This window comes from Pristiophorus japonicus, chromosome 17, assembly GCF_044704955.1.
Source record: "Pristiophorus japonicus isolate sPriJap1 chromosome 17, sPriJap1.hap1, whole genome shotgun sequence".
NCBI classification, from domain to species: Eukaryota; Metazoa; Chordata; class Chondrichthyes; family Pristiophoridae; genus Pristiophorus; species Pristiophorus japonicus.
This window is the reverse complement of record NC_091993.1, coordinates 107,169,620-107,446,736: the sequence shown is the minus strand read 5'-3', so window position 1 is coordinate 107,446,736 and position 277,117 is coordinate 107,169,620. Positions and strand designations below refer to the sequence as shown.

General features: G+C 43.9%; 4 protein-coding genes and 1 long non-coding RNA gene across 16 annotated transcripts in view; all 5 read left to right on the top strand.

The window, feature by feature from the left end:
* Nucleotides 1-1,569, top strand: part of LOC139228290 (zona pellucida sperm-binding protein 3 receptor-like) — a 16,991-nt gene extending 15,422 nt beyond the window's left edge. The window contains exon 5 of the mRNA XM_070859471.1: nucleotides 1,505-1,569. Coding sequence (XP_070715572.1) covers nucleotides 1,505-1,569 — 65 coding nt within the window. The remainder of the gene's footprint in view (nucleotides 1-1,504) is intronic.
* The window catches only part of LOC139227889 (membrane cofactor protein-like), a 174,695-nt gene extending 165,309 nt beyond the window's left edge, over nucleotides 1-9,386 (top strand). For 11 of the 12 annotated variants that reach the window (XM_070859013.1, XM_070859014.1, XM_070859010.1 and 8 more), the window contains 3 exons: nucleotides 1,709-1,787; nucleotides 2,670-2,797; nucleotides 5,384-9,386. In XM_070859013.1, the coding sequence (XP_070715114.1) occupies nucleotides 1,709-1,787; nucleotides 2,670-2,766 (176 nt within the window). In that variant the 3' untranslated portion in view covers nucleotides 2,767-2,797; nucleotides 5,384-9,386. The remainder of the gene's footprint in view (nucleotides 1-1,708; nucleotides 1,788-2,669; nucleotides 2,798-5,383) is intronic. The other variant, XM_070859017.1, reaches the window with a different exon arrangement.
* A 76,983-nt stretch (nucleotides 9,387-86,369) lies between these two features.
* LOC139228020 (sushi, von Willebrand factor type A, EGF and pentraxin domain-containing protein 1-like) lies at nucleotides 86,370-165,381 on the top strand. Its single transcript, XM_070859171.1, has 19 exons — nucleotides 86,370-86,553; nucleotides 93,228-93,413; nucleotides 101,498-101,689; nucleotides 103,048-103,144; nucleotides 103,903-103,976; nucleotides 106,955-107,047; nucleotides 115,881-116,227; nucleotides 117,281-117,338; nucleotides 118,349-118,534; nucleotides 132,088-132,273; nucleotides 140,912-141,011; nucleotides 141,771-141,844; nucleotides 144,328-144,424; nucleotides 145,192-145,265; nucleotides 148,104-148,200; nucleotides 148,982-149,055; nucleotides 152,846-152,942; nucleotides 153,842-153,915; nucleotides 165,188-165,381. Exons 1-19 carry the CDS (start codon nucleotides 86,370-86,372, stop codon nucleotides 165,379-165,381), a joined length of 2,484 nt encoding a protein of 827 aa, XP_070715272.1.
* Nucleotides 165,382-166,521: 1,140 nt separating this feature from the next.
* On the top strand, nucleotides 166,522-168,819 carry LOC139228255 (uncharacterized). The gene is made up of 3 exons (XR_011587537.1): nucleotides 166,522-166,609; nucleotides 167,339-167,412; nucleotides 168,800-168,819. It is a non-coding gene; the product is annotated as an uncharacterized lncRNA (long non-coding RNA).
* A 13,985-nt stretch (nucleotides 168,820-182,804) lies between these two features.
* LOC139228019 (complement receptor type 2-like) lies at nucleotides 182,805-243,458 on the top strand. Its single transcript, XM_070859170.1, has 19 exons — nucleotides 182,805-182,877; nucleotides 184,959-185,144; nucleotides 187,265-187,450; nucleotides 189,571-189,756; nucleotides 191,877-192,062; nucleotides 194,183-194,368; nucleotides 196,489-196,674; nucleotides 198,795-198,980; nucleotides 201,101-201,286; nucleotides 203,407-203,592; nucleotides 205,713-205,898; nucleotides 208,019-208,204; nucleotides 210,324-210,509; nucleotides 212,630-212,815; nucleotides 214,937-215,122; nucleotides 226,381-226,566; nucleotides 228,689-228,874; nucleotides 237,572-237,757; nucleotides 243,265-243,458. The coding sequence occupies exons 1-19, from the start codon at nucleotides 182,805-182,807 to the stop codon at nucleotides 243,456-243,458; spliced, it is 3,429 nt and encodes a 1,142-aa protein (XP_070715271.1).
* Nucleotides 243,459-277,117: the final 33,659 nt, after the last annotated feature.

Sequence of the window (277,117 nt, the reverse complement as noted above, 5' to 3'; positions counted from 1 at the left end):
GGTGAAGAGAGGAAGAGAGGCGAGGGGGGGTGGGGGGGGAGGGAAAGAGGAAGGCGAGGGGCCGGGAGAGGCTGCGGGGGAGGTGGGGGCAAGAGGCTGCGGGCGGGGGGGAGGTGGGGGCAGGGAAGTGGAGGGGGTGGGGGGAAGGAAGTGAGGGGTTGCTGGGGTGGGGTGGGGGAAGGGAAAGAGAAGAGCGAGACACCTTGGGGTGTGAAGCAATGATGCTGGGGGGGGGGGGGCGGAGAGCGGGAACTCAAAGACTGATCATGTTCTTCCAATCCCCTATAAGGGACATTGTTGGAGTGGATGACATCCAGAAGTCATGACATGGTCACTATTCACTTCATACCCAATAAACCTGTTAACATTCTGTACACAGTGCCCCATCTATGGGGTGGGGGAAAGGATGCACTTGCGCTTGGGTAAGGCACTTTGGCTGGTAGAGGGATGTACTTGGACTGGGATAAGGCACTTGGGCTGGGGCAGGGCATGCACTTGCCCTTGCTGTCTTCTGGGGAGCTCTGTCCTCTGTCGCTTCAGGAAGTCAAAGTGGAACAGCTACAATTTGCAAAGTCAGTGAGACCTTGGGATGGGTAGATCCAGTGACACCTTCCTGTGAAAATTCAGGGTGTGGCTTATCCTCCAAGGGGACCATTAGAAATAAGGGGTGGAGTCTGTTGGCCATTTCATGCAGTACAAATAAACGCGTCTTTATATAAATCATCAAGTCTGGACTATCATTATACTGCTCTGAATTAAGCATTGGCATTTATTATATAGCTGTATATTTGTTTTTTGTCATCGTCTACTGAAATTTTAATTGGAAAAGGGCTTTCTATGTGCGTGTTAAATGTGAAACCCTCATCCTCACCCGGTGATCTCTCCACCTCGTCCAAGTCAGGAAGGATGTCAAGTCCTTAAGAGATAGTTCGGAGGAGGTTTACTCATTGTACCAGGGATGTGGGACTTCAGTTACCTAGAGAGATGAGAAGCTGGGTTTGTTCTCCTTCGAGCAGAGATTAAGGGCAGATTTGATCAAGGTGTTCAAAATCATGTATAGTTTCAATAGAGTAAAGAAGGAACAGCTATTCCCAGTGGCAGAAAGGTCGGTAACCAGAGGGGACAGATTTAAAGTGATTGTCAAAAGAACCAGAGGCAAGATGAGGAGCAATTTTTGTACACAGCGAGTTATGATCTGGAATGCACTGCTTGAAAGGGGGAAGAAGTCGATTCAATAATTTTCAAAAGGGAAATGGATCAATCCTTAAAATTTGCAGGGCTATGGGGAAAGAGCAGGGAAGTGGGACTAATTGGACAGCTCTTTCAAAGAGCCGGCACAGGCATGACTGGCTGAATGACCTATAATTCTATGATTAATGAATGGAGGGTATTTTAACCCATGCTGATTTAATTTTAGTATCCACATTGTTCATTTAACAGAACACTCAAAGGATGTGGAAATAGTGTGCATTTATCATGTTTAATTTTATTAAATGCATTTTAGGAAGATTCCGGTTTACTAAAAGTAAACCAAAATCAGTGAAGAGAATTTGGGATTACAGAATTTAGAAGTTAAACTGCTTCAGGTTCTAGAAAATATTACAGGCTGATGATGTCAGTCACTACATATGAGGTGTTTCTACTTGAATAATTTGTATTTTAAGTGTACTGTGAATTGCTTTTCTTTCAACCATTGCATATTTTTAAGGGATTATTATTGCCGTCGTCGTCGTCGTCGTCATCATCATCGTAGTGATATGTTATTTCAAAAAGGGAAGAAAAGGAGGGTAAGACTTCTTTATATTCATCATTGAATTACTTTGTGCCTATTGGGTCATAAATACACTGCATCATGCCAACTCACTCTTTGCTTTTCCTCACATACCTCATTATTTATAAGTTTGCATTTTCTGTTGAGATCTTTGATTTATTGAGGGGAAATTGGCTTTGGGAATGGTCAAAAATGCATTTGCTTTAATATTAAAACCTTTGAGTAGGTAGCTAGTTTTATATGTTGGCCATGGGGCGCTGGTTGTCATGATACCATTATGTACTCCAACCAACACAGATGATTTTTTGTGGAAAATTTCTCCCAGTTCTATTAAATATAAATTAAGTGAAATCCCAGAATGTCTACCTAACCGTGCATTATATATTCATCCTTGACTGGCCTTTAAGTACATTAAGTCCAGGATCGCCTCCCCCCCCCCCCCCCCCCCCTTTTTTTTCACAAAAACACTTACTCAATTCTGAGAGTTTCTTCTGATAATTTAGAATCCTAAATTTCTTGGATTACAACAATTACCTCACTTCATCGGCTTTCCCTCTCGCTCTGCCGGCCGCACTCCTTTTTCTCCCCCTCCCTCTGAGGGCCCCTCTGTCTGAGTGTGTATATGCCTCTTTTAAGAAGTCATATAAAAGGGGGTGGTGTGGGATAATTCCTTTTGCATGTTTCATTGTTTGAATATAGATACACTGTTTATTTCTTGCAAGTGAAGTTATCTTGAATATTGGTGCTTAACTAACTTCAACTAAGTAGCATATTTTTCTCTGCATGTTTGTTTTGTTCTTGTATTGAATTTTGTTAAAATATTAACACGTGAAACAATTTTGTAAAATTCCATTGTTCATTCTCATTTGTGCTTGTTACATGTTTGTTACGTTTCCAGACAATATGTCACCTCTGAAAAAGTTACCATGAACCCTCAATTTGAACAAGTTCAAGAGAGGCCCAATTGTGATGAGACCTCTAATTGCCTAGCCTGATCTTTAATTAAAACTTTTTTAAAATCGAAAGGTATAACATTTTATTAAGCTTATCAAACTATTTTATCTTTTCAATACTGTTATTACAGTCTTTAAATATTTAAATATGGGCATGTTCAGAGGTTATTGGTCTGGCTGGTATTGCAGAATTCAGAGATCACCTGTGGTTGCTTGAAATGAGCCTGTACCACAAGCTCAACGTTGGTGGTCGGAAAGATACTAGAATCTTTGCTGAACAAACGAGAATCTATGCTAAAGAAGGAAATAAAACAATCTCTCGATGATAAAATCTAGGTGAACATGGATTTTCAAAAGAAATCATATTTAACCTACTTTATTGAATTCATTGAAGTAGCCGTGAAAAAAAAATCCCTACAGTGGTATGCATGGACTTTGAGAACTTTTGACATGGTACTACATAAGCCACTTCTAACAAAGATCAAGATGTGTGGAGTTGAGGTCCATATAGCAGAATAAATTGGAAAAACAAAACCGGGTAGAAATTAAGGGAAGTTTCTCAGACTTATCAATTCACTTCATTATTTTGAAAACTTAGTTTATCTCAAAAATCTCCATTTCTCTAAGCATGTAGGTATGGTAGTGTAGTGGTTATGTTACTGGACTTTCTGTAAAAGTGACCATGAGGCTGTTGTACATTGATGAAATTGGTGACAAGAGAAGTGTTTGTGGCAGTTCTACTGCTTACCTGGGGAAATTGTGGTTCATCCATGACCGGATATCAACAAGCAGTCTGATAACAGGGTGGTGGTGGTGAGGTAGAGCTGGATGTCATTGGCATAGGTATGGAAGCTATTGTAATGATGGTGTCGAGAGACAGTATGTAGATGGGGAGGGGGGGGGGCGCAAAGGAAAGATTGGGGGACCCTAGAGGTAACAATATGAGGACAGAAAAAGAAGCCTTTGCTGGAGAGGTAAGAGTGAACCAAGTGGTGGAAGATGTCGTCTACGGTGCTATGAAGCGGCACTTACCAATACCAGCCAATAACCTGCTCGCCGGTGCTCAGTTTGGGTTCCGCCAGGACCACTCGGCTCCAGACCTCATTACACCCTTGGTCAAAAGAGCTGAATTACAGTGTTGAGGGGAGAGTGACTACCCTTGACATCAAGGCAGCATTTGAGAGAATATGGCATCAAGGAGCCTAAGTAAAATTGAAGTCAACGGGAATCTGGGAGAAAACTCTCCACTGGTTGGAGTCATACCTAGCACAAAGGAAGATATTTGTGATTGTTGGAGGCCAATTATCTCAGCCCCAGAACATTGCTGCAAGAGTTCCTTAGGGCGGTGTCTTAGGCCCAACTATCTTGAGCTACTTCAGCAATGATCATCCCTCCATCATAAGGTCAGAAGTGGGAATGTTTGCTGATTGCACAGTTTCAGTTCCATTCACAACTCCTCAGATAATGGAACAGTCTGTGCCTGCATGCCACAAGACAAGTAGCAAGTAACATTCACACCACACAAGTGCCAGTCAATGACCATCTCCAACAAGAGAAAGTCTAACTACCTGCCCGTGACCATCGCCGAATCCCCCCGCCATCAACATTCTGGGCATCACCATTGACGAGAAACTTAACTGGACCAGCCACATAAATACTGTGGCTACAAGAGCAGGTCAGAGGTTGGGTATTCTGCAGCGAGTGTCTCTCCTCCTGATGCCCCAAAACTTTTCCATCATGTATTGGCTTATACATTTCCAGATGTTTGCCAACTTGACCCTTTAAAATCCTGCAGATGATTTTGCCTTAACCTGACTTGCTCACCAGCTTTTCTTGACTTCCTTTTGAAGATAATGTAGGGCTTTACTTTAATAGCCAAACTAAGGTGCAGGGTGGCCACAGTTCAAGTCTGATTGCTGAAGAGTGAGAAAGATGAGATAAATGAAAGTTGTGATTTGGTGATGCCAAGCTTAAATTTTAAAAGCCTGAAGATTGTAGGAGGAAGGAAAAATAGATACAGATGAGCAGATCCACATCATTGAGGTCTTGGCTAAGAGTGAGTTGGTGCAGGTTTGCCACGTTCTGATCTTCAATTGTATCTCCTGAATCCAGTGAATTTATTAAATAGAAAATGTCAGTTACAATTTTGCTATTTATGTCCCAATTCCTAAAATCTAATGTGTTATCTGAACTCGAGAGCATCTAACCTGTAGACTTCTTGTGTGTTGGGGTTGTATTAAACATCAAAATCTCTGATAATGCCACTCTGAATAGCCAATGTTAGAATCATAGAATGGTTTACAGCATAGAAGAAGGCCATTCGGCCTGTGCTGACTCTCAGCTGGTCCCACTCCATTAGATTGCTGTTTTTTTTCCTAATGAACTAATTGTGATAGACAATATTTTTATAAGGTTTATGGTGTCTATTTTGGTAATGAGCTAAAAATGCCAAATGTTCCTGCTGGTTTTGTCATTTTAAAAGTAACTTTAATGGTGCAATACTGGTCACTCGAACAAAAAATTGGAATCTTATATTTTAGGTCCTTGTGAACCACTTAAATACTGATGTAGCTGTCCCTGTCTTACCATCTTCTATGTGTGTTACATTAAATATCTTTTCTAATTGTCAAATTTTTCCTTTTTCCCCCCCTTTCCACAGGTCACCAATTTGAACTGCTCATCATCTTGGGTATAACTACTTCTGACATGTCCTAATTTAATTAATCCCGTTGACAGCCACTGAACTGAAACTATTTCCTTCTGTCGAATGGCGTATATTTTCCAACTGGCACTGTTCCAATACAAATGCTTAATGTGTTTGCACTGAATTCCTTTACACTTTCTTAATACAGGTGTTAACTGATAAAATAAATAAACGCTTGCAATAAAAAAGCACACCATAGGGATTTAGCACGAGCAATGTGGCCACCCGGCAACAATGAAAATGGAAATATACCCCATGCTTACTGCAAAGAAAAATTGGGTACCATTTTCCTCGAATCAGTTGAGCTGAAATTATGCAGAATTTTCTACCAGATTTTTTTTATCCCTTTATATTTATTATTGCATTTCAATGAAAGCACTTGATGTTGATTTTAAGTTTTCTCTAGAAGCTAATGGGGTTTGTGTTACTCTCCACAAATGTCTTCTGGAGGTGTGAGAATTATTGTATTTGTGCACTTGGAGGGTATTTTTTTTAGTGTGTACTGCTAAGTTTTTTCAGATGAAGATAATAAGGTGATTGTAGGGTTTTTTTTAAACTTATTTTGACCCAGAGCATACAAGTCTTAAATTTGCTTCAATAGTTACTTAAACAGTAAAGTTAAATCAATGTTTTCTGAAGTTTTGTAATCTGAACAAAATGAGTGCCATTGATTTCCTATTCAGAATTTAAGTATCAGTTTGGTCTGATCAATCTTTGTACTGCATTCTGTTAGGAATCTGAAGGTCTGTTTGTGTAAAATTTGTATATATGGTGGAAGCATTTGTATATTCTGGGGCAGTTGCATAGCTCAAATTTTAGAAGACATAAATCACATTTCCACTATCAAGATACATTATAAAACACATCAACATTAACCCCAACACATTCTATAAATAGCATGTTGTCGTCTTAAAACTTTAATGTGGAATTTTCTGACTAATTTTAATGTAACTATTACACGAGCTGAATGGCGCAGTTTTTTTCTGTGAAGATTTGCATGAAACTGATTTACACCGGTTTTATACGGAAAAATCGATGTATATGAATTTTCTTTTGTGCTGCTACCAAGATGGCAAAATCCTCTGCTACTTATTTACATATCTCTTTCCTCCTCCCCCCCCCCCCCCGGGAGAAAGACTCACTCATGAGTTTCTTGGATTTGCGTGAATAATGCGCTGGTGTAGGTTATGCTGAATAATTTAGGTGTTACATGACCTGAAAACACCTGATGTCGGCATTAGGGATTTCTAGAGCTTAATAGCAATTTTTTTAATACAATTTGAAAATAATGTTAGACTTGCACTATACTTAACCGAAGTACAGTATCCGTGCATCCAAACATTTTCATTGCACCCCTTCCTTTCCCCATGCATTCAGAAGAACTAAGTAGCTGGCCTCCACAATGGGCATACTGCTGTTCCTTATAATAATGGAAGACAAAGAGGGTTAGTAGAGGCAAGCGGTGCAGAGAGGTGCCATGGCACAAGACAGGAGCCTAGTTGCTATTACTACTGTTGGCGCTACATTTGCGCATGTTTTATGTTGATTTTAATGTTCCAGCGTGGCAAATCAGCTCAAGAAATTTGGACATTAGCGTCTGTCTAAGATTAGTGTAGCTTTTGGTGTAATAAGCCTTTATCTTCACATACCATAGGCAATATACAGCAGCTCAACATACTGTAAAGCAAAAAGCAACTTAATGCCAGAAATATCTTCAATCACAACCTTAAAAGTCAAACTTTGACACTAGCAATTGTTTTAAAAAAAAAAATTAAGTAGTCTAGCAGTTGTTGTGATTGCTTACATTAGTGAAAGTAACTAGTTGCAAAATGTTTGATTTTAGAGAAAAATGAAGGATTATTATTGATTATCAATATTAGACCGTAATATGGTCTTTGCCTATGAATTGCCCTATACTGCTGCATAAAATAATTAAATAGCATATACAGCACAGAAACAGGCCATTCAGCCCCACCCAGTCTATACTGGTGTTTATGCTGCACTCAAGCCGCCTCCTGTTTTTCCTCCCCTAACACTCTCAGCATAACCCTCTCTTTTCTCCTCATACGCTTATCTCCCCTCACCTTAAATGCATCTATACTATTTGCTTCAACCACACCATGGTAGCCAGTTTTACATTCTCACCACTCTCTGGGTAAATAAGTTTCTTCTGCATTCCCTATTTGATTTCTTGGTGATTATCTTGTATTGATAGCCTCCAGTTATGCTCTTCCCCACCAGTGTAAACACTATCTAATTTATCAAAACCTTTTATAATTTTAAACACCTCTATTAGGTCACCGCACAGCCTTCTCTTTTTCAAGAGTCCCAGCCCATTCATCCTTTCCTGATGGGTGTAACCTCGCATTTCTGGTATCATCATTGTAAATCTTTTTTTGTGCGTTTCAAGTGCCTCTATCCTTTTTATAATATGGCGACTAGAATTGTATGCATTTATGCAACTGTGGTCTATACAAGGTTCGATGCAAGATTAGCATAACTTCATCACTTTTTAATTCTGTAGATATTTGTAGTGCGGGTTTTTAGTTTTTACTAAATTGCATATTTTGCCTTAAACTTGGAAGAGACACATGATTTCCTACTATTAAGAACTGGGTCTGTTTTTAGGTTTTGCTTTTGAGGCTGCTGATCATTGGACCTCTATCAATAAAATATATTCAAATCAGCAGGTTAACTTTTTTGCACCACTTGTTGATCTCTTGACAAATTGCACTAATACAGTAGGTTAGACAGTGGAGGAATAATTAGATCAAGGCTGAGGGATGACTACAGCTCTAAAGTTGATCATATGGGGAAAGAGAGAAGGAGTAACAGTACCAGAGCAGGGTTTCTGAAGAAGGAGGCCAGACAGCTGGAGGCTAGAAATTTAGTACAGCTGGAGGCCCAGAGGCAGGAAAACTGAAGGAATCTGTGATAGATTCCAGAGCAGAGGGTAAAAGTAAGAGAGGGAAGGAGTCCTATGAATTTTCAGTATTTTTATTAGAATCTCTTTATCCACCCCCCCCCCCCCCCCAAAAAAAATCTCAACATGGAGCCACGGTTAGAATTCTTTTAGGTCATGGTAGGCTGAAACAGGTGATGAAAAGCAGCAGGAGGCCTACAGTGAGCAACCAATATATATAATCACAAGCTCAAATTTTTCAACTAAAAAGCAAAAGGTTTTTAAAAAAAAAAACTAATTTAAAACTTACTGACACAGAAGCCAAGATGGCGACCAGAGTCAACTTTTAAGCCAGTCTAGTGTGGATTGTGCAGGTGTGACTTGCGATTTCCCCATTAAGCTTGCTATCAAGGTGATGCCTAGAGGCACCTATGGTGTTGCTCAAATAAGCAGTATGTGAAATATATAGAAAATTTAAATATAATTTATATGCAGCCAGTCTCCATTATTATTATGGATTCAGGATCTAGTTATCTGGGTAGTGTACATAATGGTTTTTGTGTGTCCTTAAATGCTTTGGAAATTGCAAAAGTGGCATCTTTTATCCAGTAGATTAGTTTTTCTATCTGCAGTCATAAACCAAATACTAAGTGCATTAGGACTACTGAATTCCATACAAAACAAGTTGGAAACATTGGCATCTAATAATAATTACAATTTGAAGTCTATTTTTTATCCAATGTTAAAAGATAATTGCCTGTTTATTAGTAAAACAATTAAAAGGCAGAATTTATTATTTAAGATGTGTACTGTGCACTAAAGTCAAAGATGCACAAAGATTTGTTAACTTCAAAATTTACCACATAAAATGATGGCTAATCTTTTGAACCTAATGGCAGATTGACCAAAGAATGTTCTGTGCTGAAAGAAACTCTTTCCTGTGTATGTTTGATGTAATGTCTGTTGTAATGCCGTTTCAAAATGCTGATATTTCAACTGCTAATCGTCTTTAATTTTTTAATAAAATTGAAGAGCTTTTTGATTTGTCTTCTAGCATATTGGTGTTCTAGTTGTGTTTTTTGCTAACTTGTGCTGCTCTGCAACTATCAACTGCTCTTATCAATCTAGAGTATTTTCTCTTAGTAGTCTGCCTTTGACTAATCAGCTACTCTATCCACTGATTCTTTCTTTACACGAGCTCTCTGAGCAATCCATACTCAGGAGTTAGCCTCTTCACAAATCAATTGCATGTTGATCAATGCTTTCTCCTCGAGATTCAAACATGGTGTGAAATGCATTTCTTTTGTTTGTAATATTCCTTAAACTTGTCCACAAATGGGTTCAATTTACATTTGTGCCCTCCTTTACCATATTATACTCCTTGCTTCCTCACCTCTTGCACATGTTAAAGTACCAGCTTACACTTTGGTCAATTCCTATTCCTATGTAACATTCAGCCTCTCGAGCCAGTTCTGCCATTCAATGAGATCATGACTAATCTGCGATCTAACTCCGTGCATCTGCCTTTGCACCATATCCCATAATAACTTTGGTTAACAAAAGTCAATCCATCTCCAATTTAAGGTAACAATTGATCTAGCATCAATTACTGTTTGTAGAAGAGAGTTCCAAACTTCTACCACTCTTTGTTGTGTAGAAATGCTTCCTAATTTCACTCCTTAAAGGTGTGGCTCTAATCTTTAGATTATGCCCCAAAGTCCTAGAATCCCCAATTAGCAGAAATAGTTTATCTCTACCTTATCTGTTCCCCTTAATATCCTGAACTTCGATTAAATCACCCTTTAACCTTCTAAATTCTAGGGAATACAACCCTAATTTGTGTAATCTCTCCTCGTAACTTAACCCTTGAAGTCCAGGTATTATTCTGGTAAACCTACACTGCACTCCCTCCCAGGCCACAAACCGGACGGTCTGCACCTGGGCAGGACCGGAACCAATGTCCTAGGGGGAGTGTTTGCTAGTGCTGTTGGGGAGGAGTTAAACTAATATGGCAGGGGGATGGGAACCAATGCAGGGAGACAGAGGGAAACAAAAAGGAGACAAAAGCAAAAGACAGAAAGGAGATGAGGAAAAGTGGAGGGCAGAGAAACCCAAGGCAAAGAACAAAAAGGGCCACTGTACAGCAAAATTCTAAAAGGACAAAGGGTGTTAATAAAACAAGCCTGAAGGCTTTGTGTCTTAATGCAAGGAGTATCCGCAATAAGGTGGATGAATTAATTGTGCAAATAGATGTTAACAAATATGATGTGATTGGGATTACGGAGATGTGGCTCCAGGATGATCAGGGCTGGGAACTCAACATTCAGGGGTATTCAACATTCAGGAAGGATAGAATAAAAGGAAAAGGAGGTGGGGTAGCATTGCTGGTTAAAGAGGAGATTAATGCAATAGTTAGGAAAGACATTAGCTTGGATGATGTGGAATCTATATGGGTAGAGCTGCAGAACACCAAAGGGCAAAAAACGTTAGTAGGAGTTGTGTACAGACCTCCAAACAGTAATAGGGATGTTGGGGAGGGCATCAAACAGGAAATTAGGGGTGCATGCAATAAAGGTGTAGCAGTTATAATGGGTGACTTTAATATGCACATAGATTGGGCTAGCCAAACTGGAAGCAATACGGTGGAGGAGGATTTCCTGGAGTGCATAAGGGATGGTTTTCTAGACCAATATGTTGAGGAACCAACTAGGGGGGAGGCCATCTTAGACTGGGTGTTGTGTAATGAGAGAGGATTAATTAGCAATCTCAGTGTGCGAGGCCCCTTGGGGAAGAGTGACCATAATATGGTGGAATTCTGCATTAGGATGGAGAATGAAACAGTAATTTCAGAGACCATGGTCCAGAACTTAAAGAAGGGTAACTTTGAAGGTATGAGGCGTGAATTGGCTAGGATAGATTGGCGAATGATACTTAGGGGGTTGACTGTGGATGGGCAATGGCAGACATTTAGAGACCGCATGGATGAATTACAACAATTGTACATTCCTGTCTGGCGTAAAAATAAAAAAGGGAAGGTGGCTCAACCGTGGCTATCTAGGGAAATCGGGGATAGTATTAAAGCCAAGGAAGTGGCATACAAATTGGCCAGAAATAGCAGCGAACCTGGGGACTGGGAGAAATTTAGAACTCAGCAGAGGAGGACAAAGGGTTTGATTAGGGCAGGGAAAATGGAGTACGAGAAGAAGCTTGCAGGGAACATTAAGGCGGATTGCAAAAGTTTCTATAGGTATGTAAAGAGAAAAAGGTTGGTGAAGACAAACGTAGGTCCCCTGCAGTCAGAATCAGGGGAAGTCATAACGGGGAACAAAGAAATGGCAGACCAATTGAACAAGTACTTTGGTTCGGTATTCACTAAGGAGGATACAAACAACCTTCCGGATATAAAAGGGGTCAGAGGGTCTAGTAAGGAGGGGGAACTGAGGGAAATCTTTATTAGTCGGGAAATTGTGTTGGGGAAATTGATGGGATTGAAGGCCGATAAATCCCCAGGGCCTGATGGACTGCATCCTAGAGTACTTAAGGAGGTGGCCTTGGAAATAGCGGATGCATTGACAGTCATTTTCCAACATTCCATTGACTCTGGATCAGTTCCTATGGAGTGGAGGGTAGCCAATGTAACCCCACTTTTTAAAAAAGGAGGGAGAGAGAAAACAGGGAATTATAGACCGGTCAGCCTGACCTCAGTCGTGGGTAAAATGATGGAATCAATTATTAAGGATGTCATAGCAGTGCATCTGGAAAATGGTGACATGATAGGTCCAAGTCAGCATGGATTTGTGAAAGGGAAATCATGCTTGACAAATCTTCTGGAATTTTTTGAGGATGTTTCCAGTAAAGTGGACAAAGGAGAACCAGTTGATGTGGTATATTTGGACTTTCAGAAGGCTTTCGACAAGGTCCCACACAAGAGATTAATGTGCAAAGTTAAAGCACATGGGATTGGGGGTAGTGTGCTGACGTGGATTGAGAACTGGTTGTCAGACAGGAAGCAAAGAGTAGGAGTAAACGGGTACTTTTCAGAATGGCAGGCAGTGACTAGTGGAGTGCCACAAGGTTCTGTGCTGGGGCCCCAGCTGTTTACATTGTACATTAATGATTTAGACGAGGGAATTAAATGCAGTATCTCCAAATTTGCGGATGATACTAAGTTGGGTGGCAGTGTGAGCTGCGAGGAGGATGCTATTAGGCTGCAGAGTGACTTGGATAGGTTAGGTGAGTGGGCAAATGCATGGCAGATGAAGTATAATGTGGATAAATGTGAGGTTATCCACTTTGGTGGTAAAAACAGAGAGACAGACTATTATCTGAATGGTGACAGATTAGGAAAAGGGAAGGTGCAACGAGACCTGGGTGTCATGGTACATCAGTCATTGAAGGTTAGCATGCAGGTACAGCAGGCGGTTAAGAAAGCAAATGGCATGTTGGCCTTCATAGCGAGGGGATTTGAATACAGGGGCAGGGAGGTGTTGCTACAGTTGTACAGGGCCTTGGTGAGGCCACACCTGGAGTATTGTGTACAGTTTTGGTCTCCTAACCTGAGGAAGGACATTCTTGCTATTGAGGGAGTGCAGCGAAGGTTCACCAGACTGATTCCCGGGATGGCGGGACTGACCTATCAAGAAAGATTGGATCAACTGGGCTTGTATTCACTGGAGTTCAGAAGAATGAGAGGGGACCTCATAGAAACGTTTAAAATTCTGACGGGTTTAGACAGGTTAGATGCAGAAAGAATGTTCCCAATGTTGGGGAAGTCCAGAACCAGGGGTCACAGTCTGAGGATAAGGGGTAAGCCATTTAGGACCGAGATGAGGAGAAACTTCTTCACCCAGAGAGTGGTGAACCTGTGGAATTCTCTACCACAGAAAGTAGTTGAGGCCAATTCACTAAATATATTCAAAAGGGAGTTAGATGAAGTCCTTACTACTCGGGGGATCAAGGGTTATGGCGAGAAAGCAGGAAGGGGGTACTGAAGTTTCATGTTCAGCCATGAACTCATTGAATGGTGGTGCAGGCTAGAAGGGCTGAATGGCCTGCTCCTGCACCTATTTTCTATGTTTCTAATACATCCTTCCTAAAGTATGGTGCCCAGAACTGTTCACTATGTTCTAGGTTTCTACAACTGTAGCATAACTTCTACCCCGCCCTTGTATTTTAGACCTCTCGATATAAAGGCCAACATTCCATTAGCCCTTTAGATTATTTTCTGTACCTGTTTGACATTTTAATAATTATATCCTGTACCCCCAAATCTCTTTGGACATCCACTGCTTTTAGCTTTTCTTCATTTAGAAAGTACCCTACTCTCCTTTTTAGGTCCAAAGTGGATGACCTCATTTTTGCTTACACTAAAAGCCATTTGCCAGTTTTGCCCATTCACTTTATCAATACCCCTTTGTAATTTTATGCATTCATCTACAACACCGCCTATCTTTCTGTCATCAGCAAATTTGGATATATGGCTTTCTATGCCATCATTCAAGTCATTAATAAAAACTGTGAATAGTTGGGGTCCCCTAGTATCAATCGCTGCAGGGCACCACTCGTCACATCCTGCCAATTGGAGTACCTACCCATTATCCCTATTCTGTCGCTTGCCGCTCAGCCAATTTCCTAACCAAGTCTATAATTTGCCCTCCATTCTGTGGGCTTCTACCTTTGTTAACAGTCTCTTAGGTGGGGCTTTGTTTTCTCCCTCAAGCCTGTTGGTGCTATGTGAAATTCACAGCTGTTACTAATTTATCCATTCTTTCACATTTAGCTCTGCTCTTAAATGGTTTGGTAGCTTTAACTTTTTTATGTCCATCCCATTTCTGACACCTAATTATCTAGTCTATTTTGACAATGTTGGAGTGTCTGCAGCATGTTCCAAATGCAAGTTTTTCTCTGAACAGCTTGAGGGTAACATTAAACTTTGGCAACTGGCCGTATCTGGATTTGTTTGTAATATTCTGAGATGTGAAATATTCCTCAAACTTGTTCACGGATAGCTACAGTTTGCATTTACCTGCTCCCGCACCATATGTACATGTAAAATGGGTGACTGATGCGACTGCCGGTTTTCTGTGCCTACTGAGGTTGAATGTTCCTGGCCTATTTATATATCACCCCCATCTTTGACCACTAGATGGCTGTAGATAACTACAGTGAAACCTGTAAATTATGGACACCTTGCACTTGTTTGCAAAATGCTCATTCTGTGCACTGTTTTTAAAAAAAAAAATCAGTGGAATGGGGAGTTCTTTACCCAGCATACATAGTGGCAGAGAAACCACTCTATCCCTGGAACATGCCACACACAAGTTAAATGCCCCTTGCATCCCTCTGTCTGTTGAACCTGCGGCCACCACGTTGATTTTCACCGAAGAGGTACCGTCAACAAGCGGCATGCAGTTGGCGACGCCAAGGCATACATTGGTGCTGTCGCAGACCCCACGGGGGCCAGGTCAGCGGCTTGAGCAAAGGCCTACCCTGGATGATCGCGTAGACAGCCTGGCACCACTGTGCATGGAGTCTGTCGCGATCAATCGCGAGCAGCTCCAGGTATTTGTGGGGTTCACGGAGGAATTCTCCCGGGTGTCTGCCCGCCAAGCGGAGGCGACGCAGCAGATGTTCCACGAGATGCGTGAAAACACCGCCTCCTCCTATGCATTACGGCATGCGTTCCTGGCGGCACATGGCGCTGCACCCCCAAGGTCCCGTGGCCACAAGCACCAGCACCCAGGTGGGTCCGGAGGAAGCACCACCTGACTCAGAAGGCCATCCCCCTGTTTTGTCTTCCCCCTCCAACAGCCCCCCAACAGGCGATCATCCCAGCATGTCCCCCACCACGGCAGGAAGTCTTGCTGTTGCCCACTGCACGCTGGTTTCGTAGCAGTACCCGGGGACAAAAACAAGTGTGTGAGGTAAGGAGACGGTTAGGTCAAGGATCTGGAGGGAAACGTGGCCGCAGGTAGGGAGGGGAGTGCAATCTTTTTTTATATTGTTCACATTGTTTATTGTTGGTGTTTTTATTGCTCTTTCACTGTTAGAGTGGGGGCAGCAGGGGGGTGGTGGGTGGGAGGGTGTTTGTGTTATTTAAAAATAACGTTCAAGAGCTCTTATTTTATTAAAACAATTTTCTTTCTCTTTACAATTGTGCAGTGTCTTCTAATAACGTAAGTTTTAGTAAAACATGAATGCAACTGTTGTGAAACAGTGGCCAGGCCAGACCAAGTAAGGATGAGACATCACTTAATAGAAATATAATAAAACGTCTAATTGTGTGTGGATCTATCTTTAAAACGCCCTTAAATAATTCACAACTTATCTAAGCCCTTGTTTAAGCAGCCTCCTCTCTTCCTGTGACATTCAAAATGGCGTCCGTAGTGCCGAGCTCCCTGAGGAAGGCCAGGGAAAAGCAACTATTCTCCAGCGGTGTTCTCTGCGAGCAATCAGCCCGGCGATGTGCCGAAAGTTGCGCTGGGCGATGTGCGGGCGATCACCTCGGCGATGTGAGCTGAAAGTTGGGGGGAGAATTTTCTGGCGATGTTCCAGCCCAACTTTCCACTTTTTAGTCAAAATGGGTGATAGCAGGCTGTTTTGGGCAATATATGGGCACTAGCGCAGCAATGTGAAGTGGAAAGTCTAGCCCTTTGTGCCTAAACTATAGAAATGTTAGTGTTGTTTAACCTTGAGATAAGGTGGTTTGTGACTTCTGCCACAGTCAGCAACGTTTTGCAGACTGGTAATCTTGGGGCTTAACACAAAATGGATTCCTTACGCTCTCCCTTAACACCTGTACTTTCTGTGCTGCTGTCATTGTTCAAATACTGCTTTTAATTGTATGTATTGGGACTTTATGTTTGTAGAGTATTTGTTCAATTAATAGCGTATTCGACATTCTCATTCCCCTAGGTGTCAAGGAGCATACAGGATAGGATAAAGAAAAAAAGGGAGGCTTATGACAGATACAGAGGGCTCAATACTGCAGAAACCCGAGAAGAATATAGAAAGTGCAGGGGTGAAATTATAAAGGAATTAGGAAAGCAAAGAGAGAGCATGAACATTTTTTGGCAAGTAAAATCAAGGAAAACCCAAAGATGTTTTATAAATACATTAAGAGCAAGAGGATAACTAAAGAAAGAGTGCGGCCTATTAGAGACCATTAAGGTAATCTGTGTGTGGAGGCGGAAGAAGTGGGTATGGTTCTTCATGAATGCTTTGCGTCTGTTTTCACAAAAGAGGGGCAATGCAGACATTGCAACCAGGGAGGAATGTGAAGTATTAGATGAAATTAACATAGTGAGAGAGGAAGTATTAAGGGGTTTAGCAACTTTGAAAGTGGATAAATCCCCAGGCCCGGATGAAATATATCCCAGGTTGTTAAGACAAGCAAAAGAGGAAATAGCAGAAGCTCTGACCATTATTTTCCAATTCTCTGGCTGCAGGTGTGGTGCTGGAGGACTGCTAATGTACCTTTGCTTAAAAACGGAGAAAAGGATAGACCGAGTAATTACAGGCCAGTTAGCCTAACCTCAAGGGTGGGAAAATTATTGGAAAAAATTCTGAGGGACACGATAAATCTTCATTTAGAAAGACACAGATTAATCAAGAACAGACAGCATAGACTTGTTCAGGGAAGGTCATGTCTGACTAACTTGGTTGAATTTTGAGGAGGTAACAAGGAGGGTCGATGAGGCTACTGCATTTGATGTAGTGTCTATGGATTTTAGCAAGGCTTTTGATAAGGTTCCAAATGGCAGACTGGTCATGAAAGTAAAATCCCATGGGATCCAAGGCAAAGTGGCTCGTTGGATCCAAAATTGGCTTGGAGGCAGGAAACTAAGGGTAATGGTCGATGGGTGTTTTTGTGGCTGGAAGGCTGTTTCCAGTGGGGTTTTGCAGGGTACAGTACTAGGTCCCTTACTTTTTATGGTATATATCAATGATTTAGACTTGAATGTAAGGGGTATAATTAAGAAGTTTGCAGATGATGCAAAAATTAGTTGTGTGGTTGATTAATGAAGAAGAAAGCTGTAGATTGCAGGAAGATGGTAATGAAATTGTCAGGTGGGCAGAACAGTGGCAAATGGAATTCAATCTGGAGAAGTGTGAGGTGATGCATTTGGGGAGGGCTAACAAGGCAAGGAAATACACATTAAATGGTAGGACACTGAGAAGCGTAGAGGAAAAAAGGGACCTTGGAGTGCATGTCCACAGATCCCTGAAGGTAGCAGGCCAGGTAGATAAGGTGGTTAAGAAGGCATACGGAATACTTGCCTTTATTAACTGAGGTAAGCTGAGAATACAAAAGCAGGGAGGTTTTGCTTGAAATGTATAAAACACTAGTTAGGCCACAGCTAGAGTACTACGTGCAGTTTTAGTCATCACATTACAGGAAAGATGTGATTGCACTAGAGAGGGTACAGAGGAGATTTACGAGGATGTTGCCTGGACTGGGGAATTGTAGCTATGAGGAAAGATTGGATAGGCTGGGTTGTTTTCTTTGGAACAGAGGAGGCTGAGGGGAGACCTTATTGAGGTGTATAAAATTGAGGGGTCGAGATAGTGAATAGGAAGGACCTATTTCCCTTAGCAGAGGGGTCAACAACCAGGGGCGTAGATTTAAAGTAATTGGTAGGAGGTTTAGAGGGGATTTGAGGGGAAGTTCTTTCACCCAGAGGGTGGTGGGTCTTGAACTCACTGCCTGAAAAGGTGGTAGAGGCAGAAACCCTCACCACATTTAAAAAAAATACTTGGATGTGCACTTAAAGTGCCATAACCTACAAGGCTACAGACCAAGATTTGGAATGCAGGATTAGGCTGGATAGCTCTTGGTCGGCCGGTGTGGACACGATGGGCCGAAATGGCCTCCTTCCATGCTGTAAATTTCTACAGAGTAACTATTTGCACTGTTTTTTATCTGCGCCTGCGTCCTCTGGACTCTACCCCCGCCGCCTCCAGCGCATGCACAGACTCCTCGGAACCGGAAGTGGGGCCCTGCAATTCACCACATTGATCCGCTATTCTTCAAGGGACAGAGATGTACAATTGCTGAAGTTCATCCATGTGATGTTTAAATGTTTGCTATTGGTTATCTACTGTCAACCCTTTAAGTATCCTTCGCCAGTCCATTCTAGCCAATTCATGCCTCATACCGTCGAAGTTACCTTTCCTTCGTTTCAGGACCCTAGTTTCCATATTAACTGTGTCACTCTCCATCTTAATAAAGAATTCTACCATATTATGGTCACTCTTCCCCAAGGGGCCTTGCACAACAAGATTGCTAAAATTAGTCCCTTCTCATTACACATCACCCAGTCTAGGATGGCCAGCTCTCTAGTTAGTTCCTCGACATATTGGTCTAGAAAACCCTCCCTAATACACTCCAGGAAACCCTCCTCCACCGCATTACTACGAGTTTGGTTAGCTCAATCGATATGTGGATTAAAGTCGCCCATGATAACTGCTGTACCTTTATTGCATGCATCCCTTATTTCTTGTTCGATGCTGCCCCTAACCTCACTACTACTGTTTGTTGGTCTGTACACAACTTCCACTAGCGTTTTCTGCCTTTTGGTATTCCGCAGCTCCACCCATAGCGATTCCACATCATCCAGGCTAATGTCCCTCCTTACTATTGCATTAATTTCCTCTTTAACCAGCAACCAGAATATGATGTTCATAGACGTGATGGTCAAACTACCTGTAGCTGCACTTTCTGCCTTAAGCTCTTACTTTCTTGTAAGCAACAGTGCAGAAAAGTACAGACGTGCATCTGACACATTGCAACTCTTGATGACCATCCTAACCAGTAGTGGAAAGGAGCACTTCACACTGACTCTGGACCCATATTCACATGTCAGCTAATGACTGCTGAGCAAAGCAGCAACTCATTAAGCCTCATGGCAGTTCCAGCTACTATTGCTGACTCCCCCCAGTGTATGTCATGAGGGGGATGTCACCACCACGCCACCCGTCATGGCTGACCAAGCTCTTACCCTCTCGCCTCCAGCAGCTGGCACTATGGGCTCCAACAATGCGTGCCAGCTCACTGCTCTGCCTCGCATACCCTGACCATCCTCGTAGCAGTCTATCACTTGGCGTCACACAAGAGAGAGCTACTAGACGATCCACGCATTTCTCAATACGTGTAACCTCGGAGGACTCGGGTCAATCTCGCCTTCAGATATTTGAAGGCTGCCGATTGATGTCTATTAAGCAAATAGGCCGGCCGAAGGGGTCAAAAGGCTTGGGACATTCCAATAGGAAGGAAACAGCCAAGAGGACATGACCCGGCTCGCTGCGGCTTTTGTCACCCAAGGGACCCGCCCAGCCACCTGAGCACCGAGCCCGAGGTTTTTTGAGTGCGATCTGGGCATGGGTGCACACAGCTGTTTCACAATTGTTGCTTCCCTCCTGAGGTGACTCCTGACACACATGTGAGCGATGCTCGTGTCAATCATGTTTGGAGAGTTTTGTACAATGCCACTTGATTGTAATGAAATTTATTGACAATAAAATACATTTTTTACATTATTTCCATGTCATTTGGGTCAGTGACTATTGCCAGCTTACTAGGGCTTTTGGGCTAGCTTTCAAAACGAACATCGGCTGGGGGAGTCATGCATTTGGTCTTGAGTCAGGGGCTTTGGCTGGGGGAGGCATGCACTTGGGTTGGGGTCAGGTAATTCGGCTGGGGGAGACATGCACTAGGGCTGGGGTCATGAACTTGGGAGGCTTTTGCTGGGTTGGTGGCGCTCTGTCCTCTCTGGGTTCTGAAGTCAGAATGGCTTGAATTACACTTTGCAAAGTCACTCAGAAACCTGGGCTGGGCGGTTCCAATTACACATTCCAGAGAAACTTATGGTTGTGGCTTATCCTCCAAGGGGACCAATCAGCAATCAGGTCATGTGATAATGGTGAGCCAATCAAAGCCAATAAGACCATTTTCACAGTGCAAATAATTGCATCCAAATTTCTATGATTCTGTAACTCAGGTTTGCAGAATTGCATTGTTTCCTTGATGGTATGTTTCGATGTCTCTATTTACAGAGCATGGTATATTGAGCGATGGTTGTAGAAGTAATAGATTTGCCATTTTTTGGATCAGTTATCACACGTGTTTGACCTATTAAAAGCTTATTTATTATGGACAAAAATAAGTATAGCATGAATCTAAGTTTTAGAAAATAAGTACCATTCACAAAGGCATTAAAATAGTTTTTTGTTAAATTAGTACAGTATTCAACTTAAGTGCTTTCCAATTGAATAAGCAGGTAAAATGAGTTTGACCTGCAAAAAGAACAGTCATTACTTAACCTCCCTTCTAAACTCCAGACAATTCTGCTTGTAGTGAATCTTTCATGTGAAGAACAAGACAATTCCCATTTTTGTTGCATGAATGCAACACACAAACATCTGAGGACCTGATTTCAACAGCCAGAGCAGGTAGAACTACAGGGATTTTTTTAATGGTCCACCAACTTGAATAAAATTAGGAATGCATGGTAGAAATCATTTATATATAAAAAAAACAACTTTAATGATTCTTCTGTCTACTTCTGCCATATAAATAAATTTTCAGCTTTCCAGTATTTGCAGTTTTTCATTTTTATCTTGTTCACATTTTGGTTATCTGATATTCTACCTTTATTTTATTTAGTGGCATTCTTCATAAATACTACAGGGGTCTTGCTGTCTCAACAGTGTAGTATGCAGATGGCAACAGGACTTGCAAAACATTCACCAGTTACAAACCGTTGCTTAGAATTCTGCTTTGCTATTTTTGTTTTCAAGATATTAAGGTGAACTGATGGGGTAGATAGAGAGAAACTATTTCTGCTGGTTGGGGAGTCTAATGTTTGGAGGTGTAGTTTAAAAATTAGAGCCAGCCCTTTCAGGGGTGAAATTAGGAAATACTTCTACAGACAAAGGGTGATAGAAGTTTGGAGCTCTCTTCTGCAAATGGAAATTGATGCTAGATGAATTGTTAACTTTAAATCTAATGTTGATAGATTTTTGTTAACCATAGGTATTAAGGGATATGGGGAAAAGGGAGGTATATGGAGTTAGGTCACAGATCAGCCACAAACTGATTACATAAGAACATAAGAAATAGGAGCAGGAGTAGGCCATTTGGCTCCTCGAGCCTGCTCTGCTATTCAATAAGATCATGGCTGATCTGACCATGGACTCAGCTCCACTTTCCTGCCCGCTCCCCATAACCCTTGATTGCTGTATCTTTCAAAAATCTATCTATCTCCGCCTTACATATATTCAATGACCCAGCCTCCACTGCTCTCTGGAACAGAGAATTCCACAGATTCACAACCCTCTGAGAGAAGAAATTTCTCCTCATCTCCGTTTTAAATGGGCGACCTCTTATTCTGAAACTATGACCCCTAGTTCTAGATTCCCCCACGAGGGGAAACATCCTCTCTGCATCTACCCTGTCAAGCCACCTCGGGATCTTATATGCTTCAATAAGATCACCTCTCATTCTTCTAAGTTCCAATCAGTATAGGCCCAACCTGCTCAACCTTTCTTCATGAGACAACCCCTTCATCTCAGGAATCAACCTCGTGAACCTTCTCTGAACTACCTCCAATGCACATATATCCCTCCTTAAATAGGGAGACCAAAACTGTACACTACTCCGAATGTGGTCTCACCAACGCCCTGTTCAGATGTAGCAAGCCTTCCTTACTTTGATATTCCATCCCCTTGCAATAAAGGCCAACATTCCGTTTAAGAACATAAGAATTAGGAACAGAAGTAGGCCATCTAGCCCCTCGAGCCTGCTCCGCCATTCAATAAGATCATGGCTGATCTGGTCGTGGACTCAGCTCCACTTACCCGCCCTCTCCCCGTAACCCTTAATTCCATTATTGCTTAAAAATCTATCTATCTTTGGCTTGAAAACATTCAATGAGCCAGCCTCAACTGCTTCCTTGGGCAGAGAATTCCACAGATTCACAACCCTCTGGGAGAAGAAATTCTCTCTCAACTCGGTTTTAAATTGGCTCCTCTGTATTTTGAGGCTGTGCCCCCTAGTTCTAGTCTCCCCCACCAATGAAAACAACCTCTCTGCCTCTATTTTGTCTATCCCTTTCATGATTTTAAATGTTTCTATAAGATCACCCCTCATCCTTCTGAACTCCAAGGAGTAAAGACCCAGTCTACTCAATCTATCATCATAAGGTAACCCCCTCATTTCTCGAATCAGCCTAGTGAATCGTCTCTGTACCCCTTCCAAAATTAGTATATCCTTCCTTAAGTAAGGTGACCAAAACTGCCGCAGTACTCCAGGTGCGGCCTTACCAATACCTTATACAGTTGCAGCAACACCTCCCTGCTTTTGTACTCCACCCCTTTCGCAATGAAGGCCAACATTCCATTTGCCTTCCTGATTACCAACTGCACCTGCAAACTAACCTTTTGGGATTCATGCACAAGGACCCCCAGGTCCCTCTGCACCACAGCATGTTGTAATTTCTCCCCATTCAAATAATATTCCCTTTTACTGTTTTTTTTCCCAAGGTGGATGACCTCACACTTTCCGACATTGTATTCCATCTGCCAAACCTTAGCCCATTCGCTTAACCTATCCAAATCTCCTTGCAGCCTCTCTGAGTCTTCTACACAACCCGCTTTCCCACTAATCTTAGTGTCATCTGCAAATTTTGTTGCACTACACTCTGTCCCCTCTTCTAGGTCATCTATGTATATTGTAAACAGTTGTGGTCCCAGTACTGATCCCTGTGGCACACCACTAACCACTGATTTCCAACCGGAAAAGGACCCATTTATCCCGACTCTCTGTTTTCTGTTCGCCAGCCAATTCTCTATCCATGCTAATACATTTCCTCTGACTCCGCGTACCTTTATCTTCTGCAGTAACCTTTTGTGTGGCACCTTATCGAATGCCTTTTGGAAATCTAAATACACCACATCCATTGGTACACCTCTATCCACCATGCTCGTTATATCCTCAAAGAATTCCAGTAAGTTAGTTAAACATGATTTCCCGTTCATGAATCCATGCCGCGTCTGCTTGATTGCACTATTCCTATCCAGATGTCCCGCTATTTCTTCCTTAATGATAGTTTCAAGCATTTTCCCCACTACAGATGTTAAACTAACCGGCCTATAGTTACCTGCCTTTTGTCTGCCCCCTTTTTTAAACAGAGGCGTTACATTAGCTGCTCTCCTTCCTAATTACTTGCTGTACCTGCATGCTAATTTTTTCTGTTTTATGTACCGTAGCATTTTGTAATCTCTCTCCATTTAAATAATCATTTGCTTTTTTTATTTTTCCTACCAAAGTGGATAACCTCACATTTTCCCACATTATACTTCAAGTGCCAAATTTTTGCCCATTCACTTCACCTATTTATATCCCTTTGCAGACTCTTTGCGCCCTCCTCACAATTTGCTTTCCCACCTATCTTTGTATCATCAGCAAACTTGGCTACAGTACACTCGGTCCCTTCATCCACGTCACTAATATAGATTGTAAATAGTTGAGGTTTTTAAATGGCCCACCTCTGTTCCTATTTCTTGAATTTAGTAGGAAGGAGCCATTCTGTTATAACAACCAAGCCCATTTTAGTCACCAAGATCATTTTTAGCTTAATATATTTACCACAATTTTCCTCAATTTTGGCTTTCTTGGTATAAACGTTTTTGTTCTGATGTACATTTCCAGTTTTTTGTTTTATCTGTGTATGTTGTCTGACATTCTATCTTGTTTGCTAAATTGCCTGATGTATAGTGCACACTTGCTCCCCATAGAGACACAATTCTCTACCTAAGCCGAGAGACCTAAAGCACAGGTTGGCAAAAGGTACAGCTGAGGAACCCTCAAAAATACATACAAGTACGGCTGGAGTTTAACCAGTGAAAACTAGGCAGCTTCCTAGCCCAAATCTTTGGTAAGCAGACAGCTGTTTGTCTAGCTGAGAAGCACCCTGCCCCGTAGGCCATTGGCTTGTAGGATTATCTAGAGTCAAGTGGAAAGAATCCAGTTCCACCGACGAGTCAATCCCTTCAGTTCTCATGACCGTGAGCCAGGCTAACCGATCAATCAGGAGTGCTGTAGACATATCGGACTCAAGGATCAGATTAACAAGGCTGAGTTTCAATCTCTGATGGCTGGACATGTCCTTGTTGAACTTTCTCCTCTTCTTCTCCCCCCACCCCACCCCGCCTCCCCAAAAGAGGGTTGCATTTACCTGGTCATTGGGTAACTGATGAGTGCAGGTTTGAGTGGTCACAAGGTGAGCAGTGGATACCAGGTGCTTTTCTCAAATGTCATGGCGAGCAGCCCCCTAAAATTACTAATTATAATTGTCACCATCCTCCAAACCACAACATAAGCAGAAGTTGGATAGTAAGACTCTAGAAAGCGAATCTGTAAGACAGAGCGGACGCAGGGTATCCTGGGAGGGGGGGGGGGAAAGGTAAACAGCTAGAGGTCATGGTCCATATCGGGACCAACGACATAGGTAAAATGAGGAATGAGGTCCTACAGGAAGAATTTAGGAAGCTAAGAAGAAAATTAAAGGGTAGGACCTCAAAGGTAGTAATCTCCGGGTTACTACCGGTGCCACGTGCTAATGTTTAAGAATAGAAGGTTAGAGAGGATGAACACGTGGCTGGAAAATTGGGTGTAGGATGGAGCGCTTTAAATTCTTGAGGCATTGGGACCGCTTCTGGGGGAGATGGGACCTGTACAAATCAGACTGGTTGCACCTCAACAGCGCCGGGACCAATATCCTTGCGGGAAGTTTTGCTAGTGCTGTTGGGGAGAGTTTAAACTAGCTTGGCAGGGGGATGGGAACCTGAGAATGAATTCAAAAGGGAAAGAAGTAAAGCAGAAGTTGGATAGCAAGAATCCAGAAAGTGAATCTGTAAGACAGGAAGCAGGGTTTTGTTTCTAGTAAGCAAGGAGATCTTCCTGTGCTGAATGGTATATACTTTAATGCAAGGAGTATAGCGAATAAGACGAATGAGCTAAGAGCACAAATAGTCACTATAGCCATTACAGAAACATGGCTGAAAGAGGGGCAGGTTTGGCAGATCAATATTCCTGGCTACAGGATTTTTAGACAAGATAGAGAGGAGGGTAAAAAGGGGGTGGGGTTGTGATACTGAGTAAAGAAACTATTACAGCGGTGAGGAGGGATGATATGTTAGAGGGATCATTAACTGAGGCCATATGGGTTGAATTGAAAAATAAAAAGGGGCAATCACACTACTGGGAGTGTATTATAGACACCCAAATAGTGGGAGGGAGACAGGGGAGCAAATATGTAGGCAAATTGCTGTGAAGTCTAAAACCATAGGGTAGTAATAGTAGGTGGATTTTAACTATCCAAATATTGATTGGGACAAATTTAGTGTGAAGGGTATAGAGAAATATTTTAGTCAGTATGTAGCAAGCCCAACACGAGAGGGGGCGGTCTTGGATTTAGTTTTGGGAATGAAGCTGGGCAGGTTGAAGGGGTATTAGTGGGAGAGCACTTGGGTGCCAGTGACCATAATTCAGTCAGATTCAAGTTGGTTATGGATAAGGACAAGAATAGGCCTGGAATAAAAGTTCTGAATTGGGGAAAAGCTAATTTTGTTAAGCCATAGTGGACTGGAAACAGCTACTTGTGGGTAAATCAGTGTCGGAACAGTGGGAGGCATTCAAGGAGGAGATCCGAAAGGTTCAGGCCAAACATGTGCCCTTAAAGTAAAAGGCTGGGAAAAATAATTCTAGAGCTCCCTGGATGTCTAGGGACTTACACGAGAGGATTAAGAAAAAAAGGGACGCTTATGTCACATATTAATGGCTAAATATTTCAGAATCTTTAGAGGAATATAGAAAGTTAAGAGGCAAAATTAAAAAGGATATTAGGAATGCTAAGAGAGAGCACGAGAAATTCTTGGCCAGTAAAATTAAGGAAAACCCTAAGATGTTCTATAAATATGTTAAGAGTAAGAGGGTAACTAATGAAAGATTGGGCCTATTAGAGACCATGAGGGTAATATAGAAACATAGAAACATAGAAAATAGATGCAGAAGTAGGCCATTCGCCCCTTCGAGCCTGCACCACCATTCAATAGGATCATGGCTGATCATTCCCTCAGTATCCCTTTCCTGCTTTCCCTCCAGACCCCTTGATCCCTTTAGCCATAAGAGCCATATCTAACTCCCTCTTGAATATAGCCAATGAACTGGCATCAACAGCTCTCTGTGGTAGGGAATTCCACAGGTTAACAACTCTCTGAGTGAAGAAGTTTCTCCTCTTCTCAGTCCTAAATGGCCTAGCCCTTATCCTTAGACTGTGTCCCCTGGTTCTAAACTGCCCCAACATCGGGAACATTCTTCCCGCATCTAACCTGTCCAGTCCCGTCAGAATCTTATGTGTTTCTATGAGATCCCCCCTTATCCTTCTAAACTCCAGTGTATAAAGGTCCAGTCAATCCAGTCTCTCCTCATATGTCAGTCCAGCCATCCCGGGTATCAGTCTGGTGAACCTTCGCTGCACTCCCTCAATAGCAAGAACGTCCTTCCTCAGATTAGGAGACCAAAACTGAACACAATATTCCAGGTGAGGCCTCACCAAGCCCTGTACAGCTGCAGTAAGATCTCCCTGCTCCTATATTCAAATCCCCTAGCTATGAAGGCCAACATACCATTTGCCTTCTTCACCGTCTGCTGTACCTGCATGCCAACTTTCAATGACTGATGAACCATGAAACCCAGGTCTCGTGGCACCTTTCCTTTTCCTAATCTGCTGCCATTCAGATAATATTCTGCCTTCGTGTTTTTGCCACCAAAGTGGATAACCTCACATTTATCCTGCATCTGCCACACATTTGCCCACTCACTTAACCGGTCTAAGTCACCCTGCAGCCTCTTAGCGTGCTCCTTACAGCTCACACCGCCACCCAGTTTAGTGTCATCTGCAAACTTGGAGATATTACACTCAATTCCTTCATCTAAATCATTAATGTATATTGTAAATAGCTGGGATCCCAACACTGAGCCCTGTGGCACCCCACTAGTCACTGCCTGCCATTCTGAAAAGGACCCATTTATCCCAACTCTCTGCTTCCTGTCTGCCAACCAGTTCTCTATCCACGTCAGTACATTACCCCCAATACCATGTGTTTTGATTTTGCACACCAATCTCTTGTGTGGGACCTTGTCAAAAGCCCTTTGAAAGGCCAAATACACTACATCCACTGGTTCTCCCTTGTCCTACTAGTTATATCCTCAAAAAACTCCAGAAGATTTGTCAAGCATGATTTCCCTTTTATAAATCCATGCTGACTTAGATTGATCCTGTCACTGCTTTCCAAATGCGCTGCTATTTCATCTTTAATAATTGATTCCAACATTTTCCCCACTACTGATGTCAGGCTAACCGGTCTATAATTACCCGTTTTCTCTCTCCCTCCTTTCTTAAAAAGTGGTGTTACATTGGCTACCCTCCAGTCCATAGAAACTGATCCAGAGTCGATAGACTGTTGGAAAATGATCACCAATGCATCCACTATTTCAATGGCCACTTCCTTAAGTACTCTGGGATGCAGTGCATCAGGCCCTGGGGATTTATCGGCCTTCAATCCCATCAATTTCCCGCCTAATAAGGATATCCTTCAGTTCCTCCTTCTCGCTCGACCCTAGGTCCCCTAGTACTTCCAGAGGGTTATTTGTGTCTTCCTTCGTGAAGACAGAACCAAAGTATTTGTTCAATGGGTCTGCCATTTCTTTGTTCCCCATTATAAATTCATCTGACCCTGACTGCAAGAGACCTACGTTTGTCTTCACTAATCTTTTTCTCTTCAAATAGCTATAGAAGCTTTTGCAGTCAGTTTTTATGTTCCCGGCAAGCTTCCTCTCATACTCTATTTCCCCTCTCCTAATTAAACACTTTGACTTCTCTGCTGAATTCTAAATTGCTCCCAGTTCTCAGGTTTGCTGCTTTTTCTGGCCAATTTATATGCCTCTTCCTTGGATTTAACACTAAACTTAATTTCCCTTGTTAGCCCCATTTTATTTTTACTCCAGACAGGGATGTACAATTGTTGAAGTTCATCCATGTGATCTTTAAATGTTTGCCATTGCCTATCCACTGTCAACCCTTTAAGTATCATTTGCCAGTCTATTCTAGCCAATTCACGTCTCATACCATCAAAGTTACCTTTCCTTAAGTTCAGGACCCTAGTCTCTGAATTAACTGTGTCACTCTCCATCTTAATAAAGAATTCTACCATATTATGGTCACTCTTCCCCAAGGGGCCTCACACAACCAGATTGCTAATTAGTCCTTTCTCATTACACATCACCCAGTCTAGGATGGCCAGCCCTCTAGTTGGTTCCTTGACATATTGGTCTAGAAAACCATCCCTAATACACTCCAGGAAATCCTCCTCCATTGTATTGTTACCAGTTTGGTTAACCCAATCTATATGTAGATTAAAGTCACCCATGATAACTGCTGTACCTTTATTGCACGCATCCCTAATTTCTTATTTGATGCTGTCCCCAACCTCACTACTACTATTTGGTGGTCTGTACACAACTCCCACTCACGTTTTCTGCCCTTTGGTATTCTTCAGCTCCACCGATACAGATTCCACATCATCCAAGCTAATGTCCTTCCTTACTATTGTGTTAATTTCCTCTTTAACCAGCAAGGCTATCCCACCTCCTTTTCCTTTCTGTCTATCCTTCCTGAACGTTGAATACCCCTGGATGTTGAGTTCCCAGCCTTGGTTACCCTGGAGCAATGTCTCCGTGATGCCAATTATATCATATTCATTTATTGCTGCCTGTGCAGTTAATTCGTCCACCTTATTACGAATACTCCTCGCACTGAGGCACAGAGCCTTCAGGCTTGTCTTTTTAACATACTTTGCCCTTTTGGAATTTTGCTGTAATGTGGCCGTTTTTGATTTTTGCCTTGGGTTTCTCTGCCCTCCAATTTTACTTTTCTTCTTTCTATCTTTTGCTTCTGCCCCCTTTCTACTTCCCTCTGTCCCCCTGCATAGTTTTCCATCCCCCTGCCATATTAGTTTGTGTGGAGGCGGAAGATGTTGGTAGGGTTCTTAACGAATACTTTGCATCTGTTTTCACAAAGGAAAGAGGTAATGCAGATACTGCTATAGAGGAGGAGTGTGATATTCTGGATGAAATAAATATAGTGAGAGAGGAAGTATTAAGAGATTTAGCAGCTTTGAAAGTAGATATGTCCCCAAGCCCGGATGAAATGCATCTCAGGTTGTTGAGCGAAGTAAAAAAGGAAATAGCAGAGGCCTTGACCATCATTTTCCAGTCCTCTTTGGATATGGGCATGGTGCCAGAAGATTGGAGGACTGTTAATGTAGTATCCTGTTTACGAAGGGAAAAAAAGATAGGCCGAGTAATTACAGGCCTGTCAGTCTAATGTCAGTGGCGGGAAAATTATTGGAAAAAATCGTGAAAGACAGGATAAGTCTGCATTTGGATAGGTAAGGATTAATTAGGGACAGTCAGCACAGATTTGTTAAGGGAAGATCGTGTTTGACTAACCTGATTGAATTTTTTGAGGAGGTAACCAAGAGGGTCGATGAGGGTAGTGCGTACGATGTAGTATATATGGACTTTAGCAAGGCTTTTGATAAGGTCCCGCATGGTAGACTGGTCATGAAGGTTAAAGCCCATGGGATCCAGGGCAAAGTGGCAAGTTGGATCCAAAATTGGCTTGGAGGTAGGAAGCAAAGGGTAATGATTGATGGATGTTTTTGTGACTGGAAGGATGTTTCCAGTGGGGTTCTTCAGGGCTCAGTACTGGGTCCCTTGCTTTTTGTGGTACATATCAATGATTTAGATTTGAATATAGGGAGTATGATTAAGAAGTTTGCAGACAACACTAAAATTGGCTGTGTGATTGATAATGAAGAGGAAAGTCATGGGCTGCAGGAGGATATCAATCTACTGGTCAGGTGGGCAGAGCAGTGGCAAATGGAATTTAATTCAGAGAAGTGTGAGGTGATGCACTTTGGGAGGGCTAATAAAGAAAGAGTATACATATTAAGCAGTAGGCCACTTAATAGTGTAGATGAACAAAGGACCTTGGCGTGCTTGTCCACTGATCCCTGAAAGTAGCAGGCCAGGTGGATAAGGTGGTTAAGAAGGCATACAGAATGCTTGCCTTTATTGGCCAAGGCATAGAATATAAGAGCAGGGAGGTTATGCTTAAATTGTATAATATTTTGGTAAGGCCACAGCTGGAGTACTGCATGCTGTTCTGGTTGCCGCATTATAGGAAGGATGTGATTGCACTAGAGAGGGTGCAGAGGAGATTTACTAGGATGCTGCCTGGAATGGCGAATCTTAGTTATGAGGATAAATTGGATAGGCTAGGTTTGCTCTCATTGGAACAGAGGAGGTTGAGAGGAGACCTCATCGAGGTGTACAAAATATTGAGGGGCCTGGACATAGTGGATAGTGAGGGTCTTTTTTCATTGGTGGAGGGGGCTATTACGAGAGGGCATAGTTTTAAGGTGGTTGGTGGAAGGTTTAGAAGGGATTTGAGGGGGGGAGCTTCTTTACACAGAGAGTTGTGGGGATCTGGAACTCGCTGCCTGGAAGAGTGGTGGATGCAGAAACCCTCACCACTTTTAAGAGATGGTTGGATGGGCACTTAAAGTGCCGTAACCTGCAGGGTTACGAACCTAGAGCTGATAATTGGGATTAGACTAGATGACCTTTTGTTGGACGGCGCAGATATAATGGTAAGTACTGCAGGGAATAGAATACGGCCAGAGCGATCTCTTGGACTAGTTTTGATTGCCTGGATGGGTCGGAGAGGAATTTTCCCAGATTTTTTCTCCTTAAATTGGCCTGGGTTTTTATCTGATTTTTGCCTCTCCCAGGAGATCACATGGCTCCGGTTGGGGTGGCGTGTGGATGTTTTTAGTATAAGGAGTGTTGTAGTGGTGTGGGGCGGACTGGTTGGGCTGGGTGCTCTTTGCCTTTCCGTCATTGTTCATGGGTTTGTATGTAACCTTTAGGGCTGCTGACCAAGGGCTGTGAGGCTCTTTGTCGGCCGGCGCAGACACGATGGGTCGAAATGGCCTGATTCTGCGCTGTAAATTTCTATGTTTCTATACATACCACACTCAATCCAACAGTAGTTCCAGCAATAGCTGCGGACTTGAATCAGCAACTGATTGTCGACAATCACTGGATATGTCGGCTCCAGCAGACACCTTTGTACTATGATCATTTCTAGCCTTAGAGATTCCTCATCATCTGTATTTTAGCCCAAAAACCTTCAGCATGTTGGAAGGACCTATGTAAGAAAGCTAACAACGTACCAGCTATTTTGATCGTCTAAGCATCTAAGTCCAATGCAGCATTTCGGGTTTACGCGGGAGCAAATGCTTAATCCAGGTTGTGGTAAGAAGTTTTGGCAAAAAAAGATGTGTGCTCCCTTGAAGCTGACTTTGCCTCTGGGGGGCGGGGTTTCTTGGGGAGAAGGGTGGCGACTCACAGATGGAGAAGTGCGTGCTATAAAAGTATCGACAAGAGGTATCTGAGGAACTCTGTATCGAGCTGAGCGCACCGGGACTGACCAGCCGCCTTCAATGATAGCTCTTTGAGACAGAGAACTCTGATGCTGAATTGGAAATGGCAGAGAGACGGCTGCTCGCTCTGATGACCATCTTCGCGGTTTGGACGTCCAGGGTAACGGGTGAGCAGCCCTCCTGAGGGTTTATTATTAAATTACTTTTCATTTGTCACTTTTTTTTAAAAGATAAAGCAGGAACTTGAGATTTACTGCAAACTTGAACTCTTAAACCTTGAAAGGAGACAAATGAGTTCTTGAGTTGGGACTTGAAAGACATTAAATGGAAGCGTCGGCTGTATGTCAGCTTCTGAGTCAGAAGGCTGTGGGTTCAAGTCCCACTTCAAATACTTGAGCACATAAATCTAAGCTGTCACTCCAGTGCAGTACTGAGGGAGTGCTGCTCTGTCGGAGGTGCCCTCAGGTGGATGTATAAGATCTCGCCATGCTCTTTCGAAGAAGAGCAGAGGAGTTATTCTTTGTGTCCTGGCCAATATTTATCCCTTCATCAACATATCAAAACAGATTATCTGGCCATTATTACATTGCTGTTTGTGGGAGCTTGCTGTGCACAGAATTGCTGCTGTGTTTCCCACATGACAACAGTAACTACACTCCAAATGTACTTCATTGGCTGCAACGCGTTTTGAGATGCCTGGTGGTTGTGAAAGGTGCTATATAAATGCAAGTCTTTTTTAAAGTTTATCCTGAGCACTATTTCAAATTAAAGCACCAATCGGTGGGGGAGTGTTAAGGTACAAACTAGTAAATAGCAAGTTCAGTACTGGTGTTAGACAAAACATGATCAGTACTTGCAATGGTCTTTGAGGTGGGCTAATGATGGTTTAAAAACTCTGAAGCAATTCAATGGACAGATGTTGCGATAGGGTAATTGTAGGATATATTAGAAAAGGTTAGCAATAAGCACTATTTCTGGTTCAATCATCCCTGGAGAACAAGGGCTTGTAGGTCCAAACTTATAAAGGACAAATTTAGGAAACGCTTCTTCATGCGGAGTGGCTGATAGCTGTAATGCTGTCCCGATAGAGGAGGCAAAAACCCTCGTTAGTCTAGTGCCAACGGGCTGTGCGGACCATTTAAATTTCCACGCATGCGCGGTTTTTCAACTTTAAATCCGGCAAGCAGCCTGCAAGAGACCTCCAGACCATTGCGTGGCCACACAGCTTAACGGGAGCATTGGTTGTAGGTGCCATGGAAGGATGAGCTAAAGCAGGGATTCTCAACCTTTTTGCTTCTGAGGCCTCCGTCGCATGTTATAAGAATTCTATCGAGCCCCCCCCACCCCCGCCCCCATAACACAACACGAGTATTTTATCTGTATAAAAATTAGTTATACAATTAAATATATATTTATTATTTTTATTTTACTTAATGTGACAAATTAGGAAGATAAATTCCAATCATATTAACCCACCCCCTTTAATTGATAACTGGAAATGAGATGCAATTTTATTTTTCCACTACCGTTAAGTCAGAGACAAACTAACACAGGATAGGACCTGAACCAGGCACTAAACTCAACCCATCAGAGTGAGTGCAAGGAGGAAGTTCACCATTGGTGACCCAATTGTTACTGCTGATTATTTATTATTCATTGGCTGCTTCTCCTTACTGAATGAATTAATGAAATCGCTATATTTTTGATGCTGCTGGTGATAACCTCAATGGTGGCCTGTTCTGGTCTGTCTCTCTCTGCACCAGAACGCCCTGCCCCGCCATGTCTGAAGCACAGCGATGTCCCCTCGACCCAACCCCACCTGTAATCGCTGCACTGATTGGCTTCGCATCACCCATCCAAAGTGCTGAATAAACCGAACAACCAGATTGGCCACATCTAACACAGAAGTGCAAGTTAGGCAAAGATTATTGGTCAGGAGGGCAGCAGATTGAGACAACAGATGAAACCAGAGTTTCTATTGGTTAAACGTGATGAAGGGATCATACTTTGGAGCAAAAGAAGAATCTAATTGGTTAATTAGAATCATACAGCACAGAAGAAGGACATTCAGCCCATCGTCCCTGTGCCAGCTGTTGGAAAGAGCTATCCAATTACATAGAAACATAGAAAATAGGTGCAGGAGTAGGCATTCGGACCTTTGTGCCTGCACCACCATTCAATATGATTATGGCTGATCATGCAACTTCAGTACCACATTCCTGCTTTCTCTCCACACCCCTTGATGCCTTTAGCCGTAAGGGCCACATCTAACTCCCTTTGGAATATATCTAATGAACTGGCCTTAACAACTTTCTGTAGTAGAGAATTCCACAGGTTCACAATTCTTTGAGTGAAGATGTTTCTCCTCATCTCGGTCCTAAATGGTTTATCCCTTATCCTTAGACTGTGACCCCTGATTCTGGACTTCCCCAACATCGGGGACATTCTTCCTGCATCTAACCTGTCCAATTTTACATGTTTCTATGAGATCTCCTCTCATTCTTCTAAATTCCAGTAAATATAAGCCTAGTCAATCCAGTCTTTCTTCACATGTCAGCCCTGCCATCCCAGGAATCAGTCTGGTGAACCTTTGCTGCACTCCCTCAATAGCAAGAATGTCCTTCCTCAGGTTAGGAGACCAAAACTGCACACAATACTCAAGGTGTGGTCTCACAAGGCCCTGTACAGTTGCAGTAAGACCTCCTTGCTCCTAAACTCAAATCCCCTCGCTGTGAAGGCCAGCATGCCATTAGCTTTCTTTACTGCCTGCTGTACCTGCATACCTACCTTCAATGACTGATGTACCATGACACCCAGGTCTCGTTGCACCTCCCCTTTTACTAATCTATCACCATTCAGATAATAATCTGCCTTCCTGTTTTTGCCACCAAAGTAGATAACCTCACACTTATCCACGTTATACTGCATCTGCCATGCTTTTGCCCATTCACCTAACCTGTCCAAGTCCCCCTGCAGCCTCCTAGCATCCTCCTCACAGCTCACACCGCCACCCAGCTTAGTGTCATCTGCAAACTTGGAGATATTATATTCAATTCCTTTGTCTAAATCATTAATGTATATTGTAAATAGCTGGGGTCCCAGCAATGAACCCTGCGGCACACCTCTCGTCACTGCCTGCCATTCTGAAGAGGACCCGTTTATTCCCACTCTTTGCTTCATGTCTGCCTACCAGTTCTCTATCCACTTCAATACATTATCTCCAAAACCATGTCCCTTAATTTTGGACACTAATCTCTTGTGTGGGACCTTGTCAAAAGTCTTTTGAAAGTCCAAATACACCACATCCACTGGTTCTCCCTTGTCCACTCTACTAGTTACATCCTCACAAAATTCTACAAGATTTGTCCCTTTCATAAATCCATGCTGACTTGGACCGATCCTGTCACTGCTTTCCAAATGCATTGCCATTACATCTTTAATAATTGATTCCAACATTTTCCCCACTACCGATATCAGGCTAACCGGTCTATAATTCCCTGTTTTCTCTCTACCTCCTTTGTTAAAAAGTGGGGTTCCATTAGCTACCCTCCAATCCATAGGAACTGAACCAGAGTAAGCTCTATTTGCCTTTTCGTCAGTTGACAAGAGGTTAATTGAAGAAGTAACAAGAAATATGATTGTTTTAACTTGGGCTAGCGCTATTTTGGCGAACCCCTTGAAACCTTCTCCCAGACCTCAGGTGGCAGAAACCTGGTTGAGGACCCCTGAACTAAAGGTCTAAATGGCATTAGGAACATAGGAACAAGAGTATGCCATTCAGCTCCTCGAGCCCATTCTGCCCTTCAATGAGATCTTGCCTGCTCTGTATCTTAACTCTGTCCACCCACCTTGCCTCCATATCCTTTTATATACTTGTCTAGCAAAAATCTATTGATTTCAGATTTAAAATGATTAATTGGGCTAGCATCATCTGCCTTTTGTGGGAGAGAGTTCCACACTTCTACCACCTTGAGTCCTGCAATGCTCGGTCTCCAAAGTAGATGAGGCTGTTTGCCTACTGATTTAATCAATCTCTAATTCTCTTTCCACCATAAGTGGCACTGTCTCCCCTGTAGTTTTCCTGCTGCTCACATTGATCTTCTCCAGGCCCTTGGTGCTTACCATTGCCCTCCCTTTGCTAGTATCTTGCTTTAAAAAATGAATGTCTGTGTGTACTTCCTGATTTCTTCTTGTCAAACTTTAGTGTCAACCTTTTCCATTATAAATTCCAATGTCCACATTTATGATGGGTCTTCTCTCAGTAACTGAAATTCCAAACGGATTTAAACAAATGAAAAAATTGCATCTTTCACAACAACATGATTAAATGGTTTTATTAAATATTTTATTTTTTCCAAAGTTGTGAGTCTGTAAGCTTAATTGTGCAATCTGAGCATGTGCAGTGCACCAATTTCCCAGGATGCATCAGTATTGTTCAGTCATTTTTACTAATAGTTTCTGCTCAGTTGTTTTTCAAAATGATTTGAAGAAAAGCTACAGGACAAACTTCATAATCTTTATTCAGATAAAGTTTCTCTTTAGTGTTCTTTTAAACAGAAATACTTTTTTTGAAACAGAAAGGGTTGTGTATGTGTGAGAGAGACAGACAGATCACTGTTAAACACCTATTGCAACTTCTGTTGTGTGTTCTCTAACTTTCAGAAAGCATATTAAGCTCACAGAGAGAGATATTGGTTTTACGCTGGAATAGAGCAGCAATTGGGTAGTGTGTCTAGTATACTACCTGATGATGTCAGTCTGAGGCTTGCTCCAAACTGTGCCCCGGCCACATTTGCACAAAAAACAGTGAGCCGTGGACACCAATCATGCATTCCGGTGCAGCTTGCCAGTCATAAAAGTGACTGGTTTTGCTAAAGTGCAGGTTGATCCTGGAAGCTAGTGGGTGGGTGGGTGGGTAGGCAGGTCGGATGCAAACCTGGGCCGGTGACAGCCACCTGTAGTACTCTTGTACATTTTTTCAAAACCATTACTTACCATTTTGTCATCGGCTTCCCTTTGAGGAAGCAGTTGGTGCAGAAAAATTGTGCGGAGTATGTGCGGTGCGTGCTCTCCCCAGTTAATGCTGAATTTAGGATCGGTGTCCTAAAACCGGTATTGGTCCTGATTAGCATAATTAAAGTAAAACCATTCTGAAAGTGCATGGGATAGATTTTCGTTGGGTGGTACTCATCATGAAATGAAAGTTGAGTGATTTCTATAAAGGGAAGGCAGTTCACTCCACCACGTTACCACCCAGGCAGTGAAGACAAATATTTACCCCAGGATTCTAATAATGTTCATTGGAAAACCTGTAGTAGTTGCCAGTGCTGGGTCTTTCAAGTTCTTTGGGTATACATGCTAAAATATATAGTAGTTTACTAATATGAGTTAATTTAAATACCCATTTCTCCAGCTCCTGACTCTTCTCTGCCTGCGGGGTGACCACATCTTCTATCTGCGTGGGGCCCTAAGCATCCTCCTTTAAGACGCTCCTCAAAACCTACCTTTTTAACCAAGCTTTTGGTCATCTGTATCTTCAGCTGTGGCTTGTTGTCAAATTTATCTGTTTTGTCTTATATTACCACTGTGAAGCTCTTTGGGACGTTTTGCTGCATTAAAGGTGCTATATAAATAAACGTTGTTGTTCCACAAATTGTTGCTCCTTCTGCATGAGTGTTGTCAGCTCGAGTTCAAGCTCAGCATTTTTCTGCTTGAATTTACAAGCGTCCAATACTTCATGAATCCAAGAAGGCCCACATCATGCATGACATACACATAACTTGTCAATTATTGACTGCTGTGTTTCAGACATTCTAGCAGTGGCTACACCTCAAAAGTACTTCATTGGCTATAAAAGTGCTTTGGGGCAATGTAAGGTTGTGAAAGGTGAAATATAACTACAAGTTCTTCAAACTTCTTTCTTCAATGGCAGCAGTCACTCCCATTTCTTGTGTTCGTTTACACAGCCCAATATTGACTTAAATGATAGCCTAACCCAGGAGTTTAACAATGTGTCCCTATGACATAAGATCAGGATGTTGTGACTTTCATATGAGTCCTCATGTGTGCTTCTCCAATCTTACAGTAGATAGTCTGTTTACACTTTAATAAGATGAGGTCTGAATGAAATATTGAGCTGTTTTATTCCTCAGACAGTAATTGAACACACTGAGCAACAGTTACAATCAGTACATGTCTTCACATAATAATACAAAATAATGAATACACTAAAATCAATGGTTCACTTAAACAAAATAACTTCTAACTATCCTCCTTTATCCTAACCCAAGTCAGTGAAAGCCTCAATCTTTGCTACTTTATTGCCCCCAATCCCACAAGCCCTAATTTTGTTCAATAACCTCTTGTATGGCACCTTTATCGAATGCCTTCTGAAAATCCAAATATACTACATCCACTGGTCACTCCCCTTATCTATTCTGCTAGTTTCAATCTCAAAAAACTCTAACAGAATTGTCAAACATGATTTCCCTTTCATAAATCCATGTTGACTCTGCCCAATCATATTATTATTTTCTAAGTGCCCTGTTTACCACGACCTTAATAATAGATTCTAATATTTTCCCTAACACTGATGTCAGGCTAACTGGTCTGTAGTTCCCTGTTTTCGCTCTCCCTCCTTTCTTAAATAGCAGGGTTACATTTGCTACCTTCCAATCTGTGGGAACTGTTCTCGAATCTACGGAATTTTGGAAGTTGACAACCAATGCATCCACTATCCCTATAGCCACCTCTTTCAAAACCCTAGGATGTAGGCTATCAGGTCCAGGGGATTTATCGTCTTTCAGTTCTTCACTCTTGCTAGATCCTTGGTACTTCACTATTTCTGGGAGGTTTTTTGTGTCTTCTTCCGTGAAGACAGACACAGATTATTTGTTTAATTTATCTGCCATTTCCTTATTCCCCATTTCTCCTGTCTCAGCCGAAAGAGGACCCACATTTACTTTTGCTGATCTTTTCTTTTTTACATACCTATAGAAGCTTTTACAGCCTGTTTTCACGTCTCTTGCTAGTTTACTCTCATATATTTTCTCTTTATCAATTTCTTGCTCCTCCTTTGCTGAATTCTAAAATCCTCCCAATCCTCAGGCTTACTGCTCTTTTTGGCAACATTATAAGCCTCTTCCTTTGATCGAATACTATCTTTAACTTCTCTTGGACCATTTTTCCTGTGAGGTTTTTGTGCCTCAAAGAAATGTATGTTTGTTGTAAATTTTGTATTAATTCTTCAAATGCTTGCTGTTGCTTGTCTACCATCATGCCTTGTAATGTAGTTTCCCAATTTACCAACTCTCCTCTCATACCTGCATAGTTTCCTTTGTTTAGATTTAAGACCCTAGTTTCGGATTTAACTAAACCTCTTTCAAACTTAATGTAAAATTATATCATATTATGGTCACTCTTCCCTAAGGGCCCCTTTACTACAAGGTTATAAATTAACCCTTTCTCATTGCACATTACCAGATCTAAAATAGCCCGTTCTTTAGTTGGTTCCTCAACATACTGATCTAGAAAACCATCTTGTACACAATCCATGAATTTGTCCTCCACACTATTACTGCAAATTTGGTTTGCCCAGTCAGATGTAGATTAAAGTCCCCGTGATTATTGTATTACCTTTGTTACATGTACCTCTAATTTCCTGATTTATACTGTGCCCTACATTACCACTACTGTTTGGGACCCTATAAACAACTCCCACCAATGTGTTCTGCCACTTGCTGTTTCTTAGCTCCACTCAAACTGATTCTACTACTTGATTTTCCGAGCTAAGATCCTTTCTCTCTACTGTCTTTATCCCATCCTTTATTATCAGGGCTACCCATCCTCCTTTTTCATTTTGCCTATCTCTCCTAAAAGTTAAGTATCCTGGAGTATTTAGTTCCCAACCTTGGTCACTTTGCAACCACGTCTCCATAATGGGTATTAGATCAAACCTATTCATTTCTATCTGCGCTAGTAATTCATCTATTTTGTTGCGAATGCTTCACACATTTTCAGATATAGTGTCTTTAGCTTTGACTTTTTTCTATTTTTCCCTGATGTCACCTTAGTTAGTAATGCCCTATTACCTTTGTTACTCTCTCTGTCCCTTCCTGACCCACTCTGCTTATTTTTACCTAAAACTCTGCTCTTGTTTAAAGCCTTGGCATTTCTCGCTGCTTTTAAATTTGCTGTTTCCTGAATCCTCCCCCCCCCATCCACCCCCCTTCATTAGTTTAAAGCCCTGTCTACTGCCCTTGTTATTCGATTTGCCAGGTCACTGTCTCCAGCCTGGTTCAAGTGGAGCCCGTCCCAACGGAACAGCTCCCTCTTTCCCCAGTCCTAGTGCCAGTGCCCCATGAAGCAAAACCCCTCCCTCCCACACCACCCCTTGAGCCACGCCTTTAACTTTCTAATCTACTTGTCCCTATACCAATTGGCACGCGGCTCAGGTAACAATCCAGAGATTATTAACTTTGAGGTTTTGCTTTTTAATTTGGACCTCAACTCCTCAAACTTTTTCAGCAGAACCTCATTCCTAGTTCTATCTATGTCATTGGTTCCTACATGGACCTCAGCAACTAGATCCTCCCCCTCCCACTCCAAGTTCTTCTCCAGCCATGAGGAGGTGTCTTTAACCCTGGCACAGGCAGGCAACACAACCTCCGAATCACCCGGTCGCAGCTGCAGAGAACAATATCTGTCCCACTGACTATTCTGTCCCTTACCACAGCTACTTCCCCTTTCACCCTCCCCCCCCCCGCCCCCCCATCACTTGAACGGCCTCCTGTACCATGGTGCCATGGTCAGCCTGCTCATCCATCCTGCAGGCTTTTCCCTCATCCATACAGGCAGCAAAAAACTCATACCTGTTGGATAAGGGCAAAGGCTGAGGCTCCTCCAGCACTGCACCTGGGGTCCCCTTACCTGCCTGAGTTGCAGTCACACCCTCCTGTCCCTGACCACTAACCAGACTTGCATCACTACCGAACAATCTAAGGGGTGTGACTGCCTCCTGGATCAAAATGTCGAGGCAACTCTCGCCCACCCTGATGCCCTGCAATGTCTGCACCTCCGACTCCAGCTCAACAACTCTGAGCTGAAGTTCCTCAAGATGCAGACACTTACTGCAAATGTGGTTGTCAGGGATCACAATGCTCTCCGCAAACTCTCACATGCTGCAGTTGCGGCAGACCACCTGCACTGATGTCCTTATATGACCTTGTTTTTAATTAAATGTAATTAAATTTGTATTTAGGGAAGGATCTATCACAGACAATCCCTGCCAAGCCCCAGGGTCTTCCCGACACAATAGGTGTTTATTGATTACTAAGACAGGCTAATTAATAACTTATTGTTTTCGGCCTTTAAGGAAACAATTTCAATGCCTGGCTTATTAATATTTTAATAATTGTTCATCTCAGTGTTTTTTTTAAACTTGTGTGAATGCACATTACTTTAGAAACCCAACATTTAAATATAGTTCATTTCCAAATCCTTTATGTGAAAAATACTCCCAAAAAATCCCAAAATGTGACAGTGGAATTGTTGTGTATCTGTAAAGCATGCACTCCCATGTTCTGCCACCAGGGAGCGCATGCCCTGAAGTCCCAAGGGATCCCAGCATCCCCTGAAGCACTGTATATAAGTATAAGCCGGCCCCTAAGGCCTGTTCCTCACTCTGGAGTGTCTTAATAAAGACTGAGGTCACTGTTACTTTAACCTCCCTGTGTGCAGCCTCATCTGTGTTAGGAACACAATAACTGGCAACGAATACACGAATTCAATGCAGAGATGCAGCAAACTGTGCGCACCCTGGAGAAGTTCTCGGAGGGTGAGGATTGGGAAGTCTATGTCGAACGGCTAGACCAGTACTTTGTAGCCAACGAGCTGGACGGAGAAGGAAGTGCTGCAAAAAGGAGAGCGGTCCTCCTCACGGTCTGCGGGGCACCGACCTACAGCCTCATGGAGAATCTTCTGGCTCCGGTGAAACCCACAGATAAGTCATATGAGGAGCTGTGTACACTGGTTCAGGAGCATCTTAACCCGAGGGAAAGCGTGCTGATGGCGAGGTATCGGTTTACACGTGCCAGCGATCTGAAGGTCAGGAAGTGGCGAGCTACGTCGCCGAGCTAAGACGACTTGCAGGACAATGTGAGTTTGATGGCTACCTGGAGCAGCTGCTCAGAGACTTTTTTGTACTGGGCATTGGCCATGAGACCATCCTATGAAAACATTTGACTGTAGAGACACTGACCCTCAGTAAGGCCCTTGCGATAGCACAGGCGTTTATGTCCACCAGTGATAACACCAAACAAATCTCTCAGCACATAAGTGCTAGCAATGTTCATAAATTAACTGGAACTGTGTTTGCGAGCAGAAATGTACAGCGCAGAAATCACGAGTCTGCAACTGCCAGCAGGCCTCAGGTGACCCAGATGACTCAGAGTCCGCAACAAAGGATGAATGCAAGGCAATTCACACTTTGTTGGCATTGTGGAGGCTTCCATTCAGCCTATTCATGCCACTTCAAAGGGTATGTTTTCAAGAGCTGTGGAACAATGGGGCACCTCCAACAAGCTTGCAGACGAGCTGCAAGCTCTGCAAAACCTGCTAACCACAACGTGGCGGAGGAAGGTCGGTCCATGGTGGATCAAAGCAATTTCGAGCCTCAGAGAGAGGAGGCAGATGCTGAAGTACACGGGGTGCACACATTTTCGACGAAATGTCCACCTATAATGCTAAATGTAAAATTGAATGGCTTACCCGTAGCCATGGAACTGGACACTGGCGCTAGCCAATCTATCATGAGTAAAAAGATGTTTGAAACACTGTGGTGCAACAAGGCACTCAGACCAGCCCTGAGCCCCATCGACACGAAACTGAGAATGTACACCAAAGAACTTATCACTGTCCTGGGCAGCGCCATGGTCAAGGTCACCTACGAGGGCACGGTGCACGAACTGCCACTCTGGATTGTCCCGGGCGATGGCCCCACACTGCTTGGAAGGAGCTGGCTGGGCAAAATCCGCTGGAACTGGGATGACATCCGAGCACTATCACATGTCGATGAGGCCTCATGTACACAGGTTCTTAACAAATTTCCTTCCCTTTTTGAGCCAGGCATTGGAAACTTTTCCAGAGCAAAGGTGTGGATCCAGTTGGTCCCAGAGGCACGACCTATTCACCACAAGGCGCGAGCGGTACCTCACATGATGAGGGAGAGAGTTGAAATCGAGCTGGACAGGCTGCAATGCGAGGGAATCATCTCCCCAGTGGAATTCAGCGAATGGGCCAGCCCGATTGTTTCAGTACTCAAAAGTGATGCACGGTCAGGATTTGTGGCGATTATAAAGTAACTATTAATCAGTTCTCGCTACAGGACCAATACCCGCTACCTAAGGCAGACGACATATTTGCAACGCTGGCAGGAGGCAAGACGTTCACCAAGCTCGACCTGACTTCGGCCTACATGACGCAGGAGCTGGAGGAGTCTTCGAAGGGCCTCACCTGCATCAACACGCACACGGGACTGTTCATCTACAAAAGATGTCCGTTTGGAATTAGGTCATCTGCAGCGATCTTCCAGAGAAACATGGAGGGCCTACTCAAGTCGGTACCACGCACAGTCATTTTTCAGGACGACATATTGGTCACGGGTCGGGACACCGTCGAGCACCTATAAAACCTGGAGGAGGTCCTCCAGCGACTGGATCGCGTAGGGCTGCGGCTGAAGAGGTCGAAATGCGTCTTCATGGCAACAGAAGTGGAGTTTTTGGGGAGAAAGGTCGCGGCGGACGGCATTCGGCCCACAGATGCCAAGACAGAAGCTATCAGGAACGTGCCTAGGCCATAGAACATCACAGAGCTGCAGTCGTTCCTGGGACTCCTCAACTATTTTGGTAACTTCCTACCGGGGTTAAGCACCCTTTTAGAACCCCTACTTGTGTTATTGCGTAAAGGTGAGAACTGGGTATGGGGAAAAAAACCAAGTAATTGCCTTTGAGAAAGCCAGAAACATTTTATGCTCCAACAAGCTGCTTGTATTGTATAACTCGTGTAAAAGACTTGTGCTACCATGTGACGCGTCGTCGTACGGAGTCGGGTATGTATTACAACAAGCTAACGTTGCGGGGAAGTTGCAACCTGTTGCCTATGCCTCCAGGAGCTTGTCTAAGGCTGAGAGGACCTACAGTATGATTGAAAAAGAGGCATTAGCGTGTGTGTTCGGGGTAAAGAAAATGCATTAGTAACTGTTTGGCCTCAAATTTGAGCTGGAAACCGATCACAAGCCCCTCATATCCCTGTTCGCTGAAAACAAGGGAATAAATACTAATGCCTCAGCCCGCATACAAAGGTGGGCACTCGCGCTATCAGCGTATAACTATACCATCCGCCACAGGCCAGGTACCGAGAACTGTGCGGATGCTCTCAGTCGGCTACCGTTGCCCATCACGGGGTGGAAATGGCGCAGCCTGCAAACTTGTTGATGGTGGCGTAGCCCGCAGACTTGTTGATGGTCATGGAAGCGTTTGAAAATGATAAATCACCTGTCACGGCCCACCAGATTAAGACTTGGACCAGCCAAGATCCTCTGCTGTCCCTAGTAAAAAACTCTGTACTGCATGGGAGCTGGGCCAGCATCCCCATTGAAATGCCGAGCTAATCAAGCCATTCCAGCGGCAAAAGGATGAGCTGTCCATTCAGGCAGACTGCCTGTTGTGGGGTAACCGTGTAGTGCTACCCAAAAAGGGCAGAGAGACGTTCATCGCCGATCTACACAGCACACAACTGGGTATGGCAATGATGAAAGCGATAGCCAAATCCCACGTGTGGTGGCCCGGTATCGACTCTGACTTAGAGCCCTATGTACGGCAATGCAGCTTGTGTGCTCAGTTGAGCAACGCGCCCAGAAAGGCACCATGAAGTTTGTGGTTCTAGCCCTCCAGACCATGGTCGAGGATCCATGTCGACTATGCAGGCCCGTTTCTCGGTAAAATGTTCCTGGTGGTGGTGGATGCTTTTTCAAAATGGATTGAATGTGAAATAATGTCGGGAAGCACTGCCACCGCCACCATTGAAAGCCTGAGGGCCATGTTTGCCACCCACGGCCTGCCTGACATACTGGTCAGTGACAACGGGCCATGTTTCACCAGTGCCCAATTTAAAGAATTCAGGACCCGCAATGGGATCAAACAGGTCACCTCAGCCCCGTTTAAACCAGCCTCCAATGGGCAGGCAGAGCGGGCAGTACAAACAATCAAACAGAGCCTTAAACGAGTCACAGAAGGCTCACTCCAAACCTGCCTGTCCCGAGTACTGCTCAGCTACTGCACGAGACCCCACTCGCTCACAGGGGTGCCCCCAGCTGAGCTACTCATGAAAAGGACAATTAAAACCATACTCTCGTTGGTTCACCCCAACCTGCATGATCAGGTAGAGAGCAGGCGGTAGCAACAAAATGTAAACGATGGTCATGCCACTGTGTCATGGGAAATTGATCTGAATGACCCTGTGTATGTGCTAAACTATGGACATGGTCCCAAGTGGATCGCGGGCATGGTGATAGCTAAAGAAAGGACTCGGGTGTTTGTAGTCAAACTAGACAATGGACAAATTTGCAGAAAGCACCTGGACCAAACGAGACTGCGGTTCACAGACTGCCCTGAACAACCCACAGCAGACACCACCTTTTTTGAGCCCACAACACACACCCAAAGGATCAACGACACCACGCCGGACCAGGAAATCGAACGCATCACGCCCAACAGCCCAGCAAGACCCGGCTCACCCAGCAGCCCTGCAGGGCCAACAACACGCCAGCCCAGCGAGGGCACAGCCAACACACCAGAACAGACATTTGTACCGAGGCGGTCCACCAGGGAAAGAAAGGCTCCTGACTGCCTCACCTTGCAAATAGTTTTCACTTTGACTTTGGTGGGGGGGTGGGGGGGTGATGTTGTGTATCTGTAAAGCATGCACTCCCAAGTTCCGCCACCAGGGAGCGCATCCCTTGAAGTCCCAAGGGATCCCAGCATTCCTTGGGAGCACTGTATATAAGCTGGCCCCCAAGGCCTGTTCCTCACTCTGGAGTGTCTTAATAAAGACTGAGGTCACTGTTACTTTAACCTCTCTGTGTGCAGTCTCATCTGTGTTAGGAACACAGTAGGAATTTTCTTCACTAATCTAGATTTGACCTTCAAACATATGCAGAGATCTAGAATAGGCATTCATCTTTTGAGTTCATTATCTACATTTAACCACAGTTCAACATTTCGTACAACAGCAACAGCTGTATGGATGAAACGCATTAGTCATTTGACCAAGAAACTTAGAATTTTGTTATAAAAAGAGGAAATAAAACTGTTGCGTTCAGAATAACTCCACAAGACTCTATATCTTAAGCTCAAACTGTTGTGACTTTGGTCTCTTTAGTGTAACTCCGGAGTGAGGAGGCAGCATGGTAGACTGCCTTTTATACCTGCTTGTCCAGGGTGTGCAGGTGACCCTTGGATCTCCCACAGGTGCGCCCCCTGGTGGCAAGTCTTACACATTGGTGATGTTTACATACATAACAAAAACACCATCAACGTTCATGTGCTTGTGTTTCCTGTGCTAGTTGGTGTCTCAAAAGATTTTCTATTGCTCTAATAACCCAACAGCTCATGAACCTCCTATCCAGTGTCAAGAGTTCAAATGATAGGCATGGCTATCATTCATACTCATCCACTGTCAGTATATTACACTCCATTTTGAGGTAGCAAGTGGAAGAAAAAAAAAGGAGGAAGGAAGAAACTTGCACAGAATGGTGGTCAATAATCAAGCAAGCCATACTAGGCATGAGCTGTGAAGAAGCAGTTAAGGCACTATATCCCTCTGGACTGGTGATGCATTACATGTGCATCAGCAATGAAGAGATGAATTTTGTTTTTATTTTTGCAACAATAAATGCTATTGGATTGATGGGCAGGGGAGGGGAAAGAGAAGAGGGTCAATGGAACATAGAGCTTAAGTGCTCATGAAATGAAATCAATGAAAATTACAAGTACCAGTAAATGGGCAAGTCAGGAACCTGCAAATACAGTGCCTAAAGCAATGCCATGTGGCTAAGCAAGGGCAAAATCTAACATCATAGGGTTACCATATAGGATTCAGGACCAATTGCAACACCCTGAGGCTAACTTATAAGGTGCAAGGCCACATCCAACATTGTGGGGCCAAGCTATAGGGTGCAGGGCCAAGTTAGCATCATGTGGCTAATCTATCTGGTGTAATGCCAAGTCCATTACATGAGGCTACTCTGTAGGGTGTAGGTTCATGTCCACTATCCTGGAGTCAGATCTGCACACATCTCGTGACAGTAAAGGTCTATTCTTTAAATCAATATATTAGTATTTACTTTAGTTTCAGCTGTGGCTCAGTGGGTAGCACTCTTGTCTCTGACTCAGAAGGTTGTGGGTTCAAATCCCATGCCAGAGACTTGAGCACAAAATCTAGGCTGACATTCCAGTGGAGGAGTGCTACACTGTCAGAGGTGCTGTCTTTTGGAGGTAACTTTAAACTGAAGCCCCATCTGCTCTCTCAGGTGAACATAAAAGATCCCATGGCACTATTTTGAAGAAGAGCAGGGGAGTTATCCCCGGTGTCCTGACCAATATTTATCCCTCCACCCACATCTAAAGCCGATTATTTGGTGATTATCACATTGCTGTTTATAGGAGCTTGCTGTGCGCAAATTGGCTGCCACGTTCCCTACATTATAAGAGTGACTACACTTCAAAAAGTACTTTATTAGCTGTAAAGCGCTTTGGGACGTCCAGTAGTGATGAAAGGTGCTATATAAGAGCAAGCCAGTCTCACATTTTCTTTTTCTTTTCTTCCTTTTTTTCTCTCTTAAAACACGAAAAACTGTGGCAGCTACAAGTTTATACAGTATGCATCATTAGCCATGCACTTTAAAACTGATTTCATGTACCGTGGTTTCACTATGCTGCAGTTATAGTTTGAACAAAGCATTCCTGTTGGGTTGCAGCATAACTGTTTGTAGAGTAAATGGTACTTCTTGGAAAAATCTAAGGAGTACCATACTTCTACAAATTTTTCTGGGCTGTATAAAGGAAAAGGAAAGGACTTGCTTTTATCTAGCGTTTTTCACGATCTTGGGACTTAATAAAGCACTTTATAACCAATGAGATACTTGTTAAGTGTAACCACGATTGCAATGTAGGGAATCATGACAGTCAATGTGTGCACAGCAACATCCCACAAACTGCAATGAAATACATGACCAGAAAATCTCTTTTTTTTTAGTGATGTTGGTTTGAGCGATAAATATTGGCCAGTCTGATGAGAAAACTCCCCAGCTCTTCTTTGAATAATGTCATGGGATCTCTTACATCCACCTGAGAAGGTAGACGGGGCCTCAATGTAATATCTCACGCCGTAATTTGAGGCCCTTGAAGGCGCGTCTGCACCCATAAGGGCCGCGCCAGTTCCAGGTGTTCGTGCGCGAAGCGCATGTGCAAATATCCGGAACTTGCGATCTGTCAGGAATCTTCTTGACCGATCCAACACATTCCCAGGAAAAGGACCTCCACGGACGGAGTATTGGACTATTTCCCCAACTTCTGCCCAGTGAATGCCCATGAAATTCTTAAGCCTGGTAAAAGCAGGCATAAGGTCTACTTTTACCAGCATAAAAGTCTAAAAAAATCATTAAAATAATTTTCTTTCAATCATTTATACATTTAAAAAAACCTGTACAATAAGGTAAGTTTATTTTTAGCTCCTTTAAAACACGTAAATTTATTTGTCAAAAAAATTACATTTTTGTATTAAATATTTAATTAAATCCATTTTAATTCATTTTCAACATGTAATTTTTTTTTATTTATTTGAAGTTTAGATGTATTTTGGGGGTATTCCCATTCATATGTTTCTATACTTATGGGGTTTCCATACATATGGAATCTCCATAAGCATGAATGGAAATTTGCTTCTTTTATTGGTCAGGCTGGCTCATATGGTCCCAGGGGTGCTTGCGATCAGCGTGCACCCGGAGAGCCCCAGGACCGTGAATCTCCGTATCTCCCAGACCACCAGGTACGCGGGTATCTTATTTGCGGATCGGAGACATTTCCTTGCGGCAAGCCTCCGACCTCAAATTCAGGGTCGTCACCTCTGACTGTACAGCGCTCCATCAGCACTGAAGTGTCAACCCGGATTATGTGCTCATGTCTCTGGTGTAGGGCTTGAACTCAGCTCCCTCTGACTCAAGAGGCAATAGTGTTACCAGTAAACCAAGGTTGATGCCTGAAACTGAGAAGGTATCTATAGTAGACACAAATTTGTAATGTATGTGTGCACTACAAATTCATTGTTAATTTTTTTCCTCGTTCATTTTTGTATGGGATTTTGTCATGCATTTCATTTGTTTTTTAATTCATGATATTCAACCTTAAAACAATAAATGGCCAATCCTGGCGGCTGTTGTCAATTGCTTTAACACTATTGAAGTACTGTAAACCTGCTTGGACTATAGACTAAGTGATTGAGTATGTTCTTAAAACACTAGTCACTTCAGATACTGTGTGTGACCTGTCAGACAATGCCCCTGGATTCCTGTTCTAGTGTGTTCCTGGTCGTGGTATCTGTTGCCAGAATGCATATGCTTGTTAACTGCTGAATATGAATTCTCTTATCTGATTTCTCATTTTTGGCTGTGAGTTCCCCTGTTCCTGAGGATGTGGCAGACCTGACTTGCTTTATGGTGCAGTTTCCAGTAGTCCTGCTGTGGGCCATTGCCATGGAGCATGATCAGTTGGATTTCATATTTCCTTTTTTGTTGATCTGATTAACTCTGCTTTTATATACCATGAAATCCACTGCCGTGAAAACAGCAACAGGAGAGTATGCGGTGGGTTGGGGAGGCATTCCCCATTTTTTCATTTTTAATCCCTCTCTCCCCCAGCCCTCTCCCACCCGTTGTTTGGGGGTGCGGGGTGAGTCCTTTCAGCAATAAAATATAAACATTCTTGCAGTGGGTCCAAAAGGACATTTTGAAATGAGTCATTGTGCTCTCTCCACAGACCCAGAAGCAGCTCTGTGTTTGTGACGTAGTTTGAAAGGATTGTTTCTGGCTGTGATTCTTCTCCATTAGGTCACTTCATGGGAGGCAGCTGATTGACAAAAGCAGAACTGGGAACAATATCGTCATGGAAAGTTTTTTGCTTTTAAATTCAACGGCCTAGAAATTCGTCTCAGGCAGTGGCAGAACACGTCCGGTATCGGATGGGCCACAGTGGACTGAATATCGAGCGCTGCGTATAACGGGGGGCTGATCCGATACTGCTTGCTTTGTGTCACCCCCTGAGGGAAATTTCTAGGCCCTGGAGTACTGTAGTCAGGCAGCTGCCAAGGAAGCAAATGGAGCCTGAACCTCCATTTGGTCTTCTTTCTCTCTGTTAAATGTTATTTTTGAGTGTACTATATGTTACAGTGGTCAGAACTGAGGATGGTTAGAAGAACTTTTTTATACAAAGTATTACTAGAGCATAGAATATAGTACCACAAGTACCTATTGAATCCGATCCTGTAACAGTGTTCAACAATATAAAATCATTTTTCTAAATGGATTTTTTTTTTCTGGGGGCATGGGCGTTATCTGCAAAGCCGACATTTATTTCCCATTCCTCGTTGCAAGTTACTTATCAACCCAAGCCCGGTTGCTGTCTAGGTCTTTCTGCATGCGGGCATTATTTGAGGCATTGCAAATATATTTATAAGCAGTGGGATATTTCACCGTGCGTGAACCTAAACTGAACAGCGACCATCAGCGAGCAGCCCCACTTCTGACCATCTGATAGAAGGAAGGTTGCTGATGAAGCAGCTGAAGAAAGTTGGGCTGAGGACACTGCCCTGAGGAACTCCTGAAGCAATGTCCTGGGTCTAAGGTGATTAGCCTCCAACCACCAGAACAATCTTCCTTTGTGCCAAGTATGCCTTCTACCACTGGAGGTTTTCTCCCCTCATCCCTACCAATTTCAGTTTTACTCGGGCTCCATGGTGGCACACTCGGTGAAATGCTGATTTGATGTCAAGGGCAGTCACTCTTATCTGCCCTTTGGACTAAGGCTGTAATAGAAACATAGAAACATAGAAAATAGGTGCAGGAGTAGGCCATTCGGCCCTTCGAGCCTGCACCATCATTCAATATGATCATGGCTGATCATGCAACTTCAGTACCGCATTCCTGTTTTCCCTCCATAGCCCTTGATCCCTTTAGCCGTAAGGGCCACATCTAATTCCCTTTTGAATATATCTAACAAACTGGCCTCAACAACTTTCTGTGGTAGAGAATTCCACAGGTTCACAATTCTCTGACTGAAGAAGTTTCTCCACATCTCGGTCCTAAATTGCTTACCCCTTATCCTTAGACTGTGACCCTTGGTTCTGAACTTCCCCAACATCGGGAACATTCTTCCTGCATCTAACCTGTCCAATCCTGTCAGAAATGTATATGTTTCTATGAGATTCCCTCTCATTCTTTTAAATTCCAGTGAATATAAGCCTAGTCGATCCAGTCTTTCCTCATATGTCAGTCCTGCCATCCCGGGCATCAGTCTGGTGAACCTTTGCTGTGATCCCTCAATAGCAAGAACATACTTCCTCAGATTAGGAGTCCAAAACGGTACACAATATTCAAGGTGTGGCCTCACCAAGGCCCTGTACAGCTGTAGTAAGACCTCCATGCTCCTATACTCAAATCCTCTCGCTATGAAGGCCAACTTGCCATTTGCCTTCTTCAACGCCTGCTGTACCTGAATGCCAACTTTCAATGACTGATGTACCATGACACCCAGGTCTCGTTGCACCTCTCCTTTTACTAATCTGTCACCATTCAGATAATATTCTGCCTTCCTGTTTTTGCCACCAAAGTGGATAACCTCGCATTTATCTACATTATACTGCATCTGCCATGCATTTGCCCATTCACCTAACCTGTCCACGTCACCCTGCAGCCTCTTAGCATCCTCCTTACAGCTCACACTGCCACCCAGCTTAATGTCATCTGCAAACTTGGAGATATTACATTCAATTCCTTCATCGAAATCATTAATATATATTGTAAATAGCTGGGGTCCCAGCAGTGAACCTTGCGGTACTCCACTAGTCACTGCCTGCCATTCTGAAAAGGACCCGTTTATTCCTACTCTTTGCTTCCTGTCTGCCAACCAGTTCTCTATCCATGTCAATACATTACCCCAATACCATGTCCTTTAATTTTGCACAGTAATCTCTTGTGTGGGACCTTGTCAAAAGCCTTTTGAAAGTCTAAATACACCACATCCACTGGTTCTCCCTTGTCCACTCTAGTTACATCCTCACAAAATTCTGGAAGATTTTTCAAGCATGATTTCCCTTTCATAAATCCATGCTGCCTTTGACCGATCCTGTCACTGCTTTCCAAATGCGCTGCTATTACATCTTTAATAATTGATTCCAACATTTTCCCCACCACTGACGTGAGACTAACTGGTCTATAATTCCCTGTTTTCTCTCTCCCTCCTTTTTTAATGAGATCTGGAACTAGGTGGTTCTGACCCAGGGGACTGTACTGAGAGAAGAGGAGCTACAGGGTCTGTATCGAGATGAAGGGACAAAGAACTTGTACTAAGAGGACGATGACGCACAGGATCTGCACTAAAAGGAGGAGGTGGCTGTGGAGAGGTAGTTAGTGGTAGTGAATGGGAAAGAGGTTGTGGTGGGGAGTGGAAAGCTGAGGGAGGGGAACTGTTGAAAATGTTGAGAACCCATTCAGTGGTGAGTGGTGAGCAGAGATGTCGGGTGTTGTGGGAGAAGTTTTGGGCAGGAACGAGAGAGTTAGGGCAATTACAATAACGGAAATGGTGAAGGAAAAGATACTTAGGAAAGCTAAAAAATATATTTATAAGCAGTCGGATGTTTCAGGGCGCATGGGCCTTAAAAAAAAAAGGGTCAAAACTGGGAGTGGGTCTATAAAAAAATGGTAAGTAGTAATTACAATAAAACCTCGGCAGTGGGAGTAAAACCAGAAGCAGAGTGGGACTGAGACTGAAAGAAATGGAAACACCGTGAGCGGGATTTAAAAGGGAAACAGTGAAAACTTAAACTTCAGGAACAGCCTAAAAGCTCCATGAATATTAAGAGAAGGACTGAAAGTGAACAGCAAAGCTGTACTTTATACTTAAATAACCCCCATATTGGAAGCAGGAACTAAAAGCAAACAGCCAAGCTCCACTTACAAACAAACATTGGGAGCAACACTAGAAACCACACACAATGCCGGGAGTGCAACTAAAATAAGCAAAAGCCCCAGGAGCAAGTCTTTTTTTGCATTTATATAGCGTCTTTTGCAGCATTAAGTGCCTCACAGCCAAAGAAATTCTTTTGAATTATGATGTAGGGAAACACAGCAGCCAATGTGCACGATAAAAGCACAAACCATTGAATGTTGGAAGGTACATCTGCTCCAGTTCTTTAAACTCTACTCCGTCAGTTTAAGGCTCAGCTTTGTAAATTTTAAGAGTGAATGAAACAGAGATAGGAGAGTGGTCAGGAGGGAACAGGGCCTAAGTGGCCCAATTAAATCAAGATTTGAATGGGGCCAGGAGAATGGGCAACGGAGCCCAGAGTGAGAGGACAAGTGCTAGGAGCAGGGTCTAAAAGGACCAAGTATTTTAAATGTTGGAGTGTGGTCAGAAGGCAGTGGTGATGGCAAGGCCCATTACAATTTTTTATGTAAGAACATGAGAACATAAGAAATAGGAGCAGGAGTAGGCCATTTGGCTGATCTGATTGTGGACTCAGCTCCACTTCCTTGCCCACTTCCTAAAACCCTTTACTCCCTTAGCACTGAAAAATCTGTCTATCTCCGCCTTAAATATATTCAATGACCCAGCCTCCACTGCTCTCTTGGGCAGAGAATTCCATAGATTTACAACCCTCTGAGAGAAGAAATTCCTTCTCATCTCAGTTTTAAATGGACGGCCCCTTATTCTGAGACTATGTTCCCTAGTTTTAGTTTCCCCTATGAGTGGAAATATCCTCACTGCATCCACCTTGTCGAGCCCCCTCATTATCTGAACTCCAATGAATATAGGCCTAACCTACTCAACCTATCTTCATAAGTCAACCCCCTCATCTCTGGAATCAACCTAGTGAACCTTCTCTGAACAGCCTCCAATGCAAATATATCCTTCCTTAAATATGGAGACCAAAACTGTACACAGTACTCTGTGTGGCCTCATCAATACCCTGTACAGTTGTAGCAGGACTTCTCTGCTTTTATACTCTATCCCCCTTGCAATAAAGGCCAACATTCCATTTGCCTTCCTGATTACTTGGTTTACCTACATACTAACTTTTTGTGTTTCATGCACAAGGACCCCCAGGCCTCTCTGTACTGCAGCACTTTGCAATTTTTCTCCATTTAAATTATAATTTGCTTTTCTATTTTTTCTGCCAAAGTAGATAACCTCACATTTTCCCACATTATACTCCATCAGCCAATTTTTTGCCCATTCACTTAGCCTGGCTATATTCCTTTGCAGATTTTTTGTGTCCTCCTCACAATTTGCTTTCCCACTCATCTTTGTATCATCAACAAACTTGGCTACATTACACTCGGTCCCTTCATCCAAGTCATTAATATAGATTGTAAATAGTTGAGGACCCAGCACCGATCCCTGCGGCACCCCATTAGTCACTGTTTGCCAACCGGAAAATGACCCATTTATCCCTACTCTTTGTTTTCTGTTAGTTAGCCAATCCATGCTAATATATTACAGTACCCCTTACTGCATGAATTTTTATCTTGTGCGGTAACCTCTTATGTGGCACTTTATCGAATGCCTTCTAGAAATCCAAACACACCACATCCACTGGTTCCTCCTTATCCACCCTGCTCGTTACATCCTCAAAGAACTCCAGCAAATTTGTCAAACTCGATTTCCCTTTCATAAAACCATGTTGACTCTGCTTGATTGAATCATGCTTTTCCAAATGTCCTGCTACTGCTTCCTTAATAATGGACTCCAGCATTTTCCCAATGACAGACATTAGACTAACTAGTCTATAGTTTCCTGCTTTTTGTCTGCTGCTTTTTAAATAGGGGTGTTACATTTGCGGTTTTCCAATCCGCTGGTTCTGCCCCAGAATCCAGGGAATTTTGGTAGATTAAAACCAATGCATCCATTATCTCTGCAGCCATTTCTTTTAAGACCCTAGGATGTAAGCCATCAGGTCCAGGGGACTTGTCTGCCTTCAGTCCCATTATTTTATTCACAGCAGAAGAGGATAGCATGCTGGAAATTCTAAGGAAACTAATATTGAATCAGGGACAGGGACTCAATAAAATTAACGCAAGTAAAATAACATTAATGAAGGAAGTAATAGCACTAAACAGTGACAAATCCCCAGGACCAGATGGTTTCCATCCCAGGGTTTTAAAGGAAGTAGGTGAGCACATTACGGATGCCCCAACTATAATCTTCCAAAGCTCTATTGATTCAGGAACCGTTCCTTTAGATTAGAAAATTGCACGTTATTTCACTATTTAAGAATGGCGAGAGAGGGAAACCAGGTAATTATAGACCAGTTAGCCTAACATCTGTTGGGAAATTGTTAGTCTATAATTAAGGATAGGGTGACTGAATACCTCAAATTTTCCGTTGATCAGAGAGAGCCGGCATGGATTTGTAAAATGTAGGTCATGCCTGACAAACCTGATAAAATCTTTTGAGGAGGTGAATAAAGTAGTGAACCGGGGAATGTTTATGGATGTCATTTATATGGACTTCCAGAAGGCATTTGATAAAGTCTCACATTAGAGATTATAAACTAAGGTAGAAACCCATGGAATTGAGGGCAAAATATTGACCTGGTTAGGAAATTGGCTGAGCGGCAGGAGACAGAGAGTAGGGATGATGGGTAGGTACTCAAATTGGCAGGATATGACCAGTGGTGTCCTTCAGGGATCTCAGTTGGGGCCTCAGCTATTCACTGTATTTATAAATGACTTAAATGATGGCATAGAAAGTCATATATCCAAATTTGCCCATGTCCTATAGATAGGTGGCATTGTAGGCAGTGTAGAGGAAAGCATAAAATTACAATGGCATATTTATAGATTAAGTGAAGAGGCAAAACTGTGGATTTCATTGTAGGCAAATGTTAGGTCAACCACTTTGGACTTAAAAAGGGTAGGACAGGGTAGTTTCTAAATGCTAAAAACAGTGGAGGTCCAAAGTGACTTGGGGGTCCAGGTATATAGATCTTTAAAATGTTATGAACAGGTACAGAAAATAATCAAAAAGGTTAATGAAACGCTGGCCTTTATATCTAGAGGATTAGAATACAAGGGGATAGAAGTTAAGCTGCAACTATACAAAACCTTGGTTATACCACACCTGGAATTCTGAGCAGTTCTGGGCACCACAACTTAGGAAGGCTATATTGGCCTTGGAGGGAGTGCAGTGTAGGTTTACTAGAATGATACCTGGACTTCAAGGGTTAAGTTACAAAGAGAAATTACACAAATTAGGGTTGTATTCCCTAGAATTTAGAAGATTAAGGGATGATCTGATCAAAGTTTTCAAAATATTAAGGGGAACAGATGGGGTAGACAGAAAGAAACTATGAGCACTGGTTGGGAATTCGAGGACTAGGGGGCTTAGTCTAAAGATTCAAACCAGACCTTTAAGGAGTGAAATTAGAAAACACTGCTACACACAAAGGTTGGTAGAAGTTTGGAACTCTCTTCCGCAAATGGCAATTGTTGATAGATCGATTGCTAATTTTAAATCTGTGATTGCATACATGAAGTTAGGTTGCAGATCAGCCATGACCTGATTGAATGGCAGAACAGGCTCAAGGGGCTGAATGGGGCCTAATCCTGTTCCTATATTCCTCTAAATGTTGGCATTAAAACATTATGCAAAAATATGGCACAGAGGGTAAGGTTTCTGACAGGAATTGTGCTCCATATTTAAGATTTTAATAATTTACCAATAGATGTCATGTAACTAAACCACCGACTTCTACTGCACAGTGGCTGCAGGTGAGCTACTCATCCCCACCACCGTGGCCAAGAAGAACGAACTGCTGCGAGGGATGTCACAGGCGTGAACCTGTCGCCATCATTCCACAGCCTTAGTGTGTTTGTAGAGCAGGATATAAAGCACTGTGAGATAAATGTATAAAACCCCAGGGAATATTGAACACTCTGAGGAATCTCTCATTACACACAGCCCTGTTATGGAACTGCGTGTTTTGGCAAAGACACCCTGATAAACAAATAAGAAAAAAGACTGCTCACCTGCTCCTAAACTGTTGAGATTTAAGTTTTGCATAAGCAGTTTTCAGGAGTGGGGAGATTCATGGCATTTGTTAGTCATTTTCATGGTGTTGAAGATATCCCTAAACTGAAGATAGCCCTGTCATTTTTGAATGGAGTAGTATTTTAGGTTTCAGTTTGGGAAATTCTGATCATTGTCTTTACAAGGCAGCAAATCCTCTTTGAAGCTCTCAGCAGTTGAGGTGGTTGAAAGTCTGCCAGGGTTAATCCTGATACATCTCCTGTCTTCCCATCTCTGGAGCGTTTTGAGTGAGTGGCAGACAACAGCGGGCTAGAGGCTTACGGATGAGAGTAGGCGCACCCAAGAGCGATCTGTCGTATGTGGGTGTGGATGAATTGCACTTTAAGTGGCCAATGTGGGAGGTAGAGACCTGGGTGACCAGAGCCTCAGCAATTACTGCAGTGGAGTACCGGGGGGCAGGGGGTGGGGGTGGGGGGGAAGAGAGGAAGACTGGCAGGGTAGCTGCAAATAAGAATGAAGATCAGCAAGGGGCTGAAACAGATGAAGAATAAGAAAATAAAGTTAAAGAAAATGGTTAAACATATATATAATTTATAAAGAAAGACGTGCATTTATATAGCACCGTTCACATCCTCAGGACGTCCCAAGGTGCTTTACAGCCAATGAATTACTTTTTGGAGTGTAGTCACTGTTGTAAAGTAGGAAACGCGGCAGTCAATTTGCGCACATCAAGCTCCTACAAACAGCAATGTGATAATGACCAATACGCTGTTTTTTTAAAAATGATGTTGGTTGAGGGATAAATATTGGCCAGGACACCAGGGAGAACTCCTGTGCTCTTCCTTGAATAGTGCCATGTGAAAATTATATACATGTATGTAAGTTTGTAAGGAAAGGAATGAGGTATGAGAAAAGTATCATTGAGGACTCTTGTTTTTAACCATAATCTCATTATATTGACATTTTCAGTGACTGCATCTCTTTGCTTCTTGTTCTGGACCCTCCTAACCGATCTTGTAGAAACATGGAAACATAGAAAGTAGGTGCAGGAGTAGGCCATTCGGCCCTTCGAGCCTGCACCACCATTCAATATGATCATGGCTGATCACGCACTTCAATACCCCATTCATGCTTTCTTTCCATACCCCTTAATCCCTTTAGCCGTAAGGGCCACATCTAACTCCCTTTTGAATATATCTAATGAACTGGCCTCAATAACTTTCTGTGGTAGAGAATTCCACAGGTTCACAATTCTCTGAGTGAAGAAGTTTCTCCTCATCTCGGTCCTAAATGGCTTACCCCTTATCCTTAGACTATGACCCCTGGTTCTGGACTTCCCCAACATTGGGAACATTCTTCCTGCATCTAATCTGTCCAATCCTGTTGGAATTGTATAAGTTTCTATGAGATCCCCTCTCAGTCTTCTAAATTCCATTGAATATAAGCCTAGTCGATCCAGTCTTTCTTCATATGTCAGTCCTGTCATCCCGGGAATCAGTCTGGTGAACCTTTGCTGCACTCCCTCAATAGCAAGAATGTCCTTCCTCAGATTAGGAGACCAAAACTGCACACAATATTCAAGGTGTGGCCTCACCAAGGCCTTGTACAACTGCAGTAAGACCTCCCTGCTCCTCTACTCAAATCCTCTCGCTATGAAGGCCAACATGCCATTTGCCTTCTTCACCACCTGCTGTACCTGTATGCCAACTTTCAATGACTGATGTACCATGACACCCAGGTCTCGTTGCATCTCCCCTTTTACTAATCTGTCACCATTCAGGTAATAATCTGCCTTCCTGTTTTTACCACCAAAGTGGATAACCTCACATTTATCTACATTATATCGCATCTGCCATATATTTGCCCCCTCACCTAACCTGTCCAAGTCACCCTGCAGCCTCTTAGCGTCCTCCTCACAGCTCACACTGCCACCCAGCTTAGTGTTCGTGATTCCTTCCTCATGAGTGCCAAGAGATGTTTTCCTGGCCATTGTTGGCAATCCATTTGAAATTCTTAAGCACTGTTAAAATTAGATGAATCTTTTTTTTATTAACACATGTTTCCTCACTATTGGAGGGTGTCTTTTTAAGAAATCCCACCAAAACTACTATTGCCCCTGTGACCATGGGCTCGAGTTGTCTCTGGTCTGGTTGTGCTGGAAGAGTTCTGGTGATGTTGGGGTGTTAGGGGTGTTTGTTGAAAGGGTTTACCTAACAGTGAGGGATATTCTGTGATATTTATTTTAAATATTTAACAGAAATTTCCCAGTTACTGCTGCAGCAAACCTTTTAAAAATCCGGACTCCATCCCTGCCTTGTGACCTGGGGAAACCTATGTTATTTCAAATAAGTACTCTGCTACATTTTCAATAATGCAGGTTTTCCTCAGTGACTGTCGGGAAAAATCTTTTATGAAATCTCAGACAGAACCACCTGTTCCATTTGTCCAGGCCCCATTGCGACTGCTCTCCACCCTTGGCACCCTCAGCTTTTTCCCCTTCCCTGCTTCTTGTGAGCTTCACACTGCTCCTGCCCACCCCCTAAGCCCATTGCTTTTCCCGCACTGCAAACCCGCCCACCAAAATGTGCCTAGGAGCTTTCACCGCATGGTACCTAGTGCAGACAATTCTACAACCCACCACGTGAGGTTCTGATGCACGGCATAGAAACCCTTATGAGCTTATGGTACCACCAGTACATCACCACTTCACAGCAGAGGCCAGAATGTCGGTCTTTTGCATCTCCTAGGAATTAATCAAATCGAGAGAGCCATTGAGGACTTCCAGCAATATAATTGGCGCAATGGAGTCTCTACCACAGAAGGCTGTGGAGGCCAAGTCACTGAATATATTTAAGAGGGAGATAGATAGATTTCTAGAAACAAAAGGCATCAAGGGGTATGTGGAAAAAGCAGGAATATGTTGAGATAGAGGATCAGCCATGATCATGTTGAATAGCGGTGCAGACTTGAAGGGCCGAACGGCCTACTACTGTTCCTAGTTTCTATGTCTTCTCGGCCACAGATCATAGCATATGGTGAGAAAGTCTCTTCTGATGACAATTCTGCTACCCTCTTCCAATGTCACCCCCCCAATGAAGTCACATGCGACAGAAAGCAGGCAGGGCCAGGCAGACCCCATGGGTGTAGAAGTGCTACAGCCGATAACTGCACCACCTTGGGCCATACTGACAAAAGTTGAGAACCACCTCAATCCCAGGAGCCTCACACAGACTGCCAGCTACTGCACTGGCTCCAGCCATAGGATTGCACCAAGAAGCAGCAGCATATTAAATAATGCAGCACAAGAGATACATGTGGGCTCAATTTTCCGCAAAGCTTTTTTTTAGTGTACTTGAAGAGTTACGCCCGTTTTTGGGGGCCCAAGTATGGCAAAAAAATTTTTTCTAAGTTTCCCCGTTTGATTTCTTCATTTTGGCGCAGCCTAACCTGCCCTTTCATTTTGGGGTTGGAGCCTTGATCTGAACCAAAAAGACCGGCTTGCCACGGTAGCCAGGGACACAAGCGGGCTGAGACTGCAAAGTGAAATATACAGCCAGCTCACTAAAATACATTGCAGCAACTTACCTCCAATTATTAAAGTGTCCCCCCCACTCCCAATGCTGGTGCTGATCCCCGCCCCTATCCCAGGCCGAAGGGCCTCCCGGTCTGCTTCCCCTACCCGCCCGCCCTTAGCCCCGAGTGGCCTCCCGGTCCGCTACCCCGCCCCAATCCCTGGCTGAGTTGCCTCGCAATCTGTTCCCTCGCTCCTAGCCCCCTGGCCGAGTGGCTTGCCGGTCCGCTCCCCTGTCCCTATCCCAGGCCGAATGGCCTTCTCCCTCCCGGTCCCCACACCTAACTATACCCCACCACTCCCTTCTCTTACCTTTCCTGCTGCTGAACTTACCTGCGCCGATTTCCTTACCTGCGTCAATTTCCTTAATTCTCCAGAAGGGTTTTCTGCAGAGACCACATATGCTGGCCTAAGCAGAAATGGAGTAACTATCAGCTGGCTAAACTTCCCTAAATGGCCAGAATTGGCGTAGGTGGGTGGTTACGCCCCCTTTGGCTGAAAGAAAAGCTTACCTAAAAAAATCGTAACTAACTGAGTTACGTTGGTGCAAATTGATTCCGGAAACTGTGGATTTTTACCTTAGGCCAAAAAAAGTGGCCTGCTCCAAAAAAAACGGCACAAATCACTGGTGAAAACTGAGCCCTCAGACTTTGAGAAAGGGAAAATGCCGAGATAGCAGGCACTAGGTTTAGAGACACCAAACATTTTGTGAAATAAAACCTATTGCCCCTGGGAGTTGAAGTATGTGAAACAGTTTCATTTGTTGGAGAGAAGCTGTCTGGCTTGCAGATCAGTAAAGGTGGTTCTACAAACGATGAGGATGGTGATTTATTCCAGGATAAGGGATAGATACAGGGAGGATTGATAATGAAAAGCTTATGCGAGATGATTAGGAGAAAGTGTCCTGTTTCACGGTCTGCCAAATGGTTCTTGCAGCTGCTGAATGCATTTATGCTCTTGCATCTTCTAGTTCCTCATTCACATCATCTGGCTGCTCAACCAAGAGCTCTTGCTGTGGCTGCTCCATGTCGATACCGTTGCAAGGTTACGATATGTTTATTAAAATCTAGATGTACATCGTGTATATATCAATATCTCATTAAAACATTACATTTGCATTCTCTTCCTTTCTTCAGATCTTTATGCCCCGGTGTCACATCTTTGTCACACTTTGTGTCACTATTTCCCATTGTAAATTAGCTGTTATGTATTTAACCCTTAGCAACCTGTATCACATCACCACCAGAGGGCCTACCTGTTGGAGTCCCAAGGTATCCCAGCATCCCTTGGGAGCACTGTATATAAGCAGGCCACCCACGAGGTACCTGCACTCTGGAGTCTAATTAAAGGCGCTAAGGTCACACTTACTCATTGCTTACGGTACTCAGTTTCATTCTTTATTATGAGCGTAACATTACCATGTCCACATTTATATTGCGCTTTGCCTGTTAACTTGTCACTGAGTAATCTGGCTGCTGGCTTCCCACAAATCGTTCAAAATCGATTCTGAAAATGTTTTTACGGCACCCCCCCTTTCTCTGAGTTACTAAAATTTCAAATGTCCAAAATAAGAGTTCAAAATTTTTTTAAAAATTATATATTTCACAATAACATCATTAAATTGTGAAATCAGAGACACTGCTGTCTTTCCTCATTGTAATTATGTTCATTTAAATAAAAAAGTTATTTTAATATTAAAGCATACAGCTTCTAATTATCTTACTTGATCATCAGTTGTGTTTATCGTCAGAATGACCTAATTCATTTTGTACGGTCTAATTACCATCTATGGTCTTTATGGTGGAGTGTTTCCATCTTCCTACAGCTGTGTATGTTTATGTGAGACAGAGGGAGACAGGCACACAAAGCTACCTATACCAGGAACCAATCGCAAAACACCAAATTCAGTATTTACAGAGATCCTATAGAAAGTCACAAACCCAGTGGGATTCCCTCCAATCAATGCTGACAGGTCCGTGCCCTCCATTCACTGCCAATAGACACCAGTGATCCACTAGTGAGCCAAACCTCACATTCAACTCTCAGTTATGGCAAACCTCAGCTCTGTCTTCCATAGTTCTGCCAAAGCAAATGTTCTCCCTCCACAGTGATAACAGATCAAAGGACTTCCCGCTATTGCCAAATTCCAGCAGCTCCACTGCAGTACAGACAAATTGCGGGGGCCCCCAACCACCCCAGCTCTGCCAAATCACAAGACCATTCCCCAGAGGACCAGACCTGCCTCTATTGCTGCCAAAGTGCACAACTTCCTCCCAAGTGTACAGCACTACTAAATAGCAGATTTTTACGCATACCATCGACCTGAAATCGTGATCGGAGGCTTCCCGCGAACTGACGCCTCCGACCTGCAAAAAATCTACACACCTACTTGATGATCCCTGAGGTTTGGACACTTGCACTCCTGGGCCTGTAGGCGTAGGCCTATGTAGAGGCCCATGTATCCCAGTGGCGCAGGCAGTTCGCAAGCACCCCTGAAATCACATGGGCAGGACCAACCAATGAAAGAAGGGGGATTCCCATTCATACTTATGGGGAACCCCCATAAATATGAATGTGAATTCCCCCCAAAATACATGTACACTTAAAATAATTTTTTTAATCACATATTTTAATTTTATCAAAATGGCATTTAATTAAATATTTAAAACAAAATTTAATTATATTTGTTAAAGGGTCTAATAATAAACGTACCTTATTTCACAGGTTTTTAAATGTAAAAGTTATTGAAAAAATTTATTTCTATATCCTTTAGAAGAATCACGCTGGTAAAAGCAGGCCTTAGCAGGCGTAAGAATTTCACAGGCATTCGCTGGGCAAATAGCCCAACACTCCGCCCGCAGAGGCCCCTTTTCCGGGAATGCGCACGATCTGTCGAGAAGATTCTTGACAGATTTCAAGTTCTGGGTTTTAGGTAGTGCTTAACATGAAATTTGCTAGGTCCCACATTTCTGTGAATCTCAGCTTCAAAAATCCTAAGACATAAACATTAAATAGGTAAGTAAAGGAATACATATGAAATATAAAACCACATTTACAGTTTTCACAGATTAATGGACAGAGTTGTGGAATTCAATCCTTAAAACACCAATAGAAATCGCAGAATACCATTTAATAAAATTCAAAATTGGCTTATGCCATCATTATAGACAATAATATAGACGAGGAAAAACATAGTGTTAAGGATAGAGAAGGTGAAGAATTTCTGATATGTGCACAGGAGAACTTTCTCGATTAATATGTCTCCAGTCCAATAAGGAAGGAAACTGTTGAACCTTAATATGTCTCTACTTATCTGTAGAATAACTCCATGAGGCCTAGTGCTGTGCTTAAACTGCTGTGACCTTAGTCTCTTTATTGTAACTGCAGAGTGCATTCACTGTGTGGTGACCAGACTTTTATACAGCTCCTGCCTGGGCCTCCCACAGTTGCACCCTCTAGTGGTACCAGTATAGTATATACACAGAGTATACATATATGATAGATCTGGTTCTGGGAAATGAAGTAGGATAAGTGGCATGTTACAGTAGGAGATCATCTCGCTAACAGGGACCATAACTAATATCTTTTGTACAACCTCACAAACACACAGGCTCTAAGATGGCTGATAACTTCAAGAACCTGTCAGGTGACCCGTTCCCTCTTTATTGTTGTAAACAGCAATGGCTGCATTACCACAGTAGTCCACTGGGTAGAGCAATATATATATTACACTTCTCTCTCCTTAATGAAGAAGTAATTATAACAAACAATCATCATACATAACGTGTATGGTTATACATAACAAAGGATATGGACTTATTTTGCCATATTTACAAATCAAGCTTAACCACTTGTTTTCTGTTTCGAAGCGGATACCTTTGCTCTTGACCAGGACCTTCCAAGCATGGTGTTGAACTTAGACTCATTCTAGGCTGATCCTAAGGAAAGTTTTCCTCCAAAGGATGCCCTTGATTTACATTTGAACTCTCTACAATTTCAGACAGTTTGTCTGCCTGACTCGGACTCAGACTTAAATTCTGACTTTCACTTGGACTTGTTTCCAGTATATTTGATGTAGGATATGCTACTGGTACTGTATTTGTAATAAGACTCATTCCAACTTTCAACTCCTTCCACATCTGCAGGTAATATATGATCAATGTGAACCAATCTAACTTATACATGATCAAACATCTTGACCAAATATGTGTGAGGACCACATATCATCACCACTCTTCCTGGTAACCACTTTAACCATTTATGGTGATGGTTCTTCACTCTTGTCCTTCCGATTTAATTTCACACTTCTCTCTCTTACTCTACCTCTATCATGATTCTCTTTCTGTCTTAATTTTTCTCTTCTACTGACTGCCAAGTTTGGCTTTAATAACGAAAATCTAGTTTGTGGCTGTTGTTTCAGAAACAACTCTGTTGGTGTTCTACCAGTAGTTGTATGAGGAGTATTACGATACTTAATTCGAAAATTAGCCAATTTGTGGTCAAATGACAATTGTTGTTTCTTTGGTTTTGGATCCAACATCTGTTTGATGGGGGCACGTTGTACAATTTGTACTGTGCGCTCTGCTGCACTATTTGAAGCAGGGTGGTATGGTGGAACCTTGATATGTTTGACAGCATTTTTGCATGTGAACTGTGCAAATTCTTCTGAACAAAATTGTGGTCCATTATCAGACACTTTCTTCTGGGTGGCCATATGAAGAAAATAATCTTCACAAAATGTTTAATGTTTTACTTGTTATTTTCCGCATTGGAAACACCTCTACCCACTTCGAATGGTTATCAATCACAATGAACAATTGTTGTCCTAGCTCAGAAAAATCAATATGTAACCTTTGCCACACCCTGGGAGGGTCATTTCCATGGCTGTAATGGTACTGATGCTGGTTTCTTGCTTACCGATTGACATGTCGTACACTGACGATGTACTCTATATCTTTATCTCGACCTGGTCACCATAAGTAACTGCGTGCAAAATTCTTGGTCAAGCATATTCCCAGGTGCTGGTCATGAAGATCTCCAAATAATTTGGACCTGAATTTATTTGGTATAACCACTCTTGCACCCCACATGATACAATCTTTATTCATGGACAATTCATTCCTACGAAGGAAGAATTGATGAATATCTTTCTCTGTTATCTAGTTTGGCCAGCCACTTGCAATATAATCATACACCTTTGACATAACTGGGTCACGTTTGGTTGCTCTACCAATCTCTTCCACTGTGACTGGCAGTTCATCAATGTATGAAAAATAGAACACTTCTTCACTATTGGGTGTAACTTGTGATGGGGAAGGCAATCTAGGCATAGCATCAGCATTACTGTGATCAACTGATCATCTGTATTCGATATCATATATATACACTGACAAAATCAAAGCCCACCTCTGCATTCAGGCTGCAGCTAATGTTGGATCTGGGGACTTTGGATGGAGGATTGCTGTCAGGGGCTTATGGTCCGTAACCTTGGTAAACTTACAACCATGCAAGTATTTGTGGAACTTCTTGACCTCCACAATTAATGCCAAAGCTTCCCTTTTCTGCTTAATTACACTCACAGGCACTGAGAGTGCGTGAAGCAAAAGCAATTGGTCTCTCCGCCCCACTATGTAGTACATGCGAGATCACTGCTCCAACTCCATACGGAGAGGTGTCACATGCTTGCTAGATTTCCTTCAATAAGTCATAGTGAACTAACATGGTGCTCTCTACCAATTTGCTTTTACACTCCTTGAATGCTGCGTCACATTCTTCTGACCACTTCCAATGGACCTGTTTTTTCAATAGTTCATTCAGTGGATATAATACTGTAGCCAGATTTGGTAGGAACTTCCCATAATAGTTTAAAAAACCCAAAAATGATCGAAGTTCAGTGACATTCTTGGGAGTGGGTGCATTTCTGATTGCATCCAGCTTTCCCTTGGTTGGATGTAAACCATCTTTTTCTACTCTGTACCCTAAGTACTCCACTGAGTTTTGAAATAACTCACACTTGCAAGCAGTCACTCGTACCCTGTGCTTCTCTAACCATTTGAGGATTTAATTCAATATGCTGTTATGAATTTGCCTGTTTGGTGCTGAAATGAGTATGTCATCTAAATAACATACTACCCCTTCAATGCCTTGTAAAATCTGGGTTCATCACCCCTTTGAATATGGCAGGGACAGAAGACACTCCAAATGGTAGCTTATTAAATTGATACAGGCCGAGATAAGTATTTATAGCCAAGCATGACTTGGACTCCTCATCTAGTTCAAGTTGTAAGTAGGTATTTGTAAGATCAAACTTTGAGAAGATCTGACCACCTATCATTGTGAACAAATCTTCTACATTTGGCAATGTATTGGGGAGATTACCCTCTAGAACCTGGTTTACGGTTACTTTATAATCACCACACAACCTTACCTTACCATTGGACTTGGATACAACAACAATGGGTGTAGCCCAATTACATAGATCTATCTCAGAGATAATGGGCCTGAAATCCCGGTTTCTCCTTTCCGCGGGCGTTCGACTAAAAATAGGAGAAAAGATGTGCACTTACCTTTTGGTCGAACGCTCACCAGAGATCCCGGACTCGAGGCCTCCTCTTCTTGCGCAATGGAGCGCGTTCACGTCGGGATGTCCATTGGAGTCTGGACACCCAATCACGGTAAAGTATTTTCTCATTCATAGTAATAGGAGTTTTGTAAGTCCGAAACTCCTATTACTATGAATGAGAAATGTACCCAAACATTACATAAAACATTTAAAAAAACACCTCACATAAATACATTATAGAAATTAAAGTTGATAGAAATGTTTTTGAAAAAAAATACTTGCCAATTAAAAAAAAAAGTTTTAATTATGGTTTAAAATTAAATTACCTGAGTGGGCAGGGTTTTTAACATAAATATGTATTTTTAAATTTTATTTTAATGTGTTTTTGATATGTTTTTAAACTCTTACGCTGGTAAAAGTAGGCTATGTGCCTGCTTTTACCAGGCGCAAGAGTTTTAAGGATATTCACAGGGCAAGAGATGGGCAAATAGCCCAATCTCTGCCTTGGGAATGTTCTTGTTCCTGAGATGTACGCGATCTGTCAAGCCAAAACTTGACAGATTTTCAGCGCATGTGTGTTGCGCGCCAAAAAACGTTTTTTCCGATGTCTTCCCGGGTCCGTACACACTCCGTACGGACCCTGGGAGGCCGGAATTTCAGGGCCAATGTTCTCAGTCTCTAGTCTTTCGAGTTCTTGCTCAACTTTCTCCTCTAGTGCATATGCTGCAGGACGTCCTTCTGTACCCTGACACTCGCCTTGAAGCCTTGGATCGGACTGCCTGTTTTGCAGAACACCTTTGGATACTTCTTGATGACATCATCCTTTGATGCAAATCTCGTTTCAACACGAAAAATCTCACTCCAATCCAGCTTCAGTGATCCCAACCAATTTCTTCCCAGTAAGGCAGGCTTGTCTCCTGCCACTGCTAAGAGAAGCAAGCTCTGAAATTGATCCTTGTATTTCACCGGTACGGTGATATGATCTACCACAGGAATGTTCTCTCCTGAGTAGCCTCGCAGCTCTATCTTGGGAAATCACGCAATTTGTTGAGATAGAGCGATTCCGGTACTATGCTCACGCAGTGTCGATTTCCATGGGTATCTTGGTTCCTGCAACATCTATGTGGATGATATTTTTCAAATTGCTGTTAGATATCCTTGTGCTCCTGATGATGTGTATCTCTTCATCCAGTTGCTTTTCTTCCACGCAATGTAGTCTCTGAGGATTTCTACTTATAGCCTTGAAAGTTGGTTTACTGTTCAGTCGGCATGCCTTCGCAAAATACCCAGTTTTCCTGCAGAAGAAACACTCTGCCTTCACATATGGACAGCTTTGAGCAATGTGTTGTCTCAGGCACCTATAGCACAACTTCAATGCACTGTTACTATTGCCAGTTGCCGAGACCTTGGGGCCCAACTGCCTTTTTCTTTTAAGAAAGGCGATTCACCTCGGTTGTCTGACGACTGGAAATGGTATGAAATTCTCAGGAATATTGGTCGGCCATATTCATTGACATAGCTGTCTGACAAGCTAAATCAAAAGTCAAGTTAGGGGTTGTCAATAACTTTCTTCTGATTGCTTCATTTTTCATCCCACAATCAAAGCGGTCACGCAATGCTCGGTCCTGAAAGTTTCCGAAATGACAGTGAATAAATAGCTTTTTTAATGCTATAATGTACTCACTGATACTTTTGTCAATAAATTGATTTCTTATTCCGAAATGATAACTTTCAGCAATTTCCAGGGGCTCAGGACTGTAGTGCTGAGAATCTACTTAAGTGATGTGACCTTTGGTTTGACAGACACAAGCAAATTTTTCAGGGTCTCTTACACCTCGGGGTTGCTTCAGTTAAGAAAATAGCCCATTTTCTTTCCAACACCAGCAGGTTACGGTTTTCATCATCGGGAACTTCGATGATACTATTCGTGGTGAAAAACATTTCTAGCCGCTCCACATACGCTCTGAAGGTGTCACGGTGACGTTGAAACTCACCCAAGTGCCCTTTTATTCCCATGAGCACGGCAATCTGGACTTTGGCAGTTCAGTCAAGTGTGCTTGTAATTTACCTTGGATTTTTAGCTGTTAATCAAAACAAAGAAACCCTCAAAGTCTTTTTGTCGGTTGGCTGAATCATCCACCAACAAAAATTTCAACTAGGTTATCCTGAAATCCCATCCTCCGTCACCAATGTTATATCTTCTGTACGACTTCACAAACACACAGGCTCTAAGATAGCTGATAACTTCAGGAACCTGTCGGGTGACCTGTTTCCTCTTTATTGTTGTAAATGGCAATGGCTGCATTACCGCAGTAGTCCACTGGGTGTCGCTATATATATTACAGTAGCATATTTAGGTTTAAACTAATTATGGAAATAGACAAGAAAATATCGACGGTAAAAATGCTCAAATAGGGAGGAATTAATTTCAATGATTTAAGAAGTGACCTAGTACAGGTAGATTGGACGAGCAATACGGAGCAATGGAGGGCATTCAGGGAAGAGATAGTTCAGGTACAAACTAGGCATATTCCTTTGAAGGAAAAAGATAGAGCATCCAAAGCTAATGCGTCCTGGATGACAAAGGAAATAAAAGTTAAAATAAAACAGAAAATGGAGGCTTATGACAAATGTCAGGAAAAAGATTCAATTAATAACCAGGAGAAAATTGAAAAAGTTAAAACGGGAGGCAAAGAGAAGTTACAAGAAAAGTTTAGAAGACAACATTAAATTCAACCCTAAAACTTCTTATAAACATATAGGTGGCTAAATTTGAAATAATGATTTAATATTTCTGCCATCTCTTTATTGCTACCTATGGTATTATCCTGTCTATCCCTTAATGGCCCTATTCCCATCCCAACTTTCCTTTTTTTATTTATGTGCCTGCAAAATATTTTACTATTTTGTTTCATGTTTCTTGATAATTAAATTTTATTGTTCCTCTTTGCCTTCCTAATTTATTTTTTGACTTCTTAATCTTTTTGTAATCTCCTTTATCATGCACTCCCCTGCTGTCTATGTACTTAGTGTATGCCACTTTCCTTACCCTCAGTTGTTCCCTATGGCTTTAGTGTTTAGTTTGTTCTTTCCTTTTAGTAGAATATATTGTTCTTGCACTCTGTTGAACACTATTTTAAATGTTTCCCAATGCTGTTCCACGTTGTTTTTTTTGCCAATACTGACGCCCATTTTATTTTCCCAAGTTCTATTCTCAGCCCCTCAAAATCAGCTTTTCGCCAATCTCTTGGATTTTGTCATTCTTATGTCCTTCTTAATTATCATATTAAACATATTATCTTATGGTCAATATTGCTTAGATGTTCCCCTACTTTTACTTCTCTCATCTGCTCTGGTTCATTCCCCATTCCTAGATCCAGTAGCGAACCCTCCCTTGTTGGGCTTTTTACATATTGGGTTAGAAAGGAGTCTTGTACATATTGTAGGAACTCCATTCCCTTATCCCCTTTACCTACAGCTTCTGTCCAATTGATATCTGGGTAGTTGAAATCTCCCATGATTATTATTCAATGTTTTTTCTCATTTCTCTCATTTGTTTGCATATTTCTTCCTCCGCCTCCCTTCCACTATTAGGTGGTCTGTCGACGACTCTATTAGTGTGATTGATCCTTTATTATTTTTTATCTCTATCCATATGGATTCTATTTTTGTCTTGCTGATAGCTGCGTCACTTTTTTCTACTGTCATTATGTTATCCCTAATAAGTACAGCTACTTCACCTCCCCTTTTCCCCTCTCTATTCTTTCCTATGCTCTCTCTTCCTGTTTTGTTTATGTTTAGGCTGGTTACATTTCTTGTAGATCCCTCCCCCCATCTTACTAATTTAGAGCAGACATACTAAAAAGATTAGCATTATTGAAAGTTTGTAAGTCACCTGGTCCAGATGGAATGCATCCTGGGTTGCTGAAGGAAGCAAAGGTAGAACTAGCAGAGGCATTGGTCACAATCTTTCAGTCCTCATTGGATACAAGAGTTGTAAAAGAGGATTGAAGGGATCTTAATGTTATACCACTATTCAAGAAAGAGGAGCATGATAAATCAGATATCTACAAGCCAGTCAGCCTAACCTCGGTGGTGGGGAAGTTATCAGGGACAAAATAAGCTTTCATTTGGAAAGGAATGGGTTAATTAAGGAGAGCCAGCATGGAATTGTTAAAGGTAAATCATGCCTGAGTAAGTTGATTGAATTCTTTGATGAGATAACAGATAAGGTTGATCAAGGTACTGCAGTAGATGTATATATGGACTTTTGGAAGGCATTTGCCAAAGTGCGCATGTAATTAAGGAGAAAGCGATGATATGGATACAACATTGGCTCAAAGGTGAATGGATGTTTTTCAGACTGGGAGGTGGTTTGCAGTGGTGTTCCCCAAGGTTCAGTTCTGGGTTCATTACTCGTTGGAATTTTTATAAACGATCTAGACTCGTGTGTAGGGAACGGCATTATGAAATTCGCAGATTATACGAAATTTGGCAAAGTAGTAGATCATGATAAGGATAGTTATAGGCTTCAGGATGACATAGACAGGATGGTGAAATGGACAGAAGCATGGCAAATGGAGTTCAATGTGGAGAAGTGTGAAATGATGCACTTTGGGAGGACTAATCTGGAAAGAAATGGCACGATTTTGAAAAGTGTAGATGAGCAGAGAACCTTGGTGTCCATCTACACAAATCCTAAAAGGTGGCAGGGCAATTTGATAAGGTGGTTAAAAGTAACATTGGTTACTTGGGTTTATAAATAGAGGAACAGAATATAATGGCAATAGAGATCATGCTAGCACTTTATAAATCAATGGTTAGGCCTCAGCTGGAGTATTGTGGAAAATTCTGGCACCGCGCGTTAGGAAAGACGTAAAGGCATTAGAAAGGGTACAGAGGAGGTTTACTAACATGTTATCAGGTTAGGAGTTCAGTTCTGAGGAGAGGTTGGAAAAGTTAGCACTGTTCTCCTTGGAATAGAGAAGGTTAAGAGGTGACCTAATAGAGGTTTTCAAGATGATGAGAGGTTTTGATAGAGTAAATAAGGAAAAAAATATTACCTCCGACAGATGAGTCAATAACTAGAGGTCATAGATTCAAAATCATTAGAAAAAGATCTAGAAGGGAGTTGAGGAGAATTTTTTTCACAGAGAGTTTTCAGGATCTGGACGTTCTACCTGAAAAGGTGCTGGAAGCTGATTCCGTGAATAGTTTTAAGAGGGAGTTGGACAGGTTCTTTAGGATGAGGAACTTACAGGGTTATGGACAAAAAGGCGCAATGTGGGACTAAACATGGCTGCTCTTTCTAAGAGCCAGCACAGGCACAATGGGCCGAATGGCCTCCTTCTGTGCTGTAAGTTTCTACGATTCATTGTAAATCAGTGGCCAGATACTATTCCTTACAAAGCATAAATAGCTTTATTATCTTTACTATAAAACAGCAAATTATCTGACTCACCATGATCAATTGCACACGAGATCTACTATTAATATATATTAAAAACTTTACAATGAACAATACAACAATGAACTTCAAAAAATGTTTTTTTTTAAAGGTGACTGTGGCAAACCTCCACAATTGGAAAATGGCTCACCAACAGATAAATATATTTCTCAGATCTTGTTCCCTGTGGGTGCCAGGGTTGTTTTCAGATGTTATCCAGGTTACAGGCATAAGGAAGGAGGTTCAAGATATATTATGTGTAAAGAAGATTCAACTTGGCAACCATTACGGATTGTTTGTGAACGTAAGTAGTAAAAGTAATTTTGTTCTTGCCACACCCACATTCTTTCCCATTGTTCATGCTAGACAACAGTTCCGAGGATGCAAGCAGCATTCCAGTACTTCATCCAAGTAACCATCTTGTCATGAGAGCCTGGACAAGTGAGTGTTGGTCAGTGCCTGTTCATAGGTTACATCACAACTGAGCCATGATCATTTCCTCACCCAGCTTCTAGAACATAAGAAATAGGAGCAGGAGTAGGCCATACGGCCCCTCGAGCTTATCCTCCAGTAAGATAATGGCTGAACTTCTACAGCAGCTCCACTTTCCCGCCCTATCCTGTGCATATACATAGACTTCTAGCAGGGATCACTAGACAGTGACCAGGAATGGGAACCAACTCTGTTCCAAACATTCATCTGGGGATGCTGAGGACAGATGGGTGCGGGGGAAGCCTTTTTTAAATAAAAACAAAGTTGTGCCTTCCTTATTATGGCCCTTGTGTACATGGTTCTGCAAGTTTGAGCAATGGAGCAAATTACTGATAACTATGGATAACTCTAAGTTCCTGTAGCGTATACTATGTCCCTTAAATCTAACTCAAGTATCCTACCTACCTGAACAAAATATATTCTCATCATAATTTTGAAGTCCTCAATCATATCCCTTCAAAGTATGTACTTTTCCAAAATATAAAATCCCAATTCTCAAAGTCTTTCCTAATAACAAAGAGCCCTTCTGAACCTTTTCCAGGAAATAAATAAAACCATGTGAGGGGATTGAAACTAGGCACAGTATTCGAGAGCCCTGTACAAGGTTAGGATCGTTCTTTTAGTTTTGCCATAGAGTGGATGGAGTTGTTTGGCCTCGGGATTTCCTAAACACTATTAAAGAGAGGTTAAGCCAGTGGCTACAGCAAGGAAGGCTGCTTACTTTCCATTGAGGATTCCTGAGAGGCCCATGGTGGGCGACCACAAGTAGCTATGGCAGTAGAGGGCCTAGCTGCGGACTGCAGTATCTCAGCAGTGGCCGGGACAGTCTTCCAGCATTTCTTCTGCCTGCCATTTCAGCTGTGTTCAGAATGAGACTGATTGTAGCCACAGTGCACCTTCCTGTTAAAGTATCCCTTTGGGATAACTGACAAAGATTTCCCTAGATGCATGTATATGAGATTGAAAGCAGAGATTTGTTCTTGTGTGGTATTGTAAGTTTGGCGTGAATCTTGTTTTTTTTGTGCCATCCTTTGGAAAATGAATTCTAGAATTGGGAGAACCTGGTATTCCAGAAAATGGCATAGTAATTTTAAACTTTGTGTTAAATTTCTTTGAAGTGCAATGAAAGCAGTATTGGAAATCCTTGTGTTCTCTAACATCTCTAGCTCTTCCCATTTTAATTTTACCTGTAGCAAAGAACTGTGGTAATCCAGGGGAAATTCTGAATGGATATGCGGGTAAAACAGATTCTACTTTTGGAGGTGATGTTACTTTTCATTGTGATGAAGGGTGAGTATTCACAGACAAATTGCTGAATGAGGTGAAGTTCATTTCAGTGAAGGCTTGTGTTTTTTTTAACATTGTTGTTTAAGGTCAGGGCTGTTATAGTATGCTGGTACAACAATGCATCTAATGAAGCAAAAATGTGTTCTTCAGTTTTCCAATGAAAGCCATCCATGTGGTCTCGGAGTTGAAATTTCCAATTAAGTGTCCCAACTTAGGATTCTACAATTTGGTTGCGAGTGCCCAAACTCCTGTCACGTGTGGCCCTTAAAATACTGCAAAAAGGAGAGATTTGATTTGCTAATTGATCCCTATTATCCAAATTTTGGGCTCACCGTTGGAGGTTTGTGATGGCTGGCTGCTTAAAATATTCTGTTTATACAGTGAATGAACTACTTCAGTCGATACACATCAATATCATTCCTTCAAGAACTGTACAGCAAAAATGTAGCCTCTTTTGATTTTACTCTGCCCTTCTGTTAATGCAATCCTGTAGATTGTTTGCCTTTCTTAACTGGACAAGATTAACGGCACAGGCACGATGGGCCGAATGGCCACCTGTGCTGTAACCATTCTATGAAGAGCAGTCTGTTGATGGTTTCATAGATATATCAATTATCTGTATAACCCTCAGGTTTACATAGAAACATAGAAAATAGGTGCAGGAGTAGGCCATTCGGCCCTTCGAGTCTACACCACCATTCAATAAGATCATGACTGATCATTCACCTCAGTACCCCTTTCCTGCTTTCTCTCCATACTCCTTCATCCCTTTAGCCCTAAGGGCCATATCTAACTCCCTCTTGAATATATCTAACGAACTGGCATCAACAAGTCTCTGCTTGATCAGCAGCCTTCCATTTAGCTTTCAGCTCACTGCCTGTTAATAGGTCATTTTTATTTCCTATAATGGTTTGTTTTTCTTTTACTAGGTATAGAATGATTGGCAGAGCATATCGGAAGTGTCAGGCTGATGGTTGGGATGGCCAGGTCCCAACATGTGAAGGTATGTTAGAGCTCCATATTTTGTAGAGTACCTTGCTAGCTTCTTGTTCCAAGCGTTTGAGCCGCTTTAAAGGAATTAACATTTCTGGAGTGCTGGCTTCACATGTCCTGATAGTATTTTGATGTCTCTTAGGTAACAATTTTGACTTTTGGAGTGATTCAATATTTTAATTCAACATTTCAGGATCAGTAACACAAAGCATAGAATGGGAAATGGGTATTCGCGAATAATCAATCCTGATTCTTCTGTAGATCATTTACAATCTATCCTGTTGGGTGCTATATAAATACAAGTTGTTGTTTTTGTTGGGGACCTGTTGCTCTGAGAGGAAGATCTACCTATTTTCTCCCTGACTCGGGCAAAACTGCGAAATAACTAGTTGTCCCCACATCCTTGGACATCTGTATTCTACAGATGAGATTTCCTTTATCCCAGTATTGCAGAAGCCTTTGTGCTCTATGGAGTATTTGACTGTCTCTCTCTCTCTACACCCATCCCTATAACCTCATTCATCCTATCCATGTTTTTATACAGTTCCTATCTGAGGATGTTACTTCACATATCTTTAATATTTTGACTGGTCCAAATATTTACTGCTCTGCAAGGAGGAAGACAAATCATTGCCTTGTTTGAAGCTTTTTAATTAAAAGGATGTACACAGAGAAAAATTGCACATTTTATTTACTTGTTTGGCTTAATTTTCTCCTGTCCTGCACTTACTGCTATCTTTAGAAAATTAAATGAGAGGATTGTCATTAAAATTGTTACTTCTGGGTTTATTTATGGCGATGCTCAGAGGGAGCGGGGAGCCTGTTAGTGGCTCCCCGGAAACCCAGAAATGCTAGGAATGCGGAGGTCCTGCTGAATTTAACGGCAGGAACTATTAGAATTTTTCTTTACTTCCTCTCCCGCCTGGCAGCCGGCTAGATTGGGAGGATGGCTGGCTGCCGGGCAGCAAAGCCCACAACATTATTAGTGGTTCCTACTAAAGAAAAGGGAGAAAAAACATTTTTAGTGAAAGCAATGCAGTGGCAGATGCGGTTGGGGGCTGCAGCTTCTGTCGCAGCATTCAGCTCCTCTCCTGCTCCTCACTGAGGGTCAGGTATCTGCGAGCAGCCCTCATCCTTTGTTAAAAATTCACTCATGGGAGGCCAGCGTTTCTTGTCCATCCCTAATTGCCCTTGAGAAACATAGAAACATAGAAAATAGGTGCAGGAGCAGGCCATTCGGCCCTTCGAGCCTGCACCGCCATTCAATATGATCATGGCTGATCATGCAACTTCAGTACCTCATTCCTGCTTTCTCTCCATACCCCTTGATCACTTTAGCCGTAAGGGCCACATCTAACTCCCTTTTGAATAGATCTAATGAACTGGCCTCAACAACTTTCTGTGGCAGAGAATTCCACAGGTTCACAATTCTCTGAGTGAAGAAGTTTCTCCTCATCTCGGTCCTAAATGGCTTACCCCTTATCCTTAGGCTGTGGCCCCTTGTTCTGGACTTCCCCAACATCGAGAACATTCTTCCTGCATCTAACCTGTCCAATCCCGTCAGAATTTTATATGTTTCTATGAGATCCCCTCTCATTCTTCTAAATTCCAGTGAATATAAGCCTAGTCGATCCAGTCTTCATATGTCAGTCCTGCCATCCTGGGAATCAGTCTGGTGAACCTTCGCTGCACTCCCTCAATAGCAAGAATGTCCTTCCTCAGATTAGGAGAAGGTGGTGGTGAGCCGTCATTTCAGAGAGCAGTTAAGAGTCAAGCACATTGTTGGAATCACATATAGGCCAGTTTTCATTACCTAAAGGACATTAGTGAACCAGATGGGTTTTTAGGACAATCTGGTAGTTTCATGGTCACCATCACTAATACTAGCTTTTTATTTCCAGATTTATTTAATTAATTGAACTTAAATTCCCTAGCTGCCGTGGTGGGATTTGAACTTGTGTCTCTGGATCATTAGTCCAGGCCTCTGGAATTCTAGTCCAGCAAGATAACCACTGTATCCTGACTGGACATCATGCAGAACAATGTACTGATTTATGAATTTACCCCCCCCCCCCACCCCCCCGACAACCTGTTCCTTCATTCATTCAGTGGAGCAAGCACCTCCCTCTGATAACAGAATGGAAGAAATGCCAAAAAGCACAATTTCAGAAGGAAAATGTTCTCACAAAAGTTCCTTCAACTCTCCAGATAGATGGAGTCATAGAATCTCGGAAGTTTATGGCACAGAGGAAGGCTATTCGACCCATCGTGTCTGTGCCAGCTGAAAAAGAGCTATCCAGCCTAATCTCACTTTCTAGTTCTTGGTCCGTAGCCCTGTAGGTTACAGCACTTCAAGTGCACATGCAAGTACATTTTAAATGCGATGGGGGTTTCTGCCTCTACCACCCTTTCATGTAGTGATTTCCAGACCCCTAACACCCACTGGGTGAAATAAGTTCTCCTCAACTCCCCTCTAATCCTTCAACCAATTGGTTATTGACTCTGCTGCTAAGGGAAATAGGTCCTTCCTATCCATTCTATCTAGGCCCCTTTTAATTTTATACACATAAGCCAACTTTTGTATCATCTGCAAACTTTTTAATCATGCCCGCTAATCAGATCGCAATGATTTGATTAGCTTCAGGTGAGTGCCCCTTAAATATGCCTGGACTGTCCTTTTCTGATGCTTACAGCCCAGTATTACTGGACGAGAGCAGCACTGGGCGGGTGCAGCACTGGGCGGATACTGCACTGGGCGGGTGCAGCACTGGGCGGGTGCAGCACTGGCCGGATACTGCACTGGGCGGATTTTGCACTGGGCGGGTGCAGCACTGGGCGGATACTGCACTGAGCGGGTGCAGCACTGGGCGGGTGCAGCACTGGCCGGATACTGCACTGGGCGGATATTGCACTGGGCGGGTGCAGCACTGGGCGGATACTGCACTGGGCGGATACTGCACTGGGCGGGTGCAGCACTGGGCGGGTGCTGCACTGGGCGGGTGCAGCACTGGGTGTTCATCGCACCAAAGTCAATTGAAATGGCACCAGGGTCCCATTGATGTCATAAGACTCCAATTTAAATATTTTAGTGAGGCGCTGCCCTGCTTCTAGCAGGAGCTCTACTTGTCTTTGTCAGGCCCTGATCAAATTGGCGATGGGCGGATTGACAATGGGAACTGGACAGTGAATTGTGCATTTCCATTTTCATTGTGCTACTGTCTCTTTCTCACCTGAAAACATGGATGTTTTAGCGCCTCACTAAAATATTTAAATTGGAGTCTTATGACATCAATGGGACCCTGGTGCCATTTCAATTGACTTTGGTGCGATGAACACCTAGTGCTGCACCCGCCCAGTGCAGTATCCGCCCAGTGCTGCACCCGCCCAGTGCAGTATCCGCCCAGTGCTGCACCCGCCCAGTGCAGTATCCGCCCAGTGCTGCACCCGCCCAGTGCAGTATCCGCCCAGTGCTGCACCCGCCCAGTGCAGTATCCGCCCAGTGCTGCACCCGCCCAGTGCAGTATCCGCCCAGTGCTGCACCCGCCCAGTGCAGTACAGAGGAAATCATTCCTATTGTGCTTTTTCTCCTTTCATCCTGTTATGTGTCAGCTATTGTTAGTTCACTTCCTTTTTATCCATTTTGCCTCATTTCTCTATTCCTCTCTTTGTTTTGTGCTCTCCCACCCTCTCCTCTTGAAGAAATAAGACCAGCAGACCAGGTCTTGCTGTGGGTATTGGGGTGAGGGAAGAATAGAAAGCAGTGAGAAGAATAGCTGATCCTTACTCTGTGCTGCAGTCTATTGGTTCACCAGTGTGCTGTGTCACTGAGCTGACTGAGCTTTTAATCCCTGAAGCTTCTGATTTGAATATGTTGAGGACATTTTATTTTCCCCCAGCTGTCATGTGTGCTGATCCTCCACCTATTCGTAATGGGAAAACACCAACACTCCTCTATGCAGAGAACTGGGAATATGGAATGGTAGCACGATATTCATGTATTGGTGACTATTCACTGATTGGTGCAGATGAACTTGTTTGTACAGCAACTGGACAGTGGGACAAGGATCCACCGATATGTAAAGGTACAGTTCGTTAATACTTTGTGTTCTCAGAATACAGTTTGCAGACAATTCCACTAACAGACACTCATTTAATCATATGCAAGCTTTTGCGATGTCACACAAACTGAAGGAGCGGTTTGGTGCAAAAATTAAATATTTTGTTACTTAAGTGTAGTGTTGTAAATTGGTTTGAAACTAAAATGCTTAAATCTTCCAGTTTCCACTTAATCATAAATAAGCTTGTAAAATGGAGAACCTTAATTTATCATTGGTAACAATTCTGACACTATGGGCTTTATTTTCGCCACCATTGGATGCCGTTGTTTTGGCGTCCGCTGTTTTCTTTTGAGCAATCTTGATTTTGCAACTTTCCTCAAAGTTTGTATGGCCGTGGCGACTGTCAACGCCGGATTGTTTGTAGGCAAGATTTTTCAGCGCAGGTCTTGTTGAAAACTGATTTCTGCGCCGTTTTTAGCCCTTTTTGGCCATTTAACCGATTTTCGGCAACACCGATTTTTTTCAAGACGGCGCACAGTGGCCCTACGTTCACTTAAGGAAACCGGTGCTGAGTATATGTCTGAGTTTTTGGAGTGAGGGAAGAAGACAATTTACAACACACATTCATGATGATTTGTAAAGAAGCCTGGGGGGGGCGGGGGGGGGGGGGGGGGCGGTGGTGGGGGGGCAGTGGGGGGTGGAATACAAGCGCCATGTTCATGTTCCTATCCTGCCGGCATGTGCTCTGAGCTGTGCACCGGAGATGGCACAATACAGCGGCAGACATACGCATTTTGACAAAAGCTCAGTGCCATAAATCACTGTGCGTCGCGTCTCCCTAGAGACAAAGCTTAGTATTGCGCATGCGCGCAGACCAGGGTGTGGTCCGTCCTACTAGGGCGCCACCCAGCAAAGGTGTGTGTGCTATGCTTCAGTAAGTACTGTCTCCCAATAACAAGAACAAAATTAAGAATAATAATTATGGATGCAAATATTACTATGCCTCATGTAATAAGATTGGTTTATATGCATGCCATACATGGATAATACATGGTGGATTACCACCAATGATGTCTCTGCAACATTTTGCAAAACCCTTGGAGGATAAACGCACCAACGTGAACGTCCTCGACTATGCCAACATCCCCAGCATTGAAGCACTGACCACACTCGACCAGCTTCGCTGAGTGGGCCACATTGTTCGCATGTCTGACAGAAGACTCACAAAGCAAGCGCTCTACTTGGAACTCTTACATGGCAAGTGAGCCCAAGGTGGGCAGAGGAAACATTTCAAAGACACCCTCAAAGCCTCCTTGATAAAATGCAACATTCCCACTGACACCTGGGAGTTCCTGGCCAAAGACCACCCTAAGTGGAGGAAGTGCATCTGGGAGGGCGCTGAACACCTCGAATCTCATCGCCGATAGCATGTAGAAACCAAGCGCAGGCAGCGGAAGGAGCGTGCAGCAAACCTGTCCCACCCACCCTTTCCTTCAATGACTGTCTGTCCCACCTGTGACAGAGACTGTAATTTCCATATTGTACTGTTCAGTCACCTAAGAACTTACCTTTAGAGTAGAAGCAAGTCTTCCTTGATTTCAAGGGACTGCCTATGATGATGATGACATGCATAATACAACGTCACCATCGCAGAAACCAGATCGCTTGGGCATTAAGGGGAGGAGGCCATACCCTGATCAAATCTACAGGGACAGGCGCTCATACCTACATCTGAGTGAGGCAGACTGCATCCGCAGACTGCAATTTAGAAAGGATGTCAACACTGAGATCTGCCAGTTAGTCAGGGCAGACATACAGCCAAGAAGTGGCAGGAAGACTGCCCTATCTGTGGAAGTAAGGTCACTGCAGCACTTGCCTTCTATGCTTCTGGCTCATTTCAAGCAACAACTGGGGACATGTGCTGCATCTCGTAGCATGCCACACATTGCTGCATTCGACACGTGACTGCTGCACTGTATGTCAAAAGGACCAGTTCATCAATTTCCCTACGACCACACAGGCAATGCAAGACAGTGCTGTGTGGTTCTCCAGACTGCTGGCTTCCCAAAGGTACAAGATGCGATCGACTGTACCCACATCACCTTGAGAGCACCTTTGGACGACTCCGAGGTTTATCGCAACAGGAAAGGGTTCCATTCCCTAAATCTATGACGATATGCATTGGATCATGGCAGTGGATGCCAAATACCCAGGTAGTATCCATGATGTTTTCACCCTACGTGAGAGCGTTATATCTGCGATGTTTCAGGAGCTGCCAGAAGGGCACAGTTGGTTGCTCGGGGACAAAGGGTATGGGCTCGCCACCTGGCTTATGACCCCCCCCCTACACAAACCCCGCACTGAGCCAGAGCATTGGTACAACATGTCGCACGCAGCATCATACAGAGAACAATTGGCATTCTGAAGCAGCATTTCTGATGCCTGGACCACTCTGGAGGCTACCTGCAATACACCCCTCATCATGTTGGTCAGTTCACTGTCATGTGCTGCATGCTGCACAACTTGGCCATCATGAGGGGCCAGGCCCTGGACATTGAAGATCCTCCTGAGGGGAGAAGGAGGAGTGGGGAAAGAGGACCACCGAGGAGGCTGACGAGGAGGAGGAGGAGAATGAGGACGAGGAGGACCAGTAGCAAGAGGAGGAGGATGAACTCATGCCACCACCTCAACCCACAGGACGACAGCGGAGGAGGGGGCCTCGTGCACCTATAGACATAGCTAGAGACTTGCATCAGCGGATAATCCATAATCGCTTTGCTGCCTGAAGGCTAAATGGCTCGACAGTGTTGACTCTTTGCACCTGTTAGTGTGAAAAAATAATGTACATAATGTACATAATGTGTTGGTTTATATTGCTTTAATTCAAAAAATAATGTGCACCATTCTGCTTAAATTTTTTAAAATAATTAGGTATATTAAACATTTGTACAGTTTTACTTAACTTTAATTTTAAAAATTGTATCAAACTGTAAATTTTTCAATGAAGAAAACAACAAGTAGCAGCAACAAACAAACACACTCTAGCTGCAGCCATCTCTCCTCCCCCTTTTTCAAAGACCTTGGCGCTGTGCGCCCTTTTTGCCCCTGTTGTTGCCTCTACCCCAACCCGTGCCCGTTGTCTCAGACTTCTGCTCCTCACCCTGACCCCAAGGTTTTTTCTGCATTTTGCGTGAAGGTGCATTTGTTGTTGGTGGGGTTGGATAGGGACAGACCTAGCAGACAGTATTGTGGAAGGCCCGGGTTCCTCTCTGGACTATTCCTCAGCCTGTGGATCAACCCGCAGCACACTACCTGAGGCTGGTCTGGGGATTGGAAACTGAGTGTCAGCAGTTGATGCTGACAATTGCTGTTGGGCAATAACAGCCTGGGTGTGTCCACTTATTGCAGCAGCTAGCTCGACATTCCCTCCCTAATCTGTCCCAACACTGCATCAGCTGCCTCCGACATTCCCGCCTTAATCTCTGACATTCCCTCCCTAATCTCCGACATTCCCTCCTTAATCTCTGACATTCCCTCCCTAATCTCCGACATCCTCTCCCTCATCTGTCCCGACATTGTTCCCATTCCTCCAGACAGTGTTGCTACTTCTACTGACAGTCTCGCTAATTCTACCCACATCCCACCCACGGTGTCCAGGAGCAATCTCGTTAGCTCAGTACTCTCCCTACTCATTCCCATGATCTGTCCTATGTCCCCTGCATCCTGCATTTCAGGTTGAGCTCTCCTTCCCACCCTCCTTGGCCATCTCCCAGGTGTGGCTTGCTACAACCCGCTGGGACCCGCAGCCTCAGACTGTACCCCATGAAATGTCGCGTTGGTTGCATCGCTCAGCAAAGGGCTTGGCGTCCTCAGGGGGCTTCACCGACTTCAATTGCAATGTGACCATCTCATTATTGGGGTCTTCCTGCTGCCCTTCATTGTCCAGCTCATTCTCATCCTGAAGTTGATGAAGAATATCTGGACTGATGGCTTCCTGATCTTCTGCTTCAGTTTCTGTCTCTTCCCGATGCGCAACATCTGCAAAACATAACAGAGCAGATGTTCGGTTAGCAGCAGGGAAGGGGGCAGAGGGGGCAGGGTGACATGAGTACATGGGTCACACAGCGCAGGCTCTTTTCAAAGATCACGATGCCAACCCAGACTGTGCAATTTGCAGAGCTTACCCTCTGTCGGTAACCTGGGCCCAGCGTCCACATTGGTGGTTGATCTCCTCTTGCGAGATTTAATCATCTCAGCGATCCTCTGTTCCATGGCTGTTAGTTGCAGCCTACTTGGCGCACCTCCTCCAGTTTTTGACCTTTCTCGGTTGATCTGTGACACCTCCCTCTGCAAAGATGAAAATAGAACTTTTTCTGCTGTGGTGGCCACACACACACACACACACACACACACACACCACATTTACAGATGTAATTGCAGTGCATAAATAAAAAATATTACTTGCAATAACTGCTTGGTCAATGTCCTGCCCTTTTTTTTTTGATCTGCGTGCTGCTTCTCGGGGTCATGGCCACCGCATTAAATTCTCTGCAATTTGGTCCCAAAGTTTTGCTAGTAGAGAGGGTTTCAGTTTCTTTTGTCCCATTCTTCCTTTGTTCTCCAGCACATCCTATCTCCTCTCAATGATGTCTACCGGGGGCTCAATTTTTTCCGCTAGACATCTCTTGGTCCTTCCTCCTTCTCCTTCTCCTTCCCCTTCCCCTTCCCATTCTCCTGGATCCATCTTTTGCAGCTAAAATGTAAATGTCCAGATCCCGCTCTGATACCAATGTGTTCTCACAAGCTGCTGATCCAGACCAGGAAGTTCACCGTGGATGACACACCTGTCATGTGGAAAAAGTTTTTTTCCCCTGGCGCATGCTCACTGACTTTTCGGTGCACACTTGAAGCTCCACCCCCAGATTTAACTTCCGGGACCACAGCGTCAAAATTAAATTTTACTTTGCTGAAAGTTGTGGGGTTTTTTCAGCACAATCAGGCACAAAAAAACCGTACATCCTCCTGGGCGCCAAAAATTGTCAAAGAGGAAAATAGAGCCCTATGGTTCTCCAACTAATAATCTGCTGGTTATTAAAAAATAATTACAATTTCAAATATGATCCTACTACTGAGCCAGAACTACAATGGTCCCACTTACCTGACTGTAATATTCAGGTAAGATGTGATACAGTTTTATATTGCAACAGTTAGGCTACAGGTGTTGTAGAACAATTACTTCAAAGGTACAATGGTACAATAAACTCTTTGATTGTGTTAGGAGAACACAAGGAGATGGTGTGGGACACATGGAACCTTTTAACCATCTGAATAGGCAGATATTTTATTGTTTCATCCAAAGGATGACACCTCTTATAAGAGAACATTTCCTCAGTATTACATTGGAGTGTCAGCCTAAATTATGTGCTCCAGTTCTGGAGTGGGGCTAGAACTGATAATCTTTTGATTCCATGCTGGCAGCACTAGCATCTGATCCAAACTAACACTTGTAAGCAAATACAACCCTGCAGAATTATAAAGGTACAATATACTCCTTTTTTTGTATCCCAGTAAAGTTATGAAATTGAGTGGTGGGAAATTAACAGAAAGTTAACATGCTGGTACAGCAAGCAATTAGGAAAGCAAATGGTATGTTGGGCTTTATTACCAAACGATTGGAGTATAAGAGAAATTATATAGGCCCTGATGAGACCACACCTGGAGTAGTGTGTACAGTTTTGGTCTCCTTATCTAAGGAAGGATATACTTGCCTTAGAGGGAATGCAACATAGGTTCACTAGACTGATTTCTTGGATGGGGAGGATTGTCTTACAGGGCTTGACAGGGTAGCTGTTGGGAGGATGTTTAGGACTGAAATGAGGACAAATTTCTTCACTCAAATGGTTGTGAATCTATGGAATTCTCTTCCTCAAAGGGCTGTGGAGGCTCAGTTATTGAGTATATTCAAGACAAAGCGATAGATCTTTGGATACTAAGGGAACTAAGGGATATGGGGATAGTGCAGGAAGGTGGAGTTGAGGTAGAAGATCAGCCGTGATCTTATTGAATGGAGGAGCAGGCTTGAGGGGCTGAATGGCCTCATCCTGCTCCTATTTCTTATGTTCTTATGAAATAGTATGTTAGTTGCTCTGAGAAGGTGGTGGTGAACTTTCTTCTTCAACGGCTGCAGTGCTTTGATATAACTGAGTGTCTTGCTTAGCCACTTTAGAGGGAAGTTAAGAGTCGACCATGTTGGTGTGAGACTGGAGTCACTTATAGGCCAGATCACATATTGAAGGCAGGTTTCCTTCCTTATTGGATATTAGTGAACCAGTTGGGGTTTTACGACAATCCAACAGCTTCGTGTTCTGACAACACAGAAATGGTTTTTAGGGGTTGAAGGGGAGAAGTAGGGCTGGGAGTTTTCATCATATATATTTAAGCTGACCCAATGCCTGTGAATTATGTCACCATGAGCAGCAGTTGGATGAGGAAGAGGTGAGGGCCAGAGATAGATCAAGGGGTTAACAAGCACAAAGCTTTTTTGCTGCTAATTTTCACAAATACATTCTCAATGTGAGCAAAACTCAATGTAGTGCTCCTGATGGAACCATAACTACAGCCAGTTACTTAATGTCGACTATTGCATTTTCCTCTTGTCAGTTGTTAGATGCTATCGTCCTGAATCGATTGTAAATGGCCGAATGGTAGCAGGATTTCAGTATACCTATAGATATCGGGACACGATCAGCTACAGATGTAATCCAGGTTATGAAATGGTTGGCAACGATGTCATTGAATGTAGTGAGACCAGCACATTTGTGCCCCCACCACCTATGTGCAAACCACGTGAGTACACATCTCTTAAACTTAATGGATCTAAAGGATGTGAGTTGACCTTTTCTCAAGTCTGTTAAAAATGTATCAATGTTGCTTTGGATTTTTCCTAGTTGACCCGAACATGTTGATTTCTTTCTTTCTGCTCTTCACTCCTACAAGTTGGTTTTAAAAATGATATTTGAGTACTTTTCAATGACTTAATGAATAAAGAGAACACTGTAGTTTAATGCTGATCTTTCATCCATGAATCTATGCTGAATTGGCTTGAAGAAGTTTCCCTTATGTATTACAAATGAGTAGAAGGTTCCTTGGCAATAATTTATTTCACAAGTGAACTTGAACTATCTATAGCCTCGGAACACTCACGATATGTATTGCAACAGAAACAACACAAATCCAAAAACATAATTGTAGTAGACATCTGTGCCTATACATAGTAGTTTGTCACTTAATGAATATTTGTCTGACACTTCCAATGTTGATCCTAGCTGGAGAGGCACCAGTAGAAGCCAAGGTGTCTTCCAAGTAAAAGGTCTGGAGCAACTGCAAGATATTCAGTGTTATTCATAGGCGGTCCCTCGAAATGAGGATGACTTGCTTCCATGCCAAAAGAGGATGAGCTCACAGGTGTTTCAATGAAGGACCCGAACTACATCCTCAAGGGTGGAAGATGCCTGTGCGTGGATTTTTTTAACGTGTGGTGGCCGTTGCACACCAGCCACCACACGGGCTTGACAGAGCTAGGTCTTGGTCCAGTGGCAAGGATTATGCAAGACGACTGGAGACCAGCTCTGCTGCACGGACCTAGTGCACGCACATATCGCAGTGTGGGCTGGGCCCGTGCTGCCCTTGTGCCCCTGGCCCCAAACTCACACCTCCCCTGGGCCCTGATCATGTCCCTCTACAGTCTATCGCTGCTCCTTCGCCACAACCTCGCCGCTCCTGTTGTGTCTGCCCACGCTCCAATCACCGACCTGGGCCTTGATGACGTCACTCTTCGCTGCCGTCGCCCTCCTGCGCCAGCTCGCTGCTGCTTTTATGGCCCCGACCTGCCTCTGGTGTTCTCACGCAGGTCGGGTCCTCCGCGCCGCCAATGTTATTAGCCAACTGCTCAGTACATGGATTCAATATTGGGACATATGCACAGCTCGCTCTCTGAGATACATACTCTACAGAACCATTGACTGGTAGAACAACTGTTGACATAGAGAATGCAAGACATTAGTGCCTCTTATTGCAGGAACATCAGTTCAAAGTGCTCTGGCTGTGGGTGATGCAGGTGAATTTTCTATGCAGTTGTGTGCAATTATGACAGGCAAATTTTGACAAATGATTGGAAATGATCATGGGGGACATTTTGATAAAGTTTACAGGTGTTTAAGGCAAAGATCGATAGATTTTTGGATACTAAGTGAACCAAGGGACACGGGGATAATGCGGGAAGGTGGAGTTGTGGTAGAAGATCGGCCATGATCTTATTGAATGGTAGAGCAGGCTCGAAGGGACGAATGGCCTACTCCTGCTCTTATTTCTTATATTCTTATGTGTTCAGTTGTCTGTCCTTAGAGAAGCTGCAGAATGCATTTGTTTATTTTTAGAGACCTAGGGCCCAAGTTTCCACATGATTCGCGCCTGATTTTTAAGAGCAACTGGTGGAGAACGGACTATTTTAGAAATCGCAATTCTCCACATTTTTTTTTCTGCCGTTCTAGTCAGGTAGAACAGTTCTAGTTTAGAACAGAATTTTTTCTTCAAAAGGGGGCGTGTCCGGCCACTGACGCCTGATTTGAAAGTTTCCACAGTGAAAATGTACTCCAAACTAAAGTAGAATGGAGCCAGTGAAGATTTTTGTCGAACTGAAAAAACCTGTTCTACACATTAAAAAATCAGGCGCAGGTTACAAATTAGGTGTCCAGAACGAGGTGGGGGGGGAAGGGAACTCATTAAATTCGACAATAAATCCTTATTTATACTTCTACAAATAAATCCAACCTGAATAAACATTTATAAGCCAAGAAAAGATTAAATAAACCATCTTCCTACCTGTGTGAAAGTGCTTCAGCCAGGGAGAATTCTGCAGCTGTTCGTGCCGCTGAGCGAGAGAGGGAGGGAGAGAGAGAGAGGGAGGGAGAGAGGGAGGGAGAGGGAGAGAGAGAGGGAGAGAGGGGGAGAGGGAGAGAGGGGGGGAGGGGGAGAGGGAGGGGGAGAGGGAGGGGGAGGGGGAGAGGGAGGGGGAGAGGGAGGGGAGGGAGAGGGAGGGGAGGGAGAGGGGAGGGAGGGAGAGGGGAGGGGGGAGGGGGGAGGGGGAGGGGAGGGGGAGGGGAGGGAGGGGAGGGAGAGGGGAGGGAGGGGAGGGAGGGAGGGAAGAGCGGGGGGTCGGGGAACAGGAGCGGGTGTCGGGTCGGGGGGGGAGCGGGTGTCGGGTCGGGGGGGGAGCGGGTGTCGGGTCGGGGGGGCGGGGAGAGCGGGTGTCGGGTCGAGGCGGTGGGGGGAGCGGGTGTCGGGTCGAGGCGGTGGGGGGAGCGGGTGTCGGGTCGAGGCGGGGGGGGGAGCGAGTGTCGGGTCAGGGCGGGGGGGGGGAGCGGGTGTCGGGTCAGGGCGGGGGGGGGGAGCGGGTGTCGGGTCAGGGCGGGGGGGGGGAGCGGGTGTCGGGTCAGGGCGGGGGGGGGAGCGGGTGTCGGGGCTCGGGTCGGGGAGGGGAGCGGGTGTCGGGTCAGGGCGGGGGGGGGAGCGGGTGTCGGGGCTCGGGTCGGGGCGGGGGGGGGGAGCGGGTGTCGGGTCAGGGCGGGGGGGGGGAGCGGGTGTCGGGTCAGGGCGGGGGGGGGAGCGGGTGTCGGGTCAGGGCGGGGGGGGGAGCGGGTGTCGGGGCTCGGGTCGGGGCGGGGGGGGGGAGCGGGTGTCGGGTCAGGGCGGGGGGGGGAGCGGGTGTCGGGTCAGGGCGGGGGGGGGGAGCGGGTGTCGGGTCAGGGCGGGGGGGGGAGCGGGTGTCGGGTCTCGGGTCGGGGAGGGGAGCGGGTGTCGGGTCGGGTCTGGTCGGCGGGTGGGGGGGGGGAGTGAGTGTCAGGTCTGGTCGGGAGGGGAGCAGGAGCTGGCCGTGGGAGGAGCCCCAGTGAGGCCATTGGGCCAGGGCTAGGGGCTGCGTGCTTCGGGCCCCTCCCACACAGTTCGGCGCCTGGAGCTACTGCACTTGCGTGCCGACTGTAGCGCGCATGTGCAGAGGTCCTGGCACTGTTTTCAGCGCCGGGACCTGGCTCCGCCCCCTCCACAGCTCGTGCTGGCTGCGCCGAGGGCCAGAGGACCTGTAAGGCGGTGGAGAATACCGAGGATTTTTTTAGGCGCCGTTTTAGGCGCGAAAAATGGGCGCCCAGCTCGGAGGGGCGCCCGTTTTTTTTCTTGTGGAAACTTGGGCCCAATAATCCAGAACAAAATGTCATTTGGAAAAGTATGGGTTAATAAATGAAAGTCAGCATGGATTTGTTGAAGGCAAATCATGTTTGACTATCTTGATCAAGTTCTTTGATGAAGTAACGGAGAGAGTTGATGAGGGTAGTGCAGTTGATGTCGTGCATATGGACTTTCAAAAGGCATTGGACAAAGTACCACATAATAGAATTGTTAGCAAAATTAAATTCCATGAGATTAAAAGGATAGTGGCAGCATGGATATGAAAATGGCGACGGGACAAAAAGCAGAGAGTTATGGTGAACGGTTGTTTATCAAGCCGGAGGGAGGTATACAGTGGTGTTCCCCAGAGGTCCATTTTAGGACCACTGCACTTTTTGATATATATTAATGACCTGGACTTGGGGATACAGGGCATAATTTCAAAATTTGCAGATGATACAAAACTCGTAAATGTAGCAAACAATCAGGAGGATAGTAACTGACTTCAGGAGGACATAGACTGGTCAAATGGGCAGACAAATGGCAGATGAAATTTAACGCAAAGAATTGTGAAGTGATACATTTAGGAAGAATGAAGAGAGGCAATATGAACTAAATGGTACAATTTTAAAGGGGGTGCAGGAACAGAGAGATCGGGGGGGTATATGTACACAAATCTTGGACAGTGGCAGGACAAGTTGGGAAGGCTGTTAAAAAAGTATATGGGCTTTATTAATAGAGGAATAGAGTACAAATGCAAGGAAGTTATGCTAAACCTTTATAAAATACTAGTTAGACCTCAGCTGGAGTATTATGTTTAATTCTGGGTACCACATTTTAGAAAAGATGTCAAGGCTTTGGAGAGGGTGCAGAAGAGATTTACCAGAATGGTACCAGGGATGAGGGACTTCAATATATGGAGAGTCTGGAGAAACTGGAGTTATTCGCTTTCGAACAGAGAAGGTTAAGAGAAGATTTGACTCAGGTGTTCAAAATCATGAATGGTTTTGATTTAGAGTAAATAAAGCGAAACAGTTTCACTGACAGAACCTGAGGTGACATGAGGGAACATTACTTTACGCAGTGTTGTAGTGATCTTGAATGCACTGCCTGAAAGGGTGGTGGAAGCAGATTTAATAGTAACATTCGAAAAGGAATTGGATAAATACTTGAAAGGGAACAAATTACAGGGCTACGAGGAAAGAGCAGGGGAGTGGCATTAATTGGATAGCTCTACCAAAGAGCCGGCACAGATACGATGGGCCGAAATGTCTCTTTCTCTGCTGCATCATTCTATGATTCTCTCAACTCATGCATCTCTTTCTTTCTTTCTCCACAGTGTCCATGTCTCTTTGTCTGTCTCTCCAAATCTCTCTCCCTATGCAGTTTTGTGTATATCTGTTATTGTGATGTTTTTACATAGAACATAAGAAATAGGAGCAGGAGTAGGCCATTTGGCCCCTCGAGCATGCTCCGCCATTCAATACGATCATGGGTGATCTGATCTTGGTGTCAACTCCACTTCCCTGCCCGTTCCCCATAACCCTTGACTCCCTTATCGTTCAAAAATCTGTCTGTCTCCACCTTAAATATATTCAATGGCCCAGCCTCCACAGCTCTCTGGGGTAGAGAATTCCAAAGATTCACGACTTTCTGAGAGAAAAAATTCCTCCTCATTTCCGTTTTAAATGGGCGACCCTTATTCTGAAACTGTATCCCCTAGTTCTAGATTGGACATTAAATGCAGACATCCTCTCTGCATTTATCCTGTCAAGCCCCCTCAGAATCTTGTACGTTTCAATAAGATCACCTCTCATTCTTCTAAACTTCAATGAATATAGGCCCAACCTGCTCAACCTTTCTTCGGAAGACAACCCCTTTTCTGCCTAATTATTTTGTATCTCTTGGTCTTTCTGCTGCTGCTTGTCTGACATCCAGTATTGGATGAGCTGAAATGTCCTCCAATTAAATATGGGGAAGACCAGAGCCATTTTCTTCGACCACTGCCACAGACTCCGTTCCCTCACCACCAGTTCCATTCTCCTCCCTGGCCACTGTCTGAGGCTGAACCAGAATGTTCGCAACCTCTGCATCCCATTTAACCCTGAGTCGAGCTTCCGACCTGATAATCCTCTCCATCACCAGGATCACTCACTTCCACCTCCATAATATCATCTGTCTCTGCCCCTGCCTCAATTTTTCTGTATGCTTTTGTTACCTCCAGACTTGACAATTCCAAAGCTCTCTTGGCCGGCCTCCCATCTACCACACTCCATAAGCTTCAGCACATCCAAAACTCTGCTGCCCATATCATAACTCGCATCACTCCTGTACATTGGCTCCCAGTCCAACGATGACTCCAATTTAAACTACACACCCTTGTGTTCAAATCCCTCCATGGTCTCATCCCTATCGCTGTAACCTCCTGCAGCCCTACAGCCCTCTGAGAATTCTGCGTTCCTCCAATTCTCTCTTGTCCATTCCTGATTTCCTTATGCCTATCTCTTTGACCAAGCTTTTGACCACCTGTCCTAATATTTCCGAATATAGCTTGGTCCCAACTTTTGTTTGACAACACTCCTGTGTAGTGCCTTGGGATATTTTAATACATCAAAGGTGCTATATAAAGGCACGTCGTTGTTGCTGGATCTCTCTGCATGTCCACCTGATTTTTGTCACTGTGCCTGGCTTTTTCTTGGATGATCCTTGTTTCCATTTAGCTGTGAACCACTGCCTTTTTATTATCGCCGACTTCTATCTCTTACCAATGTCTGCTGTAATGTTGGGGGACGGTTGCGCTCCTGTTCCTTGGAGCTTCACATAAATAATTTCAAACCCATCTTTGCTGGACCTCTTGGGGTTTTATCCCCCATGGAACTAAGCAGAGCCTGCTTGGCTCGCGCTCGAATCAGTTCCAACCTAAAATGGTAATTGGAGTCCTAGAATCCCAATTTGTATATTAAAAGGGACTTACTGTTTGAAACAGGCAGATGCTTTGGCACTCAGCAATACTTTCAAAATGGTGCCAGCATCATTGTTGGATTTAATGGGATGGTAAGGCTATTGACTCCATTTTGAGGCTGTGATCCATTTAACATCAGGTGCAATAAGTTAAAACTGCCCCCTTTGTGTGTGTGTGTGTGTGTGTGTGTGTGTGTGTGTGTGTGTGTCTCACTCTCAATATGCTAATATTTTTGTTTTTCATGCCTTGAATACAAACGTAAAGTTTTTTTTCTGCTAATTTGCACGGAGCTCACTGTAGGATGCAAGTAAGACTCTGTTTTGTGGTCCAGACAGTCAGTTATGCAGTGGAAGCTGATGTGTTGTTCTCTTGTCAGCTGTTGAATGTCACCTTCCTGAACTGCCTACAAATGGCCAAATACTGTCCGGATTTGGACCTACATACAGACGTTGGCAGAAAATCACCTACAGCTGTAATGAAGGTTATGAAATGGTTGGCAGCAGTGTCATTGAATGTAGTGAGAACAACGCATTTGTACCACCACCACCTACCTGCAGACCGCGTGAGTAAATATTTCTTAAACCCCGACAGTACCAAAGAATGTGAGTTGACGTTTTTGCAAATCTGTTAAAAAGTATGAATATCTGAATGTTGCTGTGGATTATTCCCAGTTGATATTAACAGACTGACTTCTTTCTTGCTGTCCTTCATTGATTTTTTAAAAATATTATTGGAATGCTTTTCAATGATCCAAAGAGCAAAAGGAATTCAATCGTTTAATGTTATATATTGGTCCAATTTAGAATGCAAGGTTTTATATTTTATTATTTATTGTGAACACAAAAGCACATTGCATCCAGGAATCCACGTTGAACTTTTTGAGGGATAGTTACCCTCGTGTATTACAAATGAATAGCAAGTTCTTCCCAATATTTCATGTTGTATATGAAACTCAGGCACCTACACACAATGCAACAGGACCAAGACACTCGCAAAGCATCATTGTAGTAGACACCTAAACCGATAAATGGAGGTTTGTCACCACATAAATATTTGCACTTCCGTTGGTTCAGGCTAGTTGTCGAGGATATGTAACAGTTGAGGCACCAGCAGAGTAACTGGTGGGCATGGAGGACAGCAGGTCTGTCTTTTAAGTAAGAATGTGGAAGCCAGTGCAGAACAGTCACAGTGGAATCGGTCTGTTGCTTAGTATATTACATAGGATATACAGCACAGAAACAGGCCATTTGGTCCAACCAGTCCATGCCAACGTTTATGCTCCATTCGAACCTCCTGCCACCTTTCCTCATCTAAATCTATCAGCATAACCTTCTATTCCCTTCTCCCTCATATGCTTGTCTAGCTTCCCCTTAAATGCAGCTATACTATTCACTTCAACCACTCACTGTGGTAGCGAGTTCCACATTCTCACCACTCTTTGGGTAAAGAGGTTTCTTCTGAATTCTCTATTGGATTTCTTGGTGACTATTTTATATTGATGGCCTCTAGTTATGCTCTTCCCCACAAGTGGAAACTCTCTCTATCTACTCTATCAAAACTTTTCATAATTTTAAATACCTCTGTTCTGTCACCCCTCAGCCTTCTTTTTTCAGGAGAAAAGAGATCCAGCCTGTTCATCCTTTCCTGATATGTATACCCTTGCATTTCTGATATCATCCTTGTAAATCTTCTCTGCATCCTCTCCAGTGCCTCTATATCCTTTGTATAATATACTGACCAGAACTATATGCGGTACTCTAAGTGTGGTCTAACCAAGGTTCGATACAGGTTTAGCATTACTTCCCTACTTTTCAATTCAAAACCTCTAGAAATAAACCCTAGGCTTTTTTTATGGCCTTGCTAACCTGTGTCGCAACTTTTAGTGATGTGTGTATTTGTACTCCGAAATACCTGTACCCCACCTAGACTCGCACCTTCCAAGTAATTCTTCCTTACAAAATGTAATCCCTCACATTTATCTGTGTTAAACTTCATTTGCCAATTATGTGCCCATTCTGCAAGTTTATTAATGCCCTCCTGTAATTTGTTGCAGTCCTCCTCAGTATTGACAACCCCCCCCCCCCCCAATTTGGTGTCATCTGCAAATTTAGAAATTGTGTTTTTGTTTACAAAGTCTAAATCATTAATATAAATTGTGAACAACAGTGGTTCCAGCACTGATCCTTGTGGAACACCACTACCAAGCTTCTGTCACTGTGAATAGCTATCTTTCATCCTTACTCTCTGCTTTCTGTCTTGAAGCCAGCTAGCTATCCATTCTGCTACTTGTCCCCTGACTCCACATTCTCTGACCTTGTTCATCAGTCTATTATGGGATACCTTATCAAAGGCCTTTTGGAAATATAGATAAATTACATCTACTGCATTACCATTATCTACTCTCTCTGTTACCTTATCAAAAAATTCAGTGAGGTTGTTCAAGCAAGACTTTCCCTTTTGAAATCCATGCTGACTATTCATTATTATATTTTTGGTTTCTAGACGTTCTTCTATTTTCTCCTTTAGTAGGGATTCCATTATTTTTCCTACCACCAATGTTAAGCTCACTGGTCTATGATTCCCTGGACATGTTCTATCCCCCCTTCTTAAATATAAGTATTACGTTAGCTATCTGCTGGTCCTCTGGCACTACGCCTTTTTCTAACGAATTATTAAATATGTGTAGTACTGCCTCTGCTATCTCTTTCCTAGACTCTTTTAAAATGCGTGGGTGCAATCCATTCAGACCAGGGCTTTTATCCTCTTTGAGTTTGTTTAGTTTATTTAATATATCCACTCTTTTTATTTTAAATGCACATATCGTATTACTAATCTCATCATCCAATGTCATGTCCACCTGTTCTATCTCCCTGGTAAATACTGAAGCAAAATAATTATTTAATATTTCTGCCATTTCTCTATCATTACCTGTGGTATTATTCTATCTATCCCTAATGGCCCTATTCCCAGCCTAACCTTCCTTTTTTATTGATGTGCCTGTAAAATATTTTACTATTTTGTTTTATGTTCCTTGATAATTTAATTTCATAGTTCCTCTTTGCCTTCCTAATTGTCTTTTTGGCTTCTCTCCTAATCTTTTTGTATTCACCCTTATTATGCACTCCCCTGCTGTTTATGTATTTAATGTATGCCTCTTTCCTTACCCTCAATTGTTCCCTTACGGCTTTATTCATCCATGGAGTCTCATTAGTGTTTATTTTGTTTTTTCCTTTCAGCGGAATATATTTTTCCTGCACTCTGTTGATCACCGTTTTAAATGTTTCCCATTGCTGTTCTACATCGTTGTTTGCCAATATTGTTTCCCATTTTATTTTCCAAAGTTCTATTCTCAGCCCCTCAAAATCAGCGTTTCCCCAATCTTTTACCCTGGTTTTCATCATACTTATGTCCTTCTCAATTATCATCTTAAAGCATATTATATTATGGTCACTTGCCGAGATGTTCCCATACTTTTACTTCTCTTATCCACTCTGGTTCATTCCCTATTACTAGATCCAATAGCAAATCCTCCCTTGTTGGGCATTTTTCTTATTGGGTTAGAAAGGAGTTCTGTACAGATTGTAGGAACTCCCTTCCCATCTCTCCTATCTTCTGTCCAATTGATATCAGGGTAATTGAAATCCCCCATGATTATTATTCTATGTTTTTTATTCATTTCCCTCATTTGTTTGCATATTTCTTCCTCCACCTTCCTTCCATAGAAACATAGAAAATAGGTGCAGGAGTAGGCCATTTGGCCCTTCGAGCCTGCACCACCATTCAATACGATCATGGCTGATCATGCAACTTTAGGACCCCATTCCTGCTTTCTCTCCATACCCATTGATCACTTTAGCCGTAAGGGCAATATCTAACTCCCTTTTGAATATATCTAACGAATTGACCTCAACAACTTTCTAAGGTAGAGAATTCCACAGGTTCACAATTCTCTGAGTGAAGAAGTTTCTCCTCATCTCAGTCCTAAATGGCTTACCCCTTATCTTTAGACTGTAACCCCTGGTTCTGGACTTCCCCAACATTGGGAACATTCTTCCTGCATCTAACCTGCCCAATCCCGTCAGAATTTTATATATTTCAATGAGATCCCCTCTCATTCTTCTAAATTCCAGTGAATATAAGCCTAGTCGATCCAGTCTTTCTTCATATGTCAGTCCTGCCATCCCGGGAATCAGTCTGGTGAACCTTCGCTGCACTCCCTCAATAGCAAGAATGTCCTTCCTCAGATTAGGAGACCAAAACTATACACAATATTCAAGGTGTGGCCTCACCAAGGCCCTGTACAACTGCAGTAAGACCTCCCTGCTCCTATACTCAGAACCTCTCGCTATGAAGGCCAACATGCCATTTACCTTCTTCACCGCCTGCTGTACCTGCATGCTAACTTTCAATGACTGATGGACCATGACACCCAGGTCTCGTTGCACCTCCCCTTTTCCTAATCTGTCACCATTCAGATGACTACACCTATTAGTGTGATTGACCCTTTATTATTTTTCATCTCTATCCATATGGATTCTATTTTTGTCTTGCTGATAGCTGTGTCACTTTTTTCTGCTTCCATTATGTTATCCCTAATATGTAAATCGGGAAATTGTGTTGGGGAAATTGATGGGATTGAAGGCCGATAAATCCCCAGAGTACTTAAGGAGGTGGCCTTGGAAATAGCGGATGCATTGACAGTCATTTTCCAACATTCCATTGACTCTGGATCAGTTCCTATCGAGAGGAGGGTAGCCAATGTAACCCCACTTTTTAAAAAAGGAGGGAGAGAGAAAACAGGGAATTATAGACCGGTCAGCCTGACCTCAGTAGTGGGTAAAATGATGGAATTAATTATTAAGGATATCATAGCAGCGCATTTGGAAAATGGTGACATGATAGGTCCAAGTCAGCATGGATTTGTGAAAGGGAAATCATGCTTGACAAATCTTCTAGAATTTTTTGAGGATGTTTCCAGTAAAGTGGACAAAGGAGAACCAGTTGATGTGGTATATTTGGACTTTCAGAAGGCTTTCGACAAGGTCCCACACAAGAGATTAATGTGCAAAGTTAAAGCACATGGGATTGGGGGTAGTGTGCTGACGTGGATTGAGAACTGGTTGTCAGACAGGAAGCAAATGGGTACTTTTCAGAATGGCAGGCAGTGACTAGTGGGATACCGCAAGGTTCTGTGCTGGGGCCCCAGCTGTTTACATTGTACATTAATGATTTAGACGAGGGGATTAAATGTAGTATCTCCAAATTTGCGGATGACACTAAATTGGGTGGCAGTGTGAGCTGCGAGGCGGATGCTATGAGGCTGCAGAGTGACTTGGATAGGTTAGGTGAGTGGGCAAATGAATGGCAGATGAAGTATAATGTGGATAAATGTGAGGTTATCCACTTTGGTGGTAAAAACAGAGAGACAGATTTTATCTGAATGGTGACAGATTAGGAAAAGGGGAGGTGCAACGAGACCTGGGTGTCATGGTACATCAGTCATTGAAGGTTGGCATGCAGGTACAGCAGGCGGTTAAGAAATCAAATGGCATGTTGGCCTTCATAGCGAGGGGATTTGAGTACAGGGGCAGGGAGGTGTTGCTACAGTTGTACAGGGCCTTGGTGAGGCCACATCTGGAGTATTGTATACAGTTTTGGTCTCCTAACTTGAGGAAGGACATTCTTGCTATTGAAGGAGTGCAGCGAAGGTTCACCAGACTGATTCCCGGGATGGTGGGACTGACCTATCAAGAAAGACTGGATCAACTGGGCTTGTATTCACTGGAGTTCAGAAGAATGAGAGAGGACCTCATAGAAACGTTTTAAAATTTTGACGGGTTTAAACAGGTTAGATGCAGGAAGAATGTTCCCAATGTTGGGGAAGTCCAGAACCAGGGGTCACAGTCTAAGGATAAGGGGTAAGCCATTTAGGACCGAGATGAGGAGAAACTTCTTCACCCAGAGAGTGGTGAACCTGTGGAATTTTCTACCACAGAAAGTAGTTGAGGCCAATTCACTAAATATATTCAAAAGGGAGTTAGATGAAGTCCTTACTACTCGGGGGATCAAGGGGTATGGCGAGAAAGCAGGAAGGGGGTACTGAAGTTTCATGTTCAGCCATGAACTCATTGAATGGCGGTGCAGGCTAGAAGGGCTGAATGGCCTGCTCCTGCACCTATTTTCTATGTTTCTATGTTTCTATGTACAGCTACCCCACCTCCCCTTTTCCCCTCTCTATCTTTTCTAATTATTTTATACTCTGCAATGTTTAATTCACAGTCCTGATTTTTCTGTAGCCATGTCTCAGTAATCCCTACTATGTCTGGTTCCTCGCAACACATGATTGCCTCCAGTGCCTCTGTTTTATTAGGGACACTGTGTATATTGCTGTACAGACAGTTTAACTCATTTTTAATAGAATTTCCTCTCACTTTATGTTTAACCATCATTTTAGACTCCTGTTCTATAGCTCTATTTATTCCCTTGCCATCAATGTCCTCCCTTACTTTATTCTTTCCTATGCACTCTTTTTCTGTTTTGTTTATACTTAAGTTGGTTACATTTCTTGTAGATCCCTCTCCCCATCTTACTAGTTTAAAGACTTTGCCACCTCCCTATTTAGCCTTTCTGCTAGGACACTGGTCCTATCCCAGTTCAGGTGGAGCCCGTCCCATCGGTACAGCTCCTTCCTGTCCCAGAACTGGTGCCAGTGTCCCATGCAAAGGAATCCTACTTTCCCATACTAGCCCTTCAGCCACATGTTAATTCCCCTGATCTGTCTGCTTCTGTAGGCTTCTATGCCTTTTCCTCCAGTGCCCTGTTTTATTAGGGACACTGTGTACCTTACTGTACAGACAGTTTAAGTCATTTTTAATAGAATTAAGAGATTATTATCCTCGAGGTCCTGCTTTTTAATTTTGCAGAAAGAGGGGGTGCCAGACTGCCTGTTAGCAACCCAGCCTAATCCGCGGCCGCCATTGTTGTGCCGACTGCTGAGTCGGTCGACAATTAAAAGAAAATGGCGGCCACGGCGGTGTGCTCTCCCCTTTAAGGTTGGCCGCAACGCCCGCCCACTGGCAGCTTCCCGCCTCGGTGGCAGCCATGCTACCAAGGGGCAATATCCCCCGCAGGAAAATTATCATGTTACTGAAGGGCTAGTGTGGGAAAGTAGGATTCCTTTGCATGGGACACTGGCACCAGTTCTGGGACAGGCAGGAGCTGTACCGATGGGACTGGTTCTACCTGAGCTGGGATAGGACCAGTGTCCTCGCAGAAAGGCTAAATAGGGAGATGGCAAAGTCTTTAAACTAGTAAGATGGGGAGAGGGATTTACAAGAAACGTAACCAGCTTAAATATAAACAAAACAGACAAAGAGTGTATAGGAAAGAATAAAGTAAGGGAGGACATTCATCGCAAGGGAAAAATAGAGTTATAGAACAGGAGTCTAAAAAGATGGTTAAACATAAAGTGAGAGGAAATTCTATTAAAAATAACTTAAACTGTCTGTACAGTAATGTACACAGTGTCCCTAATAAAACAGGGCACTGGAGGAAAAGGGGTTGCCACCGGGCGGTAAGGGGTTGGAGCACTGGGCGGGGCGCGGCAGAAACTTGTATCCACCGACCCGCCTGGGGACAATTGCAGATGTGTCGCACCCTCCGTCTCCCCCCGGATGGAAAGGCCTTACCGCGAGGTGGTAACGGTCCTTAAAAAAAAGGGGCAATTTCGGCCCGCATATGTCATTTCTCTGTTAAGTTAACTATTGATTTTAAATGGGTTCATGTGTCTGCCAAAATAATAGATAGAGGAATGCCATCCGAACTTGTTAAGTGTGTACCCACTAATATTGTTAACAATAATTATTAGGATTCGAATGCTTCAGTGTCCACTAGATCTATGGAAAACTTCCATGACTGGATACTGAATGATGTGCATGATCCACCCCAGCATTCATGCTTCATGCTTAAATTTATTTTTGTATCCTTTTATCAGATTTAGATGGTCACAATTTTGAAATTGAGATGTGTATTGAATCATGGAAACTTACAGCACAGAAGGAGGCCATTTGGCCCATTGTGCCTGTGCTAGTTCTTTGAACGAGCGAACCAGTTAATCCAACTTTCCTGCTCATTCCCCATAGCCCTGTAACTATTTCCTTTTCAATTATTTATCCAATTCCTTTTTGCAATTTACTATTAAATCTGCGTCCACCACCCTTTCAGGTAGTGTATTCTAGATTATAACTGCTGCGTAAGAACGTTTCTCCTCATCTTACACCTGCTTTTTTCCAATTGTTTTGACCTCCCATCTTAAAAGATTTGTGTATGTGAACCCCCAGAGCGCTCTGTTCCTGCACCCCCTTTAAGATTGTACAAGTGAATTGTTAACGCCTCTCCTCATTCTTCCTCCCGAAATGCATCATTTCACACTTCTCTGCATTAAATACTATCTTGATCACTAAGTAAGTTAAAGAAGTGCAAGCAATGGAAAAATAGAGCTAGGGTTACATGAAAGCTAAGATTGTTGTCTATTTTAATGAAGAGAGATCTATTGAGTGTGGATGTAGTGTACCAGTTGATCTCTGTAACTTAAAGGTAGACTCTGTTATTGAAAGTTGAAACGATGAACTTGATTTTTCTTTTAAGGTACGTGTGGCAAACCTCCACAATTGGAATATGGCTCACCAATGCGAACATTTATTTCTCGGACGCCATTTAATGTGGGTAGCAGGGTGATTTACAACTGTAACAGGGGTTACAAATTTATGGAAGGAGGTTCAAGAATTATTACCTGTACAAAAGATTCAACTTGGACACAATTGCGGGCCACTTGTAAACGTAAGTGTTTAATAATTTTATTTTCTCTATTTCTTTCCCCTTGCCCATCCTCTCCATAAGGAAATCATTTGTGCAGGGATACGGTTCCATAGAGGTAGGCATCCCTTCACAACCTCGCCCAAATTGCTGTTTCGGTGTATGAGCTTGATAGTGAATGACAGTATGCAACTCGACCCTAGAGTGCATTACAGCTGACCCTTGATTTGTTCCCTCTACCAGCACCATGTTGGGGCTTTAGTGCTTGATGCGTGCATATTGCAGGTAATAATTTCATTTGAGTTGGCAAACTAGTCAATCACAGCCTGGCATCTCCCTCAGTTCGGAGAATTACTTGTTCCTCTGTTTCCATGACATAAGGATATGGAAGACTGCATTGATTCTGTAGGCAACCTCCTGTCATGCGTGCTGCACACTGGGTCTGAGAGGTGGGTTCCCCTTTCCCCTAAAATGGAGACCACCCTTTGTTGCATCTTTTCCATTATATAACCAATGAATTCGTCAAATCAGACTGCCCTGGAAGTTTTCTACACTCCATCCCTTTCCTAGCACTTGCACAGAACAGGCACCAACAATTGCAAGGAGCAGCATCCCATTGTGACCTGCGACTCTCTGTATTCCCTGCCCACTTGCAGCCATAGTGCTCCCTGTGCACAAGGAAAACACGGAGGGCACATGCTGTAATTGTGTAAGTTGGTTGCATTTGTGAGCCCCACTCTACCATTATGAAAGCATTGTCATGCGCCATGATCCTGAGGCTATTTTCCCCAGAATTGCAGAATTGAACCTGTAGGACGTACTTTATACCAACCTGCTTTCATCTCACCAGAGTTTACCGATAGAATTTAAGTTGCTGTTATCTTAAATATCAGTTTGGAGCGCCCCCCCCCCCCCCCCCCCCCCGCAAAAAGGAAAGTTTTTAATAGCCTTGTCATTGGGAAAGAGGCCGCATTCTTATTGTGTCAAAAAATGCCAAAATGGTTACCAGCTTGCTTTCACTTGAATCTAAAAATTGTGGTTTCAAGCCTCAATTGAGGATTTGAACTTGTAATCAAGGCTGGCACTTAAGTGCACTATAGAGGGAGTACTGCATTGCTGTCCTTTGGATAAGATATTAAACCTTATTTTGCTGTTTATCGTTCGGGATGGCATCAAAAAACAAGTGGCACAATTTCATTATTTCTAGTAGTGAGTCTTGAACATCCCAAGCCAAAACTTTAAAAATGAACAACATAATTGAGGAAATTGCGTGCTAGTTTTTCATAATATTACATTTCTGTGAATTACATTGAAAATGCTACTGGAAATCGTGGAGATTTGTAACATTTTGATGTTTGCCCTTCTTTTTAAAACTTGTGCAGTAAGACACTGTGGTAATCCAGGAGAGATTTTGGATGGATATTCATATGCACCTCATGATACTTTTGGAAGTCAAGTTATATTTTATTGTGACAGAGGGTGAGTATTCAGTACACAAATTGTGGAATGAGGGCGAAGGGTAATTGTGTTTAATTTTGTGATTAAGATGAGGGCTGTCTCAGTATCTCCTTGGTGTTGCAACAATGCACTTTCTCCCAATCTAAGAAGAGGACCACTCATTCTGTGCACTTCTAGGACAGCCACTCTTGTGGCCTTTGAGTGAGGCTTCTAAGTCAGTGTTGAATTATTAATACTGTTGTGGATTCTACTCTCACTTGCACAATCAGTACTAAATTATAGACAATCTATGCTGAACATTTTCCATGAATGACAAATGGATTGAGAATACTCAAAACACTTAGCTCCTTAAAAAGTGTTAGAAAGAGGAGACATTTAATTTGCAAATGATCCCTAAATGCAAAATCAAGACTAACCATCACAAGTTGGTAATGCACATTCAAGGAATGAGGCGGCTCCATGGGCCAAGATGCTCCAATATCCATCCTATGACTGGCTGACCAGAATCACACACACTACTCTTTTTGGGATCTGATCAGTACTTTGTAGAGCAACCATACACCTCTTTTGATTTATGGACAATCCCTGTGTTAAAGCAGCCTATTACCTTATTTGCCTTTTTATTTTACCCAACCATTTTGTTGACTAGTTCCACCACCAGTCTTCACTTTGTCTCTTGATCCGCATGCTGTATCACTATTCCATTTAACTTTTAGCTCACTGTTTGATAATAGGTGATTTTTACTTTGGTTTTCTACTATGTCGTTTTGGTTTTTTAGATACAGGATTGTCGGCAAGGACTATCGTGTGTGTACAGCTAATGGTTGGGATGGCCAGATCCCAACATGTAGACGTAAGTTCGGCTTCCATGTTTTGTAGAAACTCTAAAAAAGTTTTTTTTGTCAAATAATTAGCCACTTTAAATGTATTGACATGTCTGAAGTGTTGACTTGCTAGTTCAACTTTTTCCTGACAATATTTTAATGTCTCGGGTTAGAGTACTGATTTTTTGATGTGGCAGAAAATATTGCCCATATTTTGATTGAACAATATATAATTAAGAACATAACACATAGAATGAGAAACAGTTTTTCAGCTAATACATCTTGCTGCTTCCATAGACTATCCACAATCTGTTGTATCATGCACTCACTCTGCTTATTTACTCTTCTGATAGGAAGATTCCTTGTGGTTACCTTTCTCCTAAAGGCCATTAGACAAAATTCCCAAGCAACAGCAACAACTTCCATTTACGTAGTTCCTTTAACTGAATAAAACATCTCAAGGCGCAATCGGATAAAAATTGACATCCAGCTAAAGAAGATGATATTAGCATCTATCCTTCTGCTACAGATAGGTTGGAGAAGGATGAGAATGGACAGTGCACCATGCTCATAGCCACAGAGGGTGTAATTTGGGACATTTCAGTGCTGTGGCAGTGACGGAAACCTGATTGGAGAGGTTAAAAAACAGCGTTGTAGGAAAGCTAGCCACAGATTTGGGCGCCAGCAACAATTTCAAGGTTTTTTGGAGAGGCTCGGGAGGTTGGAGATGGGGTGGTAGTTTGCAAGGACAGAGCAGTAAAAGGTGTTTTTTTTGATTGGGCGGTGGGGGCTGCAGGTGATGATGGCAGATTTGAAAGGGAGTGGGACATAAGAACAAGTGAGTACATAAGAACATAAGAAATAGGAGCAGGAGTAGGCCATTTGGCCCTTCGAGTCTGCTCCGCCATTTAATAAGATCATGGCTGATCTGACCTTGGCCTCAGCTCCACTTCCCTGCCCGCTCCCTATAACCCTTGACTCCCTTATCGTTCAAAAATCTGTCTATCTCCACCTTAAATATATTCAATGACCCAGCCTCCACAGCTCTCTGGGGCAGAGAATTCCACAGATTTAAGACCCCCTGAGAGAAGAAATTCCTCCTCATCTCAGTTCTAAATGGGTGACCCCGTATTCTTAAACTATGCCTCCTAGTTCTAGATTCCCCCATGAGTGGAAACATCCTCTCTGCATCTACCCTGTCAAGCCCCGTCATTATCTTGTATGTTTCAATAAGATCACCTCTCATTCTTCTAAATTCCAATGAGTATCGGCCCAACCTACTCAACCTTTCTTCATAAGTCAACCCCTTCATATCAGGAGGAACCTGAGGAGAGGGAACAGTTTACAATAAAAGCTAGCGTTTCCATTCATGATAAAATGGGGTGTTTTTGTCTGATTTAATGTGTACTGACGCGTTAAATCAAGTTGGAGAAAATTTGTAGATTTTTTAAAAAGTTCAAATGCTTGTATCCAGCTCATTGCCACAGTGTTGCAAGTTTTGTTGGTTAGAGACTTGAACGATCTGAGACAGTGTTGTGTGATCGCTTCAATTTGCACTTGAGTGGCAGTTTCTCTTTGAGGACAGAAATTCAAAATGCAGGAAGTCCAAGAACACAATTCTGGCATTTAACAAAGGAAAGTTCTGTTTAAATTGCAGGCAGTTTGTAAAGCTTATGAGAGGGGGCAATTTGAAATCTCAAAGAAATTAGTTACAACCAGTCAGCTTGATGTTCCTAAAGGAAACGAAAAACACTATTAAAAAAAATAATCTACAAAGGATTACAGACATAAGAACATAAGAAGCAGGAATAGGTCATACAGCTCCTCGAGCCTAATCCGCCATTCAGTAAGATCAAGGTTGATCTTTGACCTCAACTCCACTTTCCCACCCAATCCCCATATCCCTCGATTCCCCTAAAGTCCAAAAATCTATCTATCTCAGCTTTTAACATACTCACGACTCAGCATCCACAGCCCTCTAAGGCAGAGAATTCCAAAGATTCACAACCCCCTGAATGAAGAAATTCCTTCTCTTATCAGTCTTAAATGGCCGACCCCTTATCCTGAGACTATGCCCCCTAGTTCTAGACTCTCCAGTCAGGAGAAACAACCTTTCAACATCTACCCTGTCAATCAACGAGATCACCTCTCATTCTTCTAAACTCCAGAGAGTATCGGCCCAGTCTACTCAATCTTTCATAACTTACTTCATAGACTTCTGTTCTTTCTTTATTATGTTGCCTACTTGAGGAGTTAGGTGGACGGTTGTCTACTGTAAATATATAAATACATGGCTCCTAATTGCTTGTTTATCTTCAATAATAAATTTGCTCTGTATTTATACCTGAACCAAGGTCTGTTATAATGCTTCATTGCTTTCAAAGGCCAGAGTAAATGCTATGAAGGAATAAGATAAATCCAGCAACTAAAAGCCATTAGCAGATAAAGTTTAATGTTCATTTCTCAGTTGGGTTACCGAAAGCTTGCTTAATTCTTTCCTACATTACAACAATGACTACACTTCTTTACTTCTTTCCTTGTTCCTTTCCTTCTTTCTTTATTTCTTTCTTTATTTCTTTCTTTCTTTCTTTCTCTCTTTCTTCATTTCGTTCTTCATTTCTTCATTTCATTTCTTTCTTCATTTCTTCATTTCTTTCTTCATTTCTTTCTTCATTTCTTCATTTCCGTCCTTCTTTCCTTCCTTCGCTTAAAGCAAGGATAGATGCTCTTGAAGGTATGAGAATTAGGACATGCCCATGAGAATGATGTAAGAGAAACAAAATCTAGACTACCACCGCACCTCAATTCCACACATCAGAAAGCTGTAAAGTGCCTAATCAAAAGATGAGGTGCTAGTCTTCGAGCTTACGTTGAGATTCGTTGGATCAGTGTAACAAGCCGAGAACAAAGAAGGTGGAGTGGAGTGGAAAATTAAAGTGACAGGCGATCGGAAGCTCGGGTCACACGTATGGCTTGTTAAGTGAGTACTTTGCATCTGTCTTCACAGTAGAGGAAGAGGACAAAATACAAGCGATGCAAAGGAAACGAACAAGAAATCAAGAGGATGAACTTATTGGATTTAATATAAGTTTAAAAAAAAGTAATGGAGATAATAATGGGACTTAAGATGGACAAATCTCTAGGATATGATGGTTTCCACCCCAGGGTTTTAAAAGAAGTACGTGAGAAAATAGCAGATACATTGTCCACAATCTTCCAAAGCTCTCTTGTGTGTTGTTGAATTGGAAAATTGCAAAAGTTACTCCATTATTTAGAAAGGGTAGGAGAGAGAAATCAGGTAACTACAGACCAGTGAGTCCAAAGTCAGTTGTGATGCAGTTACTAGAATCTGTCATTAGGGACATAATAATTGGCATTTGGACAAATATGAACTGATCAGAGAGAGTCATCATGGAAGTATGAAGGTTACATCCTGTCTGACTAATCTAGTTCAATTTTTGTGGAGGTCATTAACATGGTGGATAAGAGAGTGTCTATGGAAAGTATATATATAAAAATGGACTTCCAGAAGGCATTTGATTAGGTTTCACACAAGAGATTATTAGCAAAATCAAAAGTGCATGGAATTGGAGGCAATCTTGCGACATGGGTTGGAAATTATTTGAGAGGTAGGAGAGTTAGGATAAAGGTATGTACTCTGATTGGCAAGATTTGACATGGTGTTTCCAGGGATCTATATTGGGGCCTCAGCTTTTTGCCATATGTAAGTAGTGCAGATTGGAGCAGGAAGTTACAAAGGAACATAGTGAATGGGCAAAACTGTGACCAATAGAGTTCCACATGGGAAAATGTGAGGTCATCCACTATGGATCCAAGAAAGACAAATCATAATATTTTCTAAATAGTGAGAAATTAAGAACTGTGGAGAGGCAAAGAAATGTTGGTGGTCCATGGTGCACAAATCACTAACAGCTAGTGGACTGATACAAAAAGCAATCAGACAGGGCCAATGAAATACTGCTTTTATCTCAAGGGGCTGGACTACAAAGGGAGGAAGTTATGCTTTAGTTGTATAGAACCCTGGGTCAGACCCCATCTAGAGTACTGTGTTCCGTTCTGGCACCACACCTCAGGAAGGATATATTGGCCTATGAGGGTGTATAGTGCAGATTCACCAGAATGATACCGGGGTTTAAAGAGAAGAGAGGTTGAATAAAATGGGCTGTTATTCCTAAGAGTGAGTGATGATCTAATTGAGGTGTTTAAAATGATAAAAGAATTTGATGAGGTAGATACAGACAAACTATTTCCTCTGGTGAGGGAATCCAGAACAAGGGGACATAATCTTAAAATTAGAGCCAGTCCATTCACGAGTGAAATCCAGAAGCATTTCTTTACAGAAAGGGTAGTAGAAATCTGGAACTCTCTTCTCCCAAAGGGCTGTGGATGTTGGGTCAATTGAACTGTTCTAGACTGAGATTGATAGATATGTATTAGCAAAAGCAGGTAAATGGAGTTGAGGTACATTCAGCCATGATCTAATTCGATGGCGACACAGCCTCAATGGGGTGATAGGCCGACTTCTGTTCCTATCTTCCACAAACAGCTTGGCGCTTTACTTCAATCTACTTTGGGCCTGGTGACTTGCCAGCAATGTTCTAAGATATATTTTGGAGGGGTGGTGGGGGGGTGGGGGGGGGTGAAGAAGTGGTGAGGTGGGGGGGAGGGAGGGGCGGTGCGGTGGGGGGGGGGTGGTGTGGTGGGAGGGGGGGGCGGTGTGGTGGGAGTGGGGGCCAGTGCAATGGGGGGGGCGGTGCGGTGGGAGGGTGGTGTGGTGGGAGGGGTGGCGGTGTAATGCGGGGGGGGGGGGAGGTGCGGTGGGGGTGGTGTGGTGGGAGGGGGGGGGCGGTGCAATGCGGGGGGGGGCGGTGCGGTGGGGGGGGGGTGCGGTGCGGTGGGGGCGGCTGTCGAGCGTGTGCCAGCATTGCGTGGCATTAATGCTAAGGAACCGGGTGACACGCAGCTGGTGCTCCTGGCTCCATGTTAAGCTCGGTATTTTAAAAAAAACACACCTTTTTGATGGCGGCCTCCAGCAATCCCTTTGCAATCAAATAGACCAAGTGGAACAGGCCCGGTGCATGTTTTGTTCAGGGGGGATAAATCTTTGAATGGGCCCTAAAACACGCATTAGGCCCGTCATTAATATATGTAAGGCCCCCAATGCCTGTTTTAGGTAACTGCCAGGGATGCCTGAAAAAGCACCCGACCCAATGTGGGGTCAGACGTCTTTCAGACGTCATTGTGGCTGAGCCCCATGAAATTGGTCCTTTTTGCCACCATTTTCCAGTCAGAAAACAGCACAAATCCGGTCCAGTTTTTTCCCCTCCGTGTTTAAACATTCTCCGATATCCTATCATCTTGTCAACTTCTGAAATATTTAATCAATTTTTATGAAGTTTTCCATTCAGCTTTTCAGTCAGTGATTGTCAGAATTATGATGGTGTGATTGTACATGGCCAGTAGAAGGAATGTGTTCGATCGTCTGCTTGGTGTTTCTTTTTTAAAATCTTATTAAAATGTGAATCTTCGGTTTGTTTTTCATTCCCTGTCTGGAGTAAAAATAAAACAGGGAAGGTGGCTCAACCATGGCTAACAAGGGAAATTAAAGATAGTGTAATCCAAGGAAGAGGCATATCAATTGGCCAGAAAGAGCAACAAACCTGAGGACTGGGAAAAGTTTAGAATTCAGCAGAGGAGGACAAAGGGTTTAATTAAGAGGGGGAAAATAGAGTACGAGAAGACGCTTGCCGGGAACATAAAAACTGACTGCAAAAGCTTCTATAGATATGTGAAGAGAAAAAGATTAGTGAAGACAAAAGTAGGTCTCTTGCAGTCAGATTCAGGTGAATTTATAATGGGGAACAAAGAAATGGCAGACTAATTGAACAAATACTTTGGTTCTGTCTTCATGAAGGAAGACACAAATAACCTTCCGGATATACTAGGGGACCGAGGGTCTAGTGAGAAGGAGGAACTGAAGGATATCCTTATTAGGTGGAAAATTGTGTGAGGGAAATTGATGGGATTGAAGGCTGATAAATCCCTAGGGCCTGATAGTCTGCATCCCAGAGTACTTAAGGAAGTGGCCCTAGAAATAGTGGATGCATTGGTGAGCATTTTCCAACAGTCTTATCGACTCTGGATCAGCTCCTATGGACTGGAGGGTAGCTAATGTAACACTACTTTTTAAAAAAGGAGGGAGAGAGAAAGCGGGTAATTATAGACCAGTTAGCCTGACATTAGTGGTGGGGAAAATGTTGGAATCAATTATTAAGGATGAAATAGCAGCGCATTTGGAAAGCAGTGACAGGATCGGTCCAAGTCAGCATGGATTTATGAAGGGGAAATCATGCTTGACAAATCTTCTGGAATTTTTTGAGGATGTAACTAGTAGAGTGTACAAGGGAGATGTGGTGTATTTGGACTTTCAAAAGGCTTTTGACAAGGTCCCACACAAGAGATTGGTGTGCAAAATCAAAGAACATGGTATTGGGGGTAATATACTGACATGGATAGAGAACTGGTTGGCAGACAGGAACCAGAGAGTCGGGATAAACGGGTCTTTTTCAGAATGGCAGGCTGTGACTAGTGGAGTGCCGCAGGGCTCAGTGCTGGGACCCCAGCTATTTACAATATAATCAATGATTTGGATGAAGGAATTGAGTGTAACATCTCCAAGTTTGCAGATGACACTAAACTGGGTGGTGGTGTGAGCTGTGAGGGGGACGCTAAGAGGCTGCAGGGTGACTTGGACAGGTTACATGAGTGGGCAAATGCATGGCAGATGCAGTATAATGTGGATAAATATGAGGTTATCCATTTTGGGGGCAAAAACACGAAGACAGAATATTATCTGAATGGCGGCAGATTAGGAAAAGGGGAGATGCAACGAGACCTGGGTGTCATGGTTCATCAATCATTGAAAGTTGGCATACAGGTACAGCAGGCAGTGAAGAAGGCAAATGGTATGTTGGCCTTCATAGCTAGGGGATTTAAGTATAGGAGCAGGGAGGTCTTACTGCAGTTGTACAGGGCCTTGGTGAGGTCTCACCTGGAATATTGTGTTCAGTTTTGGTCTCCTAATCTGAGGAAGGATGTTCTTGCTATTGAGGGAGTGCAGCGAAAGTTTACCAGACTGATTCCCGGGATGGCAGGACTGACATATGAGGAGAGACTGGATCAACTGGGTCTTTATACATTGGAGTTTAGAAGGATGAGGGAGGTCTCATAGAAACATATAAGATTCTTACGGGACGGGACAGGTTAGATGCGGGTAGAATGTTCCCGATGTTGGGGAAATCCAGAACCAGGGGACACAGTCTTGGGATAAAGGGTAAGCCATTTAGGACTGAGATGAGGAGACACTTCTTCACTCAGAGAGTTGTTAATCTGTGGAATTCCCTGCCGCAGAGAGTTGTTGATGCCAGTTCATTGGATATATTCAAGAGAGAGTTAGATATGGCCCTTACAGCTAAGGGGTTCAAGGGGTATGGAGAGAAAGCAGGAAAGGGTACTGAGGGAATGGTCAGCCATGATATTGAGTGATGGTGCAGGCTCGAAGGAGCGAATGGCCTACTCCTACACCTATTTTCTATGTTTCTATATTCCCATTGCGACAAATAATTCCACAACTAACGAAGCAGCTAGGGAACTAAGCCGGCAACTATTTGAGCAGTTTTTCTAAAAACTCTTTGTCCTGTCAAAACTATTTGACACTTGGATTCACAGCTGTCATCTATCTTACATTGTTACTGCTTGTACTATTATAAGGTGTGCCACCAGAGGGCACCGCAGTGGGAGACTTGCAGGTTACCTGTACAGGTATGCCTGGCCTAGTATAAAAGGTAGGCCACCATGTGTGAGCCTCAGTCTGGAGTTATCAATAAAGGACTAAAATCACTACAGTTCAAGTACAACACATTGCTTCGTGGAGTCATTATAATAGCATCTAAAGATATAACAACAGTGATGATATCAATCGCACGAGATAATGTGGTTATTTTTGTGTTGAACCAGAAGTCATTGTGCATCAGCAGCTGCTCGAGTTTGATCTGATGCAATTTCCTTTATTTTCTCACTGTGTCCACCAAATGAACTGGTAACTAAATGAATGCATGTTTTTGTGATGGGCGAGCTTAATCTGTAAAATATTTTACTTGGTTCAATAACATTTACTTTCCATTTTGTTTATAGCATTGTTTAAATAAGAACATAAGAACATAAGAATTAGGAACAGGAGTAGGCCATCTAGCCTCTCGAGCCTGCTCCGCCATTCAACAAGATCATGGCTGATCTGGCCGTGGACTCAGCTCCACATACCCGCCCGCTCCCCTTAACCCTTAATTCCCTTATTGTTTAAAAATCTATCTATCTGTGACTTGAATACATTCAATGGGCTAGTCTCAACTGCTTCCTTGGGCAGAGAATTCCACAGATTCACAACCCTCTGGGAGAAGAAATTCCTTCTCAACTCGGTTTTAAATTGGCTCCCCCGTATTTTGAGGCTGTGCCCCCTAGTTCTAGTCTCCCCAACCAGTGGAAACAACCTCTCTGCCTCTATCTTGTCTATCCCTTTCATTATTTTAAATGTTTCTATAAGATCACCCCTAAACTTCTGAACTCCAACGAGTAAAGACCCAGTCTACTCAATCTATCATCATAAGGTAACCCGCCCTCATCTCCGGAATCAGCCTAGTGAATTGTCTCTGTACCCCCTCCAAAGCTAGTATATCCTTCCTTAAGTAAGGTGACCAAAACTGCACGCAGTACTCCAGGTGCGGCCTCACCAATACCCTGTACAGTTGCAGCAGGACCTCCCTGCTTTTGTACTCCATCCCTCTCGCAATGAAGGCCAACATTCCATTCACCTTCCTGATTACCTGCTGCACCTGCAAACTAACTTTTTGGGCATTAAGAGTTTCATGCACAAGGACCCCCAGATCCCTCTGCACCGCAGCATGTTGTAATTTCTCCCCATTCAAATAATATTCCCTTTTACTGTTTTTTTCCCCAAGTGGATGACCTCACACTTTCCGACATTGTATTCCATCTGCCAAACCTTAGCCCATTCGCTTAATGTATCTAAATTTCTTTGCAGCCTCGCTGTGTCCTCTACACAATCCACTTTCCCACTAATCTTTGTGTCATCCGCAAATTTTGTTACACTACACTCTGTCCCCTCTTCCAGGTCATCTATGTATATTGTAAACAGTTATGGTCCCAGCACTGATCCCTGTGGCATACCACTAACCACCGATTTCCAACTCGAAAAGGACCCATTTATCCCGACTCTCTGCTTTCTGTTCGCCAGCCAATTCTCTATCCATGCTAATACATTTCCTCTGACTCCGCGTACCTTTATCTTCTGCAGTAACCTTTTATGTGGTACCTTATCGAATGCCTTTTGGAAATCTAAATACACCACATCCATCGGTACACCTCTATCCACCATGCTCGTTATATCCTCAAAGAATTCCAGTAAATTAGTTAAACATGATTTCCCCTTCATGAATCCATGCTGCGTCTGCTTGATTGCACTATTCCTATCTAGATGTCCCTCTATTTCTTCCTTAATGATAGTTTCAAGCATTTTCCCCACTGCAGATGTTAAACTAACCGGCCTATGGTTACCTGCCTTTTGTCTGCCCCCTTTTTTAAACAGAGGCATTACATTAGCTGCTTTCCAATCCGCTGGTACCTCCCCAGAGTCCAGAGAATTTTGATAGATTATAACGAATGCATCTGCTATAACTTCCGCCATCTCTTTTAATACCCTGGGATGCATTTCATCAGGACCAGGGGACTTGTCTACCTTGAGTCCCATTAGCCTGTCCAGCACTACCGCCCTAGTGATAGTGATTGTCTCAAGGTCCTCCCTTCCCACATTCCTGTGACCAGCAATTTTTGGCATGGTTTTTGTGTCTTCCACTGTGAAGACCGAAGCAAAATAATTGTTTAAGTTCTCAGCCATTTCCACATTTCCCATTACCAAATCCCCCTTCTCATCTTCTAAGGGACCAACATTTACTTTAGTCACTCTTTTCCGTTTTATATATCTGTAAAAGCTTTTACTATCTGTTTTTATGTTTTGCGCAAGTTTACCTTCGTAATCTATCTTTCCTTTCTATATTGCTTTTTTAGTCAAGTATGAGGGAAAACTATGACATTGTAGCTGTTGTGTGATTACCTGCTTCCAGAATATGAAAATGCCTTTGAATATACAGTAAATCACCATGTATAGCAAATGCGGCCAAGGCAGCCGCATTTAGAGGACTGTGCAGTTGCGTGCTTTGTGTAACAAAACCGTGAACACATTTATAAAGAAGGGGCTTATAATTTTGTTACATAGAATATACAGTGTGTGTATGTGTGTGTGTGTCTGTGTGTGTGTGTGTTACCTCCTCCCTTCTTTGGTTTCTTGGCATGCAGTAATAATTCCGTTACTTTTCAATCCACTATTTGAGATTTTGCAATCCTGCAATATGTGTCATATATAGCATATTGGTTATGTTACTGGACTAGTAATCCAGAGGCCTGGACTAATAATCTGGAGACATGAGTTCAAATCTTACCACGGCAGCTGGGGAACTTAAATTTAATCACTTAAATAAATCTGGATTAAAAAGCCAGTATCATTAATGGTGAGCATGAAACTACCAAATTGTCATAAAAACCCACCTGGTACCCTTTGGGGAAGGAAATCGTGGGTCTGGCCTATATATAAACCTAAACCCACAGCAATGTGGTTGACTCTTTACTGCCTTGCAAACCACTCAGTTGTATCAAACTGCTCCGAGAAACTATAATAAACATAAAACCAGACGAACCACCTGGCATTGACCTAGGCACCGGATTCTGACACCTAGCCCATTCGACCTTGCAAAGTCCTCCTCACTCGCGTCTGGGGACGTGTGTCAACATTGCGAGAGCTGTCCCATGGACTAGTCAAACAACAGCCTGACATAGTCATACACACAATCATACCTTTCAGCTGAAGTCCCAAACCCTCCATCACCATCCCTGAGTATGATCTATCCCACCGGCAGACCCACCAGAGGTGCTGACACAATGTTATACAATCGGGAGAGAGTGGCCCTGGGAATACTCAACATTGACTGCAAACCCCATGAAGTTTCATGGCTTCAGGTCAAACATGGGCAAGGAAACCTCCTGCTGATTATCACCTATCGCCCTGCCTCAGCTGATGGCAGTACTCCTCCATGTTGAACAGCACTTGGAAGAAACACTGAGGGTAACAAGGGCACAGAATGTATTCTGGGTGGGGGACTTCAATGTCCATCACCAAGAGTGGCTCGGTAGCACCAATACTGACTGAGCTGGCCGAGCCCTGAGGAACATAGCTGCCAGAATGGACCTGCAGCAGCCGGTGAGGTAACAAAGACTAGGGAAAAAATAATCAACCTATCTGACAGTATGAGTAGCAATGACAACTGCACAGTCCTTGTGGAGACGAAATCCCGTCTTCACATTGAGGACACCCACCATTGTGTTGTGTTGCACTACCAATGTATAAATGGGATAGATTCAGAACAGGGAGCAGCTTAAAATTGGGCATCCATGAGACACTGTGGACCATCAGCAGCAGAATTGTATTTCAACTCAATATGTAGCCTCATGGCCCGGCATATTCCTCACCCTACCGTTGCCATTTAGCAAGGGAACCAACACTGGTTCAATGAGGAGTGTGGAAGAGCATGCCAGGAGCCGCACCAGGCATACCTAAAAATGAGACGTCCACCTGGTGAAGCTGCAACACAGGATTACATGCACAGTAGACACAGCATACTATCGACAGAGCTAAGAGATCCCACATCCAACAGTTCAGATCAAACTCTGCAGTTCTGCCACATCCTGTCATGAATGGTGATGGACAATTAAACACCTAATGGAAGGAGGAGGCTCCATAAACAGCCCTATTCTCAATGATGGCAGAGCCCAGCATGTGACTGCAAAAGACAAGGTTGAAACGTCTGCAACCTCATTCAGCCAGAAGTGCAGAGTGGATGATCCATCTCGGCCTCCTCATGAGCTCCCCACGATCACAGAAGCCAGTCTTCAGCCAATTCGATTCACTCCACGTGATATCAAGAAGCGGCTGAGTGCAAAAGCTATCGGCCCTGACAACATCCTGGCTGTAATGCTGAAGACTTGTGCTCCAGAATTAGCCGCGCCTCTAGCCAAGCTGTTCCAGTACAGCTACAATACTGCCATCCACTTGATAATGTGGAAAATTGCTCAGGTATGTCCTGTCCACAAAAAGCAGGATGAAACCAATCCAGCCAATTACTGCCCCATTACTCTAGTATCAATCATCAGCAAAGTGCTGGAAGGTGTTGTCGACAGTGCTATCAAGCGGCATTTACTCATCAATAACCTGCTCACCGATGCTCAGTTTGGGTTCCGCCAGGACCACTTGGCTCCAGACCTCATTACATCCTTGGTCCAAACATGGACAAAAGAGAGTGACTGCCCTTGACATCAAAGCAGCATTTGACCGAGTGTGACATCAAGGAGCCTCAGTAAAATTCAAGTCAGTGGGAATCAGGGGGAAAACTCTTCACTGGCTGGAGTCATATCTAGCACAACGGGAGATGGTTATGGTTTTTGGAAGTCAATCATCTTCGCCCCAGGACATCACTGCAGGAGTTCCTCAGGGTAGTGTCCTAGGCCCAACCATCTTCATCTGCTTCATCGATGACCTTCCCTCCATCATATGGTCAGAAGTGGGGATGTTTGCTGATGACCGCACAGTGTTCAGTTCCATTCACAGCTCCTCAGATAATGAAGCAAACCGTACTAGCATGCAGCAAGGCCCGGATAACTTTCAGGCTTGGGCTGATAAGTGGCAAGTAACATTCACACCACGCAAGTACCAAGTAATGACCATCGACCACATTCTCTACCATCATCATCACGATTGACCAGAAACTTAACTGGACCAGCCACACACATACTATGGCTGCAAGAGCAGGTCAGAGGCTGGGTATTCTGCAGCGAGAGACTCATAACCTGACTCCCCAAAGCCTTTCCACAATCTACAAGGCACAATCAGAGTGTGATGGAATATTCTCCACTTGCCTGGATGAGTGCACTCCCAACAACACTCCAGAAGCTCAACATCATCCACGACAAAGCAGTTTGTTTAATTGGCACCCCACCCATGACCTTAAACATTAATTCCCTCCACCACTGGCACACCATGTCTGATGTGTGCCATCTGCAAGATGCACTGCAGCAACTTGCCAAGGCTTCTTCAGTAGAACCTCCCTAACCCGCAACCTCTACCACTTAGAAGGACAAGGGCAGCAGCTGCATGGGAACACCACCACCTCCAAGTTCTCCTCCAAATCGTAAACCATCCTGACTTGGAATATATCGCCATTCCTTCATCGTCGCCAGGTCAAAATTCTGGACCTCCCTTCCCAACAGCACTGTGGGAGTACCTTCACCACACGGGCTGCAGCAGTTCAAGCAGGTGGCTCCCCACCACCTTCCTGAGGACAATTAGGAATGGGCAATAAATGTTGGCCTTGCCAATGACATCCCATTAATGAATAATAAAAAAACTCGCAAGAGCTAGGGAAGTGACCAGCTGTGATTGATCCTGAATTTTATGCCTAACATAAAAAATGTGCAGCTCGGGTGTACGAAATCACCCCGCATCCCATTTGGAGGTGGTAACCTTCTGCGGCTGGGACATTTATCACCCAGCCTGGAAGTTCCGCCCCTCGACGGAGCCCAGCGCTCCGCCGGCAACGTCAGTTAAAGGGGAGGGCTGCCGCATGCTCTGCAGTCCCAGGACGCCCTCGATTGGGCCAACTGCCCGGCACCGACAGTGGCTCGGTTGAGGACAGAAAAATATGGCAGCCCACTGCGCAAACGGTCTCCCCTTTAAGGGGCGTCCCGCGAAGCTGGCGGTGACATCGGCCGGCGCCATCCTCGCTTCCCATGGGGCAATTTCCCCCATGGGGCGCAAATGGGTCTGCGTGGGGCAGTGAGGGGTAGGCGCGTGCAGCGGTGACATCATTGCCGCGCGTGCACCAGCCCGGGGTGCAAATTGCGCGGCGCTAACGGCACAATGCCCTACAAACCTCCAGGGCAATTTCCCTGGAGGCGCAATCGACCCCTTCCCCTGGGCGATAAACTCGTTGCTCCCCATTAGTTCCTGCTGGAGGTGTTAATGGGGCTATAAATAATGCAATTTAATCCCAGAGATCTTTCCTGTTGGACATGGGAAGATGGGGAGGCAGGGAGTGCTGCTTTACTTTTGTTTACCAGTCTGCTGTGCCGTGCCACAGAGCTTGTTGAGATTTTAATTCCTGAAGCTTTTAATTTAGCATTACCTTCATTTTTCCATTAGCTGTCACATGTGCTGATCCTCCACCTATTAGTAAAGGCATAGCTCCATCACTATCCAATGGAGATCACTGGCAATATGGAATGGTAGCAAAATATGCATGTCTTGGTGACAATTCATTGATTGGTGCTGAAAAGCTTGTTTGCACTGAAAATGGAGAATGGGACAAGGACCCGCCGACATGCAAAGGTATTTTTCTATAAGATTAGAAATGGCTTCAATTGCATTTTCTGAGGAAGTTGATGAGCAAAAACATAATTGATTAATACCTGACATTTATACTCTTACTTGTCGATTTCCTGGTGCCATCGCACACTGGTAATACCAACTGTAGTTTTAGGTCAAGTGGGTTAAGCAGGGATATTTGAAGGAATGAGGGGTCGGGGGGAATGGGAGGCGGAGGAGGTAGAGAATGAAGGAAAGAAAGGGAGGAAAGGAATGGAGTGGTGGATGAGGGGAGCAGAAGGGAGTGGAAGAGCGAAGAAGGAGGGGGAGAGAGAAGGAAAGGGATGATGGAGGGAGGAGTGAGAGGAGGGGTGAGAAGATCGGGGGAAGGTGAAGTGGATGGAGGTGGAGGAGGAAGGAGGAGTTAATAGTTAATAGATTGGTGGGGGGATTGGCTTGCAAGCTGCAGGACTTGCTCAGAAGGGTATGGGGGGGGTCACATGTTATTTTTTCTCAGTTGGGGGAACAGTGTGGTGTGAAAATTGCTGAGCTGGGAAGGGGTTGTTGTATAAAATTGTTCAATGAGGGTTATGGGGGGGGGGGGGAATACAAGGTTACCATCCTAAAATAAACTTGCTCAATGAAGGGTGGTTAATGTTGAATAGTTTGCTCAAAAGTAGGGTCCATGCTTCAAAACTTGGTCAGCAGTGTCACAAGGAGGCGGGGAGCAGGGTCTAAAGTATTTTCAGCAAAGCGGAATGGAATTTTCCGTCAGAGTAGTAAGGGCGGTTTGCAGGTGATTGAGGCACGAGTTTATTTTGTGAGGTCAATCGGGAGATTTCATAGATGAAGCAAAATAATGCTGATCAGCTCATGATTTCATAGGGTTGCTGCTGGGGTCAGTTTAAATGAGGGCCTGCTATTAACTGCTCTGTGCACTTCTGATTTCTGTTTTGGTGCTGTTAGATTTCTTATGTAAGAAAGAAATGAGACAATTCATCTTGTTCAACCAAGTTCACAAAGATCAATATACATTTTTATGTGGTTCAAATAATTGCCTATTTAAAAGCAGGGCTGCTGTTATTGGCTGTTTACAATTTCGCTTTCAGCTTTAGTGTCGATATCTTTTCGATGTGTGCATACGAACATATGACAATGATGGGAAGGAAACACCCGACTGGTCCATCAAGCCTACCCCACACTCATGATGGCTGAAGATACCTCCTACTAGGACCAGATACCCCGCTCCCCCGCAGTCATGTAATCTCCTAGTAGAGGCAAACCGACCAGAGAAAAACCAAGGGCCAATATGGAAAAAAATACTCAACAACAACAACTTGCATAGCGCCTTTAACGGAGTAAAATGTCCCAAGGACCTTCACAGGAGCGTTAACGAACAAAATTTGACACCGAGCCACATAAGTAGATAGGACAGATGATCAAAAGCTTGGTCAAAGAGATAGGTTTTAAGAAGCATTTTAAAGGAGGAGAGAGAGGGGGAGAGGTTTAACGAGGGAATTCCAGAGCTTAGGGCCTAGGCATCTGAATGCACGGCCGCCAATGTTTGCACGATTGAAATTGGGGATGCACCAGTTGCCAGAATTGGAGAAGGGTAGAGATCTCGGAGGGTTGTAGGCAATGTTCCCTCTTATTTTTGGGGGTGCCCGGCCCCTTTAAGGGGATGTGCGGCCCATTCACAGTTTCGCACAAAAGCTGGTCCTGGGCTACAGGGAACTTCCGTTGGTTGTAGGGCTGGTGGAGGTTGCAGAGATAGGGAATGGCAAGGCCATTGAGGGATTTGAAAACAAGGATGAGAATTTTAAAATCAAGGCCTTGCCAGACCGGGAGCCAATGTAGATCAGCAAGCACAGGTGTAATGGGTGAACTGGACTTAGTGCAAGTTATATGGGCTGCAGAGTTTTAGATGAGCTGAAGTTTATGGAGGATGGGAGACTGGCCAGGAGAGCATTTGAATAGTCAAGTCTAGAGGTAACAAAGGCAAGGATGAGGGTTCAGCAGCAGATGAACTCAGTCTAGAATGGAGACAGGCGATGTGATGGAGGTGGAAGTAGGCGGCCTTGGTGATGAAAGGAATATAGGGTTGGAAGGTCAAATAAGATGCCAAGGTTGCAACTGGTCTGGTTCAACCTCAGAGTGTGGCCAGGAAGAAGGATGGAGTCGGAGGCTGGAGAACAGTGTTTGTGGTGGGGACTGAAGATAGTGGCTTTGGTCTGACCAGTACTTAGTTGGAGTAAATTTCTGCTCACCCAGTGCTGGATGTCGGACAAGTAGCGTGACAAATCCGAGGTAGTGGAGGTGTTGAGAGAGGTGGTGGTGAGGTAGAGCTGGGTGTCGTCAGTCTATATGTGGAACCTGATGTGTTTTCGAACGATGTCGCCGAGGGGCGGCATGTAGATGAGAAATAGGAAGGGATCAAGGATAGTTCCTTGGTGGACTCCGGAGATAACGGTGCGGAAGCGGGAAGGGAAGCCATTGCAGGTGATTCTCTGACTACGACCGGATAGATTGGAATGGAACAAGGTGAGGGTAACTCCAACTGCATGATGGAGGAGAGAAACTCCAATCCTGAATTCAGGCATTGACCATTGCTTCCTTGAGTATGAATTGAAACATAATCAAAGTTACATGCTCTGCTGAAGATTTTATCATAGGACAGAACAATTTAAGATGTTTTTGTTTATGTTTATGGAGGAGGATGGTGTGGTCAGGCTGCAGGCAGGTCAAGAAGGATGAGGAGGGCTAGTTTACTACAGTCACAGGCTCATAGGATGTCATCCGTAAGACAAAGGTCCTCCACTAGCTTGTCCTCGCCACACAGCACTGCCCCCCAATTATCAAGATCCACAGCGCGGTACTGGACAACGTGGATCACTTGCCATACCTCTGGAACCTCTTATCAACAAGGGCAGACATTGACGACGAGATCCAACACCGCCTCCAGTACGCCAGTGCAGCCTTCGGCCACCTGAGGAAAAGACCAGGCCCTCAGATCTGCCACCAAGCTCATGGTCTACAGGGCTGTAGTGATACCTGCCCTCCTATATGGCTCAGAAATGTGTACCATGTACAGTAGACACCTCAAATCACTGGAGAAATACCACCAACGATATCTCCGCAAGATCCTGCAAATCCTCTGGGAGGACAGACGCACCAACGTTAGCCTCCTCGACCAGGCCAACATCCCCAGCATTGAAGTACTGACCACACTTGACCAGCTCCGCTGGGCGGGCCACATTGTTCGCATGCCTGACACAAGACTCCCAAAGCAAGTGCTCTACACGGAACTCCTTCACGGCAAACGAGTCCAAGGTGGGCAGAGGAAACGTTTCAAGGACACCCTCAAAGCCTCCTTGATAAAATGCAACATCCCCACCGACACCTGGGAGTCTCTGGCCAAAGACCGCCCTAAGTGCAGGAAGTGCATCTGGGAGGGAGATGAGCACCTCGAGTCCTGTCGCCGACACCATGCAGAGACCAAGCGCAGGCAGCGGAAGGAGCGTGCGGCAAACCAGACTCCCCACCCTCTCTTTCCTTCAACGACGCTCTGTCCCACCTGTGACAGAGACCATGGTTCTCATATTGGACTGTTCAGTCACCTAAGAACTCATTTTTAGAGTGGAAGCAAGTCTTCCCCGATTCTGAGGGACTGCCTATGATGATGATCTGGGTAATTTCAGTGCTGTGGCAGGGGCGGAAATCTGATTGGAGGGGTTCAAACATGGAGTTATGGGAAAGATGGATAAGGATTTGGGAGATGAGAACACATTCAAGGACTTTGGAGAGGAAAGAGAGGTTGGAGATGGGGTGGTAGTTTGCAAGTACAGAAGGATTTTTGAGGAGGGGTTGATGATGGCACATTTGAAGGGGATGGGGACAGTACCTGAGGAGAGGTAACCATTAACAATATCAGCTAACATGGGGGCCAGAAGGGAAGTTGGGTGATCAGCAGTTCGGTGGGAATAGGGCCAAAGGAGCAGGAGGTGGATCTCGTGGACAAGGTGAGCTCAGAGAGGGCTTGAGAGGAGATGGGAGAGAATCTGGAGAAAGATGGCAGTTCAGGGCTAGGGCAAGGGAGGAACATTAGAGGAAGTTTGGCTTGGTGGGCTAGGGGAAGGGTAGGGAGGAGCAGAGGCACTGAACGTATGGTCTTAATCTTAGTGACAAAGAAGCACATGAGCTCCCCGCACCTGTTGGAGGTGAGGCGGGTGAGGGGCGGTTTAAGATGGAAGTTTGTAGTGAAAAGAACCCGGGGGTTATTTTTGCATTCAAGGATGATCCTGGAATAGCGAACAATTTTGGCAGAAGAGAGCAGGACACAATAGTGCTTTATGCGATATGCCAGATCTGGCGATGAATGGCTAAACCAGTTGTCCGCCTTAGAATTTACAGCACAGAAACGGGCCATTTAGTCCTGCTGTGCTATGCCGGTGTTTATGATCCCCACCTGCCTCCTCCCACCCTAATTCATCTAACGTTATAGGCATACCCTCTATTCCTTTCTCCCTCATGCACCTATCTAGCTTCCCCTTAAATGCATCTGTGGTTGGCTGAGTTTCACCAATAGCCAAGTGAGCTCAAAGGCTGTGCCCTGTGGATTTCCCAGATTGATGGGAGGAACGTCTCCTTTATCTGTTATCTGAAAGGGTTCTACATAAAATTTGTTTGGCCAATCTCAATCACATTGGCTATGTGCGAAAACTGTCCCTAATTTGGCACTCGCCTCTGAGTCAGCAGGTCATGAGTTCAAGTCCCAATCCACAGGTTTGAGCATACAATTCAGGCTGGCATCTTTGTGCAGTACCGAGGGAAACTGCACTATTGAATGTGCCCTCTCTCGGATGCGACGTTAAACTGAGGCACCTCCAACGGTGAGGCACTCCCTGGACTGCTAGCCCAGATTCAATGCTCAAGTCTCCGGAGTGGGAAGCTGTATATATGACATTGATATGCATCTGTGTGGCCAATTAAGACATAATGCTTGGACAGCTTTGGTCTTGGTCAGTTAAAATCAGCTGATCTATTTTAGTTCATTCCAAATCTGAGGCAGAACTATAAGAATCTAGAACATGACTTGATTTTCCCTGGCTTTAACACGTGTCAGTTCTCTTTTTGTTTAAATAAAGAAACAAAATAATGCAAGGGTATGTTTGGCAAACATTACAATTAAACAACCTGAGGAAGAGGCGAGGAGTAGATAGATCAAGGAGTTAATATGCACAAAGTTTTTTCTACTGCTAATTTCCATTCTGGATATGAGCAAGATTCAGAATAGCGCTTCGGATAGAACCATAATTACAGTCAGTTGTCCAGTGGCGATTAATGCATTGTCTTTTGTCAGTTGTTAGATGCGAACGTCCTAACTTGATTGTAAATGGCCGAATAGTAGCAGGATTTGGACCAGCTTATAGCTATCGGGAAACAATCACCTTCAGTTGTAACAAAGGTTATACAATGGATGGCAACAGTGTCATTGAATGTAGTGAAAGTAACACATTTGTGCCCCAACCACCTACCTGCAGACATTGTGAGTAACCATCTCTTAGACTTAATAGAACCAAAGGATGTGTTGACCTTTCTCAAGTCTCTTAGAAGTATATAAATAATTTGATGTTGCTTTGCATTTTTCTTAGCTGACCACTGCACTTTGCTAATTTTTTTTCTGTACTTCACTTCTAGAATTTGTTTTGAACTGATGTGTTTCTTTCCTTAATTCTCCAGAGTGTCTATATCTCTGTCTGTCTCTCCAGATATCTTGCCCCATGCAGTTTTGTACGTCTCTGTCATAGTCTTCTTCTTTCGTATGGTAGTAGCATAGTAGCAGAGCAGATCAAATGTCAATATCTATGTCAGATCTCCAGGCCAAAGCTTCCGGTGTAACAGCGTGGATATCTTGTAGGCTGCCTGTGAATTTCCTCTGAGGGCAGTGCTCAGTGATGTGCTCCAGGGTCTGATTAGGAGCTCCACAGTCGCATGAAGGGGCTGCTTTAATCTGCCACCTATGTAGAAGGTGGCAGCATAACCATGACCAGTTCTGAGGCGGTTGATGGTTGTCTACTGTTTGCAGATTGTATTGTGGGGTCCTCTATAAGGAATCCATTCCGTATGTCGCAGTTCTTCCAAGCATTTTGCTATCGGTCATCACAGCTGTGGGGAGATCGCTGAAGGGCTTTGGCGACAGTCCAAAATGGCCTTCTAGATTTGAGATGGGTTGGTGGTAGGTTGTTCAAGTCGGCCTGGATTGGCCTGTCCTTGCTGGTGTAGCGGTTGTATTCTCTGGAGACTGCATATTCATGGCGTAAGTGTGGTGGTGCGATGTTTGCAAGCACAGGCATCCACAGTGTCTGTGTCGATAAAAGTGTACCAGTGATAATTCATAGTGATGTTTCTCTGCCTAATTCATTTGTATCTCTTGGTCTTTCTCTTGCTGCTTGCCCAGTGTCGGATGAGCAGATACTTCTTTTAATTAAATGTTGGGAAGACCGAAGCCATTGGCCCAGATTTTCCAGGGCCTATGACAGCATATGTGGCTGTAAGTGCCCCGCAACTTCCGGGTTCCTCATGCAATGTGCATGCATGAAAACCCGGAACTTGCGATCTGTCAAGAATCTTCTTGACAGATCCAGTGCATCCCTAGGAAATGGGCATTCAGTGGCAGAGAGTTGGGCTATTTGCCCAACTACTGCCCAGCGAATGGCCTAAGGCACAAGGCCTACTTTTATCAGCGTAAGGGTGAAAATAAATATGAAAACATATTTTTTTTTATCATTTTAAAATTCAAAAACCTGTAAAATAAGATTGTTATTTTTGGCCCCTTGAAAAATATTTCAAATTATTTTTCAGAAAAATAAAATTTTGGTTTTAGATGTTTAATTAAATTGTACTTTAATTAATTTTAAACATGTAATGATTTTTTTAAATTTCAGTGTTGTTAAAATGTATTTTTTTAGGTGATTCTTATTTTATGGGGATTCCGTACGTAAATGGAATCCCCATAAGCAGCATGGGAATCCCCTTTCTGATTGGTTAGGTCAGCCCACGTGATCTGAAGGGCGCTTGTGAACCGTCTGCGTCCCTGGGACACGTGTGCCTCTATTCAGGCACACGTGTAGAGGTCCATGTGCGCGAGTCTCTGTGGATCCAGGACCATCAGGTAGGTTCATAGTTATATTGTGGTTTGGAGGCATCCACCCGTGGGAAGCCTCCGACCGCAATTTCAGGACAACTGTCTTCGGTCCCCTCCACAAACAACGTTCCCTGTCATTGATTCCATCCCCCTCCCTGGCCACGTTCTGAGGCTGACCCGACGGTTTTCAGCCTCTGCATCCTGTTTGACCCTGAGCTGAGCTTCCAATCCCATATCCTCTCTATCACCAAGACTGCCTATTTAAGGAGATATTTTATAACTCCGTAACAAAAATATATCCCAATGAAAAGGCTTTAAGAGAAGGGATAACCATCCGTGGCTAACTAAATAAATAAGGGATGGTATCAAATTGAAAGCAAGGACACACAATGTGGCCAAGACTAGTGGGAGGCCAGAGGATTGGAAAACTTTTAAAAGCCAGCCAAAAATGACTTAACAAATAATAGAGAGGGAAGATAGATTATGAAAGTAAACTAGCACAAAATATAAAAACAGATAGTAAGAGTTTCTACAGGTACATAAAAAGGAAAAGATTGGCTAAAGTAAATGTTGGTCCCCTCGAGGATGAGACTGAGGAATTAATAATGGGGAACAGGGAAATGGCAGAGACTTCGAACAAATATTTTGTATCTGTCTTCACGGTAGAAAACACTAAAAACATCCCAATAGGGGATAATCAAGGGTTATAGGGCCCAAATTTCCCCAGTCGCCTAGGGCGGCGTAGTTAGGGGTGGCACGCCAACTTTTTGGGGCAAAAAAAGTGGCAAAAATGCACCTGCTAATTTGGCTGCTCCCTCATCGTCCAGTTCCATCGGCGTGGTGCTACAGCGCCTGCGGGGGGAGGGGGGGAGCTTCGGCCACGCTTGCTTAGCGCAGCCGGCAGGAGGGGGCGGGGCTTTGGCCCAGCATCTTGTACAGTGCCGGCAGGGCGACGCGTGTCCGTTTGAGCATGCGTGCATGCGTAATACGCGTTTCAGCATGCGCGCATGCGCAGTGGAGCAGGAAGCTTGGCAATCAGCCAATTAAAGGGAGAGAGTCCTAAGTATCATTGGCAATGGACCCTATATAAAGGTAAGGTCTAAATAGTGATTTTTGTGTGGCTGAGGGAGTGCAAAAGGAGTGCTGGATAGGTGGAAGAAAGGTGAGGTGTGATTTTTGAACATTACCTGATTGTAAGTCCAATACACGAATGACGCAAGAGCATGCAACAAGAACAAAGAATTTCCTCCATGAAGAAGTGGAGAAAATGTCACTGTAATTGAGGAGTAATGGATGGAGCTGGATATCAGTAAGTGTGGTCCACAAAAGTTTCACCTAAGGAAATGAGAAGAAGATGGAACCTAGTTGCAGAAGAATACTCCGCAGGGGTGAATACCGCAAGATCTGGAAGCTATGCAAAAAGAAATGGCAGGATGTTGGTCAAGCAGTGAGTTAAGTAATATCTTCATCTTTAAATTGAATTGCAATTGAAAATGTGACCATCTGTATGTGTCCCACCCATTAGAAGCGCACCATTTGTGAAAATTAATATTTTCATCTTTGCAGAAGAAATTGGCCCACAACAAAAAGGAAAGACTTAGAACAGGAGGAGGTCCACCAAATCTGCACCAGCTGTCACCCCTGGAACAGAGGGTTGCTGCCTTGCTGAGTCACACCAGCAAAAAAAGAATCAGCTCTGCACGAGCTGGACCCACACGCGAGGGTGAGGGTGAGTCATTAAAATGCATAATCGCCCTTTAAATCAACCTGCTGACTGGTCTGCTATGCATCAGACTACTCATGCCACCCACCCTGCCCCCTCCTGTGCTGCTAACCATTTGACTGTTCTGTTGTATTTTGCAGAAGAAGAAGACACTCCTCAAGATCCTGAAGGTCCACCAGAAGATCCAGATGCGTGTGCTCCAGACCAAGGCGGGTGGGGGGAGGAGGGGGTCCATGGAAATGTGTTCACGGGAGAATGCTGACTGCGATATGGATCAGTCGATAGTACAAGGCATCACACTGCCAGAAACCTCCATGAGCTCCTCGGTGATATTCCATGGTTTCACGCCCTCCGAGGTTGCGGGTCCCAGTGGCGGTGGTGAAATGCATGTTGGGACACCCAGTGCCCCACCGTCCCAGCCTGCGCGTCACACTGGAGGGGTGCCACTAGGCAGACCCACGGCGAGGGGAAGGAGAAGCCGACCAGTCTCTCCTGAGATGCAGCTCTCAGGGGAGGTTAATCAGGTTTTGTCATTGGGTGAAGAGACCAATGCCCTTTCAAGATCACTCGTGGCGGCCGTCAGTGGGGTGCGTGATGAGGTAGCGACAATATCAAGTGAAATTTCAGCACTGAGACGGGAACTGAGGGCGAGCATTTCAGAGGGTGTGCAAACGATGGCAAATGCCATGAGGAAGCTAGCTTCTGCAATAAAGGCACAAAGGCCAGATACTCAAATGCCACTCCCGCTTCAATCCATGCACCAGCCACCGGTGCGACCCAAGCCGGGCCCCCAACCCCCCCCAACCAACATCACCGACCCTATGAGGAAGTGCACTTTCCCCGAGATGTGGGTGAGGGATGCGTGCAGCCTTTCTTTGCTGTTGCTGTTGTTGTTGTTGTCATTGAAGTGCACTGCAAAATATCCAATAAAAGATATTTTGCATTAAAACTGAATCATGATCCATTAGGACCAGACAACATTTAGGGACAACTGTAAAAAGTTAAAATCCCTCACCCCTACAATCATGCGTGCCTGCCGCCCCGAGCCCTGGCGGGAAGGCTAGCTGGTGCGTTCTGCAGTCGGCAAAGTAGGACTGCTCTATTTTCAGTAGCTGATTTATCTCTCATTTATTTTTGATAATGTTATGCAGCTGTTGTGCTGAAGATATTGTGATGTTGTGCTGATGTTGTGAAGGTCTTTAGTGCTTTAGAATCCTCAAACTCACATTGCCCCTGCGCTGATTTCTTAAATGTAGGTAAGGTTTTTCTGTGCCTACAAAAGTAGCCACATACACTGACCTAAGTTAGTTTGGAGTAACTTTCAGCTGGCCAAATTTGCTTCTATGGCCAAAAGAGGCATAAGTGGCTTGTCACGCCCCCTTTTGGAGAGAAAAAATGAAACTAGAAATAAACCTAACTAACTGACTTACACTGGAGCAAGTTAAATGGGGAAATTTGCGATTTTTAAGTTACTCCAAAAAAAGCTACTTACTCCAAAAAAAACGGGGCAACTCCTGGGGAAATTTGAGACCATAGGGAGGGAGGAACTTAATACAATCACTATCATTAAAAAAGTAACACTCGGCAAAATAATGGGACTAAAAGCGGACAAGTCCCCTGGACCTGATGGCTTGCATCCTAGGGTCTTAAAAGTGACTGCAGAGATAGTGGATGCATTGGTTGTAATCTACCAAAATTCCCTGGTTTCTGGGGAGGTTCCAACGGATTGGAAAACCGTAAATGTAACGCCCCTATTTAAAAAAGGAGGCAGACAGAAAGCAGGAAACTATAGACCAGTTAGCCTAACATCTGTCGTTAGGAAGATGCTGGAGTCCATTATTAAGGAAGCAGTAGCAGGACATTTGGAAAAGCATAATTCAATCAAGCAGAGTCAGCATGGTTTTATGAAAGGGAAATCATGTTTCACAAATTTGCTGGAGTTCTTTGAGGATGTAGTGAGCAGGGTGGATAAGGGGGAACCAGTGGATGTGGTGTATTTGGATTTCCAGAAGGCATTCGATAAGATGCCACATAAAAGGTTACTGCACAAGATAAAAGTTCACGGGTTGGGGGTAATATATTAGCATGGATTGAGGATTGGCTAACTAACAGAAAACGGAGAGTTGGGATAAACGGGTCATTTTCCGGTTGGCAAAAAGTAACAAGTGGGGTGCCATAGGGATCGGTGCTGGGGCCTCATCAATCTATATTAGTTACTTGGATGAAGGGACCGAGTGTAATGTAGCCAAGTTTACTGATGATACAAAGATGGGTGGGAAAGCAAATTATGAGGAGGACACAAAAAATCTGCAAAGGGATATAGACAGGCTAAGTGAGTGGGCAACAATTTGGCAGATGGAGTATAATGTAGGAAAATGTGAGGTTATCCACTTTGGCAGAAAAAATAAAAAAGCAAATTATAACTTAATTGGAGAGAAATTGCAAAGTGCTTCAGTACAGAGGGACCTGGGGGTCCTTGTGCCTGAAACACAAAACGCTAGTATGCAGGTACAGCAAGTAATCAAGGCAAATGGAATGTTGGCCTTTATTGCAAGGGGGATGGAGTATAAAAGCAGGGAAGTTCTGCTACTACTGTACAGGGTATTGGTGAGGCCACAACTGGAATACTGCGTGCAGTTTTGGTCTCCGTATTTAAGGAAGGATATACTTGCATTAAAGGCAGTTCAGAGTGGTTCATTAGGTTGATTCCATTGATGATGGAGTTGACTTATGAAGATAGGTTGAGTAGGTTGGGCTTATACTCATTGGAGTTCAGAAGAATGAGAGGCGATCTTATCAAAACATATAAGATAATGAGGGGGCTCGACAAGGTGGATGCAGAGAGGATATTTCCACTCATAGGGGAAACTAGGGGGCATAGTCTCAGAATAAGGGGCCGCCCATTTAAAACTGAGATGAGGAGGAATTTCTTCTCCCAGAGTGTTGTAAATCTATGGAATTCTCTGCCCCAGAGGAGGCTGGGTCATTGAATATATTTAAGGCGGAGATAGACAGATTTTTGTGCGATAAGGGAATAAACGATTATGGGGAGCGGACAGGGAAATGGAGCTGAATCCATGATCACATCAGCCATGATATTAAATGGTGGAGCAGGCTCAAGGGGTCAAATGGCCTACTCCTGCTCCTATTTCTTGTGTTCTTGTGCCTACTTCCACCACCATAATATTGCCCATCTCTGCCCTTGCCTCAACCCATTTGTGTTAAAACCCTCAAACATGCTTTTTGTTACCTGCAAACTCAAGTATTCCAGTGCTCTCCTGGCCAGCCTTCCATTTATCACCCTCTGTTAACTTCTGCACATCCAAAGCTCTGCTGAACATATCCTAATTTGCACCAAGTCCTGTTCCCCCATCACCCCAGAGATCGCTGACCTACATTGGCTCCCAGTCCAACAATGCCTCAAATTTAAAATTCTCATCCATGTGTTCAAATCCCTCACTTCTCCCTATTGCTGTAACCTCCTCCAGCCCCCGACAACCCTCTGAGAACTCTGCATTCCTCTAATTCTGGCCTCTTGTGCATCCCTGATCGCCATTACCCCATCATTGGTGGCCATGCCTTCAGCTGTCAAGGCCTGAAGCTCTGGAATTCCCTCTACAAACTTCTCTGCCTCTCCACATCTATCCCCTCCTTTATGAAGCTCCTTAAAGCTCACCTCTTTGGCCAAGCTTTTGACCACCTTTCCTCATATCACCTTATGCATAGAAATTCAGTGCTGTGGTCACATTAACTGCTACAAATCATGCAGTAGCAGATGCGGTCGGAGGCTGCAGCTTCTGTCACAGCATTCTGATATTGCCTCTCATGAGACATGCAATCTGCTCCTATACTGCTCCTCGCTGAGAGTTAGGTATCTTGAGCTGGGCCACTCGACTCTATTCGCAACATAAGGCCACCTGTGAGCAGCTCTCCTCCTGACTGGACTCTGTTCAGGACAATGTGCTGCTTCCTGCAGCTGTCAGTGTTTTCGCCCGTAGATGCTGCAGGGAGCGGAACCGAAGTTCAGGTCCTGAGGGGGCTACCAGGGCAATGATGTCACGATCTCTGGGCGAAGGCGACTGGGGTGGCAGGTCTTACCGCTGCCATAAACCTCCCGCCGAAGTTCACGGGAGTTGTTCATCGCACCGTGCCCGGTTGTTAAGTCGTTAGCGACCTGTTATCGCCCCCCAGAGGTGACAACGGGAGGTGCTAAAGAGGCCACTTTCTAGGCCTGAGTGTTCGTCGCACCAAAGTCAATTGAAAAGGCACCTATAGATTCATAAGACTCCAATTTTAATATTTTAGTGATGTCTATGTCTATGTCTAGGCCCCGATCAAAATGGGGATGGGTGGATCAGCAATGGGAGCTGGAGGGTAAATCTTCATTGCGTTACCCTGTCTTTCTCACCTTGATAATCAGCCCCAATGTATAGAGGAAATCATTCCTATTGCGTTGTTTTCTCCTTTCAACCTGTTATTCTTTTTCTCTCTCTGTCAATTTCTCCTCCTGAAGAAATAAAACCAGCAGACCAGGTCTTGCTGTGGGTATTGAGGTGAGGGAAGAATAGAAAGCAGTGAGAAGAATACCTGTTCCTTACTCTGTGCTGCAGTCTATTGGTTCACCAGTGTGTTGTGTCACTGAGCTTTTAATCCCTGAAGCTTCTGATTTGAATATGTTGAGGACAATAACTGAATTTTATTTTTCCCCAGCTGTCATATGTGCTGATCTTCCACCTATTCGTAATGGGAAAACTCCAACACCCCCCTATGCAGAGAACTGGGAATATGGAATGGTAGCACGATATTCATGTATTGGTGACTATTCACTGATTGGTGCAGATGAACTTGTTTGTACAGCAACTGGACAGTGGGACAAGGACCCACCGGCATGTAAAGGTACAGTTCGTTAATACTTTGTGTTTGAGTATTAGAATACAGTTCTCAGACAGCTCCACTAACAGACACTCATTTAATCATATGCAAGCTTTTGCAATGTCACACAAACTGAAGGTGCAGTTTGCTGCAAAAAATTAACTTTTGTTACGATGGGCCCGAAATTGGTGAAACCCAAGTGTCGCCCAAAGCATCGGCGATGGCCGCCGAGAGACCGGGCGGTACTTTGCTAGGAAGATTCCTCTAAAAGAGGTGGCAGTAATGCCCGGTGGCCAAACAATTGCTTACGCCGTCAATCTGCGCAGCAGCGGGCGGGAGTTCTCAATCTCGGCAACAAAGGCTCTTGCCGCCCAAGTGCCGCCGAGGAGGGTGGAAGACCTACAAATAAAAATCAATACAAAAAAACCCACCGGAACACCTTCAGGGGATCCCATCCAGGTAAGTCGCTGTAATAAAAAAATTTCAAATATGTTCACTAACCTTTTTTTTCCGTTCTTTGTACTTACCATTGGGGTTAGACCTGCTTCTACGCAGTGGTCCTTCCTCCTGCTGGCGCCGACTCCCACCTGCACCAATCTGGCAGCTCGGCGTGCGGGAGGACACTTACGCTACTTGGTCATCAACAGCCGTCAGTGGGCGGTTCCCGGCGGTACTCCCCTCCCACCCACTCCAGCCCAAGTGGAAACTGGCACAGAAGGGAAACCGGAGGCAAAAATCGGCGGCATTTAACAGTAAGGCCACCAATATCGGGGCCTTAGTTTTTGCCATCTGTAAATTGGTTTGAAACTAAAATGCTTAAATCTTCCAGTTTCCACTTAATCATGGATAAACTTGTAGAATGGAGAACCTTTCTTAATTTAACGTGGGTAAGATCCTGATGCTTTGGTTCTCACTAATAATCTGCTGGTTATTAAAAAGTAATTACAATTTTGAGCATGATCCTACTAATGACCAAATAATACAATGTTCCCACTAATCTGACTGTAATATTCAGGCAAGATGTGGTAGTTTTACATTGCAACAGTTAGGCTACATGTGTAGAACAATTCCTTCAAAGGTATAATAAACTCTAATTGCGTTGAGAAAACAAAAGGAGACTGCTTGAGACACATGGAACCTTTTAACCATCTGAATGGGCAGACAGGTTAATGTCCCATCAGAGGATGACACCTCTTATAAGACAGCATTCCATCAGTACTGCATTGGAGTGTCAGCCTAAATTATGTGCTGCAGTCCTGGAGTGAGGCTTGAATTGGCAACCTTTTGACTCAGTGGTCAGAGCATCTGAACCAAACTAACAGTTGTTAACAAGTAAAACGCTCCAGAATGATAAAGGTACAATAAACTCCTTTTCACTTCAACCTTTTTTGCTTCCCAAAAATTAACTAAATTCAGAGCCGGGAAATAAGACATTTTTGACACTTTCGTCACCCAGTCACCCCATTGTTTCAGGCTGTCGTCTGGACTGGGAAGGCCAGATAATGTATAAAGTTCCCTTTGCTGGATTTAAGGTTTTAAATCAGCCTCATTTATAACACTGCATCTCGTACTGCACAAATCTGAATTGTTAATTTCCCAACCAACTATCGCTGTTGGCCCCTCTGAGATTGCTATTGCCATGTTCTGCGACAAAAGGAGAGAGCTCCAGAGTGTGGGGCTAAGGTGACTGAAAGCTTTGCTACCAATGGTGGGATAAAAGGGAGGGAGGTGGAAGGTCACAGTTGGAGGGCTGAAAGCTGCAGGAGGGGAAGTTATACAAGGGGACTGATGGGGTAGTACAGAGTGATGTTGTGAGGACACTTACAGAGGATGAGAATTTTAAATTCTCATAAATTGGTGGATAGCCAGTGTAGATCAGCAAGGGTGGAGTGGTGTGGTGGTATCAGAAATGCCTTTTGAATGAATTTTAATTTATGGAGGGAGGAGAATGGGAGACCTGTAAGAAGAATGTTGGAAATATCGAGACAGGGTTGTGCATACAACTCTCTGCAGCAGTGGAGCTTCAGTATAGGTGGAGGCAAGAGATGTGGAGGTGGAAATGAGCAGTCTTGGTGACGGGTAAGATGTGGGGTTTGAAACTCAACTTTTGTTCAAACAGGCTGCAAAAGTTTTTACATCCTGATTTAGCCTGAGCAAATGGCTAGAGAGGGCAATGGAGTCAGTGGGAAATAAACAGAACATAAAACAGGACCTGAAAACATTGGCATTGGTCTTCTCAATGTTCGGTTGTAGGAAATTGTTACTCTCCATAATTTTATGACAGTCAGACAGTCTGACAACATAGAATTTTTTTAAATTGATTCGCGGGATGTGGGCATCTCTGGCATGGCCACATTTATTGCCCATACCTAGTTGCCCTGAGAGGGTGTTAATGAACTTTCTTTTTGAGCTGCTGCTTTGTACTTTGACACAATTGAGTGGCTTGCTAAGTCACTTTAGAGGGCAATGTTGGTGTGACACTGGAGTCACTAGACCGGGTAAGGACAGCAGGCTTCCTTCTCCTGAAGGATACTAGTGAACCAGTTAGGTTTTTAAGACAATCCGACAACTTTGTGGTCTGACACCACAGAAAAATTCTCATCTCCACCCTATTTATTTTCTAATTATCTTGTCCTCCCACCTTAACAGATTTGCATATGCGAACCGCCAGATCTCTCTGTTCCTGAACCCCCTTTAAAATTGTACCAGTTAGTTTATATTGCCTCCCCTCACTGTTCCTCAAAAGATGCATTACTCTGTGTTAAATTTCTTCTGCCATATGTCTGTAATGTTGTTATGTCTGTTATACACTTATGAATGACTCCAAGAGGCAATGTGTTGTACTCAAACTAGTGACCTTGGTCCTTTATTCGTAACTCCAGAGTGAGGCACAAGCATGGTGGGCAGCTTTTTATACTGGGCCCTGCACACCTATGCAGGTGACCCTCAGGTCTCCCACCGCAGTGCCCTCTGGTGGACCGCCTCTGCCACAGGGGCAGGAAACCCCAGTCTCCACCAGTTGCACCCTCTGGTGGTGCCAGCATAGTATATACACAGTGTAAACCTTATTGACAGTACATCAGGTACCAAGTCTCCATCTTATGTAACTATACAGTGACTACACAGAGAGTATATCTATAGTCTGTATATATAACATCAATCTGGCTATGTGCTTCTGAAGTCTGCTACTATCCTCATCCCTAACTAAGTCAAAGAAGTGAAAGTAATCGAAAAAAATATGCCTAAAGACTAGGGCTAGATCAAAACTAAATTGTTGTCTTTTTGAATGAAGAGAGATCAGTTGAGTGTGGACTTAGTGTACTAGTTGATCTCTATCTAACTTGAAATTTGCAGCTATAAACTTGACTGTTTTAAGGTACCTGTGGTGAACATCCACAATGGGAATATAACTCACCAATGGAAACATTTACTTCTCAGACATCATTTTATGTGGGTAGCAAGGTGGTTTACAAATGTTACATGTACAAGGAAGGGATTTCAAGATATGTTAACAGTCGACATGTTTCAACTTGGACACTATTGCGGGCCACTTGTGAATGTAAGTTTTATTGTTTTCTGTCTTTTCCCTTGCCCATCTTCTCCACAAGGAAATCATTTGTGCAGGGATACGATTCCATAGAGGCAGGCATCCCTCCACAACCTTGCCCAAATTGCTGTTTTGGTGTATGAGCTTGATAGTGAATGATAGCATGCAACTCAACCCTAGGGTACATTACAGCTGACCCTTGATTTGTTCCCTCCACCAGCACCATTTTGGGGCTTTAGTGCTTGATGCGTGCATACGACAGGTAATAAGTTCATTTGAGTTGCAAACTGTCGTCAACCATAGCCTGGCATCTTCGTCAGGTGAGAGAATTACTTTTTCTTCTGCTTCCATGACATAAGGACATGGAAGACTGCATTGACAATGTAAAGGCAACCTCCTGTCATGCGTGCTGCACACTGAGTCTGAAAGGTGGGTTCACCTTTCCCCTAAAATGGAGACCTCGCTTTGTTGCATCTCGTTCATAATATATACAGTGTCTTCCATCAAAGCAGACAGTTGTGACACTTTTCTATGCTCCACCTCCTTCCCAGCTTTTGTGCAGAACAGGCACCTACAATTTTAAGGAGCAGCATCCCATTACGACCTGCTGTTTTCCCCATTCACTGACCACTGTGCACGAGGAAAACACGGAGGGAGCATATTGTAATTGTTTAAGTTGGTTGAGTTTATGAGCTCCACTCCACCATTATGAAAGCACTATCCTGCACCATGATCCTGAGGCTATTTTCCTCAGGATTGCAGAATTAAACCTGTAGGAACTATTTCATATCAAAATTTGTAATTGGTCACTGAGGGAAATGTGGGTTCATTAAAGATGGACAGAGATGATATTCTGCAATAAGGAAATGGAAAGCTTGTTAATTGAGTACTTTGCATCTGTCATCACAGTAGAGAAAGAGGTCAAAATAACAGCGATACAAGGGAAACTAACAATAAATGAAGGGGAAGAACTTACTGGATTTAATATAAGTTTTTAAAAAGGTAATGGAGAAAATAATGGGAGTAAAGATAGACAAATTTCAAGGACCTGTTGGTTTCCACCCCAGGGTTTTAAAAGAAGTATGTGAGGAAATAGCACTCAATTAGTCGTAATCTTCCAAAGCTATCTTGATTTGTGCCGTTGGATTGGAAAATTGCAAAAGTCACTCCATTATTTAGGAAGGGTAGGAAAGAGAAATCAGGTAACAACAGACCTGTTAGTCTAATGTCAGTTGTGATGAAGTTACTAGAATCTGTAATTAGAGACAGAGTGGTTGAGCACTTGAACAAATAAATATGAGCTGATTAGAGAGAGAGTCATCATGGAGGTATGAAGGGTAGGTCACTAATATGGAGAGTAAGGGAGTGTCTATGGATGATAACCAGGGATCTATAATGGGTCCTTAGTTTTTTGCCATATGTAAGTACTGCAGGTTGGAGCAGGCAGTTACAAAGGAACATAGTGATTGGGCAAAACTGTGACCAATGGAGTTCCACTTTGGATCCAAGAAAGACAAATCATAGTACTTTCGAAATAGTGAGAAACTAGGAACTGTAGAGGGGCAAAGAGATGTTGGTGGTCCATGTACACAAATCATTAAAACCTCATGGACTGATACAAAAAGCAATTAAACGGGGCCAATGGAATATTGACTTTAATATCAAGAGGGCTGGAATACAAAAGGGAGAACCCTGGTCAGACCCCATCTGGAGTACTGCATTCAGTTCTGGCACCACACCTGAGGAAGGATATATTGGCCGAGGAGGGTGTATAGCACAGATACACCAGAATGATGCTTTTGATACAAGCCATTTTTCAAGCTGCAATTCTTAAATCTTCCAGTTTCCATTTAATCCTGTGCCCGGGCGTAGGATTGAATAAACTTGCAGAACCAAAGCAGCCTTTCTTAATTTAAAATTCTTGAAATTCCTACTATTAATGGGCTCAATTTTCTCCAATTATCTGCGCCATTTTTTTGATGTGCACCGTTTCTTCTGGTGTAAATTAAAATCTCCAAGTTTCCCCAAAGTTTCTGTGCGAGCGTAAATTCACTTAGGTAGGATTTTTCTTAGGCTACGATTTTTAAAATCTCATTGGGGGCGTAACCTGCCACCTGCGTGGCTCCAATTTACTCCAGCTTTTCTTAGGACAGCGTATGTGACCACTCTGGAAAAACCTTTTGGGCAGTTAACAAAATCGGCGCAGGTAAGAGAACCAGTGCAGCAGATGCAGATCCACGGCCAGGACAGCAGCAGCAGAGAGGGAGGAGAAGGGGGATGGGGGGGGGGAGGCCTTTCGGCCAGGGTTAGCAGAGGCACCCAGCACTGGGGGGGGGGGGCGGTGGGGTAGACTCTTGGCATAAACTCTTTAATAATTTAACGCTGGTAAGCTGCTGCATTGTGTAAGGTGCTTGTGCAGGTTGCTGTGAGCTGGCCAGAATGTGTTGTATGTTTCACTTTCCACCATCAACCCGCAATGTATCCCTCGTTACCCTGGCAACCCAATCTTTTTGGTGCAGATCTTAGGCTCCACGCCCAAAGCTAAAGGACCGGCTACGCGGTGTCAAAATCAACAATTCAAATGGGAAAAGTTGGATGATTTTGTTTTGCCGTAGTTGGGCCCCAAAAAAACAGGCGTAACTCTTCAAGTACGCCAAAAAACGACATTGGGGAAAATTGAGCCCGTGATTCTGTGCTGGTTATTATAAAGTAACTAAAACTTCACGTGTGCTGAAGATACTTTCAAAATTACCATGTTTCCAGATCTGCGGTCTGGTCCTATTCTTCAGGCAACAGTTTTGTCAAACATGATTTCCCTTTCATAAAACCATGTTGGCTCTGCCTAATCATATTGTGATTTTCCAAGTGCCCTGTAACACGTCTTTAATAATAGATTCTAGCATTTACGCTACTACTGATGTCAGGCTAACTGACCTATAGTTCCTTGTTTTCTCTCTCCTTCCTTTCTTGAGTAGCAGGGTTCCATTTGCTACTTTCCAATGCATGGGGATCATTCTAGAACATAAGAACATAAGAATTAGGAACAGGAGTAGGCCATCTAGCCCCTCGAGCCTGCTCCGCCATTCAAAAATATCATGGCTGATCTGGCCGTGGACTCAGCTCCACTTACCCGCCCGCTCCCCATAACCCTTAATTCCCTTATTGGTTAAAAAATCTTATCTATCTGTGATTTGAATACATTCAATGAGCTAGCTTCAACTGCTTCCTTGGGCAGAGAATTTCACAGATTCACAACCCTCTGGGAGAAGAAATTCCTTCTCAACTCGGTTTTAAATTGGCTCCCCCGTATTTTGAGGCTGTGCCCCCTAGTTCTACTCTCTCCGACCAGTGGAAACAACCTCTCTGCCTCTATCTTGTCTATCCCTTTCATTATTTTAAATGTTTCTATAAGATCACCCCTCATCCTTCTGAACTCCAACGAGTAAAGACCCAGTCTACTCAATCCGTCATCATAAGGTAACCCACTCATCTCCGGAATCAGCCGAGTGAATCGTCTCTGTACCCCTTCCAAAGCTACTATATCCTTCCTTAAGTAAGGTGACCAAAACTGCACACAGTACTCCAGATGCGGCCTCACCAATACCCTATACAGTTGCAGCAGGACCTCCCTGCTTTTGTACTCCATCCCTCTCGCAATGAAGGCCAACATTCCATTCGCCTTCCTGATTACCTGCTGCACCTGCAAACTAACTTTTTGGGATTCATGCACAAGGACCCCCAGGTCCCTCTGCACCGCAGCATGTTGTAATTTCTCCCCATTCAAATAATATTCCCTTTTACTGTATTTTTTCCAAGGTGGATGACCCCACATTTTCCGACATTGTATTCCATCTGCCAAACCTTAGCCCATTCGCTTAACCTATCTAAATCTCTACAATCTAGGTAATTCTGTAAGATCAAAGCCAATGCATCCACAATCTCTGCAGCCATTTATTTTAAAACCCTAGGGTATAGGACATCAGATCCAGAGGATTTGCTGGCTATTAGTCCCATTAATTTATCCAGTACTTTTCCTTTACTAATATTAATTACTTTAAGTTCCTCACTCTCATTAGACCCTTGGTACCTCACAATTTCTGATATGTTCTTTGTGTCTTCTACTGTGAAGACAGACACAAAATAGTTTTTTAACATGTCCGCCATTTCCTTGTTCCCCATTAGAATTTTTCATGTCTCAGCATCTAAGGGTCCCACATTTACTTTTGATAATCTCTTTTTTACATACATGTAGAAGCTCTTACAATCAGTTTTTCCATTTCTTGCCAGTTTACTCTCATTCTATTTTCTCTTTCTTTATCACTTTCTTGGTCGTCCTTTGCTGATTTTTAAAACCCTCCTAATCCTCAGGCTTACTATTTTTGGCAACAGTGTAAGCCCCTTTTAGACAGAGTTGCACTACTTCTCCAGTGAGTTTTTATTCCTCAAGGGAATGTATATTCATTGAAAATCTTGAATTATTTCTGGGGGGAGGAAATAGCAAAGAATACCTACTCTTGGGGAGGTGTATTGATTTACCAATGTGCTGTGAATTTGAGCTGAATTAAACTTTAAAATTTCTGAAAATGTTGTCTTTTCAGGATTCTACTGTTACTGCCGGTCTGGGCACTCCCATTACCACTCTCCTGACACATACCCCCGCCCCTCCCCACAGATATTTAGCTTACCACCACCCTGGCAGCCTCCAGAATTTCAGAGGCCCAAAGCTAACGGGGTATCTCTTGGACGCATGTTTTGGGCGGGCAGCTGACTGGTGGAATGCCAATGAGGCTAGGTAATTAAAGTGGACCAGGCATCCCACTGTAGTACCCGGGCAGTCAGCCCACATGTCTCGCAAGCTTCCCACCTGAAAGTTAAATTTCCTCCGGTAGGTTTCTTTATATGTAGCCTGAAGCTGGAGCCCTTTAATTGTGGGGCATTGGAATGAATCTTGTATTTGCATTGCTAACACTTTGAAAATAAACTGCAGATTTCAGAAAACCTAGTATTTTAACTATATAGTAGTTTTTTTTCATGTTAATATTAAATTTCTGTGAATGGCATTTAAAAACAGCTGAAATCCTGGTGTTTTGAAAAATTTCTTACTTTTTCTCTCAGCAGCAGTGAACTGTGGTAATCCAAGGGAGATTTCGAATGGATATTATGAGACGTCAGGTACTACTGTGGGAAGCAAAACTACTTTTTATTGTGATAAAGGGTGAGTATTCAGTAAAGAATTTCTGAATGAGGCTCAACTGATTTTAATGTTATGCTTGAGATGAGGGTTGTCACAGTATCTCCATGCTGGTGCTACAATGCACCTTAACTCCACCCTACGATGACCACTTGTTTTCAGATTGCTGATTACAGCTATCGTTGTAGTCACTGAATGAGGCTTCCAATTCAGCGCTGAACAGGCAGCTTTGTGGATTGTATTCCCACCAATAATTTACATTTCTCCAGTTAGTGTTAAATAAGGGATGGTTTGTGCTGTAAACTTTCACATAGACAACTGAGTTAATGGTGTCTACATTCCTGTCATTTAGGTTAAAAACAATTCAAAGAGGAACAACCTCATTCCTAGATCCATAATCTGGACTCAGCATTCGAAGTCAGTGACTGCCCAATGCTCAAAATGCTTCATTGACACTTTGAGTGAGCTCTGTCAATCAAATTGCATCAATATTCTTACTATGACTAGCTAACTAGCACTGCACAATGGATGGGATCTGACCAGTATCTTGTAACAGCGAAAGTACAGTCTCTGCTGCTTTACTGATGCAATCCAATACTTTATTTGCATTGTTTACTGTTCCAAAGCAGTGTGTTGATAGTTTCATTGATTTATCAACTGCGACACTTAGATTTCTTGACTGATGAGACTGCTGTACCACTGTAGCATTGAACTTTCAGCTCAATGTCGGATAATAGGTGTGTTTTGGGTTGGTTTTCTACAATTACTTTTTTCTTTTTCTAGGTACCAGATTGTTGGTAGAGACTTTCAGTTGTGTACAGCTGATGGTTGGGATGGCCAAGTCCCAACATGTGAATGTAAGTTAGGGTTCCATATTTCTTAAACTGTCCGATTTCATTTTCTGTGGCAAATGATTGAGCCACTTTAAAGGGCTTGATATATGTGGAACATTGGCTTCACATGCCAAATTTTCCTAGGTTAGAGTACTGACTCTTTGCTGTGGCAAGAAACACTGTGCCAAGATTCTGAGTGAAAGGTGTAATCCAATTTTAAGTAGCTCATAAAATGGCATCTTTAACAGTTCGGTCCCAACTGCATAGAATAGATGTTTCCAGTGCCCCCTGTTTTATAGATTTGTCCGGTGTTCCAGCAGAATAGCAACTAGAGTGATAATGCTCCTCTGTCTCCATTTCACCATATCAGGAGGAATCCCATCTATTGGGAGTGCATAATAACAAGAATTAGTATGAGGTCGCTTACTTCACTTTCCCTGCATCTGTACCTGATGAAAAGTTAACTGTCTCTCTTTTCGTAATTGCCGCCTGACCGGCTGAGTATTTCCAGAACTTTCTGCTTTGATTTCAGATATCAGTGATCATGGGGGACCTTGATCTACATATAGACTGGGCAAACCAAATTTGCAGTAATAGTGTGGAGGACGAATTCATGGATTTATACAAGATAGTTTTCTAGATTAGTATGTTGAGGAACCAACTAGGGAACAGGCTATTTTAGATCTAGTATTGTGCAATGAGAAAGGGTTAATTAATAAACTTGTAGCAAAGAGTGACCATAATATGACAGAAGTTTATATTAAGTTTGAAAGGGGTTTAGTTAAATCCGAAAGATGGGTCTTGAAACTAAACAAAGCAAACTAAGTAGGTATGAGGGGCGAATTGGCTAAGGTAGATTGGGAAACTACATTAAAAAGTGTGATGCGAGACAAGCAATGGCTAGCATTTGAAGAATTGATACATAATTTACAACAAATACACGTTCCTTTAATGCACTAAAACTCCAAGGAGAAGTGGCCCAACTGTGGCTAATAAGAGAAGTTAAAGATAGTATTATATCAAAGGAAGTGGTTTATTGTTATATATGCAGACTATAGATATACTCTCTCTGTATTCACTGTGGCATAAGATGGAGACTTGTTTACCTGATGTACTATCAATAAGGTTTACACTGTGTGTATACTATGCTGGCACCACTAGAGCCTGCAACTGGTAGAAACCGGAGTTTCCAGGGGCAGGGGCTGTGTAAAAGGGAAGCCACCATGCGGCTGCCTCACTCTGGAGTTACGAATAAAGGACCAAGGTCACTACAGTTTGGGTACAACACATTGCCTCGTGGAGTCATTCATAGGTACAGACATAACATTTATAATGTTGCCAATAAGGGCAGTAGGCCTGATGATAGGGAGGATTCCAGAATTCAGCAAAGGAGGACAAACAAGTTGATAAAGAAAGGGAAAATAGAATATGAGAGTAAACTAGTGAGAGATGGGAAAACAAACTGTAAAAGCTTCTATAGGTATGTAAAAATGAAAAGATTAGCAAAAGTAAATGTGGGTCCTAGTCAGGCTGAGACAGGAGCAATTATAATGGGGAATAAGGAAATGGCAAAGAATCTAAACAAATAGTTTGTGTCTGTCTTCACGGAAGAAGACACAAAAACCTCTCATAAATAGAGGAGAACCGAGGAGCTTGTGAGAATGGGGAACTGAAAGAAATTAGTATTAGTAAAAAAAAAGTACTGCAGAAATTAATGTGAATGAAAGCCGAGAAATCCCCAGGACCTGATGGCCTACATCCGAATGTTTTGAAAGAAGTGGTTGTAGTGTCCTTAGATGCTCTAGTAATGACTCCACGAGACAATGCGTTGTACTTGAACTGTAGTGACCTTAGTCCTTTATTAGTTAACTCCAGAGTGAGAATCACACCTGGTGGCCTACCTTTTATACTAGGCCAGGCACACCTGTACAGGTAACCTACGAGTCACCCACCGCTGTGCCCTCTGGTGGCACACCTTGTAATAGTACCAACAGTAGCCATGTAGGATACATAACAGTGGTTATAAAGATAGTGGATGCATCGGTTGTCATCTTCTATAGATTCTAGAAAGGTTCCCGTGGATTGGAAAGTAACAAATGTAGCCCCACTATTTAAGAATGGAGGGAATTGCAGAGCAGTTAGCCTGACATCAGTAGGTCAGGTCAGCAAGGCTAGGTGATTAAAGTGGACCAGGCATCCCACTGTAGTACCCGGGCAGTCAGTCCACATGTCTCACCAGCTTCCTGCCTGAAAGTTAAATTTCCTCCGGTAGGTTTCTTTATATGTAGCCTGAAGCTGGAGCCCTTTAATTGTGGGGCATTGGAGTGAATCTTGTATTTGCATTGCTAACACTTTGAAAATAAACTGCAGATTTTAGAAAACCTAGTATTTCAACTGTATAGTAGTTTTTTTATATTAATATTACATTTCTGTGAATGGCATTTAAAAACAGCTGAAATCCAGCTGTTTCGAAAAATTTCTTACCTTTTCTCTTTTTCTCTCTGTAGCAGTGAACTGTGGTTATCCAAGGGAGATTCCAAATGGATATTATGAGACGTCAGGTACTACTGTGGGAAGTAAAACTACTTTTTATTGTGATAAAGGGTGAGTATTCAGTAAAGAATTTCTGAATGAGGCTCAATTGATTTTAATGTTATGCTTGAGATGAGGATTGTCACAGTATCTCCATGCTGGTGCTACAATGCACCTTAACTCCACCCTACGATGACCACTTGTTTTCAGATTGCTGATTACAGCCATCGTTGTAGTCACTGAATGAGGCTTCCAATTCTGCGCTGAACAGGCAGCTTTGTGGATTATATTCCCACCAATAATTTACATTTCTCCAGTTAGTGCTAAATAAGGGATGGTCTGTGCTGTAAACTTTCACATAGACAACTGAGTTAATGGTGTCTACATTCCTGTTAAATTCAAAAAGGAACAACCTCATTCCTAGATCCATAATCTGGACTCAGCATTCGAAGTCAGTGACTGCCCAATACTCAAAATGCTCCATTGATACTTTGAGTGAGCTCTGTGAACCAAATTGCGTCAATATTCTTGCTATGACTAGCTAACTAGCACTGCACAATGTACTCGTCATGGGATCTGACCAGTATCTTGTAACAGCGAAAGTACAGTCTGTTTTGATTAGTACTCTGCCCCATTACTGATGCAATCCAGTACTTTATTTGCGTTGTTTACTGTTCCAAAGCAGTGTGTTGATAGTTTCATTGATTTATCAACTGCTACACTTTGATTTCTTGTCTGATGAGACTGCTGTACCACTGTAGCATTGAACTTTCAGCACAATGTCGGATAATAGGTGTGTTTTGGATTAGGTTTCTACAATTACTGTTTTCTTTTTCTAGGTACCAGATTGTTGGTAGAGACTTTCAGTTGTGTACAGCTGATGGTTGGGATAGCCAAGTCCCAGCATGTGAATGTAAGTTAGGGTTCCATATTTCTTAAACTGTCCGATTTCATTTTCTGTGGCAAACAATTGAGACACTTTAAAGGGCTTGATATATGTGGAAAGTTGGCTACACATGCCAAAACTTCTTAGGTTAGAGTACTGACTTTTTGCTGTGGCAAGACAAACTGTACCAAGATTCTGAGGGAAGGTGCAATACAATTTTAAGTAGCTCATAAAATGGCATCTTTAACAGTTCTGTCCTAACTGCACAGAATAGATGTTTCCAGTGCCTCCTGTTTTATAGATTTGTCAGGTGTTCCAGCAGAATAGCAACTAGAGTGATAATGCTCCTCTGTCTCCATTTCAGCATCCATATCAGGAGGAATTCCATCTATTGGGAGTGCATAATAACAAGAATTAATATGAGGTTGCTTACTTCACTTTCCCTGTACCTGCTTAAAAATTTGTACATTCCAGCTTTTTTCAGTTCTGATGAAAAGTTAACTCCATTTCTCTCTCCACAGCTACTGCCTGACCGGCTGAGTATTTCCAGCACTTTCTGTTTTGTTTTCAGATGTCAGTGATCATGTGGGACTTTAATCTACATATGGACTGGGCAAACCAAATTTGCAATAATAGTGTGGAGGATGAATTCATGGATTTATACAAGATAGTTTTCTAGATCAGTATGTTGAGGAACCATCTAGAGAACAGGCTATTTTAGATGTAGTATTATGCAATGAGATAGGGTTAATTAATAAACTTGTAGCAAAAAGGACCATAATATGATAGAATTTTATATTAAGTTTGAAAGTGAATTTAATTAAATCCGAAAGTTGGTTCTTAATCTACACAAAGCAAACTATGTAGGTATGAAGGGTGAGTTGGCTAAGGTAGATTGGGAAACTACATTAAAAGTATGATGGTAGACAAGCAATGCTAGCATTTAAAGAATTGATATATAATTTACACCAAATATATGTTAATTTATGGCACAAAAATTCCACAGGATAGGTGGTTGAATCGTGGCTAACAAGATAAGTTAAAAGTAGTGTTATATCAGAGGAAGGGGTTTATAATGTTGCCAAAAAGAGCAGTAAACCTGAAGATTGGGAGGATTTTCGAATTCAGCAACGGAGGACCAAGAAATTGATATGGAAAGTGAAAATAGAATATGAGAGTAAAGTAGCGAGAGATGTGAAAACAGGCTGTAAAAGCTTCTGTAGATATGCAAAAAGGAAAAGATTATCAAAAGTAAACGTGTGTCCCTTACAGGCTGAGATAGGAGCAATTATAATAGGGAATAAGGAAATGGCAGAGAAATTAAACAAATACTTTGTATCTGTCTGAACGGACTAAGACGCAAAAAACCTCCTGGAAATAGTGTAGAACCAAGGGTCTAGCAAGAATGAGAAACTGAAATAAATTAGTATTAGTAAAAAATAGTACTGAAGAAATTGGATCAGCCATGATCTTATTGAATGGCGGAGCAGGCTCGAGGGGCCGTATGACCTACTCCTGTTCCTATTTCTTATGTTCTTATGAAATGAATGGGATGGAAAGTCGATAAATCCCCTGGCTCTGATGGCCTACATCCTAGGGCTTTGAAAGAGATGGCTAGAGATACTGGATACATTTGTTGTCATCTTCCAAAATTCCATAGATTCTAGAACTATTCCCGCAGATTGGAAGGTAATAAATGTAACCACACTATTTAAGAAAGGAGGGAAAGAGAAAATGGGGAACTACAGACCAGTTAGCCTGACATCAGAAAGTCAGGTCAATGGGGCTAGGTGATTAAAGTGGACCAGGCATGCCACTGTAGTACCCGGGCAGTCAGCCCACATGTCTCGCCAGCTTCCCGCCTGAAAGTTATCGGGCCAATTTTCCACATGGCCGATTTTTAGCGCAAATGTAGAGGTACGTCCGATTTTTTTAGTGGCTGACTATGCCAAAATAAAGTTCCAAGTTTCGCCATAATAGACTTTGAATTTGGAGCGGCGCAGATTATCTTTAAGCTCTGTGGGTGGAGCTTAAGGTTGGAGCCAAAAACTGAGGTTGCCAGGGTAACGAGGGATGCACTGAAGGGCTGAGGCTGGGAAGTGAAATATACGCTGCTCCTAACTCGGCCCGAAACATCCTATGCCCCCGGTGCCGCTCATATCCCAGGCTGAAAGGCCCCGTGCCCCACGTGCCAATGTTGTTGCTCCACCAGGCCAAATGCCCCCTGTCCCGCCCCCCCCGTTCTGCTCCTATCCCAGGCTGAATGGTCCAAAACCCCTCCCCTGGTGCCGCCGAAACGCCCGCCTGCCCCCGGTGCTGGGTCTTCAGTTCCGCTAAAATATTGGCGTCTTCTCAGCGGCAATTTTCTCTTCTCTGAACTTCAGCTAAAGTTTTTCAGAATGGTGCACTGCGACGTTTTTGAAATAATCCTTCTTGGCCAAACTTGCTTAAATGGCCAGAAGTAGAGCACCTGGCAGGTTTTGCCCTCACTGACGTCAAAAAGTCGGGAACTAAAAAAATCGAATGCAAGTAGTTTAGAATGGCACAGAAACTTTGGTGAAACTTGCAGATTTTAGTCTGCTCCAAAAAAACCAGCGTACGCCAAAATAATGGCGCAGAACGGTGGCGAAAATACGTTCCAAAATGTTTCAGGTCGGTTTTGTTACACATGGCCTGAAGCTAGAGCCCTTTAATTGTGGGGTATTGCAGTGAATCTTGAAAATAAACTACAGATTTCAGAAAACCTTGCATTTTGTATAGTAGTTTTTTCATGTTGATATTAAATTTCTGTGAATGACATTTAAAAACAGCTGAAATCCTGGTGCTTTGATAAATTTCTTACCTTTTCTCTTTTTCTCTCTGTAGCAGTGAACTGTGGTTATCCAAGGCAGATTCCGAATGGATATTATGAGACGTCAGGTACTACTGTGGGAAGTAAAACTACTTTTTATTGTGAAAAAGGGTGAGTATTCAGTAAAGAATTTCTGAATGAGGCTCAATTGATTTTAATGTTATGCTTGAGATGAGGATTGTCACAGTATCTCCATGCTGGTGCTACAATGCACCTTAACTCCACCCTACGATGACCACTTGTTTTCAGATTGCTGATTACAGCCATCGTTGTAGCCACTGAATGAGGCTTCCAATTCAGCGCTGAACAGGCAGCTTTGCGGATTATATTCCCACCAATAATTTACATTTCTCCAGTTAGTGCTAAATCAGGGATGGTTTGTGCTGTAAACTTTCACATAGACAACTGGGTTAATGGTGTCTACATTCCTGTCATTTAGGTTGAAAACAATTCAAAGAGGAACAACCTCATTCCTAGATCCATAATCTGGGCTCAGCATTCGAAGTCGGTCGCTGCCCAATGCTCAAAATGCTCCATTGATACTTTGAGTGAGCTCTGTCAATCAAATTGTGTCAATATTCTTACTATAACTAGCTAACTAGCACTGCACAATGTACTCGTCATGGGATCTGGCGTGTATCTTGTAACAGCTGCAGTACAGTCTGTTATGATTTGTACTCTGCCGCTTTGCTAATGAAATCCAATACTTTATCTGCGTTGTTTATTGTTCCAAAGCGGTGTGTTGATAGTTTCATTGATTTATCAACTGCGACACTTAGATTTCTTGACTGATGAGACTGCTGTACCACTGTAGCATTGAACTTTCAGCTCAATGTCTGATAATAGGTGTGTTTTGGATAGGTTTTCTACAGTTACTTTTTTCTTTTTCTAGGTACCAGATTGTTGGTAGAGACTTTCAGTTGTGTACAGCTGATGGTTGGGATGGCCAAGTCCCAACATGTGAATGTAAGTTAGGGTTCCATATTTCTTAAACTGTCCGATTTCATTTTCTGTGGCAAACGATTGAACCACTTTAAAGGGCTTGATATATGTGGAAAGCTGGCTACACATGCCAAAACTTCTTAAGTTAGAGTACTGATTCTTTGCTGTGGCAAGAAACACTGTACCAAGATTCTGAGGGAAGGTGCAATACAATTTTAAGTAGCTCATAAAATGGCATCTTTAACAGTTCGGTCCTAACTGCACAGAATTATTGGGCCCAAGTTTCGAGCCGTGCCTAGAACGGCGCAGTCCCGACCTGGACGCCCGTTTTTCGCACCACAAAGTGCGCCTAAAAAAACCCTCCAGATTCTCCACCTCCCTGCAGGTCCTCTGGCCCTCGGCGCAGCGCAGCAGGAGCTGTAGGGGGCGGAGCCAGGTCCCTGCGCTGAAAACAGTGCCGGGACCTCTGCACATGCGCGCTACAGTGGGCGCGCAAGTGCAGTAGCTCCAGGCGCCCAAAACTGTGTGGGAGGGGCCGAAGCACGCAGACCCTAGCCCTGGCCCAATGGGCTCACTGGGGCTGCGTGAATAAGGCTCCTCCCACGGCCCGCTCCAGCTTCCTCCCGACCCGACTCGACTCCCGCTCGCTTCCGGACCGGACCCGACACCCGCTGCTCCCCCCCCTCCCCGCCTCCGGACCGGACCCGACACCCGCTTCTCCCCCCCACCCCCCGCCCGCGGACCAGACCCGACACCCGCTGCTCCCCCCCTCCCCCGCCCGCGGACCAGACCCGACACCCGCTGCTCCCCCCCTCCCCCGCCCGCAGACCAGACCCGACCCGACACCCGCTGCTCCCCCCCTCCCCCGCCCGCGGACCAGACCCGACACCCGCTCTCCCCCCCCCGCCCCCGGACTGGATCCGACCTGACCTCCCTCCCCCCGACCTGACCACCCTCTCCCTCCCCCCGACCCGAACCAAACCGACCTCCCTCCTACCACCCCCCCGACCCGACCCAACGCCACCTACCTGTAAATCTGGTGCTGGGGATGGGCCCTGCCCGAAGTCTCGGGCCCGGCCCGTTCAGCCTCCCTCCCTCTTTTCCTTCCTCCCCACCCCCCCCAATCTCCTTCCCCTCCAAATATCCTTACTCCCTACCCCCCAATCTCCTCCCCCCTCCCCCCCAATCTCCTTCCCCCCCTTCCCCCCTCCGCAATCTCCTTCCCCCCAATCTCCTTCCCCCCCCATCTCCTTTCCCCCACATCTCCTTTCTCCCCTTTATCCCCTTCTCCCCCCTCCCCCCTTCTCCCCCATCCCTCCCCCTTCCCCCTTCTCCCTATCCCTCCCCCTTCTCCCCCTTCCCTCCCCCTTCCCTCCCTCTGCTCCCCCCCCTCTCTCCCTCTACCCCCCTCCCCCTCCCCTCGCTGTCAGAAACACAGACAGTGACAGACAGAGAATGAGAGACACACAGACAGACAGAGAGATAGAGACACTGACAGAGACACACTGAGGGGGGCATCCCAGCATGCATTTGGAGAGCTCCCGGTGCTGCAGTCAGTAAGTAGAAAATGTTTTATTTATTGATTTAAAAAAAAAATTATTTCTTATAAATTTTTTTTGATTGATTTATTGGTTGATTTATTGATGTATTTATCATTTATTGTTGATGATGGCTCTTTTATTTGTAAAACTGAAGTGTTTAATGTTTGTAAACTTCCCTTTAAACACCCCCCCGCCCCCCACCATTCCCTACGCCTGTTTGTAACCTACGCCTGATTTTCTAAAGTGTAGACAACGTTTTTTCGAGCGTACAAAAATCTTCACTTACTCCATTCTAAGTTAGTTTGGAGTAAGTTTTCACTCACAAAACTTTGAAATCAGGCGTAAGTGGTCGGACACGCCCCTTTTTGAAAAAAAAATTCTGTTCCAAAGTGGAACTGTTCTAACTGACTAGAACTGGAGCAAACTAAATGTGGAGAATTCCAATTTCTAAGATACTCCGTTCTACACCAGTTGCTCCTAAAAATCAGGAGCAAATCATGTGGAAACTTGGGGCCATTGTTTCCAGTACCTCCTGTTTTATAGATTTGTCCGGTGTTCCAGCAGAATAGCAACTAGAGTGATAATGTTCCTCTGTCTCCATTTCAGCATCCATATCAGGAGGAATCCCATTTATTGGGAGTGCATAATAACAAGAATTAATATAAGGTCGCTTACTTCACTTTCCCTGCATCTGTACCTGCTTAAAAAATGTTTATATCTTCCAGCTTTTTTCAGTTCTGATAAAAAGTTAACTCTGTCACTCTTTCTGCAGCTGCCGCCTGACCGGCTGAGTATTTCCAGAACTTTCTGTTTTGATTTCAGATATCAGTGATCATGGGGGACCTTAATCTACATATAGACTGGGCAAACCAAATTTGCAGTAATAGTGTGGAGGACGAATTCATGGATTTATACCAGATAGTATTCTAGATTAGTATGTTGAGGAACCAACCACGGAACAGGCTATTTTAGAGCTAGTATTGTGCAATGAGAAAAGGTTAATTAATAAACTTGTAGCAAAGAGTGACCATAATATGACAGAATTTTAATTTAAGTTTGAAAGGGGTTTAGTTTAATCCGAAAGTTAGGTCTTGAATCTAAACAAAGCAAACTACGTAGGTATGAGGTGCGAGTTGGCTAAGGTAGATTGGGAAACTACATTAAAAGCTATGATGGTAGACAAGCAATGGCTAGCATTTTTAAAGAATTGATACATAATTTACAACAAATATCCATTCTTTTAAGGCACTAAAATCCAATGGGAAAAGTGGTTCAAATGTGGCTAATAAGAGATAGTATTATATCAAAGGAAGAGGTTTAAAATGTGTCCAAAAAGAGCAGTAAGTCTGATGATTGGGAGGACTTTAGAATTCAGCAAAGGAGGATAAACAAGTTGATAAAGAAAAGGAAAATAGAATATGAGAGTAAAGTAGCGAGAGATGTGAAAACAGAATGTAAAAGCTTCTATAGCTTTGTAAAAAGGAAAACATTAGCAAAATTAAATGTGTGTCCTTTACAGGCTGAGACAGAAACAATTATAATGGGGAATAAGGAAGTGGCAAAGAAATTAAACAAATAGCTTGTGTCTGTCTTCACGGAAGAAGACACAAAAAACCTCACAGAAATAGTGGAGAACCAAGGGGTTTGTGAGAATGGGGAACTGAAAGAAATTAGTATTAGTAAAAAAAATAGTACTGCAGAAATGAATGGGAGTGAAAGCTGAGAAATCACCAGGATCTGATGGCCTAGATCCGAGGGTTTTGAAAGAGGTGATTATAAAGAGAGTGATGCATTATTTGTCATCTTCCAAAATTCCATAGATTCTAGAAAGGTTCCCGCGGATTGGAATGTAACAAATGTAACCCTGCTATGTAAGAAAGGAGGAAGAGAAAAACAGGGACCTATAGAGCATTTAGTCTGATATCAGTGGGTCAGGTCAGCAAGGCTAGGTGATTAAAGTGGACCAGGCATCCCACTGTAGTACCCGGGGCAGTCAGCCCACACATCTCACCAGCTTCCCGCCTGCAAGTTAAATTTCTTTATATGTAGCCTGAAACTGGAGCCCTTTAATTGTGGGGCATTGGAGTGAATCTTGTATTTGCATTGCTAACACTTTTTAAAAAAAACTGCAGATTTTAGAAAATCTAGTATTTCATCTGTATAGTAGTTTTTTCATGTTAATATTACATTTCTGAGAATAGCATTTAAAAACAGCTGAAATCCTGGTGTTTTTCTTTCTTACTTTCTTACCTTTTCTCTTTTTCTCTCTGTAGCAGTGAACTGTGGTAATCCAAGGGAGATTCCGAATGGATATTATGAAACATCAGGAACTACTGTGGGAAGTAAAACTATTTTTTATTGTGATAAAGGGTGAGTATTCAGTAAAGAATTTCTGAATGAGGCTCAATTGATTTTAATGTTATGCTTGAGATGAGGATTGTCACAGTATCTCCATGCTGGTGCTACAATGCACCTTAACTCCACCCTACGATGACCACTTGTTTTCAGATTGCTGATTACAGCCATCGTTGTAGCCACTGAATGAGGCTTCCAATTCTACGCTGAACAGGCAGCTGTTCCCACCAATAATTTACATTTCTCCAGTTAGTGCTAAATAAGGGATGGTTTGTGCTGTAAACTTTCACATAGACAACTGGGTTAATGGTGTCTACATTCCTATCATTTAGATTGAAAACAATTCAAAGAGGAACAACCTCATTCCTAGATCCATAATCTGGGCTCAGCATTCGAAGTCAGTGACTGCCCAATGCTCAAAATGCTCCATTGACACTTTGAGTGAGCTCTGTGAACCAAATTGTGTCAATATTCTTACTATGACTAGCTAACTAGCACTGAAAAGAAGGAAAGGCTTGCATTAATAAAGCGCCTTTTCACAATCACTGGATATCTCCAAGCGCTTTACAGTCAATGAATTACTTTTTAAACTGTAGTCAATGGTGTAATGTAGGAAACAACGTACACTACACAATGTACCCCTCATGGGGTCTGACCAGTATCTTGTAACAGCTACAGTACAGCCTGTTTTGATTCATACTCTGCCCCTCAGCTAATGCAATCCAGTACCTTATTTGCCTTGTTTACTATTCCAAAGCAGTGTCTTGATAGTTTTATTGATTTATCGACTGCGGCACTTAGATTTCTTGTCTGATGAGACTGCTGTACACTGTCATATTGAACTTTCAGCTCAGTGTCTGATATAGATGTGTTTTGGTTTGGTTTTCTACAATCACTTCTTTTTCATTTTCTAGGTACCAGATTGTTGGTAGAGACTTTCAGTTGTGTACAGCTGATGGTTGGGATGGCCAAGTCCCAACATGTGAATGTAAGTTCGGGTTCCATATTTCTTAAACTGTCCGATTTCATTTTCTGTGGCAAATGATTGAGCCAATTTAAAGGGATTGATACGTGTGGAACGTTGGCTTCACATGACAAATTTTCCTCGGTTAGAGTACTGACTCTTTGCTGTGGCAAGAAACACTGTACCAAGATTCTGAGGGAAAGGTGCAATACAATTTTAAGTAGCTGACAAAATGGCATCTTTAACAGTTCAGTCCCAAGTGCAAACAATAGATGTTTCTAGTAGCTCCTGTTTTATATGAACATAAGAACATAAGAAATAGGAGCAGGAGTAAGCCCCATGGGCCATCGAGCTTGCTCCGCCATTCAATAAGATCATGGCTGATCATTGACCTAAACTCCACCGATATCCATATCTCTTGATTTCCCTCGACTCCAAAAATCTATCTATCTCAGCCTTGAATATATTCAGAGACTCAGCATCCACAGCTCTCTGGGGCAGAAAATTCCAAAGATTCACACCTCATCTCTCTCTTAAATGGCCTTCCCCTTATCCTGAGACTGTGACCCCTAGTTCTAGACTCTTCAATCAGGAGAAACAACCTCTCAGCATCTACCCTGTCAATCCACTTCAGAATCTTGAATGTTCCAATGAGATCACCTCTCATTCTTCTAAACTCCAAAGAGTATAGATGTTGTCAGGTGTTCTAGCAGAATGGCAACCTGAGTGATAGGGCTCTTCTGTCTCCATTTCATCATCCATATCTGAAGGAATCCCATCTATTGGGAGTACATAATAACAAGAATTAATATGAATTTGCTTACTTCACTTTCCCTGCATCAATACTTGCTTAAAAAATTTACATCTCTAGCTTTTTCTTTTCTGATGAAAAGTTAACTCTGTTTCTTTCTCCAATGCTGCTGCCAGACCGGCTGAGTATTTTCAGCAATTTCAGTTTTGTTTTCAGATGTCAGTGATCATGGGGGATTTTAATCTACATATAGACTGGGCAAACCAAATTTGCAGTAATAGTGTGGAGGATGAATTCATGGAATGTATACACGATACTTTTCTAGATCAGTATGTTGAGGAACCAACGAGGGAACAGGCTATTTTAGATCTAGTATTGTGCAATGAGATAGGAAACTCTCGTTTATCTGGATCGCTCGAGGATTCGGCAATTCCGAGTAAACAAATTTTCCGATAGGGAGAGTTTACATTTTAAAGCTAATATTTGTATATATATTTAACAATTCATTGGAAATCAAAATTCCCATGGGTGTGCTAGTGATCGCCTACTTAATAGTCGCTGCACCTGAAGTAATTAATTGCAAGAAGACTTCTGAGTGGTTTCAATGTGAGAACGTGTGAGGCAAACGGTTCATGCGCGACAATCGTTTCTGCAGAAGAAAAGGGATCGAGTTGCCAGCATGCACGTATTTCCCTCGGACTGTAATCGCAGAGGGACGAATGCTGCACTGGGAGTGGCTGCAGGTGGCCTCGAGGAGGAGATTGTCTAGCTCCAGGGATCCGGAGCATGCTCTCCGGGCTGCGTTCTGTGCCTGGAACCCGTTTCCAACATCAGCGGCGGCCGCGAGAGACAGCGGCTGCAGCAGCGCACGCACACACACACACACCAGCAAAGCAAGGGCAGAGGAGGGTGAACTTGTGTATTCTGTTTTTACAGAATTTTATATTAAGCTTAAAAGTAATTTAGTTGAATCCGAAAATAGGGTGTTAAATCTAAACAAAGCAAAGCAAACTACGTAGGTAGGAGGGGCGAGTTGGCTAAGGTAGATTGGGAAACTACATTAAAAGATATGATGGTAGACAAGCAATGGCTAGCATTCAAATAATTAATACATAATTTACAACAAATATACATTCCTTTAAGGCACAAAAACCCCACAGGAAAGGTGGTCCAATCGTGGCTAAGAAGAGAAGTTAACGGAAGTATTATATCAAATGAAGAGACTTATCATGTTGGCAAAAAGGGCAGTAAGCCTGATGATTGGGAGGATTTTAGAATTCAGCAAAGGCGGATCAAGAAACTGATAAAGAAAGGCACAATAGAATATGAAAGCAAACTAGCGAGAGACAAGAACTAACTGTAAAAGCTTCTATCGGTATGTACAAAGGAAACGATCAGCAAAAGTAAATGTGGGTCCCCTACAGGCTGAGACAGGAGCAATTATAATGAGCAATAAGGAAATGGCAGATAAATTTCGTCTGTCTTCACATAGAAACATAGGGCCCAAGTTTCCACATGATTTGCGCCTGATTTTTAGGAGCAACTGGTGGAGAACGGACTATCTTAGAAATCGCAATTCTCCACATTTTTTTTTCTGCAGTTCTAGTAAGGTAGAACAGTTCTACTTTGGAACAGAATTTTTTCTTCAAAAGGGGGCGTGTCCGGCCACTGACGCCTGATTTGAAAGTTTCCACAGTGAAAACGTACTCCAAACTAAAGTAGAATGGAGCAAGTGAAGATTTTTGTAGAACTGAAAAAACCTGTTCTACACATTAAAAAATCAGGCGCAGGTTACAAATTAGGCATCCAGAACGAGGTGGGGGGGGAAGGGAACTCATTAAATTCTATAATAAATCCTTATTTATACTTATACAAATATTATACAAATAAATCCAACCTGAATAAACATTTATAAGCAAAGAAAAGATTAAATAAACCATCTTCCTACCTGTGTGAAAGTGCTTCAGGCAGGCCTTTCGGGACCGAAGGCTGAACGGGCCGGCCCGAGACTTCGGGCAGGGCCCGTCCCCAGCACCAGATTTACAGGTAGGTGGCGTTGGGTTGGGCCGGGTCGGGGAGGTTCGGTTCAGTTCGGTTCGGTTCGGGTCGGGGGGGGGGGAGGGGAGGGGAGGGGGGGGGGAGGGGGGGAGGGAGAGGGAGGGGAGGGAGAGGGAGGGGGAGGGAGGGAGGTCAGGTCGGATCCAGTCCGGGAGCGGGAGTCGGGTCGGGTCGGGTTGGGTCGGGTCCAGTGGGGGGGGGGTGGGGTCGGGTCGGTGGGCGGGAGCGCAGGTTGGGTCGGGTCCAGTCGTGGGGGCGGGGAGCGGGAACAGGAGCGCGGGTTGGGTCGGGTCGGGAAGACAGAACCAAAGTATTTGTTCAACTGGTCTGCTATTTCTTTGTTCTCCATTATAAATTCACCTGAATCTGACTGCAAGGGACCTACGTTTGTCTTCACTAATCTTTTTCTCTTCACATATCTATAGAAGCTTTTGCAGTCAGTTTTTATGTTCCCGGCAAGCTTCTTCTCATACTCTGTTTTCCCCCTCCTAATTAAAACCTTTGTCCTCCTCTGCTGAATTCTAAATTTCTCCCAGTCCTCAGGTTTACTGCTTTTTCTGGCCAATTTATATGCCTCTACCTTGGATTTAACACTATCCTTAATTTCCCTTGTTAGCCACGGTTGAGCCACCTTCCCCATTTTATTTTTACTCCAGACAGGCATGTACAATTGTTGAAGTTCATCCATGTGATCTTTAAATGTTTACCATTGCCTATCCAACATCAACTCTTTAAGTATCATTTGCGAGTCTATTCTAGCCAATTCGCATCTCATACCATCGAAGTTACCTTCCTTAAGTTCAGGACCCTAGTCTCTGAATTAACTGTGTCACTCTCCATCTTAATAAAGAATTCTACCATATTATGGTCACTCTTCTCCAAGAGGCCTCGCACAACAAGATTGCAAATTAGTCCTTTCTCATTACATATCACCCAGTCTAGGATGGCCAGCCTTCTAGTTGATTCCTCGACATATTGGTCGAGAAAACCATCCCTAATACACTCCAGGAAATCCTCCGCCACCGTATTGCTACCAGTTTGGTTAGTCCAATCTATATGCAGATTAAAGTTGCCATGATAACTGCTGTACCTTTATTGCACACATCCCTAATTTCTTGTTTGATGCTGTTCCCAACTTCACTACTACTGTTTGATTTTCTCCCACTAGCGTTTTCTGCCCTTTGGTATTCTGCAGCTCCACCAATGCAGATTCCACATCATCCAAGCTTCATGGAAGAAGATACAAAAAAACTCCTAGAAATAGTGGAGAACCAAGTGTCTAGAATGAGGAACTGAATGAAATTACTATTAGTAAAAAAATTGTACTGCTGAAAATAATAGGACTAAAAGCCGATAAATCCCCTGGGCCTGATGGCTTACATCCTAGGGTTTTGAAAGAGATGGCTATCGAGATTGTGGATACATTGGTTTTCATCTTCCAAAATTCCATAGACTTTAGAATGGTTCCTGCGGATTGGAAGGTAGCAAATGTAACCCCACTATTTAAGAAAGGAGGGAGAGAGAAACCGGGGAACTACAGACTAGTTAGCCTGATATCAGTCATAGGGAAAATGCTAGAATATGTTAGTAAGGACTTGCTAACAGGGCACTTAGAAAATAATTAAAGAATTGGGCAGAGTCAACACAGATTTACGAAATTGGAAATCATGTTTGACGAATCTTAGAGTTTTTTGAGATTGTAACTAGCAGAATAGATAAGGGGTAACCAGTGGATGTAGTTTATTTGGATTTTCAGAAAGCATTAGATAAGGTGCCATGCAAGAGGTTATGAAACAAAATTGGGGCTTATGGGATTGGGGGTAAAATACATGGATTGGGAACTGGTTAACGGGCAGAAAACAGAGAATAGGGATAAACAGGTGATTTTCGGGTTGGCAGACTGTAACTAGTGGGGTACCGCAAGGATCCATGCTTGGGCCTCAGCTATTCACAATCTATATCAATGATTTGGATGAAGAGACCAAATGTAATATATCCAAGTTTGCTGATGATATAAAGGTAGGTGGGGGTGATATAAATTGTGAGGAGGATGCAAAGAGGCTTCAAGGGGATATGTAGACAGGCTAAGTGAGTGGTCAAGAACTTGACAAATGCAATTTAATGTGGAGGAAAAATAGAAAAATAGAAAAGCAGAGTATTTTTTAAATGGTGAGAGATTGGGAAATGTTGGTGTTCAGAGGGACCTGGGTATCCTTGTACACAAATTACTAAAAGTTAACATGCAGGTACAGCAAGCAATTAAGAAAGCACATGGTATGTTGGCCTTTATTACAAGAGGATTTGAGTATAAGAGTAAAGATGTCCTACTGCAATTATATAGGGCTGTGGTGAGACCGCACCTGGAGTATTGTGTACAGTTTTGGTCTCCTTACCTAAGGAAAGATATACTTGCCATAGAGGGAGTGTAACGGAGGTTCACCAGACTGATTCCTGGGATGGGGGGATTGTCCTATGAGGAGAGATTGAGTAGACTAGGCCTATATTCTCTAGAGTTTAAAAGAATGAGAGGTGATCTCATTGAAACATACAACATTCTTACAGGGCTTGACAGGGTAGATGCAGGGAGGATGTTTCCCCTGGCTGGGGAGTCTAGAACCAGGGGTCACAGTCTCAGAACAAGGGATTGGCCATTTAGGACTGAGATGAGGAGAAATTTCTTCACTTAGAGGGTGGTAAATCATTGGAATTCCCTACCCCAGAGGGCTATGGAGGCTCAGTCGTTGAATATAATCAAGACAGAGATCAATAGATTTCTGGATATTAAGGGAATCAAGGGATATGGTGACAGTGCAGGAAAGTGGAGTTGAGGTAGAAGATCAGACATAATCTTATTGAATGGTGGAACAGGCTTGAGGGGCCGAATGGCCTACTCCGCATCCTATTTCTTATGTTTTTGCGTTCTTAATTCCAGCATCCACAGTATTTTGCTCTAGAGTCACTGTGCTACAGTAGTTGCTCAAAATACATTTCATTACTTGTTCAATTTCTCATCTTCCTGCCACCACGCACCCTTCCCCTAACTTTGAGTTAAAACTAAATAGATGGAGGATTTTGTGATCGTCAAAACAAATCTCTAAATCTGTTAAATAATGTATTATGGCCCGTTAACGAGGCAATTATTTAAATAAGGACATGGTGGGGCAGAGTTCCTTGTTCATATACCTCGGCAAATTGAATGAACTGGGAGCAATGCATAGAGGAAAATTGGGCAGGTGTGGTAGGGCAGGGAATGACATGCCCATAACCTCTCAATTTTCTGCCCATTAATCTAAGTAGGTGTAAAATAGGTCAAGTTCCCTTATGGGCATGTGTTCCTCCTCCAATTTTCCTCTCTACGCTGTGTCCATGCTTCAATTTGACTTGACACAGAAAGAGGAAAATGTGTTCAGTAAGTTCAATGTAATTTATGAAATTGTAGCTGTTATGTGATTCCATGTATGTTTCTCAATACACAATAACTTTGAATAACTGGCTGAAGGCTACCTATTTGATCAAGCAAGGCATCAGAATTTAAACAGTGGGGGTGCGTTTACTCTTAGTTATGTACAACAAAATTATGAACCCATTTATAATAAAAAAGTTAGCTGAAGATTACTGAACTTTTGAATATCTTCCAGCTGTATTCATTCGTCAGAAAATCCTCAACCACGGTCTTAAAGAAGCACTAGACCTTGGTGTACCCATGGTGTTTTGGGATGGCTGGCAAAAATTCCACTGGACCCAACAGAAGGAGTTGAAAGCAGAGCCCTGTTCTTGTTGGGTATTGCATATTTGGAGTGAATCTTATAGTTACATTGCAAAAATTCTGAAAATGAATTCCAGAATTAGGGAAACCTGATATTCTGCAAAATTGCACAGTGATTTTCATCTTCATGAAAATTTTCTGTGAATTGCATTGAAACACAATTGAAGACCTTGTTGTTTTTTTAACATCTCTACCTTTTCCCATTTTTATTTTCTGCGTAGCAATGCACTGTGGAAATCCAGGGGAGATTCTGAACGGGTATTATAGAACTACTTTTGGAAGTAAAGTGACTTTTTATTGTGAGGAAGGGTGAGTATTCAGTACTTGACTTGCCGAAAGATTTTGTTGGTGCAAAAATGAACCTTAACCCCAATATAAGACTTTCACCACTTATTCTTTACATTTCTGACAGCCATCCATGTGGCCAGTGAACGAGGCTTCTAATTTACTGTAGACCTGTCAGAAGTAGTTTTGTGGATTCTATTCCCACCAATAACTTAATTGTCCAATTAGTGCTAAATAGCTTAGGCTGTGATCTTTCACTCTCTGACAAATGGGTTGAGGGTGTCCAAACTACTGACACTTGGGTTCCTTGAGAATGCTTACAACATTTAATTTATAATTAGCCCGTTGATCTATAATGTGGGCTGAATGTTGGAGGTTTGTGTCTGCTGATTGCTCAAAATAATGAATTATACTGTGATTCAGCTCTGTGAGTTAAAATGCACCAACATCCTTCCTATGATGAGCTGACCAGAATTGCACGTAGTCCTCCATATGAACTGTGACCAGCACTTTTCACAATAACTTATAACTTGTTTTGATTCCCTCCTGTCCCTGTGCTGATGTAGTCTAGTCTCTTGCCTTTGTTATTGCACCAAAGAAGCGTGTTGATAGTTTCACAGATCTATTCACTTTAGCCTTACGATTCCGTTCCTGATCAAAGAGCTGTCTGATTTTTGGTTTTATTTTCTACAGTGGCTTGTTTCTCTTTTACCAGGTACGAGATGGTTGGTAGGGACTACCAGTGGTGTACAGCTGACGGTTGGGATGGGCAAGTCCCAACATGTAAATGTAAGCTAGGGTTGCATATTTTTCGAGTTGTCTAATGTAATTTTCTGTGCCAAATGATTACGCCAACTCCGAAAATAGGTATCTACCTGCCTTTATTCCACCACATAACTGGGCCAAGGGAGCCTTCTCTACCTTGCCAGATTTTCCATGCTTCCCGCCCTTCTATTCTGCTGTAACCATTCCCACATCTCCTGGATACATCTTTTCTTTCTCTAATTTCTCATGTTCACTTGCTTTTGCCTCTCATCATCATCATCATCATCACTTCTGTCATTTAATCACCTGCCCTCCACCCAATCACAGACCTCTTTTTTCTTTTCCTTCTCTTCCCTGGCACTGTGCCTGCTTCTAAACTATTCAACTGCAACCTCTTCCAGGTCTGATGAAAAGACAATGACCTGAAACGTTTACTCTATGGCCCTGATTTTAACCCCCACCCGGCAAAACAGGCGGGGGTGTGAGGAATGGGCTGCAGTTAAAATGCGAGGAACGACAGGTCCAAATATAATCCTGCCCTTTGGAGCAGGTGAGCGGGGCACCAGTCCCAAAATGCTATGTTAGTCTGAGGCCTGAGAGGGGAAGCAGCGACCTCTTTCCTGTTAGGCCAAATCTGACAGGAGGTGGGCCAGAAGAGGCCCAGGGAGGTAAGTTTTTATTTTACTTTTGATTTCCTTGTGGGCCTAGAGGTGCTCCTCTGGGCCTCACAGGGAAGCTTTGTGCCTCCCTTGCCCCGGGTTTACCCATTCCCCGATTGTCTTCGCACACACCCTCCCTCCCCCCCCCCACTCTTACCACTTACCTGAATGCTGGGGACCTATTCTGCAGGCCTTTAGCTGCAGCTACCTGCGATCTTTCACTCTCACCCACCGGTGAGATAGTGAATCTGTGCAGGTTCATCCGGGTCACCGATGAAAGTTCTGGTAATGAGGTTTGGGTGGGCTTCCACATCCTCGGACTCCCCGGAAACACGGCTCGCTTCGAAGCTTGCGTGCATGGTATCTGCCACCCTCCCCCCCTTAAAATCAGGATCTATGTTTCTCTTTCCACGAATGCTGCCTGACCTGTTGAGTGTTTCAAATTTTGTTTTTATTTCAGATTTCCAGCATCTGCAATATTTTCCTTTTTGTTTTTTCACAACATTTTTTCTTGCAGTCACAGCAAAAAGTCAGTTGCAATAAACAAGTATTGCATTGCTGGATTTCCCCAATGTTCAGGGTGAAATAGATGCCAGGCACATAACATAACAGGCTCCGACAGTCAGTTCTTTGAACTTCCTAAATAGAAAGGGCATTCACCTCCTTAACGCTGAGATCATGTGAAATCAACTCCAAAGAATTCTACCCAGTGCCAAATTTGCAAACAATTGTCATGATGCCTTTATGCTCAAGAACTTTAGCTTCGCTTTCTCACCCTTTTCCTTTCCCCTCCCCCCCCCCCCCCCCCCGGCCTCTGCTCTCGCCCCTCCCTGTTATGTCTAGAATGATTCCATGAGGCAATGTGTTGTACTCAAACTGTAGTGATCTTGGTCCTTTATTCCAAACTCCAGAGTGCTGCACAAGCATGGTGTGCAGCCTTTTGAACAGGGCCCTGCCACAAGGGCAGGAAGCCCTGGTCTCCACCAGTTGCACCCTCTAGTGGTGCCAGCATGTATGTACACAGTGTAAACCTTATTGATAGTACATCAGGTAAACAAGTCTCCATCTTATGCAATCACATAGTACTACATCCATGGTCTGCATACACAACACTCCCCATCCGCATCTTCTCTTTCCACCCTCCCCTTCTCTTTCCCTTTCTCCCCTCTCATTCTTTCTCCCTTCTCACACTCATTCCCTCTGCCTCCTTTCTCTACCCCCACCTTGATTCAGTTATCTCCTCTAACACTGCTTGACTCCGTGTGTATGCCACAGATCAACTAGTATATTATTGAAATCAGTATGTCCTGTTATCTTTACATTCTAAAGTCCTATGTCAACAGTACGATGGGAATTTCAATTGTTGATTAGGTTCAAATCTTTCCAACTCTGTCACGTTTTAACTGGATTTTCCCATTAAGACAAGTCCATGATGTTGCAGTTCTTTGTTGGCTTGGCAAACATTGCAATTGCTTGCCTCTCTTCCCTGAAACTCAATGTATTAATAATAACATGGGGCAGGTGATGCAAAAATTCTGCAAAGAGTTCATCTGATTATTGCGACTGGTAATTCCCCTCTCCTGCCCTGGTGTTGTGTAGTGCCCACATGAGGAAAGTGTGATCAAACGACACTTGTCCCACTCCACATGCCTCATCACCAATTTGCCACCTCTTCCAATGTACTTCTCAGGCTCTCCATCAACCCCTCTACCTCCACACAGCGTCCTTCTCTTCCTCCTCTTATCACCTTTTCCCCACAAAATGGCCCTCCTAAGCTCCCTATCCTTCGCTTACCCCTCCCCTTGGTAAGAGACAAATGAAGACTGGCTTGAAGACTAAAGGACATCCCCCTTGCCTACACCACTTCCCTTCTCTCTTCTCTCCTTCCACATCTCTCTATTCTTCCACTCTCCTGTTCTCCCTCCCCTTTTCTACCCTTTATCTCCATCCACCTCATTTACTCTGCCTCTCTCCCTCTCGGCCTTCCCATGCTCCTCCCTCCTCTTGTCCTGCACTGAGGTCCAATTATCCCCTGGTCTTTAAAGCTGCTTGATATGAATACTGCAATCAATCTTGACTCCCATGTGCAATGCTTGACAAATCTTCTCACTTATCTGGACTTCAGAAAGAAAAGGTACAACCTAGAAAACAAATAATAAAACGAATATCCAATAGGAAGCCAGGTCAAGCATGGAATGGGATTAAAATTAGATTTAAAATAAAGAAACCAAGTACTTGAGCATGTTGTGACTTCAGACAATTGGCCTTTACTTGTTCTTGATATATTTTGCTTATGTTATAGAGTTTAGGACACAGCTAGAATACCTACACACTAAACACACACACAACCCGACTGTTTACGCAATGAACCAGCACACAGATTAATGATATACAATAAACAAACGCACAGCCGAATCACATGCACACTGAACAAACACACAGTCCAATCATCTACCTACTGCACAAAGTGACCATATACACACTGAACAAACACACAACTTGACCAAGTAGTCCAAAAGCAAAATACTGTGGATGCTGGAATCTGAAATAAAAACAGAAAACGCTGTAAATCTCAGTGGGTCAGGCAGCATCTGTGGAGAGAAACGGAGTTAACATTTCAGGTCAATGACCCTTTGTCAATAGACATTGGCATATCCATTTCTTTCTTGACTAGGTAGTCACTTGGCTACCGGACAGGCACACAGGCCAGTTATCTGAACATCTACAGTCGGGAACATTTTAGTGTTTTTAATTAAGTTTGAAATTACCAGTTATCTAGATTAAGAAAAAATATTTAGAAATAGCCAGCATTGATTTGAAAAGGACTTGATTTTTCTTTATATCCTCCTACGTAAACTTCTACAGCAGATTCTGTCATTTGACCTTTTTTTCGTCCCTTGTTTCTATGGCACACATTTTTAGGATGGCAGCAAAGGTGCAAATAAACTTCCTTCATGTATCACAACTACAATCAGTTATCCAGTATATACTAATGCATTTGTCTCTTGTCAGTTGTTGGATGCCATCATCCTGAATTGCCGGCAAATAGTCGAATAGTAGCAGGATTTGGACCTACATACAAACATCGGGAGATGATCACCTACAGCTGTAATGAAGGCTATGAAATGGTTGGCAACAGTGTCATTGAATGTACTGAAAACAACACCTTCGTGCCATCACCACCTATTTGCAAACAATGTGGGTGATGATTTCTTAAATTCGAGAAATAAAAAGATGTGGGTTAAACCATTCCTAAATATATAAAACTGATCTGAATGTTGACATAGATTTGTCCCAATAGACATAGGCATATCAATTTATTTTTTGTTGCTCGTCACTCCAAAACAGTTTTTAAAAAAACTGAAATTGGAGTACATTTCAATGACCAATTGAGCAAAGGGAACCCTTATTGTTTTAATATTGTACGTACCAGTTTATATCATGTTCTAACTTTGTGGTCACACACATGCACACGCAATCTTTTCATCTGGAATATATGGTGAAATAGCGGGCATTTCCCTTGAATTATTAATACAGAAAAAGTTCCCCCAAAGTGGAGTCTAGGAACACTTACTAAAACATCACAGGACTGAGGCACAAAGGTGACAAGGCCTGTCTTCAAGCTAAAGATGCTGGAGCAACAGCATGATATCCGTGGTGGTATCTCTCATCTGCTTAGCATGATAGATCAGATATCTGGAGAAGATCAGCTGCAGCTGTAATGCAGGTTTGAATTGTCCGAAAAGAATGCTGGTATATGTACTGTGAACATATAAGAATTAGGAGCAGGAGTAGGCCATACAGCCCTTCGAGCCTGTTCCGTCGTTCAATAAGATCATGGCTGATCTTCAACTTCAACTCCACTTTCTCCCCTTGATTTCCCCAGAATCCAAAAATCTATCTATCTCAGCCTTGAATATACTCAATGATTCAACATCTACAGCCCTTTGGGGTAGAGAATTCCAAAACGAAAACATTTGTTGCCAGTCACATTGAGATGCTTCCTGCCTGCCATATTTTTAGTGCCCAGAAACGTGAGCTCCACAACCGAATTTCTAGGCCTTTGTGTTTTGGACTGCTGGTAAAGATTCTCTTAGATGCATGCAGAAGGGAGATTGAAGGCCTATTATAGAGGAGTATTGCACCTTTGGAGTGAATCTTGTATATATTTTGCCAACACTTTCAAAATGATTTCTAGAATTAGGAGAAGTTGGTAGCAGTTTCATATAGTAGTTCCAAAATACTGTGAATTATATTGGAAAAAAATACGTTGAAAAAAATCACTTGAGCTCCTGGTATTTTGTAATATTTCTACCTTTTCCATTTTTTCTATCTAGCAATGAACTGTGGTAATCCAGGAGAGATTCTGAATGGGTATTATGAGGCACCAAATACTACATTTGGAAGCAAAGTAACTTTTTATTGTAAGGAAGGGTGAGTAGTCTTTAGTCAGATTGCTGAATAGTTTAATGAAGGTTTAGTTTAAAAAAAAATTGTGAATGAGATGATAGCAGTCCACAGCATCTCCATGTTGTCGCAACAGTTCAACTTCCCCAACCCAAGACAAAAACTACCTGTTGTTTACATTGTCCACGCTGTCCACGTGGCTATAGTGTGCGGTTTATAACACTGTGGGTATTAGTTTTACACATTCTACTCTCACCAGTCATGTAATTGTCCGATTAGTGCTAAATTCTGGGCTATTTATGCTGTGAACTTTCACCCACTGGTCAAAGTCCTGTCACTTTGATTCTTCGAGAACAATTGCAATATTTAATTTATGATTGATCTGTAGATCTGTAATTTGAATTCAACATTGGAGGTTTGTGCCTGTTGGTTCCTCAAAAACTGTGATTCAGTTCTGTGAGCCAAGAAGCAGCAATATCTTTCCTAAGTCTAGCTGACCTGACTTATGTTTGCTCTTCCATATGATTTCTGAGCAACACTTCGTACAGTATAATATGTCTTGATTTTCAATGTGCCCCTGTGCTAATGTAACCCAAGACCCATACTAGCTTTTTGTTACTCTACCAAAGCAGTGTGTAGACAGTTAATAGTGTAGACCTTTGGTTTATTTCCTCTGCAAGCTGCTGTTCCTTCGTTGTATTTAACGTTCAGTTCACTGCTTTGATTTTCTATAGCGGCATGTTTGTGTTTCTCCAGGTACCGGATGCTGGGTCGGAACTATTGCTTGTGTACAGCTGATGGCTGGGATGGCCAGGTCCCAATCTGTGAATGTAAGTTAGGCCTTTCTGTGCCAAACAATGATGTCAACTTCTAAAATATTGTATAATCTTTTATAAAGTACCCCATTTAGCTTCACAGTGAATGACTGTTGTCAGAAATATAATGGTGCGATTGCACATGGCCAGCAGAAGGAAAAGGGTACCATGGACTGCTTGGCATTTTCTTTTTTACTTATTAAATGCTTTCCAATCCCATGATTTTTAAATTCGTTCATGGGATGTGAGTGTCGCCAGCATTTATTGCCCATCCATAATTGCCCTCAAGAAGATGATGGTGAGCTGCCGCCTCAAACCGCTGCAGTCTGTGTGGTGAAGGTACTCCTACAGTGCCGTTGGGGAGGGAGTTCCAGGATTTTGACCCAGCGATGATGACGGAACGGCGATATATTTCCAAGTCAGGATGGTGTGTGACTTGGAGGGGAATTTGGAGGTGGTGGTGTTGTACCACAGTGTTGATATAACTGGTCTAGTTCAGCTTCTGTTCCGTGTTGACCTTCAAGATATTGATGGTGGAGGACTCATCGACAGTGATGCCATTGTAGGTCAAGGAGAGATAGCTGGGCTTTCTCCCTTTTGAGATATTTATCATATGGCACTTATGTAGCATGACTGTTGTATACCAATTGTCAGCTCAAGTCTGAATGTTGTAGGCTGAAATGGGCTGCTTCTTTATCCGAGAAGTTATGAATAGAACTGAACACTGTGGAATCATCAGCAAACAGCCTCATTCCTGACGTTATGACAGAGAGAAGGTCATTAATAAAGTAGCTGAAGTTGGTTGGGTTGAGGATGCTTCCCTGAGTAACTCCTGCAGTGATATCCTGGTGCTGTGATGACTGGCCTCCAACAACCATGACCATCTTTCTTTACAGTAGATATGACTCTAGCCATTGGATGGTTTTCCTTTGACCCCATTGGCTGTAATCTTTTTACATTGATGGTCTGTAATCTGCATATGGTTTCTAATCCATGTTGCCAGAGCAATTATATTGGATAGATTGCCAATACAAATGAAACATTTTGTTTTCACGACAGTTATTGTGGAATTATTATGCTGCATGATCTTTTTGATTTAACTTCTGGGTTAATTCTCTGAAAACTACTGATACTTAAAAAAGTTCCCATTCATCAAATGTGTTAATTCTGAATTATCCGATTATCATAGTGCAACAAATATTATTCTGCAGGAATTTGTAATTGTTGTAGGAGACAATCTTTTTTCCCCTTGATTTAATTATTATGTAATGGAGTTCTGAACTTGTTTATACTTTATTTTGATTAAATTGAGAACATGAGTAGTCGGCCAAATGTTCTTTCAATCAGTATCATAAGCACAGTTAATTGGTTAATGGAGATGAAAACATTGCTCTTTTGTCAGTTGTTGGATGTCAATCTCCTGAACCGCTCGCAAATGGTCACATAGTCACAGGATTTGGACCTACATACAAACATTGGGAGACGATCACCTACAGCTGTAATGAAGATTATGAAATGGTTGGTAACAGTGTCATTGAATGTGGTGAGAATAACTCATTCGTACCACCACCACCTATCTGCAGACCATGTGAGTAAACGTTTATTAATCTTTTTTCCTATTCGTTCATGGGATGTGGGCATCACTGGCACGACCAGCATTTATTTCCCATCCCTGATAGGCCTTTGAGAAGGTGGTGATGGGGAGATACCTTCTTGAGGCGCAGCAGTCCGTGTGGTAAAGGTACTCCCACAGTGCTTTTAGGGAGGGAGTTCCAGGAATTTGACCCAGTAATGATAATGGAATGGTGATAGACTTCCAAGTTATTGTTAGTGCTGCTGGTGTGCCTGATGCTGCTGGTGTTGGAGATGATTGTGGTGGGATTCTGAGGACTAAGGTGAGACAGTATAAAGGGCACTCATTTGATGGAATAGATGGCAGATGAAGTAGAGATGACGGAAGCATTTTGTCAATGGTGAGAGAGTTCTTCCAATGAAGTAATAGCGCAAAGTGGAAAGCCTGCAGAATCTGTGGTGAAAATGGACTGGGAAACAGCTTGTGGCCGAGGAAAGTGATTATCTGTCAGATAGAAACTTTTACCATACATTTGAAGCTGTCAAGTAATCAGCTGGAGCAATGGCCATTCAACTCCTACCTTGGGTTCACATATGTTGTCCCCAAGCACTTTGGACCCTGTAGGCGAGCAGTTAAAGTGAAAAGGTAAGGTCAATGCATTATTAAGGGTATGTGAACAACCCAATAATTGGGTCGCCCACCTTTGTGTCAGATCTCTGCCCTACTCTTGTAGTCGCAGTGTTGATGTAGCTGGTCTAGTTCAGCTTCTGTTCTGTGGTGACCCTCAAGATGTTGATGGTGGGAGGTCTCAGCAAAAGTAATGCCATTGTAGGTTAAGGGGAGATGGCTGTGTTTTCTCCTTTTTGAGAAAATCTTTACCTGCCAGATACATGGCATGGATGTTACATGCCACTTGGCAGCTCAAGTCTGAATGTTGTAGGTTGGAATGGGCTGCTTCTTTATCTGAGAAGTTATGAATAGAACTGAACACTGTGGAATCTGTTATGTCCTTACACACTACAGCAAATCAACATGAGGCACATACTGGAGACAAGGTCACTCTGTGACCTGTACCTTTTATTCACAGGACCAAGAAGTGATGACCCTGCATGGGACCTCCCTTTCTATACCTGGATGACCAGGTGAGGAGTGTCTCCCAGAAGTTCACCCCCTGTGGTCAAGGTGTGCATTTCTCAGGTGTATACAGTGTACAGTGTTGTTACATGCAGGTTACAGTTATGTGAGGTTACATACATGACACCACCTCTCCCCAACGTCTTTGGGTCAAAGATTGAGTCTTTCAGGCGGTCGATGCTCTCTCGTGGAGCGCCACAGTTGGGGCTCTGGTTGTTGAGCCTTGGCATGCGTCTTTGTCACCTGTGATGATTCCGGCTCGTCCGGGCTGACCGCAGGGACTGTACATGCTGCTGACGGTTCTTGTTGCTCGTTCACTGGCAGTTGTGTGGGCAGCAACTCATGATGTTCCTCAGGTACCTCAGTGTCCATGCTGAACCTTTTTTTTTACTTGGTCCAGATGCTTGCGGCATATCTGCCCATTGTTGAGTCTGACCACTATGACCCTATTCCCCTCTTTACCAATTACAGTACCCTCGAGCCACATGGGCCCCACAGGGTCATCGATTCCTATCCATCTCCTCTTTGAGTTTTGGTCGTGGCACTCATTTTGGGACTGGCGCTTGCCCTCAACAATGTCTGACAAGACTGGATGAATGAGGGACAGCCGAGTTTTTAGAGTACGTTTCATGAGTAGTTCCGCTGCCGGGACTCCCGTGAGCGAGTGTGGTCGGGACCTGTAGGCCAGCATGAGGCGCGACAGACGGTATTGAAGGGAGGGTCCTTGAATCCGGGGCATGCCTTGCTTTATGATTTGGACCACACGATCCGCCTGGCCATTGGAAGCCGGCTTGAACGGCGCTGTTCTGTCATGTTTGATGCCATTACCCGACATGAACTCCTGGAATTCATAGCTAGTGAAACACGGGCCGTTGTCACTCACTAGGATGTCCGGCAAGCCGTGGGTCGCAAAGACCGCACGCAGACTCTCCACTGTGGTGGATGTCGTGCACGAATTCAATATGATGCACTCGATCCATTTCGAGTGCGCATCAACAACAATGAGGAACATTTTTCTCATGAACGGACCCGCGTAGTCTACGTGAATACATGACCATGGCTTGGTGGGCCAGGGGCTGAGTGAGGCCTCCCTGGGGGCATTGCCCAGCTGGGCACAAGTCGTGCACCTGCGAATACAGTGTTCCAGGTCTGCATCAATTCCCAGCTACCATACATATGACCGGGCAATGACCTTCATAAGCACGATGCCTGGGTGCTCGCTGTGGAGTTCCCTGATGAATGCTTCCCTACCCCTCTGGGGCATGACTACCCGGCTGCCACATAGTAGGCAGTCGGCTTGGATAGAAAATTCATCCATCCGTCTGTGAAACGGTCTGACCTCTACAGGGCTTGCTCCGTGTGCGGGCGCCCAATCCCCAGTCAGGACACATTTCTTAATCAGAGCTACGAGGGGATCTCTGTTGGTCCAGGTTTTGATCTGGTGGGCTGTGATGGGGGAGGCTGCGCTGTCAAAGGCATCGACAGCCATGTCCATCTCCGCGCTTTGCTCCACTGCCCCCTCAGTGGTGGCCAGTGGAAGCGTGTCAGCGCAATTTTCGGTGCCTGGCCGGTGCCGTATGGTGTCGTCATACGCAACCAGCGTGAGAGCCCATCACTGTGTGCGAGCTGACGCATTGGCATTGACAGCTTTGCTGTCGGTCAACAGGGATGCTAACGGCTTGTGGTCCGTTTCCAACTCAAACCTTCTGCCAAATAGGTACTGCTGCATCTTTTTCACCCCGTCGACACTTGCGAGTGCTTCCTTTTCAATCATCCCATACCCCCTTTCTGCTTGGGAGAGCGACCTAGAGGCATAAGCCACAGGTTGGAGTTGGCCCTCATCATTACTCTGCTGCAACACGCACCCAAGCTCATAGGATGATGCATCGCATGTCAAAAACAATTTCTTACAGGGGTCGTACAGAGTCAATAACTTATTAGAACAAAGCAGGTTCCGCGCCTGATTGAAAGCCCGTTCCTGACAGTCCCCCCAAAACCAATCGCATCCCTTACGCAGGAGCACGTATAGCGGCTCCAGCAATGTACTTAAGTTTGGTAGGAAGTTCCCGAAATAGTTCAATAGTCCCAGAAATGAACGCAACTCTGATGTGTTGCCGGGCCTGGGCGTTCGACGGATCGCCTCCGTTCTGGATTCGGTGGGCCGGATCCCGTCTGCGGCAACCCTCCTGCCCAAAAACCGACCTCTGAGGCCAAAAATACACACTTGGACTTCTTTAGTCGCAGGCCTACCCGGTTCAGTCGACGTAGCACCTCCTCCAGGTTGTGGAGGTGTTCCTCAGTGCCTCGACCCATGATAAGGATGTCGTCCTGAAATACGATTGTTCCGGGGATGGATTTGAGCAGGCTTTCCATGTTCCTCTGAAAGATAGCGGCTGCTGAATGAATACCAAACGGACACCTGTTGTAGACAAACAGTCCCTTGTGCGTGGTGATGGTGGTCAGCAGCTTGGATTCTTCGGCCAGTTCCTGGGTCATGTTGGCCGAAGTGAGGTCCAGCTAGATGAAGAGCTTGCCGCCTGCCAACGTGGCAAAAAGATCCTCCGCTCTCGGAAACGGGTATTGGTCCTGAAGGGACACTCGATTGATGGTGGCCTTGTAGTCGCCACAGATCCTGACCGAGCCATCCGTTTTTAGAACAGGGACAATGGGGCTTGCCCAGTCACTGAATTCAATGGGCGAAATTATGCCCTCTCTTAGCAACCTGTGCAACTCACTCTCAGTTTTCTCCCGCATCACATGCGGCACAGCTCTGACTTTGTGGTGCACTGGTGTGGCGTCCGGGGTGATGCGTATCCTTACTTTGGTGCCTTTGAAAGTCCCGACGCCAGGTTGAAATAATGACTTCAACTTTTGTAGGACCTGTGAGCATGAACTTTGCTTCACAGATGAAATGGCGTGCACATCCCCCCCATTTCCAGTTCATCTCGGCTAGCCAGCTCCTCCCCAAAAGCGCGGGACCATTTCCCGGGACAATCCAGAGTGGCAGCCATTTCTGAGATCCATTATCTGTGACCACCAACATTGCACTGCCTAGCACTGGGATGATCTCTTTGGTGTACGTCCGTAATTGCGTGTCAATGCGTTCTAGTTTGGGTCTGCTCGCTCTGAGTGGCCACAGTTTCTCGAATTGTTGGACACTCATAAGTGACTGGCTGGCTCCTGTGTCCAGCTCCATGCATCATAGGTGGCATTTTTGTGTATGAGCTGTGGATGTTTGCCACCTGGACCCGCTGAACTTCAGCATCTATTGCTGTGTCCCAGGCACACCCCTGCCTTGCAGACCCCTCTTATGGTTCATCCACTTCATAAATCAGCCTCGCTGCGGGCTTCCTGCACACCCTGGCTAAATGTCCATTCAAGTTACAATTTCTGCAGATGAATAGTTGAAACCAGCAAGTCTTCGCAGCATGTTTGCCCCTGCACCTCCAGCATGAGCTGAGATTGTTGTGAACAAAAGAGCTATTACCAGGCATTCCTCTCTGATTGGCTCTTTGATTACTCTTGAGCATTCTGTTTGTGGGTTTCAGTGGTCCCATCCAGGGACGTATTGACCCTTGTGATGGTGTAAATGTCCATTCAACCTGCCATTGTCTCTATTGCGGGCCCACCCTAGAGTCTGTTACTGCCTGGTTGGTGTCGAATTGCCCTTGCCTGCCTGCTGGGTTCTGAGTTGCGTTTACCATGTTAACTCCCTGCTCCATTGCTACGTTGGGAGCAGAGTTGCACGCGAATATGATCTTGGTTTCCTCCTCCCCCGCCATTAAGGTTTGATCCATCAACGCCGCTGCTTCGACGGTCAAGTCCTTGGTCTCAATTAGCTTCCTAAAACTCCCGGCATGACCAATGCCCTCAATGAAGAAATCCCGTAACATCTCCCCCCTGCAGGCATCTGTGAACTTACAGAGGCTGGCCAAGCGCTGAAGGTCCGCAACGAAGTCTGGTATGCTCTGCCCTTCCCGACGTCGGTGCGTATAGAATCAGTTTCGGGCCACGTGTATACTACTCGCTGGTTTGAGGTGCTCACCGATCAGTTTGCTGAGCTCCTCGAAGATCTTGTCTGTCGGCTTCTCGGGTGTGAGCAGGTCTTTCATCAGCGCGTACGTCTTCGGTCCACAGCTGGTCAGTAGATGCGCCCTTCGCTTGTCAGCCGCTGCTGCTCCCAGACAGTCCTTTTTGACAAAGTTCTGCTGGAGCCTCTTAACGAAATCGTCCCAGTCCTCACCAGTACAGTACCGTTCCTCCGTGCCACCGATGGCCATTCTCTTGAGTCGTTGATTCCCGTTTCTCGTCGCCAAGTGTTGTGTCCTTACACACTACAGCAAATCAACATGAGGCACACAGTGGAGGCAAGGTCACTCTGTGACCTGTACCTTTAATCACAGGACCAAGAAGTGATGACCCTGCGTGGGACCTCCCTTTATGTACCTGGATGACCAGGTGAGGAGTGTCTCCCACAAGTTCACCCCCTGTGGTCAAGGTGTGCATTTCTCAGGTGTATACAATGTACAGTGTTGTTACATGAAGGTTACAGTTATGTGAGGTTACAAACATGACAGACTCATCAGCAAACAGCCTCACTCCTGACATTATGACAGAGAGAAGGTCTTTAATAAAGTAGCTGAAGATGGTTGGGTTGAGGATGCTTCCTGAGTAACTCCTGCAGTGATATCCTGGTGCTGTGATGACTGGCCTCCAACAACCATGACTATCTTTCTTCACAGCAGATATGACTCCAGTCATTGGAGGGTTTTCTTTTGACCCCATTGGCTGTAATCTTTTTACATTGATGGTCTGTAATCTGCATATGGCTTCTGATCCATGTTGCCACAGCAATTATATTGGATAGCTTGCCAATACAAATGAAACATTTTGTTTTCACAACAGTTATTGTGGAATTATTATGCTGCATGAATTTGTAATACAGATTGAGGGTGAGGAAGTAGTGTCTTAAATGAGCGTACTATGCTTAAACAAAGGGGACTACAGTAGGATGAGGGCAGAGTTGGCTAAAGTAGACTGGAAACACAGACTAAACAGTGGCACAATTGAGGAACAGTGGAGCACTTTGAAGGAGCTCTTTCATAGTGCTCAACAAAAATATATTCCAGTGAAAAAGAAGGGCGGTAAGAGAAGGGATAACCAGCCGTGGATAACCAAGGAAATAAAGGAGTATCAAATTAAAAACCAATGCGTGTAAGGTGACCAAGGTTAGTGGGAAACTAGCAGATTGGGAAAATTTTAAACGACAGCAAAGAGTGACTAAGAAAGCAATAAAGAAAGGAAAGATAGATTACGAAAGTAAACTTACGCAAATAATAAAAACAGATAGTAAAAGCTTTTACCGATATATAAAACGGAAAAGAGTGACTAAAGTAAATGTTGGTCCCTTAGAAGATGAGAAGGGGGATTTAATAATGGGAACTGTGGAAATGGCTGAGACCTTAAACAATTATTTTGCTTCGGTCTTCACAGTGGAAGACACAAAAACCATGCCAAATATTGCTGGTCACGGGAATGTGGGAATGGAGGACCTTGAGATAATCACTATCACTAGGGGGGTAGTGCTGGACAGGCTAATGGGACTCAAGGTAGACAAGTCCCCTGGTCCTGATGAAATGCATCCTAGGGTATTAAAAGAGATGGCGGAAGTTATAGCAGATGCATTCGTTATAATCTACCAAAATTCTCTGGACTCTGGGGACGTACCAGCGGATTGGAAAACAGCTAATATAACGCCTCTGTTTAAAAAAGGGGCAGACAAAAGGCAGGTAACTATAGGCCGGTTAGTTTAACATCTGTAGTGGGGAAAATGCTTGAAGCTATCATTAAGGAAAAAATAGCGGGACCACTCGATAGGAATAGTGCAATCAAGCAGACGCAACATGGATTCATGAAGGGGAAATCATGTTTAAGTAATTTACTGGAATTCTTTGAGGATATAACGAGCATGGTGGATAGAGGTGTACCGATGGATGTGGTGTATTTAGGTTTTCAAAAGGCATTCGTTAAGGTGCCACACAAAAGGTTACTGCAGAAGATAAAGGTACGCGGAGTCAGAGGAAATGTATTAGCATGGATAGAGAATTGGCTGGCTAACAGAAAGCAGAGAGTCGGGATAAATGGGTCCTTTTCGGGTTGGAAATCGGTGGTTAGTGGTGTGCCACAGGGATCAGTGCTGGGACCACAACTGTTTACAATATACATAGATGACCTGGAAGAGGGTACAGAGTGTAGTGTAACAAAATTTGCAGATGACACAAAGATTAGTGGGAAAGCGGGTTGTGTAGATGACACAGAGAGGTTGCAAAGAGATTTAGATAGGTTAAACGAATGGGCTAAGGTTTGGCAGATAGAATACAATGTCGGAAAATGTGAGGTCATCCACCTTGGGAAAAAAAACAGTAAAAGGGAATATTATTTGAATGGAGAGAAATTACAACATGCTGCGGTGCAGAGGGACCTGGGGGTCCTTGTGTATGAAACTCTTTTTGGAGTTTATCTGCAAAACAAAAAACATTAATCGGTGCCACCCGCCCTGGATGACACACCAGACATTTACAAGGCCCTCTTTTTTTTTCTTCTTCTTTTTTTTGGTTTTTTTTTTGGGCACTAAATCAATTTTTTTTTCCTCCAGTGCCCCCTATAAAAGGGGAGGGGGACATTAAAAGCACCGGCAATTAAAACAAATTAAACTTTAAAACATAAAATCAAATTAAAATTTGGTTGCCGGGCGTGACGATGCACTCCAGTCCCTCCGGTGCCCACCTCTCGCGGAAGGTCGCGAGCGTACCGGTGGACACCGCGTGCTCCATCTCCAAGGACACCCTGGCGCGGATGTACGCGCGGAAGAGAGGCAGGCAGTCAGGTTGAACGACCCCCTCGACCGCCCGCTGCCTGGACCGGCTGATGGTACCCTTGGCCGTGCCCAGGAGCAGTCCTACGAGGAGGCCCTCGGACCTACCCGTTCCCCTCCGCACAGGGTGCCCAAAGATCAGGAGAGTGGGACTGAAGTGCAGCCAGAATTTCAGGAGCAGCCCCTTTAAATAATAAAACAGGGGCTGCAACCTCGTGCATTCCATAAAAACATGGAACACGGGCTCTTCCAGACCGCAGAAATTGCAGGCGGCCTGGGAGTCCGTGAACCGGCTTAAAAATTTGTTGCACGGCACTGCTCCGTGCACCACCCTCCAGGCCAAGTCCCCGTTGAATAGTGGGAGGACTCCCGCATAGAGTGCCCTCCATCGGGGACCCCCGCCTCCTCCGGACGGCAAGATGGTACGCCATGGCGTGTCCGGACGGCCGGCGAGGATGGCAAAGTTGAGAGTGTGCAGGAGCAGCCCGTACAGGAAACCCCTCCGCGCGGAACTGAAAGGCACGGAGGGGATTTCCTCGAGGTGGCTCAAGTTGTGAGGCGCCGGCTCCCGAGGGAAGTTCCGGGGTTTGGCGCCGATGAGGAATTCCGTCCGGACGGGGGTCAGTTCGGACGGGATCTCCCCACATGCTTGAGCCTCCTCGATGCACCTAACAGAGTCAGGGCCCAAAGCTGTTTTTAGCGACTCGATGGCTTCGGCCGCGCAGCAGACGTTGGCTGAATTTAGGCACCGCGCCAGCGTGCCTGGCGCCATCCAGCCCGCTCCTCCGCCATCGAGCAGGTCCCTGACCCTGGTCACCTCACCAGCCACAGCCCTCTCTTCCGACCGCCACATAAAACCTCGGTCGTGGAGGTACGGATTCCCGAGCAGCGGCTCCTGCAGGACAGCCGCCACTCCAGCCGGCGGAGAGCTGCGCTTGGTGGAGACTTTGTTCCAGACTCTGATGAGTTCCTTGTAAAAGACAGGCAGCTCCTGGAGGGCGGTCCTGACACCCCCCAAGTTCACAAACAGGAGCTGAGTGTCGTAATTGAGGTCGCGCTGCTGGCGGAAGAAATACGTCGCCAGAGCACACCACCTAGGAGGGGGCTCGATGTAAAGTTATCTCTGCAGGGTCTGAAGACGGAAAGTCGCGAGCTGGGCGCTGACGCACACCAACGACTGACCGCCTTCCTCAAGCGGGAGACTCAAGACCGCGGCAGAGACCCAGTGCTTCCTGTTGTTCCAGAAGAAGTCCACCAGCTTCTTCTGTATCTTGGCGACAAACGCAGGGGGAGGGGTCAAAGTGACCAGCCGGTACCACAACATTGCGGCCACCAGCTGGTTTATGACTAGCGCTCGACCCCTGTAGGACAGCACTCGGAGCAGTCCTGTCCAGCGCCCTAGGCGAGCGGCGACCTTGGCCTCCAACTCCTGCCAGTTCGCCGGCCAGGCTTCCTCGTCAGGGCTAAGGTAGACTCCCAGATAGAGGAGATGGGTCGTGCTCCAGGCAAAAGGCCTGAGCTCCTCCGGCAGGGAGTCCACCCGCCACTGACCCACCAGGAGTCCGGAACATTTTTCCCAGTTGATTCTGGCGGAGGATGCGGCCGAGTAAATCTCCTGGCATCACGCATCCTCTGCAGGTCAGCGGGATCCTCTACCGCGAGGAGCACGTCATCGGCGTAAGCCGAGAGGACGACCTCCACGCCCGGCCCTTGCAGAGCCAGTCCCGTCAACCTCGTCCGCAGGAGGCGCAGGAAAGTCTCCACGCAGATGGCGTATAACTGGCCGGACATGGGGCATCCCTGGCGCACCCCTCTCCTAAAGCGAAGGGGCGCCGTCAAGGACCCGGTAACCTTAATCAGACACTCCGCGGCAGCGTACAAAAGTCGGATCCGGGCGACGAAATGCGTCCCGAACCCGAAAGCACGCAGAGTTCCGAGCAGATAGTCGTGATCCACCCTGTCGAACGCCTTCTCTTGGTCGAGAGATAGGAAGGCGACCGACAGACCAGCCTACTGGGAATGATGGATGAGGTCCCGGACCAGATGGATGTTGTCGTGGATTGTCCGGCCCGGGACCGTGTAGGACTGGTCGGGGTGGATCATGTGGTCCAGCACGGTGCCAAGGCGAGCAGACATCGCCCTGGCGAAGATTTTGTAGTCCGTGCTGAGGAGGGACCGGGCGCCAGTTCTTAAGGAGGCGGAGATCGCCCTTCTTAGGCAGCAGGACGATGACTGCCCTGCGCCAAGAGAGGGGCATCTCCCCGGTCGCCAGACTTCCCCCAGGACCCGCGCGTAGTTGCTCCCCAGGACGTCCCAGAACGCCCTGTGGAACTCCACGGTCAGCCCGTCCAGCCCCGGGTATTTTCCCCTCGAGAGCCGGTCGAGGGCACCGGTCAGCTCCGCCAGGCTTAGCGGAGCTTCCAAATTTTCACCGCCCTCCGGGCTGACTTTCGGCAGGTCCTCCCACAAAACTCTACGCGCTTCCTCGCTGGACGGATCCGGAGAGAACAGAGCCCCGTAATATTCACGGGCCCTGTTGTTGACGCCCTCCGGATCCGAGACGAGAGAGCCGTCGTCGGCCAGCAGCGTCAAGAGCTGCTTACGGACACTCTGCCTTTTTTCCAGCGAGTAGAAGAAGGGGGAGCTGCGGTCCAGATCCCGCAGGAACCGGATCCGCGACCTCACGAACGCGCCTCGGGACCCGACGAGCTGCAGGTCCTTCAGCGCGGCATTCTTCGCTTCGTACACCGTCCGCAGGGCCGGGTCCTGGACGACTTGACCGAGACGGGCTTCCAGGTCGAGCACCTCTTTTTCTAGGCGCCCGACTCCGGCCGCCCGCCTCTTGGTCGACCCCCTCGCATACTCTTGACAGAAGACGCGGACGTGAGCCTTGCCCACGTCCCACCATAGCCTCAAGGAGGGGAAGCCCCCCTGCTTCCTTCTCCAGTCGGCCCAGAATCGACGGAACGAGTCCTGGAACTGCACGTCCTCCAGCAGCCGGTTGTTAAAATGCCAGTACGCGGACCCCGTCCTCGCGCGGAGCGAAGCGAGCTCCGCCCACACCAGGTGGTGGTCCGAACACGGCACCGGCCGCATGGAGGCCGCCGGGACGCAGGAAACGTACGCCCGAGACACGTAAAGGCGGTCGACTCTAGACCATCCTACTCCAGGCCTCACCCAAGTAAAGGCGCTGGAGTCGGGGTGGAGATTTTGCCAGACGTCCACCAAGTCGAAGGACCCGACCAGGTCCCTCAACTTCTCCATCGCCGTCATGCACTGCGGGGCACCGGAGCGGTCCCTCGCCTCGAGGGTGCAGTTAAAATCCCCCCCGAGGACAATGCAGTCGCCGACGTCGACGGAGCCAAGAAGAGCGGACACCTCTTCAAAGAAGCGCGTTTGCTGCGGGCCGGGCTGAGGGGCGTACACGTTCACGAGATGGAGCGGCACGTCCCCCAGGCGAACCGTTACGTGCAGCAAGCGGCCTGGCACGGGCTCCTCGACCCCCAAGATCTCCGGCTGAAAATGCGGGCCCAGCAAGATGGCCACCCCACTAGAAGTGGCGGTGAGGTGGCTCATGCGGACCTCTCCTTGCCATTCCAGGAGCCACGTGGCTTCGTCTCCCGGAACGGTGTGGGTTTCTTGCAGGAAGCACACCGCATATTTCCCCTCCCGCAGGAGCGAAAAATTGTCAAATCTACGGCGTGCCCCTCTGCCGCCGTTGATGTTGAGGCTGGCTATGGTTATCTTCATGGCAAAAGCATAGTGCAACCTCTACCTTAACCTATTGCGGGGGAGGGAGCAGAGTCTTTTGTTGACCTCCACTCCTTCAGCAGCCCAGCGAGGAACTTTTTGAGCCGGCGCAGCTCAAGGCCTTGCGCCCTTGATAAGGGTCCGCCCGCGGCCATGGTTTTAGCGGCGACGCGGACGGAAGCGATGAGCAGCCCCGGCTCGGACCATCTTTCCCGGGCCAGATGGGCTCGGTTGCGGCGATCCTGGCTCTCGACCAAAAAGTCCCGGAGCTCCTTTGCAGGAATGAGGGGGGACTCAGCGGCGGGCACGAGGAGATCCACCGCCTCACTGGCGATGGACTCGAGATCTTCACCCGCGTCTTCCACCGAGTCCCCGTCCTCCTCTGGGAGGTCGCCGCTAGCAGCCGGCCCGTCGACCGCACGAGGTACGGCAAACGGCCCGGCCGCTCCATCCGGTCCTGGCTCTACCCCGATCCCACCCCCAGGATCATCGGCAGAGGAGTCCCCACTGGGCTCTTTTAGAATTGGTGCTGGGTCGGGAAGCGACAGCGGAAGGGGTTCCTCCTCTGCCCCAGGAACCGGGGAACAAGGAGAGACCTGGCCATAGAAAATCCCCAGGCCCTCCAAGCGCTCCAGCTCCAAAGTCGGGGGCGAGGGTGGGTGTTCCTCCCCCTCCCCGCCGCCACCCCCCGGCCCAGCGTGTACAGATTCATTAAAAGTGCTAATACTTTGTGTTTCTGCCAAGTCGAGCAAATCCCAGGGGAAGTTGGATATTGGCTGGGCGGGCTCAGGTTCGGCCTTTTCGGCCCCGCCCGTCTCAGTCCCCGGGACGCTCGACCCGGCAGCTACGCATTCTTCCGCTGGCCCCACGCCCCCCACAACAGGCAGATCTTTCACGCCATCCCCGGGAGGCAGCGGCTGGGCAGCCTCGACTGCCTCACCCTCCCCGGGGACAGATTCCTCGTGCCTACGGCGCAGTTTGGGGGTGCCGGTGGGGGACGCGGGACACACGGCGGGCAACGACTCCTCCGTGGAGGGATGTTGTTCCCCCCCCCACCTCATTGGAGCGGCGCCTCCTTTTTTTCCTGGGGGGGCACGGAGACAGGGAGACCTCCATGTCTGCCGAGACCTCCCGCTCCACTCCCCCCTTTTTCTTATCTTGCCCGCGCCCGAACCCCTCTGCGGTATTAGTCAAGGGCTCGGGCACGGACTCAGGGCACCCCGCGCTCGCCGGTGACGGGGTTGGGCCGAGCGCGGTGAACAGCTTGTCTGGCGCACTAAGGGGACCCGCCTCTAGGTGTTTCGCCTTCTTCCACACCTTCTTTCCGGCCGGACGCTCTCCCTCCCCCCCGCCGGAGGCCGTGAAAACAAAAGCCCCCGACGATGCCCGCGCACCCACAGCTCTCGGCACACGGACGCTACTAGGGGGAGGGGTGGCGGCGGCGCCAGCCTTGGCCGCCCTCGGTGGTTTGGCGGCTTTGGAGGCGGGGCAGTTCTTGCGAACGTACCCCATCTCCCTGCAGGCATGGCACCGCACGCCGTCCGACGTCCAAAAGACGCGGTAGGCAGTCCCCTCGTGCACCACATTAAAATTGCCCTCTGTCGTCTCTTTTCACGACAATTATTGTAGAATTATTATGCTGCATGATCTTTTTGATTAAACTTCTGGGTTAATTCTATGAAAACTGCTGATACTTAAAAAAGTTCCCATTCATCAAATGTGTTAATTCTGAATTATCTGATTATCGTAAAGCAACAAATATTATTCTGGAGCAGTTTGTAATTGCTGTAGGAGATGATCTTTTTTCCCCTTAATTTAATTATTATCTAATGGAGTTCTGAACTTGTTTATACTTTATTTCGATTAATTTGAGAACATGAGTAGTCGGCCAAATGTTCTTTCAATCAGTATCATAAACACAGTTAATTGGTTAATGGAGATGAAAACATTGCTCTTTTATCAGTTGTTGGATGTCAATCTCCTGAACCACTCGCAAATGGTCACATAGTCACAGGATTTGGACCTACATACAAACATTGGGAGACGATCACCTACAGTTGTAATGAAGATTATGAAATGGTTGGCAACAGTGTCATTGAATGTAGTGAGAACAACTCATTCGTGCCACCACCACCTAACTGCAGACCATGTGAGTAAACGTTTATTAATCTTTTTTCCGATTCGTTCATGGGATGTGGGCATCACTGGCAAGACCAGCATTTATTTCCCATCTGGTGATGGTGAGATACCTTCTTGCACCGCAGCAGTCCATGTAGTGAAGGTACTCTCACAGAGCTTTTAGGGAGGGAGTTCCAGGAATTTGACCCAGTGATGATGAAGGAATGGTAATAGACTTCCAAGTTATTGTTAGTGCTGCTGGTGTTGGAGATGATTGTGGTGGGATTCTGAGGACTAAGGTGAGACAGTATAAAGGGCACCCATTTGATGGAATAGATGGCAGATGAAGTAGAGATGACGGAAGCATTTTGTCAATGGTGAGAGAGTTCTTCCAATGAAGTAAGAGTGCAAATTGGAAAGCCTGCAGAATCTGTGGTGAAAATGGACTGTGAAACAGCTTGTGCCTGAGGAAAGTGATCATCTGTCAGATAGAAACTTTTACCGTACATTTGAAGCTGTCAAGTTATCATCTGGAGCAATGGCCATTCAACTCCCACCTTGGGGTCACATATGTGGTCCCCAAACACCATGGACCCTTTAGGCAAGCAGTTAAAGTGAAAAGGTAAGGTTAATGCATTATTAAGGATATGTGACCAACCCAATAATTGGGTCGCCCAACTCTGTGGTTTGTGTCAGATCTGAGACCACACATGCACCTATGGGAAAGGTGCGATGTGGCAGGTTGACTGCAGGATCCCGATCCATTGTCAAAAAAATCAAATTTCTTACCTGACCCACCACCGATCCTGTCCGCTGAACTCTGGAAAATTCCAGCCATTTTTACTCGTGTCCTTCTTGGTATAGAGACCACGTGGGAGGGCATTGCTGTTGAGATAGACTTGGCGAGTAGTTGCAGTGTATCCTATAGATTGTACATACCCGAGCCACAATGAACCGGTGATGCAGGGGTGGATATTGAGTTCAATGGCAAAGGTACCAATCATGTCCTGAATATTCTTGAGCTTCTTGAATGTTGTTGGGATTGCACCAACAGAGTATCAGTGGTGAGTGTTCCATCAAAGTGTTGAATTGAGCCTTGTAGATGGTGGAACGGCATTCAGATGGCAGGAAGTAGTCCACGTGTCGCAGAGTACCCAATCTCTGCCCTGCTCTTTTAGTTGCAGTGTTGATGTAGCTGGTCTAGTTCAGCTTCTGTAATGTGGTGACCCTCAAGATGTTGATGGTGGGGGGTTTCAGCAAAAGTAATGCCATTGTAAGTTATGGGGAGATGGCTGGGTTTTCTCCTTTTTGAGAAAATCTTTGCCTGCCAGATATGCGGCATGAATGTTACATGCCACTTGACAGCTCAAGTCTGAATGTTGTAGGTTGGCATGGGCTGCTTCTTTATCCGAGAAGTTATGAATAATAATGAACACTGTGGAATCGTCAGCAAACAGCCTCACTCCTGATCTTTTGACAGAGATAAGGTCTTTAATAAAGTAGCTGAAGATGGTTGGGTTGAGGATGCTTCCCTGAGTAACTCCTGCAGTGACATCCTGGTGCTGTGACAACTGGCCTCCAACAACCATGACCATCTTTCTTCACAGCAGATATGACTCCAGCCATTGGAGGGTTTTCCTTTGACCCCATTGGCTTTAATCTTTTTATATTGACGGTCTGTAATCTGCATATGGTTTCTGATCCATGTTGCCAGAGCAATTATATTGGATAGATTGCCAATACAAATGAAACATTTTGTTTTCACGACAATTATTGTAGAATTATTATGCTGCATGATCTTTTTGATTAAACTTCTGGGTTAATTCTATGAAAACTGCTGATACTTAAAAAAGTTCCCATTCATCAAATGTGTTAATTCTGAATTATCTGATTATCGTAAAGCAACAAATATTATTCTGGAGGAGTTTGTAATTGTTGCAGGAAACGATCTTTTTTCCCCTTGATTTAATTATTATCTAATGGAGTTCTGAACTTGTTTATACTTTATTTCGATAATTTGAGAACATGAGTAGTCGGCCAAATGTTCTTTCAATCAGTATCATAAGCACAGTTAATTGGTTAATGGAGATGAAAACATTGCTCTTTTGTCAGTTGTTGGATGTCAATCTCCTGAACCGCTCGCAAATGGTCACATAGTCACAGGATTTGGACCTACATACAAACATTGGGAGACGATCACCTACAGCTGTAATGAAGATTATGAAATGGTTGGCAACAGTGTCATTGAATGTAGTGAGAATAACTCATTCGTGCCACCACCACCTATCTGCAGACCATGTGAGTAAACGTTTATTAATCCTTTTTCCTATTCGTTCATGGGATGTGGGCATCACTGGCAAGACCAGCATTTATTGCCCATCCCTGATAGGCCCTTGAGAAGGTGGTGATGGGGAGATACCTTCTTGAACCGCAGCAGTTCATGTGGTGAAGGTACTCCCACAGTGCTTTTAGGGAGGGAGTTCCAGGAATTTGACCCAGCGATGATGAAGGAATGGTGATAGACTTCCAAGTTATTGTTAGTACTGCTGGTGTGCCTGGTGCTGCTGGTGTTGGAGATGATTGTGGTGGGATTCTGAGGACTAAGGTGAGACAGTATAAAGGGCACCCATTTGATGGAATAGATGGCAGATGAAGTAGAGATGACGGAAGCATTTTGTCAATGGTGAGAGAGTTCTTCCAATGAAGTAAGAGTGCAAATTGGAAAGCCTGCAGAATCTGTGGTGAAAATGGACTGTGAAACAGCTTGTGCCTGAGGAAAGTGATCATCTGTCAGATAGAAACTTTTACCGTACATTTGAAGCTGTCAAGTTATCATCTGGAGCAATGGCCATTCAACTCCCACCTTGGGGTCACATATGTGGTCCCCAAACACCATGGACCCTTTAGGCAAGCAGTTAAAGTGAAAAGGTAAGGTTAATGCATTATTAAGGATATGTGACCAACCCAATAATTGGGTCGCCCAACTCTGTGGTTTGTGTCAGATCTGAGACCACACATGCACCTATGGGAAAGGTGCGATGTGGCAGGTTGACTGCAGGATCCCGATCCACTGTCAAAAAAATCAAATTTCTTACCTGACCCACCACCAATCCTGTCCGCTGAACTCGGGAAAATTCCGGCCATTTTTACTCGTGTCCTTCTTGGTATAGAGACCACGTGGGAGGGCATTGCTGTTGAGATAGACTTGGCGAGTAGTTGCAGTGTATCCTATAGATTGTACATACCCGAGCCACAATGAACCGGTGATGCAGGGGTGGATATTGAGTTCAATGGCAAAGGTACCAATCATGTCCTGAATATTCTTGAGCTTCTTGAATGTTGTTGGGGTTGCACCAACAGAGTATCAGTGGTGAGTGTTCCATCAAAGTGTTGAATTGAGCCTTGTAGATGGTGGAACGGCATTCAGATGGCAGGAAGTAGTCCACGTGTCGCAGAGTACCCAATCTCTGCCCTGCTCTTTTAGTTGCAGTGTTGATGTAGCTGGTCTAGTTCAGCTTCTGTAATATGGTGACCCTCAAGATGTTGATGGTGGGGGGTTTCAGCAAAAGTAATGCCATTGTAGGTTATGGGGAGATGGCTGGGTTTTCTCCTTTTTGAGAAAATCTTTGCCTGCCAGATATGCGGCATGAATGTTACATGCCACTTGGCAGCTCAAGTCTGAATGTTGTAGGTTGGCATGGGCTGCTTCTTTATCCGAGAAGTTATGAATAATAATGAACACTGTGGAATCGTCAGCAAACAGCCTCACTCCTGATCTTTTGACAGAGATAAGGTCTTTAATAAAGTAGCTGAAGATGGTTGGGTTGAGGATGCTTCCCTGAGTAACTCCTGCAGTGACATCCTGGTGCTGTGACAACTGGCCTCCAACAACCATGACCATCTTTCTTCACAGCAGATATGACTCCAGCCATTGGAGGGTTTTCCTTTGACCCCATTGGCTTTAATCTTTTTATATTGACGGTCTGTAATCTGCATATGGTTTCTGATCCATGTTGCCAGAGCAATTATATTGGATAGATTGCCAATACAAATGAAACATTTTGTTTTCACGACAATTATTGTAGAATTATTATGCTGCATGATCTTTTTGATTAAACTTCTGGGTTAATTCTATGAAAACTGCTGATACTTAAAAAAGTTCCCATTCATCAAATGTGTTAATTCTGAATTATCTGATTATCGTAAAGCAACAAATATTATTCTGGAGGAGTTTGTAATTGTTGCAGGAAACGATCTTTTTTCCCCTTGATTTAATTATTATCGAATGGAGTTCTGAACTTGTTTATACTTTATTTCGATAATTTGAGAACATGAGTAGTCGGCCAAATGTTCTTTCAATCAGTATCATAAGCACAGTTAATTGGTTAATGGAGATGAAAACATTGCTCTTTTGTCAGTTGTTGGATGTCAATCTCCTGAACCGCTCGCAAATGGTCACATAGTCACAGGATTTGGACCTACATACAAACATTGGGAGACGATCACCTACAGCTGTAATGAAGATTATGAAATGGTTGGCAACAGTGTCATTGAATGTAGTGAGAATAACTCATTCGTGCCACCACCACCTATCTGCAGACCATGTGAGTAAACGTTTATTAATCCTTTTTCCTATTCGTTCATGGGATGTGGGCATCACTGGCAAGACCAGCATTTATTGCCCATCCCTGATAGGCCCTTGAGAAGGTGGTGATGGGGAGATACCTTCTTGAACCGCAGCAGTTCATGTGGTGAAGGTACTCCCACAGTGCTTTTAGGGAGGAAGTTCCAGGAATTTGACCCAGTGATGATGAAGGAATGGTGATAGACTTCCAAGTTATTGTTAGTGCTGCTGGTGTGCCTGGTGCTGCTGGTGTTGGAGATGATTGTGGTGGGATTCTGAGGACTAAGGTGAGACAGTATAAAGGGCACCCATTTGATGGAATAGATGGCAGATGAAGTAGAGATGACGGAAGCATTTTGTCAATGGTGAGAGAGTTCTTCCAATGAAGTAAGAGTGCAAATTGGAAAGCCTGCAGAATCTGTGGTGAAAATGGACTGTGAAACAGCTTGTGCCTGAGGAAAGTGATCATCTGTCAGATAGAAACTTTTACCGTACATTTGAAGCTGTCAAGTTATCATCTGGAGCAATGGCCATTCAACTCCCACCTTGGGGTCACATATGTGGTCCCCAAACACCATGGACCCTTTAGGCAAGCAGTTAAAGTGAAAAGGTAAGGTTAATGCATTATTAAGGATATGTGACCAACCCAATAATTGGGTCGCCCAACTCTGTGGTTTGTGTCAGATCTGAGACCACACATGCACCTATGGGAAAGGTGCGATGTGGCAGGTTGACTGCAGGATCCCGATCCACTGTCAAAAAAATCAAATTTCTTACCTGACCCACCACCAATCCTGTCCGCTGAACTCTGGAAAATTCCGGCCATTTTTACTCGTGTCCTTCTTGGTATAGAGACCACGTGGGAGGGCATTGCTGTTGAGATAGACTTGGCGAGTAGTTGCAGTGTATCCTATAGATTGTACATACCCGAGCCACAATGAACCGGTGATGCAGGGGTGGATATTGAGTTCAATGGCAAAGGTACCAATCATGTCCTGAATATTCTTGAGCTTCTTGAATGTTGTTGGGGTTGCACCAACAGAGTATCAGTGGTGAGTGTTCCATCAAAGTGTTGAATTGAGCCTTGTAGATGGTGGAACGGCATTCAGATGGCAGGAAGTAGTCCACGTGTCGCAGAGTACCCAATCTCTGCCCTGCTCTTTTAGTTGCAGTGTTGATGTAGCTGGTCTAGTTCAGCTTCTGTAATATGGTGACCCTCAAGATGTTGATGGTGGGGGGTTTCAGCAAAAGTAATGCCATTGTAGGTTATGGGGAGATGGCTGGGTTTTCTCCTTTTTGAGAAAATCTTTGCCTGCCAGATATGCGGCATGAATGTTACATGCCACTTGGCAGCTCAAGTCTGAATGTTGTAGGTTGGCATGGGCTGCTTCTTTATCCGAGAAGTTATGAATAATAATGAATACTGTGGAATCGTCAGCAAACAGCCTCACTCCTGATCTTTTGACAGAGATAAGGTCTTTAATAAAGTAGCTGAAGATGGTTGGGTTGAGGATGCTTCCCTGAGTAACTCCTGCAGTGACATCCTGGTGCTGTGACAACTGGCCTCCAACAACCATGACCATCTTTCTTCACAGCAGATATGACTCCAGCCATTGGAGGGTTTTCCTTTGACCCCATTGGCTTTAATCTTTTTATATTGACGGTCTGTAATCTGCATATGGTTTCTGATCCATGTTGCCAGAGCAATTATATTGGATAGATTGCCAATACAAATGAAACATTTTGTTTTCACGACAATTATTGTAGAATTATTATGCTGCATGATCTTTTTGATTAAACTTCTGGGTTAATTCTATGAAAACTGCTGATACTTAAAAAAGTTCCCATTCATCAAATGTGTTAATTCTGAATTATCTGATTATCGTAAAGCAACAAATATTATTCTGGAGGAGTTTGTAATTGTTGCAGGAAACGATCTTTTTTCCCCTTGATTTAATTATTATCGAATGGAGTTCTGAACTTGTTTATACTTTATTTCGATAATTTGAGAACATGAGTAGTCGGCCAAATGTTCTTTCAATCAGTATCATAAGCACAGTTAATTGGTTAATGGAGATGAAAACATTGCTCTTTTGTCAGTTGTTGGATGTCAATCTCCTGAACCGCTCGCAAATGGTCACATAGTCACAGGATTTGGACCTACATACAAACATTGGGAGACGATCACCTACAGCTGTAATGAAGATTATGAAATGGTTGGCAACAGTGTCATTGAATGTAGTGAGAATAACTCATTCGTGCCACCACCACCTATCTGCAGACCATGTGAGTAAACGTTTATTAATCCTTTTTCCTATTCGTTCATGGGATGTGGGCATCACTGGCAAGACCAGCATTTATTGCCCATCCCTGATAGGCCCTTGAGAAGGTGGTGATGGGGAGATACCTTCTTGAACCGCAGCAGTTCATGTGGTGAAGGTACTCCCACAGTGCTTTTAGGGAGGGAGTTCCAGGAATTTGACCCAGTGATGATGAAGGAATGGTGATAGACTTCCAAGTTATTGTTAGTGTTGCTGGTGTGCCTGGTGCTGCTGGTGTTGGAGATGATTGTGGTGGGATTCTGAGGACTAAGGTGAGACAGTATAAAGCGCACCCATTTGATGGAATAGATGGCAGATGAAGTAGAGATGACGGAAGCATTTTGTCAATGGTGAGAGAGTTCTTCCAATGAAGTAAGAGTGCAAATTGGAAAGCCTGCAGAATCTGTGGTGAAAATGGACTGTGAAACAGCTTGTGCCTGAGGAAAGTGATCATCTGTCAGATAGAAACTTTTACCGTACATTTGAAGCTGTCAAGTTATCATCTGGAGCAATGGCCATTCAACTCCCACCTTGGGGTCACATATGTGGTCCCCAAACACCATGGACCCTTTAGGCAAGCAGTTAAAGTGAAAAGGTAAGGTTAATGCATTATTAAGGATATGTGACCAACCCAATAATTGGGTCGCCCAACTCTGTGGTTTGTGTCAGATCTGAGACCACACATGCACCTATGGGAAAGGTGCGATGTGGCAGGTTGACTGCAGGATCCCGATCCACTGTCAAAAAAATCAAATTTCTTACCTGACCCACCACCAATCCTGTCCGCTGAACTCTGGAAAATTCCGGCCATTTTTACTCGTGTCCTTCTTGGTATAGAGACCACGTGGGAGGGCATTGCTGTTGAGATAGACTTGGCGAGTAGTTGCAGTGTATCCTATAGATTGTACATACCCGAGCCACAATGAACCGGTGATGCAGGGGTGGATATTGAGTTCAATGGCAAAGGTACCAATCATGTCCTGAATATTCTTGAGCTTCTTGAATGTTGTTGGGGTTGCACCAACAGAGTATCAGTGGTGAGTGTTCCATCAAAGTGTTGAATTGAGCCTTGTAGATGGTGGAACGGCATTCAGATGGCAGGAAGTAGTCCACGTGTCGCAGAGTACCCAATCTCTGCCCTGCTCTTTTAGTTGCAGTGTTGATGTAGCTGGTCTAGTTCAGCTTCTGTAATATGGTGACCCTCAAGATGTTGATGGTGGGGGGTTTCAGCAAAAGTAATGCCATTGTAGGTTATGGGGAGATGGCTGGGTTTTCTCCTTTTTGAGAAAATCTTTGCCTGCCAGATATGCGGCATGAATGTTACATGCCACTTGGCAGCTCAAGTCTGAATGTTGTAGGTTGGCATGGGCTGCTTCTTTATCCGAGAAGTTATGAATAATAATGAACACTGTGGAATCGTCAGCAAACAGCCTCACTCCTGATCTTTTGACAGAGATAAGGTCTTTAATAAAGTAGCTGAAGATGGTTGGGTTGAGGATGCTTCCCTGAGTAACTCCTGCAGTGACATCCTGGTGCTGTGACAACTGGCCTCCAACAACCATGACCATCTTTCTTCACAGCAGATATGACTCCAGCCATTGGAGGGTTTTCCTTTGACCCCATTGGCTTTAATCTTTTTATATTGACGGTCTGTAATCTGCATATGGTTTCTGATCCATGTTGCCAGAGCAATTATATTGGATAGATTGCCAATACAAATGAAACATTTTGTTTTCACGACAATTATTGTAGAATTATTATGCTGCATGATCTTTTTGATTAAACTTCTGGGTTAATTCTATGAAAACTGCTGATACTTAAAAAAGTTCCCATTCATCAAATGTGTTAATTCTGAATTATCTGATTATCGTAAAGCAACAAATATTATTCTGGAGGAGTTTGTAATTGTTGCAGGAAACGATCTTTTTTCCCCTTGATTTAATTATTATCGAATGGAGTTCTGAACTTGTTTATACTTTATTTCGATAATTTGAGAACATGAGTAGTCGGCCAAATGTTCTTTCAATCAGTATCATAAGCACAGTTAATTGGTTAATGGAGATGAAAACATTGCTCTTTTGTCAGTTGTTGGATGTCAATCTCCTGAACCGCTCGCAAATGGTCACATAGTCACAGGATTTGGACCTACATACAAACATTGGGAGACGATCACCTACAGCTGTAATGAAGATTATGAAATGGTTGGCAACAGTGTCATTGAATGTAGTGAGAATAACTCATTCGTGCCACCACCACCTATCTGCAGACCATGTGAGTAAACGTTTATTAATCCTTTTTCCTATTCGTTCATGGGATGTGGGCATCACTGGCAAGACCAGCATTTATTGCCCATCCCTGATAGGCCCTTGAGAAGGTGGTGATGGGGAGATACCTTCTTGAACCGCAGCAGTTCATGTGGTGAAGGTACTCCCACAGTGCTTTTAGGGAGGGAGTTCCAGGAATTTGACCCAGTGATGATGAAGGAATGGTGATAGACTTCCAAGTTATTGTTAGTGTTGCTGGTGTGCCTGGTGCTGCTGGTGTTGGAGATGATTGTGGTGGGATTCTGAGGACTAAGGTGAGACAGTATAAAGGGCACCCATTTGATGGAATAGATGGCAGATGAAGTAGAGATGACGGAAGCATTTTGTCAATGGTGAGAGAGTTCTTCCAATGAAGTAAGAGTGCAAATTGGAAAGCCTGCAGAATCTGTGGTGAAAATGGACTGTGAAACAGCTTGTGCCTGAGGAAAGTGATCATCTGTCAGATAGAAACTTTTACCGTACATTTGAAGCTGTCAAGTTATCATCTGGAGCAATGGCCATTCAACTCCCACCTTGGGGTCACATATGTGGTCCCCAAACACCATGGACCCTTTAGGCAAGCAGTTAAAGTGAAAAGGTAAGGTTAATGCATTATTAAGGATATGTGACCAACCCAATAATTGGGTCGCCCAACTCTGTGGTTTGTGTCAGATCTGAGACCACACATGCACCTATGGGAAAGGTGCGATGTGGCAGGTTGACTGCAGGATCCCGATCCACTGTCAAAAAAATCAAGTTTCTTACCTGACCCACCACCAATCCTGTCCGCTGAACTCTGGAAAATTCCGGCCATTTTTACTCGTGTCCTTCTTGGTATAGAGACCACGTGGGAGGGCATTGCTGTTGAGATAGACTTGGCGAGTAGTTGCAGTGTATCCTATAGATTGTACATACCCGAGCCACAATGAACCGGTGATGCAGGGGTGGATATTGAGTTCAATGGCAAAGGTACCAATCATGTCCTGAATATTCTTGAGCTTCTTGAATGTTGTTGGGGTTGCACCAACAGAGTATCAGTGGTGAGTGTTCCATCAAAGTGTTGAATTGAGCCTTGTAGATGGTGGAACGGCATTCAGATGGCAGGAAGTAGTCCACGTGTCGCAGAGTACCCAATCTCTGCCCTGCTCTTTTAGTTGCAGTGTTGATGTAGCTGGTCTAGTTCAGCTTCTGTAATATGGTGACCCTCAAGATGTTGATGGTGGGGGGTTTCAGCAAAAGTAATGCCATTGTAGGTTATGGGGAGATGGCTGGGTTTTCTCCTTTTTGAGAAAATCTTTGCCTGCCAGATATGCGGCATGAATGTTACATGCCACTTGGCAGCTCAAGTCTGAATGTTGTAGGTTGGCATGGGCTGCTTCTTTATCCGAGAAGTTATGAATAATAATGAACACTGTGGAATCGTCAGCAAACAGCCTCACTCCTGATCTTTTGACAGAGATAAGGTCTTTAATAAAGTAGCTGAAGATGGTTGGGTTGAGGATGCTTCCCTGAGTAACTCCTGCAGTGACATCCTGGTGCTGTGACAACTGGCCTCCAACAACCATGACCATCTTTCTTCACAGCAGATATGACTCCAGCCATTGGAGGGTTTTCCTTTGACCCCATTGGCTTTAATCTTTTTATATTGACGGTCTGTAATCTGCATATGGTTTCTGATCCATGTTGCCAGAGCAATTATATTGGATAGATTGCCAATACAAATGAAACATTTTGTTTTCACGACAATTATTGTAGAATTATTATGCTGCATGATCTTTTTGATTAAACTTCTGGGTTAATTCTATGAAAACTGCTGATACTTAAAAAAGTTCCCATTCATCAAATGTGTTAATTCTGAATTATCTGATTATCGTAAAGCAACAAATATTATTCTGGAGGAGTTTGTAATTGTTGCAGGAAACGATCTTTTTTCCCCTTGATTTAATTATTATCGAATGGAGTTCTGAACTTGTTTATACTTTATTTCGATAATTTGAGAACATGAGTAGTCGGCCAAATGTTCTTTCAATCAGTATCATAAGCACAGTTAATTGGTTAATGGAGATGAAAACATTGCTCTTTTGTCAGTTGTTGGATGTCAATCTCCTGAACCGCTCGCAAATGGTCACATAGTCACAGGATTTGGACCTACATACAAACATTGGGAGACGATCACCTACAGCTGTAATGAAGATTATGAAATGGTTGGCAACAGTGTCATTGAATGTAGTGAGAATAACTCATTCGTGCCACCACCACCTATCTGCAGACCATGTGAGTAAACGTTTATTAATCCTTTTTCCTATTCGTTCATGGGATGTGGGCATCACTGGCAAGACCAGCATTTATTGCCCATCCCTGATAGGCCCTTGAGAAGGTGGTGATGGGGAGATACCTTCTTGAACCGCAGCAGTTCATGTGGTGAAGGTACTCCCACAGTGCTTTTAGGGAGGGAGTTCCAGGAATTTGACCCAGTGATGATGAAGGAATGGTGATAGACTTCCAAGTTATTGTTAGTGTTGCTGGTGTGCCTGGTGCTGCTGGTGTTGGAGATGATTGTGGTGGGATTCTGAGGACTAAGGTGAGACAGTATAAAGGGCACCCATTTGATGGAATAGATGGCAGATGAAGTAGAGATGACGGAAGCATTTTGTCAATGGTGAGAGAGTTCTTCCAATGAAGTAAGAGTGCAAATTGGAAAGCCTGCAGAATCTGTGGTGAAAATGGACTGTGAAACAGCTTGTGCCTGAGGAAAGTGATCATCTGTCAGATAGAAACTTTTACCGTACATTTGAAGCTGTCAAGTTATCATCTGGAGCAATGGCCATTCAACTCCCACCTTGGGGTCACATATGTGGTCCCCAAACACCATGGACCCTTTAGGCAAGCAGTTAAAGTGAAAAGGTAAGGTTAATGCATTATTAAGGATATGTGACCAACCCAATAATTGGGTCGCCCAACTCTGTGGTTTGTGTCAGATCTGAGACCACACATGCACCTATGGGAAAGGCGCGATGTGGCAGGTTGACTGCAGGATCCCGATCCACTGTCAAAAAAATCAAATTTCTTACCTGACCCACCACCAATCCTGTCCGCTGAACTCTGGAAAATTCCGGCCATTTTTACTCGTGTCCTTCTTGGTATAGAGACCACGTGGGAGGGCATTGCTGTTGAGATAGACTTGGCGAGTAGTTGCAGTGTATCCTATAGATTGTACATACCCGAGCCACAATGAACCGGTGATGCAGGGGTGGATATTGAGTTCAATGGCAAAGGTACCAATCATGTCCTGAATATTCTTGAGCTTCTTGAATGTTGTTGGGATTGCACCAACAGAGTATCAGTGGTGAGTGTTCCATCAAAGTGTTGAATTGAGCCTTGTAGATGGTGGAACGGCATTCAGATGGCAGGAAGTAGTCCACGTGTCGCAGAGTACCCAATCTCTGCCCTGCTCTTTTAGTTGCAGTGTTGATGTAGCTGGTCTAGTTCAGCTTCTGTAATATGGTGACCCTCAAGATGTTGATGGTGGGGGGTTTCAGCAAAAGTAATGCCATTGTAGGTTATGGGGAGATGGCTGGGTTTTCTCCTTTTTGAGAAAATCTTTGCCTGCCAGATATGCGGCATGAATGTTACATGCCACTTGGCAGCTCAAGTCTGAATGTTGTAGGTTGGCATGGGCTGCTTCTTTATCCGAGAAGTTATGAATAATAATGAACACTGTGGAATCGTCAGCAAACAGCCTCACTCCTGATCTTTTGACAGAGATAAGGTCTTTAATAAAGTAGCTGAAGATGGTTGGGTTGAGGATGCTTCCCTGAGTAACTCCTGCAGTGACATCCTGGTGCTGTGACAACTGGCCTCCAACAACCATGACCATCTTTCTTCACAGCAGATATGACTCCAGCCATTGGAGGGTTTTCCTTTGACCCCATTGGCTTTAATCTTTTTATATTGACGGTCTGTAATCTGCATATGGTTTCTGATCCATGTTGCCAGAGCAATTATATTGGATAGATTGCCAATACAAATGAAACATTTTGTTTTCACGACAATTATTGTAGAATTATTATGCTGCATGATCTTTTTGATTAAACTTCTGGGTTAATTCTATGAAAACTGCTGATACTTAAAAAAGTTCCCATTCATCAAATGTGTTAATTCTGAATTATCTGATTATCGTAAAGCAACAAATATTATTCTGGAGGAGTTTGTAATTGTTGCAGGAAACGATCTTTTTTCCCCTTGATTTAATTATTATCGAATGGAGTTCTGAACTTGTTTATACTTTATTTCGATAATTTGAGAACATGAGTAGTCGGCCAAATGTTCTTTCAATCAGTATCATAAGCACAGTTAATTGGTTAATGGAGATGAAAACATTGCTCTTTTGTCAGTTGTTGGATGTCAATCTCCTGAACCGCTCGCAAATGGTCACATAGTCACAGGATTTGGACCTACATACAAACATTGGGAGACGATCACCTACAGCTGTAATGAAGATTATGAAATGGTTGGCAACAGTGTCATTGAATGTAGTGAGAATAACTCATTCGTGCCATCACCACCTATCTGCAGACCATGTGAGTAAACGTTTATTAATCCTTTTTCCTATTCGTTCATAGGATGTGGGCATCACTGGCAAGACCAGCATTTATTTCCCATCCCTGATAGGCCCTTGAGAAGGTGGTGATGGGGAGATACCTTCTTGCACCGCAGCAGTCCATGTGGTGAAGGTACTCCCACAGTGCTTTTAGGGAGGGAGTTCCAGGAATTTGACCCAGCGATGATGAAGGAATGGTGATAGACCTCCAAGTTATTGTTAGTGCTGCTGGTGTGCCTGGTGCTGCTGGTGTTGGAGATGATTGTGGTGGGATTCTGAGGACTAAGGTGAGACAGTATAAAGGGCACCCATTTGATGGAATAGATGGCAGATGAAGTAGAGATGACGGAAGCATTTTGTCAATGGTGAGAGAGTTCTTCCAATGAAGTAAGAGTGCAAATTGGAAAGCCTGCAGAATCTGTGGTGAAAATGGACTGTGAAACAGCTTATGCCTGAGGAAAGTGATCATCTGTCAGATAGAAACTTTTACCGTACATTTGAAGCTGTCAAGTTATCATCTGGAGCAATGGCCATTCAACTCCCACCTTGGGGTCACATATGTGGTCCCCAAACACCATGGACCCTTTAGGCAAGCAGTTAAAGTGAAAAGGTAAGGTTAATGCATTATTAAGGATATGTGACCAACCCAATAATTGGGTCGCCCAACTCTGTGGTTTGTGTCAGATCTGAGACCACACATGCACCTATGGGAAAGGTGCGATGTGGCAGGTTGACTGCAGGATCCCGATCCACTGTCAAAAAAATCAAATTTCTTACCTGACCCACCACCAATCCTGTCCGCTGAACTCTGGAAAATTCCAGCCATTTTTACTCGTGTCCTTCTTGGTATAGAGACCACGTGGGAGGGCATTGCTGTTGAGATAGACTTGGCGAGTAGTTGCAGTGTATCCTATAGATTGTACATACCCGAGCCACAATGAACCGGTGATGCAGGGGTGGATATTGAGTTCAATGGCAAAGGTACCAATCATGTCCTGAATATTCTTGAGCTTCTTGAATGTTGTTGGGATTGCACCAACAGAGTATCAGTGGTGAGTGTTCCATCAAAGTGTTGAATTGAGCCTTGTAGATGGTGGAACGGCATTCAGATGGCAGGAAGTAGTCCACGTGTCGCAGAGTACCCAATCTCTGCCCTGCTCTTTTAGTTGCAGTGTTGATGTAGCTGGTCTAGTTCAGCTTCTGTAATATGGTGACCCTCAAGATGTTGATGGTGGGGGGTTTCAGCAAAAGTAATGCCATTGTAGGTTATGGGGAGATGGCTGGGTTTTCTCCTTTTTGAGAAAATCTTTGCCTGCCAGATATGCGGCATGAATGTTACATGCCACTTGGCAGCTCAAGTCTGAATGTTGTAGGTTGGCATGGGCTGCTTCTTTATCCGAGAAGTTATGAATAATAATGAACACTGTGGAATCGTCAGCAAACAGCCTCACTCCTGATCTTTTGACAGAGATAAGGTCTTTAATAAAGTAGCTGAAGATGGTTGGGTTGAGGATGCTTCCCTGAGTAACTCCTGCAGTGACATCCTGGTGCTGTGACAACTGGCCTCCAACAACCATGACCATCTTTCTTCACAGCAGATATGACTCCAGCCATTGGAGGGTTTTCCTTTGACCCCATTGGCTTTAATCTTTTTATATTGACGGTCTGTAATCTGCATATGGTTTCTGATCCATGTTGCCAGAGCAATTATATTGGATAGATTGCCAATACAAATGAAACATTTTGTTTTCACGACAATTATTGTAGAATTATTATGCTGCATGATCTTTTTGATTAAACTTCTGGGTTAATTCTATGAAAACTGCTGATACTTAAAAAAGTTCCCATTCATCAAATGTGTTAATTCTGAATTATCTGATTATCGTAAAGCAACAAATATTATTCTGGAGGAGTTTGTAATTGTTGCAGGAAACGATCTTTTTTCCCCTTGATTTAATTATTATCGAATGGAGTTCTGAACTTGTTTATACTTTATTTCGATAATTTGAGAACATGAGTAGTCGGCCAAATGTTCTTTCAATCAGTATCATAAGCACAGTTAATTGGTTAATGGAGATGAAAACATTGCTCTTTTGTCAGTTGTTGGATGTCAATCTCCTGAACCGCTCGCAAATGGTCACATAGTCACAGGATTTGGACCTACATACAAACATTGGGAGACGATCACCTACAGCTGTAATGAAGATTATGAAATGGTTGGCAACAGTGTCATTGAATGTAGTGAGAATAACTCATTCGTGCCACCACCACCTATCTGCAGACCATGTGAGTAAACGTTTATTAATCCTTTTTCCTATTCGTTCATGGGATGTGGGCATCACTGGCAAGACCAGCATTTATTGCCCATCCCTGATAGGCCCTTGAGAAGGTGGTGATGGGGAGATACCTTCTTGAACCGCAGCAGTTCATGTGGTGAAGGTACTCCCACAGTGCTTTTAGGGAGGGAGTTCCAGGAATTTGACCCAGTGATGATGAAGGAATGGTGATAGACTTCCAAGTTATTGTTAGTGTTGCTGGTGTGCCTGGTGCTGCTGGTGTTGGAGATGATTGTGGTGGGATTCTGAGGACTAAGGTGAGACAGTATAAAGGGCACCCATTTGATGGAATAGATGGCAGATGAAGTAGAGATGACGGAAGCATTTTGTCAATGGTGAGAGAGTTCTTCCAATGAAGTAAGAGTGCAAATTGGAAAGCCTGCAGAATCTGTGGTGAAAATGGACTGTGAAACAGCTTGTGCCTGAGGAAAGTGATCATCTGTCAGATAGAAACTTTTACCGTACATTTGAAGCTGTCAAGTTATCATCTGGAGCAATGGCCATTCAACTCCCACCTTGGGGTCACATATGTGGTCCCCAAACACCATGGACCCTTTAGGCAAGCAGTTAAAGTGAAAAGGTAAGGTTAATGCATTATTAAGGATATGTGACCAACCCAATAATTGGGTCGCCCAACTCTGTGGTTTGTGTCAGATCTGAGACCACACATGCACCTATGGGAAAGGTGCGATGTGGCAGGTTGACTGCAGGATCCCGATCCACTGTCAAAAAAATCAAATTTCTTACCTGACCCACCACCAATCCTGTCCGCTGAACTCTGGAAAATTCCAGCCATTTTTACTCGTGTCCTTCTTGGTATAGAGACCACGTGGGAGGGCATTGCTGTTGAGATAGACTTGGCGAGTAGTTGCAGTGTATCCTATAGATTGTACATACCCGAGCCACAATGAACCGGTGATGCAGGGGTGGATATTGAGTTCAATGGCAAAGGTACCAATCATGTCCTGAATATTCTTGAGCTTCTTGAATGTTGTTGGGATTGCACCAACAGAGTATCAGTGGTGAGTGTTCCATCAAAGTGTTGAATTGAGCCTTGTAGATGGTGGAACGGCATTCAGATGGCAGGAAGTAGTCCACGTGTCGCAGAGTACCCAATCTCTGCCCTGCTCTTTTAGTTGCAGTGTTGATGTAGCTGGTCTAGTTCAGCTTCTGTAATATGGTGACCCTCAAGATGTTGATGGTGGGGGGTTTCAGCAAAAGTAATGCCATTGTAGGTTATGGGGAGATGGCTGGGTTTTCTCCTTTTTGAGAAAATCTTTGCCTGCCAGATATGCGGCATGAATGTTACATGCCACTTGGCAGCTCAAGTCTGAATGTTGTAGGTTGGCATGGGCTGCTTCTTTATCCGAGAAGTTATGAATAATAATGAACACTGTGGAATCGTCAGCAAACAGCCTCACTCCTGATCTTTTGACAGAGATAAGGTCTTTAATAAAGTAGCTGAAGATGGTTGGGTTGAGGATGCTTCCCTGAGTAACTCCTGCAGTGACATCCTGGTGCTGTGACAACTGGCCTCCAACAACCATGACCATCTTTCTTCACAGCAGATATGACTCCAGCCATTGGAGGGTTTTCCTTTGACCCCATTGGCTTTAATCTTTTTATATTGACGGTCTGTAATCTGCATATGGTTTCTGATCCATGTTGCCAGAGCAATTATATTGGATAGATTGCCAATACAAATGAAACATTTTGTTTTCACGACAATTATTGTAGAATTATTATGCTGCATGATCTTTTTGATTAAACTTCTGGGTTAATTCTATGAAAACTGCTGATACTTAAAAAAGTTCCCATTCATCAAATGTGTTAATTCTGAATTATCTGATTATCGTAAAGCAACAAATATTATTCTGGAGGAGTTTGTAATTGTTGCAGGAAACGATCTTTTTTCCCCTTGATTTAATTATTATCGAATGGAGTTCTGAACTTGTTTATACTTTATTTCGATAATTTGAGAACATGAGTAGTCGGCCAAATGTTCTTTCAATCAGTATCATAAGCACAGTTAATTGGTTAATGGAGATGAAAACATTGCTCTTTTGTCAGTTGTTGGATGTCAATCTCCTGAACCGCTCGCAAATGGTCACATAGTCACAGGATTTGGACCTACATACAAACATTGGGAGACGATCACCTACAGCTGTAATGAAGATTATGAAATGGTTGGCAACAGTGTCATTGAATGTAGTGAGAATAACTCATTCGTGCCACCACCACCTATCTGCAGACCATGTGAGTAAACGTTTATTAATCCTTTTTCCTATTCGTTCATGGGATGTGGGCATCACTGGCAAGACCAGCATTTATTGCCCATCCCTGATAGGCCCTTGAGAAGGTGGTGATGGGGAGATACCTTCTTGAACCGCAGCAGTTCATGTGGTGAAGGTACTCCCACAGTGCTTTTAGGGAGGGAGTTCCAGGAATTTGACCCAGTAATGATGAAGGAATGGTGATAGACTTCCAAGTTATTGTTAGTGTTGCTGGTGTGCCTGGTGCTGCTGGTGTTGGAGATGATTGTGGTGGGATTCTGAGGACTAAGGTGAGACAGTATAAAGGGCACCCATTTGATGGAATAGATGGCAGATGAAGTAGAGATGACGGAAGCATTTTGTCAATGGTGAGAGAGTTCTTCCAATGAAGTAAGAGTGCAAATTGGAAAGCCTGCAGAATCTGTGGTGAAAATGGACTGTGAAACAGCTTGTGCCTGAGGAAAGTGATCATCTGTCAGATAGAAACTTTTACCGTACATTTGAAGCTGTCAAGTTATCATCTGGAGCAATGGCCATTCAACTCCCACCTTGGGGTCACATATGTGGTCCCCAAACACCATGGACCCTTTAGGCAAGCAGTTAAAGTGAAAAGGTAAGGTTAATGCATTATTAAGGATATGTGACCAACCCAATAATTGGGTCGCCCAACTCTGTGGTTTGTGTCAGATCTGAGACCACACATGCACCTATGGGAAAGGTGCGATGTGGCAGGTTGACTGCAGGATCCCGATCCACTGTCAAAAAAATCAAGTTTCTTACCTGACCCACCACCAATCCTGTCCGCTGAACTCTGGAAAATTCCGGCCATTTTTACTCGTGTCCTTCTTGGTATAGAGACCACGTGGGAGGGCATTGCTGTTGAGATAGACTTGGCGAGTAGTTGCAGTGTATCCTATAGATTGTACATACCCGAGCCACAATGAACCGGTGATGCAGGGGTGGATATTGAGTTCAATGGCAAAGGTACCAATCATGTCCTGAATATTCTTGAGCTTCTTGAATGTTGTTGGGGTTGCACCAACAGAGTATCAGTGGTGAGTGTTCCATCAAAGTGTTGAATTGAGCCTTGTAGATGGTGGAACGGCATTCAGATGGCAGGAAGTAGTCCACGTGTCGCAGAGTACCCAATCTCTGCCCTGCTCTTTTAGTTGCAGTGTTGATGTAGCTGGTCTAGTTCAGCTTCTGTAATATGGTGACCCTCAAGATGTTGATGGTGGGGGGTTTCAGCAAAAGTAATGCCATTGTAGGTTATGGGGAGATGGCTGGGTTTTCTCCTTTTTGAGAAAATCTTTGCCTGCCAGATATGCGGCATGAATGTTACATGCCACTTGGCAGCTCAAGTCTGAATGTTGTAGGTTGGCATGGGCTGCTTCTTTATCCGAGAAGTTATGAATAATAATGAACACTGTGGAATCGTCAGCAAACAGCCTCACTCCTGATCTTTTGACAGAGATAAGGTCTTTAATAAAGTAGCTGAAGATGGTTGGGTTGAGGATGCTTCCCTGAGTAACTCCTGCAGTGACATCCTGGTGCTGTGACAACTGGCCTCCAACAACCATGACCATCTTTCTTCACAGCAGATATGACTCCAGCCATTGGAGGGTTTTCCTTTGACCCCATTGGCTTTAATCTTTTTATATTGACGGTCTGTAATCTGCATATGGTTTCTGATCCATGTTGCCAGAGCAATTATATTGGATAGATTGCCAATACAAATGAAACATTTTGTTTTCACGACAATTATTGTAGAATTATTATGCTGCATGATCTTTTTGATTAAACTTCTGGGTTAATTCTATGAAAACTGCTGATACTTAAAAAAGTTCCCATTCATCAAATGTGTTAATTCTGAATTATCTGATTATCGTAAAGCAACAAATATTATTCTGGAGGAGTTTGTAATTGTTGCAGGAAACGATCTTTTTTCCCCTTGATTTAATTATTATCGAATGGAGTTCTGAACTTGTTTATACTTTATTTCGATAATTTGAGAACATGAGTAGTCGGCCAAATGTTCTTTCAATCAGTATCATAAGCACAGTTAATTGGTTAATGGAGATGAAAACATTGCTCTTTTGTCAGTTGTTGGATGTCAATCTCCTGAACCGCTCGCAAATGGTCACATAGTCACAGGATTTGGACCTACATACAAACATTGGGAGACGATCACCTACAGCTGTAATGAAGATTATGAAATGGTTGGCAACAGTGTCATTGAATGTAGTGAGAATAACTCATTCGTGCCACCACCACCTATCTGCAGACCATGTGAGTAAACGTTTATTAATCCTTTTTCCTATTCGTTCATGGGATGTGGGCATCACTGGCAAGACCAGCATTTATTGCCCATCCCTGATAGGCCCTTGAGAAGGTGGTGATGGGGAGATACCTTCTTGAACCGCAGCAGTTCATGTGGTGAAGGTACTCCCACAGTGCTTTTAGGGAGGGAGTTCCAGGAATTTGACCCAGTGATGATGAAGGAATGGTGATAGACTTCCAAGTTATTGTTAGTGTTGCTGGTGTGCCTGGTGCTGCTGGTGTTGGAGATGATTGTGGTGGGATTCTGAGGACTAAGGTGAGACAGTATAAAGGGCACCCATTTGATGGAATAGATGGCAGATGAAGTAGAGATGACGGAAGCATTTTGTCAATGGTGAGAGAGTTCTTCCAATGAAGTAAGAGTGCAAATTGGAAAGCCTGCAGAATCTGTGGTGAAAATGGACTGTGAAACAGCTTGTGCCTGAGGAAAGTGATCATCTGTCAGATAGAAACTTTTACCGTACATTTGAAGCTGTCAAGTTATCATCTGGAGCAATGGCCATTCAACTCCCACCTTGGGGTCACATATGTGGTCCCCAAACACCATGGACCCTTTAGGCAAGCAGTTAAAGTGAAAAGGTAAGGTTAATGCATTATTAAGGATATGTGACCAACCCAATAATTGGGTCGCCCAACTCTGTGGTTTGTGTCAGATCTGAGACCACACATGCACCTATGGGAAAGGCGCGATGTGGCAGGTTGACTGCAGGATCCCGATCCACTGTCAAAAAAATCAAATTTCTTACCTGACCCACCACCAATCCTGTCCGCTGAACTCTGGAAAATTCCGGCCATTTTTACTCGTGTCCTTCTTGGTATAGAGACCACGTGGGAGGGCATTGCTGTTGAGATAGACTTGGCGAGTAGTTGCAGTGTATCCTATAGATTGTACATACCCGAGCCACAATGAACCGGTGATGCAGGGGTGGATATTGAGTTCAATGGCAAAGGTACCAATCATGTCCTGAATATTCTTGAGCTTCTTGAATGTTGTTGGGATTGCACCAACAGAGTATCAGTGGTGAGTGTTCCATCAAAGTGTTGAATTGAGCCTTGTAGATGGTGGAACGGCATTCAGATGGCAGGAAGTAGTCCACGTGTCGCAGAGTACCCAATCTCTGCCCTGCTCTTTTAGTTGCAGTGTTGATGTAGCTGGTCTAGTTCAGCTTCTGTAATATGGTGACCCTCAAGATGTTGATGGTGGGGGGTTTCAGCAAAAGTAATGCCATTGTAGGTTATGGGGAGATGGCTGGGTTTTCTCCTTTTTGAGAAAATCTTTGCCTGCCAGATATGCGGCATGAATGTTACATGCCACTTGGCAGCTCAAGTCTGAATGTTGTAGGTTGGCATGGGCTGCTTCTTTATCCGAGAAGTTATGAATAATAATGAACACTGTGGAATCGTCAGCAAACAGCCTCACTCCTGATCTTTTGACAGAGATAAGGTCTTTAATAAAGTAGCTGAAGATGGTTGGGTTGAGGATGCTTCCCTGAGTAACTCCTGCAGTGACATCCTGGTGCTGTGACAACTGGCCTCCAACAACCATGACCATCTTTCTTCACAGCAGATATGACTCCAGCCATTGGAGGGTTTTCCTTTGACCCCATTGGCTTTAATCTTTTTATATTGACGGTCTGTAATCTGCATATGGTTTCTGATCCATGTTGCCAGAGCAATTATATTGGATAGATTGCCAATACAAATGAAACATTTTGTTTTCACGACAATTATTGTAGAATTATTATGCTGCATGATCTTTTTGATTAAACTTCTGGGTTAATTCTATGAAAACTGCTGATACTTAAAAAAGTTCCCATTCATCAAATGTGTTAATTCTGAATTATCTGATTATCGTAAAGCAACAAATATTATTCTGGAGGAGTTTGTAATTGTTGCAGGAAACGATCTTTTTTCCCCTTGATTTAATTATTATCGAATGGAGTTCTGAACTTGTTTATACTTTATTTCGATAATTTGAGAACATGAGTAGTCGGCCAAATGTTCTTTCAATCAGTATCATAAGCACAGTTAATTGGTTAATGGAGATGAAAACATTGCTCTTTTGTCAGTTGTTGGATGTCAATCTCCTGAACCGCTCGCAAATGGTCACATAGTCACAGGATTTGGACCTACATACAAACATTGGGAGACGATCACCTACAGCTGTAATGAAGATTATGAAATGGTTGGCAACAGTGTCATTGAATGTAGTGAGAATAACTCATTCGTGCCACCACCACCTATCTGCAGACCATGTGAGTAAACGTTTATTAATCCTTTTTCCTATTCGTTCATGGGATGTGGGCATCACTGGCAAGACCAGCATTTATTGCCCATCCCTGATAGGCCCTTGAGAAGGTGGTGATGGTGAGATACCTTCTTGCACCGCAGCAGTCCATGTGGTGAAGGTACTCCCACAGTGCTTTTAGGGAGGGAGTTCCAGGAATTTGACCCAGTGATGATGAAGGAATGGTGATAGACTTCCAAGTTATTGTTAGTGTTGCTGGTGTGCCTGGTGCTGCTGGTGTTGGAGATGATTGTGGTGGGATTCTGAGGACTAAGGTGAGACAGTATAAAGGGCACCCATTTGATGGAATAGATGGCAGATGAAGTAGAGATGACGGAAGCATTTTGTCAATGGTGAGAGAGTTCTTCCAATGAAGTAAGAGTGCAAATTGGAAAGCCTGCAGAATCTGTGGTGAAAATGGACTGTGAAACAGCTTGTGCCTGAGGAAAGTGATCATCTGTCAGATAGAAACTTTTACCGTACATTTGAAGCTGTCAAGTTATCATCTGGAGCAATGGCCATTCAACTCCCACCTTGGGGTCACATATGTGGTCCCCAAACACCATGGACCCTTTAGGCAAGCAGTTAAAGTGAAAAGGTAAGGTTAATGCATTATTAAGGATATGTGACCAACCCAATAATTGGGTCGCCCAACTCTGTGGTTTGTGTCAGATCTGAGACCACACATGCACCTATGGGAAAGGCGCGATGTGGCAGGTTGACTGCAGGATCCCGATCCACTGTCAAAAAAATCAAATTTCTTACCTGACCCACCACCAATCCTGTCCGCTGAACTCTGGAAAATTCCGGCCATTTTTACTCGTGTCCTTCTTGGTATAGAGACCACGTGGGAGGGCATTGCTGTTGAGATAGACTTGGCGAGTAGTTGCAGTGTATCCTATAGATTGTACATACCCGAGCCACAATGAACCGGTGATGCAGGGGTGGATATTGAGTTCAATGGCAAAGGTACCAATCATGTCCTGAATATTCTTGAGCTTCTTGAATGTTGTTGGGATTGCACCAACAGAGTATCAGTGGTGAGTGTTCCATCAAAGTGTTGAATTGAGCCTTGTAGATGGTGGAACGGCATTCAGATGGCAGGAAGTAGTCCACGTGTCGCAGAGTACCCAATCTCTGCCCTGCTCTTTTAGTTGCAGTGTTGATGTAGCTGGTCTAGTTCAGCTTCTGTAATATGGTGACCCTCAAGATGTTGATGGTGGGGGGTTTCAGCAAAAGTAATGCCATTGTAGGTTATGGGGAGATGGCTGGGTTTTCTCCTTTTTGAGAAAATCTTTGCCTGCCAGATATGCGGCATGAATGTTACATGCCACTTGGCAGCTCAAGTCTGAATGTTGTAGGTTGGCATGGGCTGCTTCTTTATCCGAGAAGTTATGAATAATAATGAACACTGTGGAATCGTCAGCAAACAGCCTCACTCCTGATCTTTTGACAGAGATAAGGTCTTTAATAAAGTAGCTGAAGATGGTTGGGTTGAGGATGCTTCCCTGAGTAACTCCTGCAGTGACATCCTGGTGCTGTGACAACTGGCCTCCAACAACCATGACCATCTTTCTTCACAGCAGATATGACTCCAGCCATTGGAGGGTTTTCCTTTGACCCCATTGGCTTTAATCTTTTTATATTGACGGTCTGTAATCTGCATATGGTTTCTGATCCATGTTGCCAGAGCAATTATATTGGATAGATTGCCAATACAAATGAAACATTTTGTTTTCACGACAATTATTGTAGAATTATTATGCTGCATGATCTTTTTGATTAAACTTCTGGGTTAATTCTATGAAAACTGCTGATACTTAAAAAAGTTCCCATTCATCAAATGTGTTAATTCTGAATTATCTGATTATCGTAAAGCAACAAATATTATTCTGGAGGAGTTTGTAATTGTTGCAGGAAACGATCTTTTTTCCCCTTGATTTAATTATTATCGAATGGAGTTCTGAACTTGTTTATACTTTATTTCGATAATTTGAGAACATGAGTAGTCGGCCAAATGTTCTTTCAATCAGTATCATAAGCACAGTTAATTGGTTAATGGAGATGAAAACATTGCTCTTTTGTCAGTTGTTGGATGTCAATCTCCTGAACCGCTCGCAAATGGTCACATAGTCACAGGATTTGGACCTACATACAAACATTGGGAGACGATCACCTACAGCTGTAATGAAGATTATGAAATGGTTGGCAACAGTGTCATTGAATGTAGTGAGAATAACTCATTCGTGCCATCACCACCTATCTGCAGACCATGTGAGTAAACGTTTATTAATCCTTTTTCCTATTCGTTCATAGGATGTGGGCATCACTGGCAAGACCAGCATTTATTTCCCATCCCTGATAGGCCCTTGAGAAGGTGGTGATGGGGAGATACCTTCTTGAACCGCAGCAGTTCATGTGGTGAAGGTACTCCCACAGTGCTTTTAGGGAGGGAGTTCCAGGAATTTGACCCAGCGATGATGAAGGAATGGTGATAGACCTCCAAGTTATTGTTAGTGCTGCTGGTGTGCCTGGTGCTGCTGGTGTTGGAGATGATTGTGGTGGGATTCTGAGGACTAAGGTGAGACAGTATAAAGGGCACCCATTTGATGGAATAGATGGCAGATGAAGTAGAGATGACGGAAGCATTTTGTCAATGGTGAGAGAGTTCTTCCAATGAAGTAAGAGTGCAAATTGGAAAGCCTGCAGAATCTGTGGTGAAAATGGACTGTGAAACAGCTTATGCCTGAGGAAAGTGATCATCTGTCAGATAGAAACTTTTACCGTACATTTGAAGCTGTCAAGTTATCATCTGGAGCAATGGCCATTCAACTCCCACCTTGGGGTCACATATGTGGTCCCCAAACACCATGGACCCTTTAGGCAAGCAGTTAAAGTGAAAAGGTAAGGTTAATGCATTATTAAGGATATGTGACCAACCCAATAATTGGGTCGCCCAACTCTGTGGTTTGTGTCAGATCTGAGACCACACATGCACCTATGGGAAAGGTGCGATGTGGCAGGTTGACTGCAGGATCCCGATCCACTGTCAAAAAAATCAAATTTCTTACCTGACCCACCACCAATCCTGTCCGCTGAACTCTGGAAAATTCCAGCCATTTTTACTCGTGTCCTTCTTGGTATAGAGACCACGTGGGAGGGCATTGCTGTTGAGATAGACTTGGCGAGTAGTTGCAGTGTATCCTATAGATTGTACATACCCGAGCCACAATGAACCGGTGATGCAGGGGTGGATATTGAGTTCAATGGCAAAGGTACCAATCATGTCCTGAATATTCTTGAGCTTCTTGAATGTTGTTGGGATTGCACCAACAGAGTATCAGTGGTGAGTGTTCCATCAAAGTGTTGAATTGAGCCTTGTAGATGGTGGAACGGCATTCAGATGGCAGGAAGTAGTCCACGTGTCGCAGAGTACCCAATCTCTGCCCTCTCTTTTAGTTGCAGTGTTGATGTAGCTGGTCTAGTTCAGCTTCTGTAATATGGTGACCCTCAAGATGTTGATGGTGGGGGGTTTCAGCAAAAGTAATGCCATTGTAGGTTATGGGGAGATGGCTGGGTTTTCTCCTTTTTGAGAAAATCTTTGCCTGCCAGATATGCGGCATGAATGTTACATGCCACTTGGCAGCTCAAGTCTGAATGTTGTAGGTTGGCATGGGCTGCTTCTTTATCCGAGAAGTTATGAATAATAATGAACACTGTGGAATCGTCAGCAAACAGCCTCACTCCTGATCTTTTGACAGAGATAAGGTCTTTAATAAAGTAGCTGAAGATGGTTGGGTTGAGGATGCTTCCCTGAGTAACTCCTGCAGTGACATCCTGGTGCTGTGACAACTGGCCTCCAACAACCATGACCATCTTTCTTCACAGCAGATATGACTCCAGCCATTGGAGGGTTTTCCTTTGACCCCATTGGCTTTAATCTTTTTATATTGACGGTCTGTAATCTGCATATGGTTTCTGATCCATGTTGCCAGAGCAATTATATTGGATAGATTGCCAATACAAATGAAACATTTTGTTTTCACGACAATTATTGTAGAATTATTATGCTGCATGATCTTTTTGATTAAACTTCTGGGTTAATTCTATGAAAACTGCTGATACTTAAAAAAGTTCCCATTCATCAAATGTGTTAATTCTGAATTATCTGACTATCGTAAAGCAACAAATATTATTCTGGAGGAGTTTGTAATTGTTGCAGGAAACGATCTTTTTTCCCCTTGATTTAATTATTATCGAATGGAGTTCTGAACTTGTTTATACTTTATTTCGATAATTTGAGAACATGAGTAGTCGGCCAAATGTTCTTTCAATCAGTATCATAAGCACAGTTAATTGGTTAATGGAGATGAAAACATTGCTCTTTTGTCAGTTGTTGGATGTCAATCTCCTGAACCGCTCGCAAATGGTCACATCGTCACAGGATTTGGACCTACATACAAACATTGGGAGACGATCACCTACAGCTGTAATGAAGATTATGAAATGGTTGGCAACAGTGTCATTGAATGTAGTGAGAATAACTCATTCGTGCCACCACCACCTATCTGCAGACCATGTGAGTAAACGTTTATTAATCCTTTTTCCTATTCGTTCATGGGATGTGGGCATCACTGGCAAGACCAGCATTTATTTCCCATCCCTGATAGGCCCTTGAGAAGGTGGTGATGGGGAGATACCTTCTTGAACCGCAGCAGTTCATGTGGTGAAGGTACTCCCACAGTGCTTTTAGGGAGGGAGTTCCAGGAATTTGACCCAGCGATGATGAAGGAATGGTGATAGACTTCCAAGTTATTGTTAGTGCTGCTGGTGTGCCTGGTGCTGCTGGTGTTGGAGATGATTGTGGTGGGATTCTGAGGACTAAGGTGAGACAGTATAAAGGGCACCCATTTGATGGAATAGATGGCAGATGAAGTAGAGATGACGGAAGCATTTTGTCAATGGTGAGAGAGTTCTTCCAATGAAGTAAGAGTGCAAATTGGAAAGCCTGCAGAATCTGTGGTGAAAATGGACTGTGAAACAGCTTGTGCCTGAGGAAAGTGATCATCTGTCAGATAGAAACTTTTACCGTACATTTGAAGCTGTCAAGTTATCATCTGGAGCAATGGCCATTCAACTCCCACCTTGGGGTCACATATGTGGTCCCCAAACACCATGGACCCTTTAGGCAAGCAGTTAAAGTGAAAAGGTAAGGTTAATGCATTATTAAGGATATGTGACCAACCCAATAATTGGGTCGCCCAACTCTGTGGTTTGTGTCAGATCTGAGACCACACATGCACCTATGGGAAAGGCGCGATGTGGCAGGTTGACTGCAGGATCCCGATCCACTGTCAAAAAAATCAAATTTCTTACCTGACCCACCACCAATCCTGTCCGCTGAACTCTGGAAAATTCCGGCCATTTTTACTCGTGTCCTTCTTGGTATAGAGACCACGTGGGAGGGCATTGCTGTTGAGATAGACTTGGCGAGTAGTTGCAGTGTATCCTATAGATTGTACATACCCGAGCCACAATGAACCGGTGATGCAGGGGTGGATATTGAGTTCAATGGCAAAGGTACCAATCATGTCCTGAATATTCTTGAGCTTCTTGAATGTTGTTGGGATTGCACCAACAGAGTATCAGTGGTGAGTGTTCCATCAAAGTGTTGAATTGAGCCTTGTAGATGGTGGAACGGCATTCAGATGGCAGGAAGTAGTCCACGTGTCGCAGAGTACCCAATCTCTGCCCTGCTCTTTTAGTTGCAGTGTTGATGTAGCTGGTCTAGTTCAGCTTCTGTAATATGGTGACCCTCAAGATGTTGATGGTGGGGGGTTTCAGCAAAAGTAATGCCATTGTAGGTTATGGGGAGATGGCTGGGTTTTCTCCTTTTTGAGAAAATCTTTGCCTGCCAGATATGCGGCATGAATGTTACATGCCACTTGGCAGCTCAAGTCTGAATGTTGTAGGTTGGCATGGGCTGCTTCTTTATCCGAGAAGTTATGAATAATAATGAACACTGTGGAATCGTCAGCAAACAGCCTCACTCCTGATCTTTTGACAGAGATAAGGTCTTTAATAAAGTAGCTGAAGATGGTTGGGTTGAGGATGCTTCCCTGAGTAACTCCTGCAGTGACATCCTGGTGCTGTGACAACTGGCCTCCAACAACCATGACCATCTTTCTTCACAGCAGATATGACTCCAGCCATTGGAGGGTTTTCCTTTGACCCCATTGGCTTTAATCTTTTTATATTGACGGTCTGTAATCTGCATATGGTTTCTGATCCATGTTGCCAGAGCAATTATATTGGATAGATTGCCAATACAAATGAAACATTTTGTTTTCACGACAATTATTGTAGAATTATTATGCTGCATGATCTTTTTGATTAAACTTCTGGGTTAATTCTATGAAAACTGCTGATACTTAAAAAAGTTCCCATTCATCAAATGTGTTAATTCTGAATTATCTGACTATCGTAAAGCAACAAATATTATTCTGGAGGAGTTTGTAATTGTTGCAGGAAACGATCTTTTTTCCCCTTGATTTAATTATTATCGAATGGAGTTCTGAACTTGTTTATACTTTATTTCGATAATTTGAGAACATGAGTAGTCGGCCAAATGTTCTTTCAATCAGTATCATAAGCACAGTTAATTGGTTAATGGAGATGAAAACATTGCTCTTTTGTCAGTTGTTGGATGTCAATCTCCTGAACCGCTCGCAAATGGTCACATAGTCACAGGATTTGGACCTACATACAAACATTGGGAGACGATCACCTACAGCTGTAATGAAGATTATGAAATGGTTGGCAACAGTGTCATTGAATGTAGTGAGAATAACTCATTCGTGCCACCACCACCTATCTGCAGACCATGTGAGTAAACGTTTATTAATCCTTTTTCCTATTCGTTCATGGGATGTGGGCATCACTGGCAAGACCAGCATTTATTTCCCATCCCTGATAGGCCCTTGAGAAGGTGGTGATGGGGAGATACCTTCTTGAACCGCAGCAGTTCATGTGGTGAAGGTACTCCCACAGTGCTTTTAGGGAGGGAGTTCCAGGAATTTGACCCAGCGATGATGAAGGAATGGTGATAGACTTCCAAGTTATTGTTAGTGCTGCTGGTGTGCCTGGTGCTGCTGGTGTTGGAGATGATTGTGGTGGGATTCTGAGGACTAAGGTGAGACAGTATAAAGGGCACCCATTTGATGGAATAGATGGCAGATGAAGTAGAGATGACGGAAGCATTTTGTCAATGGTGAGAGAGTTCTTCCAATGAAGTAAGAGTGCAAATTGGAAAGCCTGCAGAATCTGTGGTGAAAATGGACTGTGAAACAGCTTGTGCCTGAGGAAAGTGATCATCTGTCAGATAGAAACTTTTACCGTACATTTGAAGCTGTCAAGTTATCATCTGGAGCAATGGCCATTCAACTCCCACCTTGGGGTCACATATGTGGTCCCCAAACACCATGGACCCTTTAGGCAAGCAGTTAAAGTGAAAAGGTAAGGTTAATGCATTATTAAGGATATGTGACCAACCCAATAATTGGGTCGCCCAACTCTGTGGTTTGTGTCAGATCTGAGACCACACATGCACCTATGGGAAAGGCGCGATGTGGCAGGTTGACTGCAGGATCCCGATCCACTGTCAAAAAAATCAAATTTCTTACCTGACCCACCACCAATCCTGTCCGCTGAACTCTGGAAAATTCCAGCCATTTTTACTCGTGTCCTTCTTGGTATAGAGACCACGTGGGAGGGCATTGCTGTTGAGATAGACTTGGCGAGTAGTTGCAGTGTATCCTATAGATTGTACATACCCGAGCCACAATGAACCGGTGATGCAGGGGTGGATATTGAGTTCAATGGCAAAGGTACCAATCATGTCCTGGATATTCTTGAGCTTCTTGAATGTTGTTGTGGTTGCACCCACAAGAGTATCAATGGTGAGTATTCCATCAAAGTGCTGAATTGAACTTTGTAGATGGTGGAATAGCATTCAGGTGGATGGTAGTAGTCCAGGTGCTGCAGAGTACCCAATTTCTGCCCTGCTCATTTAGTTGCAGTGTTGATGTAGCTGGTCTAGTTCAGCTTCTGTAATATGGTGACCCTCAAGATGTTGATGGTGGGGGGTTTCAGCAAAAGTAATGCCATTGTAGGTTATGGGGAGATGGCTGGGTTTTCTCCTTTTTGAGAAAATCTTTGCCTGCCAGATATGCGGCATGAATGTTACATGCCACTTGGCAGCTCAAGTCTGAATGTTGTAGGTTGGCATGGGCTGCTTCTTTATCCGAGAAGTTATGAATAATAATGAACACCGTGGAATCGTCAGCAAACAGCCTCACTCCTGATCTTTTGACAGAGATAAGGTCTTTAATAAAGTAGCTGAAGATGGTTGGGTTGAGGATGCTTCCCTGAGTAACTCCTGCAGTGACATCCTGGTGCTGTGACAACTGGCCTCCAACAACCATGACCATCTTTCTTCACAGCAGATATGACTCCAGCCATTGGAGGGTTTTCCTTTGACCCCATTGGCTTTAATCTTTTTATATTGACGGTCTGTAATCTGCATATGGTTTCTGATCCATGTTGCCAGAGCAATTATATTGGATAGATTGCCAATACAAATGAAACATTTTGTTTTCACGACAATTATTGTAGAATTATTATGCTGCATGATCTTTTTGATTAAACTTCTGGGTTAATTCTATGAAAACTGCTGATACTTAAAAAAGTTCCCATTCATCAAATGTGTTAATTCTGAATTATCTGATTATCGTAAAGCAACAAATATTATTCTGGAGGAGTTTGTAATTGTTGCAGGAAACGATCTTTTTTCCCCTTGATTTAATTATTATCGAATGGAGTTCTGAACTTGTTTATACTTTATTTCGATAATTTGAGAACATGAGTAGTCGGCCAAATGTTCTTTCAATCAGTATCATAAGCACAGTTAATTGGTTAATGGAGATGAAAACATTGCTCTTTTGTCAGTTGTTGGATGTCAATCTCCTGAACCGCTCGCAAATGGTCACATAGTCACAGGATTTGGACCTACATACAAACATTGGGAGACGATCACCTACAGCTGTAATGAAGGTTATGAAATGGTTGGCAACAGTGTCATTGAATGTAGTGAGAATAACTCATTCGTGCCACCACCACCTATCTGCAGACCATGTGAGTAAACGTTTATTAATCCTTTTTCCTATTCGTTCATGGGATGTGGGCATCACTGGCAAGACCAGCATTTATTTCCCATCCCTGATAGGCCCTTGAGAAGGTGGTGATGGGGAGATACCTTCTTGAACCGCAGCAGTTCATGTGGTGAAGCTCCTCCCACAGTGCTTTTAGGGAGGGAGTTCCAGGAATTTGACCCAGTAATGATGAAGGAATGGTGATAGACTTCCAAGTTATTGTTAGTGCTGCTGGTGTGCCTGGTGCTGCTGGTGTTGGAGATGATTGTGGTGGGATTCTGAGGACTAAGGTGAGACAGTTTAAAGGGCACCCATTTGATGGAATAGATGGCAGATGAAGTAGAGATGACGGAAGCATGTTGTCAATGGTGAGAGAGTTCTTCCAATGAAGTAAGAGCGCAAGGTGGAAAGCCTGCAGAATCTGTGGTGAAAATGGACTGGGAAACAGCTTGTGGCTGAGGAAAGTGATCATCTGTCAGATAAAAACTTTTACCATACATTTGAAGCTGTCAAGTAATCAGCTGGAGCAATGGCCATTCAACTCCCACCTTGGGTTCACAGATGTAGTCCCCAAGCACCATGGACACTTTAGGCAAGAAGTTCAAGTGAAAAGATAAGGTCAAAGCATTATTAAGGATATGTGAACAACCCAATAATTGGGTCGCCCACCTTTGGGTCAGATCTCTGCCCTACTCTTGTAGTCGCAGTGTTGATGTAGCTGGTCTAGTTCTGCTTCTGTTCTGTGGTGACCCTCAAGATGTTGATGGTGGAGGATCTCAGCAAAAGTAATGCCATTGTAGGTTAAGGGGAGATGGCTGGGTTTTCTCCTTTTTGAGAAAATCTTTACCTGCCAGATACGAGGCATGAATGTTACATGCCACTTGGCAGCTGAAGTCTGAATGTTGTAGGTTGGAATGGGCTGCTTCTTTATCTGAGAAGTTATGAATAAAACTGAACACTGTGGAATCTGTTATGTCCTTATACACTACAGCAAATCAACATGAGGCACATACTGGAGACAAGGTCACTCTGTGACCTGTACCTTTTATTCACAGGACCAAGAAGTGATGACCCTGCGTGGGACCTCCCTTTCTATACCTGGATGACCAGGTGAGGAGTGTCTCCCACAAGTTCACCCCCTGTGGTCAAGGTGTGCATTTCTCAGGTGTATACAGTGTACAGTGTTGTTACATGAAGGTTACAGTTATGTGAGGTTACACACATGACACCACCTCTCCCCAACATCTTTGGGTCAAAGATTGAATCTTTCAGGCGGTCGACGCTCTCTCGTGGAGCGCTGCAGTTGGGGCTCTGGTTGTTGAGCCTTGGCATGCGTCTTTGTCACCTGTGATGATTCCGGCTCGCCCGGGCTGACCGCAGGGACTGTACATGCTGCTGACGGTTCTTGTTGCTCGTTCACTGGCAGTTGTGTGGGCAGCAACTCATGATGTTCCTCAGGTTCCTCAGTGTCCAAGCTGAACCTTTTTTTTTACTTGGTCCAGAAGCTTGCGGCATATCTGCCCATTGTTGAGTCTGACCACTATGACCCTATTCCCCTCTTTACCAATTACAGTACCCTCGAGCCACATGGGCCCCACAGGGTAATCGATTCCTATCCATCTCCCCTTTGAGTTTTGGTCATGGCACTCATTTTGGGACAGACGCTTGCCCTCAACAATGTCTGACAAGACTGGATGAATGAGGGACAGCCGAGTTTTTAGAGTACGTTTCATGAGTAGTTCCACTGCCGGGACTCCCGTGAGCGAGTGTGGTCGGGACCTGTAGGCCAGCATGAGGCGCGACAGACGGTATTGAAGGGAGGGTCCTTGAATCCGGGGCATGCCTTGCTTTATGATTTGGACCGCACGATCCGCCTGGCCATTGGAAGCCGGCTTGAACGGCGCTGTCCTGACATGTTTGATGCCATTACCCGACATGAACTCCTGGAATTCATAGCTAGTGAAACACGGGCCGTTGTCGCTAACTAGGATGTCCGGCAAGCCGTGGGTCGCAAAGACCGCACGCAGACTCTCCACTGTGGTGGGTGTCGTGCACGAATTCAATATGATGCACTCGATCCATTTCGAGTGCGCATCAACAACAATGAGGAACATTTTTCTCATGAACGGACCCACATAGTCTACGTGAATACGTGACCATGGCTTGGTGGGCCAGGGCCACAGGCTGAGTGGGACCTCCCTGGGGGCATTGCCCAGCTGGGCATAAGTCGTGCACCTGTGAACACAGTGTTCCAGGTCTGCATCAATTCCCGGCCACCACACATGTGACCGGGCAATGGCCTTCATAAGCACGATGCCTGGGTGCTCGCTGTGGAGTTCCCTGATGAATGCTTCCCTACCCCTCTGGGGCATGACTACCCGGCTGCCACATAGTAGGCAGTCGGCTTGGATGGAGAATTCATCCATCCGTCTGTGAAACGGTCTGACCTCTACAGGGCTTGCTCCGTGTGCGGGCGCCCAATCCCCAGTCAGGACACATTTCTTAATCAGAGCTACGAGGGGATCTCTGTTGGTCCAGGTTTTGATCTGGTGGGCTGTGATGGGGGAGGCTGCGCTGTCAAAGGCATCGACAGCCATGTCCATCTCCGCGCTTTGCTCCACTGCTCCCTCAGTGGTGGCCAGTGGAAGCCTGCTGAGCACGTCAGCGCAATTTTCGGTGCCTGGCCGTTGCCGTATGGTGTCGTCATATGCAGCCAGCGTGAGAGCCCATCACTGTGTGCGAGCTGACGCAGTGGCATTGACAGCTTTGCTGTCGGCCAACAGGGATGTTAACGGCTTGTGGTCCGTTTCTAACTCGAACCTTCTGCCAAAAAGGTACTGCTGCATCTTTTTCACCCCGTCGACACATGCGAGTGCTTCCTTTTCAACCATCCCATACCCCCTTTCTGCTTGGGAGAGCGACCTAGAGGCATAAGCCACAGGTTGGAGTTGGCCCTCATCATTACTCTGCTGCAACACGCACCCAAGCCCATAGGATGATGCATCGCATGTCAAAACCAATTTCTTACAGGGGTCATACAGAGTCAATAACTTATTAGAACAAAGCAGGTTCCGTGCCTGATTGAAAGCCCGTTCCTGACAGTCCCCCCAAAACCAATCGCATCCCTTACGCAGGAGCACGTGTAGCGGCTCCAGCAATGTACTTAAGTTTGGTAGGAAGTTCCCGAAATAGTTCAATAGTCCCAGAAATGAACGCAACTCTGATGTGTTGCCGGGCCTGGGCGCTCGACGGATCGCCTCCGTTCTGGATTCGGTGGGCCGTATCCCGTCTGCGGCAACCCTCCTGCCCAAAAACCGACCTCTAAGGCCAAAAATACACACTTGGACTTCTTTAGTCGCAGGCCAACCCGGTTCAGTCGGCGTAGCACCTCCTCCAGGTTGTGGAGGTGTTCCTCGGTGTCTCGACCCATGATAAGGATGTCGTCCTGAAATACGATTGTTCCGGGGATGGATTTGAGCAGGCTTTCCATGTTCCTCTGAAAGATAGCGGCCACTGATCGAATGCCAAATGGACACCTGTTGTAGACAAACAGCCCCTTGTGCGTGGTGATGGTGGTCAGTAGCTTGGATTCTTCGGCCAGTTCCTGGGTCATGTTGGCCGAAGTGAGGTCCAGCTAGATGAAGAGCTTGCCGCCTGCCAACGTGGCAAAAAGATCCTCCGCTCTCGGAAACGGGTATTGGTCCTGAAGGGACACTCGATTGACGGTGGTCTTGTAGTCGCCACAGATCCTGACCGAGCCATCCGTTTTTAGAACAGGGATGATGGGGCTTGCCCAGTCACTGAATTCAATGGGCGAAATTATGCCCTCTCTTAGCAACCTGTGCAACTCACTCTCAGTTTTCTCCCGCATCACATGCGGCACAGCTCTGACTTTGTGGTGCACTGGTGTGGCGTCCGGGGTGATGCGTATCACTACTTTGGTGCCTTTGAAAGTCCCGACGCCAGGTTGAAATAATGACTTCAACTTTTGTAGGACCTGTGAGCATGAACTTTGCTTCACAGATGAAATGGCGTGCACATCCCCCCCATTTCCAGTTCATCTCGGCTAGCCAGCTCCTCCCCAAAAGCGCGGGACCATTTCCCGGGACAATCCAGAGTGGCAGCCATTTCTGAGATCCAGTATGTGTGACCACCAACATTGCACTGCCTAGCACTGGGATGATCTCTTTGGTGTACGTCCGTGAATGCGTGTCAATGCGTTCTAGTTTGCGTCTGCTAGCTCTGAGTGGCCACAGTTTCTCGAATTGTTGGACACTCATAAGTGACTGGCTGGCTCCTATGTCCAGCGCCATGCATACCGGGATGCCATCATCATAGGTGGCATTTTTGTGTATGAGCTGTGGATGTTTGCCACCTGGACCCGCTGAACTTCAGCATCTATTGCTGTGTCCCAGGCATACCCCTGCCTTGCAGGCCCCTCTTATGGTTCACCCACTTCATAAATCAGCCTCGCTGCGGGCTTCCTGCACACCCTGGCTAAATGTCCATTCAAGTTACAATTTCTGCAGATGAATAGTTGAAACCAGCAAGTCTTCGCAGCATGTTTGCCCCTGCACCTCCAGCATGAGCTGAGATTGTTGTGAACAAAAGAGCTGTTACCAGGCATTCCTCTCTGATTGGCTCTTTGATTACTCTTGAGCATTCTGTTTGTGGGTTTCAGTGGTCCCATCCAGGGACGTATTGACCCTTGTGATGGTGTAAATGTCCATTCAACCTGCCATTGTCTCTGTTGCGGGCCCACCCTAGAGTCTGTTACTGCCTGGTTGGTGTCAAATTGCCCTTGCCTGCCTGCTGGGTTCTGAGTTGCATTTACCATGTTAACTCCCTGCTCCATCGCCACGTTGGGAGCAGAGTTGCGCGCGTATATGATCTTGGTTTCCTCCTCCCCCGCCATTAAGGTTTGATCCATCAACGCCGCTGCTTCGACGGTCAAGTCCTTGGTCTCAATTAGCTTCCTAAAACTCCCGGCATGACCAATGCCCTCAATGAAGAAATCCCGTAACATCTCCCCGCTGCAGGCATCTGTGAACTTACAGAGGCTGGCCAAGCGCTGAAGGTCCGCAACGAAGTCTGGTATGCTCTGCCCTTCCCGACGTCGGTGCGTATAGAATCAGTTTCGGGCCACGTGTATACTACTCGCTGGTTTGAGATGCTCACCGATCAGTTTGCTGAGCTCCTCGAAGATCTTGTCTGCCGGCTTCTCATGTGTGAGCAGGTCTTTCATCAGCGCGTACGTCTTCGGTCCACAGCTGGTCAGTAGATGCGCCCTTCGCTTGTCAGCCGCTGCTGCTCCCAGACAGTCCTTTTTGACAAAGTTCTGCTGGAGCCTCTCAACAAAATCGTCCCAGTCCTCACCAGTACAGTACCGTTCCTCCGTGCCACCGATGGCCATTCTCTTGAGTCGTTGATTCCCGTTTCTCGTCGCCAAGTGTTGTGTCCTTACACACTACAGCAAATCAACATGAGGCACACAGTGGAGACAAGGTCACTCTGTGACCTGTACCTTTAATCACAGGACCAAGAAGTGATGACCCTGCGTGGGACCTCCCTTTATGTACCTGGATGACCAGGTGAGGAGTGTCTCCCACAAGTTCACCCCCTGTGGTCAAGGTGTGCATTTCTCAGGTGTATACAGTGTACAGTGTTGTTACATGAAGGTTACAGTTATGTGAGGTTACAAACATGACAGACTCATCAGCAAACAGCTTCACTCCTGACATTATAACAGAGAGAAGGTCTTTAATAAAGTAGCTGAAGATGGTTGGATTGAGGATGCTTCCTGAGTAACTCCTGCAGTGATATCCTGGTACTGTGATGACTGGCCTCCAACAACCTTGACTATCTTTCTTCACAGCAGATATGACTCCAGTCATTGGAGGGTTTTCCTTTGACCCCATTGGCTGTAATCTTTTTACATTGATGGTCTGTAATCTGCATATGGTTTCTGATCCATGTTGCCACAGCAATTATATTGGATAGCTTGCCAATACAAATGAAACATTTTGTTTTCACGACAGTTATTGTGGAATTATTATGCTGCATGAATTTGTAATACAGATTGAGGGTGAGGAAGTAGTGTCTTAAATGAGCGTACTATGCTTAAACAAAGGGGACTACAGTAGGATGAGGGCAGAGTTGGCTAAAGTAGACTGGAAACACAGACTAAACAGTTGCACAATTGAGGAACAGTGGAGCACTTTGAAGGAGCTCTTTCATAGTGCTCAACAAAAATATATTCCAGTGAAAAAGAAGGGCGGTAAGAGAAGGGATAACCAGCCGTGGATAACCAAGGAAATAAAGGAGTATCAAATTAAAAACCAATGCGTGTAAGGTGACTAAGGTTAGTGGGAAACTAGCAGATTGGGAAAATTTTAAACGACAGCAAAGAGTGACTAAGAAAGCAATAAAGAAAGGAAAGATAGATTACGAAAGTAAACTTACGCAAATAATAAAAACAGATAGTAAAAGCTTTTACCGATATATAAAACGGAAAAGAGTGACTAAAGTAAATGTTGGTCCCTTAGAAGATGAGAAGGGGGATTTAATAATGGGAACTGTGGAAATGGCTGAGACCTTAAACAATTATTTTGCTTCGGTCTTCACAGTGGAAGACACAAAAACCATGCCAAATATTGCTGGTCACGGGAATGTGGGAATGGAGGACCTTGAGATAATCACTATCACTAGGGGGGTAGTGCTGGACAGGCTAATGGGACTCAAGGTAGACAAGTCCCCTGGTCCTGATGAAATGCATCCTAGGGTATTAAAAGAGATGGCGGAAGTTATAGCAGATGCATTCGTTATAATCTACCAAAATTCTCTGGACTCTGGGGACGTACCAGCGGATTGGAAAACAGCTAATATAACGCCTCTGTTTAAAAAAGGGGCAGACAAAAGGCAGGTAACTATAGGCCGGTTAGTTTAACATCTGTAGTGGGGAAAATGCTTGAAGCTATCATTAAGGAAAAAATAGCGGGACCACTCGATAGGAATAGTGCAATCAAGCAGACGCAACATGGATTCATGAAGGGGAAATCATGTTTAAGTAATTAACTGGAATTCTTTGAGGATATAACGAGCATGGTGGATAGAGGTGTACCGATGGATGTGGTGTATTTAGGTTTTCAAAAGGCATTCGATAAGGTGCCACACAAAAGGTTACTGCAGAAGATAAAGGTACGTGGAGTCAGAGGAAATGTATTAGCATGGATAGAGAATTGGCTAGCTAACAGAAAGCAGAGAGTCGGGATAAATGGGTCCTTTTCGGGTTGGAAATCGGTGGTTAGTGGTGTGCCACAGGGATCGGTGCTGGGACCACAACTGTTTACAATATACATAGATGACCTGGAAGAGGGTACAGAGTGTAGTGTAACAAAATTTGCAGATGACACAAAGATTAGTGGGAAAGCGGGTTGTGTAGATGACACAGAGAGGCTGCAAAGAGATTTAGATAGGTTAAACGAATGGGCTAAGGTTTGGGAGATAGAATACAATGTCGGAAAATGTGAGGTCATCCACCTTGGGAAAAAAAACAGTAAAAGGGAATATTATTTGAATGGAGAGAAATTACAACATGCTGCGGTGCAGAGGGACCTGGGGGTCCTTGTGTATGAAACTCTTTTTGGAGTTTATCTGCAAAACAAAAAACATTAATCGGTGCCACCCGCCCTGGATGACACACCAGACATTTACAAGGCCCTCTTTTTTTTTTTTCTTCTTTTTTTTGGTTTTTTTTTGGGCACTAAATCAATGTTTTTTTCCTCCAGTGCCCCCTTTAAAAGGGGAGGGGGACACTAAAAGCACCGGCAATTAAAACAAATTAAACTTTAAAACGTAAAATCAAATTAAAATTTGGTTGCCGGGCGTGATGATGCACTCCAGTTCCTCCGGTGCCCACCTCTCGCAGAAGGCCGCGACCAAAAAGTTAGTTTACAGGTGCAGCAGGTAATCAGGAATGCGAATGGAATGTTGATCTTCATTGCGAGAGGGATGGAGTACAAAAGCAGGGAGGTCCTGCTGCAATTGTATAGGGTATTGGTGAGGCCGCACCTGGAGTACTGCGTGCAGTTTTTGGCACCGTACTTAAGGAAGCATATACTAGCTTTGGAGGGGTACAGAGACGATTCACTCGGCTGATTCCGGAGATGAGGGGCTTACCTTATGATAGATTGAGTAGACTGGGTCTTTACTCGTTGGAGTTCAGAAGGATGAGGGGTGATCTTATAGAAACATTTAAAATAATGAAAGAGATAGACAAGATAGAGGCAGAGAGGTTGTTTCCACTGGTCGGTGAGACTAGAACTAAGGGGCACAGCCTCAAAATACGGGGGAGCCAATTTAAACCCGAGTTGAGAAGGAATTTCTTCTCCCAGAGGGTTGTGAATTTGTGGAATTCTTTTCCCAAGGAAGCAGTTGAGGCAAGCTTATTGAATGCATTCAAATCACAGATAGATAGATTTTTAACCAATAAGGGAATTAAGGGTTACGGAGAGCGGGCGGGTAAGTGGAGCTGTGTACACGACCAGTTCAGCCATGATCTTGTTGAATGGTGGAGCAGGCTCGAGGGGCTAGATGGCCGACTCTTGTTCCTAATTCTTATGTTCTTATGTTCTTATATGATCTTTTTGATTTTAACTTCTGGGTTAATTCTCTGAAAACTACTGATACTTAAAAAAGTTCCCATTCATCAAACGTGTTAATTCTGAATTATCTGATTATCGTAGTGCAACAAATATTATTCTGGAGCAGTTTGTAATTGCTGTAGGAGATGATCTTTTTTCCCCTTAATTTAATTATTATGTAATGGAGTCCTGAACTTGTTTATACTTTATTTCGATAATTTGAGAACATGAGTAGTCGGCCAAATGTTCTTTCAATCAGTATCATAAGCACAGTTAATTGGTTAATGGAGACGAAAACATTGCTCTTTTGTCAGTTGTTGGATGTCAATCTCCTGAACCGCTCACAAATGGTCACATAGTCACAGGATTTGGACCTACATACAAACATTGGGAGACGATCACCTACAGCTGTAATGAAGATTATGAAATGGTTGGCAACAGTGTCATTGAATGTAGTGAGAATAATTCATTCGTACCACCACCACCTATCTGCAGACCATGTGAATACACGTTTATTAATCTTTTTTCCGATTCGTTCATGGGATGTGGGCATCACTGGCAAGAACAGCATTTATTTCCCATCTGGTGATGGTGAGATACCTTCTTGCACCGCAGCAGTCCATGTGGTGAAGGTACTCTCACAGTGCTTTTAGGGAGGGAGTTCCAGGAATTTGACCCAGTGATGATGAAGGAATGGTGATAGACTTCCAAGTTATTGTTAGTGCTGCTGGTGTACCTGGTGCTGCTGGTGTTGGAGATGATTGTGGTGGGATTCTGAGGACTAAGGTGAGACAGTATAAAGGGCATCCATTTGATGGAATAGATGGCAGATGAAGTAGAGATGACGGAAGCATTTTGTCAATGGTGAGAGGGTTCTCCCAATGAAGTAAGAGTGCAAATTGGAAAGCCTGCAGAATCTGTGGTGAAAATGGACTGTGAAACAGCTTGTGCCTGAGGAAAGTGATCATCTGTCAGATAGAAACTTTTACCGTACATTTGAAGCTGTCAAGTTATCAGCTGGAGCAATGGCCATTCAACTCCCACCTTGGGGTCACATATGTGGTCCCCAAACACCATGGACCCTTTAGGCAAGCAGTTAAAGTGAAAAGGTAAGGTTAATGCATTATTAAGGATATGTGACCAACCCAATAATTGGGTCGCCCAACTCTGTGGTTTGTGTCAGATCTGAGACCACACATGCACCTATGGGAAAGGTGCGATGTGGCAGGTTGACTGCAGGATCCCGATCCACTGTCAAAAAAATCAAGTTTCTTACCTGACCCACCACCGATCCTGTCCGCTGAACTCTGGAAAATTCCGGCCATTTTTACTCGTGTCCTTCTTGGTATAGAGACCACGTGGGAGGGCATTGCTGTTGAGATAGACTTGGCGAGTAGTTGCAGTGTATCCTATAGATTGTACATACCCGAGCCACAATGAACCGGTGATGCAGGAGTGGATATTGAGTTCAATGGCAAAGGTACCAATCATGTCCTGAATATTCTTGAGCTTCTTGAATGTTGTTGGGATTGCACCAACAGAGTATCAGTGGTGAGTGTTCCATCAAAGTGTTGAATTGAGCCTTGTAGATGGTGGAACGGCATTCAGATGGCAGGAAGTAGTCCACGTGTCGCAGAGTACCCAATCTCTGCCCTCTCTTTTAGTTGCAGTGTTGATGTAGCTGGTCTAGTTCAGCTTCTGTAATGTGGTGACCCTCAAGATGTTGATGGTGGGGGGTTTCAGCAAAAGTAATGCCATTGTAGGTTATGGGGAGATGGCTGGGTTTTCTCCTTTTTGAGAAAATCTTTGCCTGCCAGATATGCAGCATGAATGTTACATGCCACTTGGCAGCTCAAGTCTGAATGTTGTAGGTTGGCATGGGCTGCTTCTTTATTCGAGAAGTTATGAATAATAATGAACACTGTGGAATCGTCAGCAAACAGACTCACTCCTGATCTTTTGACAGAGATAAGGTCTTTAATAAAGTAGCTGAAGATGGTTGGGTTGAGGATGCTTCCCTGAGTAACTCCTGCAGTGACATCCTGGTGCTGTGACAACTGGCCTCCAACAACCATGACCATCTTTCTTCACAGCAGATATGACTCCAGCCATTGGAGGGTTTTCCTTTGACCCCATTGGCTTTAATCTTTTTATATTGACGGTCTGTAATCTGCATATGGTTTCTGATCCATGTTGCCAGAGCAATTATATTGGATAGATTGCCAATACAAATGAAACATTTTGTTTTCACGACAATTATTGTAGAATTATTATGCTGCATGATCTTTTTGATTAAACTTCTGGGTTAATTCTATGAAAACTGCTGATACTTAAAAAAGTTCCCATTCATCAAATGTGTTAATTCTGAATTATCTGATTATCGTAATGGAACAAATATTATTCTGGAGGAGTTTGTAATTGTTGCAGGAGACGATCTTTTTTCCCCTTGATTTAATTATTATCTAATGGAGTTCTGAACTTGTTTATACTTTATTTTGATTAAGTTGAGAACATGAGTAGTCGGCCAAATGTTCTTTCAATCAGTATCATAAGCACAGTTAATTGGTTAATGGAGATGAAAACATTGCTCTTTTGTCAGTTGTTGGATGTCAATCTCCTGAACCGCTCGCAAATGGTCACATAGTCACAGGATTTGGACCTACATACAAACATTGGGAGACGATCACCTACAGCTGTAATGAAGATTATGAACTGGTTGGCAACAGTGTCATTGAATGTAGTGAGAATAACTCATTCGTGCCACCACCACCTATCTGCAGACCATGTGAGTAAACGTTTATTAATCTTTTTCCTATTCGTTCATGGGATGTGGGCATCACTGGCAAGACCAGCATTTATTTCCCATCCCTGATAGGCCCTTGAGAAGGTGGTGATGGGGAGATACCTTCTTGAACCGCAGCAGTTCATGTGGTGAAGGTACTCCCACAGTGCTTTTAGGGAGGGAGTTCCAGGAATTTGACCCAGCGATGATGAAGGAATGGTGATAGACTTCCAAGTTATTGTTAGTGCTGCTGGTGTGCCTGGTGCTGCTGGTGTTGGAGATGATTGTGGTGGGATTCTGAGGACTAAGGTGAGACAGTATAAAGGGCACCCATTTGATGGAATAGATGGCAGATGAAGTAGAGATGACGGAAGCATTTTGTCAATGGTGAGAGAGTTCTTCCAATGAAGTAAGAGCGCAAAGTGGAAAGCCTGCAGAATCTGTGGTGAAAATGGACTGGGAAACAGCTTGTGGCTGAGGAAAGTGATCATCGGTCATGGAAACTTTTACCGTATATTTGAAGCTGTCAAGTAATCAGCTAGATCAATGGCCATTCAACTCCCACCTTGGGTTCACATATGTTGTCCCCAAGCACTTTGGACCCTGTGGGCGAGCAGTTAAAGTGAAAAGGTAAGGTCAATGCATTATTAAGGGTATGTGAACAACCCAATAATTGGGTCGCCCACCTCTGTGGTTTGTGTCAGATCTGAGATCACACTTGCACCTATGGGAAAGATGCATTGCGGCGGGTTGACTGCGAGATCCCGATCCACTGGCAAAAAAAATCAAATTTCTTACCTGACCCACCACCGATCCTGTCGAGAAACCCCGGAAAATTCCGGACATTTTTACTCATGTCCTTCTTGGTATCGAGGTCACATGGGAGGGCATTGCTGTTGAGATAGCCTTGGCAAGTAGTTGCAGTGTATCCTATAGATTGTACATACCCGAGCCACAATGAAGCAGTGATGCAGGGGGTGGATATTGAGTTCAATGGCAAGGATACCAATCATGTCCTGGATATTCTTGAGCTTCTTGAATGTTGTTGTGGTTGCACCCACAAGAGTATCAATGGTGAGTATTCCATCAAAGTGCTGAATTGAACTTTGTAGATGGTGGAATAGCATTCAGGTGGCAGGTAGTAGTCCAGGTGCTGCAGAGTACCCAATCTCTGCCCTGCTCTTGGAGTCGCAGTGTTGATATAGCTGGTCTGGTTCAGCTTCTGTTCTGTGGTGACCCTCAAGATGCTGTTGATGATGGGGGTTCTCAGCAAAAGTAATGCCATTGTAGGTTGAAGGGAGATGGCTGGGTTTTCTCCTTTTTGAGAAAGTCTTTCCCTGCCACATACATGGCACGACTGTTACATGCCACTTGGCAGCTCAAGTCTGAATGTTGTAGGTTGGCATGGGCTGCTTCTTTATCCGAGAAGTTATGAATAGAACTGAACACTGTGGAATCATCAGCAAACAGCCTCACTCCTGACGTTATGACAGAGAGAAGGTCATTAATAAAGTAGCTGAAGATGGTTGGGTTGAGGATGCTTCCCTGAGTAACTCCTGCAGTGATATCCTGGTGCTGTGATGACTGACCACCAACAACTATGACCATCTTTCTTCACAGCAGATATGACTCCAGCCATTGGAGGGTTTTCCTTTGATCCCATTGGCTGTAATCTTTTTACATTGATGGTCTGTAATCTGCATATGGTTTCTAATCTATGTTGCCAGAGCAATTATATTGGATAGATTGCCAATACAAATGAAACATTTTGTTTTCACGATAGTTTTGTGGAATTATTATGCTGCATGATCTTTTTGATTTAACTTCTGGGTTAATTCTATGAAAACTGCTGATACTTAAAAAAGTTCCCATTCATCAAATGTGTTAATTCTGAATTATCTGATTATCATAGAGCAACAAATATTATTCTGCAGGAGTTTGTAATTGTTGTAGGAGACAATCTTTTTTCCCCTTGATTTAATTATTATCTAATGGAGTTCTGAACTTGTTTATACTTTATTTTGATTAAGTTGAGAACATGAGTAGTCGGCCAAATATTCTTTCAATCAGTATCATAAGCACAGTTAATTGGTTAATGGAGATGAAAACATTGCTCTTTTGTCAGTTGTTGGATGTCAATCTCCTGAACCGCTCGCAAATGGTCACATAGTCACAGGATTTGGACCTACATACAAACATTGGGAGACGATCACCTACAGCTGTAATGAAGATCATGAAATGGTTGGTAACAGTGTCATTGAATGTAGTGAGAATAACTCATTCGTGCCACCACCACCTATCTGCAGACCATGTGAGTACACGTTTATTAATCCTTTTTCCGATTCGTTCATGGGATGTGGGCATCACTGGCACAACCAGCATTTATTTCCCATCCCTGATAGGCCCTTGAGAAGGTGGTGATGGGGAAATACCTTCTTGAGGAGCAGCAGTCCGTGTGGTGAAGGTACTCCCACAGTGCTTTTAGGGAGGGAGTTCCAGGAATTTGACCCAGCGATGATGAAGGAATGGTGATAGACTTCCAAGTTATTGTTAGTGCTGCTGGTGTGCCTGGTGCTGCTGGTGTTGGTGATGATTGTGGTGGGATTCTGAGGACAAAGGTGAGACAGTATAAAGGGCACCCATTTGATGGAATAGATGGCAGATGAAGTAGAGATGACGGAAGCATTTTGTCAATGGTGAGAGAGTTCTTCCAATGAAGTAAGAGCGCAAAGTGGAAAGCCTGCAGAATCTGTGGTGAAAATGGACTGGGAAACAGCTTGTGGCTGAGGAAAGTGATCATCTGTCAGATAGAAACTTTTACCGTACATTTGAAGCTGTCAAGTAATCAGCTGGAGCAATGGCCATTCAACTCCCACCTTGTGGTCACATATGTGGTCCCCAAACACCATGGACCCTTTAGGCAAGAAGTTAAAGTGAAAAGGCAAGGTTAAAGCATTATTAAGGATATGTGAACAACCCAATAATTGTGTCGCCCACCTTTGGATCAGATCTCTGCCCTACTCTTGTAGTCGCAGTGTTGATGTAGCTGGTCTAGTTCAGCTTCTGTTCTGTGGTGACCCGCAAGATGTTGATGGTGGGGGGTCTCAGCAAAAGTAATGCCATTGTAGGTTAAGGGGAGATGGCTGGGTTTTCTCCTTTTTGAGAAAATCTTTGCCTGCCAGATACGTGGCATGAATGTTACATGCCACTTGTCAGCTCAAGTCTGAATGTTGTAGGTTGTCATGGGCTGCTTCTTTATATGAGAAGTTATGAATAGAACTGAACACTGTGGAATCTGTTATGTCCTTACACACTACAGCAAATCAACACGAGGCACATACTGGAGACAAGGTCACTCTGTGACCTGTACCTTTTATTCACAGGACCAAGAAGTGATGACCCTGCGTGGGGCCTTCCTTTCTATACCTGGATGACCAGGTGAGGAGTGTCTCCCACAAGTTCACCCTCTGTGGTCAAGTTGTGCATTTCTCAGATGTATTCAGTGTACAGTGTTGTTACATGAAGGTTACAGTTATGTGAGGTTACACACATGACACCACCTCTCCCCAACGTATTTGGGTCAAAGATTGAGTCTTTCAGGCGGTCGATGCTCTCTCGTGGAGTGCCGCAGTTGGGGCTCTGGTTGTTGAGCCTTGGCATGCGTCTTTGTCACCTGTGATGATTTTGGCTCGTCCGGGCTGACCGCAGGGACTGTGCATGCTGCTGACGGTTCTTGTTGCTAGTTCACCGGCAGTGGTGTGGGCAGCATCTCATGATGTTCCTCAGGTTCCTCAGTGTCCAAGCTGAACCTTTTTTTTACTTGGTCCAGATGCTTGTGGCAAATCTGCCCATTGTTGAGTCTGACCACTATGACCCTATTCCCCTCTTTACCAATTACAGTACCCTCGAGCCACATGGGCCCCACAGTGTGATTAAGAACAAACACAGGGTCGTCGATTCCTATCCATCGTGGCACTCATTTTGGGACAGGCGCTTGCCCTCAACAATGTCTGACAAGACTGGATGAATGAGGGACAGCCGTGTTTTTAGTGTACGTTTCATGAGTTGTTCCGCTGGCGGGGCTCCCGTGAGCGAGTGCGGTCGGGACCTGTAGGCCAGCAGGAGGCGCGATAGACGGTATTGAATGGAGGGTCCTTGAATCCGGGTCATGCCATGCTTTATGATTTGGACTGCATGTTCCACCTGGCCATTGGAAGCCGGCTTGAACGGCGCTGTCCTGACATGTTTGATGCCATTACCCGACATGATCTCCTGGAATTCATAGCTAGTGAAACACGGGTCGTTGTCGCTAACTAGGATGTCCGGCAAGCCGTGGATCGCAAAGACCGCACGCAGACTCTCCACTGTGGTGGATGTCGTGCACGAATTCAATATGATGCACTCGATCCATTTTGAGTGCGCATCAACAACAATGAGGAACATTTTTCCCATGAACGGGCCCACGTGGTCTACGTGAATACGTGACCATGGCTTGGTGGGCCAGGGCCACGGGCTGAGTGAGGCCTCCCTGGGGGCATTGCCCAGCTGGGCACACGTCGTGCACCTGCGAACACAGTGTTCCAGATCTGACTCAATCCCCAGCCACCATACATGTGACTGGGCAATGGCCTTCATCACGATGCTTTGTACTCGCAGTGGAGTTCCATGATGAATGCTTCCATACCCCTCTGGGGCATGACTACCCGGCTGCCCCATAGTAGGCAGTCGGCTTGGATGGAAAGTTCATCCATCCGTCTGTGAAACGGTCTGACCTCTTCAGGGCATGTTCCATGTGCGGGCGCCCAATCCCCAGTTAGGACACATTTCTTAATCAGAGATAGGAGGGGATCTCTGTTTATCCAGGCTTTGATCTGGTGGGCTGTGATGGGGGAGGCTGCGCTGTCAAAGGCATCGACAGCCATGACCATCTCCGCGCTTTGCTCCGCTGCCCCCTCAGTGGTGGCCAGTGGAAGCCTGCTGAGCGCGTCAGCGCAATTTTCAGTGCTTGGCCGGTGCCGTATGGTGTCGTCAGACGCAACCAGCATGAGAGCCCATCACTGTATGCGAGCTGACGCATTGGCATTGACAGCTTTGCTGTCGGCCAACAGGGATGTTAACGGCTTGTGGTCTGTTTCTAACTCGAACCTTCTGCCAAAAAGGTACTGCTGCATCTTTTTCACCCCGTAGACACATGCGAGTGCTTCCTTTTCAACCATCCCATACCCCCTTTCTGCTTGGGAGATCGACCTGGAGGCATAAGCCACAGGTTGGAGTTGGCCCTCATCATTACTCTGCTGCAACGCGCACCCAAGCCCAAGGATGATGCATCGCATGTCAAAACCAATTTCTTACAGGGGTCCTACAGAGTCAATAACTTATTAGAACAAAGCAGGTTCCACGCCCGATTGAAAGCCCGTTCCTCACAGTCCCCCCAAAACCAAGCGCAACATGCAACCCTTACATATGAGCACAGAGTGGCAGCCGGTTCTGAGATCCATTTTGTGTGACGACCAACATTGCACTGCCTAGCACTGGGATGATCTCTTTGGTGTATGTCCGTAATTGCGTGTCAATGCGTTCTAGTTTGGGTCTGCTCGCTCTGAGTGGCCACAGTTTCTCGAATTGTTGGACACTCATAAGTGACTGGCTGGCTACTGTGTCCAGCTCCATGCGTACCGGGATGCTGTTTAACAGTACTCTCATCATTATAGGTGGCATTTTTATGTATGAGCTGTGGATGTTTGCCACCTGGACCCGCTGAACTTCAGTATCTATTGCTGTGTCCCAGGCATACCCCTGCCTTGCAGACCCCTCTTGTGGTTCATCCACTTCATAAATCAGCCTCGCTGCGGGCTTCCTGCACATCCTGGCTAAATGTCCACTCAAGTTGCAATTTCTGCAGATGAATTGTTGAAACCAGCAAGTCTTCGCAGCATGTTTGCCCCTGCACCTCCAGCATGAGCTGAGATTGTTGTGAACAAAAGAGCTGTTACCAGGCATTCCTCTCTGATTGGCTCTTTGATTACTCTTGAGCACTCTGTTTGTGGGTGTCAGTGGTCCCATCCAGGGACGTATTGTCCCTTGTGATGGTGTAAATGTCCGTTCAACCTGCCATTGTCTCTGTTGCGGGCCAACCCTAGAGTCTGTTACTGCCTGGTTGGTGTCGAATTGCCCTTGCCTGCCTGCTGGGTTCTGAGTTGCGTTTACCATGTTAACTCCCTGCTCCCTCGCCACGTTGGGAGCAGAGTTGTGCACGTATATGATCTTGGTTTCCTCCTCCCCCGCCATTAAGGTTTGAGCCATCAACACCGCTCTTCCACGGTCAAGTCCTTGGTCTCAATTAGCTTCCTAAAACTCCCGGCATGACCAATGCCCTCAATGAAGAAATCCCGTAACATCTCCCCCCTGCAGGCGTCTGGAACTTAGAGGCTGGCCAAGCGCAGAAGGTCCACAACGAAGTCTGGTATGCTCTGCCCTTCCCGACGTCGGTGCATATAGAATCGGTGTCGGGCCACGTGTATACTACTCGCTGGTTTGAGGTGCTCACCGATCAGTTTGATGAGCTCCTCGAAGGTCTTGTCTGCTGGCTTCTCAGGTGCGAGCAGGTCTTTCATCAGCGCGTACGTCTTCGGTCCACAGCTGGTCAGTAGATGCGCCCTTCACTTGTCAGCCGCTGCTGCTCCCAGACAGTCTTTTGTGACAAAGTTCTGCTGGAGCATCTCAACAAAATTGTCCCAGTCCTCACCAGCACAGTACCGTTCCTCCGTGCGACCGATGGCCATTCTCTTGAGTCATTTATTCCCGTTTCTCGTCGCCAAATGTTGTGTCCTTACACACTACAGCAAATCAACATGAGGCACACAGTGGAGACAAGGTCACTCTGTGACCTGTACCTTTATTCACAGGACCAAGAAGTGATGACCCTGCGTGGGACCTCCCTTTATATACCTGGATGACCAGGTGAGGAGTGTCTCCCACAAGTTCACCCTCTGTGGTCAAGGTGTGCATTTCTCAGATGTATTCAGTGTACAGTGTTGTTACATGAAGGTTACAGTTATGTGAGGTTGCAAACATGACAGATTCATCAGCAAACAGACTCATTCCTGACCTTATGACAGAGAGAAGGTCTTTAATAAAGCAGCTGAAGATGGTTGGGTTGAGGATGCTTCCTGAGTAACTCCTGCAGTGATATCATAGTGCTGTGATGACTGGCCTCCAACAACCATGACCATCTTTCTTCACAGCAGATATGACTCCAGTCATTGGAGGGTTTTCCTTTGACCCCATTGGCTGTAATCTTTTTACATTGATGGTCTGCAATCTGCATATGGTTTCTGATCCATGTTGCCAGAGCAATTATATTGGATAGATTGCCAATACAAATGAAACATTTTCTTTTCACGACAGTTATTGTGGAATTATTATGCTGCATGAATTTGTAATACAGATTCAGGGTGAGGAAGTAATGTCTCAAACGAGCGTACTATGCTTAAACAAAGGGGACTACAGTGGGATGAGTGCAGAGTTGGCTAAAGTAGACTGGAAACACAGACTAAACCGTGGCACAATTGAGGAACAGTGGAGCACTTTGAAGGAGCTCTTTCATCGTGCTCAACAAAAATATATTCCAGTGAAAAAGAAGGGCGGTAAGAGAAGGGATAACCAGCCGTGGATAACCAAGGAAATAAAGGAGAGTATCAAATTAAAAACCAATGCGTATAAGGTGGCCAAGGTTAGTGGGAAACTAGCAGATTGGGAACATTTTAAACGACAGCAAAGAATGACTAAGAAAGCAATAAAGAAAGGAAAGATAGATTACGAAAGTAAACTTGCGCAAAACATAAAAACAGATAGTAAAAGTTTTTACCGATATATAAAATGGAAAAGAGTGACTAAAGTAAATGTTGGTCCCTTAGAAGATGAGAAGGGGGATTTAATAATGGGAACTGTGGAAATGGCCGAGACCTTAAACAATTATTTTGCTTCAGTCTTCACAGTGGAAAACACAAAAACCATGCCAAAAATTGCTGGTCACGGGAATGTGGGAAGGGAGGACCTTGAGACAATCACTATCACTAGGGGGGAAGTGCTGGACAGGCTAATGAAATGCATCCCAGGGTATTAAAAGAGATGGCGGAAGTTATAGCAGATGCATTCGTTATAATCTACCAAAATTCTCTGGACTCTGGGGAGGTACCAGCGGATTGGAAAGCAGCTAATGTAACGCCTCTGTTTAAAAAAGATTGCAGACAAAAGGCAGGTAACTATAGGCCGGTTAGTTTAACATCTATAGTGGGGAAAATGCTTGAAGCTATCATTAAGGAAGAAATAGCACGACATCTAGATAGGAATAGTGCAATCAAGCAGACGCAATATGGATTCATAAAGGGGAAATCATGTTTAACTAATTTACTGGAATCCTTTGAGGATATAACGAGCATGGTGGATAGAGGTTTACCGATGGATGTGGTGTATTTAGATTTTCAAAAGGCATTCGATAAGGTGCCACACAAAAGGTTACTGCAGAAGATAAAGGTACGCGGAGTCAGAGGAAATGTATTAGCATGGATAGAGAATTGGCTAGCTAACAGAAAGCAGAGAGTCGGGATAAATGGGTCCTTTTCGGGTTGGAAATCGGTGGTTAGTGGTGTGCCACAGGGATCGGTGCTGGGACCACAACTGTTTGCAATATATATAGATGACCTGGAAGAGGGGACATAGTATCGTGAAACAAAATTTGCAGATGACACAAAGATTAGTGGGAAAGCGGATTGTGTAGAGGACACAGAGAGGCTGCAAAGAGATTTAGATAGGTTAAGCGAATGGGCTAAGGTTTGGCAGATGGAATACAATGTCGGAAAATCTGAGGACATCCACCTTGGGAAAAAAACAGTAAAAGGGAATATTATTTGAATGGGGAGAAATTACAACATGCTGCGGTGCAGAGGGACCTGGGGGTCCTTGTACATGAAACTCTTTTGAGTTTACCTGCAAAACATAAAACATTAAGACCATGCCACCCGACCTGGGTGACACAGCAGACATTTTCAAGGCCCCTTTTTTTTTTTTAAATTATTTTTTTGGTTTTTTTTTTGGGGCGCTAAAATCAAATTTTCCCAGTGCCCCCTATAAAAGGGGAGGGGGACACTAAAAGCACCGGCAATTAAAGCAAATTAAACTTTAAAACGTAAAATCAAATTAAAATTTGGTTGCCGGGCGTGATGATGCACTCCAGTCCCTCCGGTGCCCACCTCTCGCGGAAGGCCGCGAGCGTACCGGTGGACACCGCGTGCTCCATCTCCAAGGACACCCTGGACCGGATGTAAGAGCGGAAGAGAGGCAGGCAGTCAGGTTGAACGACCCCCTCGACCGCCCGCTGCCTGGACCGGCTGATGGCACCCTTGGCCGTGCCCAGGAGCAGTCCTACGAGGAGGCCTTCGGACCTACCCGCTCCCCTCCTTGTACATGAAACTCTTTTGAGTTTATCTGCGAAAACATAAAACATTAAAGAGTGCCACCCGACCTGGGTGACACTCCAGACATTTACAAGGCCCTTTTTTTTCCCCCCTTTTTTTTTTGTGTTTTTCTTTTTTTGGTTTTTTTTTTGGGCACTAAAATCACAATTTTTCCCCAGTGCCCCCTATAAAAGGGAAGGGGACACTAAAAGCACCGGCAATTAAAACAAATTAAACTTAAAAACGTAAAATCAAATTAAAATTTGGTTGCCGGGCGTGATAATGCACTCCAGTCCCTCCGGTGCCCACCTCTCGCGGAAGGCCGCGAGCGTACCGGTGGACACCGCGTGCTCCATCTCCAAGGACACCCTGGACCAGATGTAAGAGCGGAAGAGAGGCAGGCAGTCAGGTTGAACGACCCCCTCGACCGCCCGCTGCCTGGACCGGCTGATGGCACCCTTGGCCGTGCCCAGGAGCAGTCCTACGAGGAGGCCTTCGGACCTACCCGCTCCCCTCCTTGTACATGAATCCCAAAAAGTTAGTTTGCAGGTGCAGCAGGTAATCAGGAAGGCGAATGGAATGTTGGCCTTCATTGCGAGAGGGATGGAGTACAAAACCAGGAAGGTCCCTGCAACTGTATAGGGTATTGGTGAGGCCGCACCTGGAGTACTGCGTGCAGTTTTGGTCACCTTTCTTAAGGAAGGATATACTAGCTGTGGAGTGGGTACAGAGACGATTCACTAGGCTGATTCGGGAGATGAGGGGGGTTACCTTATGATGATAGATTGAGTAGACTGGGTCTTTACTTGTTGGAGTTCAGAAGGATGAGGGTTGATCTTATAGAAACATTTAAAATAATGAAAGGGATAGACAAGATAGAGGCAGAGAGGTTGTTTCCACTGGCCGGGGAGACTAGAACTAGGGGGCTTAGCCTCAAAATACAGGGGAGCCAATTTAAAACCGAGTTGAGAAGGAATTTCTTCTCCCAGTGGGTTGTGAATCTGTGGAATTCTCTGCCCAAGGAAGCAGTTGATGCTAGCTCATTGAATGTACTCAAATCACAGATAGTTAGATTTTTAACTAATAAGGGAATTAAGGGTTACGGGGAGCGGACGGGTGAGTGGAGCTGAGTCCACGGCCAGATCAGCCATGATCTTGTTGAATGGCGGAGCAGGCTCGAGGGGCTAGATGGCCTACTCCTGTTCCTAATTCTTATATTCTTATGTTCTTATATGATCTTTTTGATTAAACTTCTGGGTTAATTCTCTGAAAACTACTGATACTTAAAAAAGTTCCCATGTATCAAATGTGTTAATTCTGAATTATCTGATTATCGTAGTGCAACAAATATTATTCTGGAGGCTTTTGTAATTGTTGTAGGAGACAATCTTTTTTCCCCTTGATTCAATTATTACCTAATGGAGTTCTGAACTTGTTTATACTTTATTTTGATTAAGTTTGAGAACATGAGTAGTCGGCCAAATGTTCTTTCAATCAGCATCATAAGCACAGTTAATTGGTTAATGGAGATGAAAACATTGCTCTTTTGTCAGTTGTTGGATGTCAATCTCCTGAACCGCTCGCAAATGGTCACATAGTCACAGGATTTGGACCTACATACAAACATTGGGAGACGATCACCTACAGCTGTAATGAAGATTATGAAATGGTTGGTAACAGTGTCATTGAATGTAGTGAGAATAACTCATTCGTGCCACCACCACCTATCTGCAGACCATGTGAGTAAACGTTTATTAATCCTTTTTCCTATTCATTCATGGGATGTGGGCATCACTGGCAAGACCAGCATTTATTTCCCACCCTGATAGGCCCTTGAGAAGGTGGTGATGGTGAGATACCTTCATGAACTGCAGCAATCTGTGTGGTGAAGGTGTTCCCACAATGCTTTTTGGAAGGGAGTTGAAGGATTTTGACTCAGCGACGATGAAGAAATGGTAATACACTTCCCAGTTATTGTTGGTGCTTCAGGTGTGCCTTGTGCTGCTGGTGTTGGAGATGATTGTGATGAGATTCTGAGGATGAAGGTGAGACAGTATAAAGGGCACCCATTTGATGGAATAGATGGCAGGTGAAGTAGGAATGACGGAAGCATTTTATCAATGGTGAGAAAGTTCTTCCAATGAAGCAAGAGCGCAAAGTGGAAAGCCTGCAGAATCTGTGGTGAAAATGGACTGGGAAACAGCTTGTGGCTGAGGAAAGTGATCATCTGTCAGGTGAAAACTTTTACTGTATATTTGAAGCTGTCAGTAATCAGCTGGAGCAATGGCCATTCAACTCCCACCTTGGGTTCACAGATGTGATCCCCAAGCACTGCGGACCCTGTAGGTGAGCAGTTAAAGTGAAAAGGTAAGGTTAAAAGCAGTCTTATGCGCCTCTGAACAGCTTTTTATTTAGGTCGCCCGCCTCTGCGTTTTGGGTCAGATCTGAGACCACACATGCGCCTGTGGGAAAGGCGCGTTGTGGCGGGTTGACTTTGTGGTCCCGATCCGCCGTCAAAAATATCAAATTTCTTACCCGACCCACCACCAATCCTGTCCTCTGAACCCCGGAAAATTCCAGCCATTGTTACTCTTGTCCTTCTTGGTATAGAGGTCACGTGGGAGGGCATTGCTGTTGAGATAGCCTTGGCGAGTAGTTACGGTGTATCCTATAGATTGTACATACCCGAGCCACAATGAACCGGTGATGCAGGGGGTGGATATTGAGTTCAATGGCAAGGGTACTAATCATGTCCTGGATATTCTTGAGCTTCTTGAATGTTGTTGTGGTTGCACCCACAGAGTATCAATGGTGAGTATTCCATCAAAGTGCTGAATTGACCTTGTAGATGATGGAACGGCATTCAGGTGGCAGGAAGTAGTCCACGTGCCGTGGGGTACCCAATCTCTGCCCTGCTCTTGGAGTCGCAGTGTTGATATAGCTGGTCTAGTTCAGCTTCTGTTCTGTGGTGACCCTCAAAATGTTGATGATGGGGCATCTCAGCAAAAGTAATGCCATTGGATGTCGAAGGGAGATGCTTGGGCTTTCTCCTTTTTGAGAAAAACATTGCCAGCCACATACAAGGCATGAATGTTACATGCCACTTGGCAGTTCAAGTCTGAATGTTCTAGGCTGGCTTGGGCTGCTTCTTTATCCGAATTTATGAATAGAACTGAACACTGTGGAATTGTCAGCAAACAGCCTCACTCCTGACCTTATGACAGAGAGAAGGTCTTTAATAAAGTAGCTGAAGATGGTTGGGTTGAGGATGCTTCCCTGAGTAACTCCTGCAGTGACATCCTGGTGCTGTGACAACTGGCCTCCAACAACCATGACCATCTTTCTTCACAGCAGATATGACTCCAGCCATTGGAGAGTTTTCCTATGACCCCATTGGCTTTAATCTTTTTACATTGACGGTCTGTAATCTGCATATGGTTTCTGATCCATGTTGCCAGAGCAATTATATTGGATAGATTGCTAATACAAATGAAACATTTTGTTTTCACAACAATTATTGTAGAATTATTGGGCCCAAGTTTCCACATGATTTGCGCCTGATTTTTAGGAACAACTGGTGGAGAACGGACTATCTTAGAAATAGCAATTCTCCACATTTTCTTTTCTGCAGTTCTAATCGGTTAGAACAGTTTCACTTTGGAACAGAATTTTTTCTTCAAAAGGGGGCGTGTCCGGCCACTGAAGCCTGATTTCAAAGTTTCCACAGTGAAAACGTACTCCAAACTAACTTAGAATGGAGCAAGTGAAGATTTTTGTGGAACTGAAAAAACCTTGTCTACACATTAAAAAATCAGGCGCAGGTTACAAATTAGGCGTCCAGAATGAGGTGGAGGGGGGGAGGGGGGGAGGGGGGGAAGGGAAGTCATTAAATTCTATAATAAATCCTTATTTATACTTATACAAATATTATACAAATAAATCCAACCTGAATAAAAATTTATAAGCAAAGAAAAGATTAAATAAACCATCTTCCTACCTGTATGAAAGTGCTTCAGCCAGGGAGAATGCTGCAGGAAGCCTCACAAGTTGAGGCAGCCGTTCGTTCCCGCGGAGGCAGGGGGCGGGGGGCGGGAGGAGGAAGCCATTCCCGACGGCGGGCGAGGAGGGAAGGAGACAGTGAGAAGGCTGCAGGAAGCCTCACAAGTTCAGCAGCCATTTCCCGACGGCAGGGGGTGGAGGCCGTCGGGAAACGACTGCCTCAACTTTCTGAGGCTTCCTGCAGCCTTCTCACTGCTGCAAGAAGCCTCAGTGCTGATGTGCTGATGGCAATGTGCTTTTATTAAAAAATGTTCAAAAATTAAACAGCTACAAAGAACTACAAAAATGGCCAAGTGCCAATGTTTCGTTCGCACTGCGCGTGCGCGAACGCTCCAACGCGCACGCGCAGGGTTGCCGGCAGGAAAAAAACGAATTTAAATGGTACCCGCCCCCTCCCACTTACAAAATCGGCGCGAGTGGTAGGCTCCGCGCGTTTTTTTTCCGGCGCCGTTTTCGGCGCGAGAAACGGGCGCCCAGCTCAGAGGGGCGCCCGTTTTTTTGTCGTGTGGAAACTTGGGACCATTATGCTGCATGATCTTTTTGATTCTGGGTTAATTCTCTGAAAGGTTCTGATATTTAAAAAAAAAGTTCCCATTCTTCAAGCTGACTTGTGTTAATTCTGAATGATCTGAATATCGTAGAACAAAAAATATTGGGCTCAATTTTTCCCAAAGCTTTTTTTTTGGCTGACTTGAAGAGTTACGCCTGATTTTTCTGGGCCCAAGTAGCCCCCCCAAAACAGTTCAAAGTTTCCCCATTGGATTTCTTCATTTTGGCACAGCCTAACCTTTCCTTTATTTTTGGGGGTGGAGCCTTGATCTGTGCCAAAAAGAAAGAAGTACACAATGCGGGCTGAGGCTGGAAAGTGAAACATACAGGCAGCTCGCAACACATTAAAACACATTGCATCAACTTAAAAACACATTAAAATATATTGCAGCAACTTATCTCCAATGATTAAAGTCCCCTCCCACCCACGATGCCGGTGCGGATCCCCGCCCCTATCCCACGCCGAAGGGCCTCCTGGTTTGCTTCCCCCGCTGGCCCGAGCCTCGAGTGCATTGCCGATTCTGGTCCCACTCCCCCGTCCCTAGCCCTGGTCAAAGGGCTTGCCGGTCGGCTTCCCTAACTCACCCTGAGCCTCTTGCCGGTGCCAGTCCAGCTTCAGCTCCCCCAGCCCCGAGTGCTTTGCCGGTCCTGCTCTCCACTCACCCTCTCCAGTCCCGAGTGCCTTGCTGGTCCCGCCCCCCATCCCTATCCCAGGCCGACTGGGCTCCCGTTCCGCTCCCCCGCCCCTATACCAGGCCAAATGGCCTCCTCCCTCCCGGTCCCCGCACCTAACTACACCCGAAAGGCTTCCCCCCCCCAACCTCCCTTCTCTCTTCACCCCCCCAACTCTCTCTCTTCCCCACCTCGCTCCCCCCCATCTCTCTCTCAATCCCGCCCCCCCCTCCCCCTCTCTCTTACCTTTCCTGCTGCTGCTGTCCGAGCATCTGCTGCAATTACCTGCGCTGATTTCCTTACCTGCATCAATTTCTTTTTTGCAGAGGCCACACACGCTGGCCTAACAAGAACTGGAGTCACTCTCAGCTGGCCAAACTTCCCTAAATGGCCAGAATTGGCGCGGGTAGCAGGTTATGCCCCCTTTGGCTGAAAAAAAATCCAATACTAACTGGTGCAAATTGATTGGGTAAACTGTGGTTTTTTAACTGAGGCCAAAAAAAGCAGCCTGCTCAAAAACAAACGCCGCAAATCTTCCAGAAGGCATTTGACAAGGTGCCACCTAAAAGGTTACTGCACAAGATAAAAGTTCATGGGGTTGGGGGTAATATATTAGCATGGATAGAGGATTGGCTAACTAACAGAAAACAGAGAGATGTGATAATGGTTCAATCTCAGTTTGGCAATCAGTAACTAGTGGGGTCCCGCAGGGATCAGTGCTGGGACTCCAACTGTTTACAATCTATATTAACGACTTGGAAGAAGGGACCGAGTGTAATGTAGCCAAGTTTGCTGACGATACAAAGATGGGAGAAGACCCAAAGAATCTGCAAAAGGACATAGACAGGCTAAGTGAGTGGGGAAAAATTTGGCAGATGGAGTATAATGTTGCAAAGTGTGAGGTCATGCACTTCGGCAAAAAAAAACAAAAAGTAAGTTATTATTTAAATGCAGAAAGATTGCAAAGTGCTGCAGTACAGTGGGACCAGGGGGTACTTATGCGTGAAACACAAAAGGATAGTATGCAGATATAGCAAGTGATCAGGAAGGCCAATGGAATCTTGGTCTTTATTGAAAAGGGGATGGAGTATTAAAGCAGGGAAGTCTTTCTACAGTTATACAGGGCATTGGTGAGGCCACACCTGGAATACTGTGTGCAGTTTTGGTTTCCAAATTTACGAAAGGATATACTTGCTTTGGAGGCAGTTCCAAAGTTGATTCCAGAGATGAGGGGGTTGACTTATGAGGAAAGGTTGAGTAGGTTGGGCCTCTACTCATTGGAATTCAGAAGAATGAGAGGTGATCTTATCGAAACATATAAGATTATGAGGGGCCTTGACGAGGTGGATGCAGAGAGGATGTTTTCACTGATGGAGGAGACTAAAACTAGAGGGCATAACCTTAGAATAAGGGGCCACCCATTTAAAGCTGAGATGAGGAGAATTTTTTTCTCTCAGTGTTGTGAATCTGAGAGCTGTGGAAGCTAGGACATTGAATAAAGTTAAGACAGAAATTGACAGTTTCTTAAATGATAAGGGAATAAGGGGTTATGGGGAGAGGACGGGGAAGTGGAGCTGAGTCCATGATCGGATCAGCCATGAACTTATTGAATGGCGGAGCAGGCTCGAGGGGCCCTATGGCTCCTATTTCTTATGTTCTTATGTTCTTATGTTAAATCACTGGGGAAAATTGAGCCCAAAATTCTGGCGGATTTTGTAATTGCTGTAGAAGATGGTCTATTTCCCCTTGATTTAATTATTATGTAATGGAGTTCCGGACTTCTTTATAACTTATATCCCCTCCTCCACCCACCCTGCCTCCACCAGATAGGAGATTTACTAATTGTTTTTAATGATACCTTAACAAGCATAACGATATTTCGAGTAGTGAGTCAAATGGACTTTCAATCAGTATCATAAGTACAGTTAATTGGTTAATGGAGGCGAAAACTTTGCTCTTTTGTCAGTTGTTGGATGTCAATCTCCTGAACCGCTCGTAAATGGTCACATAGTCACAGGATTTGGACCTACATACAAACGTTGGGAGACGATCACCTACAGCTGTAATGAAGATTATGAAATGGTTGGTAACAGTGTCATTGAATGTAGTGAGAATAACTCATTCGTGCCACCACCACCTACCTGCAGACCATGTGAGTAAACGTTTCTTAAACTTTATTCTTATTCATTCACGGGATGTGGGCGTCACTGGTAAGACCAGCATTTGTTGCCCATCCCTAATTGCCCTTCAGAAAATGGTGGTGAGCCACCTTTTTGAGCCGCTCCAATCCGTTTGGTGAAGGTACTCCCACATTGCTGTTGGGAGGGAGTTTGAGGATTGTGACTGAGCAATGATGAAGGAATCGCGACATATTTCCAAGTCAGGATGGTGTGTGACTTGGAGGGCAAAGTGGAGGTGATCGTGCTTCCATGCAGACAAATTTCTCACCAAACCTGCCACTGATCCTGCCCGCTGAATGCGGTGCATTTTCTCTTGGTTTAGAGCTCACATGGGAGGGCAATGCAGTTGAGATAGGCTTGATAAACTTCCTTCATGTATCACAACTACAATCAGTTATCCAATGTAGACTAATGCATTTGTCAGTTGTCAGTTGTCACCTGCTGCCCTTGTGGTAGAGATTGTAGCTTTGGGAAGTGCTGTTGAAGAAACTTGTGAATGGAATCAAAAGATATAGAGGGAACATTTTGCTAATCTGTTGAAACTACATAACTTTCTGAATGTTGGGGTCAATTTTCCCATTTGGCATTGGCACATTGATTTTTTTACTTGTTGTGTTTAAAAAAATAAATTGGAATACTTTTCAGTGAGCCAATGAGTTGAAGACGTTTAATACTTTAATGCTGTGTATTTATTACTTTTATCATGTCTTAATTTTGTTGTCACTAACACATATATAGGCTAGATTTAACACTACCATTTCTGTGGGAAAAGTGCTTCCTGATTTCACTCCTGAATGGCTTCGCTCTTATTTTACGATGATGCACCATTGTTTAGATTCGTCCACCACAGTTAATAATTTCTCTGCATCTACCCTATCAAATCCTTAACTCATTTGAAATACATCAATTAGGTCACCCCTCACCCTTCTGAACTTAAGGGAATAGAGGCAACACTTCTGCAACCTGTCTTCTCAATGTACTGCTTCGGGCACTAGTATCATTCTGGTGACTCTGCACCATATCCCTTCCAAGACCAATATATCCACACAGAGGTTCGATGCCCAAAACTGAATGCAGTGCTCCAGCTGAGGGTTGACCAAGGATCTGTAAAATTGAAGCATCATTTCCTCACTTTTGAATTTCAACCCCCTTGAAATAAAGACCAACATTTCATGAACCTCTTTGATTATTTTTTGTATCTGTGCACTAGTTTTTGAGATTTATGTATTTGGACACCATAACCCCTTCACTCCTCCACAGCTCCTAGCCTCTCACCATTAAGAAAATAGGGGAAACCTGACATTGTAATGGAAGGAAATAGTTATTCAATGTTTTGATTCAACAATGCATGTTAAAGGAACACAGTGTGTGAAATTCATCAAATCAATCCTGCAAGTCTTCTCCAAGTCTTATTGCTAATGGTAGTATTGGAGCAAGGAGCAGTTTTGGTGGGTGGCGGGAAGTTTAGGATGAGGTAGTTTTAGTGGATTTGTGAAGTTGAGCCGTGGGAGATCTCAGAGGTGGAGGTGGCTTGTAAAGGGAAAGTGCAAGTGGCAATGAGTGGAGAGTGGCGGTAAGGAGAGGTTGGGAGGTGCCAGGCAAACAAAAAGTGCGAGCAGTATAGATGGAGCAATGAGGTAAAACAGGAGTAGAATGAAAACAAGCAGGAGAAGCAGGCTGGGAAAAGATGACTCAGAATAGGGCGATGTTGTTGTGCGGCCTCCCGGTTGCTGCAAGGATTGGAATGATGAAGAGAACGGGAGCAACGAAAGACCATGTGGGGCGATGGAAGATTACGAGAGGCAATGAAGAGTATTTGGCCACTGGTTTGATAAATGAGGGATGGGCCTTGTTGGCTACTGAATTATTTTTGCCAGTTTCTCAGCAGTGGGAAACTGACGGGGTATTTTCTCTTGGTCATCACTCTTTCTCCTCTCACACCCCACTCTACTTCTCACTTATTCTCCACTGGTCCCACTAGCCCTGCCTTCTTCTCTCCCCTTTACTGCGCAACCCTAATATCTTCCCCCCCCCTCCCCCCTTGGTATCATCTCAAATTTGCTCTCCATCACCCACACTAAACTTTAAAGAAAATTTATATTTTTTTAACAAATTGTCCTTCACCCCCCTCAAGTTCAACTGGCAACTCATCGAGCCACATAACGAGTTACTACGACAGGTGACCAAAAGCTTGGATAAAGAGGTGGATTTTAACGAAGATAGAGAGGGGGGAGTTTTAGAGAGGGAATTTGAGAGCTTGGGACCTATCATTTAAAATAGGATAAATATTTGGAACAACTTAGTTGATAATGCAGTGAAGTCAGATATTTACTAATTGTTTTTTAATGATGCTTTAAGAAGCATAACATTATTTCGATGAAGAAGGGAACAGGTGCAGTAGGCCAGATAAACTTTCATTTAGTATCATTTATTGCAAGGGGGTTAGAGTATAAAAGCAGAGAATTTATGCTACAACTGTACGGGGGATGGTTAAGGCCACATCTGAAGTACTGCATACAGTTTTGATCTCCGTAAGAAAGCATATACTTACATTGGAGGCTGTAGAGAGAAGGTTCACTAGGTTGATTCCAGAGTTGAGAGGGTTGACTTATGAAGATAGGTTGAGTAGGCTGGGCCTATACACATTGGAGTTCTGAAGAATGAGAGGTGGTCTTATTGAAACATATAAGATAATGAGGGAGCTCGACAAGGTGGATGCAGAGAAGATATTTCCACTCATAGGGGAAACTAAAACTAGGGGCATAGTCTTAGAAAAAGGGGCCACCCATTTAAAACTGAGATGAGGAAAATGTCTTCTCTCAGAGGGTTGTAAATCTGTGGAATTCTCTGCCCAAAAGAGCTGTGGAGGCTGGGTCATTGAATATATTTAAGGCGGAGATAGACAGATTTTTGAGCGATAAGGGAGTAAAGGGATATGGGGAGCGGGCAGGGAAGTGGAGCTGAAGCCATGATCAGATCAGCCATGATCATATTGAATGGTGGAGCAGGTTCGAGGGGGCAAATGGCCTACTCCTGCTCCTATTTCTTATGTTCTTATGTTCTCATGTTATATTATCATAAGTACAGTTAATTTCTTAGTGGAGACTAAAGCATTGCTCTCTCGCCAGTTGTTGGATGCCAATCTCCTGAATTGCTCACAAATGGTCGCATAGTCACAGGATTTGGACCTTCATACAAACATCTGGAGACGATCACCTACAGCTGTAATGAAGGTTATGAAATGGTTGGCAACAGTGTCATCGAATGTAGTGCGAACAACACATTTGTACCACCACCACCTATCTGCAGACCATGTGAGGAAACATTTCTTAAACTTTTTTCTTATTCATTCATGAGATATATGGGCGTCACTGGCAAGACCAGCATTTATTGTCCATCACTAATTGACGTTGAGAAGGTGGTAGTGAGCCACCTTCTTGAACTGCTGCAGTCCTTGTGGTGAAGGTACTCCCACAGTGCTGTTCGGGAGGTAGCTACAGGATTTTGACCCAGTAACGATGCAAGAATGGCGACATATTTCCATATCAGGATGGTGTGTGACTTGGAGGGGAATGCAGAGTTGATGGTGTTCACATTTGCCTGCTGCCCTGCTCCTTCTAGGCGGTAGAATTTGTGGGTTTGGGCTATGCAGTCGAAGAAACTTGGGAATGGAATGAAAAGATGTATGGGGATCATTTTGCAAATCTTTTAAACTATGTAAATACCTGAATGTTGTGATTAGTTTTCCCCATTTGCCATTGGCACATTGATAATTTTCTTGCTGTTATTTTATAAAAATAAATTGGAATACTTTTCAGTGAGCCAATGAGCAGAAGTTGTTTATTGGTTTAATGCCATATATTTATTCCTTTTATCATGTCTTAATCATGTCCTCACTAACACATATACAGGGCTGAGTTACAGATTTCCACAACCATTTCTGTGGAAAATGTGCTTTCTGATTTCACTCCTAAATGGCTACGCTCTAATTTTACGATGATGCACTCATTGTTTAGATTCGTTCTCTACGGGAAATCATTTCTTTGCATCTACCCTATCAAATCCTTAAATCATTTGAAATACCTCAATTAGGTCATCCCTTAACCTTCTGAAATTGAGGGAATAGAGGCAACACTTATGCAACCTACCTTCCCAATTTGGCTCTTCAGGCACTCGTATCATTCTGGTGACTCTGCACCATATCCCTTCCAAGACCAATATATCTTCACAGAGGTTCGGTGCCCAAAACTGAATGCAGTGCTCCTGCTGAGGGTTGACCAAGGATTTGTAAAATTGAAGCATAATTTCCTCACTTTTGAATTCCAAACCCCTTGAAATAAAGACCAAGGTTTCATGAACCTCTTTTGATTACTTTTTGTACCTGTGCACTAGTTTTAGAGATTTATGTACTTGGACACCTTAATCCCTTCACTCCTCCACAGCTCCTAGCTTCTTGCAATTAAGAAAATAGGGGAAACCTGAAATTGTCATGGGAGGAAATAGTTATTCAGTGTTTTAATTTAACATTGCATGTTAAAGGAACATAGTGTGTGAAATTCATCAAATCAATCCTGCTTCTTCTACAAGTCTTATTGCTAATGGCAGTGTTGGAGCAAGGAGCAGAGTTTTGGTGGGTGCTGAGAAGTTTAGGATGAGGTAGTTTTAGTAGATTTTTAGCAGACAGGAAATGGTAGTTTTGTAAAGTTGAGCCGTGGGAGATCTCGGAGATGGAGGTGGCTTGTAAAGGGAAAATGCAAGCGGCAGTGAGTGGAGAGTGGCGGTAAGGAGAGGTTGGGAGGTTCCAGGAGATCAAAAAGTGGGAGCAGTATGGATGGAGAAATAAGGTAGAACAGGAGTAGCAAGAAAACAAGCAGGAGAAGCAGGCTGGGAAAAGATGACTCGGAATAGGGCGAAGTTGTTGTGCGGCCTCCCGATTGCTGCAAGGCACGGAGTGATGAAGGGGAGCAAGTGAAGACTATGTTGGGCGATGGGAGATCACGAGAGGCAATGACGAGTATTTGGCCACTGGTTTCATAAATGAGGGATGGGTCTTTTTGGCTGCTTAATTATTTTTGACAGTTTCCCAGCAGTGGGAAACTGACAGTGTATTTTCTCTTGGTCATCACCCTCTCTCCTCTCACACCCTACTCCTCTTCTCACCTAGTCTCCACTGGTCCCACTGGTCCCACTGCCTCCTTCTCTGCCCTTTACTGCGCAACCCTAATATCTTCCTCCCACCCTCCCCCCTTGATATCATCTGATACTTGCTCTCCATCGCCCACACTAAACTTTAAAGAAAATTAATATATTTTTTTAACAAATCGACCTCCACCCCCTCAAGTTCTGCTGGCAACTCATTGAGCCACATAAGAAGTTATTATGATAGATGACCAAAAGCTTGGTCAAAGAGGTAGGTATTAATGAGTGTATTTAAAAAAGATAGGGAGGAAAATTAAGAGCTTGATCCTATCAGTCAAAATAGGATAAACATTTTGAACAATTTAGTTGATAATGCAGTGATGTCAGATATTTACTAAATGTTTTTTAATGATGCTTTAAGAAGCATAACATTATTCGATGAAGATGGGAACAGGCGCAGTGGCCAGATAGACTTTCATTTAGTATCATAAGTACAGTTATTTTCTTAGTGAAGACTAAAACATTGCTCTCTCGCCAGTTGTTGGATGCCAATCTCCTGAACTGCTAACAAATGGTCGCATAGTCACAGGATTTCGACCAACATACAAACATCGGGAGACAATCACCTACAGCTGTAATGAAGGTTATGAAATGGTTGGCAACAGTGTCATTGAATGTAGTGAGAATAACTCATTTGTACCACCACCACCTATCTGCAGACTGCGTGAGTAAACATTTCTTAAACTTTTTTCTTATTCGTTCATGCGATGTGGGCGTCATTGGCAAGACCAGCATTTATTTCCCATCCCTAATTGCCCTTGTGAAGCTATTCCTGAGCCACCTTCTTGAACCACAGCAATCCATGTGATGAAGGTACTCCCATAGTGCTGTTAAGGAGGGTGTACCAGGATGTCGACACAGTGACGATGAAAGAATGCCGATATATTTCCAAGTCAGGATGGTGTGTGACTTGAGGGCAACGTGAAGGTGATGGTGTTCACATTTGCCTGCTGCTCTGGTCCTTCTAGGTGCTAGAGGTTGTGGGTTTGGGATGTGCTGTTGAAGAAACTTGGGAATGAAATCAAAAGCATTATGGGGCACATTTTGCAAATCTGTTGAAACTATGTAAATACCTGAATGTTGGGATTGGGTTTCCCCATTTGGCATTGGCACATTGATAATTTTCTTGCTGCTCTTTTAAAAAAAAATTGTAATGCTTTTCAGTGAGCCAATGAGCAGAAGAAGTTTAATGGTTTAATGCCATATATTTATTCCTTTTATCATGTCTTAATTTTGTCATCACTAACACACATCAAAGGCTGAGTTCCATATTTCGACTACCATTTCTGTGGAAAAGGTGCTTTCTGATTTCACACCTAAATGGCCTCGCTCTAATTTTACGATGTTGCACCCATTGTTTAGATTTGTCCACCACAGGAAATCATTTCTTTGTATCTACCCTATCAAATTCTTAAATCATTTGAAATACCTCAATTAGGTCACCCCCTCAACCGTCTGAACATCAGGGAATAGAGGCAACACTTATGCAACCTCAATTTAATGCTTCGGGCACTAGTATCATTCTGGTGAATCTGCGCCATATCCTTTCCAAGACCAACATATCTTCACAGAGGTTCGGTGCCCAAAACTGAATGCAGTACTCCAGCTGAGGGTTGACCAAGGATCTGCAAAATTGAAGCATCAAAACCTCACTTTTGAATTCCAATCCCCTTGAAACAAAACCAATGTTTCATGAACCTCTCTTGATTATGTTTTGTGCCTGTGCACTAGTTCTTAGTGATTTTTCTACTTGGACACCTTAATCCCTTCACTCCTCCACAGCTCCTAGTCTCTCACCATTAAGAAAATAAGGGAAACGTGATATTGTGATGGGAGGAAACAGTTATTCAATGTTTTGATTCAACGTTGCATGTTAAAGGAACAGAGGGTGTGAAATTCATCAAATCAATCTTATTGCTAATGATAGTGTTGGAGCAAGCAGCTGAGTTTTGGTGGGCGCTGAGAAGTTTAGGATGAGGGAGTATTAGTAGATTTTTAGTCGACATGAAATGGTAGTTTTGTGATGTTGAGTCGTGGGAGATCTTGGAGATGGAGGTGGCTTGTAAACAAAAAGTTCCTGCGGCAGTGAGGAGAGAGTGGGAGATTCCATGCGAATGAAAAGGGGGAGCAGTATGGATGGAGAAAAAGGTGGAACAGGAATAGCAAGAAAACAAGCAGGAGAAGCAGGCTGGGAAAACATGACTCAGAATAGGGCGATGTTGTTGTGCGGCCTCCTGGTTGGTGCAAGGCATGGAGTGATGAAGGGGAGCAATGGAACACCATGTGGGGTGATGGAAAATCATGAGAGGCAATGAAGAGTATTTGGTCACTGGTTTCATAAATGAGGGATGGGCCTTGTTGGCTACTTAACTATTTTTGCCAGTTTCTCAGCAGTGGGAAACTGACAGTGTCTTTTCTCTTGGTCATCACCCTCTCTCCTCTCACACCCCACTCTGCTTCTCACCTATTCTCCACTGGTCCCACTAGCCCTGCCTCCTTCTCTGCCCCTTACTGCGCAACCCTAATATCTTCCTCCAACCCTCCCCCCTTGGTATCATCTGATACTTGCTCTCCATCACCCACACTAAACTTTAAAGAAAATTAATATTTTTTTAACAAATTGTCCTCCATCCCCTTCAAGTTCTACTGGAGACTCATCGAGCCACATAAGGAGTTACTAGGTCAGGTGACCAAAGAGGTAGATTTTAATGAGTGTATTTAAGGAAGATAGGGAGGGGGGAGGTTTAGGGAGGGAATTTGAGAGCTTGGGACCTATCATTCAAAATAGGATAAACATTTTGAACAATTTAGTTGATAATGCAGTGAAGTCAGTTATTTATTCATTATTTTTTAATGATGCTTTTAGAAGCATAACATTATTTCGATGAAAATGGGAACAGATGCAGTAGGCCAGATAGACTTTCATTTAGTATCATATGTATAGTTAGTTTCTTAGTGGAGACTAAAGCATTGCTCTCTCGCCAGTTGTTGGATGCCAATCTCCTGAACTGCTCACAAATGGTCGCATAGTCATAGGATTTGGACCTACATACAAACATCGGGAGACGATCACCTACAGCTGTAATGAAGGTTATCAAATGGTTGGCAACAGTCTCATTGAATGCAGTGAGAACAACACTTTTATACCACCACCACCTACCTGCAGACTGCGTGAGTAAACATTTCTTAAACTTTTTTCTTATTCGTTCATGGGATGTGGGCATCACTGGCAAGACCAGTATTTATTGCCCATCTCTGATAGGCCCTTGAGAAAATGGTCGTGAGCCACCTTCTTGAACCGCTGCAGCCCGTGTGTGGAACGTATCCCACAGTGCTGTTAGGGAGGGAGTTGCAGAATTATGACACAGTGACAATGAAAGAATGGCGACATTTTTCCAAATCAGGCTGGTATGTGACGTGGAGGGGAACGTGGAGGTGATGGGCATCCTATTTGCCTGCTGCCCTGATCCTTCTAGGTGGTCGAGGTTGTGGGTGTGGGATGTGCTGCCAAAGAAGCTTGGGAATGGAATCCAAAGATGTATGGGGCACATTTTGCAAATCTGTTGAAAATAGCTGAATGTTGGGATTGATTTTCTATATTTGGCATTGGCACATTGATATTTTTCTTGCTGTTTTTTTTAAATGAATACTTTTCAGTGAGCCAATGAGCAGAGGAAGTTTAATGCTTTAATGCTATATATTTATTCCTTTTATCATGTCTTAATTTTGTCCTCACTAACACATATACAGGGCTGAGTTCCAGATTTCCACTACCATTTCTGTGGAAAATGTGCTTTCTGATTTCACTCCAAAATGGCCTCGCTCTAATTTTACGATGATGCACCCATTGGTTAGATTTGTCCACCACAGGAAATCATTTCTTTGTATCTACCCTATCAAATCCTTAAATCATTTGAAATACCTCAATTAGGTCACCCCTCAACCTTCTGTATTTAAGGGAATAGAGGCAACACTTATGCAACCTATCTTCTCAATTTAATGCTTCAGGTACTAGTATCATTCTGGGGAATCTGCACCATATCCCTTCCAAGACCAATATATCTTTACAGAGGTTTGGTGTCCAAAACTGAATGCAGTGCTCCAGCTGATGGTTGATCAAGGATCTGTAAAATTGAAGTATCATTTCCTCACTTTTGAATTCCAGCCCCCTTGAAATAAAGACCAACGTTTCATGAACCTCTTTTGATTACTTTTTGTACCTGTGCACTAGTTTTAGTGATTTATGTACTTGGACACCATAATCCCTTCACTCCTCCACAGCTCCTAGCCTCTCGCCATTAAGAAAATAGGGGACACCTGACATTATAATGGGAGTTATTCAATGTTTTGATTCAACAGTGCATGTTAAAGGAACATATTGTGTGAAATTCATCAAATCAATCCTGCTCCTTCTACAAGCCATGACATTTGTGTTGGAGCAAGGAGCAGTTTTGGTGGGTGGCGGGAAGTTTAGGAGGTGATAGTTTTAGTGGATTTGTGAAGTTGAGCCGTGGGAGATCTCGGAGGTGTCGGAGGCATGTAAAGGGAAAGTGCAAGCGGCAGTGAGTGGAGATTGGCAGTAAGGAGATGTTGGGAGGTTCCAGGCGATCAAAAAGTGGGAGAAATATAGATGGAGAAGTAAGGTTGAACAGGAGTAGCAAGCAAACAAGCAGGAGAAGTAGACTGGGAAAAGATGACTCAGAATAGTGCGATATTGTTGTGCGGCCTCCCGGTTGCTGCAAGGCATGGAGTGACGAAAAGAAGGGAAGACCAAGAGGGGCAATGGAAGATCACGAGAGGCAATGAAGAGTATTTGGCCATTGGTTTCATAAATAAGGGATGGGCCTTGTTGGCTACTTAATTATTTTTGCCAGTTTCTCAGCAGTGGGAAACTGACGGTGCATTTTCTCTTGGTCATCACCCTCTCTGCTCTCACATCCCACTCCGCTTCTCACCTATTCACCACTGGTCCCATTAGACTTGCTTCCTTCTCTGCCCTTTACTGCACCAACCCTAATATCTTCCCCCCTCCCGCCTTGGTATCATCTGATACTTGCTCTCCATCGCCCACACTAAACTTTATATATCTGTAAAGGATCTGTAAAATTGAAGCATCATTTCTTCACTTTTGAATTCTAACCCCCTAGAAATAAAGACCAACATTTCATGAACCGCATTTGATTACTTTTTGTACCTGTGCATTAGTTTTAGTGATTTATGTACTTGGACACCTTAATCCCTTCACTCCTCCACAGCTCCTAGCCTCTCACCATTAAGAAAATAGGGGAAAACTGACATTATAATGGAAGGAAATAGTTATTCAATGTTTTGATTCAACAATGCATGTTAAAGGAACATAGTGTGTGAAATTCATCAAATCAATCCTACAAGTCTTCTCCAAGTCTTATTGCTAATGGTAGTATTGGAGCAAGGAGCAGTTTTGGTGGGTGGCGGGAAGTTTAGGATGAGGTAGTTTTAGTGGATTTGTGAAGTTGAGCCGTGGGAGATCTCGGAGATGGAGGTGGCTTGTAAAGGGAAAGTGCAAGCGGCAGTGAGTGGAGAGTGGCGGTAAGGAGAGGTTGGGAGGTGCCAGGCAAACAAAAAGTGCGAGCAGTATAGATTGAGCAATGAGGTAGAACAGGAGTAGGATGAAAACAAGCAGGAGAAGCAGGCTGGGAAAAGATGACTCAGAATAGGGCGATGTTGTTGTGCGGCCTCCCGGTTGGTGCAAGGCACAGAGTGACGAAGAGAACGGGAGCATCGAAAGACCATGTGGGGCGATGGAAGATTACGAGAGGCAATGAAGAGTATTTGGCCACTGGTTTGATAAATGAGGGATGGGCCTTGTTGGCTGCTTAATTATTTTTGCCAGTTTCTCAGCAGTGGGAAACTGACGGGGTATTTTCTCTTGGTCATCACTCTTTCTCCTCTCACACCCCACTCTACTTCTCACTTATTCTCCACTGGTCCCACTAGCCCTGCCTCCTTCTCTGCCCCTTACTGCGCAACCCTAATATCTTCCCCCCCTCCCCCCTTGGTATCATCTCAAACTTGCTCTCCATCACCCACACTAAACTTTAAAGAAAATTAATATTTTTTTAACAAATTGTCCTCCAGCCCCCTCAAGTTCTACTGGCAACTGATCGAGCCACATACGGTGACCAAATGCTTGGTCTAAGAGGTAAATTTTAATGAGCGTCTTTCAGGACGATAGAGAGGGGGGAGGTTTAGGGAGGGAAGAGGTTTAGGTAGGGAATTTGAGAGCTTGGGACCTATCATTCAAAATAGGATAAATATTTGGAACATTATAGTTGATAATGCAGTGAAGTCAGATATTTACTAATTGTTTTTTAATGATGCTTTAAGAAGCATGACATTATTTCGATGAAGATGGGAACAGATGCAGTGGACCAGATAGACTTTCATTCAGTATCATAAGTACAGTTAGTTTCTTAGTGGAGACTAAAGCATTGCTCTCTCGCCAGTTGTTGGATGCCAATCTCCTGAACTGCTCACAAATGGTCACATAGTCACAGGATTTGGACCTACATACAAACATCGGGAGATGATCACCTACAGCTGTAATGAAGGTTATGAAATGGTTGGCAACAGTGTCATCGAATGTAGTGCGAACAACACATTTGTACCGTCACCACCTACCTGCAGACCGCGTGAGTAAACATTTCTTAAACATTTTTCTTATTTGTTCATGGGATGTGGGCATCACTGGCAAGACCAGCATTTATTGCCCATCCCTGATAGGCCCTTGAGAAAATGGTGTTGAGCCACCTACTTGAACCACTGCAGTCCATGTGGTGAAGGTATCCATGTGCTGTTAGGGAGGGAGATGCAGAATTATGACCCAGTGACAATGAAAGAATGGTGACATATTTCCAAATCAGGATGGTGTGTGACTTGGAGGGGAACGTGGAGGTGATGGTCTTCTCATTCGCCTGCTGCCCTCGTCCTTCTAGGTGGTACAGGTTGTGGGTTTGAGGTGTGCTGCAAAGAAACTTTGGAATGAATCCAAAGATGTTTGGGAACATTTTGCAAATCTGTTGAAACTGTGTAAACACCTGAAGGTTGGGATTGTTTTTTCCCATTTGGCATTGGCACATTGATATTTTTCTTGCTGTTCATAATAAAAAATTGGAATACTTTTCAGTGAGCCAATGAGCAGAAGCAGTTTAATGCTTTAATGCCATATATTTATTCCTTTTATCATGTCTTGATTATGTAATCACTAACACATATATAGGGCTGAGTTCCAGATTTCCACAACCATTTCTGTGTAAAAAGTGCTTTCTGATTTCACTCTTAAATGGCCTCGCACTAATTTTACGATGTTGCACCCATCGTTTAGGTTTCTCCACCACGGTAAATAATGTCTCTGTATCTACCCTATCAAGTCATTTGAAATACCTAAGTTAGGCCACCCCTCAACCTTCTGAACGTAAGGGAATAGAGGCAACACTTAGGCAACCTGTCTTCTAAATTTAATGCTTCAGGCACTAGTATCATTCTGCACCATATCCCTTCCAAGACCAATATATTTTTACAGAGGTTCGATGCCCAAAACTGAATGCAGTGCTCCAGCTGAGGGTTAACCAAGGATCTGTAAAATTGAAGCATCATTTCTTCACTTTTGAATTCTAACCCCCTAGAAATAAAGACCAACATTTCATGAACCGCATTTGATTACTTTTTGTACCTGTGCAATAGTTTTAGTGATTTATGTACTTGGACACCTTAATCCCTTCACTCCTCCACAGCTCCTAGCCTCTCACCATTAAGAAAATAGGGGAAAACTGACATTATAATGGAAGGAAATAGTTATTCAATGTTTTGATTCAACAATGCATGTTAAAGGAACATAGTGTGTGAAATTCATCAAATCAATCCTACAAGTCTTCTCCAAGTCTTATTGCTAATGGTAGTATTGGAGCAAGGAGCAGTTTTGGTGGGTGGCGGGAAGTTTAGGATGAGGTAGTTTTAGTGGATTTGTGAAGTTGAGCCGTGGGAGATCTCGGAGATGGAGGTGGCTTGTAAAGGGAAAGTGCAAGCGGCAGTGAGTGGAGAGTGGCGGTAAGGAGAGGTTGAGAGGTGCCAGGCAAACAAAAAGTGTGAGCAGTATAGAGGAGCAATGAGGTAGAACAGGAGTAGGATGAAAACAAGCAGGAGAAGCAGGCTGGGAAAAGATGACTCAGAATAGGGCGATGTTGTTGTGCGGCCTCCCGGTTGGTGCAAGGCACAGAGTGACGAAGAGAACGGGAGCAACGAAAGACCATGTGGGGCGATGGAAGATTACGAGAGGCAATGAAGAGTATTTGGCCACTGGTTTGATAAATGAGGGATGGGCCTTGTTGGCTGCTTAATTATTTTTGCCAGTTTCTCAGCAGTGAGAAACTGACAGTGTATTTTCTCTTGGTCATCACTCTTTCTCCTCTCACACCCCACTCTGCTTCTCACCTATTCTCCACTGGTCCCACTAGCCCTGCCATCTTCTCTGCCCCTTACTGCGCAACCCTAATATCTTTCCCCCCCCTCCCCCCTTGGTATCATCTCAAACTTGCTATCCATCACCCACACTAAACTTAAAGAAAATTAATATTTTTTTAACAATTTGTCCTTCACCCCCCTCAAGTTCAACTGGCAACTCATCGAACCACATAACGAGTTACTACGACAGGTGACCAAAAGCTTGGATAAAGAAGTGAATTTTAACGAAGATAGAGAGGGGGGAGTTTTAGAGAGGGAATTTGAGAGCTTGGGACCTATCATTCAAAATAGTATAAACACTTGGAACAACTTAGTTGATAATGCAGTGAAGTCAGATATTTACTAATTGTTTTTTAATGATGCTTTAAGAAGCATAACATTATTTCGATGAAGAAGGGAACAGGCGCAGTAGGCCAGATAAACTTTCATTTAGTATCATTTATTGCAAGGGGGTTAGAGTAAGCAGAGAATTTATGCTACAACTTTACAGAGCATGGTTAAGGCCACACCTGAAGTACTGTATACAGTTTTGGTCTCCGTAAGAAAGCATATACTTACATTGGAGGCTGTAGAGAGAAGGTTCACTAGGTTGATTCCAGAGTTGAGAGGGTTGACTTATGAAGATAGGTTGAGTAGGCTGGGCCTATACACATTGGAGTTCTGAAGAATGAGAGGTGATCTTATTGAAACATATAAGATAATGAGGGCGCTCGACAAGGTGGATGCAGAGAAGATATTTCCACTCATAGGGGAAACTAAAACTAGGGGCATAGTCTTAGAAAAAGGGGCCACCCATTTAAAACTGAGATGAGGAAAATGTCTTCTCTCAGAGGGTTGTAAATCTGTGGACTTCTCTGCCCCAGAGAGCTGTGGAGGCTGGGTCATTGAATATATTTAAGGCGGAGATAGACAGATTTTTGAGCGATAAGGGAGTAAAGGGATATGGGGAGCGGGCAGGGAAGTGAAGCTGAATCAATGATCAGATCAGCCATGATCTTATTGAATGGTGGCGCAGGTTCGAGGAGGCAAATGGCCTACTTCTGCTCCTATTTCTTATGTTCTTATGTTCTCATGTTATCATAAGTACAGTTAGTTTCTTAGTGAAGACTAAAGCATTGCTCTCTCGCCAGTTGTTGGATGCCAATCTCCTGAATTGCTCACAAATGGTCGCATAGTCACAGGATTTGGACCTTCATACAAACATCTGGAGACAATCACTTACAGCTGTAATGAAGGCTATGAAATGGTTGGCAACAGTGTCATCGAATGTAGTGCGAACAACTCATTTGTACCACCACCACCTATCTGCAGACCATGTGAGGAAACATTTCTTAAACATTTTTCTTATTCGTTCATGGGATGTGGGCGTCACTGGAAAGACCAGCATTTATTGCCCATCCCTCATTGCCCTTGAGAAGGTGGTGTTGAGCCACCTTCTTGAACCGCTGCAGTCCGTGTGTTGAAGTTACTCCCACAGTGCTGTTAGGGTGGAAGTTCCAGGATTTTGACCCAGTGACGATGAAAGAATGGCAACATATTTCCAAGTCAGGATGGTGTGTGACATGGAGTGCAACGTGAAGGTGATGATGTTCCCATTCGCTTGCTGCCCTGGTCCTTCGAGGTGGTAGAGGTTTCGGATGTGCTGCTTAAAGAACTTGGGAATGGAATCAAAAGATGTATGGGGAATATTTTACAAATCTGTTGAAACTATGTAAATACCTAAATGTTGGGATTGGTTTTCCCCATTTGGCATTGGCACATTTATATTTTTCTTGCTGTTCTTAAAAAAAAATGGAATACTTTAAAGTGAGCTAATGAGCAGAAGAAATTTAATGGATCAATGCCATATATTTATTCCTTTTATCATGTCTTAATTTTGTCATCATTAACACATATGACGCACCCATTATTTACGACCACGGGAAATCATTTCTTTGCATCGACCCTATCAAATCCTTAAATCATTTGAAAAACCTCAATTAGGTCACCCCTCAACCTTCTGAACTTAAGTGAATAGAGGCAACACATATGCAACCTGTCTTCTCAATTTAATGCTTCAGGCACTAGTATCATTCTGGTGAATCTGCGCCATTTCCCTTCCAATACCAATATATCTTCAGAGGTTCAGTGTCCAAAACTGAATGCAGTACTCCAGCTGAGGGTTGACCAAGGATCTGTAAAATGGAAGCATCATTTCTTCACTTTGAATTCTAATCCTCTTGAAATAAAGACCAACGTTTCAGGAACCTCTTTTGATTAAGTTTTGTACCTAAGCACTAGTTCTTAGTGATTTATGGACTTGGAAACCTTAATCCCTTCACTCCGCCACAGCTCCTAGTCTCTCACCATTTAAGAAAATAGGGGAAAACTGACATTGTAATGGAAGTAAACAGTTATACAATGTTTTGATTCAACATTGCATGTTAAAGGAACATCGTGTGTGAAATTCATCAAATCAATCCTGCTCCTTCTCCAGGTCTTATTGCTAATGGTAGTATTGGAGCAAGGAGCAGTTTTGGTGGGTGGTGGGAAGTTTGGGATGAGGTAGTTTTAGTGGATTTGTGAAGTTGAGCCGTGGGAGATCTCGGAGGTGGAGGTGGCTTGTAAAGGCAAAGTGCAAGTGGCAGTGAGTGGAGAGTGGTGGTAAACAGAGGTTGGGAGGTGCCATGTGATCAAAATGTGGGAGCAGTATAGATGGAGAAATAAGGTAGAACAGGAGTAGCAAGCAAACAAGCAGGAGAAGCAGGCTGGGAAAAGTTGACTCAGAATAGGGCGATGTTGTTCTGCGGCCTCCTGATTGGTGCAAAGCACAGAATGACGAAAGGGGGGCAATGGAAGACCATGTGGGACGACGGAAGATCACGAGAGCCAATGAAGAGTATTTGGCCACTGGTTACAGAAATGAGGGATGGGCCTTGTTGGCTGCTTAATTATTTTTTGCCAGTTTCTCAGCAGTGGGAAACTGACAGTGTATTTTCTCTTGGTCATCACCCTCTCTGCTCTCTCACCCCACTCCTCTTTCACCTATTCTCCACTGTTCCCACTCGCCCTGCCACCTTCTCTGCCCCTGACTGCACAACATTAATATCTTCCCCCCTCCCCCTTTGGTATCATCTCATGCTTGCTCTCCACACCCACACTAAACTTTAAAGAAAATTAATATTTTTTTAACAAATTGTCCTTCACCCCCCTCAAGTTCTACTGGCAACTCATCAAGCCACATAAGGAGTTACTAGGACAGGTGACCAAACGCTTGGTCAAAGAGGTAGATTTTAATGAGCGTATTTAAGGAAGATAGACAGTGGGGAGGTTTAGGGAGGGAATTTGAGAGCTTGGAACCTATCATTGAAAATAAGATAAACATTTGGAGCATTTTATTTGATAATGCAGTGAAGTCAGATATTTACTAATTGTTTTTTAATGATGCTTTAACAAGCATAACATTATTTTGATGACGATGGCAACAGATGCAATGGGCCAGAAAGACTTTCATTTAGTGTCATTTATTGCAAGGGGGTTAGAGTATAAAAGCAAAGATGTCCTGCTACAACTGTACAGGGTATTGGTAAGGCCACACCTGAAGTACTGCGTACCCTTTTGGTCTCCTTAAGGAAGGATATACTTGCATTGGAGGCTGTTCAGAGAAAGTTCACTGGGTTGATTCTGGAGTTGAGGGAGTTGACTTATGAAGATTGGTTGAGTAGGCTGGTCCTATGCACATTAGAGTTCAGAAGAATGAGAGGTGATGTTATTGAGGCTCGACAAGGTGGATGCAGAAAGGATATTTCCACTCATAGGGGAAACTAAAACTAGGTGGCATAGTTTCAGAATAAAGGGCCGCCCATTTAAAACTGAGATGAGGAAAATGCCGTCTCTCAGAGGGTTGTAAACCTATGGAATTCTCTGCCCTAGAGAGCTGTGGTGGCTGTGTCACTGAATATATTTAAGGTGGAGTTGGACAGATTTTTGAGCGAAAAGAGAGTAACGGGATATGGGGAGCTGGCAGGGAAGTGATGCTGAAACAATGATCAGATCAGCCATGATCTCATTGAATGGTGGGGCAGGTTCGAGGGGCCAAATGGCCTACTCCGGCTCCTATTTCTTATGTACATATGTGCTTATGTTATCATAAGTACAGTTAGTTTCTTAGTGGAGACTAAAGCATTGCTCTCTCGCCAGTTGTTGGATGCCAATCTCCTGAACTGCTCACAAATGGTCGCATAGTCACAGGATTGGGACCAACATACAAACATTGGGAGACGATCACCTACAGCTGTAATGACGGTTATGAAATGGTTGGCAGCAGTGTCATTGAATGCAGTGAGAACAACACTTTTGTACCACCACCACCTAGCTGCAGACCGCGTGAGTAAACATTTCCTAAACATTTTTCTTAATCGTTCATGGGATGTGGGCGTCACTGGCAAGACCAGCACTTATTGTCCATCCCTGATGGGCCCTTGAGAAGGTGTTGATGATCTACCTTCTTGAACCGCCGTAGTCCGTGTGGTGATGATCCTCCCACAGTGCTGTTAGGGAGGGAGTTGCAGAATTATTACCCAGTGACGATAAAAGAATGGCGACATATTTTCAAATCAGGATGGTGTGTGACTTGGAGGGGAACGTGGAGGTGATGGTCTTCCCATTCGCCTGCTGCCCTGGTTTTTCTAAGTGGTACAGGTTGTGGGTTTGGGATGTGCTGCCAAAGAAACTTGGGAATGTAATCCAAAGATGTATGGGGATCATTTTGCAAATCTGTTGAACCCATGTAAATACCTGATTGTTGGGATTGGTTTTCCCCATTTGGCATTGGCACATTGATATTTTTCTTGCTGTTTTTCTTTTAAAAAATTAATACTTTTCAATGAGCCAATGAGCAGAATAAGTTTAATGCTTTAATGCCATATATTTAATCCTTTTATCATGTCTTAATTTTGTCGTCACTAACAAATATATAGGGCTGAGTTCCAGATTTCCACCACTTTCTGTGGAAAAAGTGCTTTTTGATTTCACTCCTAAATGGCCTCGTTCTAATTTTACGATGATGCACCCATTGTTTAGATTTGTCCACCACGGGAAATTATTTCTTTGCATCTATCCTATCAATCCTCAATTCGGTCACCCCTCAACCTTCTGAACTGAAGGGAATAGAGGCAACACTTATGCAACCTCAATTTAATGCTTCAGGCACTGGTAGCATTCTGGTGAATCTGTGCCATGTCCCTTCCAAGACCAATATATCTTCAGAAGTTCGGTGCCCAAAACTGAATGCAGTACTCCAGCTGAGGGTTGACCAAGGATCTTTAAAATTGAAGCATCATTACTTCACTTTTGAATTCGAACCCCCTTGAAATAAAGACCAAAGTTTTATGAATCTCTGTTGATTACTTTTTGTACCTGTGCAGTAGTTTTAGTGATTTATGAACTGGGACACCTTAATCCCTTCACTCCTCCACAGCCCCTAGCCTCTCACAATTAAGAAGGTAGGGGAAACCTGACATAATAATGGGAGGAAACAGTTATTCAATGTTTTGATTCAACATTGTATGTTGAAGGAACATAGTGTGTGAAATTCATCAAATCAATCTTGCTCCTTCTACAAGTCTTATTGCTAATGGTAGTGTTGGAGCAAGGAACAGAGTTTTGGTGGGTGCTGAGAAGTTTAGGATGAGGTAGTTGTAGTAGATTTTTTAACAGACAGGAAATGGTAGTTTTGTAAAGTTGAGCTGTGGGAGATCTCGGAGATGGAGGTGGCTTGTAAAGGGAAAGTGCAAGCGGCAGTGAGTGGAGAGTGGCGGTAAGGAGAGGTTGGGAGATTCCAGGCGATCAAAAAGTGGGAGCAGTATAGATGGAGAAATAAGGTAGAACAGCAAGCAGGAGAAGCAGACTGGGAAAAGATGACTCAGAATAGGGCGATATTGTTCTGCGGCCTCCCGGTTGGTGCAAGGCACGGAGTGATGAAGAGAAGGGGAGCAATGAAAGACTATGTGGGGCGATGGAAGATCACGAGAGGCAATGAAGAGTATTTGGCCACTGGTTTGCTACTTAATTATTTTTGCCAGTTTCTCAGCAATGGGAAACTGACGGGGTATTTTCTCTTGGTCATCACCCTCTCTCCTCTCACATCCCACTCTGCTTCTCACCTATTCTCCAGTGATCCCACTAGTCCTGCCTCCTTCTCTGCCCCTTACTGCACAACCCTAATATTTTCCTCCCTCCCCCCTTGGTATCATCTCATACTTGCTCTCCATTACCCATACTAATCTGTAAAGAAAATTTTTTTTTTTTTAAACAAATTGTCCTCCACCCTCCCTCAAGTTCCACTGACAACTCATCGAGCCACATAAGGAGTTACTAGGACAGGTGACAAAAAGCTTGGTCAAAGAGGTAGACTTTAATGAGCATATTTAAGGAAGTTAGAGAGGGGGAAGGCTTAGGGAAGGAATTTGTGAGCTTGGGACCTATCAGTCAAAATAGGGTAAACATTTGGAACAAATTATTTGTTAATGCAGTGAAGTCAGATATTTACCAATTGTTTTTTAATGATGCTTTAAGAAGCATAACATTATTTTGATGAAGATGGCAACAGATGCAATGGGCCAGATAGACTTTCATTTAAGTATCATAAGTACAGTTAATTTCTTTGTGGAAACTAAAGCATTGCTCTTTCGCCAGTTGCTGGATGCCAATCTCCTGAACTGCTCACAAATGGTCACATAGTCGCAGGTTTTGGACCAACATACAAACATCGGGAGACGATCACCTATAGCTGTAATGAAGGTTATGACATGATTGGCAACAGTGTCATTGAATGTAGTGAGAGCAACGAATTCATGCCACCACCACCTACCTGCAGACTGCGTGAGTAACCTTTTCTTAAATTTGAGAATGTTAACACCTGAATGGTGGGATTGTCTTTTCCCAATTTGCATAGGCACATGGATTTTTTTTCATGCTGTTGTAAAAAAATGAAATCGGAAGACGTTCAGTGATCCAATGAGCTGAGGAAACGTAATGCTTTAATGACCCTTTCATCATGTTTTAATCTTTGGTCACAAATGCACTTACAGGGGTGACTCCCCCCCCCCACATCTGCACCACCCGAATGGAATTCCAGTGGCTGGCAGGCAGCATGCGTGCCTGGCTGCTCACTAGTTGTGGCAAGAGGCCTGGTCCATTTTGAAGGGCTGGTCTTATTTGCATCGGAACAGTGGACTATGGCTATAGTACAAGCTCCACCAACGCTGCCCGCCAGTTCCGGGCTGCCACAATATCAGGTGGTTCACTTGGCCTCCTGAGCTGAAGAACCCTTCAACTCCCCTGAGTTGTCTGCTGCCCCTTTTGGGCCCTCAGGATACCCACCACCACCAATAACAACACCACTTTGCAATACTTAACCGTAAATGTAATGCTTCTTAAAATGCAAGAGAATGGGCAAAATGACGTGATGTGCCCTCCCAGCATCTGCCAGGAGCACAAAAGTGGAAGATTTACTGCACTGTTGGTGAGTTTGCCATATTATACATAAACACAAATTTCCATAAATGAACAGCATTTACCTCATAAATGTGGACACTGGAGTATTAAACGTCCATCCAATAATACTGCCAAAGATATTCTTAGCTCAGAATAGCTTTGTCCACTGAGTCTGTGTAAACCCTCTGCGATTGTGAACTGTATGGTGTACTGTACGTAATCCACCTCATATTCAAGCTTCACACTTAATTTTAGTTTTGCACACTGTGCTAGATTTAGCCAGTCACAATTTTGATCTCTCTTTATATTTAAAGGTTCCTGTGGCAACCTTCCAGAATTGGAAAATGGCTCACCAACTGAAGAATTAAATTCTCGGACTTCATTTTCTGTGGGTACTGAAGTTACTTACAGTTGTTATATGGGCTACACACTGAAAGATGAAAGTTCAAGATCTGTTGTTACCTGTGGGGTTGATTCAACTTGGACACCATTACAGGCCATTTGTGAATGTAAGTGATAAGGGTAACTTTATTTTCCCTATAACTCACTTTGTGCATGATCTCCTAAAGGAAGTGAAGTGTGCCGGAGTACAGTTCTGTCACACTAACTTACCATGCATCTCCACTCATTCCTCTTTATCTACATTATCACTTCCCCATCCCACTAGCCACCTCTCATACTCACCCTCATCCTAGTGCAATCATACCAACTAACATCACACAAGGGTAACCACTTATTTGTTTTATGCGATATTCATGTGAAGTTTATGTTAATGTGTCGTGGAATTCTCTACTGCAGAAAGTTGTTGAGGTCAGTTCGTTAGATATATTCAAAAGGGAGTTAGATGTGGCCCTTATGGCCAAAGGGATCAAGGGGTATGGAGAGAAAGCAGGTAAAGGGTACTGAGGTTGATTGATCAGCCATGATCTTATTGAATGGTGGTGCAGGCTCGAAGGGCCGAATGGCCTGCTCCTGCACCTAATTTCTATGTTTGTCAAACATTGAAACCTCTATTTTCAACATTTTGCGTCTTGGGCAGATTTGTGTGCACCATTGGAAATGGCGTAGTGAGTTGCAGTGAATGGTGAGACATAACGTTACCCCCCACAATAGTGATGAGTGTGAAAGGAATGGCTTGTGCATTGTACGGATGCTTCATGGTGTTGGTGTGGGGTGATGCTAACCTGGCGCATTATGTGGCAGCCAGGATGAGGCCATCCCTGGCCTTCCGGCAGCAAGTGCTGATGCCCTGCATCCTGTGCAGCATCAGTTGATTGCGGAGAAGGTTAGTGTTGTCGTTGGTGATGCTGGTGTGCCTGGTGATGCTGGTGTGCATGATGATGCTGGTGTTGGGACTGATCCTGGTGGGATTTTGAGGACCAAGGTGAGAGAGTTTCAAGGGCACCCATGCTGCTGGAATAGATGGCAGGTGAAGTCAGGATGACAAGCAATCTGTCAATGGTGGAAAGGTAACGAGGTCAGACTGGATGGAGATATATGTAAAGACTTGTAGCATTCTGAATCTGTAGTGGAAATACAGTTTAGAGAAGCTAGTGGTTAAGGGAATATTTCTCAATCAGCTGGGAGTTTGACTTGACATTTGAGTCTGTCAACTCATCAGCTGAAACCATGGCCACTGATCTCTCACCTCAGCTTCACAGACAAGGTGCAGGCACAGAGGGAAACCAGTGGGCGACCTTCAAATCCAAAAAACTGAGAAGAAAACTTTGTGGCTGTAAACAAGCCACTAATGATTTTAATTGCCTCCCCCGCTGCTGCGTGTTGGATTTGCTCAGCGCTGATAGACCCGGCATTTGGTAAAGGCATGTGGTGAGAGGGTCCCGACCCGCTGGGGAAAAAAATACTTTCCCACCCGATCGCGCCTGACTACCTGCAAAATCTAGCCCATAGTGTGCAACATATCTTTCCTTTGTATTTAAAATTGTCCCGTTGATTCCCATTTGATAATTTGGATCACCCCTTTGCTCATTTAAATCTCTAGTTTATGTTGAACATAGTTTATTGTTTCCCCCATTTCCTTTGCTGTTACTACCATGGTGGAGGATTCAGAGCTTACCGTATTGATAGCAAGAGAAAACTTATCTCTGTATTCTCCGCCAGCCCTACAACCCTCCGAGATATCTGTGCTCCCCTAATTCTGACCTCTTGAGTATTCCTGATTTTAATCACTCCACCATCGGTGGCTGCGCCTTCAGCTGCCTGGGCCCTAAATTCTGGAATTCCCTTCCTAAATTTCTCCACCTCTCTACCTCTCTTTCCCCCTTTAATATACTTCTTAAAACCTACCTCTTTCAACAACCCTAATATCTTCTTATTTGGCTCAGTGTCAAATTTTGTTTGATAATGCTCCTGTGAAACACCTTGGGGTGTTTTATTACATTAAAGGCTACATAAATACAAGTTGTTGTTGTGGTGCCATGAACTGATTTGAAGGATTAACGTGCCATATATTTTATGTTTGATGTATTTGACAAACATGAATTTGTGTGTGATTAACCTAGCCTTTTTAAAAATCCTACAGCACCAAGTGGACTTACACAAATGATCGTTGGTAAGTAGGAGAGTTGGGTAACGCAAGTTTTACTAACTGCATCAAAATACATTGTTTAGTATTTACTGATGGTTGAAAATCAAAATTGTAAATTAAAAAAATTACAGACTAAAATTGCTATTCCAAATATTCAAACTAGTAAGTATATAAATCTTCAGTCTGGATGATTATTAATGAAGCATTGATACTTTAATAGTATTAAGGACAAGTGTTTCAAGCCTCTGCTGATGTTCCCAGTCAGTGAGGCTCCAAGTCAGGTGTTGTATTGCTAATCGCTTGCACACATTACGTTTTGCAGTGAAGAAATGGGTCTGTCTTTTTTGGCCATGCTACACTCAGTGAGAGCTTCCGTGTATCTTTTGAAAATTATTAGTGATTCCCATGCTGTACTTCATATTCTTCTCACCTCTTCTTCCCCTGTATTGCGGCTTGACAACCTAAAATGGGCGCATGAATGTTTGCCTGCTTTCCCGCAGAAGTATACTTCTTAAAGCTGTGTTGTTATTTTTATCTGTGTTTCTTAAGTTTATTTTTTTTTAACCTTATTAGATAGTTTCATCCAGCATCACATACACTTTAATGAAATGGAAGAGCTGCCTCTGTTGCCTGCAGGTTGGCTCAGAACACATGATAAAGTTTTGTGACACGCACCCTTAATTCCTGTTGCTATACATATCACATTTTTGCTTTCCAAGACTTTGACCCAATCTAAAATATAATTGTTTGAATGTGTAATTTCACTTGCAGCAATTAAAGTTCTGAGGATGGAAACTTCTTTTTAAAATCCAATAGTGCTCAAAATTCTTTTGGCAAAAGTTCAATTCATAAGGGGGAAAAAAAATGGTGCACTTACAGTTCAAGCGTTATATTCACATCCATCCTTACACCAGGTCCCATATTCATAGACCAAGGCAGACCGACCTTGGCTTTGACACCTCGGATTCGTGAGAGTGGATGTCATAAAACTATACCGCGGACTCCTAGCCAACCGGCAGACCTCAAGGATAGCTCGTCCACCAGCAGTGAAGTTCACCATTTTGTATAATTCCAAGCCACCACAGGGATGGACCGTAATGCAAATTTGCTAGTTTGCTGTCCACAGATGCACTAGGCAAATGACAGATGCCATCTTTGTAAGGAGCAATACCGTTATCACTTTTCCTGTGGACAAAAGACATCAGTTGGACAGGGCACAACATTTTTATTGCATGACAGAGTTTTCAAGAGTACAGAGTGTTGTGAATCAACTGCATGACTTGCTTGAATAGAAAAGGTTCAAATGTCATTAATATACATGTGATGTTGGATCAAAGAAACATCATTGTTCAAAATCAGCGCTCGATATCCTCCTGGAAGCAGCCATAATGCCTTCATTATACCCTAGCCCACCACGTCCTGATTATTTGAAGGCACAGGGAGATGAGATGAATAACTACTTGTAGACTAGGACTATGCTCTTTAGCACTGGCTGATGACCCATGAGAAACTCCAGAACAACAGCTGAAGGGAAATTCAACAAAACAGAGTTACTCTTGAGTACATCATTGGTGTACAGAGATTACATTGGTTAGATTAATCGAGTGGGGTTTTGGGGAAGAGGAGAGTGGTGAAGTAAGTTCTGCTGTGCAACCCAGAAAAAGTCTTCAAAAAATCATCTTCTGGTGCTTGCACAAAGAGGTGTATCCAATCAGCAGGATGGAGAGAAGGCCAGACAGAACCATTGCCAGAAGAAGTGGAAGAAATGTTCTAGACCCTAATAGAAAAATGATTTAATTCTTAATGTGACCCCTGCACAAGTAGTCCTGTCCAGTTTGTTGACACACAGTAACCCAATAAACACTATTATCTACCATTCTTATCTACTCGAAAGTACCATGCTTGCCAATACTTTCATTTGCTTCTAGTTTACTCTGACCCTTCTCAAAACAACATTCGGCACAAGGTTAAATTAAAGTGCCTCAAATTTATTTCCCCACACATTTTACCCTTGTATTTTTTTCAAGACATTAGTTATGGTTGTTACCATGTGTGGTATATAGCTGTGCCTTGAGTTTCATGTGTGCATTTCCCCCCTCAGGCATTGTGCAATGTTCTCTGGATTCTTACCAGACTGGCACATGAATATACATAGAAATAAAAGAGAGATACAGCGAGGAACTATTTTAAATTTACAAGAGCTATGCCTATTGACTTTAAACACTTTAAACGTCATTTTCCGTTTCAGCCGGAACAGAAAACAAGTACCCATTGCAGTCAATTGAAAGGATAATCGGATGGCATGCATAATGGCAGGCCAACCTGCTACCACTCCCACTGACACTGAACATTAGTTCCTTTATTTTACAATATGAGGAAAACTTTCACATTTACTATCCTTGTGCTTGCCAAGAAAAAAGGCTATCTGTTGGCTCATTGTGTTGGAGTTTCCCCACTTCATATTCCAGTTAATTTTTTCACAAAAATTAATAAACAGAGGAAAATATAACCCATGATTGCTTAATTTTATAATCTAGATATGTTCAGTAACATATGTTTTTTAAGGATGTGAAAACTGTACATTTTTCATATTTGTCATTCAGATTTTACAGTTTTGGTCATGTTTATTTCATTAAATCCAGCTGTTTGAACATAGGTGATTTACTACAAGAAACTAAAAACTATAAAGGAAGTTCAAGACAGTCGCATTTAGAAGTTGAAATGCTTCAATTTCAGGAAAATAGTTTGTCACTTTCTGTAAATATTAGATTGATTTGCCTGAGGAATCTGTACTTTTGAGTATCCACTGATCATTTTTTCTGTTTTAACCATGTATTTTTAAGGAATTACCTTGGGTATTGTTGCTGGTCTTGCCCTCATTTTTTGTGGTGTGTTCTATTATCGAAAACAGTTATATAATAAAGGGTAAGACATTTTTATATTCTCTTGAATTTGTTGTGTCTTCGAGAAAACCATAAATACACTCTGCTTTATGCATTTTAGACTTTATTTTGTCCCTTCCCACCTAACATAGGTTTGCATTTTGTTTTCTTCTTGAACTTTATTTGATTTACTGAGGGAAAAATGTACTCTGAGAAATGTTTCCATGTAGAAACCCAGTCAAGTGACTGGTTTTAAATGCCTTGACAGCTGGCCATGATTTTCTTTACTTGAGCAGGGCCACTGGCTGGTATCACTCTATTTATAAATGTAAATTAAATTAAACTGCTGGATACCTATCTAACATTGAATCGTATATTATTCATCCTTTAAGGACCAATTTATTTAACACTAATTTCCATATTCCCAAAGTTGAAACCATTTTGGTTCCATCCACAACCTCCATTTGTATGTGACTCTTTGCTGGGAGCACAGGGTCAATCAATTTACTCTGTGAAGACTTGCCAGTAATGTTACCTTGAAGAATGTGAAGCGTTTTAATTAATCTAACCTACTTGTATAAACTAAGTGGTGTATTTTGCTTTGTAGTCTTTTAGCAAGGCATTTTGTTAAACTATTATCAGATATACATAAATAACATTTATATTCCACTGTTATTAAATTTTAATCCACACTTATTACATGTTTCCTTTGTAGGCAATTTTACCTTACCAACAATATTCCTATGACCCCTCAAAATGTACTAATCCAAGTCGTGGCGCATTCTGATGATCCGTCCAGTCACCAAATATGATCTTTAATTGAAGACTTTAAAATAAAAAATAAAGGTAAACATTTATGTAATTCTGGTTTGCCATCTGTTTTATGTTTTCAGTGGTCTTGTGGTACAGTGTTAAATATTTAAATATGAGCAAATATGGGAATGTTCAAATCATATTGGTCTGTTTCTCTCTAAATCTCCATTTCTATATTGACAAATTATTTATCAACTAATTTCAGGCATGAGAAATATCTCTTGATGAACAGGATTTTCATTATTTACAATCTGTTGCTATTTACAATCTACATGTCATGTCAATAAAGGACAGTAGATCCTTGCTGAACAAGGAAATTAGTTTTATTTAATGATATTTTCTTCAATTTTATGACTGATGTTTTCTCCAATTGCTCTTCCCTTCCTAAACACAAAGTCTGATTCAAATGATGGTTATTTTCTGATACCTCGGCCTTATGGGCATCCATGTGCAAACCTAAATAATGCATTTCAATGGGCTATTTGATAGTTGGAGCCCATCACAGCCAAGTCTTATCTGGGATTTGTGCATCTACCTATTCAGTAGCAATCAGATAATGATTGGGCGTACTAATTAACACATTCTCACAAATTGAGGAGGCCGAGGTCATTGTCGTATCCTTGCTGCCACTGCAACTGAGATTGGTAACTCAGCATAGACAAGTGATTGGACATATAACCCCAAAATAAGGCCTCTGGAAACTCCCGTTGATTTGGCCCCATAATTTTTTAAGTTTTGTGCTTTTTATATTTGAACCCATACCATTGAATGTGGGTATGGAGGTAAGGATGGAGGCAGGAGGTTTTCCAGAGTTCAAAACAGGCAGTCTTCATATCGGACATATTACATGTTCAAATCTAATGGAGATAAAATAGGAAACTGAGGTTGCGTACCATGGGCTCAGTCTGAGCAAGTAGTCGGGAACGGAGATGGAGATTGGGGACCAAAGAAGATGGCTTTGCTCTTCCCAATATTTAGTTGAAGGAAGTTCTGATGTTACTATTGGTTTTATCATTTAAAAGTCAATTTAATACTGGTCACCAAAAAAATTAATTTGCCTAAAATATTTCAGGCTCCTGCTAACCATTCCAATACTACGGCAGCTGGCATTGTCCTACTATCTTCCATGTGTGTAAGTCCAATTAATTTTAAGACCCTTTCTATTTTGCTCCCAATAGGTCAAAAGTCTGAACGGCTCTTCATCCGAGATGTAACTTTCAGGCGGTGTCCTCTGCAAAGCAATTCAAAGGAAGCATTTTCAATCTATTTCTTGCAAATCAAATTTGATGCAGTTCTCAGCAATTTAGTTCAGCGGGGGGACCACTATCTTTGCCACATTTGAGCTCACGATAAAACAGCATCTCAGTACCTGAAATTAACTTTTAGCATCTTACTACTTTTTAAATTAGCTATATAGATATGAATGTATTTTCAGAAAATTATCTTGAGAATAAAGTAAATGTAGGGTCTTGTATATGTCATGCCTCTTTTTAAAAAAATAACTATTTTAAAGATTGTTTGACTTATTGGACCTAAATTTGCATCAGTTTTATGTACTTCAAACATGCTTATTTTGTTAAGCTGATTCAGACTGTTTCTGTTTTACTTTAATGTTTTGTTTTGCACATTTTCAGGTTTTGAATATTAGCTTTGAATGGTATATTGTTGTGTCAGAAACCTGAAGATCATTTAAATGTCTGTTCTTGAGTATGAAATATTTTCTAACAGTAAATATGATGGAAGTATTTACATATCCTGCATACCTTACTGGCTCATTGCACAAAAAAATTAGAGGCCATATCATGTTTCCATTATCAAAGTTAGATTACAAAATGCATCAAAACTAATACCGACATGCTCAATAAATGGCATGTTGCCATTTTAAAGCCATATCTTCACTATACTTTGTGTAGAATAGAGTAAAATATGATAGGAAAAATAGCTCAACAATACAGAAGTCAGTATTAATGGCCCAGAAATTGCGGCAGATGCCTCCGACTGAATTTTTTTAATGGAAGTATTTGGTGGTCCCGAAGGAACGTAGACTTGCACTTTGAGGACTAGCTGCGCAGTCCAGCGTAGGGGCCCACGTATTTCAGGAGTGTATTTGTAGCCTGGGATCACGTGGGCCGGACCAACCAATGAAAACGGCGAATCCCCATTCACAGTATTCTGTTTGTACGGAGATCACCATTTTTGTGAATGGGGATATTCCCAAAACCACACACACATTTTAAATAAATAAGAAAAACACTTCACATATTTAAAATTAATTGAAATTGAATTTAATTAAATGTTTTTAGACAAAAATTTATTTTTTTGAAATTTTTTATGTTTTATTAGGTGTAAAAGTAAACTTACCTTAATGGACAGTTTTTAATATAAAAAAATTACCGCTAAAATTTTATTTTTCTATCTTTTAAAGCTCTTATGCTGGGAAAAGCAGGCCTTACCCCTATTTTTAACAGGAGAAAGATTTCAAAGGACATTTACTGGGCAGGAGTTGGGCAAATAGCCCAATCACTGCCTGTGAGGGCCCCTCTCCCAGGGATGAGTTGGAACTGTTAAAATAAATTTTGACAGTTTGCAAATGCCGGATATTGGCACATGTGCATCGCGCGACGAGATCTGGCACTTCCAGGGCCCCGACAGGTGCTTGCGCACAAGTACGCGCTCGTAGAGGCCGCGATTTTTGGCCCATTATCTTCGATTTATGAGAATGTATTCTGTGATAGAGGCTTTTAAGTAATCAGGAGTTGTCGGGTTAATGCAATTTCTATTGCCTCAACATCCTTCCCATACTATGGGACCCAAAACTGCACACAATACTCTAGCTGTGGTCTGAATGAGGTTTTAATGTAGATTTACCATTGCATCTTGACTCTTATATTCTATACCATATGCAATAAAACTCAATATTCCATTGGAGTTTTTATTGTGGTCTTACCTATTTGAGATGGTGCTTTTACTGTCTTGTGAACCTGAACTCCCAAATCACTCTGTTCTTCCATAACACCCAGCCTTCCGCCATTCACATGATAATCCTGAAAATGTTTATAGTGTGTGCCCTAAGTTTTTGATTCAATTTTCATATTTTATGCTCTAATCCTTCAGTCGTATAAAAAGAACACATAGCATCCTGCAGTTCAAGATGCTGAATATACTTTTAAATTGATTTTTTGAGCCTGATGAAAATTTGAATATATTTAAATAGTAACAGATGTCAGATTAGCAGGTTAATTTTCTTTTGTCACATTTTATTTTCATTCCGTTTCAACCTAGCTTGCTATTATATTAATAGGATCCAAGTAACGAGCCAAATCATCCGGGCTGTGTACTTCTTGAATTTTTGTGTGTGTGCTTAAATAATAACTATGGAAATAAAAGATTTGTGATGCATACAATGTTTGCAGTTTTATTCAGCAACTCTGCACAAAGAAATTTCTGCTAATATCTTAGTAAAACTGTTAAATTCATGATCCCTTATCATCCCCTTCCCAACAGAAATAGTCCTTCTGTATTCATCCTAACAAAACTCTTCAGAATTTTTAAAAACCTCAATGAATCCCCTCTTAGTTTTCTATGTTCCAAATGCGTAATTGCCATTCCTAAATGAAACACATTGGCCCAGGTTTTGCTGGAGCGGGCATCCCCATTAATTACAATTTTCCCCTCACCCTTCAGCTCAAATACTTTGCCCTGGAAGTGCGAGCTGATAACATGTTGTGTGATGCGGGCAATGGAGCATCTGGAATCTTGGTGAATGACAGAACCAACAGTCTATCTTCTTAACCAATGAGATTTATTAACCAAGTGACTTCTCATCCTTGGTGATTTCAACCTCCATCTCAACTCATCATGCCTCCTCTCCTCTGAGTTCACTGCCCTTCTGTCCTCCCTTACTCTCTTCCTCCATATAAATTCACCTACACATATTCACGGTAACCCCCTCGACCTTGCCATCTCACATGGCCTTTCTACTCCCATCGTGTCAATCACAGATAAGGCCACCTCTAATCACTTTTTTGTATCCCACTTCACTCACGCCCCCCTTCCAAATCCCACTTCCTTCTGTGTCCACCACTGGGAATAAAAACTCTCTCACAAGCACTTTCAAATTCTCAACTGTCTAGCCTTTGGCCCTCTATTCGCCATGAAATTTCTGCAGCTCAATCACACCCTCACCTCCACCTTTGATGCCCTTGTCCCTAATAAAACCCTTACTCTTTCTCTCACTCTCGTTATTCGCTCTGCTATGTCCTGCATCTCTGCTCCCTTAATTCCAAGGCACGCAGAGTTGAACGTTTATCGCAGACAACTCTGGTTGGATCACATAAAGCATTCTTGGCTCCTGCGCTCCTCTGTCCAAACTGTTCACTACTCCAGAATCATCCAAGAATACAAAGATAACCCCCTGCATCTCTTCTCCACTACAAACCGTCTTAAACCCCTCTCTCCTGTCCCCTCCACCCTCACCTCCAACAACAAGTGCAAGGAGCTCATGGACTTCTTTGTCACTAAGGTTGAGGTCATCCGTTTAGCTACCTCTGCCGCTTCTCACCCTTCCCCTAGCCCACCAAGCCAAACATCCCACAAGTTTCCTAACTGCACTAAGTTCCTGTCACTGTACATTTTTTTCATAGCAGAAAATTAATAAAAGTGAAAACAGTTTTAATTTTTACTATTTGTAAGTTCGTTTCACAAGTAGTTCTATTTAAGCAAAAGCAAAATACTGCAGATGCTAGAAACCTGAAATAAAAATACAAAATGCTGGAAACACTCAGCAGGCCAGGCGGGGAAACAGAATTAAATTATCAGGTTGACGACCTTTCATCAGAATTGGAAAAAGGTGATCGACCTGAAACATTAACTCTCTGTCTCCACAGATGCTGCCTGACCTGCTGAGCATTATTTTCTGTTGTTTTTTTATTTGGTTCTATTTCAGGTTTGCCCTTCCTCCCCCATCAGTCAGTCCAACAAAAAAAGTTAATTGAAAACTGTTATGTATGCAATAAAGGTTCAAACTGAGTACTGTTTAACTAAGCAAGGTACAACCTTGGCTCTGCTTTATTTAGGCCCAAAGTGCCTGACTCTCAAAATGGCTGGCCTTTTAAACCTGAGCAGCACCATGTGCGTACTGCTCAGTGACCTCCAACAACGACGCCATTAGGTGGCTACAAACAGAATGTACATACATGACAAAAACAAAATTCGGGTCCTTCTTCAAAATATTCATTCAGCACAAAATCTAGGCCAAACACAAAAGCAAAATACTGCGTATGCTGGAAAACATAGAAACATAGAAAATAGGTGCAGGAATAGGCCATTCGGCCCTTCAAGCCTGTACCACCATTCAATAAGATCATGGCTGATCATTCACCTCAGTACCCCTTTCCTGCTTTCTCTCCATACCCCTTGATCCCTTTAACCGTAAGGGCCATATCTAACTCTCTCTTGAATATATCCAATGAACTGGCATCAACAGTGCTCTCTAGGGAATTCCACAAGTTAACAACTCCCTGAGTGAAGAAGTTTCTCCTCATCTCAGTTCTAAATGGCTTACCTCTTATCCTTAGACTATGTCCCCTGGTTCTGAACTTCCACAACATCGGGAACATTCTTCCTGCATCTAACCTGTCCAGTCCTGTCAGAATTTTCTGTTTCTATGAGATCCCCTCTCATCCTTCTAAACTCCAGTGAATACAGGCCCAGTCGAACCAGTCTCTCCTCATATGTCAGTCCTGCCATCCTGGTGAACCTTCGCTGCACTCCCTCAATAGCAAGAACTTTCTTCCTCAGATTAGGAGACCAAAACTAAACACAATATTCCAGGTGAGGCCTCACTAAGGCCCTGTACAACTGCTGTAAGACCTCCCTGCTCCTATACTCAAATACCCTAGCTATGAAGGCCAACATACCATTTGCCTTCTTCATCACCTGCTGTAGCTGCATGCCAACTTTCAATAACTGATGTACCATGACACCCAGGTCTCATTGCACCTCCCCTTTTCCTAATCTGCCACCATTCAGATAATATTCTGCCTTCGTGTTTTTGCCACCAAAGTGGATAACCTTACATTTATCCACATTATACTGCATCTGCCACGCATTTTCCCACTCACCTAAACCTGCAGCCTTTTAGCGTCCTCCTCACAGCTCACACCGCCACCCAGCTTAGTGTCATCTGCAAACTTGGAGATATTACGCTCAATTCCTTCATCT

Excerpts from the sequence above, each read along its gene's own strand:
- LOC139228019 (XM_070859170.1), top strand. The coding sequence starts at position 182,805 with ATGGTTGGCAACAGTGTCATTGAATGTAGTGAGAACAACTCATTCGTG. Across the intron at positions 182,878-184,958 it reads ACCACCTAACTGCAGACCAT|TTGTTGGATGTCAATCTCCT; the intron begins GTGAGTAAACGT and ends CTCTTTTGTCAG. Across the intron at positions 237,758-243,264 it reads ACCACCTATCTGCAGACCAT|TTGTTGGATGTCAATCTCCT; the intron begins GTGAGTAAACGT and ends CTCTTTTGTCAG.
- LOC139228020 (XM_070859171.1), top strand. The coding sequence starts at position 86,370 with ATGGTAGCAGGATTTCAGTATACCTATAGATATCGGGACACGATCAGC. Across the intron at positions 103,145-103,902 it reads ATATTTTATTGTGACAGAGG|ATACAGGATTGTCGGCAAGG; the intron begins GTGAGTATTCAG and ends TTGGTTTTTTAG. Across the intron at positions 118,535-132,087 it reads GGACCCGCCGACATGCAAAG|CTGTCATATGTGCTGATCTT; the intron begins GTATTTTTCTAT and ends ATTTTTCCCCAG.